Below are 288,358 nucleotides of genomic sequence, written 5' to 3' on the forward strand. Positions count from 1 at the left end.
TGTGTTTGTTCTTAATTACGGTCATGGTCCCAAATGGGTTGCTGGCACTGTGTTAGCCAAGGAGGGGAATAGAGTGTTTGTTGTCAAACTTTTGAATGGACAAATGTGCAGAAAGCACTTGGATCAGACCAAACTGTAGTTCACTAAAACCAAGAACAGTTTGAAGAGGACATTACCATCAATGATCCACCCACACACAACCAACCAGCAATCGACCTCACGGTCAACCACAAGGATGAACCCACCATGTCCGACAGTCCGATCAGACCAGCCGCATCGCAGTGCAGCAATGATCCGACCGACTCACCCATGTCAGGACCTCAACTCAGGGAATCAACCCGGGAACGCAGAGCCCCGGATCGCCTCAACTTGTAAATAACTTGCATCTAAGACTTTGGGGGGAATGATGTTATGTATGTAAACATTACCAATGTGTAAGACTTGCCACTAGGGGGCGCACCTGTTGGAGACCCAAGGGTCACCTGCACACCCTGGGCAAGCAGGTATAAAAGGCAGTCTACCATGCTGCTTACTCACTCCGGAGTTACATTAAAGAGACCAAGGTCGGAACAGTTTTAGCTTAAGATGTCCAGCCTTGTGGAGTTATTCTGAACATAACAGTGACCATCTTTAAAAAAGGGGACAAGTCCGACTGCGGCAACTACAGAGGAATCTCCCTGTTGTCGTCCACTGGCAAAGTCATCGCTAGAATCCTCCTCAACTGTCTTCTCTCTGTGGCTGAGGAGCTCTTCCCGGAGTCACTGTGTGGATTCTGTCCACTACGGGGTACAACGCACATGATCTTTACGGCATGACAACTGCAAGAGAAATGCAGGGAACAGCACCAACCCTTGGTACATGGCCTTCTTTGACCTTACAAAGGCCTTTGAAACTGTTAACCGTGAGGGACTATGGAGCGTCCTCCTCTGTTTCGGCTGCCCCCATTAGTTTGTCGCCATCCTCCACCTGCTCCACGACGACATGCAAGCCGTGATCCTGACCAACGAATCCACCACAGACCCAATCCACATCCGGACCGGGGTCAAGCAGGGCTGCGTCATCGTGCCAACTATCTTCTCCATCTTCCTTGTTGCAATGCTCTACCTCACGCTCAACAAGCTCCCCGCTGGATTGGAACTAATCTATAGAACCAATGGGAACCTTATTCAACCTTCGTCACCTCCAGGCTAGATCCAGGTTCAACACATCGTTCAGGATAACAGCACTTCTGCTCTTCCACCAGCCCCTCAGCCAGTTCCTGTGTTGGTGCCATACAGCCTGGTGGGTCAGACTGCGGCTGGGCACTTTAAGGCCAGAGCTTGTCGAGGTTGGCCACCATGACCATCTCAAGGGTCTGTAGTGGATGTTTGGCAGCCTTCCACCTCCCATGCTGTAGCCACTGGAGAAGCATCTTATAGGAGCACCAGAATAGGCAAACAAGCATGGAAGACAGGCACTGAGGAGGATAGGGTGATAAGGCACTAGGGTGATATTTAGTTTCCAAAATTCACTGTAGTATTTTGTTGTTGCATAGCAGTTTCTGTGCATTGGTGTTGGTGAACAATATGAGAGAATTCATCAAGTCTATGTAAGGACTGCGTGTAATGGAGGGATAGATGATCGGTGCATTGGAGGGATAGATGATCGGTGCATTGAGGGGAGGGTAATTCAACAAAAGTGTTGTTTTTTTATTTGCTGCTGTAGAGCTCTGGGAGCATTGTTGGCCCATACTTTTCCTCTTCGGCTTCCTGGCCATACTCTTGCTCCTCTATGTCTTTCTACTGAGGTGGCTCCCAGGGTTGCTCCCTTTGTCGGGTCAAGTAAGGGAACAAAACTGGAGACTCTCACCGGTGAAGGACCCTTATTTTAATGAAGTCCCCACTGCTTACATGCAGTCACTTAAGACAACTAATGATAGGTCGATCAAATATGACAACCGATGTACTTCTGGGGCGATCAGGCATGGGAGATCACAACCCAAAAGTTGTCATCCCAATGTCTATTTTATGTCCAGAAAATTGGCGAAACGAAGTTGAATTTCTTCCCCTCTGACTTCAGCATGGGGAGAGCATACCGAAATTTGCTGACAAAATTAAAGTATGGAGTTTGATAACAGCAAAAAAGACTATAAAAAACTTCAGGCAGACATTGATAAGTTAGCAAAATGATCAAATAGATGGCACATGCAATTTAGAAGCATGAGGTAATAGAGTGGAAAGATGTTTGAGGATGAACAGAGAGACCTAAGAGTTCAAGTACATAATTGTCTAAAAGTACAAGTGCAGGTGCATTAAGTCATAAAAAGGCCAATAGCATTTTGGATTTTCTAAATAGGGTCATAGAATACAAGACTAATTGGGGCCGAAATTGCCCCTTCCCTTAAGGCCTGTTACTGCCGGAAATCGGCGTCCACGCAGCGGAGTGCAGTGACCACCGATTTTTCGTCTAATGGCCGCAATTTTGAACATTTCGCTCCTGCGGTATCCCGGCGGTGACCCACTCCCCCCACTACCGTTCCGCTGCTGCCAATCCATCCTAAGTGCGTCATCAGAGTGCACACCGCCGATGTTCCCCCCCCAATGGCGAAATTCCGCTGAAAGAATCTTGCTCCTGCCACACGGTGCCAAGGGCAGCTTTTTCTGTTGGTGCACTGAGCTTGGAGTCCTTCTAAAATGGCGATGCGGCTCCCATCAAAGGGGAGGACCGACTTCCGCTGACACCATGTTTTTTTTTTTGTCAGCCGACTGCCATGTCGGGCCGACAATTATGCTCCCGGGTTCGACCGGGCCACCAACAGGCAGCCTGGTGCCCCCTCTTGGGTGCTAGGCCACTGGCCCGGCCGAAGCCCTCCCTGGTGGCCCAATGGACCAAACTTAAAGAATCGTGCAGGCTCTCCCCTTTAAGTGAAGGGGATAGCTATGGTGATGCGACACCGTGATTATGTCATCAGCGCTATGCTGATGACTGACAGCGGCGGCCACTACATCTGCCCCCAACTTCTGCCCTCTAGATTGCGAACTTCTGCTTACCGCCGCACATCTGCCCCCATTATGGCCGGCTTCCGGTTCGCTGGAACAAAAAGCCAAAAAGCAGAATTTTGCTCAAGGGGCCACCGCATCCACCGCACCAGTAGATGTCTCCGCAAGATCCTACAAATCCCCTGGGAGGACAGGTGCACCAACATCAGCGTCCTCATTCAGGCTAACATCCGCAGCATTGAAGCACTGACGACACTCGATCAGCTCCGCTGGGCAGGTCACACAGTTCGCATGCCAGACACGAGACTCCCAAAGCAAGTGCTCTATTCAGAGCTCCTTCATGGCAAACGAGCCAAAGGTGGGCAGCAGAATCGCTACAAGGACACCCTCAAAGCTTCCCTGATAAAGTGCAACATCCCCACTGACACCTGGGAGTCCCTGGCCCAAGACCGCCCTAAGTGGAGGAAGTGCATCCGAGAGGGCGCTGAGCATCTCGAGTCTCAACGCCGAGAGCATGCAAAAATCAAGCGCAGGCAGCGGAAAGAGCGTGCGGCAAACCAGTCCCACCCACCCCTTCCCTCAACGACTATCTGTCCCACCTGTGACAGTCTGTGGCTCTCGTATTGGACTGTTCAGCCACCAAAGAACTCACTTCAGGAGTGGAAGCAAGTCTTCCTCGATTTCGAGGGACTGCCTATGATGACGATGATGATGAAAAGCAACAGAAACAGGGTAGGTGCACCCCGTTTCCAGCGGTGGGCAATTTCAGCCGCAAGGTATCATGAAAACTTTGTACAAGACAATACATAGGTGATAATTAGAGTGGATGCCATTTTAGACTCCTCATTATAGAAAGAACATTAAAGCCATAGAAAGAGAGATTTAATTGAGGTTTTCGAAAACTATGAAAGAATTTGATAGGGTGAATAAGGGAAAAGTTATTACCTTTGGGGAGTCAGTGATGGAGAGTCACAATTTAAAGTTGTTGCTCAGAGTGAAGAGAGAAGTTAGGCAAAATTTCTTTGTGCAGAGGATTGTTGGAACATGCAATACTTTACCTCAGAGTGTGGTTAAGGCAAATATCATTTTTTTTTAAGGCAAAAGTACATAAACATTTGAAACAGAGTAAGAGATAAGACTGGGGGAGAAACTAAGGCTGTGGGATTCGTTTTGGATTGCTACAGCAGTCAGCAGATACAGGTAGCAGAAAGAGCGTGCGGCAAACCTGTCCCTTACCCTCAACGACTATCTGTCCTACCTGTGAGAGTGACTGTGGCTCTCGTATTGGACTGTTCAGTTACCTAAGGACTCATTTTAAGAGTGGAAGCAAGTCTTCCTCGATTCCGAGGGACTGCCTATGATGATGATGACAATGGACTAAATTGCATTCTTCTGTGGTAAAACCTTCTATAGTTTTAGGACTGAATTGGGAGAGATAGTTGTCCTTTATCACAACACTGGCAAAATGGAGCAACAGCTGATATAAATGTTCTCATTAAAACGAGAAAGACTGGAGAGAAAATGTACTGTGAGAATTTTGATGGATAGCAGCTTTGTCATTTTGATCATCATCTTGTATGAGAACTGTGAATTATTTGAGTGGGACTTCAGGCATCATCTTATCTCTGATTCACCTTAAACATGCACATTTACGGTACCTTTTCCTGGAACAAAAATTATGCCTCAGGAAGAGATTTTGATATGGGTCTGCACTCATTATTTGATCTTGACTAGTGGTTGCAATTATTGATGATGTTCAGCTTTGCTGCACTTTATTCACTTTATCCTTTACCTCATACTGTTCTTTTGCTTAATATTTTTCTCTTTGGTAGAAAGCATAATAATTAATTTTGGATTGAGTGTGAGCAATGAGGCTCCAATCAAGGGGTATAGATGATGTTCTAAATGACAGGATTTAGGCATGAATGATTTATAAAATTATCAAAACTTCTAGAATTTATTCATTATCTAACGTCCTTTATTAATATGGTCTCAATAACATGCTAATGACAATTAAAATGAAAATGATATAAGATTATATAGATTTATTGTGATGTTAATACTGGCACATGATTCACATGCGAGTCCAAAGCAACCCCGAGACGATGGAGTGAGGTGCAAGGGTTGAATGGCCTTTTTATGTTTGTACATTTTTCTATTCTATAGATAGAAGATTTTACAGCTTTGAAGCAAAACTATTGGGCTCGTGTTCATAATAGTTCACCCAAATAAATTCCTCCTAAATGAATTTACCCTCTATGTAAAAGGAAAATCTAAAAATTATTTTCTGTCTACATTGCCATGAGGGGATTTGTTACACTCAAATACTTGGTTGAAGAAATCCTCTTTAATTCAAATAAATGTGACTTATCAGTAAATGAGGTGGCTCATGTTTTTTCAAATGAAATAAAGCATTGTACAGTAGCACAGAGGCATCACTATTTTTACTCCATCTCTGTTAAGTTATTTCTTGGGTTGCTGGCTTGCTGTGCGCTCACCACTCTGCAGAGGCTAAACTTATTAGTTTCCACAGAATCCTCTATTTGGTGATATACAGGTATGCCTTTGGGAATGTTCCAATTTATTAGTGTTGAATCCCACTTAATAGCAAATGTCCTTCCGGAGAACACAGTGAGGTCAAGGTAAGAATAAGGGAGCACAACTGCTCATAAAACTGCCCATGATAGAAATGGAGGGAGCAAGTTACAGAGCTCAAGAGCGCTTTTTTCAGGAAAGCTGCTTTGAAAATGCTGCTGTGCAAGGTCCTCGAAAGAAGGGTGGTCCTTTTTTGAACTGAGGGGCACCCTGCAGTCAAGCGCAATGTTGCAGCAGCCTGAATTAAGGTGGCAGACATATCAATATTATTTCACCTGGAAAACAAACCGGAAATCAAGCGAGAAATAAATCCGGTCTCAGGAGTATTACTCCCATTTTGTTTACTTGGACAATTTTGCTATGCCATGCATCCTCACAACATTTCAATGTAATTTTGGTGCAGCATCACTGAAGGAGAAATTCCATGTGTTTTTGAAATGCACAGGTTTTCCTAGACTTTATAAAGGCACTCTGCACTGTTGTCATAATGAATCATTTGCTTTATATCTAATTAAATGTGTCAAACAACAAACACAAAGCACACTGTCAGCATGAGGTAAACACTAACTTAATGTGACTACAGCTTTAGACACACAAGTAACACACAGCTAACACTTTGTCATCTGCTTTCAGCAGAAGGTTGCACATAACCAGTGACAGTGGATTATATATAACCCTCAACTCATTATAAGGAGAGTTCCTGGAGGTTCTGGGTACAGAAGCAATAGGCTAAGTGAAGGGAAATGTTGCAGGCCTCCCCCAAGCTCATCGCTAGCATCACCTTTTGTTGTTCATTTTTTATCTCCTGATTGATCACTCCCGCACACAACCATACACTGCAGTACTGTACACTGGATTTTCTTTCCATGTGAGCTTTATCAAGGATGTCTTCTAAATTCTTCTCTTCTGCTCCTTTAGGTTCCCAAAAGGAAAGGTGGCAGAGCCCAATGCACAGATTCACAGTATAGTATTAGGCAGTCCCTCGTATCGAGGAGGACTTGCTTCCACACCAAAAAGGATGACTTCACAGGTTTTTCAATGAGGGACCTGACATTCTAGGTCCCGAGCTTCATATTGAAGGGTGGAAGATGCCTGTGCATGGATTCTTTTAACGTGGGGTGGCCGTTGCACAGCAGCCAATACACAGGCTTGACAGAGCTAGGTCTTGATCCAGTGGCAAGGGTTAACCAAGACGACTGGAGATCAAGCTCTGCTTCACGGACCTAGTGCGCACGCATGCTCCTACTATCCATAGATCACAGTGTGGGCTGGCCCGTGCTGCCTCTGGGCCCTCGGCTCTCCTGGGCCCCGACCCCTCGTCTCTCCTGGGCCCCGATCACGACGCTCCTGGGCCCCGATTTTTCACTGCTCCTCCGCCCCGATCAAAAATGGAGCAGTCAGAAACAGGACATCAATTAGTCTCCTCTTATCTTGGAGACATCAAATATCAACACTGTTATCTGAAATATCAAAATATTAAACTCCAGCCTAGTTGAAGGGTTATTAACATCAGCAGAAACAAACGACAACTAACAGAATGAACACGATTCAGTAGGATGTGAATAACAGCAGCAATAACAGCAGAATCCAAACCCTGCAATCACTTGTGAACTCACTGGTGTCTCAGCTGGCTGGGTAAATCCCTTCCCACAGTATCCTGCGTCATCCACTTGTACAGTGGCAAGCACAATCACCGATAGATCCAATTCGAAGAGATAAGTTGCTGAGTTGGTATCCCGGGCCGGAAGCCAGCTCTAATGGGTTTACTTACAAAACCAGCTCAGCATGAGCAGTTCATGTAAATTATTTGAAAGTGTGTCGAAACAACCTCTGCAGTTTGTGGCATCCATAAAGGAGTCCATATCTGTGCAGTGCTGCATAACCACCTGACAAGGCCATTCCTGGCCCTAATCTCAAGTATAGCTTCCATCACAAATGCTTTGACTGGTGCTCTAGTGACCTTAAGCTCCAACCCGCAACAATTTGTCTTATCTGGATTCACCATTAGAAGGAATCAGATTGAGACAGCTATAATACATGGCTTCAAAGCCTCATTGCTGCCCACAGTTGGCTCCCACACAGAATTCTGGCCCTGCTGAGGGTGTGCCCAATAAAAGGGAAATGGTGGGAGGTAGCAAGGTTGATGTAGATATCAAATGAAAAAATGATGCATTAGTCCATTCTCACTAAGCTCACGATCTGTGACATCCCTTCCTAGTCCCCAAGCTAACTGATATTGTAAATTGTTCCCTCTCCTCAGGCATTGTCATTTCCAGCAACTCCCTCTTTGGAACTCTTCAATCAGATTTCTGCACCTCCCATGATGCATGTCGCTGCAGGGCCATGACGGACCCAGCACAAGGAGTACGGGACCACCTTAACCATAGGGTGGATAATTATCATTCAGCAGCCATTCAGCTCACTTCTTCCTTCCACTAGCAAAAAATTGTCAAGGAGCACACAGTTAACAAGTAAAAGACGAGCAACATGAACTGTCACAAAGGGAAAACATTGAGGGAAAACGCAGTAAATATAACTGCACCATACAGTGTTAGGGTTAAAAAAAACTCCCATAATGAGAACTGTAATGTACCTGAGACTTCTTTTGGGTTGGGACAGAGTAAGATTGTTGGAAGAAATGCTGTTGTCCTAATATAAAGCTATGATTAATGGTGGTGATGGTTTTAGGCATTTAACTGAATGTATTATCTATTAGAGTCTGCCTTAAGACTTTTGCTAATCGATTGTTTGGTAGTGCAGATATATCTTCTGACTCTTGGTCCTGGTCTTCTTCAGCCACTGGTTTACCTGACTGCCTTTTTTTGCCTCAACATCTCAAGATCCTTTTAAAAGTAAAGTTTATGTTGCCGTGTACTTTATATGGGGTACAGATAACATGAGCGGTGCAGGCAATCAAGGCATCTGTGACTTGCATAATTCAACTGTGCAGTGTTGGTTGAGAGATTTGGTAAACACCTCCAAAAGGATGGACACAGTGGTGCCAAGGTTCAAGGCAATGGTTCCCCTGTCACAGCTGCACCGGTCACTGAATTGCTCTTTAGGTCGCGGTGGAGGAGTGTACACACTTTTGTGACAGTTTTCTTGGTGAAATGTAATCTCTTTATGCAGATTTCTTTGGAGATGCCTCGTATGTTTATCTGGCTCACTAAAACAGGTGATGGTCGGGAACTAACTGATCACCTAAAACTGCAGCACAACTTATGGCTTCCTCTCATTCTCCTCCTTCTCCATCACAATATGCAAATACAAATAAATGGCCATGCAGATAACCATAGCCCACAATTAAATATCACTGGGGCAACTGGTTCAAATAGCAGAATGGATCCAGTTTTAAGAAGACCTCAGTAAGCCCGTTTCTTGCAAAGCAGTTAAACAGGTTATCAAGTAAAAAATTAAACGGTAAAACAGAAGAGTTGCAAGCAATCACAGTCGCTGCTGCCAATAATGCAATTAACTTTAAGAAAAAGAACCCAACATATGGAAAGGGTCCATGTGATGCCTAATATGTCCTTACTATACAATACAAATGCACACGAGGCCCATACTAGAGAGAAGGTCACTTTGTGACCAGTAACCTTTATTAGCCAGCACTGAAGTGGAAAAGATGGCTGGAGCTTCCCCTTTTATACCTGAAAGTCCAGGTTAGGAGTGTCTCCCACAAGTTCACCACCTAGTGGTCAGTGTTCTCATGGTGTACAACTTAGGTCGGTTTATACATGGATTACAATGACAGTTGAATACATTACATCACCTCCCCCGAAAAGTCTTATTGGGATCACAGGTTAAGTCTCTCTGGTAGTTTACGCTCCCATGTAGAGTGCCTGATTTGGGGCTCCGGTTGTTGGTCCTGAGTACCTGCTCTTTGTGGTGCCTCAGGCCTATCCGGACTGCCCACAGTGACTGGGCTTTCCTCCACTTGGTTCTGGTGTTGGGTCACCTGTGGTGGAGTGAACTCGACAATGTGTTCTTCCTCTGCTTCTTCTATGGGGTTGCTGAACCTCCTTTTAGTTTGATCACGTGTTTGCGGCAGATTTGTCCATTGGTAAGTTTAACTACCAGAATCCTATTCTCCTCTTTGGCAATCACAGTGCCATTTGGGCCCTGCAGCATAGTTGAGAACAAAGACAGGGTCATTGACATCGACACATCGCGCCCTCGTATTCCCGTCATGGTAGTCACATTGTGACCGGTGCTTGTTCTCGAAAATTTATTTCATGGTGGGGTGTATGAGGGATAACCTGGTTTTGAGTGTTCTTTTCACTAGCAGCTCTGCGGGTGGAACCCCTGTGAGCGAGTGTGGTCGAGATCTATTGGCCAACAGGAGGCATGATAAGCGGCTTTGTAGGGAACCCCCTTGGATTCTGAGCATCCCCTGTTTGATTATCTCCACTGCTCGTTCCGCCTGGCCGTTTGAGGCCGAATTGAACCGTGCCGTTCTGACATGGTTGATACCATTTCCTGCCATGAAGTCCTGGAATTCAATGCTTGTGAAGCACGGGCCATTGTTGCTGACGAAGACGTCCAGTAGAGCATGGGTGGCGAGCATTGCCCATAGACTTTCTATCGTGGCAGAGGATGTGCTTGAATTGAGAATGTCACACTCGATCCATTTGGAGTAGGCGTCTACTACAACCAAAAACATTTTACCCATGAAAGGGCCTGCGTAGTTCACATGGATGCCTGATCATGGCTTGGTGGCCCAGGACCAGGGGCTTAGGGGGGCTTCCCTGGGTGCATTGCCCAGCTGGGCACACGTGTTGCACCTGCGAACACAAAGTTCCAGGTCTGCATTTCTCGCTGGCCACCAAACATGTGACCTGGCAATTACCTTCATCATGACAATGCCGGATGCTCATTGTGGAGTTCTCGGATGAACGCCTCTCTGCCCATCTGGGGCATGACTACTCGGTTTTCCCATAGTAGACAATCGGCCTGAATCAAGAGTTCATCCTTGCGCCTGTGAAATTGTTTAAATTCCTCAGGGCATGCCCCGTACGTGGCTGCCCAGTCCCCATTCAGGACACATTTCTTGACTAAAGACAGTAGCGGGTCTCTATTTCTCCAGACTTTGATCTGACAGGCTGTCACGGGTGAGCCTTCGCTTTCGAAAGCTTCAACAGCCATGACCATCTCAGCAGCATGCTCGGTTGCCCCCTCCGTGGTGGCTAGTGGGAGCCTGCTGAGTGCTTCGGCGCAGTTTTCAGTGCCCGGTCTGTGCCGAATGGTATAGTCACAGGCGGCTAACATGAGTGTCCACCTCTGTATGCGAGCCAACGCATTTGCATTTATGACCTTGTTGTCGACCAAAAGGGACATTAGGGGTTTGTGATCTGTCTCCAGCTCAAATTTCCTGCCAAACAGATACTGGGGCATTTTTTTTACTGCATATACACATGCAAGCGCTTCCTTTTCTACCATCCCGTAGCCCCTTTCTGCCTGGGACAGATTTCTAGAGGCATAAGCTACCGCTGTAACTGACCCTTGGCATTAACATGCTGCAACGCACACCGACCCCATAGGACGACGCATCGCATGTTAAAACAAGTTTCTTACATGGGTCATATAGCGTTAACAGACTGTTGGAGCATAACAAATTGCGTGCTCTATCAAAAACCCTTTCCTGGCTGCCCCCCCCAGACCCATTCACGGCCTTTGCGTAGGAGCATGTGTAGCGGCTCTAACAGCATGCTCAATTTGGGAAGAAAGTTACCAAAATAGTTCAGGAGCCCCAGGAACAAATGCAGCTCTGTTGTGTTACGGGATCTGGGTGCTCTCTGGATTGCTTCCATTTTGGGCGTGGCAGGTCTGATCCCGTCTGCTGCTACCCTCATCACCAGGAATTCTACCTCTGGAGCTAGGAAGATCACTTCGCCTTTTTCAGTCGCAGACCTACCCGGTCCAGTCTGCGTAGCACCTCCTCCAGGTTGTGGAGGTGTTCTTCAGTATCGCAACCAGTGATGAGGATGTCGTCTTGAAAAACCACCGTCCTTGGAATCGACTTGAGGAGACTTTCCGTGTTGCATTGAAAGATCGCGGCGGCCGAGCGAATCCCGAACGGACATCTGTTGTACTCAAAAAAACCCTTGTGTGTCATGATGGTGGTCAGCTTCTTCGACTCACTCACCAGCTCCTGGGTCATGTAAGCTGAGGTCAGGTCCAATTTTGAAAAAAGTTTGCCACCGGATAGCGTCGCAAAGAGGTCCTCCGCTCTCAGTAGTGGGTACTGGTCTTTGAGTGACACCCGATTGATGGTGGCTTTGTAATCACCACATGTTCTGACCGACCCATCCGCCTTGAGCACCGGCACAATCGGGCTCGACCAGTCACTGAATTCGACTGGCGAGATGATGCCTTCCCTCAGCAGGCGGTCCAATTCGCCTTCTATCTTTTCCCGCATCACGTACGGCACCGCTCTGGCCTTGTGGTGTACTGGCCTGGTGACCGGGTTTATGTGAATCACTACCTTGGTCCCCATGAAAGTGCCAATGCCGGGCTGAAATAGTGAGTCAAATTTGTCCAGGACCTGTGAGCATGATATTCGCTCCACAGAAGAAATTGCATTGACATCGCCCCATTTCCAGTTCATGACAGCAAGCCAACTGCTCCCCAGTAGTGCGGGACCATCCCCTGGGACAATCCAGAGTGGCAAACTGTTCTCTGAAACTTTGTGGGTCACGACTACCGTGGCGCTGCCGAGCACCGGAATGATCTCCTTTGTATATGTCCGTAGCAGTGCATCAATCGGCAATAATTTTGGCCTCCTGGCCTTGGACGCCCACAACTTGTCGAACTGTTTGATACTCATCAGGGTCTGGCTGGCCCCCGTGTCTAGCTCCATTGATACAGGGATGCCATTGAGGAACACTTTCATCATTATCGGTGGCGTCCTGGTGTATGAACTGTATATGTGCTCAACATGAACTCGCTGAACTTCAGCTTCCAGCGAGTTCCCCCGGTGTCCATTTGGCCTCGTAGGGCTTACATCGGGCCCGTCATCCTCGTACATCAACCTGGCTGCAGGCTTCCTGCACATACGCGCCAAGTGACCGCTGACGATGCAGTTTCTGCAGGTATATTGCTGACAGGTGTTGATGGCCCCATTACTGGTCGCATTATCCCTTGCGATAGCATGAATCGCTGTTCAGCTAGCCATTTTCTCTGTTGAATTCCCCCTTTGGGTTCGACTACATGCTCTGGCATGTCCAATTGCCCCTGTCTGCCTGGAGAACTGTGTGCCGCGTTAACAATGTTGACTCCCTGTCCATTTGCTGCATTTAAACCAAGATTTTTATCAAACATCATTCTGATTTCTTCTCCCCTGAGATAAATGTCTGGGCCATCAAAGCCACCGTTTCCAGGGTCAAGTCTTTGGTCTCAATCAGTTTCCTGAAAACCCCAGCATGCCCCATGCCCTTAATGAAAAAAATCTCACAGCATTTCCGCTCTGCATGCATTTGGGAACTTACATAGTCTCGCCAGTTGACGGAGGTCTGCCACGAAGTCTGGAACACTTTGTCCTTCTTGCCGTCGGTGCATGTAAAACCGGTGTCTCGCCATGTGCATGCTGCTTGCCTGTTTAAAGTGCTCCCTGATCAACTTACTGAGCTCTTCAAAAGTCCTGTCCGCCGGCTTCTCTGGCGCTAGAAGGTCCTTCATCAGGGAGTACGTCCTGGATCCACAAACCGTCAGGAGATGAGCCCTGCATTTGTCGACCGAATCCTGTCCCAGCCATTCCTTAGTGACGAAACTTTCCTGTAGTCTCTCAATAAAATCGTCCCAATCATCACCAACATAGTACCTCTTGTCTGTGCTACTAGTGGCCATGCTCGCGTGGTTTAAATCCCAGTTTCTCGTCGCCAATAATATGTCCTTACTATACAGTACAAATGCACACGAGGCCCATACTTGAGAGAAGGTCACTCTGTGACCAGTAACCTAATATTAGCCAGCACTGAGGTGGAGAAGATGGGTGGAGCTTCCCCTTTTATACCTGATAGTCCAGGTTGGGAGTGTCTCCCACAAGTTCTCCACCTAGTGGTGAGTGTTCTCATGGTGTACAACTTAGGTCAGTTTATACATGGATTACAATGACAGTTGAATATATGACAATGCTAAATATCGAGGGGTAGAGTTTCCGCTTTTGGTGCAATCGGAATTCTGGACGCAAATCCGTCAGTCCGGGGAGCAGCAGCGTCGTGTCGGGAGGCAGAGCGGGAGATCGCTGAGGCCTACAAGAGGCCAGCCGATGCAGGTGCACCAGGGAGCGAAGGCAAAAAAGAAGTAGAAAGAAATCGAAAGGTGACGTCACAGCCAAGGGGTTAAGTGATTGGCTGGTGATTGGTAAGTAGTTTTTCTGTTTTCTTTTCGATATCAGTAAGTAACTTTTATCATTGTTGTTGCCAATTTAAGTTTATCTAAGGGTTAAGTCATGGCAGGACAGCTCGGACACGTGTTATGCTCCTCCTTTACTATGTGGGATGTCAGGGACGCTTCCGGTGTCCATGAAGACTACGTGTGCGGGAAGTGTATCCGGCTGCAGCTCCTGACAGACCGCATTGCAGCGCTAGAGCTGCGGGTGGATTCACTCTGGAGCATGCACAATGCTGAGAATGACATGAATAGCACGTTCAGTGAGTTGGTCTTACCGCAGGAAAAGGGTACACAGCCAGATAGGGGATGGGAGACCAACAGGAAGAGCAGTGCAAGGAAGGTAGTGCAGGGGTCCCCTGTGGTCATCCCCCTGCAAAACATATACACCGCTTTGAGTACTGTTGAGGGGGATGACTCACGAGGGGAGGGCAGCAACAGCCAAGTTCATGGCACCATGGGTGGCTCTGCTGCACAGGGGGACAGGGAAAAGAATGGGAGAGCTATAGTGATAGGGGATTCTATTGTAAGGGGAAGAGATAGACGTTTCTGTGGCCGCAACCGAGACTCCAGGATGGTATGTTGCCTCCCTAGTGCAAGGGTCAAGGATGTCTTGGAGTGGGTGCAGAGCATTCTAAAAAGGGAGGGTGAACAGCCAGTTGTCGTGGTGCATATAGGTACCAAAGATATAGGTAGAAAAAGGGATGAGGTCCTATGATACGAATTTAGGGAGCTAGGAGCTAAATTAAAAAGTAGGACCTCAAAAGTAGTAATCTCAGGATTGCTACCAGTGCCACGTGCTAGTCAGAGTAGGAATCGCAGGATAGCTCAGAGGAATACGTGGCTTGAGGAGTGGTGCAGCATGGAGGGATTCAAATTCCTGGGACATTGGAACTGGTTCTGGGGAGGTGGGACCAGTACAAACCGGACGGTCTGCACCTGGGCAGGACCGGATCCAATGTCCTAGTGGGAGTGTTTGCTAGTGTTGTTGGGGAGGAGTTAAACTAATACGGCAGGGGGATGGGAACCTATGCAGGGAGACAGAGGGAAGTAGAATGGGAGCAGAAGCAAAAGATAGAAAGAAGAAAAGTAAAGTGGAGGGTAGAGAAACCGAAGGCAAAAAGCAAAAAGGGCCACATTACAGCAAAATTCTAAAGGGGCAAAGTATGTTAGAAAGACAAGCCTGAAGGCTCTGTGCCTCAATGCGAGGAGTATTCGGAATAAGGTGGACGAATTAACTGCACAGATAGCAGTTAACAGGTATGATGTAATTGGCATCACGGAGATATGGCTCCAGGGTGACCAAGGCTGGGACCGCAACATCCAGGGGTATTCAACATTTAGGAAGGATAGACAGAAAGGAAAAGGAGGTGGGGTGGCGTTGCTGGTTAAAGAGGAAATTAATGCAATAGTAAGAAAGGGACATTAGCTTGGATGATGTGGAATTGGTATGGGTGGAGCTACGGAATACCAAGGGGCAGAAAACGTTAGTGGGAGTTGTGCACAGACCACAAAACAGTAGTAGTAAGGTTGGGGACAGCATCAAACAAAAATAAGGGATGCATGCAATAAAGGTACAGCAGTTATCATGGGTGACTTTAATCTACATATTGATTGGGCTAACAAAACTGGTAGCAATGCGTTAGAGGAGGATTTCCTGGAGTGTATTAGGGATGGTTTTCTAGACCAATATTTTGAGAAACCAACCAGGGAGCTGGCCATCCTAAACGGGGTGATGTGGAATGAGAAAGGACTAATTAGCAATCTTGTTGTGCGAGACCTTTTGGGGAAGAGTGACCATAACATGGTAGAATTCTTTATTAGGATGGAGAGTGACACAGTTAATTCAGAAACTAGGGTCCTGAACTTAAGGAAAGGTAACTTCGATGGTTTGAGGTGAAACGGGGAAGGTGGCTCAACCGTGGCTAAGAAGGGAAATTAAGGATAGTGTTAAATCCAAGGTAGAGGCATATAAATTGGCCAGAAAAAGCAGCAAACCTGAAGACTGGGAGAAATTTAGAATTCAGCAGAGGAGGTCAAAGGTTAATTAAGAGGGAGAAATAGAATATGAGAAAAAGCTTGCCGAGAACATAAAAATTGACTGGAAAAGCTTCTTTAGATATGTGAAGAGAAAAAGATTAGTGAAGACAAACGTAGGCCCCTTGCAGTCGGATTCAGGTGAATTTATAATGGGGAACAAAGAAATGGCAGACCAATTGAAAATACTGTTCACGAAGGAAGACACAAATAACGTTCCGGAAATACTAGGGGACCGAGGGTCTAGTGAGAAGAAGATACTGAAGGATATCCTTATTAGGCAGGAAATTGTGTTCGGGAAATTGATGGGATTGAAAGCTGATAAATCCCCGGGGCCTTATAGTCTGCATCCCAGAGTACTTAAGGAAGTGGCCCTAGAAATAGTGGATGCATTTGTGATCATTTTCCAACAGTCTATCGACTCGGAATCAGTTCCTGTGGACTGGAGGGTAGCTAATGTAACACCACTTTTTAAAAAGGGAGGGAGAGAGAAAGTGTGTAATGAAAGACCGGTTAGCCTGACATTAGTGGTGGGGAAAATGTTGGAATCAATTATTAAGGATGAAATAGCAGCGCATTTGGAAAGCAGTGACAGGATCGGTCCAAGTCAGCATGGATTTATGAAGGGGAAATCATGCTTGACAAATCTTCTGGAATTTTTTGAGGATGTAACCAGTAGAATGGACAAGGGAGAACCAGTGGTTGTGGTGTATTTGGACTTTCAAAAGGCTTTTGACAAGGTCCCACACAAGAGAATGGTGTGCAAAATCAAAGCACATGGTATTGGGGGTAATGCACTGACGTGGATCGAGAATTGGGTGGCAGACAGGAAGCAGAGAGTCGGGATAAACGGGTCCTTTTCAGAATGGCAGGCAGTGACCAGTGGAGTGCCGCAGGGCTCAGTGCTGGGACCCCAGCTCTTTACAATATACATCAATGATTTGGATGAAAGAATTGAGTGTAATGTCTCCAAGTTTGCAGATGACACTAAACTGGTGTGAGCTGTGAGGGGGACGCTAAGAGGCTGCAGGGTGACAGACAGATTAGGTGAATGGCCAAATGCATCGCAGATGCAGTATAATGTGGAGAAATGTGAGGTTATCCACTTTGGGGGCAAAAACACGAAGACAAAATATTATCTGAATGGTGGTAGATTAGGAAAAGGGGAGGAGCAACGAGACCTGGGTGCCATGGTTCATCAGTCATTGAAATTTGGCATACAGGTGCAACAGGCAGTAAAGAAGGAAAATGGTATGTTGGCCTTCATAGCTAGGGGATTTGAGTATAGGAGCAGGGAGGTCTTATTGCAGTTGTACAGGGCCTTGGTGAGGCCTCACCTGGAATATTGTGTTCAATTTTGGTCTCCTAATCTGCGGAAGGACGTTCTTGCTTTTGAGGGAGTGCAGCAAAGGTTCACCAGACTGATTCCCAGGATGGCCGGACTGACATACGGGGAGAGACTGGATCAACTGGGCCTTTATACATTGGGGTTTAGAAGGATGAGAGGGGATCTCATAGAAACATACAAGATTCTGACGGGACAGGACAGGTTAGATGTGGGTAGATTGTTCCCGATGTTGGGGAAGTCCAGAACCAGTGGACACAGTCTTAGGATAAGGGGTAGGCCATTTAGGACTGAGATGAGAAGAAACTTCTTCATACAGAGAGTTGTTAACCTGTGGAATTCCCTGCCGCAGAGAGTGTTGATGCCAGTTCACTGGATATATTCAAGAGGGAGTTAGATATGGCCCTTACGGCTAAAGGGATCAAGGGGTATGGAGAGAAATCAGGAAAGGGGTACTGAGGGAATGATCAGCCATGATCTTATCGAATGGTGGTGCAGGTCTACTCCTGCACCTATTTTCTGTGTTTCTATGTTTCTATGTTTCTAAATTGCGCTAGTTTTCAAAAGTCCTTTTTTTTGCTCATGTTTGCACTCAAACTCATCTTGCATTCCGCCAAACTTAAAATCTGATATGGATCAGTGCAATCGGGCAGCATTTTAGAAAGTAATTGGTGCAGTTTTATTAATATAGCTAAAAATAGGTTTATCACAAAGAATAAGTATTTTTAGTCTAGTCCACCACCCGCAAGCAGCCTGATAAATGAAAATGACTTTAGAAAAACTATACTGAACCATTTACTAGTTTCATACGTGTACACTAGTCAGTTTCTTAGCAAATTAATGATAAATATATATTTAAAAGCTTTTAAAAGGTGCCTATTAGTGTCCTTGCAACTAAAAAAAACAGTTTAATTTTAAGAGCCTCCTCAAAGAACCGCAAATGAGCACAATCAGCGAAAACTTACAATGATGATTCATTTGATCTGAGGGCATGGCCAGGTTTGTGGGCAGGGCCAGCTTCCAGCGCAATGTTTTTTAAAGCTAATGCAAAAGATTGTGGAAACTCAAGTTGCGCTGGATGTAATTTGCACTTGAGGATTTCTAAATACCTAGTCGCCCGTTACACAGATCTTTGACTTCAGGATTTAAAGAACAAAATACACATGGCACAAGGTTTTGGCTCAATTAAGATTTGTTCGTTTTATTGAACATACACACAATTATCTCCTCAGTATAAATCACTACGATTTATAGTGAACTAACAAACCCCAGAATACAAACCCCTATGAAAGGGTCATTTGCATCGCACAGTTACCTCCCCTGTATAAATCATTACGATTTACATGGGAATAACAAACCCCAGATTACAAACCCCTATGAAAGGGTCATTTGCATTAGCACAACTTCACACAGTTAAACCCGTCCGTGATTTGACTGTTACATATAAAATCACACAGACTAAATGACAAAACTCTTCTATGGTTTGACTGGAAACCAACATACAATCACCAATTCCCCGGCTGGCTGCTCAGGTTGACTGTAGGCCCGGACCTTAGTTGCAACTTGTGTCTCGAAGACACACTGCTGTTTTCTGTTGCTGTTTTGATTCTGTTCCTGTACTGTGCCTTCAAAAATAGGTCCTTATTCCAAAAAAACCCAGCTGGTGATCTTGAAACAGATTTCCTGTTCCCTCCTGTGATATCAGCTCTCCTGCTGTGCAGCACATGCAGAACCTTCCTTGGTATCGATGGTAGAGGAATGTGTGAATGTCCCTGTATCTTTTCAAACAGAAAACCATTGAAAGTGTGGATGCCTCTCTTTTGATGCCAAAGTCTGGTGATTTAGATCGATTGTAGATTTCCTGTATCATTGTCTCTCATGATGTCTCATGGTTTCGCTGCAATGTTTTAATTAACCCTTTCCTGCCCAGCTCTTTTTGTGGGCTGTAATGCAGTTCTGAGTTTTTATCTTTAACAGTCCAAATTTTACCATTGGCGGTGGCGGGGGGGGGGGGGGGGCGGGCGGGGAGTGGGGGGGAGCGGGGGAGGAATGAATCCTACATCTCCCCCCTTTAATATCTCTTACATTAGAAGATATTATTCCTGTCCATTCTTCTGCCGTGGTGAGTGCACTGTCGGCCCCAGTCAAATCTCACATTCTTTTTACACAGTCTGTACATTTGATTTTATAATCCCAACTCCCCTTTATACACTCTTTTCTGTTTTTCCATTTTTACCCTTTGTTTCGTTTTACACGACAACCCGAACAGATACAACACGATAATTAATTGCACAATTATTAATACATGTGAGGCAATTCGGATCCAGGGAGGAATTTCAATATTAAACCCAATGTTTAATAACCAAGCACTGTACATAACACATACATTATTGTTTTTGGTGAATAGTCATTACTTGGTCTTCCCGTAATTCCCATCCCTCAATCTCATTACCCTCCCCCAGTATCCTCTTTAGCTGATCCCGTAAGATATTGACCTGCGTTTTCAGCTGGGCATCAACTATACTATTGACCAGTGACATCCCCTTATTAAATACCATGGCTATATCATTGATCAATCCCCTCTTCCATCTCCCCAAACCGGTGTGACTGTTGTCAGCTCGGTTATACAAATCCTTCTGACTTTCATCCCCATAGTTCAACTCGTAACACTTTACAATTTTCCTGTTTCAGCTGGGCACCACCGGGATAGCCGTACCTTTGTTAAATGAAGGATGACAAATGCTACCTCATAATGCACATCATGGTACAACACTTTCCCAGTTGGAATCAGCACCAACCCATTCCTAGTTCTGTGTGTCATTATGGGGTACTTACCCTTTATATCCCATGTCTTTGAGGCTGATAGCATTGACTTGGTTGGAGGATCTGGGACCACACACGAATCGAAACTCTGAGTCCAACTTATTCCAGACCCGGAATCTTGCCATTGCCATTTAAAAGTGATGGACAACCCCTTTTGGCATTTACGTTCCGATCCTCCCACACACACATAAAACTCTTGTTCTTCCTTCCATCACTTGTTCCAACATAATTTCACTTCCCCCTTTGTCCCCACAATCCATCTGTTCGAGTCGTTCCCCAATTACCCCTTGCCTTGTCTGTCTTCTGTAGCCACTACCACCATCCCACCGAGATACTTCCCCAGCATTCTAGGTACACTTGCCTTCCCTCATTCACCAGTACCTTTTTGGTGGTGAATTTGTAACCAGTATGATTGGAATATTTAGTGGAACTTGACCTCAACCAACCCGGCCGCTTTCCCTGATGGAAGTTTGTAGCTATCCTGTCAGTGCCCCGTGTTATACCCCATCCCCTGTGTTACGGTGGACCCTCTCATACACCCGTAAGTAAACGACACCTCGATGTCGCCTTGCTCCATGTGTCCTGATCTGATCAGGATCACCAACAGGCTCAGCCACAGAGTGTATTTAACCTTGCGTCCTCCATTTGACTCGCCTCTGAAAATAAAAGAAAATAAAAATAGCACCGTCTTGTGAGAGGTTTTCCCTCCACAGGTCAAACTTGGAGGTTATATCAATTTTATACATGCTGTAATTACTGCAATCACCGCGTCTCTTTTCCCTTTCTATCCTTTAATTTCTGATAAATTTCCCTTCCCGAGTGCTTGAGCAGCAACTCATATCAATTTAGCTGGTCAATTTTAATTTCACAAAACCCTATGCCCAGCCTTTGTGATTTAACTTTACTGGAGTTCACACAGCACTGTCCCATCAAAGTTCAAGTTCGGTAATACCTTGAGGGCATTTCCATATTAATGAACCCCTCTTGGTAATCTTCCACCCATCAGCACTCCTGCTTAAAAGAAAAGAAACAGAACCATTGTGGCTTTCCTGCCATCCCAAATGGTTAATTAATTTTGATCCCCTTTCTGTTACTGAGGGAAACATCCACTCGAAGTCGAAATTTTACATTTTAAAAATGCTCAAAATATTTACATTCAACTCTGCAAAAGGTGTTGCTTTCTTAAATCTTGTGCAGAGAGTTACCTTCCTTTTTTCGCATTTTAAAAGTTGCATTACATTCTGTACTCCACGCATAATAGCAGTCCCTCCCTTTTTCTCCCCTGATCACACATTCTTGAAATTGGGCTGAAATGTTATTTTTAAAATATCAATATATGTGATTGTCTCATGTCCAGAACTAGAGGTTTTTCACACAATTTAAACCAACCAGAATTTCATCATGGCCATAATAAAAGTCTGGTTTTAACAGGTTAATTAACCTCGATAACTCCAATTAATTCAAACCAATCTCAAACTAACCAGTGCCAGTTGAAAAAAAACTACTGACACACTAAGACAAATGAGCATTCACATGCTTTTTAAAAAAAACTTGAAACATTCTCTCTGAAAACATCGAAGGATTTTACACAGACAGGCTTTCACACACAACACATTTCATTACTTCTCAAACATCCATTGTAGCAAATTCTATGTTTTATTTCCCTCGGCATGAAAGTTGGAAGCTTAAGTGTCGATTTCACATTCTTAGACTCAAAGAAATGCTTTTCTATTTTTTTCATCTCTTAAACAAACGGTTTACTGCAGTAAACACAATGCTTCTCTGAATCATGAATATACATTGCCATGCTTTGATCTTCTGCTTGTCTCTCATGATGTCTCATGGTTTCGCTGCAATGTTTGAATGTTTCTTGCCCAACTCTTTTTGCGGGCTGTAATGCAGTTCTGGATTTTTATTTTTAATAGGTGGGGGTGGGGGGGCGGGAGGGATGGAGGAATAGATCCTACAATTTCTCAATCTTTAGTGCCGGCTTAGCTGATTTTGGGCAAATTGAGCCGGGAAAAAAAACTCAGTGGAACCTAGTGGAACCTCCAGGCCCTAGAATGCTGTTCAGGTGCTCTAAATGCATCGTGGAGCTATCTCTTAATCTGCAGGAAATTTGCGTCCATATTGAGCTAGTGCCTTGCAAAGGGCAGAAACTAGGAGCAGCACTTTGGGAAGGCAAAGAGATGGGAAGCCAGACACAAAGCGTTATGTAAGAGGGGGAGGGTAGAAGCCAGGAACATTATTTTGGGTGGCAGAATAGCAGGGAGAAGCTGGGATGAACACTTCTGGAGAAAAGTGAGGGGAAGTTGGAGGATTGGTGGTGGAGAATGCATGCATTGTTTCAGGGTAGGGGAGGAAGTAGAGTGCCAGTTTTAATTAGGGGTAGTAGAAAAGAAAAAGTGGCACCATAACTTAGAAAAGAGGAAGAGAATCATAGGATCATAGAAATTTACAGCTCAGAGGGAAATCTTTCAGCACCTCATGCCTATGATGGCTCTTTGCTCCAGCTATCAAAACAAATCTACTGCCCTTCTCTCTCTTGATAGCACAGTATCTGCCTCCACTCCAGCAGTACGATGCAATGGTATCTGCCTCAACTACTCTCTGTGGCAAAATATTCTATGTTCCAGCAATTATCTGTGTAAAAAGATCTCTTCCAAACTCTCTTCTTGCTCTATTAGATCTCTTAGACCAATTTTAGATTGATGACCCCTTGGCACTTATTTCGCAACAAGAGGAACTAGTTTTTTTCCTATTCACCCTAACAAAACCCTTCATAATTTTACAAACCTCTTGTAATCTGACAAATGGATGTTGAGCCAAAGAAGGAGATAGTGGGAGGGTTGACTAAAAACTTGATCAAGGAGGAGAGTTTTTATGAGGGTCTTAAAGGAGAGGAAAATGGAGGGGACAAGAGGTTTAGGGAGAGAATTCCAGAGTGTAGGGCCTAGGTGGCTGAAGGCACAGCCGCCAATGGTGAAGCGTGGGGAATGCACAATAGGGCAGAGTTGGAGGAATGCAGAGCTCTCAGAAGGTAATAGGGCTGGAGGAGGCTAAAGAGATCAGATTGAGCAAGGCTAATAGAGATTTAAACATGAGAATGAGAATTATAAATTTGAGGTGCTGGGGGGTAGGGAGCCAATGTAGGTCAGCGATCACAGGGGTGTGGGATAGGATAGAGGCAGCAGGTTTTAGGATGACTTGAAATTTAAGGAAGTTGAAAGATGTGAGATACTCCAGGGGAGCATTGGAATAGTTCAGACTAGAGATGACAAGACAGGATCGTTCTTTTATTTTATTTTTGTTCTTGGATGTTTATTTTTCCAATAACTGGCAACGGGTGTTCAGAATAACATTTTTAGTAAAGTCCCATTTTTTTTTGTAAGCAATTTTCTAAAACTTTTCCTTATATACTCTTGATGACATAATAGTGACCACAGCCTCAGTATCTAATTCAAATTCATATTTAATACCTCTATCCATATGGGGACCAAAGTTTTGTATTGTCCCTTTCCCGATATGGAATATACAGGAAAACACGGGTCTTCTTTGTTCATCTCACTTTGTGGTATAGTTTCTCGCTCTCCCCATTTGCGCTGCCATTAACCTATCGCACCCTGGAAAGAAAAATGGCGGCTTGGTGACATCAATCGGCGTGGAACACCGACTTAACATCACCAACACGAACTTTGACCCTAGCGCTGAATTCAGCGTTCGGTCCTAAGCTGGCTGACAATGGCAATGTCTGCAGCTCTTAAAGGGACACACACATCAATCAGGTAAGTTTGAATTTAAGGGTTTGGAGTGTATTTTTTAAATTTTATTGAAGTAGTGGCTTTCTGCAATAAATGCTTGCAAGGGCTCGGATAGTAAATGAAAGTCTTTGAGAAGACAGAACATAAGAACATAAGAATTAGGAACAGGAGTAGGCCATCTAGCCCCTCGAGCCTGCTCCGCCATTCAAAAAGATCATGGCTGATCTGGCCGTGGACTCAGCTCCACTTACCCACCCACTCCCCATTATCCTTAATTCCCTTATTGGTTAAAAATCTATCTATCTGTGATTTGAATACATTCAATGAGCTAGCCTCAACTGCTTCCTTGGGCAGAGAATTCCACAGATTCACAACTCTCTGGGAGAAGAAATTCCTTCTCAACTCGGTTTTAAATTGGCTCCCCCGTATTTTGAGGCTGTGCCCCTAGTTCTAGTCTCCCCGACCAGTGAAAACAACCTCTCTGCCTCTATCTTGTCTATCCCTTTCATTATTTTAAATGTTTCTATAAGATCACCCCTCATCCTTCTGAACGCCAACGAGTAAAGACCCAGTCTACTCAATCTATTATCATAAGGTAACCCCCTCATCTCCGGAATCAGCCTAGTGAATCGTCTCTGTACCCCCTCCAAGGCTAGTATATCCTTCCTTAAGTAAGGTGACCAAAACTGCACGCAGTTCTCCAGGTGCGGCCTCACCAATACCCTGTACAGTTGCAGCAGGACCTCCCTGCGTTGGTACTCCATCCCTCTCACAATGAAGGCCAACATTCCATTTGCCTTCCTGATTACCTGCTGCACCTGCAAACTAACTTTTTGGGATTCATGCACAAGGACGGCGCCTAAACTCTGCCAACGTCCGCCACGCGGCCGATGCCATCGAGTCGCTAAAAACAGCTCTGGGCCCTGACTCCGTTAGGTGCATCGAGGAGGCTCAAGCACGTGGGGAGATCCCGTCCGAACTGACCCCCGTCCGGACGGAATTCCTCATCGGCGCCAAACCCCGGAACCTCCCTCGGGGGCCGGCGCCTCACAACTTGAGCCGCCTCGGGGAAATCCCCTCCGTGCCTTTCAGTTCCGCGCGGAGGGGTTTCCTGTACGGGCTGCTCCTGCACACCCTCAACTTTGCCATCCTCGCCGGCCGTCCGGACACGCCATGGCGTACCATCTTGCCGTCCGGAGGAGGCGGGGGTCCCCGATGGAGGGCACTCTACGCAGGGGTCCTCCCACTATTCATCGGGGACTTGGCCTGGAGGGTGGTGCACGGAGCAGTGCCGTGCAACAAATTTTTAAGCCGGTTCACGGACTCCCAGGCCGCCTGCAATTTCTGCGGTCTGGAGGAGTCCGTGTTCCATGTTTTTATTGAGTGCACGAGGTTGCAGCCCCTGTTCCATTATTTGAAGGGGCTGCTCCTGAAATTCTGGCTGCACTTCAGTCCCACTCTCCTGATCTTTGGGCACCCTGTGCGGAGGGGAGCGGGTAGGTCCGAAGGCCTCCTCGTAGGACTGCTCCTGGGCACGGCCAAGGGTGCCATCAGCCGGTCCAGGCAGCGGGCGGTCGAGGGGGTCGTTCAACCTGACTGCCTGCCTCTCTTCCGCTCTTACATCCGGTCCAGGGGTGTCCTTGGAGATGGAGCACGCGGTGTCCACCGGTACGCTCGCGGCCTTCCGCGAGAGGTGGGCACCGGAGGGACTGGAGTGCATCATCACGCCCGGCAACCAAATTTTAATTTGATTTTACGTTTTTAAGTTTAATTTGTTTTAATTGCCGGTGCTTTTAGTGTCCCCCTTCCCTTTTATAGGGGGCACTGGGGAAAATTGTGATTTTAGTGCCCAAAAAAAAAAAGAAAAGAAAAACACAAAAAAAAACAAAAAAAAGGGGAGGAAAAAAAAGGGCCTTGTAAATGTCTGGAGTGTCACCCAGGTCGGGAGGCACCGTTTAATGTTTTATGTTTTGCAGGTGAACTCCAAAAAGAGTTTCATGCACAAGGACCCCCAGGTCCCTCTGCACTGCAGCATGTTGTAATTTCTCCCCATTCAAATAATATTCCCTTTTACTGTTTTTTTTTCCAAGGTGGATGACCTCACATTTTCCGACATTGTATTCCATCTGCCAAACCTTAGCCCATTCGCTTAACCTATCTAAATCTCTTTGCAGCCTATCTGTGTCCTCTACACAACCCGCTTTCCCACTAATCTTTGTGTCATCTGCAAATTTTGTTACACTACACTCTGTCCCCTCTTCCATGTCATCTATGTATATTGTAAACAGTTGTGGTCCCAGCACCGATCCCTGTGGCACACCACTAACCACCGATTTCCAACCGGAAAAGGACCCATTTATCCCGACTCTCTGCTTTCTGTTAGCCAGCCAATTCTCTATCCATGCTAATACATTTCCTCTGACTCTGCGTACTTTTATCTTCTGCAGTAACCTTTTGTGTGGCACCTTATCGAATGCCTTTTGGAAATCTAAATACACCACATCCATCGGTACACCTCTATCCACCATGCTCGTTATATCCTCAAAGAATTCCATTGAATTAGTTAAACATGCTGCAAATACTCAGCACATCCCACAACATCAGTGGAGAGAAAAACAGAGTTCACATCTCAGGTCAATAACTGAACAAGCTGTCTGAACAACTGAATATTTCCATCATTTTATGTTGTAATTTCACATTTAGAACATCCACTTGCAGAGGGAAGAGGTAGACACAGAAGAGGGGGAATCAGACAGAAGATTGCAATTCAGCTCTTTGTGGTCGGGCTATCCGGGATGAAATCATCTGCCTGCAGTCCCACTGGCTGGGCAGGCTGCCTCTTCTTGCAGACCTACTGGCTGGGCAGGCTGCATTTTTTGGGTGTGTTTTTTAAAATGTATTAGTTTGTGGAATGTGGGCGTCACCAGCAAGGCCAGCAGTTATTGCCCATCAGAAGATGGTGGTGTGCCACCTTCTTGAACCACTGTTCTTTTTTGTAGCAGTTTGTTACAACTGAATGGCTTGCTAGGCCATTTTAGAGGGTAGTTAAGAGTCAACCACATTGCTCTGGGTCCAGAGTCACATGTAGGCCAGACCAGGTAAGGACAATAGATTTCCTTCCCTAAAGGATATTACTGAACCAGGTGGGTTTTTACAACAATCCAGTAGTTTCATGGTCACCATTACTGATAATAGCTTTTTATTCCAGATTTATTTAATTAACTGAACTTAAATTCCCCAGCTTTGGTGGGAGGGGATTTGAATTCACATCTCCAGATCATTAGTCGAGGCCTCCAGATTACTAGTCCAGTAACATAACCACTTTGCTACCTTTCCTGTATGAAATGAGGAAGGCACAAGGGTGGAATTATGCTGACGGGAAGGCGGGAAAGCAAGAGATGCATGCCAGAAGGAGGATAACATGCGAGGATACCCGCATCTTGCATCCTTTCAGCCCTGCTGCTGGCCAAGAGCTCAACCATGCCTCTGCCAAGAATGACTTGCAACGTCTCATCCAAGGGGGAGAGGTAAGGCTAGGAATGGGAGATGTGCTTCGTCATTGGTGCAGATGTTGGTAGGTGAGTGATTGGGGGTTGTGCATTGAGCCGTGTGCGAGGCTAATGGTGCAGTTGGTAGGAGATAGCTTTTGAAGATGCATTCACTGACCTTGACCAATTGTCTGAGGTCATGAAGCATCCTTGGGCACTGGAGTTAGATGGTGGGAGCAAGATTGCTGGCAGTGACGGCCATAGTGATGCACTCCCACATCGTTCTTTCTGGAGGGCCTCCTGGCCCTGGTGGGTAGAGAGCGCTCTTGAAGTATTGACCTCCTGCACAAAGCTGAGTGCTGCGTGCGAGACCCTGGATGCCCACTCCCTGGCTTGCTGAGCCATTTATGTTAGTACTGAGGCAGATTTCCCATTTGTTGAGGTTAGAAAGGTAATTCAGCATAAACAGCTGAATATTCACTTTTGGAACTTTTAAATATTGAGTATTTCTTAAAAGGCAGAAAGGGCTGAAAAATGTATTGATTCACCACATTTTATTTTATATTGCTTCAGTGTGCATGACCCCTTTAATTCTCAGACCACTGCATTGCCAACAATTCCTTGTGAGCTCTTCTTCTTAGGCGGTCCCTCAAATCAAGGATGACTTGCTTCCATGCCAAAAAGGGATGCGTTCGATGAGTTCACAGGTGTTTCAATGAAGGACCTAATAGTCCAGGTCCCGAATTGCATATTGAAGGGTGGAAGATGCCTGTGTGTGGATTTTTTTAACGTGTGGTGGCCGTTGGACGCCAGCCACCACACAGGCTTGACAGAGCTTGGTCTTGGTCCAGTGGCAAGGATTAACCAAGATGACTGGAGACCAGCTCTGCTGCATGGACCTCATGCACACATATATCACAGTGTGGGCTGACCTGTGCTGCCCCTGGGCCCATGCCTCTTCTGGACCCCGAACTCACGCCTCTCCTGGGCCTCGATCACATCACTCTGCAATCTCTCGCCACGCCTGCTGTACCTGCCCACACTCCAATCACCAACCTGGGTTATGGTGACATCCAATCCAGTCGCCCTCTTCACAGCCGTCGTCCTCCTGCACCAACTCACGCTGCTCCCTGGAGTGGTATGCTCCTTTTAAGGTCCCAACCTGCTGCAGATGTTCCTTCGCACATCAGGGCTGCCTCGCAACTCCCAGGCCGTCGCTCGCTGCTGTTTTAAGGCCCCGACCTGCCGCAGATGTTCCCTCGCAGGTCGGGGCCACCACAGCTGTGCTCACCGAGGCTGTGGGAAGCTGCAACGACATATCTAGGCAGAAACTTGTTCCGGATCCCTCCAGCAATGGCAACAGGACGGCATTGCACGTAAGTTGAGCGCTGCACAACCTATCTCCATGCCCGCCAGACCAATTTCACTCGGTTAACGTTGCGGCCATTTCCAGTGGCCGTTAACTGCAATTGCCAGTAACACCGGCAACTTTCATGGCAAACATGTATTTTTCCCCCTAAGTCTTTCTACACACTCACTCAAGCTTGACCCCATTCGATACTCAGCACGATTTAAGAAAACAATTTAGTGGCAAGGTAGACCACAATGTAAATAACAATGATGTCCACTATTCAATCTTTTTAAGAATGAGCTCTCCGTTATTCTCGTCACTACTGTTATCCCTGACTAAACACTCAAAGCGTCACGTTAATAACTGCTTTATTTCCAGACCCTTTAATATATACCTGTTAAAAAATTTAAAAAGTAATAGATGAGAAGTGCAATTGCAACAATGTGCTTCCTCCCATCTTGTGCTCAATTAACAACATGCAAATACCATTCATATCAGCATGAATGAACATTCAAAATGTTGACCGCTTACTCAAAATGCAACTGATTTACAACTATGCACTCACCCCACATGGAGTGCAATCATTTTAGAACTCAAGGGTGAAAAAGAATAGAAAAATATGGAAACATTAAAGAAAATAAGGGTAATTTTTATTTTTATTGAACCGGGAAAAAAAAAGACTGCTAGAAAATGGTCATAAGATAGCACTTATGGGGTCACTCAGGCATTACGTGACAGACAGAACCATGAATTAACATAGAAAACTCCTATCATGGCACCACCGAAGTACTACAGATGTAACAGGTATTATAGATAAATATGGTCACTTTTATAATGAAATTTGCCTTAAACATAAGTCAACATTGAAGTCGTCATAGAATTTACTGCACAGATGCGGGCCATTCAGCCCACTGGTCCATGCTGGTGTTTATGCTCCACACCAGCCTCTTCCCACCCTACTTCATTTAACCCTATCAGCATAACCTATTAGAACATAAGAAATAGGAGCTGGAGTAGGTGATTTGGTCTCTCGAGCCAACTCTGCCATTCAATAAGATCATGGCTGATCTGATCTTCGCCTCAACTCCACTTCCCTGCCCACTCCCCATAATTCTTGACTTCCTTATCGTTCAAATATCTATCTACCTCCACCTTAAATATATTCAATGATCCAGCCTCTACAACTCTCTGGGGTAGAGAATTCCAAAGATTCACGACCCTCTGGGAGAAGAAATTCCTCCTCATTTCTGTTTTAAATGGGCGACCCCTTATTCTGAAACTATGCCCCCTAGTTCTAGATTCCCTCCATGTGGAAGTATAGGCCATTATGCACTGTCAATTTCTACAGGAAAAAAGCTAGTCACCCCAATTGTGTTACAATAGGCCAGGTGCAGGCTAAACTAGTGAATTGGCCAGACATTAGCAAAACAATTGTCATGTATTCAACTATCATTGTAACCCATGAATAAGCTGACCTAAGCTGTACACCATGAGAACATTGACCACAAGGGGGTGAACTTGTGGGAGACACTCCTAACCTGGACTTTCAGGTATAAAAGGGGAAGCTCCACCCACTTTCATCACTTGAGGTCTTGGTAATAAAGGTAACTGGTCACAGAGTGACCGTCTCTCAAGTATGGGCCTCGTGTGCATTTATACTGTATAGTAAGGACATCTCATTGGCGACGAGAAACTGGGATTCAAATCATGCGAGCATGGCCATGAGCAGCACAGAAGAGAGGTACTGTGTTAGTGATAATTGGGACGACTTTATTGAGAGACTACAGCAAACTTTTGTCACTAAGGAATGGTTGGGACAGGATTTGGCCAACAAACGCCGGGCTCATCTCCTGATGGTTTGTGGATCCAGAACGTACTCCCTAATGAAGGACCTTCTAGCGCCAGAGAAGCCGGCAGATAAGATGTTCGAAGAGCTCAGTAAGTTGATCGGGGAACACCTTAAACCGGCGAGCAGCATGCACATGGCGAGACACTGGTTTCACACACACCGGCAGCGAGAAGGGCAAAGCGTTCCAGGCTTCGTGGCAGATCTCCGGCGACTGGCGAGCCTATGTAAGTTCCCAGATGCATGCAGAGCAGACATGCTGTGAGACTTTTTTATTGAGGGCATTGGGCACGCTGGAGTTTTCAGGAAACTGATTGAGACCAAAGACTTGACCTTGGAAGCGGCGGCTCTGATAGCCCAGACATTTATCTCAGGGGAGGAAGAGACCAGAATGATGTATGACAAAAATCTTGGCTCAAATGCGGCAAACGACCAAGAAGTCAACATTGTTAACGCGGCATACAGTTCTCTAGGCAGACAAGGGCAATCGGACATGCCCCAGCATGTAGTCGAACCCAAAGGGGGAATTCAACAGAGACAAAGGCTAGCTGAACGGCGATTCATACCATCGCAATGGACAATGCGGCCAGTAATGGGGCCATCAACACCTGTTAATGGTGCGCTTAAGGACAGTTACAGAGACAGTCAGAGACGATCGACTGGTAATGGACCTTTTGTTTCCAACAACGGGGCCTCCAGCTCATGCTGGAGGTGTGGAGGCAAACACCCAGCCAGAGCTTGCAGGTATCAGCAATATACCTGCAGAAACTGCAACGTCAGCGGTCACTTGGCGCATATATGCAGGAAGCCTGCAGCCAGGTTGATGTACGAGCAGGATGGGCCCGATGTAAGCCCTACGAAGCCAAATGAATACTGGGGGAAATCGCTGAAAGCTGAAGTTCAGCGAGTTCATGTGGAGAACATATACAGCTCATATACCAGGACGCCACCGATAATGATGAAAGTGCTCCTCAATGGCATTCCAGTATTAATGGAGTTAGACACGGGGGCCAGCCAGTCCCTGATGAGTATCAAACAGTTCGAAAGGTTGAGGGTGTCCAAGGCCAGGAGGCCAAAATTATCACCGATTGACGCACAGCTACGGACATGTACAAAGGAGATCATTCCGGTGCTCGGCAGCGCCACGGTAGTCGTGACCCACAAAGATTCGGAGAACAGGTTGCCACTCTGGATTGTTCTGGGGGACGGTCCCGCACTACTGGGGAGGAGTTGGCTTGCTGTCATGAACTGGAAATGGGGCGATGCCAATGCAATTTCTTCTGTGGAGCGAGTATCATGCTCACAGGTCCTGGACAAATTTGACTTATTATTTCAACCCGGCATCGGCACTTTCATGGGGACCAAGGTAGTGATTCACATAAACCCGGATGCCAGGCCAGTACACCACAAGGCCAGAGCGGTGCCGTATGTGATGCGGAAAAAGATAGAATGCGAATTAGACCGCCTGCTGAGGGCAGGCATCATCTCGCCAGTCGAATTCAGTGACTGGGCGAGCCTGATCGTGCCGGTGCTCAAGGCGGATGGGTCGGTCAGGATATGTGCCGATTACAAGGCCACCATCAATCGGGTGTCACTCCAAGACCAGTACCCGCCACCGAGAGCGGAGTACCTCTTTGTGACGCTATCCGGTGGCAAACCTTTTTCAAAATTGGACCTGACCTCAGCTTACATGACCCAGGAGCTGGTGAGTGAGTCGAAGAAGCTGACCACCATCACGACAGACAAGTGGTTGTTTGAGTATAACAGATGTCCGTTCGGGATTCGTTTGGCCACCGCGATCTTTCAGCGAAATATGGAAAGCCTCCTCAAGTCGATTCCAAGGACAGTAGTTTTTAAAGACGACATCCTCATCACTGGTCGCAATACTGAAGAACACCTTCACAACCTGGAGGAGGTGCTACACAGACTGGACGGGATAGAGCTGCGACTGAAAAAGGTGAAGTGCGTCTTCTTAGCGCCAGGGGTAGAATTCCTGGGGAGGAGGGTAGCAGCAGACGGGATCAGACCTACTGCATCCAAAACGGAAGCGATCCAGAGAGCACCCAGACCCCATAACACAATGGAACTGCATTCGTTCCTTGAGCTCCTGAAATATTTTGATAACTTTGTTCCCAAATTGAGCAAGCTGTAAGAGCCGCTACACGTGCTCCTACGCAAAGGTCGCGATTGGGTCTGGGGGGACAGCCAGGAAAGGGCTTTTGATAGAGCACGCAATTTGTTATGCTCCAACAAACTGTTAACGTTATATTACTGTGTAAGAAACTAGTTTTAACGTGCGATGCGTCATCCTATGCGGTCGGGTGTGTGTTGCAGCATGTGAATGCCAATGGTCAGTAACAGCCGGTAGCTTATGCCTCCAGAAGTCTGTCCCAGGCAGAAAGGGGCTACAGGATGGTAGAAAAGGAAGTGCTAGCATGTGTATACGCAGTAAAAAAAATGCACCAGTACCTGTTTGGCAGGAAATTTGAGCTGGAGACAGATCACAAACCCCAACGTCCCTTTTGGCCGACAACAAGGCCATAAATGCGAAAGCATTGGCCTGCATACAGAGGTGGGCACTCACGTAAGCCGCTTATGACTACACAATTCGGCACAGACCGGGCACTGAAAACGGCGCCGATGCACTCAGCAGGCTACCACTAGCCACTACTGAGGGAGCAACTGAGCATGATGCTGAGATGGTCATTGCTGTTGAAGCTTTCAAAAGTGAAGGCTCACCTGTGACAGCATGTCAGATTAAAGTCTGGACTAATAAAGACCCGCTACTGTCTTTAGTTAAGAAATGTGTCCTGAATGGGGACTGGGCAGCCATGTACGGGGCATACTCTGAGGAATTTAAACCATTTCATAGGCGCAAGGTTGAACTCTCGATTCAGGCTGATTACCTACTGTGGGGAAACCGAGTAGTCATGCCCCAGATGGGCAGAGAGGTGTTTATCAGAGAACTTCACAATGAGCACCCGGGCATTATCATGATGAAGGCAATTGCCAGGTCACATGTTTGGTGACCAGGGATAGATGCAGACCTGGAACTTTGTGTTCGCAGGTGCAACACGTGTGCTCAGCTAGGCAACGCACGCAGGGAAGCCCCCCTTAGCCCCTGGTCCTGGCCCGCCAAGCCATGGTCACGCATTCATGTGGACAACGAAGGTCCTTTCATGGAAAACGTGTTTTTGGTTGGAGTAGACGCCTACACCAAATGGATTGGGTGTGCCATTTTAAATTCAAGCACATCCTCTGCCACGGTAGAAGATCTACGGGCAATGTTCGCCACCCATGATCTATCGGATGTTTTGGTCAGCGACAATGGCCCGTGCTTCACAAGCACTGAATTCCAGGACTTCATGGCAGGCAATGGAATCAACCATGTCAGAACGGCACTGTTCAAGTCGGCCTCAAACGGCCAAGCGGAACGAACAGGGCAGATAATCAAACAGGGGGTGCTCAGAATCCAAGGGGGTTCCCTACAAAGCCGCTTATCACGTCTTCTGTTGGCCAATAGATCCCGACCACACTTGCTCACAAGGGTTCCACCCACAGAGCTGCTAATGAAAAGGACGCTCAAAACCAGGTTATCCCTTATACACCCCACTATGAAAGAAATTGTTGAGAACAGGCGTCAGTCACAATGTGACTACCATGAGAGGAATGCGAGTGCGCGATGTATTAATGTCAATTACCCTGTTTTTGTCCTTAATTATGCTGCAGGGCCCAAATGGCTTGCAGGACCTGTGATTGCCAAATAGGGAATAGGTTTTTGGAAGTTAAACTTACCAATGGACAAATCTGCCGCAAACACGTGGATCAAACTAAAAGGAGGTTCAGCAACCCCATAGAAGAAGCAGAGGAAGAACACGACGTAGAGTTTACTCCACCACAGGTGACCGAACACCGGAACCAAGTGGAGGAGAGCCCAGTCAATGTGGGCAGTCTGGACAGGCCTGAGGCACCGCAAACAGCAGAAACTCAGGCCAGCGCCCAACAACCGGAGCCCCAACTCAGGCACCCTACAAGGGAGCGTAAACCACCAGAGAGACTTAACCTGTGATTCCAATAAGACTTTGGGGGGGAGGTGATGTCATGTATTCAACTATCATTGCAACCCATGTATAAGCTGACCTAAGTTGTTCACCTTGAGAACATTGACCACAAGGGGGTGAACTTGTGGGAGACACTCCTAACCTGGACTTTCAGGTATAAAAGGGGAAGCTCCACCCACCTTCATCACTTGAGGTCTTGGTAATAAAGGTAACTGGTCACAGAGTGACCTTCTCTCAAGTATGGGCCTCGTGTGCATTTATACTGTATAGTAAGGACATATCAGCAATTGTCATTGAATTTAGTTGATTACATTAGACTTACTGACATGATCACCTCAGACTTACTGGAGCCAACTTGACAGTTTAGGTTAGAACAGAACAGGCAGAAGAAGGGTATAAAGATAGACAGGTTCGTACAGTCCATAGCGAGAACCTCGGAGCAACACTCAGCAGAAGCAGGTACCAGGGAAGCGACCCTCGACGGAACAGTGTTAGGACTGGACTGCTCATCCGCTAACCTATTGGGTAACTATAAAGTATAAGTGGTGAGTCTTGTACTTTTTCTATATTAAACGAACATTAACAGTACTGCCATTGTCTAGTGTGTCATTTGATATTTAACTCAGGAACTGTCGCAGGCAACTACTAGCCACACGACTAGCAAAATTACTGTTTGAGCAACACCTCATGAGAGGAAACATCCTTTCAGCATCAACCCTGTTAAGCCCCCTCAGAATCTTATACATTTCAATAAGATCACCTCTCAAACTCCAATGAGTTTAGGCCCAACCTGCTCAGCCTTTCTTCATAAGACAACCCACATCTCAGGAATCAATCTAGTGAACCTTCTCTGAACTGCCTCCAAAGCAACTATATCCCTCTTTAAATAAGGAAACCAAAACTGTACGCAGTACTCTAGGTGTGGTCTCACCAATGCCCTGTACAGTTGTAGCAGGACTTCCCTACTTTTATATTCTATCCCCCTTGCAATAAAGGTCAACATTCCATTTGCCTTCCTGATTACTTGCTGTACCTGCATACTAACATTTTGGGTTTCATGTGCAAGGACCCAAGATCCTTCTGTACTGCAGCATTTTGTAATCTCTCTCCATTTAAATAATTATTTTCTCTCTCTTGTGGTGATTCAGCATCCCCTTAAATGCATTAATGCTATTCACCTCAACTACTTCTTGTGGTAGCAAGTTCCACGTTCTAATCACTTTCTGAGTAAAGAATTTCTCCTGAGTTTCTTATTGGATTTATTGGTGACTATCTGAGACTTATGGCCCCGAGTTTTCAACCTCACAAGTGGAAACATCTTTGCTACGTCTATCAAACCATTTCATAATATGAGGTCACCACTCAGTCTTCTCTTTTCCAGAGAAAAGAGCCCCAACCTGTTCATTCTTTCCTGATAGTTATAACCTCTCACTTCTGGTGTCATCCCTGTAAATCTATTTTGCATCTTCCCCAGTGCCTCTATATCCTTTTTGTAATGTGGAGAGTCTTGGGGCCGAAATTTGCCTCCACCGGAAATGGCGTGGACCTACTGTTTTCGAAGTCTTCTGGCTGCTGCAATGTATGCGGCGGCCTATCTGGAGAAATTCAGCTCCTCAAACATTTTTTTCAAGTGGGTGAAATGGCCTCATCGTGCGGGCGGCAGTGGGGGTGGAGCGGAATAGGCGTCACTAGTGGGGTGGGAATGGGATGGAGTCATCAGCGCCGATTACGTCATCGCGCTGGCACGTCAACACGTCTCTCCCCTTCAGTTAAAGGGGAGAGCCACTGCGAGCTCTGCATCTTTTTCAGTTAGATCCACTGGGCCCCATCAGGGAGGGCTTCGGCCGGGCCAGTGGCCTGGCACCCAAGAGGGGGTGCCAGGCTGCCTGTTGGTGGCCGGCTGAACCCAGGCGCATAATTGTCGGCCCGATGTAGCAGTCGGCCGACAAATAAAATAAAATGCCATTGCCGGCTATGCGCCCTCCCCTTTAAGGGCAGCTGTGCCCCCAACTTACAAGGCCCAACAAGGAGTGCACCAAGCGGCGGCCGGGAGACTTTTGCAGGTGAATTTCCCTCCTGGGGTGGCTCCGTTGCGGCGTGTGCTCTGCTGACATCTTTAAGATGCATCTGCAGGATCGGGATGGATTACCACACCACAGGAAAAAGCCCCGAGGTGAATTTAGCAAGTGTCCGTCCATGGCCACCACTTTCAGGTGGCCAGAGGCCTTATTGGGAGGCTGAATTTCGACCCCAAGAACTGTACAGAAGTGTATACTCCTTTTACCAGACCTGTAGCTATGTGATCAGCCTGCTTGTCCGACATCCAGTCCTGGATGTGCCAAAATTTTCTCCAATTAAACATTAGGAAGACCAAAGTCATTGTCTTTGGCCCCTGATTCCATTCCCGAGCCACCTGTTCCATCCCCTTCCCTGCTCACTGTCTTAGGCTGAATCAAACTGTTCGCAACCTCAGCACCCTACTTGACCCTGAGCTGAGCTTCCGACCCCCTTTACCTTCCAACATTAATGCTGCCTACTTCCACTTCCGTAATATTGTCCATCTCCATCCCTGCCTCAGCTCACCTGCTGCTGAAACACTCATTCGTGCTTTTGTTAACTCCAGACTCGACTACTCAAATGCTTTCTTGGCCAGCCTCCTATCTTCCACCATCCATAAACTTAAGCTTATCCAAAACTCTGGTGCCTGTATGCTAACTTGCATCAAGTCCCATACGCCCAACACTCCTGTGCTCGCTGACCTATTTTAGCTCCTGGTCTCTGAACACCTCAATTTAAAATTTATCATGTTCAAATCCCTCCATGGCCTTGCTCCTCCCGAACTCTATAATCTCTTCCAGCCCTACAACCTTCAGAGATCTCTGTGTTCCTACAACTCTGACTTCTTGTCCATCCCGACCTTCCTTCACTCCACTATTGAAGGCCATCAGGCTCTCAGCTCTGGTAATCCCTTCCTAAGCCTCCCTCTGCTCATTAAAACTATCTCTTTGACCTGTCCTAATGTTTCCTTCTTTGGCTCAGTGTTAATTTCTGTCTCATAATGCTCCTGTGAAGCACCATGCGACATTTTACTACATTAAAGATGTTATATAAAATGCAAGAAAATGATTTTTTACTGCTTAATGACTTTGGGATTCCAATCAGAAGTCATTTTAATGGGTTACTAGTGGTAGGACAATTCAAAAATCTAGGCAAATGGTTTTGCAGGAATATGTCTCTATATATGGATGCATAAAAATCTAACATCTAGCAGATGTTCTTCATGCCTCAAAGTATCACAATTGAAAATGTACATGATACTTGTACCGGAGTATTCTCATAAAGCACCAACAACCTAATGGAAAAATAACTACCAATTAACAACAACAACTTGTGTATATATACAGCACCTGTAACGTAGTGAAATGTCACAAGGTGCTTCACAGGAGACAAAAGATTTGACACCGAGCCACATAAGGAGAAATTAGGGCAGGTGACCAAAAGCTTGGTCAAAGAGGTAGTTTTTAAGGAGTATCTTGAAGGAGGAAAGAGAGGTAGAGAGGTTTAGGCAGGGAGTTTCAGAGCTTGGGACCGAGGCAACAGAAGGCACGGCCACCAATGGTTGAGCGATTATAATCAAGGATGCTCAAGAGGGCAGAATTAGAGGAGTGCAGACATCTAGCAGGGGGTGGGGGGGGTGGGGGGCTGGTGGAGATTACAGAGATACGGAAGGGCGAGGCCATGGAAAGATTTGAAAACAAGGATGATGTCATGTATGTATCCTTCATGTAACAACACTGCAATACTGTATATACTTGAGAAATGCACACATTGACCACAGGGGGTGAACTTGTGGGTCATCCAGGTATATAAAGGGAGATCCCATGCAGGGTCATCACTTCTTGGTACTGTAAATAAAGGTGCAGGTCACAGAGTGACCTTGTCCATAGAATGTGCCTCATGTGGATTTGTGGTATTGTGTAAGGACTTTACAGTGGCGACAAGAAACGGGAATCAACGACCCACGAGAATGACCACCGGTAGCACAGAGGAACGGTACTGTGTTGGTGAGGACTGGGACGATTTCATTGAGAGGCTTCAGCAGAGCTTTGTCACGAAGGCCTGGCTGGGAGATTCAGCGGCCGACAAGCGAAGGGCTCATCTACTGACCAGGTGTGAATCTAAGACTTAAGCGCTCATGAAAGACCTGCTAGCACCCGAGAAGCCGGTGGACAAAACTTTTGAAGAGCTCAGCAAGCTAATCAGTGAGCACCTCAAACCGGCGAGCAGCATACACATGGCCCGACACAGATTTTATACCCACCGACGTTGGGAAGGACAGAGCATACCTCCGACGCTTGGCCAGCCTCTGTAAGTTCACAGATGCCTGCAGGGGGGAAATGCTAAGGGATTTCTTTATTGAGGGCATCGGTCATGCCAGGATTTTCAGAAAGTTAATGGAGACCAAGGACTTGACCTTGGAAGCGGCGGTGTTGCTGGCTCAGACTTTTATGACGGGGGAGGAGCTGAGGCAGGTAAGTGGAGCTGAGTCCACGGCCAGATCAGCCATGATCTTTTTGAATGGCGGAGCAGGCTCGAGGGGCTAGATGGCCTACTCCTGTTCCTAATTCTTATGTAGGAGGAAACCAAGATAATATACGCGCGCAACTCTGACTCCAACGTGGTGATGGATCAGGGGATCAATATCATAAACGCGACTTAGAACCCAGCAGGCAGGCAAGGGCAGTTCGACACACCCCAGGCAGCAATAGACCCCAGAACAGGTTTTCAACACAGACAATGGCAGGCTGAACGGACATTTACGCCATCCCAGTGGACAATGCGTTCTGGGATGGGGCCATTGACATCCACTAACAGGGTGCTCAAGAGCAGTCAAAGGGACAATCAGCGAGGAATGCCTGGTAACAGCTCTTTTGTTCACAACAATGGGAATCTCAGTTCATGCTGGAGGTGTGGGGGCAGACAAGCTGCTAGGACTTGCAGGTTTCAACAGTTCGTCTGCAGAAATTGTAAACTCACTGGCCATTTAGCTAGAATGTGCAGGAAGCCTGTGACCAGGCTAATTAACGAGGTGGATGGACCAGAAGAGGGGTCTGCGAGGCAGGATGACGCATGGGGCAAATCAATGGACGCTGAAGTTCAGCGGGTTCATGTTGCAAACATTCACAGCTCATATACCAAAACGCCACCTATGATGATGAAGGTCCTATTAAACGGCATCCCGGTACGCATGGAGCTGGACACGAGGGCCAGCCAGTCACTCGTGAGCGTTCAACAATTCGAAAAGCTATGGCCACTCAAAGCCAGCAGACCCAAACTAGAACGCATTGAGACTCAACTGTGGATGTACACCAAAGAAATCATTCCAGTGCTAGGCAGTGCAACGTTGGCTTTCACACACAATGGATCAGTGAACCGGCTGCCACTCTGGATTGTCCCGGTATAGGGGTTTCTCCTTCTACGGTTGCTGGTGACCGGGCGCATCCCTCAGACTATGGTGATTTGAGTTGCTATCACCAGTGGACCTTTTTTTCCTGCTTATACCCAATTACAGCTTAGTGATATGTTTGATACCACCAATATGACTGCGGCCGCTTATATCCAATCGCAACCTTGATGTTTTTGAGACGACCTGTACTCCTATCTGGTTCTAACCTCAGAATTTAGGTGGATAGTGAGCTTCCCACAATAAAACACTCAGAGATGCAAAAGACAAGAAATGTTCCTGGAAAATTCAGCTAAGTCCGACTTTATTAAAACCCAGGTGAGCATTTAAACAAGGTTACATTGCTAAAACAACACAAAGGCTAATACACACATGTATATTTGGTATGAGCCCCCAAAGTGTGGACCAAGTGAAATACAAGGTTGACGCACTGGCTTGTTGAACCACCTTGAACTAAGAAAAGATCTATGGGAGGAACGGACACATCGAAAGTTTTACACAAGTTTAAAATCCTTACACCCACTCTATCACCCACCCCCTCCATTACATCTAACTAGCCAAAGCTGACAGTTGGGAAAAGACTCCAGGGTGATACTCACAGTTTCCCTTTTGACAGGTATAGTGGATCCCACCTTAAATCGGGCTTCTCCAGTCGTCCTTGGAGGTTTTATCTGCTGCGAGGCTGAGTCCCTCTCTCTTCCTTCGAGGTGTCGTCGGGTCTCTGTCTCTGTCTGAGTGTGCCTCCTTCCGAGTGTGTGTCCTTCTTGTGTGCGTCTCCTTCTCCGCCTGTGTGTCCTTCTTGCTCTTGCCTTTATATCCGGTTCGGTTCCGGCCCCTTTTGCGCCCAAACTGAATCAATGTCTCATTGTTTGAGTCGAGGTGGGGACGAGGTGTTAAATGTAAAGCATTGTTTCTTGTGCACCTCGGTGCCTAATCGTCTGGCTGACTATTGTGTCAGGGTCGGGATGTACTGAGGTGCGAGGCTTTCCTATTGTCTTTATGTACATGGGTAATGGGCTGGTAATAGGCCCATCTCCTTGATTAGATCCAGGTAAGCTGTTCTTTACAAAATGGGCCGGGTATTCCCCATTGGTCGACGATTTCCCTGCTTCTGGCCCGGCTTGATTCACTGATTGACCAGCCCAGGATGCACTTTCCCGGGATTGGCTGGCTTCTCAGCCTGTCTGAGGCCCCCGAATTCACATAGTGTCGGGCCACAAACATATTTCCCAGCCTGCCTTTCTTCCTGCGGCTTGCCTTGGCCAAAGTTCGATTAAAAGGGTGTATGGAATGGTCCCATGCTCTGTTTCCTTGTTACCGGGTGCCTTTTTTTTGTGTAGCACTGGATTTTCGACCCTTACACTCCCCCATCTTGACACATCCGGAAATAAACGGAATGTGTCAAAGGACTGTAAGAAAATCCCAGGGTCTGCCAAGTGTCAGCCTTCCCCAATAATTATCTTTGACTATGCCCGTTAACTCCGAGGCGCACAAACAACATTCTTACTATGTACATTAACCCCGCTTTCTTGCAGGTAAATTACAAAACAGGTACCTCTTTGTCTTAGTTACATAGAGCTTTCAAACCCAAAATTACACTATGTCGCGTGGTTCTTGCGCTTCTTGCGCCATGTTTCAAAACACTACAACACACCAACACACATAGTTACTGAACAGAGAATACCCATGGTATACGAGTCCATGATGTGCCTCATGTGACAGAGTTGGTCCGTCTCCGGGTGCGACTTCTCGGGATGTTACGGCAGCCAGAGTGTCCTTCTTTGTTTCTAAAAAAGAGAACACCTGGAAACAAAGGGCATTCTTAATGATCAGACGAGGCTGTCTTGCTGCTGTCTCTGGAACATTACGGAATAGCCCTGTGCCCTCTGAGCCTGCCTAGATTTACAAGCGCTGGCTAGAAGGTACAGGACAATAATTAACTGTGCAATAACCAGTGCGTGGGAGGCCATAGGAGCCAAACAGGGATGTCCACTCGGGTACCCCAGTCCCACCATGCTGGTGACTTTTTGTTTGCAATCTCGAGGGCTATACTCTTTGTCCTTTGTTCCAGGGTGTAATAATGCTTTTGGCTGAGTTCCACTGCCTTCTCAGGGAGTAATGATATAGGATAACCAAAACGGACAGCGTACTTCTGCAGGTCACTTGCATTGTATTGTACCGTGAGGTGAACTGTGGAGGGTTCTGAGATTGGAATGATCCTTTCCTGGGCCACTTGAACTTCTGCAAAGCAAAAACTGCTGTCCGGAATATCACACCACTCACTCGAGCCGTGTCTATAACTGTGGGCAGTCGTGGCGACACAATATGTCCCACTACCTACATATGCTATCTGTGGAGGTACATGGCCAGGTGCATTCACCTCCATTGTGCAATTTATAGGTTCTGCCCCAGCAGTGCTAAACCCGCACTGTGGCCTCCCGAAGGCATTCAAGTGCTGGGGACACAGGATGACCTGTGCTCCCCGGCTACGGCAACCAGCTAAGTCTGTCCCTGTCATTGCGCATTCCCACATAATGACACAGGGTGGGACCGTTGTGAAATGGACGTGCAACCCTCCTCGAATGACTCCTATGTTTTCCACACGGTACAGGGGTGCTGGTTTGGCGGATGGCCCCATGACTGGCAGCTGCACGACTATGCCCATGATGGTGTGGTTAGATTTCCTGCAGTCAACCGGGACAGGGTAGGCCTCGGATGCTACCCGGAGTTGACAGGGGCTGAGGGTGCTGCTATAGGGGTGTAGTGCCTCCAGGTGCCTGTTACTGATCCAGGAGGGGACCTGACCTTGCCTAAGGTCCTCCAAGTTACTCCGTCCCTCTCCCAGTAACCAGGCCCCGTAGAGTACCCACACCTCATTCTGCGCTGCTTGATCGGAGGCCTGCCGGCCCTCCCTGATCAGGGCATTTATGGTTCAGGCATGATTCTCTCTCTGGGTAATGATTTCTTTAAGGTGTACCGTCATAGCTACCCCCTCATGCAGTGAGGAACCCAACACGTGGTTCTCCTTGCCAAGGATGCTGCGCAGCTGTGATTTTAACCCGTTAATCTGTAGGGCCAGCTGCACCTCGTCCAGGCTGTTCATGATAGAGGCCCCAGTGTTGTTGATCCCCATAAACACTTCGTTCATGACACCCCTGCGAGGCCTGCCTCGTTCGGTGCTGTCTTCCTGCTTATACAAGTCTGCTACATTGATGTCCACAAAGCCCAGCTCGTAAGAGCTCCTGAACATTTCCTTCAGTAGAGCTTGATACAACAACTCAGTTTCTCTGGGGCAGAAAGCAGGTAGGTGAACTTCTGTCAGGTTTAGAATTACTGAAGCAACTGCATAATGTACTCCCTGGTATACTAACTTATCTGACGGTACTAACACTAACCCATTCCCAGGTCCCCTAGTGGTGGACGGATATCCATAACTGTCAATGGGCTTGGGCGTGGGCAGGGGTTTTTCACCTGAGCCAGCAGCTCGGTGGCGTTGACCGGTATCGGGAAGCGAGGGAGCACACAGTCTTCCCTGCTGCGATGCTATTCCATCCCCTTCCCCGAGTCCTTCCACCATCGGGCAAAAGCAATTGACAGCCCAACTGGGCATATTCAGGCTGACCCCCATAAGCAGCTATAGATCCCCTGATCATAGGCCCATCATTTCTCCCAACACACAGTGACCCCCCCGGGTGACCCCGTGATCGTTCGGTAGGTGTCATTGCTCAGACGTTCCCAATCTGAGCTGCTGTCCTCGATGTCCGCGCTCAGTTTCCTGAGCCACCACCAGCATCCCAAAGGTATGTCCCCAACACACGTTAAACACACTCTTCTTCCCTCTGTCACCCTAACCCGGGACGTGGCCATCTCGATTTCGGGGCAAGGGATGGAGGCCTCCCCATAGGTAAAACTCTCGTGGCTCGAATACCGGGTGGAATTCGAACCCAACCACCCAGGCCATCTCCCCTTGTGGAAGTAGGTGGCCTGGCCTTCTGCCTCCATGATTCCTTCTCCCGTGGTCACGATTGGTGCCCTGCCCACGGAGCACCCGTATGTCAAAGACATCTTGATGTCGAGTTGCTGTCTGGTGCAGGTCCCCAGGTAGGTAAATAACATCGCGATGGTCCAGAGCATCTTCTGGGACACAAGATTGAACACAGTCTTGCCTGAGACTTCTTCAGGCTCGACCGGAGTAACATCACAAAATAAAAACCACCATCACCTCACTTCAAAATCTCCCTAAACTATATACAGAACACCGGGCTATATACAATGCCACCCATCTCTGGGTGGCCTGGTCAGTCTCTGATACTGACTTGGTTTGGTTGGCCATCTTGCTGATCTTGCCCCAGAAGCCAAGCTGTTTACACTGTACATTAATGATTTAGATGAGGGGATAAATGTAGTATCTCCAAATTTGCGGATGACACTAAGTTGGGTGGCAGTGTGAGCTGCGAGGAGGATGCTGTGAGGCTGCAGAGCGACTTGGATAGGAAGGTGAGTGGGCAAATGCATGGCAGATGAAGTATAATGTGGATAAATGTGAGGTTATCCACTTTGGTGGTAAAAACAGAGAGACAGACTATTATCTGAATGGTGACAGATTAGGAAAAGGGGAGGTGCAAAGAGACCTGGGTGTCGTGGTACATCAGTCATTGAAGGTTGGCATGCAGGTGCAGCAGGCGGTTAAGAAAGCAAATGGCATGTTGGCCTTCATAGCAAGGGGATTTGAGTACAGGGGCAGGGAGGTGTTGCTACAGTTGTACAGGGCATTGGTGAGGCCACACCTGGAGTATTGTGTACAGTTTTGGTCTCCTAACCTGAGGAAGGACATTCTTGCTATTGAGGGAGTGCAGCGAAGGTTCATCAGACTGATTCCCGGGATCAACTGGGCTTGTATTCACTGGAGTTCAGAAGAATGAGAGGGGACCTCATAGAAACATTTAAAATTCTGACGGGGTTAGACAGGTTAGATGCAGGAAGAATGTTCCCAATGTTGGGGAAGTCCAGAACCAGAGGTCACAGTCTAAGGATAAGGGGTAAGGGGTAAGGGGTAAGCCATTTAGGACCGAGATGCGGAGGAACTTCTTCACCCAGAGAGTGGTGAACCTGTGGAATTCTCGACCACAGAAAGTTGTTGAGGCCAATTCACTAAATATATTCAAAAAGGAGTTAGATGAAGTCCTTACTACTAGGGGGATCAAGGGGTATGGCGAGAAAGCAGGAATGGGGTACTGAAGTTGAATGTTCAGCCATGAACTCATTGAATGGCGGTGCAGGCTAGAAGGGCCGAATGGCCTACTCCTGCACCTATTTTCTATGTTTCTATGTTTCTAAGCCGGACTGCCCCCTTTTGTAGGGCTTGCAGGAGGATTTCTTTTAAGCGTCTTGCTTCAATTTCTGTGGGCCCTTCGGTGTCTGGGATCTTTCCCGGGCCTTTCGGTGGTGTCCCTTTTATCGCACAGAGTCTGCTACTCTTGTGCTTCTTTTCTCATCTGACTCTGGGATGGGCGGGAAGGTATATGGGGAACCAAGGCATCCTCGGCTGTCTCACTCTGGAACTATGCTTAACCAGGGGCGCGGAGTCGCATGTTACGGGCTGCACCCCTTGGTCCTCCCACTGGTCTATCCCTTCCTCTATCTGCCCTGTCATTATACTGCACAGGACTCCCTTCTGCTGTGCTAAGTCCCTTTCCTGCCTATCAGGCTGTGCCACTTCACTCTGCTGTGTGATGGTCTTACTATGGCAGTGGACTATTCCGGGTTGTGGGGCTTCGGGGCCGGGGTTGACCTCTGTTACAGCCTCCACATCCACTTCAATGACCTCTGTCTCCCGTGGGGTTTCTTTACCTGTGGGAGCTTTCCCTTTTCCTGCCCTAGTAGGGTTGAACCGCTTGCATTGGTTTATGTGGTACCACTTTACCCGGCGCAGTAATTGGACTGCATAAACCATAGAACTTGCCTTGTCCACTATACTGTTGGGCCCCATGTACAGTGGCTCGAACACCCCCACCCTGGCGAAGTTGCGGACCATAACCTGGTCGCCTACTTCCCAATCGTGGTGGCTGCGGGGCTCCAGCAGCAGCTTGTTGCTAAAGTGCTGCTTTCCCATGTTGGTGGCTGCCTGCCAGTGAATCTGCTGCATCTGTTCCAGCAGATTCATAGCAAAATGGACCCGGTTAGCTTCCCGAAGTTGCCCTTCTGTGAGGCTCGGCACCAGTAGGTGTACTGGGGTTCTCATGGGCCGCCTGGTCAGTATTTCGTGGGGCGAATACCCTGTGCTTTTGGACTGACCGGCCCGGATACCCATGAGGACTAGGGGCAGGACCTCTACCCATCGATTGAGGAAATTCCCTGTCTCCTTGCGGAGCCTTTCTTTTATAGTGCGGTTGAGGCATTCTACAGGGCCTGAGGACTGGGGGTTGTAAGCCACATGCCACCGTGCTTTAATCCTCAGTACCTTTAAGGTAGCCTGCATCACCCGGCCGGTGAAGTGACTTCCCCGGTCAGACTCCACAAACTATGGCAGACCCCATCTTGAGAACACTTCCCGGACCAGGATCTTAGCCGTCCTCCATGCTGTAGCTGTTCAGCAAGGGAAGGCTTCCACCCACTTGGAAAACACATCCACCAAGATGAGGCAATATTTATAACGTCCCTCTACCTGCCTGATGTGCCCCATAGGTGCCTTCTATTTCTGGGGGTCTGGGTTGTTGACTGCACACACCAGACAGGCTGCACAGAAATCACGGACGTCGTTCCAGAGCTCTGGCCACCATGCTGCCTGTTCCACCTTCTGCCAGGTGGATTCTGGCCCGGGGTGTCCCGCACCTGGACCCTCATGGGCCAGTTGTAGGAACTCCCATTGGTGTTGTGCTGGAACCACCCACTTATCCCCTTTGAACAGCATCACTTCCTTGACAGCTATATCAGCGGCACTGTATGGGCTCTCTACCTTTCCTCCACTTAGGATGGTTGCTATGGCAGCCTTGAGGACGGGGTCCTGCGCCTGAACCATTGTCAGGTCCGGGGCCACTGCTACTCCTGCGCTCCCTTGTTTCCCTGGCTTGCCTCGAGCTGCTATCACCCTGCCTTTCTCATACGGGTCCCAGAAGTGACCTGTCTTGGCTCCTTCTCTGGCCAGGAGGTCCACCCGCTGGTTACCCTCTGCCCTGGGCTCTGTCTTAGAATGTGCCTTAACCTTGTGGATGTAGATCCCTATTGTTCCCGAGGGCTGCCACTATCCTTATTAGCAGGGGCTTGGTTACCAGGGGCTTCCCATCTGCGGATGTGTACCCGCCTGCGTGACCAAATAGCCAGATGCTCTGTACACGAGTTGCAAGTAAACAAATCGTGTACGGGGTGGGGAATTCCTCAGGGTGTGTCACCACGTACGTCACCGCCGACAGTTCAGCCTGCTGGGCGCTCAGGGTGCTGGGGAGTTTAGGCGCCAAGGCTATGCCTGCCTTGGGGTCCCAAACTCCACAACCCGTGAATCTTGTACCTGCGGACACTGAACTGGATCCATCGATGTAGATCTCACGGCCTGTGGGATGTACCCCTGCCTGAAATCCAAAGTCGGTGTCCCAAACCCCTTCTACTGAGCATCTGTGTGGCTCCCCTACATATATGAGGTTAGCTGCGAGCCTGGGCTCACAGAGGCCCCTGACCCTGATGGCCATATGGGAGAAGAGGAGGGTCCAGCGAGTGATCCTGGCACTGCTGACTGTTCCACCCTTTATTCTCCCATCTAACAACATCTGAGTCGGGGTGTGATGGGTGAGGAGTGTGATAGGAGATACTCCTGTGAAAACCTGTGCTCTTTTCACAGCCCAGTGAGTGGCTAACAGATGCCTTTCACAGTTGGAGTACCCCTTCTCCAGCTCTGCAAGGACTCTAGAGGAGTACACCACTGGTCTCAGCTGTCCGTGCATTTCCTGTGAAAGCACTGCACTGAGACTGTCCCCGCTGGCTGATACTTCTAAATAGAAATCCTTTCCCCCATCAATAGCCCCCAGTGCAGGTGCCTTCTGTAGGTTCTGTTTCAACTGAAGAAATGCAGCTTGGCAGCCTTGGTCCCACTCCCACTCGACCCCTTTGTGTAGGAGCCTGAGTAGAGGGGCTGCGGTTGCTGCATAATCTTCTATGAAATCTCTACAGTAGCCTGTGATCCCTAAAAAAGATCTGACTCCGGATACAGCAGTCGGTACCGGGAGTTCCTGCACGGCTTGCCTTCGGGCCTCATCTGTACCTCGTTCCCCTGCTCTGAGTGTTTGACCCAGGAATTTTACTTCCTCTAACCCTATCTGGGCCTTCTTGGGGTTGACCTTAAAACCCCCCTCCTTAAGCACAGCCAACAGTTCTGCCAGCAGGGGACTATGCTCTTTACTGTTGTCAGTAAACAGGAGCAAGTCATCCACAGACTGCACCAACTGTTGCGGCTGGCTGAAGCTCTTCAAACAGTTCGCCATACACTGGTGGAAGATGCTTGGACTGTTGTGAAATCCCTGAGCGAGACAGCTCCAAGTATATTGCTGCTCATTGAAGGTGAACGCAAACTTATACTGGTCTTCTCTCCTTACAGGGATAGACCAGAAGCCGTTGGAGATATCCAGCACTGAAAAGGTAGTGGCAGACGCAGGGATTTCCCTGATCAGGTCTGCCACTGCGGCTACTGTGGGAGCACAAGCCGGGATGTTTTTATTGAGCACCCGATAGTCCACAGTGGCTCTCCACGAGTTGTCCGGTTTTCTGACTGGCCACAGGGGAGAGTTCACGTGCGTGGCTATGGGTCTCAACACACCCTGCTCCACCAGTGAGCTCAGTGCTACCTCCAAGTCGGCTTCTGCCTCTCTGGGGAAGTTATACTGCCTCTGAGGATGGGACATGGGATCCCCATCTACCCGGACTTCGACTCTGGTGACTCTCCCACTATCGTGTTTGTGGGTGGCAAATGCTGCAAGACTGGCTCGCACATAGGCCCTGGACTCAGCCGGGGTGTTCCTGACCAGAAGCTCCAAATTGTAACCCCCTTTTGGCTTCACAGTACATAGGGTCCCTTTGTCCTGCACTTTCTCAATAATCATGACTTCGTTATTCTCTCCCGGATCTACTGTTCCCCATAAACAGTGATTTTGTAAATCCACCAGAATCTGGTGGGCTTTTACGAAATCTGCCCCTAGTATCCCCCTGTTAGCCTGCTCCCATCGCATTAGGATGCTCTTCCACTTGGTTGTAAGTGCTCCCAACTTGAGGGTCAATGGGATTGAGAAGTACCCTGCCCTCTCGTCTCCTGTGAAGCCGACCAGCTCGCAGGGTACACCGTTAGACAGGGGTGAGGAGGCCGGGTCCTCTGTGTGGACAAGGGTGCTTGAAGCCCCCGTGTCCAACAAGTAATTACCCTGGCTCGCCTCCACCTCCGTCTTTACCCACGGTCTTCCCCACGAGTCGTAGTCCAGCGGACACAGGTAGGCGAGCTTGGTGGGGCCTAGTCACAGCTTCTGCTGTAGGGGAGCTGTTGGGATCTCCCTGCCTACAGCTACGTTCACCCGGCCGGAACCTGCCAGCAGCTGCCTGAGGGTTTCCACCGCAGTCTCGAATGCTGCGGTGGCCCCGGGTTTCTCACCGCCTGGGTTCCCCTCCGGGGGTGTTTTCACTTCCTTGGTGCGGTTCGGGTTGGTCCGGCAGTTGTTGCGGAAATGGCCCGGCTTGCCGCACCCGTAACATACCCCCCTCTTATCGGAAGGATATCCCCCTTCCTGATGCCACTCTTTCTTGGGGGTTTGGTTGGGTTGCACCGTGTGCATCCGTCCCTTTATGGGTTTTCAGGCTTCTCCTCCTCCTCCTCCATCCGCCGTGTGGCGATCAGTCTGCCTATTATGATGTCCTCTGTGAGGTTGGGGTCTGCGGGGATAAACCAGAGGTCTGCCCTTTCCTTTACACTGGGCAGGCTGTTCGCGATTATGGTGCGAAACCAGGCCTCCCTCTACTCTACCGTGAGATTAGCCCTGTCGAGCAGACCCCCGCAGGTTGCGCTATACACCAGCCACAGCCTGTCCACATAGATCTGTGGGGCCTCTCCGGTTAGCTGACGGGTCTTTGCTATCCTTTCGAAAGGGCTTCCCTCGTTCCACCACATGGCTTCCAGGATGGCCCTTTTCAGAGCCTCCAAGGTACAGTGTCCCCCTCGACAAACAGGGGGAAGAGCCTGATAGATTCTTCCATCTATTGAGAATAGGAGCACTTTAACCGCTTCTGCATTATCGCAGGCATTGAGGTCTACTGCCTGCGCTACCTCCAAGAAATGGGCGTACGTGTCTCCTTGCCTAGTCAGCTTGGGGATGTGCGATACCATAGCCTTTAGGGCTTGCACCCCATGCGGGATAATAAACTCGCTGTCGAGCGGTCCCTGGAGTTGCGCATCCTGTGGGGGGCCGCACTTTCTCTGCACAGCCGGGCACATCGGTCCCGCTACTGATGTTACTACTGGCTCCCCTTGTTCTTTAGCCATGATCAAAATGACAGACTCGACCCTTTCTACGGGTGTCCCATACCCCTTTGCCTGGGTCGGCTCCACCTGGCCGGCCCCATGCCCTTTTGGCTGGTCCGACTCTCCCTGGCCGGTCCCATGCCCTTTTGGCTGGACCGACTCTCCTTGGCCGGTCCCATGCCCTGTGGGCTTCTTGGACTGCACCCTCTGTTCCTCCCTGAAGCCTGCTGGACACACTACCGGCGCCTCGGGAGGCGGTCGACTGGCTTCTGCCGTCGGATCCTCCTCCACTCCCCATTCATTGGTAGCCCCCCTGGGCCCAGCAGACACACTGTCCCCTTTAACTGGGACAGAGCCTGGAGGAGGGATTGGATCCGTTTCTAGCAGGACGCATGATCTGCCTTCTCACGGCTGATTTCCGTGTTGACTTTATAGACAACATGCAAATCTTCTAGCTGGCCCTGCAATTCCTGTACTTGCTTTGCATAGGTTATACCTTGTCCCCTATGTTTCTGCTCCGCAGCCCAAGACACTGTAACCTGACTCTGCAGGTACTCCTGGTGGTTGAGGAATGCTTCCTCTAACTGTGCCCTTCTATTCCTTTCCTCTATTAACTCTTCTGTGACCTTAGTACCCACTGCACTGCTGGCTGCTGAGGTTATTACTGCTTCTTTGAGTTCATCCTGTAACCTCCCTACATGGAGGTCAAGCTCTCTAACCTGCCTTGTCAAGCAGATTATCCAGATCGCCTTCTCTATATTCTTTCTATAGGTTGGGCCCGCAGTCCACTGGGCCGCCGCGTCTTGTCAGGCTCTGAACCCAAGCCTTAGAAAAATTAACTTTAGAAAACACATAATCTTTAATTCTTTCCTCCATTTTGGAATGTTCCAGGATCACCTTCTCTGAGGTGGTCAGCTCATTTTCCCACTGAGATCCCACCTGGGTGCCATTAATGCACTTTCCCGGGATTGGCTGGCTTCTCAGACATATTTCCCAGCCTGCCTTTCTTCCTGCAGCTTGCCTTGGCCAAAGTTTGATTAAAAGGGTGTATGGAATGGTCCCATGCTCTGTTTCCTTGTTACCGGGTGCCTTTTTTTTTGTGTAGCACTGGATTTTCGACCCTTACACCGGGCAATGGTCCCGCACTGTTGGGAAGGAGCTGGTTAGCTGAGATGAACTGGAAATGGGGGGGATGTGCACGCAGTGTTATCTGTGGAGCGAAGTTCATGCTCACAGGTCCTACAGCAATTTGAGTCACTATTCCAACTTGGCGTCGGGACGTTCAAAGGTACCAAAGTACTGATTCGCATCACCCCGGATGCCAGACCAGTGTACCACAAAGCCAGAGCTGTGCCGTATGTGATGGGGGAGAAAATTGAAAGCTAATTAGACCATTTGCTGAGAGAGGGCATCATCTCGCCCGTTGAATTCAGCGACTGGGCGAGCCCCATTGTTCCCATTCTAAAAGAGGATGGCTCGATCAGGATCTGTGATGACTACAAGGCCACTATCAACCGGGTGTCCCTACAAGACCAATACCCGCTTCCGAGAGCAGAGGATCTTTTTGCCATGCTGGCAGGCGGCAAGCTGTTCACCAAGTTAGACCTCACTTCAGCCTACATGACCCAAGAACTGGCCGACGAATCCAAACTACTGACCACAATCACCATGCACAAGGGACTGTTTGTTTACAACAGGTGCCCGTTTGGCATTAGATCAGCAGCCGCGATTTTTCAAAGAAACATCGAAAGCCTGCTCAAATCCATTCCTGGAATGATCGTATTCCAGGACGATATCCTCATCATGGGCTGGGACACCGAGGAACACCTCCAGAACCTGGAAGAGGTGCTATGTCGACTGGACCGGGTAGGCCTGCGACTCAAGAAACCTAAGTGTGTGTTTTTGGCTCTCGAAGTCGAGTTTTTGGGCAGGAGGGTTGCTGCAGATGGGATTCGGCCTACCGAATCCAAAACAGAGGCGATTCGGCGAGCGCCCAGGCCCTGCAACACATCGCAGTTGCGTTCATTTCTGGGACTCTTGAACTATTTCAGGAACTTTCTGCTGAACTTAAGCACATTGTTGGAGCCACTACACATGCTCCTGCGTAAGGGTTGCGATTGATTTTGGGGGGACTATCAAGAACGGGCTTTCGATCGGGCGCGTAACTTACTCTGTTCAAATAGGTTATTGACCCTGTACAACCCCTGTAAGAAATTGATTCTGACATGTGATGCATTGTCCTATGGGGTTGGGTGCGTGTTGCAGCAGTGCAATGCTGAGGGGCAATTCCAACCTGTGGCTTATGCCACCAGGTCGCTCTCTCAAGCAGAACGTGGATATGGGATGGTTGTGAAGGAAGCACTTGCATGTGTCTGTGGGGTGAAAAAGATGCACCAGTACCTTTTTGGCAGGAGGTTTGATTTAGAATCGGACCACAAGCCATTAATATCCCTGTTGTCAGACAGCAAGGCTGTCAATGCCAATGCGTCAGCTCGCATACAGCAATGGGCTCTCATGCTGGCTGCGTGTGACTACACCATCCGGCACCGGCCGGGCACTGAAAATTGCGCCGATGCGCTCAGCAGGCTTCCACTGGCCACCGCTGAGATGGTCATGACCGTTGATGCCTTTGACAGCGCAGGCTCCCCCATCACAGCCCGCCAGATCAAAACCTGGACCAACAGAAATCCCCTCCTATCTTTGATTAAGAAATGTGTCCTGACTGGGGATTGGGCGCCCGCACACAGAGCATGCCCTGAGGAGGTCAGACCGTTTCACAGGCGGATGGATGAGCTCTCCATCCAAGCCGACTTCCTACTATGGGGCAGCCGGGTTGTCATGCCCCAGAGGGGCAAGGAAACTTTCATCAGGGAACTCCATAGCGAGAACCCAGGCATCGTGCTGATGAAGGCCATTGCCCGGTCACACTTTTGGTGTCCGGGAATTGATTCAGACCTGGAACACTGTGTTCGCAGGTGCACGACGTGTGCCCAGCTGGGAAATGCCCCCAGGGAGGCCCCGCTTGGCCCGTGGCCCTGGCCCACCAGGCCATGGTCACGCATTCACGTAGACTACGCGAGCCCGTTCATGGGGAAAATGTTTCTCATCGTGGTTGATGCGTACTAGAAATGGATCCCGTGCATCATTTTGAATTCGTGCATGACATCCACCACTGTGGAGAGACTACGTGCGGTCTTTGCAACCCACGGTTTGCCGGACATCCTTGTTAGCGATAATGGCCCATGTTTCACTAGCTACGAATTCCGGGAGTTCATGTCGGGTAATGGCATCAACCATATCAGTACAGCATCGTTCAAGGTGGCCTCCAATGGCCAGGTGGAATGTGCGGTCCAAATCATAAAAGAAGTCATGCTCAGGGTTCAAGGTCCCTCCCTTCAATGCCGCCGATCGCGCTTCCTGCTGGCCTATAGTTCCCGACCGCACTCGCTCATGGGGGTCCCGCCTGCGGAGCTCCTTATGAAATGTACACTCAAATTTCGGCTGTCCCTCATTCATCTTGTCTTCTCCAACATTGTTGAAGGCAAGCGCCAGTCCCAAAATGAGTACCATGACCGTAATTCAAGGGGGAGATGTATAGAAATTGGTGATCCCGTATTTGTTCTCAATCACGCTTTGGGGCCCAAATGGCTTGAAGGTACTGTAATAGACAAAGCGGGGAATAGGGTCATCGTGGTTAAACTTAACAATGGGCAGGTATGCCGCAAGCATCAGGACCAAATGAAAAAAAGGTTCAGCATGGACTCTGAGGAACCTGAGAAAGATCATAAGATGGTATTTACACCACCGCCAGTGAACGAGCAACAAGAACATTCAGCAGTATGCACAGTCCCTGCCGTCAGCCCGGACAGGCTGGAATCACCACAGGGTACAGACACGTAGGCCAAGGCTCAACAACCAGAGCCCCAACTGCGGCGCTCCACGAGGGAGCGCAAACCACCCAAAAGACTTGTGATCCCAATAAGACGTTGGGGTGGGGGGGGGGGGGAAGGTGATGTCATGTATGTAACCTTCATGTAACAACACTGCAATATTGCATATACTTGAGAAATGCACACATTGACCACAGGGGGTGAACTTTTGGGAGACACTCCTCACCTGGTCATCCAGGTTTATAAAGGGAGGTCCCAAGCAGGGTCATCACTTTTTGGTCCTGTGAATAAAGGTGCAGGTCAGAGAGTGACCTTGTCCATAGAATGTGCCTCGTGTGGATTGGATTTGTGGTATTGTGTAAGGAATTTATAGATGAGAATTTTGAAATTTTGAAAAATTAAGAATTAGTAGTAAGCAAACCACAATGCATTTTGAATGCAATATGTGTCCCACACACCAAATTTAAGAGATTACTAGTAGATTTCCCTGGTGTTGCTCATGGTAGGTTGGGGCAGATGCATCTACTTATTATGCCTGTGATCTTTGTGTTGCTGATTCTGTCATTTTGTTGTCTTCTGCTTCAGGCGGCGTCAGGTGCGACACCTCGCAATCCTCAATGGGAGTTTTTTTTTACTGCGCTTGGAGCCTGGTGGGGGAAAAAAAGTAGGAAGGAATGCAAAAACAGCTGCAGGATTTAAGAGCCTAGACCAGAGTGGTTAGTGTGCACAGGGGGAAGTTCGGAGAGCAGCTACAAAAGAAAGTGATGTGGGAGAAGGCGCCAGAAAACTGGGCAAGGAGCAGCAGCCTGCCCTGCGCAGAGCCAGCTGGGAGGTGCAGTCGTTGGGGAAATGGGGGAGGGAAAGGACAGCCAGGAAGGGACTTTCAATAATAGAAACTGGGCTGCAGGTATTTACAAGAAGTGAAGAACAGATCTTCCAAAAAATGTATTTGAAAACACATCAGGGAAGTAAGCAAAAGAATCGTTACCCCAGAACAATTCTCTATTGGGCGGGGAATGACTGCTATCCATGGTTACGCAGGGGGCCGGGTTGAGCCGGGCCTACTGGATCCGGTCAGGGAGGACGGTGGGAGAGCGAGGGCACTGGGAGAGGGGGCAGCGGGAGAGCGGGAGCCGGACCAGGCAAGGGGAGGTGAGGTGCAGGACCATTTCAGGAGCGCTGCAGCAGTGAAACAGCGGGGGAGGGAGGGAAATTAACCGAGAAAATTATCGACAGCAACTTTAAACGGCCAAATGAAAATTGAAGAGAGGGAAAAAAATCTGAAAATAAAACACGGCATCCGAGTTGGCCTTGCCATTGCCTGGTGCCCACGACCTGCAATTACAAGCAAAGATTTTTAATTTACCTTTTGCTCTCAACGACAACTTGCATTTATATAAAGAAATACTTTGCATTCATTTAGAGCCTTTCACGACCTCCGGACATCCCACAGTGCTTTACAGCCAATTAAATACTTTTTGAAGTGTACTCACTATTGTAATGCAGAGAAACTCATCGGCCCTTTGAGCACAAACCATCATTATAGGCAGTCCCTCGAAATCGTACATTAATACATTAATGATTTAGACGAGTGGATTAAATGTAGTATCTCCAAGTTTGCAGATGACACTAAGTTGGGTGGCAGTGTGAGCTGCGAGGAGGATGCTATGAGGCTGCAGAGTGACTTGGATGGATTAGGTGAATGGGCAAATGCATGGCAGATGAAGTATAATGTGGATAAATGTGAGGTTATCCACTTTGGTGGTAAAAACAGAGAGACAGACTATTATCTGAATGGTGACAGATTAGGAAAAGGGGAGGTGCAAAGAGACCTGGGTGTCGTGGTACATCAGTCATTGAAGGTTGGCATGCAGGTGCAGCAGGCGGTTAAGAAAGCAAATGGCATGTTGGCCTTCATAGCAAGGGGATTTGAGTACAGGGGCAGGGAGGTGTTGCTACAGTTGTACAGGGCATTGGTGAGGCCACACCTGGAGTATTGTGTACAGTTTTGGTCTCCTAACCTGAGGAAGGACATTCTTGCTATTGAGGGAGTGCAGCGAAGGTTCATCAGACTGATTCCCGGGATCAACTGGGCTTGTATTCACTGGAGTTCAGAAGAATGAGAGGGGACCTCATAGAAACATTTAAAATTCTGACGGGGTTAGACAGGTTAGATGCAGGAAGAATGTTCCCAATGTTGGGGAAGTCCAGAACCAGAGGTCACAGTCTAAGGGTAAGGGGTAAGGGGTAAGCCATTTAGGACCGAGATGCGGAGGAACTTCTTCACCCAGAGAGTGGTGAACCTGTGGAATTCTCTACCACAGAAAGTTGTTGAGGCCAATTCACTAAATATATTCAAAAAGGAGTTAGATGAGGTCCTTACTGCTAGGGGGATCAAGGGGTATGGCGAGAAAGCAGGAATGGGGTACTGAAGTTGAATGTTCAGCCATGAACTCATTGAATGGCGGTGCAGGCTAGAAGGGCCGAATGGCCTACTCCTGCACCTATTTTCTATGTTTCTATGTTTCTAAGCCGGACTGCCCCCTTTTGTAGGGCTTGCAGGAAGATTTCTTTTAAGCATCTTGCTTCAATTTCTGTGGGCCCTTCGGTGTCTGGGATCTTTCCCGGGCCTTTTGGTGGTGTCCCTTTTATCGCACAGAGTCTGCCACTCTCATGCTTCTTTTCTCATCTGACTCTGGGATGGGCGGGAAGGTATATGGGGAACCAAGGCATCCTAAGCTGTCTCACTCTGGAACTATGCTTAACCAGGGGCGCGAAGTCGCATGTTACGGGCTGCACCCCTTGGTCCTCCCACTGGTCTATCCCTTCCTCTATCTGCCCTGTCATTATACTGCACAGGACTCCCTTCTCCTGTGCTAAGTCCCTTTCCTGCCTATCAGGCTGTGCCACTTCACTCTGCTGTGTGATGGTCTTACTGTGGCAGTGGACTATTCCGGGTTGTGGGGCTTCGGGGCCGGGGTTGACCTCTGTTACAGCCTCCACATCCACTTCAATGTCCTCTGTCTCCCGTGGGGTTTCTTTACCTGTGGGAGCTTTCCCTTTTCCTGCCCTAGTAGGGTTGAACCGCTTGCATTGGTTTATGTGGTACCACTTTACCCGGCGCAGTAATTGGACTGCATAAACCATAGAACTTGCCTTGTCCACTATACTGTCGGGCCCCATGTACAGTGGCTCGAACACCCCCACCCTGGCGAAGTTGCGGACCATAACCTGGTCGCCTACTTCCCAATCGTGGTGGCTGCGGGGCTCCAGCAGCAGCTTGTTGCTAAAGTGCTGCTTTCCCATGTTGGTGGCTGCCTGCCAGTGAATCTGCTGCATCTGTTCCAGCAGATTCATAGCAAAATGGACCCGGTTAGCTTCCCGAAGTTGCCCTTCTGTGAGGCTCGGCACCAGTAGGTGTACTGGGGTTCTCATGGGCCGCCTGGTCAGTATTTCGTGGGGCGAATACCCCGTGCTTTTGGACTGACCGGCCCGGATACCCATGAGGACTAGGGGCAGGACCTCTACCCATCGATTGAGGAAATTCCCTGTCTCCTTGCGGAGCCTTTCTTTTATAGTGCGGTTGAGGCATTCTACAGGGCCTGAGGACTGGGGGTTGTAAGCCACATGCCACCGTGCTTTAATCCTCAGTACCTTTAAGGTAGCCTGCATCACCCGGCCGGTGAAGTGACTTCCCCGGTCAGACTCCACAAACTATGGCAGACCCCATCTTGAGAACACTTCCCGGACCAGGATCTTAGCCGTCCTCCATGCTGTAGCTGTTCAGCAAGGGAAGGCTTCCACCCACTTGGAAAACACATCCACCAAGATGAGGCAATATTTATAACGTCCCTCTACCTGCCTGATGTGCCCCATAGGTGCCTTCTATTTCTGGGGGTCTGGGTTGTTGACTGCACACACCAGACAGGCTGCACAGAAATCACGGACGTCGTTCCAGAGCTCTGGCCACCATGCTGCCTGTTCCACCTTCTGCCAGGTGGATTCTGGCCCGGGGTGTCCCGCACCTGGACCCTCATGGGCCAGTTGTAGGAACTCCCATTGGTGTTGTGCTGGAACCACCTACTTATCCCCTTTGAACAGCATCACTTCCTTGACAGCTATATCAGCGGCACTGTATGGGCTCTCTACCTTTCCTCCACTTAGGATGGTTGCTATGGCAGCCTTGAGGACGGGGTCCTGCGCCTGAACCATTGTCAGGTCCGGGGCCACTGCTACTCCTGCGCTCCCTTGTTTCCCTGGCTTGCCTCGAGCTGCTATCACCCTGCCTTTCTCATACGGGTCCCAGAAGTGACCTGTCTTGGCTCCTTCTCTGGCCAGGAGGTCCGCCTGCTGGTTACCCTCTGCCCTGGGCTCTGTCTTAGAATGTGCCTTAACCTTGTGGATGTAGATCCCTATTGTTCCCGAGGGCTGCCACTATCCTTATTAGCAGGGGCTTGGTTACCAGGGGCTTCCCATCTGCGGATGTGTACCCGCCTGCGTGACCAAATAGCCAGATGCTCTGTACACGAGTTGCAAGTAAACAAATCGTGTACGGGGTGGGGAATTCCTCAGGGTGTGTCACCACGTACATCACCGCCGACAGTTCAGCCTGCTGGGCGCTCAGGGTGCTGGGGAGTTTAGGCGCCAAGGCTATGCCTGCCTTGGGGTCCCAAACTCCACAACCCGTGAGTCTTGTATCCGCGGACACTGAACTGGATCCATCGATGTAGATCTCACGGCCTGTGGGATGTATCCCTGCCTGAAATCGAAAGTCGGTGTCCCAAACCCCTTCTACTGAGCATCTGTGTGGCTCCCCTACATATATGAGGTTAGCTGCGAGCCTGGGCTCACAGAGGCCCCTGACCCTGATGGCCATATGGGAGAAGAGGAGGGTCCAGCAAGTGATCCTGGCACTGCTGACTGTTCTACCCTTTATTCTCCCATCTAACAACATCTGAGTTGGGGTGTGATGGGTGAGGAGTGTGATAGGAGATACTCCTGTGAAAACCTGTGCTCTTTTCACAGCCCAGTGAGTGGCTAACAGATGCCTTTCACAGTTGGAGTACCCCTTCTCCACCTCTGCAAGGACTCTGGAGGAGTACACCACCGGTCTCAGCTGTCCGTGCATTTCCTGTGAAAGCACTGCACTCAGACTGTCCCCGCTGGCTGCTACTTCTAAATAGAAATCCTTTCCCCCCATCAATAGCCCCCAGTGCAGGTGCCTTCTGTAGGTTCTGTTTCAACTGAAGAAATGCAGCTTGGCAGCCTTGGTCCCACTCCCACTCGACCCCTTTGTGTAGGAGCCTGAGTAGAGGGGCTGCGGTTGCTGCATAATCTTCTATGAAATCTCTACAGTAGCCTGTGATCCCTAAAAAAGATCTGACTCCGGATACAGCAGTCGGTACCGGGAGTTCCTGCACGGCTTGCCTTCGGGCCTCATCTGTACCTCGTTCCCCTGCTCTGAGTGTTTGACCCAGGAATTTTACTTCCTCTAACCCTATCTGGGCCTTCTTGGGGTTGACCTTAAAACCCCCCTCCTTAAGCACAGCCAACAGTTCTGCCAGCAGGGGACTATGCTCTTTACTGTTGTCAGTAAACAGGAGCAAGTCATCCACAGACTGCACCAACTGTTGCGGCTGGCTGAAGCTCTTCAAACAGTTCGCCATACACTGGTGGAAGATGCTTGGACTGTTGTGAAATCCCTGAGCGAGACAGCTCCAAATATATTGCTGCTCATTGAAGGTGAACGCAAACTTATACTGGTCTTCTCTCCTTACAGGGATAGACCAGAAGCCGTTGGAGATATCCAGCACTGAAAAGGTAGTGGCAGACGCAGGGATTTCCCTGATCAGGTCTGCCACTGCGGCTACTGTGGGAGCACAAGCCGGGATGTTTTTATTGAGCACCCGATAGTCCACAGTGGCTCTCCACGAGTTGTCCGGTTTTCTGACTGGCCACAGGGGAGAGTTCACGTGCGTGGCTATGGGTCTCAACACACCCTGCTCCACCAGTGAGCTCAGTGCTACCTCCAAGTCGGCTTCTGCCTCTCTGGGGAAGTTATACTGCCTCTGAGGATGGGACATGGGATCCCCATCTACCCGGACTTCGACTCTGGTGACTCTCCCAAAGTCGTGTTTGTGGGTGGCAAATGCTGCAAGACTGGCTCGCACATAGGCCCTGGACTCAGCCGGGGTGTTCCTGACCAGAAGCTCCAAATTGTAACCCCCTTTTGGCTTCACAGTACATAGGGTCCCTTTGTCCTGCATTTTCTCAATAATCATGACTTCGTTATTCTCTCCCGGATCTACTGTTCCCCATAAACAGTGATTTTGTAAATCCACCAGAATCTGGTGGGCTTTTACGAAATCTGCCCCTAGTATCCCCCTGTTAGCCTGCTCCCATCGCATTAGGATGCTCTTCCACTTGGTTGTAAGTGCTCCCAACTTGAGGGTCAATGGGATTGAGAAGTACCCTGCCCTCTCGTCTCCTGTGAAGCCGACCAGCTCGCAGGGTACACCGTTAGACAGGGGTGAGGAGGCCAGGTCCTCTGTATGGACAAGGGTGCTTGAAGCCCCCGTGTCCAACAAGTAATTACCCTGGCTCCCCTCCACCTCCATCTTTACCCACGGTCTTCCCCACGAGTCGTAGTCCAGCGGACACAGGTAGGCGAGCTTGGTGGGGCCTAGTCACAGCTTCTGCTGTAGGGGAGCTGTTGGGATTTCCCTGCCTACAGCTACGTTCACCCGGCCGGAACCTGCCAGCAGCTGCCTGAGGGTTTCCACCACAGTCTCGAATGCTGCGGTGGCCCCGGGTTTCTCACCGCCTGGGTTCCCCTCCGGGGGTGTTTTCACTTCCTTGGTGCGGTTCGGGTTGGTCCGGCAGTTGTTGCGGAAATGGCCCGGCTTGCCGCACCCGTAACATCGGAAGGATATCCCCCTTCCTGATGCCACTCTTTCTTGGGGGTTTGGTTGGGTTGCACCGTGTGCATCCGTCCCTTTATGGGTTTTCAGGCTTCTCCTCCTCCTCCATCCGCCGTGTGGCGATCAGTCTGCCTATTATGATGTCCTCTGTGAGGTTGGGGTCTGCGGGGATAAACCAGAGGTCTGCCCTTTCCTTTACACTGGGCAGGCTGTTCGCGATTATGGTGCGAAACCAGGCCTCCCTCTACTCTGCCGTGAGATTAGCCCTGTCGAGCAGACCCCCGCAGGCTGCGCTATACACCAGCCACAGCCTGTCCACATAGATCTGTGGGGCCTCTCCGGTTAGCTGACGGGTCTTTGCTATCCTTTCGAAAGGGCTTCCCTCGTTCCACCACATGGCTTCCAGGATGGCCCTTTTCAGAGCCTCCAAGGTACAGTGTCCCCCTCGACAAACAGGGGGAAGAGCCTGATAGATTCTTCCATCTATTGAGAATAGGAGCACTTTAACCGCTTCTGCATTATCGCAGGCATTGAGGTCTACTGCCTGCGCTACTTCCAAGAAATGGGCGTACATGTCTCCTTGCCTAGTCAGCTTGGGGATGTGCGATACCATAGCCTTTAGGGCTTGCACCCCATGCGGGATAATAAACTCGCTGTCGAGCGGTCCCTGGAGTTGCGCATCCTGTGGGGGGCCGTACTTTCTCTGCACAGCCGGGCACATCGGTCCCGCTACTGATGTTACTACTGGCTCCCCTTGTTCTTTAGCCATGATCAAAATGACAGACTCGACCCTTTCTACGGGTGTCCCATACCCCTTTGCCTGGGTCGGCTCCACCTGGCCGGCCCCATGCCCTTTTGGCTGGACCGACTCTCCCTGGCCGGTCCCATGCCCTTTTGGCTGGACCGACTCTCCCTGGCCGGTCCCATGCCCTGTGGGCTTCTTGGACTGCACCCTCTGTTCCTCCCTGAAGCCTGCTGGACACACTACCGGCGCCTCGGGAGGCGGTCGACTGGCTTCTGCCGTCGGATCCTCCTCCACTCCCCATTCATTGGTAGCCCCCCTGGGCCCAGCAGACACACTGTCCCCTTTAACTGGGACAGAGCCTGGAGGAGGGATTGGATCCGTTTCTAGCAGGACGCATGATCTGCCTTCTCACGGCTGATTTCCGTGTTGACTTTATAGACAACATGCAAATCTTCTAGCTGGCCCTGCAATTCCTGTACTTGCTTTGCATAGGTTATACCTTGTCCCCTATGTTTCTGCTCCGCAGCCCGAGACACTGTAACCTGACTCTGCAGGTACTCCTGGTGGTTGAGGAATGCTTCCTCTAACTGTGCCCTTCTATTCCTTTCCTCTATTAACTCTTCTGTGACCTTAGTACCCACTGCACTGCTGGCTGCTGAGGTTATTACTGCTTCTTTGAGTTCATCCTGTAACCTCCCTACATGGAGGTCAAGCTCTCTAACCTGCCTTGTCAAGCAGATTATCCAGATCGCCTTCTCTATATTCTTTCTATAGGTTGGGCCCGCAGTCCACTGGGCCGCCGCGTCTTGTCAGGCTCTGAACCCAAGCCTTAGAAAAATTAACTTTAGAAAACACATAATCTTTAATTCTTTCCTCCATTTTGGAATGTTCCAGGATCACCTTCTCTGAGGTGGTCAGCTCATTTTCCCACTGAGGTCCCACCTGGGTGCCATTAATGCACTTTCCAAGGATTGGCTGGCTTCTCAGACATATTTCCCAGCCTGCCTTTCTTCCTGCGGCTTGCCTTGGCCAAAGTTTGATTAAAAGGGTGTATGGAATGGTCCCATGCTCTGTTTCCTTGTTACCGGGTGCCTTTTTTTTTGTGTAGCACTGGATTTTCGACCCTTACACCGGGCAATGGTCCCGCACTGTTGGGAAGGAGCTGGTTAGCTGAGATGAACTGGAAATGGGGGGGATGTGCACGCAGTGTTATCTGTGGAGCGAAGTTCATGCTCACAGGTCCTACAGCAACTTGGCGTCGGGACGTTCAAAGGTACCAAAGTACTGATTCGCATCACCCCGGATGCCAGACCAGTGTACCACAAAGCCAGAGCTGTGCCGTATGTGATGGGGGAGAAAATTGAAAGCTAATTAGACCATTTGCTGAGAGAGGGCATCATCTCGCCCGTTGAATTCAGCGACTGGGCGAGCCCCATTGTTCCCATTCTAAAAGAGGATGGCTCGATCAGGATCTGTGATGACTACAAGGCCACTATCAACCGGGTGTCCCTACAAGACCAATACCCGCTTCCGAGAGCAGAGGATCTTTTTGCCATGCTGGCAGGCGGCAAGCTGTTCACCAAGTTAGACCTCACTTCAGCCTACATGACCCAAGAACTGGCCGAAGAATCCAAACTACTGACCACAATCACCATGCACAAGGGACTGTTTGTTTACAACAGGTGCCCGTTTGGCATTAGATCAGCAGCCGCGATCTTTCAAAGAAACATCGAAAGCCTGCTCAAATCCATTCCTGGAATGATCGTATTCCAGGACGATATCCTCATCATGGGCTGGGACACCGAGGAACACCTCCAGAACCTGGAAGAGGTGCTATGTCGACTGGACCGGGTAGGCCTGCGACTCAAGAAACCTAAGTGTGTGTTTTTGGCTCTCGAAGTCGAGTTTTTGGGCAGGAGGGTTGCTGCAGATGGGATTCGGCCTACCGAATCCAAAACAGAGGCGATTCGGCGAGCGCCCAGGCCCTGCAACACATCGCAGTTGCGTTCATTTCTGGGACTCTTGAACTATTTCAGGAACTTTCTGCTGAACTTAAGCACATTGTTGGAGCCACTACACATGCTCCTGCGTAAGGGTTGCGATTGATTTTGGGGGGACTATCAAGAACGGGCTTTCGATCGGGCGCGTAACTTACTCTGTTCAAATAGGTTATTGACCCTGTACAACCCCTGTAAGAAATTGATTCTGACATGTGATGCATTGTCCTATGGGGTTGGGTGCGTGTTGCAGCAGTGCAATGCTGAGGGGCAATTCCAACCTGTGGCTTATGCCACCAGGTCGCTCTCTCAAGCAGAACGTGGATATGGGATGGTTGTGAAGGAAGCACTTGCATGTGTCTGTGGGGTGAAAAAGATGCACCAGTACCTTTTTGGCAGGAGGTTTGATTTAGAATCGGACCACAAGCCATTAATATCCCTGTTGTCAGACAGCAAGGCTGTCAATGCCAATGCGTCAGCTCGCATACAGCAATGGGCTCTCATGCTGGCTGCGTGTGACTACACCATCCGGCACCGGCCGGGCACTGAAAATTGCGCCGATGCGCTCAGCAGGCTTCCACTGGCCACCGCTGAGATGGTCATGACCGTTGATGCCTTTGACAGCGCAGGCTCCCCCATCACAGCCCGCCAGATCAAAACCTGGACCAACAGAAATCCCCTCCTATCTTTGATTAAGAAATGTGTCCTGACTGGGGATTGGGCGCCCGCACACAGAGCATGCCCTGAGGAGGTCAGACCGTTTCACAGGCGGATGGATGAGCTCTCCATCCAAGCCGACTTCCTACTATGGGGCAGCCGGGTTGTCATGCCCCAGAGGGGCAAGGAAACTTTCATCAGGGAACTCCATAGCGAGAACCCAGGCATCGTGCTGATGAAGGCCATTGCCCGGTCACACTTTTGGTGTCCGGGAATTGATTCAGACCTGGAACACTGTGTTCGCAGGTGCACGACGTGTGCCCAGCTGGGAAATGCCCCCAGGGAGGCCCCGCTTGGCCCGTGGCCCTGGCCCACCAGGCCATGGTCACGCATTCACGTAGACTATGCGAGCCCGTTCATGGGGAAAATGTTTCTCATCGTGGTTGATGCGTACTAGAAATGGATCCCGTGCATCATTTTGAATTCGTGCATGACATCCACCACTGTGGAGAGACTACGTGCGGTCTTTGCAACCCACGGTTTGCCGGACATCCTTGTTAGCGATAATGGCCCATGTTTCACTAGCTACGAATTCCGGGAGTTCATGTCGGGTAATGGCATCAACCATATCAGTACAGCATCGTTCAAGGTGGCCTCCAATGGCCAGGTGGAATGTGCGGTCCAAATCATAAAAGAAGTCATGCTCAGGGTTCAAGGTCCCTCCCTTCAATGCCGCCGATCGCGCTTCCTGCTGGCCTATAGTTCCCGACCGCACTCGCTCATGGGGGTCCCGCCTGCGGAGCTCCTTATGAAATGTACACTCAAATTTCGGCTGTCCCTCATTCATCTTGTCTTCTCCAACATTGTTGAAGGCAAGCGCCAGTCCCAAAATGAGTACCATGACCGTAATTCAAGGGGGAGATGTATAGAAATTGGTGATCCCGTATTTGTTCTCAATCACGCTTTGGGGCCCAAATGGCTTGAAGGTACTGTAATAGACAAAGCGGGGAATAGGGTCATCGTGGTTAAACTTAACAATGGGCAGGTATGCCGCAAGCATCAGGACCAAATGAAAAAAAGGTTCAGCATGGACTCTGAGGAACCTGAGAAAGATCATAAGATGGTATTTACACCACCGCCAGTGAACGAGCAACAAGAACATTCAGCAGTATGCACAGTCCCTGCCGTCAGCCCGGACAGGCTGGAATCACCACAGGGTACAGACACGTAGGCCAAGGCTCAACAACCAGAGCCCCAACTGCGGCGCTCCACGAGGGAGCGCAAACCACCCAAAAGACTTGTGATCCCAATAAGACGTTGGGGTGGGGGGGGGGGGGGGAAGGTGATGTCATGTATGTAACCTTCATGTAACAACACTGCAATATTGCATATACTTGAGAAATGCACACATTGACCACAGGGGGTGAACTTGTGGGAGACACTCCTCACCTGGTCATCCAGGTTTATAAAGGGAGGTCCCAAGCAGGGTCATCACTTTTTGGTCCTGTGAATAAAGGTGCAGGTCAGAGAGTGACCTTGTCCATAGAATGTGCCTCGTGTGGATTGGATTTGTGGTATTGTGTAAGGAATTTATAGATGAGAATTTTGAAATTTTGAAAAATTAAGAATTAGTAGTAAGCAAACCACAATGCATTTTGAATGCAATATGTGTCCCACACACCAAATTTAAGAGATTACTAGTAGATTTCCCTGGTGTTGCTCATGGTAGGTTGGGGCAGATGCATCTACTTATTATGCCTGTGATCTTTGTGTTGCTGATTCTGTCATTTTGTTGTCTTCTGCTTCAGGCGGCGTCAGGTGCGACACCTCGCAATCCTCAATGGGAGTTTTTTTTTACTGCGCTTGGAGCCTGGTGGGGAAAAAAAAAGTAGGAAGGAATGCAAAAACAGCAGCAGGATTTAAGAGCCTAGACCAGAGTGGTTAGTGTGCACAGGGGGAAGTTCGGAGAGCAGCTACAAAAGAAAGTGATGTGGGAGAAGGCGCCAGAAAACTGGGCAAGGAGCAGCAGCCTGCCCTGCGCAGAGCCAGCTGGGAGGTGCAGTCGTTGGGGAAATAGGGGAGGGAAAGGACAGCCAGGGAGGGACTTTCAATAATAGAAACTGGGCTGCAGGTATTTACAAGAAGTGAAGAACAGATCTTCCAAAAAATGTATTTGAAAACACATCAGGGAAGTAAGCAAAAGAATCGTTACCCCAGAACAATTCTCTATTGGGCGGGGAATGACTGCTATCCATGGTTACGCAGGGGGCCGGGCCGGGCCTACTGGATCCGGTCAGGGAGGGCGGTGGGAGAGCGAGGGCAGCGGGAGAGCGGGAGCCGGACCAGGCAAGGGGAGGTGAGGTGCAGGACCATTTCAGGAGCGCTGCAGCAGTGAAACAGCGGGGGAGGGAGGGAAATTAACCGAGAAAATTATCGACAGCAACTTTAAACGGCCAAATGAAAATTGAAGAGAGGGAAAAAAATCTGAAAATAAAACACGGCACCCGAGTTGGCCTTGCCATTGCCTGGTGCCCACGACCTGCAATTACAAGCAAAGGTTTTTAATTTACCTTTTGCTCTCAACGACAACTTGCATTTATATAAAGAAATACTTTGCATTCATTTAGCGCCTTTCACGACCTCCGGACATCCCACAGCGCTTTACAGCCAATTAAATACTTTTTGAAGTGTACTCACTATTGTAATGCAGAGAAACTCATCGGCCCTTTGAGCACAAACCATCTTTATAGGCAGTCCCTCGAAATCGTACATTAATACATTAATGATTTAGACGAGGGGATTAAATGTAGTATCTCCAAGTTTGCAGATGACACTAAGTTGGGTGGCAGTGTGAGCTGCGAGGAGGATGCTATGAGGCTGCAGAGTAACTTGGATGGATTAGGTGAATGGGCAAATGCATGGCAGATGAAGTATAATGTGGATAAATGTGAGGTTATCCACTTTGGTTGTAAAAACAGAGAGACACGATTATCTGAATGGTGACAGATTAGGAAAAGGGGAGGTGCAACGAGACCTGGGTGTTCTGGTACATCAGTCACTGAAGGTTGGCATGCAGGTACAGCAGGCGGTTAAGAAAGCAAATGGCATGTTGGCCTTCATAGCGAGGGGATTTGAGTACAGGGGCAGGGAGGTGTTACTACAGTTGTACAGGGCCTTGGTGAGGCCACAACCTGGAGTATTGTGTACAGTTTTGGTCTCCTAACTTGAGGAAGGACATTCTTGCTATTGAGGGAGTGCAGCGAAGGTTCACCAGACTGATTCCTGGGATGGTGGGACTGACATACCAAGAAAGACTGGATCAACTGGGCTTGTATTCACTGGAGTAAGAATGAGAGGGGATCTCATAGAAACGTTTAAAATTCTGACTGGTTTAGACAGGTTAGATGCAGGAAGAATGTTCCCAATGTTGGGGAAGTCCAGAACCAGGGATCACAGTCTAAGGATAAGGGGTAAGCCATTTAGGACCGAGATGAGGAGAAACTTCTTCACCCAGAGAGTGGTGAACCTGTGGAATTCTCTACTACAGAAAGTTGTTGAGGCCAATTCACTAAATATATTCAAAAAGGAGTTAGATGTAGTCCTTACTGCTAGGGGGATCAAGGGGTATGGCGAGAAAGCAGGAATGGGGTACTGAAGTTGCATGTTCAGCCATGAACTCATTGAATGGCGGTGCAGGCTCAAAGGGTCTACTCCTGCACCTATTTTCTATGTTTCTAAGACTTGCTTCCACTCTAAAAATGAGCTCTCAGGTGACTGTACAATATAATATGGGAATTACAGTCTCTGTCACAGGTACTGTTGAAGGAAAGGGTGGGTGGGGAGTCTGGTTTCTCCATACATGGTTCTGCATGCTCTTGGCGTCGAGACTCGAGATGCTCAGCGCCCTCCCGGATGCTCTTCCTCCACTTAGGGTGGTCTTGGGCCAGGGATTTCCAGGTGCCGATGGGGATGTTGCACTTTATCAAGGAGGCTTTGAGGATGTCCTTGAAATGTTTCCTCTGCCCACCTGGGGCTCGCTTGCCATGTAGGAGTTCCAAGTAGAGTGCTTGCTTTGGGAGTCTTGTGTCGGGCATGCGGACGATGTGGCCCGCCCAACGGAGCTGGTCGAGTGTGGTCAGTGCTTCGATGCTGGGGATGTTGGCCTGAACGAGGTCACTGACGTTGGTGCGTCTATCCTCCCAGTGAATTTGCAGGATCTTGCGGAGGCAGCGCTGGTGGTATTTCTCCAGCGTTTGAAGTTTCTTAGAAGAAGATTTATTGCATGGTTTTCAGGCCATTTCTCAAACACTTCTTATTTTTTGCTGTTGTCATTTAGGTGTTCAGGAATATTTGTGGCAGCTGTGATACAGAATACTTTTTCCCAACAAAAGATCTTACAGTTGCAATAGAGTCACAATGGATTTCCCTACTGCAATTACCTTGCAACACTAGAAGAAGAAACATGCTTGAGATCACCAACAATGACTGGGTGGCCAAAAAACAAGAGCCTGCAATTTCAGACAGTGACATGATTTTTTTTGTTGCAGAGATACAATCCAAGTGAGACTAGGAGTTTGGGGTAGGAGATCTCCCCCCTCAAGCAGGATGTGGAAACAATGTAAACGGAGCTAGCAGCGGCAGTCACCCAGGACTCTTCTGCAGTAATGCAAAAAAATTAATGACCACGTCAGAACAACAAAGGTAAGTTACCAGTGACCTTTAATTCTTTCCTGCAGTCAGTGTACTTGAGTTTAAATGTTAGTGACAGCCTCAGTAAAGACCCTTAACATGTTTTCAGAAACACGAGTACCAAGAAGAAATTGCAACATTAAAAAGAACCCTCCCTCATGTAGTGACATAGATTAGTATACCCAAATATCAACACTTGATCTGTGCATATCTCAGTCCTTGCCAGAATCTGATGGGTGGGTCTTTTGGAAGACACACTGGGATGGATTTTCAGCTAGAGGAGGGTTGAAGTGGGATTTCCACTATTGCCCCAACCTTGCTGTGACCCTGACCCATTTCCTAGGTTAGCGCTCATTTATAATTTTATTGCCATAACAGGAAGAGACCAGTTATAGGGACCAGGAGATGCCCCCTGACTATTTCCTAAAGTAGAGTGTCTAAAACCAAGCACAATATTCTAACTGCAGCTTAACCAATAATTAATATTTCCTCTTTGCCTTTTGTACCCGATGTCCCTATCTATAAAATCTAGAATCCTGTATGCTTTTTTTATAGCTCGATGACAGTGTGTAGCAGAAGAGCTCTTAAATTAAGTATTCTACTTTGTATACATGCTATTTTAGTGGCAGGAGTATGTGAAATGGCTGGCTGCTGTGTGTGCAGAGGAGTCTCATGGGATTGAGATGCTTCTTGTCTGCTGGTGGCTGTGTCCCGAGATGGACCTACTGCAGGCTGTGCCACTTTCACAACTGCAAGGCAGTCTGTCCCAGTCTACCACAGGTGCAGAAATCTAAGGGTACTGGCAGGAGGATGTGAATAGATTGACACCCCAGGAAATAACCATATTCTTCATGGCCATTGCAGCAATGTCCCTGTTGCTGCGCGCTGCCGCATCCTGGCTGCTGATTAATGCTGACAGCAGCGCTAATCTCACCAACGGGATCAATGAGGTCCTACCACATGGTCCTCTGTAACCAATTGCCAAGCCTATAAAAGCTAGAAGAGATGGCTTATTCCAGTTTTACAGCCTCTGATCTGGAGGGCTGTGCTGCTGATGTCCCGGGAGTTGCCACATGCTCCCTGGTGAGAAATAGATCATGCAGATACAATTTTTGAGAGTGGAATGAGACACCTACTTGTCTGTCAGATTGTTGAAGATAAATTATTAGCAATGTTGCAAAACTGTTCTAGAAGACTGCACGCATGCAGCTCGCCATCGGACTGCCAACTAGTTGAATGTATTCCTGGAGGTTTCATCACATCCCACCTCCAAGTGCCCTGCCCAGTCCCACAACCTTTATTTCCCCAACTCCAGTATTTTTATAACTAATTGACAAAAGTGTTAAAAGAAAATGGGGGAAAAAAACAACTGTTTCTCGTGTCTCAATAATTTTTCTGCTGGGTTGCTTGTAGCAGTGTCCAGGAGATTACTCATTAATTACTGGAGACTCCAGGACAATCCTGGAGGTTGGCAACTCTTCCCAGCCATCATCTACAGCACTTGCTGAACATGGTCTCCAATGGCAGCAGCAATACTTGAGCCTCAGAAAGTATCCTCTTAAAGACAGGTCCTATAAGGTTCAGGTCTCCATGATCATCAGCTGAGCTGGGTCACAAACAAGCAGTTTCCTTCCCCTCCTCATCTACTACCACATGCTGCTCCATCTCGCTCGTGTCGTGTGTGTCACCCAGTGAACATCCCCTCTTGATCACTGACTACATTCAAAAGCAAAATACTGCTGATGCTGGAATCTGAAATTAAAACAGAAAATGCTGGAAATCTCAATGGGTCAGGCAACATCTATGGAGAGAAAAACAGTTAACGTTTCGAGTCGACTACCCTTCATCAGCACTGGCGAATGTTTGAAAAGAACACATTCTTAAGAAACATTGAAAGGGGGAGGGGAAGAAGGAACAAAAAGGAAGGTCTGTGATAGGGTGGAAGGCAGGAGAGACAAAAGGGATGATGGGCCAAATTGAAATGGTAATGGCCGGAGTTAGAAGATGGTTAATCTAGATAGGGTGTGAATGGCGGAATAATGATCAGCTGCCATTGGAGACAAAGCAAAAAAAAAACTAAGCCAAAGATGGACAGAGGTCATGCTCTGAAATTGTTGAACTCGATATTGAGTCCAGAAGGTTGTAAAGTGCCAAGCTCAAAGAACAGCACCTCATCTTTCATTTAGGCACTTTACATCCTTCTGGACTCGACATAGAGTTCAACAATTTCAGAGCATAATCTCGGCCCATCTTTGGTTCCCTCCCGCCCCCCCGAGCTTATGTTTTTTTCTCATTGTCTCCAATGGCAGCTGATCATTATTCCGCCATTCACACTCTATCTAGACTAACCTTCTAACTCCGGCCATTACCAGTTCAATTTGGCCCATCATCCCTTTTGTCTCTTTAATCTCTCCTGCCTTCCACCCAATCCACAGCCCTTCCCTTTTGTTCCTTCTTCTCTGCCCCCTTTCAGTGCTTCTTAATAATGCGTTCTCTTCGAACATTCGCCAATTCTAATGAAGGGTCATCAACCTGAAATGTTAACTCTGTTTTTCTCTCCACAGATGCTGCCTGAGATGCTGAGATTTCCAGTATTTTTTGTTTTTATCACTGACTACATTTTCTGGGATGCATGTTTATAAACTGGTCGACATGCAATTGGAAAATCTAGGTTATCCAGGGGGAGGGGAATGAGCAGCATTGAGAAAAAATTTGTAAAGAAAAAAAGAAAGGGAAAGCAGAAAACAAAGCACATGTCTCAACGGGAAGACATTGGCCCAGAAATCCCTGTTTCTTGTTCCCACGGTCATTCGACTAAAAATAGGAGAGAAGATGTGCACCTACCTGAAGCTGCTGCAGCCACGCGAGATCCCGGTCCGCAGGCCTCTCCTGACTGTGTGTTGCAGGGCGTGCGCGTTGGGACCAGTGCAGTCCTGGAACTGGAGTCACATGGCTCTGGGCAGCCAATCAGGTATTTTCATTCCTAGTAATAGCAGTTCCGTAAGTCTGAAACTCCCATTACTATGAATGAGAAACACCCTTAAAATACTAATAAAAGATAGAAAAAATGCACAACATTTTTATTAATTTAAATTAGTTATTAATGTATTTAAAAAATATATATATTCCCGATTTTTAAAGTTTTGTTTAATTATGCTTTAAAATAAACTTACCGTTGTGGGGAGGGTTTTTAACAATAAAATGTGTTTTTATAATTTTATTTTAAAATGTTTTTGTGTATTTTAAAACTCTTGCGCCTATAAAAGTAGGCTATGCGCCTGCTTTTATCAGGTGCAAGAGTTTTGAGAACATTTGCTGGGCAAGATATGGGTAAATCCCGCAATCTTGCCCTGGCAAATGTCCTCACTCCCGATCTGCAGAAACTTGACAGATCGGAAAAGCTGGTTTCCAGCGCATGTGCAGTGCGCGCTGAAAACTGGCTTTTCCGATGTCTTCCCGGGTCCGTAGAAACTTTGTATGGACCCGGGAAGGCCGGGATTTCCAGGCATATCAAATGCCAGATAGGAAAGGCTCCAGCTTAACCACAACAAAAGTTGCATTATTCGGTCGTCAGTGTAATTTGAGCTGCCCTTCACAATGGGGCATTGTGTTTGGGTAGGATAGTATGTACCAAATGCTGCCCCGAATCAATCCTCCCAGATAACCTAAATTCAAGGAAAAAAGTATATTGGGTGAGGCGCAAGTATTGATGGAATGATTGGGCTGCCTGCATATCCCACAAAACCTGCGCCCAACACATTAAAAAAATATATTTTTCATTGAATAAATTCTTGCCGGTATTTAAACAGAATTTGCATCTTTGTGATATCTGTTTTTGTAGCATTTAAAAAAAAGTGCTTCACTTGCCAAAAGAACAAGAACGCTTCAGTGCTGGCAAACAAGTTGTTTACTAAGCAAATCCTCTTTCAGAGTACAGAGGGATTGGGAGGAGCAGTCAGTGTCGGTAAAGATGGAATTACTATTTATAGGTGGAAACGATCGAAAATGAATTATAGCGTTTGAAATAACTCAAGGCTGCAGTTCCGGTCCGCCATCCATCGGCCAGTTGCTGCAGTTTTCCGGAAGAACATTTCTGCCGGTCCTCCTGCTGCAACTAACATGCGGGATTACGATGAAATTACCGCATTTCTCGGAGAATGGGGACCCTACCAGAAGCTCATCTTCTTCCTTTTAAGCCTCAGCATCTTTCCCAACGGTTTCTGCGGACTGTCCATAGTTTTCGTCGGGGACGTTCCAGAGCATCGCTGCTTAATTCCCGGGAATCTGAATCTCAGTGAAGCGTGGCTGAATCGGACGATCCCTCTGGTGCAAGAAAGAGACAAACTCCAGTACAGCAAATGCAGTCGGTACCGGTTGGACGTGATAATGAATCTTTCGGCGACATTTCCCGACTCAGATTCCTTCAATATGTCTGAGGTAGAACAGGAGCCCTGTTTGGATGGATGGGAGTACAGTAAGGAGCAGTACATCTCCACCATCGTCTCCGAGGTATGTGGCTGAAGGGATACAGTGGTCACACAGGCAATAGTTAACCTGAGAATAGTTTGTGAAGATCACTGTAATCTATTCAGATTTTAAAAATAAATAAAAGGAGCAGATGCATTTGAATTCAAACATGACCAGGCAGCTGCAATATTTCTCTTGTATGGACTCGGGCCAGATATATTTTAATGTTTAACTTTAGTATCTTTGGATTTGTAAGCATGAGAGATTTGAACTTTAACTACAGTCTCTAACTTTGGTTCCCTCTGAACTCAACCTTGGACCTTCTCCAATCCTAAAATATTTGTCTGATTTACCCCAATTAAGGTTTTCTAACCCTAACCTCAATTGGTTTAACAGTCAGAGATTCTACAACCTGAAATTTAGAAAATGCAGCATGAAAAGACTGTTTACATTTAGCGACCTGATAGAATGGTGAATGTATGGACTGAGTTGTCAAGGGAAGCAGCGGGGGCATTACATCTGCAGATTTAAGAGAGAGTTATACAAGTACTTGGGCAAAAATTTGATAGCGGGGTAAGAGAAGTATTGTGTGGTTAGATATTGGGACCAGCCAATTTTTCAGGTTCTGTACATCCAATATTCCTTTAAAACTTATTTCCAGTAATTACTAGAACGCTTTTGTGAATTTTCTTTTTTTCAACAACAACATGCATTTATGTAGTCCATTAAAGTAAGAAAACATGCTAAGGTACTTCAGAGGAGCATAATCAGACAAAATGGACAATAAGCCAAAGAAGGAGATATTATGGCAAGTTACTAAAAAGCTTGGTTAAAGAGGTAGGTTTTAAGAAACTTCTTAAAGGAGCCTAGAGGATTGGGAGGCAGAGAATTTTAGGGAGGGAATTCAAGAGCTTGGAGCCGAGACAGCTGAAGACATGGTCGCTAAAGATAGGGCAAAGGAGTGGGAGACACACAAGGCCATATTTGGAGAAATGCAGTGATCTTTGAGGATTGTAGGGCTGTAGGAGGTTACAGAGATAAGGAGGGGTGAGATGGCGGGATCTGAACATGTGGATGATAATGTTAAAATTGAGGTTTTGGTGGACCAGGAGCCAAGGTAGGTCAGTAAGTACAGGGATGATGGGTGAGCGGGACTTGATGCAGGTCAAGATATGGGCAGCGGAGTTTTGACTGAGCTCAAGTTTAAGTAGGGTGGAAGATACGAGATCATTAAGAGCTTGGTATTACATAGTGTTTACAATACAGAAAAAGGGCCAACACATGCTGGTGTTTATGTTCCACATGAGCCTCCTCCCACCCTTACTCATCTAACCCCGTCAACATATCCCTTTTTTTTCACTAATGTGTTTATCTCATCATCCATAATCATCATCATTATAGGAGTCCCTCAGAATTGAGGAAGACTTGCTTCCACTCCTGAAATGTGTTTTTATCTATGCTAGTCGCCTTAACTGCAAGTTGTGGTAGCGAGTTCCACATTCTAACCACTTTCTGTAAAGAAATAGCTCCTGAATTTCCCATTGGATTTATTAGTGATTATCTTATATTTATGGCCCCTAGTTCTGGTCTCCCTATGTACATCTACGCTATCAAACCCTTTCATAATCTTATTAGGTCACCCCTCAGACTTATCTATTCCGGAGAAAAGAGCCCCAGCCTGTTCAGTCTTTCCTGATGGGAATAACCAATGTTGCCTTTAAGCTGCACGGCCGCTCCAGGAATCCTGCGCAGCTGGTGAGCCGGCTTTTCAGTTGAAAAAAGAAAGTGCATGTGTAGACTTTTGAATGGGCACTGCTGCCCATTAAAGGGGCTGTGTGGCCCCCCAAAAATTACGGGGGACATTGGGTATAACTCTCAGTTCTGGTATAATTCCAGTAAATCATTTTTGCACCTTCTCCAGTGCCTCTATATCCTTCTTATAACTATGGATGTCCGAACTGTTCACAGTACTTCAAGTGTGGTCTATCCAAGGTTCTATACAAGTTTAACACAAACTACTTTTCAATTCTATCTCTAGAGTCATGTTTGCTTTTTTATGGCCTTATTAACCTGTGTTGATACTTTGTCATTTATGTATCTGTACCCCCAGATCCATTTATTTTCAAAGGTGTATGTGGCTTCCTTATTCTTCCTATCAAAATGTACCACCTCACACTTGTCTATATTGAAGTTTGTTTGCTAATTACATGCCCTATCTAAGTTTATTAATTCCTTCCTGTATTTTGTCGCAGTTCTCCTTTGTATTTACTATATCCCCCAATTTGGTGTCTTCTGCAAATTTTGAAATTGTACTTCGGATTCCCGAATCCTAATCGTTTATGTAAACAAGCCTGGAGGTAATAAAAGTATGGATGAGGGTTTCAGCAGCAGAAAAGTTACTGCAGGAGTGGAGATGGGCAATGTTTTCCCCTCTCTTCCTGAAGGTAATGAGCACAGCAGAGATACGGTTTCATAGAACCTGAAAGTCCTCATCCAAGTGGGCATTCTTCAGATTTGGACCTGGACAGTTATTTTTGGCAAGTTGATTGTGGGGCAGACATCAAGCTTGTTTTCACTCCGTGATAATGCACACTTTCTGGCAGATTCACTGAATATCAATCAGGAGCCAGAATACTGACTGATTTAGATCTTTATCCCAGTAAGAAAAAACAAACTTAAAAAAAATGTATCTATTGTTGGGATTTGGGTTTGCTGGCAGGTTGCATTTATTGCCCATCCCCAGTTGGCCTGAGATGGTGGTGGGCCTTCTTGCTGTAGAGCTAATTGATACAACTAAATGGCTGGTGAGGCAACTTCAGAAGGTAGTTGACAATAGGCCAGACTCGATAAAGGTGCCAGGTTTCCTTCCCTAACGAATATAATTGAACCAATTGGGTTGTTCCAACAACTCAGCAGCTTCATGGCTACAATATTGGGCTCAATTTTGCCCAAGCCCATTTTCTGGTGTATTGCCAGAGTTATGCCCATTTTTCTAGGCCAGAAATGCATTGGAAATAATTTGCCAAAGTTTCCCCGATCTATAATTCAAATTTGGCGCCGCGCAGCGTGTCCAGTTGCCTCGGGAGATGGAGCCTGTTGTCTGCCCCAAAAAATGATGCCGCACGTTCTGTGCATGCGCAGAAAAAAAAATTATGGCCCTGAAATTCCATTTTGGCCTTTCGCGGGCATTTTAGAGAAAAAATACGCACCTACCTTAAGTTGCTGCCCACGTTCGACTTTCCAATGCTGAGGCCTCTCCTGACTGCCAGTCGCAACGCGTGCATGTCGACGCGTGTGCAGGCCTACGGTTGGAGTCACATGGCTCTGGGCAGCCAATCAAGTAAAGTATCATAATAATAGGAGTTCCGCAGGGTCCTAAACTCCTATTACTATGATTGTGATAGAGCCCGAAACAGCCAAAACACAGCCCCAAACAGCCAAAACATTAATAAAAAATAGAAAATAATTACACTACATTCATTTAAATTAAAGTTATTAATGTCTTAAAAAAAATTTAACGATTTTCTTTTTTTTAAAAACGTTTTTAAAAATAAACTTACCATTGTGGGAGGGTTTTTAATATAAAAATAAAGTTATTAAAACATATTTTAGCATGTGTTTGTGTTTTTTAAAACACTTGCGCCTGTAAAAGCGCCTACTTTTTCAGGCTCAAATTTCCACTTACAAATGTCCTCACTCCCGAGATGTGGCCATCTGTCAAGTCAGAAATTTGACAGATCGGTAATGCCGGTTTCCAGCACATGCGCATTGCGCGCTGGAAACTGACATTTCCGATGCCTTCCCGGGTCCGTAGGAACTCCGTACGGACCCGTGGAGGCCGGAATTGTTGGCCCTATGTTTCTGACGCCGTTGCAATGGACGCGCATGTGCAGTACAGCTCCAAGTTGGCAATCGACCATTTTTAAAGAGCCAGTTGTGTGTGTGAGAATGAATGCTGTGTGAGAGCATTGGAAAAATCGGAGCTGCAGCAGTACAAGATGCAACGCGGTGCAAGGACCAAGAATTTCTTACGGGAAGAAGTGGAGGCACTAGTTACTGTGATTGAGAACAGATGGCAGGAGCTGGACACCAGCAGAGGTCACATAAAAGTTCCCAAAGAAATGAAGAAAAGCTGGAACCAAGTTGCAGAAGATTACCGCGCAAATGGTAACCATCACGAGATCTGGAGGCCAGTGTAAAAAGAAGTGGCAGGACCTTGGACAAATAGTTAGTGTAAGTAATATTTTCATTTACTCAATGCAATTGCAATTGTAAATGTGACCACCTGTATATGTCCCTCCCAGCAGAAAACACCCTCTCTAAAAAGTTATGTTTTTATCTTTGCAGAGGAAGGTGGCACATAATAAAAGGGAAAGAACTCGAACAGGTGGAGGCCCGGCAAATCTGCAGCCACTGACACCCTTGGAAGAGAGGGCCGCTGCTTTGATGGGTCCTGCCTGGAGAAACGCAACCATTACTGCACAAGCTGGGCCCATACTCGAGGGAGAGGGTAAGTACTGCAAATTCCAGTTTGGCTTTGCTAAATGTTAAGTACTGTGCGGGCCAGCTATGCTTTGGTTTCTTGGGATGTCTCCGTCAGCTACGCTTCGGTTGATGCAATGTGCTATCATTCATGGTCCTTCAAATCAGCCTGCTGCCTGGCCTGTGCTGTGTGAGCCTATTCATGCCACCCACCCACCCTGCCTCCTCCTCTGCTGCTAACCATTTGTCTGTGTTCTGTTATATTTTGCAGAACTTGAGACCGACCCAGATGATGTAGAAGAAAATTCAGATGAGGACTAGCCTGAACAGGATAACATCTTCGAATCCAACCCTCCAGACCAAGAATATGTCGGCGAGAGGTGCGTGGAGAGGCGTCGGGAGTCCGTTGGTGAGGCCTATAAAAGGCACAGCAGGGAGTCCGGGGCCCAGTGTCGGCGAGAGGTGCGTGGAGAGGTGTCGGGAGTCCGTTGGAGAGGCCTATAAAAGGCACAGCAGGGAGTCCGGGGCCCAGAGTCGGCGAGAGGCGTCGGGAGTCCATTGGTGAGGCCTATAAAAGGCACAGCAGGGAGTCTGGGGCCCAGAGTTGGCGAGAGGTGCGTGGAGAGGCGTCGGGAGTTCGTTGGTGAGGCCTATAAAAGGCACAGCAGGGACTCTGGGGCCCAGAGTTGGCGAGAGGTGCGTGGAGAGGCGTCGGGAGTTGATTGGTGAGGCCTATAAAAGGCGTACTTGTGCAGCTACAAGGAGAAAGCAAAAAAGAAGTAGAAAGAAACAGAAAGGTGACGTCACAGCCAAGGGGGTAAGTGATTGGCTGGTGATTGGTGAGTAGTTTTTCTTTTTTCTCTTCTATAACAGTGAGTAAACTTTAGCATTGTTGTTGCCTATCGAAGGGTTAAGTCATGGCAGGACAGCTCGGTCACGTGTTATGCTCCTCCTGTACCATGTGGGAACTCAGGGATGACTCCAGTGTCCCTGACGACTACGTGTGCGGGAAGTGTATCCGCCTCCAGCTCCTGACGGACCGCGTTGCGGAGTTGGAGTTGAGGGTGGATTCACTCTGGAGCATCCACGATGCTGAGAATGATGTGAGTAGCACATGTAGCAAGTTGGTCTTATCGCAGGTGAATGGTCCATAGCCAGATAGGAAATGGAAGACCAGCTGGAAGAGCAGTGCAAGGAAGGTAGTGCAGGGGTCCCCTGTGGTCATCCCCCTGCAAAACAGATACACTGCTTTGAGTACTGTTGAGGGGGATGACTCATCAGGGGAGGGCAGCAGCAGCCAAGTTCATGGCACCGTGGCTGGCTCTGTTGCACAGGAGGGCAGGAAAAAGAGTGGGAGAGCGATAGTGATAGGGGATTCAATTGTAAGGGGAATTGATAGGCGTTTCTGCGGCCGCAACTGAGACTCCAGGATGCTATGTTGCCTCCCTGGTGCAAGGGTCAAGGATGTCTCGGAGCGGGTGCAGGACATTCTAAAAAGGGAGGGAGAACAGCCAGTTGTCGTGGTGCACATTGGTACCAACGACATAGGTAAAAAAAGGGATGAGGTCCTACAAAACGAATTTAAGGAGCTAGGAGCTAAATTAAAAAGTAGGATCTCAAAAGTAGTAATCTTGGGATTGCTACCAGTGCCACGTGCTAGTCAGAGTAGGAATTGCAGGATAGCACAGATGAATACGTGGCTTGAGCAGTGGTGCAGCAGGGAGAGATTCAAATTCCTGGGGCATTGGAACCGGTTCTGGGGGAGGTGGGACCAGTACAAAGCGGACGGTCTGGACCTGGGCAGGACCGGAACCAATGTCCTAGGGGGAGTGTTTGCTAGTGCTGTTGGGGAGGAGTTAAACTAATATGGCAGGGGGATGGGAACCAATGCAGGGAGACAGAGGGAAACAAAAAGGAGACAAAAGAAAAAGACAGAAAGGAGATGAGGAAAAGTGGAGGGAAGAGAAACCAAAGGCAAAGAACAAAAAGGGCCACTGTACAGCAAAATTCTAAAAGGACAAAGAATGTTAAAAAAACAAGCCTGAAGGCTTTGTGTCTTAATGCAAGGAGTATCCGTAATAAGGTGGATGAATTAACTGTGCAAATCAATGTTAACAAATATGATGTGATTGGGATTACGGAGACGTGGCTCCAGGATGATCAGGGCTGGGAACTCAACATCCAGGGGTATTCAACATTCAGGAAGGATAGAATAAAAGGAAAAGGAGGTGGGGTAGCATTGCTGGTTAAAGAGGAGATTAATACAATAGTTAGGAAGGACATTAGCTTGCATGATGTGGAATCTATATGGGTAGAGCTACAGAAATCCAAAGGGCAAAAAACGTTAGTGGGAGTTGTGTACAGACCTCCAAACAGTAGTAGTGATGTTGGGGAGGGCATCAAACAGGAAATTAGGGGTGCATGCAATAAGGGTGCAGCAGTTATAATGGGTGACTTTAATATGCACATAGATTGGGTTAACCAAACTGGAAGCAATACGGTGGAGGAGGATTTCCTGGAGTGCATAAGGGATGGTTTTCTCGACCAATATGTCGAGGAACCAACTAGAGGGGAGGCCATCTTAGACTGGGTGTTGTGTAATGAGAGAGGATTAATTAGCAATCTCGTTGTGCGAGGGCCCTTGGGGAAGAGTGACCATAATATGGTGGAATTCTGCATTAGGATGGAGAATGAAACAGTTAATTCAGAGACCATGGTCCAGAACTCAAAGAAGGGTAACTTTGAAGATATGAGGCGTGAATTAGCTAGGATCGATTGGCGAATGATACTTAAGGGGTTGACAGTGGATGGGCAATGGCAGACATTTAGAGACATTCATGGTTGAACTACAACAATTGTACATTCCTGTCTGGCGTAAAAATAAAAAGGGAAGGTGGCTCAACCGTAGCTATCAAGGGAAATCAGGGATAGTATTAAAGCCAAGGAAGTGGCATACAAATTGGCCAGAAATAGCAGCGAACCCGGAGACTGGGAGAAATTTAGAACTCAGCAGAGGAGGACAAAGGGTTTGATTAGGGCAGGGAAAATGGAGTACGAGAAGAAGCTTGCAGGGAACATTAAGACGGATTGCAAAAGTTTCTATAGATATGTAAAGAGAAAAAGGTTAGTAAAGACAAACGTAGGTCCCCTGCAGTCAGAATCAGGGGAAGTCATAACGGGGAACAAAGAAATGGCGGACCAATTGAACAAGTACTTTGGTTCAGTATTCACTAAGGAGGACACAAACAACCTTCCGGATATAAAAGGGGTCAGAGGCTCTAGTAAGGAGGAGGAACTGAGGGAAATCCTTATTAGTCGGGAAATTGTGTTGGGAAAATTGATGGGATTGAAGGCCGATAAATCTCCAGGGCCTGATGGACTGCATCTCAGAGTACTTAAGGAGGTGGCCTTGGAAATAGCGGATGCATTGACAGTCATTTTCCAACATTCCATTGACTCTGGATCAGTTCCTATCGAGTGGAGGGTAGCCAATGTAACCCCACTTTTTAATAAAGGAGGGAGAGAGAAAACAGGGAATTATAGACCGGTCAGCCTGACATCGGTAGTGGGTAAAATGATGGAATCAATTATTAAGGATGTCATAGCAGTGCATTTGGAAAGAGGTGACATGATAGGTCCAAGTCAGCATGGATTTGTGAAAGGGAAATCATGCTTGACAAATCTTCTGGAATTGTTTGAGGATGTTTCCAGTAGAGTGGGCAAGGGAGAACCAGTTGATGTGGTATATTTGGACTTTCAGAAGGCTTTCGACAAGGTCCCACAGAAGAGATTAATGTGCAAAGTTAAAGCACATGGGATTGGGGTTAGTGTGCTGACATGGATTGAGAACTGGTTGTCAGACAGGAAGCAAAGAGTAGGAGTAAATGGGTACTTTTCAGAATGGCAGGCGGTGACTAGTGGGGTACCGCAAGGTTCTGTGCTGGGGCCCCAGCTGTTGACATTGTACATTAATGATTTGGACGAGGTGATTAAATGTAGTATCTCCAAATTTGCGGATGACACTAAGTTGGGTGGCAGTGTGAGCTGTGAGGAGGATGCTATGAGGCTGCAGAGTGACTTGGATAGGTTAGGTGAGTGGGCAAATGCATGGCAGATGAAGTATAATGTGGATAAATGTGAGGTGGCAAAAAACAGAGAGACAGACTATTATCTGAATGGTGACAGATTAGGAAAAGGGGAGGTGCAACGAGACCTGGGTGTCATGGTACATCAGTCATTGAAGGTTGGCATGCAGGTACAGCAGGCGGTTAAGAAAGCAAATGGCATGTTGGCCTTCATAGCGAGGGGATTTGAGTACAGGGGCAGGGAGGTGTTGCTACAGTTGTACAGGGCCTTGGTGAGGCCGCACCTGGAGTATTGTGTACAGTTTTGGTCTCCTAACCTGAGGAAGGACATTCTTGCTATTGAGGGAGTGCAGTGAAGATTCACCAGACTGATTCCCGGGATGGCGGGACTGACCTATCAAGAAAGACTGGATCAACTGGGCTTGTATTCACTGGAGTTCAGAAGAATGAGAGGGGACCGCATAGAAATGTTTAAAATTCTGATGGGTTTAGACAGGTTAGATGCAGGAAGAATTTTCCCAATGTTGGGGAAGTCCAGAACCAGGGGTCACAGTCTAAGGATAAAGGATGAGGAGAAACTTCTTCACCCAGAGAGTGGTGAACCTGTGGAATTCTCTACCACAGAAAGTTGTTGAGGCCAATTCACTAAATATATTCAAAAAGGAGTTAGATGTAGTCCTTACTACTAGGGGGATCAAGGGGTATGGCGAGAAAGCAGGAATGGGGTACTGAAGTTGCATGTTCAGCCATGAACTCATTGAATGGCGGTGCAGGCTAGAAGGGCCGAATGGCCTACTCCACCTATTTTCTATGTTTCTATGGGGGGGGGAGGGGGAGGGGATGGAGCTGGATAAAGCACCCACTGTTTTACTGACTTTGGAGGAGGTGCCGCTCATGGAGCTGCCGCTCATTGTGGTCACAGCCCCTTCCGTGACTAGTGGTTTGAGTGTTGGTGGGACATTCCATTGTTTCCAAATGTCCGAGGCTTGCGGGTCCCAGCAGTGGGGTGCAGCGAGGCACACCCAGGGTCCCACCGTCCCAGGCTGCGGGTTCCAGTGGTGGGGTGCGAGCCACACCCATGCGGAGGAGGGTAAGGAGAGCTCGACTGCGCTCTCCTGAGGTGCAGGATCTAACGGATGTGGTTCAGATGATCTATTTGAGGGCGGAGAGCATTGACCTTACCCGATCGCTCTTGGACGCCATCAGTGGGGTGAGCGATGAGGAACTAGACTATCTGGAGAAGTAACAGCAATGACACGAGAAATGGGAACGATGTCTGGGAACATCAGTGAGGGAATAGTGGCGATGAGGGAGAGAATGTCAGAGGTAGCTGAAGCGCTGTCACTGACCATGAGGGAGGGAACGTTGCACATCGTTGAGTCACTGTCAGGGCACATGAGGGACGGCATGTTGGAGTTAGCTGCTGCAATAAGGTAACACCCAGACCCCGCGCCTATTGACAGAATCAACTGTCACTCCCACTCCAATCCCCACACCAACCTCTGAAGAGCCCAAAGCCGGAGCCTCCAATTTGCCGCCTGCCGCCGTTTCTCCCCACCCCCACCCTCCCCCCAACAGCTGCGCAGTACTCGAGATCTTAGAAAGAATAAGCTTGGTACCAAGCTCAGAAACACTGCGCCATTGCTTTCAGGCAGGGGTGGTGGAGTGGAGGAGAGATGGGTGGCTGCAGCCTTTCTTTGTTGTTATCATTATTGTTACTGTTGTAACTGTTCTCAAATTAAGTTTTTTGTAAGTTACATAAATTTACAAGTTTAAAAGACTGCATGTGATTTTAAAGAATGATCTTAAAATAAAGTTTGATACAAAAATAATTTTATTAAAGTTAAGTTAAGTACAAAAGAACTGTTGAACTTTTGAATAAAATATATTTTACATTAAAACTGAATCATTTCCATCATTTGTTCCGTTCTTAGCACAACTTTAGAACTCAAGAAGAATCATTTCCATTATTTGTTTGATTATTAAAACAACTCTTGAAGTAAACAAGAATAATTTCCATCATTTGTTCCATTAACACAACACAACATTACGGAACAGCTCCAAACAGTAGATGTGGTCCATGTGGAATAATTGTCACAGCCCTCAGACAGCAATAAAGCGTTCACGGATGAGCTGCAGGTGCAAGGCTCGAGCAATCGTTAAAGGGGCACGATGGCCCTCCCTCCTCTGCCGTCGTGCTCCGGCCTCAGGCACTTGCATGGCTTCCTTGTCCTCGTCGTCCAACTCCTGCTCGTCATTTGCATCTTCTGCATCATTATCATCAGCCACTCACCGTAGGTGGGTCTTCCACAACAAGGTGCTGCTGCCTCATGACGGCTAAGTTATGCAGCATGCAGCACACAACAGTGAACTGACCGACAATCTCAGGGGAGTACAGCAAATAGCCTCCGGAATGGTCCAGGCATTGGAAACACTGTTTTAAGATGCCAATGGTCCTCTCTATTATGCTGTGCGTTCCAATGTGCGACATGTTGTATTCCTGGTCAGCTTCCGTCCGGGCTATACGTAGGGGCGTCATGAGCCAGGTGGCGAGGCCGTACCCTTTGTCTCCCAGTAGCCAGCTTCGCCCTTCTGGCTGCTGCTGAAACATGGCAGATATAACGCTGTCACGTAGTATTGAACGCATCATGGGTGCTCCCAGGGTATCTTGCATTGACTGACATGATACGATGCATGTCGTCACCCATGAGTTGTACATTAATGGAGTGGAAGCCTTTTCTGTTCCTGTACATCTTGGATTCCTCTAAAGGTGCTCGCAAGGCGATGTGGGTACAATCAATGCAGCCCTTCACCTTTGGGAAGCCAGCAATCCTGGAGAAGCCCATAGCCCCGTCATGCATTGCTTTGGCGGTCATGGAGAACTGTACGAGCTGTCCCTTGCGAATACAGACCTGTGTTGCATGTTGAGAGATGGCGCACACATCCCCAGTTATAGCTTGAAACGAGCTGGAGGCATAGAATGAAAGTGTAGCTGTAACCTTCACTTCAACTGACAAAGCAGTCCTCCTGATGTTTCTAGGTTGCAGGTCTGCTTTGACCAACTCACACATCTCAGTTACAACTTCTTTGTGGAAATGCAGCCTTCTGACACAGTCTGCATCATTCAGGTGGAGGTACGAACGCCTGTCTCGATATACCCGAGGTGGGTAAGCCCTGCCCAGCACCCTACGAGCTCTGATGTTCCTGATGCGATGACATCTAATTAATTCTCTTCTGCGTAGCACCATGATGCACAAGGTATAGCATTGTCAGTATTGCTCCCATACTTAAATTTTACCTTTGAAAGTAGCTCAAAACGGCAGGAAAGCAGGCAGGACAGGTTCACAGTTCTCCCCAAGGTCTGTATGGATGGACCACACCCAAGGTCTTGCGAGCTCTCTCTCTCCTCCACCCTCGCCCCCTTCCCCGGGCTTGTTTTCCACCCGAGCCCCTGTGTCTGGGCGCAGGGCCGATTCTGCCAACCAAAGCTACATCCCTCCAGCCCTGCTTCAAGACATTCGGTAGTGGCGTGTGCGTGAGTAAAGAAAAAGCGAAAACTTCTGAAATCCAACAAACTTCCATTTACTATGTTGACGGGTTAAAAAAAGTTGAACTTTATTATTGATTTTTACAGTGTTCTTGACTCCCTTCAAAATCTTCGATTTAAAAACAATGGCATCTTTCAGCACCGATTTGTCAATGTGCGCTGGTTTTCTTAAGTGCCCAGTAGGTTTTTCGGGAGTGGCCAGATACGCCTTCCTAGGAAGAAAAAATTTTGCCCCAAAAAATTATAAAAACCAGCGCAGACATGAGGGAACGCCAAATAAAACTATGACGTAAAAAAAAACTGGTCTAGAATAATCGTAACTAAGTCAGTTACGCCGACGCAGATCGCAGGGGGATACTTTGAAAAAAATAAATACACCAAAGAAAAGGTGCATGCCAAAAAAACGGCATAATTGAGAAAATTTTAAAAAACTAATTTCAAATTCTCAAACTGTCATATTTGAATTTATGTTCTTTGGATTAATAGTCCAATAACATAACCACAACACTGCCATACCCCAACACATGTATTGACAGGATATATCAATCATATCTTGAGTGAGCAAGAAAGCTGCTTATAACTTATACAACTTGACATGGTAATAAATATGTGGAAATCAAGCTGGATTATTTAGATTTGCATATTCAAGGAAATAGAACTAAAAAACAGCATGGACATTTTGAAACTGGAAGGGCAGGTTCTATACTGTCAAGTTTTCCCTCAGCTGTTTGTTTCCGCACCCTAGCTCCGTCCCGCCACCCACCCATGCCCCAATCTATAGTTATTCCCCCCCCCCACTTGCTCCCTTCCGCCCCCTCCCCCATTCCCCATTCCCCACCCACCATGTTGTCCCACGGAGGTGTAAATTCTACAGTTCTACAAGTATTGGACACCCTGCAGTATTTCATCTAAGAGGCTATTATTCATGTGTAGGGCTTGATCATGAGTAACAGCAAGCGATTCATCCATGGGAGGTGTCACAACTGACCCTGATTCCATCTTCAGCCACCATCCTGGGTACTGATCAAGAGTGGCAAACTTGACTGATTTCCCCCTCCTCAACCCAGTGGCATTGAGGTCAATTGTAATGGTCAAACTATTGTCCTAGCCAAGGAAAACTAACAACAGAAACCACAGATCAAATTTGGGTCCTTCCAGGTCCAAAAGGCTCACCTATTCACTGGATTAAGTCGTGGAATCCTGGAGTGGGAATAGGTTTTCAAATTAAAAAATATATATCGGTTCTAGATGTTATTGTGAAATGTGCCATTTCCAGCTGAGAGAGGGATGGCAGTCGGTTTGTTCCTCTGCTAATGCTGTTCTTGACCCAGCCATTGGAAGATTTGTGAGAATGGTCTAAAGTGAATTTTTTCCCCCTTCCTCATTGGGGAAGCAGCTAGCTATCAGTCTTCACTTTTCATTTAAATGACGCCCAAAAGTAGAAACTCACCATGGTAGGAGTCATGGATTGAAATTGCATGGCACAATGTATTAGAGCGTCAATTTGATGCATCTTAAAATGTATGTAACATTTTTACAAGAAGCAGGCCATCTGGGATCATGATAATGTACCTGTGCATACTGAGCATGCTTTACTGTTCATGAAAGTAAATGCTGAAGCATAATGTGTTTCTCTGGTCACATCCAGTTTTGGCATAGAGCATTTTCAGGGGTACATATGCTGGTAAAATTAATTTATAATGGAGAGACTGCAACACACCCACAGTGTGGAAATGCACTGGTCAAAAATGTACTTTTTATCCTCAGTTGGTGAATGTGTGGTGCATGTGGTTAAACATTGTATTGCTGCCCCTTAGTGTGATGTCATGTTACAAAGGGTTCCTTGCACTCACTTCCTTGGCTGAAAGCAAAAGGAAGTGGGGTAGCTCTGTTAATAAAGGATAGGATCAGTGCAGTCGTGAGAAATTATATTGGCTCAGAAGATCAAGATGTAGAATCAGTTTGGGTGGAGATAAGAAATAATAAGGGAAATAAGTCTCTGGCAGGAGTAGTTTATAGGCCCCCTAACAGTAGCTGCACTGTAGGACAGAGTGTAAATCAAGAAATAATGGAGACTTGTAAGAAAGGGCAATAATAATGGGCGATTTAAATCTTCATATTCATTGGACAAATCAAATTGGCAAAGCTAGCCTTGAGGAAGAGTTCATAGAGTGTATCCGGGGTGGTTTCTTAGAACAATATGTTGTGGAACCAACCAGGGAGTAGACTATTTTAAACTGGTAATGTGTAATGAGACTGGATTCATTAATTATCTCATAGTAAAGGATTCTCTTGGGAAGAATTTCAAATTCAGTTTGAGGGTGAGAAAACTAGGTCTCAAACTAGTGAACTAAACTTAAAACAAAAGCAATTCCAAAGGTATGAAGGTAGAGTTGGCTAAAGTGGACTGGGAAAATAGATTAATGGGTAAGACAGTAGATAAACTGGCAAATATTTAAGGAGATATTTCATAACTCTCAGCAAAGATATATTCAAGTGAGAAAGAATGACTCGAATAGAAGGATGAACCATCCGTGGCTAACTAAGGAAGTAAAGGATGGTATCAAATTGAAAACAAAAGCATACAATGTTGTGAAGAATAGTGGAAGGCCAGAGGATTGGGATATTTTTAGAAACCAGCGAAGGACGACTAAAAAAGAGAAGATAGTTTCTGAGAGTAAACGAGCAAGAAATATAAAAACAGACAGTAAGAGCTTGTACAGATATATAAAAAGGAAGCGAGTAGCTAAAGTAAACATTGTTCCCTTAGAGGATAAGACTGGGCAATTAATAATGGGAAACAGGGAAATGGCAGAGACTTTGAACTAATATTTTGTTTCGGTCTTCATGGTAGAAGACACTAAAAGCATCCCAATAATTGATAATCAAGGGGCTATTGGGAGGGGGGAACTTAAAACAATCACTATCACTAGAGAAAAAGTACTAGACAAACTAATGGGGCTAAAGGTGGACAAGTCCCCTGGATCTGATGGCCTGCATTATAGGGTCTTAAAAGAAATGGCTGCAGAGATAGTTTGATTGCAATCTACCAAAATTCCCTGGGTCTGGAGAGGTCCCAGCGGATTGGAAAACAGCTAATTAAGAAAGGAGGGAGATGGAAAGCACAGTATTAAATTTTTTAATAAAACCGCTTATACCATGCTTGTGAAGTTTGTAACATTTGGTTTGTTGGTTTTGTACACTAATGTTGGAAATACTTTCCAGATCCCCATTCTATCGTGCTTGTCCCAATTATTTTCTGCTCAGCTGTCCTGTCATTTGATAGTTACTTGTGTTCTTGCAAGTGCCCTCTAAGAACGTAATTAAATCCTGGTGTGCAGTGCATCAAATGAATCTCTTGCCCAAATTACTGTTTTGTCTCATGCATCATTTCTCTATCTATAACTATGGATAGAGAAATAATCCGTATCTTTATGAATAGTGAAAGTACAGGTTGAACCTCCCTTATCTGGCATCCTTGGGACTTGGCCTGTGCCAAATAAGGGATTTTGCCGGTTGAGGTCCCTGGGGGGTGGGGTGGAGGCCACCCGAGGTCATGGGGGGGGAGGTGAGGAGGTCGGTGGGCCCAAAGTGTTGGCGGCACCAGCGGGAGGTCGGTGCTGCCCGAAGAGTCGGCGCGACCCGCGAGCCCTACCCCCGGAGGGAACACTGAACGGAGGAGCGGCCGGCACTGAATGGAGGAGCAGCCGGCCAGAGGACACAGCCTGCCAGCCCCCGGAGGGAGTGTTGTGGGGAGGAACGGCAGGCCCGAGGGCTGTGGCTGCAGGAGTTCCAGCTGGGCGACGAGGAGGAGACAGCTGATAACCCTGGCATCGAGGAGAAAGATTATATTGGTGACCACCCTGTATGAATTTTTTTTTAATGTGTGTTCTGCAAGGCTCCTTTTTAAACATCGTTCATGCATTTAAAAGCTTTTGTGAAGCCCAGCACGCTTGGGAATTCTTCGTGTTTAGCTGCGTGTTGGTGTTTAAGACATGAGAGTCGGGGACTTGATTCCAAAGTTGGGATTAATATTGTGTGGGGTGTCTTTGTATGTAGGTGTTTATCTGTTTGTTCTGAATATCAAAATCAAGATGTGCAGTGAAGGATGGAAAGGGGGATCGGTCAACTAAATTTCATTTGCGATCTGGTTCGTCTTACAATTTAGTTCATTCTGTGTTTCAGAAATGGGAGGCTAGTTATAATGAAGACATGTGTACCCCGTATAATTAAATGGTTTAGTCCCTGTACACTTTTGTTATTTTTTGTGAAGAACACAACGCGTTCTGTGCATGCACCCCCTCCTCCCCCCTGGCCGGGAAGGATGCCAGACGAGGATGATGCCGGACGAGGGCTGGTGCCGGATAAGGGAGGTCCAACCTGTATGTGCAAAGTTCAAGTAATGAAGTGGTCGTTCACACACTGAAGTTGTTTTCAGTGGTAAAAAGGATAACAAGCTGGGAACTGATTTAGGTCTTTAAAATGTCGAGTGGCAAGCTTTACGTTTTAAGCGAAAGTAGTGTAGAATTTTTTTCTCCCACGGAACTTGCAGCGTTCTGGAACAGATTCCTATCAAAAGAAATTAACTACAATATGATTCACTTGTTTTACAATTGATGGCTCAGTTGGCAAGTGCACTACAGACATTTAGTGAAGGATTGAACTGAACAGACCGGGGGCGGGGGGGGGGGGCGAAATTCATTGCAGCCAGAAAGTTGATGGTGTTAAGACCTTTTTCCCCCGATACAAAGTTTGTGGTGACCATTGGATCCAAATTCAGCTTTTTGACCACAAAAAAGTGTTCCTGTCTTATTAGGCTTTCAAACTTGAAAGTTTGCACCTTAATTGGGGCGTTATTCCCATGGGAAATCCACCCTTGGGGTAATGTGGCAGTTGCCATTGTAGCACAGGCGCGAGGGAATGAGCGTATCAGTGTTGCTTTGGAGAGGATGGCCACGGCTCTTCAAGAGTCTACGGAGCGTCTAAGTGCTGTCATATCTGGTAACTTTCAGACTGGCTGCTCGCATGCAGTCTCAGCTGGATGCCCCCCGATACCTCAGTGTTGTTTTCGCTGCTGGGTCCACCATGGGCCATGGGGTACCTTCTGGTGTGGCGCCATAGCACCAACCTGAGCTCCCTCAGATTGGTGGTGGTGGTATTGTGCTGCCTCTGGTGAGTTATTCAGGCTCCTCGGGCCAGGATGCGGATGATGCGCTCCCTCTTGCTCACAGCGTTCCTGGCCCCAGACCTGTCACTCCACCAGTGCCTCCACGCATGGCCTCGCCCGAGCCAAGTCAGACTGAACCCTCCCAGGAGGGTGTTGACCAGTCTCCAGCCGGCCCTTCCAGACCCAAAGCTGCTCGAGGATGACCTAGAAGGACATCTGCAGTTTCCACACAGGGAACACAGCAACTTCCCAGACCCATGAGTCAGCCACAGGGGAGACACTGAGATGAAGTCGCAGGTTAGGCTCGCAGAAGATCATCATAGGCAGTTCCTCAAAGTCGAGGATGACTTGCTTCCACTCTAAAAGTGAGTTCTCAGCTGGCTGAACAGTCCAATGAGGGACCTACAATCTCTTGTCACAGGTGGGACAGACAGTGGTTGAAGGAAAGGGTGGGTGGGGAGCCTGGGTTGCCACACGCTCCTTCTGTCTGCGCTTGGTTTCTGCATGCTTTCGGCGACGAGACTCGAAGTGCTCAGCGCCCTCCCGGTGCTCTTATTCCACTTTGGGTGGTCTTAGGCTAGGGATTCCCAGGTGCTGGTGGGAATGTTGCACTTTATCAAGGAGGCTTTGAGGGTGTCCTTGAAGCGTTTGCTCTGCCCACCTGGAGCTTGCTTGCCGTGTCAAGGCTCTGAGAAGAGCGCTTGCTTTGGGAGTCTCGTGTCAGGACAATGTTGCCTGCCCAACGAAGCTGATTGAATGTGGTCAGTGCTTCGATGCTGGGGATGTTGGCCTGAACGAGTACACTGACGTTGGTGCATCTATCCTCTCAGTAGATTTGCAGGATCTTGCGGAGGCAGCACTGGTGGTACTTCTCCAGTGCTTTGAGGTGTTTGTTGGAAATAGTCCACATCTCTGAGCCATATAGGAGGGCGGGTATCACTACTGCCCTGTAGACCATAAGTTTGGTGCCAGATTTGAGGTCCTGGTCTTCAAAAACTCTCTTCCTCAGGCGACCGAAGGTTACGTTGGCACACTGAAGGCGGTGTTGGACGTCGTCGTCGATGTCTGCCCTTGCTGACGGTAGGCTCCCAAGATATGGAAAATGGTCCACGTTGTCCAAGGCCTCACTGTGGATTTTGATAACCGGGGGGCAGTGCTTTGTGGCAGGTTCAGGTTGGTGGAGGACCTTTGTCTTATGGATGTTTAGTGTAAGGCCCGTGCTTTCGTACGCCAAGCGTTGTCTGCGTACTGTAGTTTGATGACAGAGGATGGGACAACCTTGGATCTAGTCTGGAGGCGGCGAAGGTGGAACAGATTCCAATTTGTTACCGCTCGGAATGCTGAGCTGGGGTGTCGTTTCCAGTCTGAGCCCCTGGATTGAGATATCAGTTTTCTCTCTGTGAATCTCGTGATCTCCTATTTCTCTCTCTTTTTCTTTTCCTCTTTTCTCTTTCTCTATTCCTATTTTTCTATTTCTCTCTCTCTCCCAATCAAATTTTCTCATTCTGTTTCTCATTCCCTTTCTACACGTATCTCTTTCTCCTTTCTCTTTTTCTCCCTTCCCTCTCTCTCTCACCCTCTCTCTTTCTCTCTCCCTCCCTCTCGCTCCTTCCTCTCACCCTTCCTCTCACCCTCTCTCTTTCCCTCTCTCTCTCTCTTTCTCCCTCCCTCTCCCACCCTCTCTTTCTCTCTCGCTCCTTCCCTCTCACCCTTCCTCTCACCCTCTCTTTCCCTCTCTCCCACCCCCTCTCTCTCTCTCTCTCTTTTCCTCTCCCTCTCTCTCTCCCTCTCCTCTTGAGTGCAGATTCTGTACTGAACATCCTCAGGTTTGGATCTTATCTTCTTGTCTCTCTCCGTTCCCACAGCTCCGAGATCTCTGCCATTCTGCATCGGCCCTGAAAGCTGACGGGGACACCGTCAGCTGAAGGGCCGGCTTCTTCACGCTGAAAATGGGTCCAGGGCAGAGCGGCAGCAGTGCGCACTTTTAGCGCGTCATTACTGCCGCAAGCCACACACAGCTACGAAAGTCAGCAGTGGCCCACACCGCTGCAATACGTCCCAGACCGAATCTATGTCGGGCACTTGTTGAGCCCAAAGCGGTGGCCATTCGATTTTGACGAATGGCCGCCGCAAACGGGCAGTAATGGTCCTTCCCGTGACCCTGAATTTCAGGGCCCAGATGTCTATATGAAATAGACTGATCTTCATTAACTGTGCAAAAAATGACCAAGGCTTCTATGTCTGTTCGCTAGTCAGTTAATTCCAGCTGATAAGTGTATATGTAGATGGCCATGAGAACAGGATCAAGCTCAGCTGACATGTATCCTTTGTTGTATAACTGACTGATTCACTTGTCAAGTTTCACTTATGATTAACAGCCAACTGGGCACCTTTGGAATCTAGATCAGCAGGGTCAGTAGTCTCAGGACAAACAAAAATAAATTACAAGAGCTGGATTATAATCTTTTTAGGAATAGGACTGATGATTACATGAATATGTATAATATAAATATAGATGAACTATCGAATATGATTCTCCCAATGTTGATGGATCCATAGAAGTGCGATCTGTGAAAGCCAGTTGGTCAAGGTTCACATTTAGAGTTTTGTTCAATTATGTTCAGTGTGAAATTTTTTTTTATTCTGCCTTGGAAATTCGACCTTGAGTTTTATTCATTTCCCTCAACAGACTAAATATATTTGAGAGATTCCACAACAATGTTGTATATTGTTGGAATTAGAAAAACTTCCATTTACATGTCTTTCATGTCCTTAGTATGTCCCAAAGCATTTCACAGCTAATAAAGTATTGTACTTTTAAAATGTAATCACTGTTGTACCATAGACAAATGTGACCGCAACATCCCACACATAAGAACGAGATAAACAACCAGATAATCTCTTTCAGTAATGGTGGTTGAGGAATAAATGTTGGACTGAAAACTGTCCTGCAATTCTTCAAATAGTTCCATCTACCTAAGAGGGAAGATTGGATCACAGTTTAACATCTCATCCAAAACATCAGCACCCCCTCAGTACTGCACTGAAGTGTCAACCTACATTATGTGCTGGAGCCTCATGAGTGGGATTTGAACCCACTGTCTTCTGGCTTAGAGGTGCAAGTGCTGCCACTGAATCTAGGCTTGACATCGCATTAGGCTTGATGAGCCGAATGAGCTTTTTTCGTATCCTGTTTCCATCCATTCTGATCTTGTATAATGCACATTCTTGGATTCAGTGCAGTATCATCACAGGCGGTCCCTCGAAAGAGGATGACTTGCTTCTACATGGGTTCACAGATGTTTCAATGAAGGATCCGATATTCCAGTCCTGAACTCCAATTCAAGGGTGGAAGATGCCCGTGCGTGGATTTTTTTAATGTGTGGTGACCGTTGCGCATCAGCCCCCACAGTGCTTGACAGAGCTAGGTCTTGGTCCAGTAGCAAGGGTTAACCAGGACGACTGGAAACCTGCTCTGCTGCACGGACCTAGCGCGCACACATACCGCAGTGTGGGCTGGCCCGTTCCGCCCCTGCGCCCTCGGCTCTTCTGGGCCCCGTACCCTCATTTGCCGCACCTCCACCATGATTTCTCGCTGCTCCTCCGCCACAAACATTCGCCGCACCTCATATTCCTCATATACTGATCTATTGTCACCCCGCCAATCACAGCAACATAACCCGCGCCCGCTCACAGGCAAAGATTGACGCCCATTCAGTGATTCAGTGCAGTAAAATAACCAAGTCAACATATTTGGAGCTTTTCATTTCTCTTTGCATTTCAGTGGGACTTGGTGTGTGACAATGACTGGAAAGGGCCGTTTTCTATGTCCATATTCTTCATTGGAGTGCTGGTTGGTTCCTTTTTTTCTGGACAGTTGTCAGACAGGTGAGTTATTTCCTGTATTCAACTCTGCTAGAAAGACTCATTTTAGCCTCCCACACCTGACAAAAAGCAGGAGGGGGGGTGCAGGGAGGCAGGTTAAATTAGGAGCTGAGTACTTACCTCACCATTCATGTTGCATTCCCACCGACTGATATTTTAGTTCCTGGGTTTCTGGAGGCACGTGAGGCACTTGGGGGCCTCATAAATGTTCAAATGTCTAGGTCTGATGACATCAGTTGGAATTGTGCATAATACTGACCGCACTGGGGGAAGCTGTTGCCCACTGGATCCAGGATAAGAAGAGAAGCACGGCAAGATAATTTTATTTACAATTTAAATGGATTCCTTGTAGCTTAGGAGGAACAGGAATGCAACTCCGACTCCCACAAGGAAACCATGGGCCTCCCCGTCCCAGACTTCCTCTTCCACCCCCCCGCCATTACCTTGACCTATCTTACTGCCGAGCACCGTTCTCTTAAGTCCCTGACAGAGGACTCTCCAGTCGCCAGAAATCTCGCTTCCGCTAGCCAGCCTCCTCGTCCTTCCCGCTGGGTTCAGGCGGGAGTCAGGCCTGGAATATGGTGACGAGGCCAGCGGGTTAAAATGGCCTGTGGCTCATGCCGTGGCCATGCAAGCTTGTGACTCACCCCAACTTTTTCCCCCTCCCACGTCACACTCATTCCTGTTTATTTCATACCCCTGTGCTGGGGACATATAAAATGACTTGAGAGACAGAGGTGAAAAGGTGACTATATTCTACACCAAATGTATTAAAATAGGTGACTGATTGCAGTATTTAATACCTGGTGAATCATTTCATGGGTTACAGATAAAACTACTGTAGAGTGAAATCACATTGATTGCAGAAAAGCAATTGTATATCTTCATCTCCTGTATGCTACCAAACATGTTAACCCTTTTGTTACTACATCACAAAGTGCGATTTAACCTTGATCCCGGTCCTTTATGCTTCACTTTGCCACATTGCAAAAGAATTGTAAGAGGTATTTTATTTCCATATTTCTGCCGATCAGGTTTTCTGGAGATGAATTTGTAAGTGAGTGTTTGTGTGAATTTCTTTCTTTCCAAACCTGTATGCATATGTGTGTTCGTGCCCGAGTATGAGTAAAAAAATGACTTGCATTTATATAATGCCTTTTACCACCACCGGACGTCTCAAAGCGCTTTACAGCCAATGAAGTACTTTTTGGAGTGTAGTCACTGTTGTAATGAGTACGAGTATGAGTGGATGTTTTTATTTAAAGAATTGTTCTTGGGATGTGGACAACAATGGCCAGGCCACATTGATTGCCCTGAGAAGATGGTTTGTGATTTCTCCTTGAACTGTTGCAGTCCTTTGTGGTGATGGTGTTCCCACAATGGCATTATTTAAAAAATTCCAGGCTATTGACCAGTGGTGATGAAGGAATGGGGATATATATCCAATCAGGATGGCGTGTTATTCAGAGGAGAATTTGAAGATGATGGTGTTTCCACAACATTACTGCTTTTGTTGTTCTTGGTGATAGAGATTGGAGGGGAGGAAGGTGATGTTAAAATAACCTTTCTTGGTTGCTGCAGTGCATGTTGTACATCATACATACTGCAGCTACATTATACCTGTGATGGTGATCATATATTCTGCTGATGCCAATCAAGGAAACTGTTCTGTCCTGAATGTTGTTGAGCTTCTGGAGTATTGGAGCTTCACCCATCCAGGCAAATGGTGAGTATTCCATCACATTCCTGATTTAAACCTTGTTCAGAGGCTTTGAGAAGTTAGGAGTTGAGCCCCTCATCACAGAGTACCCAACCTCTGCTCTGTTCGTAGCCACGGTGTTGATATGACCAGTCCAGTTAAACTTTTGATCAGTGGTGACCGTCAAGATGTTGATGACAGGGCATGCAGCGATGGTGGTCTAGCAAGCCACACAGTTGTATCAAGCTGCTATTCAGGATAACTAGGGGTAGGTAATAAATGTTGGCCTTGCCATTGATGCCCACATCTCGAGAATACATTTTAAAAAACACCACTGGGACACAACTAGGGCATATGCCTGCCAAAGTGGCTGGCAGATCCATCAAAAGAGTGGTTGGCTAAGGAGGGGGTACTGGGTTCTGTCCAAGTAAACATCTTCCGATTGCCCCTGTGGTCCCCTCTGTAAGGGGGCACTGAGCATTTAAAAAAAAAAATGGAAATCCTTTTCTTCAGAATACTAGCTAGAATCCCAACCTGGACACAGACACACACCTGTTTTATGCAAATCTAAGCCTAAGTGGATAAGTCTGTGTTTATGTGCATGATTGCTTATGTAACTGAGAGAATATAGATATGGCATGTGCACCAGTTACAAGTGTATGTACAAATGTGTGTATCATTTAGCATGTGTATCAGGAGTTTGTATATGTTATACACATTTTTAAATTTTTTTTTAATGTTTTATTCGTTGCCAATCTTTCCAATTCTTTGTCAGATCAACTTGTCAGATCATAAACGCCAAAGGTCACCTTGTGCACATCAAGGATCACTTTGCGCCAATGATTTTGCTCTTAGCCAAAAGGCCTAGAGCCAAAGCTGCACCGTTCCTGGAAGTACTGCAATACCAGGTTCGTGCCATGGAGGTGGACGGGGCAGGCCCCCCACCCACCTCCTATTTCCAAAAAGCATAGGAGAACCACCTTCCTGATCCAGGGAGAACCACTTTCTGGTCATGGTTACTCCCCTGTCAGGTCAGTTACGCATGATCTTAGCCAAAAGGCCGAGAAGCGATGTTATACACATGTCCTGTTTATGGTATAGCATGACCATTTGAAAGGGTTGGCACTGCACCCCTCTGCATTTTGTTTAGGATGAATGTCTATGTTCAGCAAGATGATTGGTGTTTAATGCAAGGGACTGCCTATATCGAGCATTCCTGGATCAGATGAAGCACAATGCAGGAGCATGAGAACTGAGAGCGGGGTGGGCCGTGCGGCCCCCTGAGCCTACTTTGCTGGTCGCTGGGATCGTGGTTGGTCTTTGGACTCGGCTCCACCTTCCTGCCCGATTAGCGTATCCCATAATGCCCCTGGAGTCCGGGGATCTGTCTGTCTCGGCCTTGGGTGTGCTTGGCGATTTAGCATCCTCGGCCCTTTCGGGTGGAGAGTTCTGGGGATTCGCAGCCCTCTGAGTGGAGAGATTTCTCCTCATCTCAGTCGTAAAGCACCAACTGTGGCTCAGAAGGTTGTGAGTTCAAGACCCATTCCAGGACTTGAGCACAAAAAATCTAGGCTGACACTCCAGTGCAGTGCTGAGGGAGTGCTGCATTGTTGGAGGTGCTGTCTTTCAGATGAGACGTTAAACCAAGGCCCCTTCTGCTCTCTCAAGTGGACGTAAAAGATCCCATGATCCTATTTCGAAGAAGAGCAGGGGAGTTATCCCCAGTGTTCTGGCCAAAATGTATCCTTTAATCAACATAACAAAAGAAAAACATCAGGTCATTATCACATTGCTGTTTGTGGGAGCTTGCTTGTGCGCAAATTGGCTGCTGCATTTCCCACATTACAACAGTGACTACACTCGAAAAGTACTTCATTGGTTGTAAAGTACTTTGAGAAGTCCGTTGATCGTGAAAGGCGCTATATAAATCCAAGTCTTTCTTTAGTTATCCCTGGTGTCCTGGCCGATATTTATCCCTCAATCAACATAATGAAACAGATTATCTGGTCATTATAACACAGCTGTTTGTGGGAGCTTGCTGTGCGCACATTGGCTGCCACGTTTCCCACATTACAACAATGACTACACTTCAAAAGTAGTTCATTGGTTGTAAAGTACTTTGAGACGTCCAGTGGCCGTGAAAGGCACTATATAAATGCAAGTCTTTTTATGTTAGCAAGTATGCAGTAGTGTATATAGTTGAAACTTTATTTGCTTCTGCTTTGCAGGTTCGGGAGGAAGGCAGTTCTGTTTGGAACTATGGCTGTACAGACTGGATTCAGCATGCTTCAAATATTCTCTCCAAACTGGGAAATATTCTGCTTTCTTAACTTCATTGTGGGTATTGGACAGATTTCAAACTATGTGACTGCCTTTGTTCTGGGTAAATATCTACACCACTCAGTTTTCTTTTATTTACCCTTTCCTCACAACTTTGGATAATTTTGTCGCTCTTAGTATGACACTAAGTTCTGGTCATTACTTGTTGGCCCTGAAGACTGGTAGAATACTAATGGAATTTTGAGGCCTTATTTTTGAAATTCAGTTCTGTGGAAAAATGGTTAAAAAAAAATCCTGAACCGTGAATGCTTCTGCTGGAAATGTGAACCAGAAGATTGCTGAATTGCAGAAAAAAGTGAAGTATGAGCAATGATGCACAAAGTTCAGTATGGCAAAACAAAACAGCAAGAAGAATCCTAAATGTTACAAATCAGGCACCTGAAAATCTTTGGCCTTCTGGTGCATATGCTGTATTCTGGCAGGAATGCAAAGAAAAGGTGCAAACTAGATTAGAACATAGTTACACCAGGTTACCCCAACTATTTACAATATATATATTAACGACTTGGAAGAAGGGACCGAGTGTAACGTAGCTAAGTTTGCTGACGATACAAAGATGGGAGGAAAAGCAATGTGTGAGGAGGACACAAAAAATCTGCAAAAGAACATAGCAGGCTAGGTGAGTGGGCAAAAATTTGCCAGATGGAGTATGAGGTCATACACTTTGGCAGAAAAAAATCAAAGAGCAAGTTATTATTTAAATGGAGAATGATTGCAAAGTGCTGCAGTACAGCTGGACCTGGGGGTACTTGTGCATGAAACACAAAAGGATAGTATGCAGGTACAGCAAGTGATCAGGAAGGCCAATGGAATCTTGGCCTTTATTGCAAAGGGGATGGAGTATAAAAGCAGCGAAGTCTTGCTACAGTTATACAGGGTATTGGTGAGGCCACACCTGGAATACTGTATGCAGTTTTGGTTTCCATATTTACAAAAAGATATACTTGCTTTGGAGACAGTTCAAAGAAGGTTCACTAGGTTGATACCAGAGATGAGAGTGTTGACCTATGAGGAAAGGTTGAGTAGGTTGGGTCTCTACTCATTGGAATTCAGAAGATTGAGAGGTAATCTTATCAAAACATATAAGATTATGAGAGGGCTTGACAAGGTGGATGCAGAGAGGATGTTTCCACTGATGAGGGAGACTAGAACTAGGGGGCATACTCTTAGTGGCCACCCATTTAAAACTGAGATGGGGAGAAATTTATTTTCTCAGAGGGTTGTAAATCTGTGGAATTTGCTGCCTCAGAGAGCTGTGGAAGCTGGGGCATTGAATAAATTTAAGACAGAAATAGACAGTTTCTTAACCGATAAGGGGTTATGGGGAGCGGGCAAGAAAGTGGACGTGAGTCCATGATTGGATCAGCCAAAATCGTATTAAATGGCAGAGCAGGCTCGAGGGGCCGTATGGCCTACTCCTGCTCTATTTCTTATGTTCTTATGCTATGTCTTAGAACAGAGTTTCCAAGCATTTTGCTCATGTCTTCTGAATACTTGGAGAAAGTCATTCAGAATATTTACTGTTTTGTGCTCATCCTCTTGTTTCAAGCCCATTTACTTATTTTATTGTTTCACCTTTTATCTGACTGTCCTCTTGCTGTTGTGGCACTGAAATATTTTTGTCTTGTTATTCTTAGTCTCAGACGCCAAACCTTTTTCCTGGTCTCTGGTTGTGCCTCCGATCACCCTTTTTATGGGCCCAAGTTTCCACACGATAAAAAACGGGCGCCCCTCCGAGCTGGGCGCCCGTTTTTCGCACCTAAAACAGCGGCGGAAAAAAAACGCGCGATTCTGGAGCGCCCTGCAGCTCCATGTCTGCTTGGCGCGGCGCCCAGAGGGGCGGAGCCTACCATCGCGCCGATTTTGTAAGTGGGAGGGGGCGGGTACCATTTAAATTAGTTTTTTTCCTGCCGGCAACCCTGCGCGTGCGCGTTCACGCACGCGCAGTGTGAAGGAAACATTGGCACTCGCCCATTTTTGAAGTTCTTTGTAGCTGTTTAATTTTTGAACATTTTTTAATAAAAGCACATTGCCCTTCTATGATCAGCACTGAGGCTTCTTGCAGCAGTGAGAAGGCTGCAGGAAGCCTCAGAAAGTTGAGGCAGCCGTTCCCCCCGCCCGCCGTCGGGAATGGTTTCCTCCTCTCTCCCCCCCCCTCCCCCCCCCCCGCCGCGGGAACGAACGGCTGCCTCCTCCCCCCCCCCCCCCGCGGGAACGAACAGCTTCCTCAACTTGTGAGGCTTTCTGCAGTCGTTCTCCCTGGCTGAAGCACTTTCACACAGGTAGGAAGATGGTTTATTTAATTTTTTCTTTGCTTATAAATTTTTATTCAGGTTGGATTTATTTGTATAATATTTATATAAGTATAACTAAGGATTAATTGTAGAATTTAATGACTTCCCTCCCCCCCCCCCCTCCTCCCCCTCCCCCACCACCTCGTTCCGGACGCCTAATTTGTAACCTGCGCCTGATTTTTTAATGTGTAGACAAGGTTTTTTCAGTTCTACAAAAATCTTCACTTGCTCCATTCTAAGTTAGTTTGGAGTACGTTTTCACTGTGGAAACTTTGAAATCAGGCGTCAGTGGCCGGACACGCCCCCTTTTGAAGAAAAAATTCTGTTCCAAAGTGAAACTGTTCTACCTGACTAGAACTGCAGAAAAAAAAATGTGGAGAATTGCGATTTCTAAGATAGTCCGTTCTCCACCAGTTGCTCCTAAAAATTAGGCGCAAATTATGTGGAAACTTGGGCCCTATGTGTCTCAGCATTTTCTAGTATCCATTCCAGTGCATCTCTTTTTCTTTCCTCCTGCAGAATTGGTACAAGCTATTTTTTTCGACTTATTTAATTTTAAATTCAACTGTTAATCCATTTCACGTTGTGTTTGCTTAGTCCGAGCTTATTGCTTGTGGGAATGTGTTTATCATGCAGTCCTCAGGATTATACTTTGAAAGTTCTGCTTGACTTCTGAAGTGTGGTTGAACAGTGTCTCATTTTATTTGCTTTAATTGTTCCCTCATTTCATAGCGCTTGTAAAGCTCCTGATCCTCAGTATTTCCAATTCCCAGACCATGTTAAAGCTTTATCATTCAGTGGGTATGGTAACCAACCACCATATCTTATACATTTTCTGAGTCATTAACGAATAGCAGATTAAGTTAAGAAAGTTAGATTTATATTGCGCCTTTCATGACCACTGGACGTCTCAAAGCACTTTACAGTTAATGAAGTACTTTTGGAATGTAGCCACCGTTGCAATGTAGGAAATCATTGCTTATGAAACATAGCATTGTTGTTTGTGGCTTCACTGGGCACTGGGCACTACATTTGCCAAATCTGACTCTAAGCCACTTGGATTTTCTCACTTTATATTATGTTAATCAAAGTTTCCCATTAAAATAACTTTCCTGTTCTCACATACCTGAACTGGTGGTAGAATCAGATTCCATAGGAACTTTCAAAAGGCAATTGGACATGTATTTGAAGAAAAATAAGTTGCAGGGACATGGGGGGAAAGCTGGGGTATTGGACTAAATTGGAAAGATTTTTCAAACAACCGGCACAGGCACCACAGGATGAATGGCTTGCTTCTTTGCTGTAAGATTCTATGGTTCTATACCCATCTTATCCCTTCATTGAGAAAACTGCCTTCCTTCTTCTGATCAAGTGGCCGATAGCATACCCTTAGTGTTAGCTTTGATTTTTTTTAATGTTAGATGTCTTACCAGGGTAGTTCATTTTGTATCTTTCTACTTTCACAGGATCAACTTTTATCTCCAAATTGTTCATTACATATAGGGCTACACTACCTCCTTTTCTGTTCAATCTGACTTTTATGAACACTTTATAATAAATAATTAGATTTTCATCCTCTAGAGTTAGCCATGTTTCTATATTCCCACTACATTACGGTGCTGTACTGCCACAACAGTCTTAAGTTCCAGCAATAAAAACAGAAAATGCTGGAAATCTCAGCAAGTCAAGCAGCATCTGTGGTGAGAAAGAGTTAATGAGGCTGGATTTTCGACTCATTTGCACCCAATTTAGCACCTGGGTGTGGCGCAAAAACAATTTTTTTTGGTGTGAAACGAGGCGCACAAGATCTTTCGCCTGGGCAGAATTTTCACCAATGGTTCTGCGGCGGCGCTAAAACTTAGCACCCGCCCACTGTTTTGACTGTTTGGATGACGTAAATCATTGTGAATCGCTGCGCTGGAGCCCCGGGCGGAACTTTTAAGCATTTCGCCCGGGAACCCGCCTGCAAAAACCAATCGGACCCAGGACGAACCAGGCGCTAACAGCGCCATCTTGAAACCAGAGGGGAAAGTCGGAGTTCTGAGTAATTAAAAGCATTGGGAGAAGAACTCTGCGTTACTGCATACTTTTGATTGTGAAGTTTATGTGAGTTTATGGTTTGTTTTAAAGGACATTTAAGGACATTTTAAAAGATGGGGGCCATTCTATGTCAGCCATTAATCCTGGCTGCTATATTTATACGGCGTCGAGCTAGAAGAAGGCTTATTGATAATCATTTTCAACGTAATCGAAGAGGTCGCAGACGTATGGAGAGGAGACCTTGCCTCCCACAAGCTTACAGGAAACATTGCTCATCCTGCAGCTCTCTGAGTAAGTTAGAAGGCTGCGCTTCCGAAATCAGGTGGTCACAGAGATGTGCCTGCTCATACAGGCAAACCTACAACCTACCAGCGGCAACAGGACTGCACTGCCCGTCGAGGTGAAGGTGACTGCGGCACTTGCCTTCTATGCCTCCGGCTCCTTTCAGGCATCAGTGGGGGACATATGCTCCATTTCGCAGCATACTACACATTGCTGCATTCACTAGGTGACTACAACAAGTGCAGGCATCGACGACGAGATCCAACACCGCCTCCAGTGCAGCCTTCGGCCGCCTGAGGAAAAGAGTGTTTGAAAACCAGGCCCTCAAAACTGTCACCAAGCTCATGGTCTACAGGGCTGTAGAAATACCTGCCCTCCTGTATGGCTCAGAGACATGGACCATGTACAGCAGACACCTCAAGTTGCTGGAGAAATATCACCAACGATGTCTCACGAAGATCCTACAAATCCCCTGGTTGGACAGGCGCACCAGCATCAGCGTCCTCATCCAGGCTAACATCCGTAGCATTGAAGCACTGACCACACTCGATCAGCTACGCTGGGCAGGCCACATAGTTCGTATGCAAGACACGAGACTCCCAAAGCAAGTGCTCTACTCAGAGCTCCTTCATGACAAATGAGCCAAAGGTGGGCAGCGGAAACGCTACAAGGACACCCTCAAAGCCTCCCTGATAAAGTGCAACATCCCCATTGACACCTTGGAGTTCCTGGCCCAAGACTGCCCTCAGTGGAGGAGATGCATCCGAGAGGGCGCTGAGCACCTCGAATCTCAATGGCGAGAGCATGCAGAAATCAAGCGTAGGCAGCGGAAAGAGCGTGTGGCAAACCAGTCCCATGCACCCCTTCCCTCAACGACTTTCTGACCCACCTGTGACAGAGTCTGTGGCTCTCGTATTGGACTGTTCAGCCACCAAAGAACTCACTTCAGGAGTGGAAGCAAGTCTTCCTCGATTCCGAGGGACTGCCTATGATGATGATGATGACTGCACTGTACACACGCAGAATAGACTTCATAAACTTCCCAATGACAAAGGAAACCCAAAATGAGAGGATTGTAGGTTTCGGACGATTTTGCTGGCTTCCCCAAGGTTCAGGGTACACACATTGCCCTGCGAGCACCTTTACACAATCTGTTGACTGAAACTGAAAGGAATTTCACTCCATGAACGTACAGATCGTCTGGGACCATATACAGCCTATCATGGCAGTCAATATCCAATATCCAGGGAGCATCCATGATGCTTTCATCTTGCGTGAGAGCAGTGTCTTACATATGTTCCAGCTTCAACCACAAGGCCAGAGCTGGATGCTGGGGGACAAATGTTACAGCCTCGCCACCTGGCTCATGAACCCCCTCGGACAGAAGCCGAGCATCGCTATAACGAGAGCCATGCAGCCACATGCAACATCGTCAAACAGACAATTGCTCAAGCAGCGCTTCTGATACCAGGACCACTCTGGAGGCTGATTGCAATACTCCCCTCAGCATGCTACACAACTTAGCCATCATGAGGGGACAGGATATGCCAATGGGAATTGCAGGACCACCTCAGAAGAGAGGAGGAGAAGGAGGAGGAAGAGAAGTCTGGCGAGGAACCCATGCCACCACTACTCCCACCACAACCACAGGGGAGGCATCGTGGGAATTTCGCCGCTGCAAAAGCCTTACGTCAGCAGCTCATAATTGAACACTTTGCTTGAAGAGTGAACGGCACGTTAGACCGTTGCCTGTCCACTCTATCCCACCATGTTGACTATCCCTCCTCTTATTCTGCAAATGAGACACTATACAGGAATGGTTAAGGTGAACAAAAGTATTTATGAAACATTGTAAACTTTTATAACTTTGTTAACTTAATTTTGAAACTTGAATAAAATAACATAAATTATCTGCATCCAGCACTGTGATTATTCAACAACAACAACAACATTATAAACCACAGAATGCAGAACATAATGCAGCAACCCCTGCCCCACTATCTTTTACCACCGGCTCTTCTCTCCCGCCCCCCTCCTCCTTTACCCTTATCCCCCTCCCTTGCCTGCTTCTCCTAGTGGCACCAAGATGGCGTGCAGTAAGGCTGTGTTGGGGGAAGAGACATTGGAGACGCCGTCTGGGGATGCACTGGACTAGCTTGTGGCGTGGAAGGCCCTTCTGACTGGCGAGCCTCTTCATCGGTGTCGACAGTCACAGGTGGTGTGGGTCTGGGTGTGACACTGGAGAATGCAGAGAGTATGGCGAGAGGGTTTATGGACAGCATCACCTGCCCAAGCTGAAGCAGAGTTTGTGCCTGTGATGAACCATATTCGGCAAGGCTTCGCGCCACACTCTCCGGGACTCCAGTGTCACTGCAGGAGACCACCAGCCTCACAGGTTTCACGGCTCGCACTGACAATCTACAACCCTAACTCCGTAATGGTCGTTGTGAGACTCTCGATGGTTGCTGGAACCCTACCCGGGACATCAAGGAGCTGACGGGTGAGGTGGATGCTCTCCCTGGACAGTCCCTGCATGTCCAGTTCCACATCTGCCTGTCTGTCAGCAGACCGACTTTGCTGACTTGCCTTACGGAGAGATGGCATACGGGATTCAACCCTAGAACTGCGTTGCTGCATACCACTAGTCCCAGGAGCCTCAGAGGTCTCAAACCCCGAGAAAGTTACATAATTCGAGGTGATTGCTGGTGGTAAACGAGAGGTAGATTGCATCTGCCCTGGAGTCAACTGATCTCTGAACTCCTCTTCCTCCTCCTCCTCCACATGATAGACTGATGTGGAGGGTTGCGTTGAGGGTTTCTGCGGCTGTGGCTGGTCATCTGGAAGTAGAAAGCAACAGACGAGCGGTTAGCAGCAGGGGAGGGGACAGGGTGACATGAGGAAGGTCGCATAGCACATGCTCATGTGGAGGACTGCCACTACTACGTTATATCTAGTCCAAGACATTTCATCACATTGCCCCAACCCTAGCCCACAGACACTGCATCACCTTGACCCAACCCTAGTCTACAGACACTGAATCACATTGATCCAACCCTAGTCTACAGACACTGCATCACATTGACCCAACCCTAGTCCATAGACACTGCATCGTATTGCCCCAACTTAGCCCAGGGAGTGTGCAGGAAGTACCTCAGTATTCAAGCGAGGGTCAGCGCCCCCAGTGGCAGCTGCCCGACTTAAGACACCGATGAGACCTGCCACTCGCTCCTCGAGGTAGGTGGCAGGGTCTGAGGTGAACTGCCACTTGTCCTCACCTGCTCCCGGCGGTTATGGGACTTCTTTGCTGCAAAGATGAAAAGGGGAATGGTTACCAGAGGGTCCATCTGCTCTTATGGCACACACAGATAGCCTATGTGTCATGCATTTTTGGAGGCAACCCACAGAGTGCTGAGAGACAGCAACAGCATGAGAACACCCACAGACCACTGACAGGCACCAAAAGTATGACATCAAATAGTGTGTCAGATTTATAATTGAAGTAATGAAGGAGTGCATCAATAAAAGTTGTACTCTAACGATCCTACAAAGATCAGTGAACTTCTTCCAGCACTGTTTTGCACTGCTGGCCACTGTGTCTGAGACAGAGACTTCCTCAGCGGTTTCCCTCCATGTTTGATTAAAAATGGCTGGCTGGGGTCTAGATCCACCCCTCTGATATAACTCCTGCCATCTTCTCTCCACAGCCCCCATGAGAGCTTCGTTAGCCCCTTGGCTAAATCGCCTGGCACACTGTCTGCTATCCTCCTCCTCCATGGTCAAAATCAAATTTAAAAATGGCTGATTCAGCCCCGGGTGTATTGCGCATGCGCGCGGCCGCACCCTGCATTTGCATTTGTGATTAGGCAGCAGACCAGAAGTGTGGGAAGAAAAAAGACCCCAAAAATTTGCGCATCCGCAGAACGGCCGATTTTTTTTTTAAGGCCGGAACTTTTGGCTCCAGCACACAAATTCAGTGGTGCAACACCGGAGTTAGCATTAATGCTCCTCATGAACTTTAATTTGTCAGAAGTTGCACGTTCTGGCGCTAACGCTAACCCGCCGCTAAATTTTTGATTTTGCCGTGATTTGCGCCTGCAAACGGGCGAAATCGCAAAAAGCTAAAAATCCAGCCCACGTTTCAGGTCTGTGACCCGTAATCAGAACTGGAAAAGCTTGAGATGTAACAGATTCATAAGGAAGTGCAGGGGCTGTGAAAGGGGGAAGGGGAGGAAAGAACTAAAGGGGATGTCTGTGATCAGGTGCATTTGTCCCTATATGTGGTCTATTGCCATGTCCCCATCTGTCCTCTTCAGTATCCCTTCTAACTTTTCCTTAATACGTACTGCTCTAGTTCCAGGCAGTCAACTCACCATCCTGTGGGTATTGTCCTTGTGGCACTCATGGCCATCTACTTTCCTCAGTAAAGAATCATCTACAAAGTACAGTCTCTCCATGACTTGTAAACAGCATCTTTGTCCAGGCTGTCCTCTATGGATTTTTAATTACCTTTTCTTCTGTTACCATGTTGGACATTGCCAGGTATCGGTTCTCTAATCTAATTTCTTGCATAGTTTTTCCAAGGTTTTCTACCTTTCTTGCTTTTTTTACCAACTTTAATCAAGCTAATATCACCATTTTCTTGGCTTCCTTTAGCATTTGTTCCCCTGTCATGACAATGCTGACCCTAATTGTTCAAGTCTCCAGCTCTAGTCCCTGAAAATTCACTCTTGAGGTCTGATGCAAGGCTTGCCACATCTGTTACCTGAGAGGGCTCACTCTGACTGCAAAATTCTGTAACTTGCTCTCTGAACCTATAACTCTTTATTTATGTGTACCGATTAACAGACAGTTTACACATCTCTTCACCTCTCCCTTGTATATGGTTCTCTCATTTGAAAACATCCTACAGCAAACATAGTTTTCATCTTTGTTATATATCTCTTGGCTGTTTCACATTCTTGTTATATTTCTCCCATTGCCTCCATTTGTTTTTTTTATCGCAGGTGTTCCTTTTTGAGTTTACCTGTATCTGGTTCCCCTCATTAATTTTAACTTCCATTAGATGTTTTACTTTAAACTTCCCTTAGATATTTAATTTAATTTGGGGTTGCCTAGGGTGGCTTGCTTTGTCCCCTACTTTCACCTTAGTTCCACTGCACCCTTTAATCTTACCTTCTCAAGTATTTTCCTTAATTCTACTTCTGACCTTCAAGAAAATACTAGTTTGAAACTTCACACTGTTCAGGAGCTTTGAAGAATAAGCTGTCTTAACATTACCTGGTCATGCTGATCCTTTTACTTAAGTAGTAGGATTGTGGCAGTCCTACTAAGGCGGAGCTGCTCCACTATAACCTATTTAATTTTCTAACTTAATAAAATTCACAGATCCCATGGAGTCTGTGGTCCCGTTAATGTATTTCTGCTGGCAGTTTTTGCACTAATGACAATGTGAGACCTCTCAAAGTTTACCGTTGGCTCTTCACAAGTACATAATGGCTTCTAAAATGCTGCATCGTGAAGACTGCTCCTTACACTAGTTTCATGAGCAGGAGTCTTGCATGAGCCATATAGTACCAGATGGGAGTGAAGGATGAATCTCTTGCTTTGACTCAGAGTAGTTTGAATAATTAAACACCGAGCTGTAGCACAGCACTGGGTGAATTGCTAAAATGAAGTGAGTTGTTGAACAAATGAAGATGGGAATTCAGTGAGAGTGGGAAATGGGGGCAGAAGGGGAAGGAGGTGCTAAGTAATTTAAACCAAGGTGCATAATAAAATAAGTAAGCATATAAATAAATTATCAAAGTAATTAATTAGATCTAAGGGGATAAAATTAAAATTAACTAAGTAGAGGATACCAACATTAAAGGGATCCAAAGTGCCTTAAATAAAAATCTGATATACATAAGTAATACATAGGAGTTAAGAGGATACTATAATTAACAAAAAACAAGACTAATTAATTAATATAATCTAGATCTGAAGTAATTGTATTATATCTAGAATTAAATTACCACTAACTAATAAATAAATAAAAACTAGAAATGGCAGTTCAGGCTATGTGCTGGGACTCTGATATGTGGTCGGTTGTGGTCAGCGAGACTCCCACACTGCCACATCTGCAGCCACGATCACGAGTTCCGAAGGGTATGTTGCCTACCTAGTTCCAGAGTAAGGGCTATCTTGATGTGGCTGAACCAATGACATAGGAGAAAAGGGAGGTGGTCCTACTGAGGAAGTATCAGGAGTTGGGAGCTAAATCAGAAAACAGGACTTCGAGGGTGGTAATCTCTGGATTATTACCCAAGCCACATGCCAATTGGCATTGGGACAAATAGATCAGGAAGGTGAACATATGGCTTAAGGAGTGGTGTGGAACGGTTCCTTTTCATGTGACACTATCACCAGGAGAGAGCTGTACCATTGGAAAGGATAAATAGGGTGATTTAAAAAAAGGATTTTAATTACTAATAAATGGGGGAAGGGCTCAGTCTGAAACAATAGTAACATTTTTAATTTAAAGATTTAATAAAAAGGTATAATAGCAGAGTTCTGGTCACAAATCGTGCTATAGATACTCTAGCTGAAAGGTGTACTAAAGTTACAACTGGAGTGACAAATAAAAAACGTGTTAAGTAATTGGTGTGAGAAAGACAGCATCCGGGCAGAAGGACAGGTTAGGGTCTCTTGCCCAAATAAGAATTTATATAGATCTGTAAAAAGTGGGTCATATGTAACAAATCTAATTGAATTTTTCGAAGCAGTAACTAAAGTAGTAGACAGTAGAGTGTATATGAATGTAGTTTATATGGACTTCTAGAAGGTCTTCAGTAAGTTTCCACAGAAGAGACTGTTAGCTAAAAAGTAAAGCTCATGAAATTCAAGGCAATTTATTGACCTGGTTGGAAATTGGTTAGGTGGTAGGGATAATGGGTATGTACTCGAGTTGGAAGGAAGTAACTAGTGGTGTCCCTCAAGGATCTGCTGGGGCCTCAATTATTCACTATATGTATTTAATAACTTAGATAACACAATAGAGAGCTATATATCCAAGTTTGACAATGACACAAAGATTGGTGGTACTGTATAGTTAGTAGTGTGGACGGGTGTATAATAATACAAAGAAACATTGATAGATTAAGTGAGTGGGCTAAACTATTGTAGATGGATTTCAATGCAGGGAAGTATGAGGTCATCCACTTTAGACCAATAAAGGACAGACTTGAGTATTTTTTAAATGGTGAGAAGTTAGCAACAGTGGAGGTCCAAAGAGATTTCGGGGTCAATGTACACTGATCACTAAAATGAAGTGGTCAGGTAGAAAAAATAATCAAAAAGGCTAATGGAATGTTAGCCTTCATATCTAGAGGGCTAGAATATAAAGGGTAGGTCATTTTGCTACAGCTATACAAAGCCTGATTAGACCACATCTGGAGTTTTGTGTACAGTTCTGGGCACCCGCACCTTAGAAAGAATATATTGGTCTTGGAAGGAGTGTAGTGCCAATTCCCCAGAATGGTACCAGGGCACTAAGGGTTAAATTATGAGGAAAGCTTACATAGATACTAGGCTTGTATTCTCTGGAATAGAGAAGATTAAGAGGTGATATGATTGAGTTTTTTTATAATTTCGATAGGGTAGATTGAGAGAAACTTTTTATGCTGGTGGGGGAGTCTAGGATATTGGGTCATAACCTTAAAATCAGAGTCAGGCCATTCAAGAGAGAAGATAGGAAATATTTCTTCACACACAGTGTGGAACTCTCTCCCACAAAAAGCAGCACATGCTAGATTGATGAATAATTTTAAATCCGAGATCAATAAATTTTTGCTAGCTAAGGGTATTAAGGAACATGGAGCCAAGGTGGGTGGATGGAGTTAGGATACAGGTTGGCCATGGTCTTACTGAATGACGGAAGAGGCTCGACGGGATGGCCGACTCTTGTGTAAATGTCACATTACTCTGTAGGACTGATGGCTGTTTTCATTGTCCCTGGACTAAATTCCACGAGTGAAAATTAAACACAACCCACTGCAATTTAACAATCAGCAGCTAAGGATTGCACACTCTCACTCCCACCACCACAATGAAACCCCCTAAAATAAACATCAGTCCTCCTGATCAGCACATTCCTAGCATTATTTTACTGTGAGAAAATCATTGATGACTCAGTTATAGTCCGAGTATTTGGACATTGGGTCTTTCACACTCTTGAGAGATGGTCATTCTTATTTTATGTTTGCTTATTAAGTTTACAATTGATTCAAAATCAATAAATATTTCCCTTTTCCACAAAAGTTGATTATTTTATTGTTCTCGTACCCCTTTGCTGGTCCCTAATTAGTCCTCTCCATGTATTGGCACTCATTAAGATAGCTTGATGTAAAATATTCTTTTAAATGCTGCTGTTATTTCAGGGATTTATTTTTCACAACAGAAATGAACTTTGCAGTGGAGTCATATAAGCTGCTGAATACCTTGGATTCTGCTCCATCAGTGCAAGAGGAACCACCCATCCTAAATTGCATGGACTAGGACATTGAAAAGGTTGGGATGGATGTATTGGTCATGCAAGGGTGCTTCAGTGCTGGTCTGCCCCAAACCACCAGCCAGAATGTCAGCATGGCACCATACCATTTCGATGGCAGACTAGAAGCTAGCATAGGGCTTAACAAAAATGTTTCTGCTTCCAAGAGGACATGCTGACCTCTGGGATCGATTACCTTTCCCTAGTGAAAATTTGGGGCCTTCTTCAGGTCCTTAGTGGACCTTCACTAGCTTTCACCTATGTGAGCTCTCATGAAGACTTGTAAGGGTGAAATGGGTGGAATTTCTCATGGGAGACCAGAATTTCCCCCAAATATGCCTCCTTGGCATGGGCAGGTTGGTTCGACATAAAATCCACTCACAGCCACCCTAGTGGAATTTAATTGTGCACTGAATGAATTTGAATCCTGGCAAAACTGGATTCTACCCCAAATTCCCCAAATCCTTGCAGGCACAAATCTTCCATTCACCTCTGCTGTGGTCCAATAATTTTGGTGCTTTATACAACAATGAGATCCCAGACTTAATGCCTGGTTTATGCCCAGTTACCTGATCTAAGTTATGGTGGTCAATCAGATACAGGTATTACAATTGACCTCTGCACTTCTGGACTAAAGTTGAAAAAAATCCAGCAAGAAATCCTCGCCAAAAATTTGGCTGCGCAGCGCCTGTTTTTAGGGTGTTAGCTGGCCTACTAAGCCCACAATATGGTGGGCACGAAACGTGTACATTTCCAGTTGGAAGTGCGCCTCCTGCCATATTGGGAAAGAAAGAAAATTGTCGCCTAATTTTCGCCCATAAATGTGGCGAGGACCAATTTCTCTCCCTTCTTGGGGTGCTGCTTGGGACGTCGGAGAGGCGGAGAGGCAGCGTGGGGAGGCCTACATAAGGCCCAACAGGCATCGGGAGCCAGCGGGACGTCGGAGAGGCGGAGCTGCAGCATGGGGAGGCTTACATAAGGCCCAACAAGCGTCAGGAGCCAGCGGGACGTCGGAGAGGCAGAGCTGCAGCATGGGGAGGCTTACATAAGGCCCAACAAGCGTCGGGAGTCAGCGGGACGCCGGTTGGGCGGAGTGGCAGCATGGGGAGGCCTAGAAAAGGCCCAACAGGCGTCGGGAGCCAGCAGGACGCCAGAGAGGCGGAGCGGCAATGTGGGGAGGCCTACATAAGGCCCAATAGGTGTCGGGAGCCAGCAGGACATCGGAGAGGCGGAGTGGCAGCGTGGGGGGGCCTATAAAAGGCCCAACAGGCGTCGGGAGCCAGCGGGATGTCGGAGAGGCAGAGAGCAGCGTGGGAAACCTATAAAAGGCCAGCCGGTGCAGCTGTAGCAGAGAGGCAAAAAAGAAGTAAAAAGAAATCGAAGGGTGACGTCACAGCCAAGGGGTAAATGATTAGCTGGTGATTGGTGAGTAGTTTTTCTTTTTCTTTATCAGTAAGTAACCTTTTAGCATTGTTGTTGCCAAATTAAGTTAATCTGGTTAAGTCATGACAGGAGAGCTTGGGCACGTGTTATGCTCCTCCTGTGCTATGTGAGAAGTCAGGGACACTTCCAGTAAAACTGATGATTATTTTTGCGGGAAGTGCATCCGCCTGCAGCACCTGACAGACGGCGTTGCGGCACTGGAGCTGCGGGTGGATTTACTCTGGAGCATTCGTGATGCTGAGGATGTCATGAATAGCACATTTAATGAGTTGGTCACACCGCAGGTAAAGGGTACATAGCCAGATAGGGGATGGGTGACCAACAGGAAGAGCAGTGGAAGGAAGGTAGTGCAGGGGTCCCCTGCGGTCATCCCCTGCAAAACAGATATACCGCTTTGGGTACCCTTGAGGGAAATGACTCAGCATGGGAGAGCAGCAGCAGTCAAGTCCATGACACCGTGGGTGGCTCTGCTGCACAGGAGGGCAGGAAAAAGAATGGGAGAGCTATAGTGGTATGGGATTCTATTGTAAGGGGAATAGATAGATGTTTCTGCGGATGCAACCGAGACTCCAGGATGGTATGTTGCCTCCCTTGTGCAAGGGTCAAGGATGTCTCGGAGCGGCTGCAGGATATTTTGAAGATGGAGGGTGAACAGCCAGTTGTCGTGGTGCATATATATACCAACGATATAGGTAAAAAATGGGATGAGGTTCTACAAGACGAATTTAGGGAGCTAGGAGCTAAATTAAAATGTAGGACCTCAAAAGTAGTAACATCCCAAACCCGCGACCTCTACCACCTAGAAGGACAAGGGCAGCAGGTGCATGGGAACACCACCATCTCCACGTTCCCCTCCAAGTCACACACTATCCTAACTTGGCGGTATATCGCTGATCCTTCATCGTCGCTGGATCAAAGTCCTGGAACTACCTCCCTAACAGCACTGTGGGAGTACCTTCACACATGGACTGCAGCGGTTCAAGAACCTATGCAGGGAGACAGAGGGAAGTAGAATGGGGGCAGAAGCAAAAGATAGAAAGAAGAAAAGTAAAAGTGGAGGGCAGAGAAACCCAAGGCAAAAAGCAAAAAGGGCCACATTTCAGCAAAATTCTAAAGGGGCAAAGAGTGTTAAAAAGACAAGCCTGAAGACTCTGTGCCTCAATGCGAGGAGTATTCGGAATAAGGTGGATGAATTAACTGCGCAGATAGCAGTCAACGGATATGAAGTAATTGGCATCACGGCGACATGGCTCCAGGGTGACCACGGCTGGGAACTCAACATGCAGGGGTATTCAACATTTAGGAAGGATAGAGAGAAAGGAAAAGGAGGTGCGGTGGTGTTGCTGGTTAAAGAGGAAATTAATGCAATAGTAAGGAAGGACATTAGCTTGGATGATGTGGAATCTATGGGTGGAGCTACGGAGTACCAAAGGGCAGAAAACGCTACTGGGAATTGTGTACAGACCACCAAACAGTAGTAGTAAGGTTGGGGACAGCATCAAACAAGGAATTAGGGATGCATGCAATAAAGGTACAGCAGTTATCATGAGCAACTTTAATCTACATATTGATTGGGCTAACCAAACTGGTAGCAATGCGGTGGAGAAAGATTTCCTGGAGTGTATTAGGGATGGTTTTCTGGACCAAAATGTCGAGGAACCAACTAGAGGGCTGGCCATCCTAGACTGGGTGATGTGTAATGAGAAAGGACTAATTAACAATCTTGTTGTGTGAGGCCCCTTGGCGAAGAGTGACCATAATATGGTAGAATTCTTTATTAAGATGGAGAGTGACACAGTTAATTTAGAGACTAGGGTCCTGAACTTAAGGAAAGGTAACTTCATTGGTATGAGACGTGAATTGGCTTGAATAGACTGGCGAGTGATACTTGGAGGGTTGACGGTGGATAGGCAATGGCAAACATTTAAAGATCACATGGATGAACTTCAACAATTATACATCCCTGTCTGGAGTAAAAATAAAACGGGGAAGGTGGCTCAACCGTGGCTAACAAGGAAAATTAAGGATAGTGTTAAATCCAAGGAAGAGGCATATAAATTGGCCAGAAAAAGCAGCATACCTGAAGACTGGGAGAATTTTGTAATACAGCAGAGGAGGACAAAGGGTTTAATTAGGAGGGAGAAGATAGAGTATGAGAGGAAGCTAGCTGGGAACATAAAAACTGACTGCAAAAGCTTCTATAGATATGTGAAGAGAAAAAGATTAGTGAAAACAAACGTAGGTCCCTTGCAGTCAGATTCAGGTGAATTTGTAATGAGGAACAAAGACATGGCAGACCAGTTAAACAAATACTTTGGTTCTGTCTTCACAAAGGAAGACACAAATAACCTTCCGGAAATACTAGGGGACCGAGGGTCTAGAGAGAAGGAGGAACTGAAGGAAATCCTTATTAGGCAGGAAATTGTGTTTAGGGAAATTGATGGGATTGAAGGCCGATAATTCCCCAGGGCCTGAAAGTCTGCATCCCAGAGTACTTAAGGATGTAGACCTAGAAATAGTGGATGAATTGATGGTCATTTTCCAACAGTCTATCGACTCTGGATCGGTTCCTTTGGACTGGAGGGTAGCTAATGTAACACCACTTTTTAAGAAAGGAGGCAGAGAGAAAATGGGTAATTATAGACCGGTTAGCCTGACATCAGTAGTGGGGAAAATGTTGGAATCAATTATTAAAGATGAAGTAGCAGCAATTTAGAAAGTAGTGACGGGATCGGTCCAAGTCAGCATGGATTTATGAAAGGGAAATCCTGCTTGACAAATGCTCTAGAATTTTTTGAGGACGTAACTAGTAGAGTGGACAAGGGAGAACCAGTGGATGTGGTGCATTTGGACTTTCAACAGGCTTTTGACAAGGTCCCACACAAGAGATTGGTGTGCAAAATTAAAGCACATGGTATTGGGGGCAATGTACTGACGTGGATAGAGAATTAGTTGGCAGACAGGAAGCAGAGAGTCGGGATAAACAGGTCCTTTTCAGAATGGCAGTGACTAGTGGGGTGCCGCAGGGCTCAGTGCTGGAACCCCAGCTATTTATAATATACATTAATGATTTGGATGAGGGAATTGAGTGTAATATCTCCAAGTTTGCAGATGACACTAAACTGGGTGGCGGTGTGAGCTGTGAGGAGGGTGCTAAAAGGCTGCAGGGTGACTAGGACAAGTTAGGTGAGTGGGCAAACGCGTGGCAGATGCAGTATAATGTGTATAAATGTGAGGTTATCCACTTTGGTGGCAAAAACATGAAGGCAGAATATTATCTGAATGGTGGCAGATTCGGAAAAGGGGGGAGGTGCAACGAGACCTGGGTGTTATGGTACATCAGTCATTGAAAGTTGGTATGCAGGTACAGCAGGCGGTAAAGAAGGCAAATGGTAGGTTGGCTTTCATAGCAAGGGGGTTTGAGTATAGGAGCAGGGAAGTCTTACTGCAGTTGTACAGGGCCTTAGTGAGGCCTCACCTGGAATATTGTGTTCAGTTTTGGTCTCCTCATCTGAGGAAGGACGTTCTTGCTATTGAGGGAGTGCAGTGAAGGTTCACCAGGCTGATTCCCGGGATGGCAGGACTGACATATGAGCAGAGACTGGATCGACTGGGCCTGTATTCACTGGAGTTTAGAAGGATAAGAGGGGATCTCAGAAACATATAAAATTCTGAAGGGACTGGACAGGTTAGATGCAGGAAGAATGTTCCCGATGTTAGGGAAGTCCAGAACCAGGGGACATAGTCTAAGGATAAGGGGTAAGCCATTTAGGACTGTGATGATGAGAAACTTCTTCACTCAGAGAGTTGTTAACCTGTGGAATTCCCTGCCGCAGAGAGTTGTTGATGCCAGTTCATTGGATATATTCAAGAGGGAGTTAGATATGGCCCTTACGGCTAAGGGGATCAACGGGTATGGAGAGAAAGCAGGAAAGGGGTACTGAGGCGAATGATCAGCCATGATCTTATTGAATGGTGGTGCAGGCTCGAAGGGCCAAATGGCCTCCTACTGCACTTATTTTTTATGTTTCTATGCTGCCATTCCTGACATGGCACAGCAACATGCACATATTGTCAGGGGCCATCTCATTAAACTGAATAAGAAGACTACTGCAATGAAAATCACATCTCTAGACAATGAAGTCGGCATTCTTCAATACTCATTGGCAGTTCAGTGTAACATGAAAAGTAAGACTTGGATTTATATATCGCCTCTCACGACCACCGAACATCTCAAAGTGCTTTACAGCCAATTAATTACTTTTGAAGTGTAGTCACTGTTGTAATGTAGAAAAATTTCCATGTACTATAACGTCCACAAACATCGTTCTTTTACGGGACTTCCATTGTGCCTGCCTCTTTAAGCTTCTTGCTGACTTTAAAACACCAGAAGCACCAAGACTTTATCTTCCCTTCTTGGCTGGACCCAGTAGTGCACCCCTAAAATGTGCCCAGTGCACACCTGCAGTATTCAAATTAGGCCCAAGAGGAAGTTTGGGCCCTGAGGTCATGGTCCTCGTGGAGTGCACTTCTGGTGTGCTGTGCCCAAATTGCCTCTGGCAGATCTGATATACTCTGCCTAAATTGTCTCTGGACAGTCCTGGGAGTGGCCCTTTAAAGTATTTGATTTAGATGTAGAAAATGTGTGTTGTAAATGGCTAGAATTGTCAGCAAGTCTTAGAAAGGGAGTAACAGTAAACATAAAAGCCAGGATTTTCTGAATAGTTGGAATATTACCACAACTTTGGCAGGGTGGGAATTCTACTCACTCAAATTGCCCATTTCTGACTCAGAGCAACTTTCTGGGATCAGTGTAATTTAAGCATTGTCATCAGGTTCTTGACTTGATTCTTGCCTATGTTGACCAGCCCACCTGGGTGGAGGACAGAAAATGACTGTGGTAGATTTCAGATGCCAGTTGCAGTATTGTATGGCCAAAGATCTCTGTGGCTGGCCACAAAGTGCTGGAATTTTTTGTAAAAAGAAATGTGTCCTCAATCTGCATTATCCTCGGCAATTGATGTCGCCGTAATCAATTACATTAACTGTAATAGAGCTTAAAATGTTAATATGTCTACTGTATTGGAAAGGATACAAGATGAGAAAACAAAGACTGATTCCAAGCGTTGAGAGGATCAGCTATGAGAAAATCTTAGCCAACTTTTGTTTTACAGCCTGGAAAGAAGGCAGTTATGAAGGGATCTCTTGATATATCTAAAATATTGAATGATTACAGATAATTTATACTCAAATTATTACTTTAAAAAAAGCCAGAAAAGTAGAGCCAGAGAACATAACTAGATATAATTAGTGAAAAGTAAATTAAAAGAATATGTCAGGAAAAACTTATTTATTGAAGTAATGAACCCATGTTTGAAATTGTCTGCCAGATTGGGTAGAAAAGGCAAAAACATTGGGGTTGTTCAAAATACAGTTGGATGAGAGAGACAGAGTACCAGAGGGATACGTTTTCATAGGCTGACTGGTCAATTGTCATCTCTGACTGTTCTTGTGTTCTTGTATCCAGAGATCCTAATAATCTCCAGTCCCAATGTCTATTAAAGATTTTTTTTTTCCTTTTTAAACTTTACTTTGTTTTAAATTTATTTTCAAATGTATTCCACTCATTTTTCCTCTCCTCTCTATCACATGCTATACTCTCTTGTTTTCTAATTTCTTCTTATGCGGCTCGATCACTGACCTCTGGGAGGTGCATACGATGGGCTGAAGTGACATATCTGCATTCAGAATCCTTCATGCAGCTTGCTTTCTGGGATATGTTTGCAACAACAGCAATAACAACAACATGATGTATTTATATAGCACCTTTAATGTAGTAAAATATCCCAAGACGCTTCACAGTAGTGTTAAAAACAAAAATTTGACACCAAGCCACATAAGAAATTACAACAGATGACCAAAGGTTTGGTCAAAGAGGTAGGTTTTAAGGAGAATCTTCAAGGAGGAAAGAGAGCCGGAGAGGTTTGTGGAGGGAGTTCCAGAACTCGGGGCCTAGGCAAATGAAGGCATGGTCATCGATGCTTGAGCAATTATAATCGGATGCTCAAGAAGGCAGAATTTGAAGAGCACAGATATCTCGGTGGGGGGTGCTTGTAAGGCTGAAGGAGATTACAGAGAAAGGGAGGGGCGAGGCCATGGAGGGATTTGAAAACAAGGATGAGAATTTTGAAATCGAAGAGTTGCTTAACTGGGAGCCAATGAAGGTCAGTGAGCACGGGGGTGATAGTGAACGGGACTTGGTGCGAGTTAGGACACGGGCTGCTGAAGTTTGAATCACCTCAAGTTTACTTAGAGTAGAATGTGGGAGGCCAGCCAGGAGTGCATTGGAGTAGTCAAGTCGAGAGGTAACAAAAGGCATGGATGAGGGTTGCAGCAGCAGATGAGCTGAGGCAGGAGCGGAGGCGGGCAATGTTACAGAGGTGAAAATAGGCGGTTTTAGTTAGATATGTGATCGGAAGCTCATTTCAGGGTCAAATATGACACCAAGGTTGTGAACAGTCTGTCTCAGTCTCAAACAGATGATAGGGAGAGGGATGGAGTTGGCTAGGGAACAGCTTCGATCTTCCCAATATTTAATTGGAGAAAATTTCTGCTCTTTCAGTATTGGATGTCGGGCAAGCGGTCTGACAATTTAGAGAAGGAGGGGTCGAGAGAAGTGGTGGTGAGATAGAGCTGATGTCGTCAGCGAACGTGGAAACAGACACCGTATTTTTGGATGATGTCGCCAAGGGGCAGCATATAGTTGAGAAATAAGATGGGGCCAAGGATAGATCCTTGGGGGTCACCAGAGGTAGTGGGAAAAGAAGCCATTGCAGGTGATTCTTTTGGCTATGATTCGATAGATAAGAATGGAACCAGGCGAGTGCAGTCCCACCTGCTGGACGATGGTGGAGAAGCGTTGGAGCAGGATGGAGTGGTCAACTGTGTCAAAGGCTGCAGACAGATCGAGAAGGAGGAAGAGGGATAGGTTACTTATGTCACAAAGGATGTCAGTTGTGAATTTGATGAGAGTAGTTTCAGTACTGTGGCAGGGGTGGAAATCGGATTGAAGGGATTCAAACATGGAATTCCGGGAAAGATGGGCATGGATTTGGGAGGTGATAACACGTTCAAGGACTTTCGAGAGGAAAGGGAGGTTGGCGATGGGGTGGTAGCTTGCAAGCACAGTGGAGTCGAGGGTTGGTTTTTTGAGGAGGGGGTGGTGACAGCAGATTTGAAGGAAAGGGGGAAGTACCTGAGGAGAGAGAAGCGTTAACAATGTCAGCTAACATGGGAGCCAGAAAAGGAAGTTGGGTGGTCAGCAGTTTAATGGGAATAGGGTCAAGGGAGCAGGAAGTGGGTCTCATGGACAAGATAAGCACGGAAAGGTTATGAGGGGAGATTGGAGAGAAACTGGAGAAAGATGCGAGTTCGGGTCTAGGGCAAGGAGGAATGTTAGAGGAAATTTGGCCTGGTGAGCTAGGAGAAGGAAGGGAAGTGGCAGAGGCAGCTGATCGGATGGTCTCAATCTTTGAGACAAAGACAGTAGAGAATAGTAGCCGGGGATTAACTTTGCATTCCAAAATGGTCCTGGAATAGTGAGCAGTTTTGGCAGACAAGATTAGGACTCGATAATGCTAAACCAGTTGTCCGCCATATCCGTTCAATTTTGCACCCCTTGGACTTGAGGGAGCGAAGATGAGAACCATACCAGGGTGAACAGCCAGGATGAGAGAGAGTAATGGATTTAATAGCGACTAGGGCATCAATGGTGGTGGTGAGGGTGTGATTGAGCAGATCAGTGGCTGTAGAAATGTCATGGTGAATGGGGGGGCCAAAGGCTGGACAGTTCGGATTTCATAAGTGCAGGTGTAAAAGAGTTTGGAGAGATTTGTTCCGGGGCAGACACAGAAGGAAGTAAGGTTGGGTGGGGGAAGGGGAAGTGGGCGGAGAACGATTTGGTGATAAGAGTCACACCGCCACCATGGCGGTCTGGGCGGGCAAGTGGTATTATCACCCCTGGATCATCATGGGCCGCCCCGACCTGTGCAAGAACAACACCGCAGGTCAGGGCTATAAATAAAGCTGGTGCGCTGGGCCCTGGAACATCATGGGCTGTCCTGACCTGTGTGAGAACACCACCGCAGGTCGGGGCTATAAATAGAGCTGGAGCGCCGAGCCCTGGAACATCATGGGCTGTCCTGACCTGTGTGAGAACACCACCGCAGGTCGGGGCTATAAATAGAGCTGGAGCGCCGGGCCCTGGAACATCATGGGCTGCCCTGACCTGTGTGAGAACTCCACCGCAGGTCAGGGCTATAAATAGAGCTGGAGCGCCGGGCCTTGGAACATCATGGGCTGCCCTGACCTGTGTGAGAACTCCACCGCAGGTCAGGACCATAAATAGAGCTGGTGCGCCGCGCCCTGGGACATCGTGGCGGAGGTGCGGCGAATGAAGGTACGGGGCCCAGAAGAGCCGAGGGCCCAGGGGCAGCACGGACTTGCCCATACTGCGATATGTGTGCGCACTAGGTCCGTGCACCAGAGCAGGTCTCCAGTCATCCTGGTTAATCCTTGCCACTGGATAAAGGTTTAGCTCTGTCAAGCCCGTGTGGTGGCTGATTTGCAACGGTTACCACATGTTAAGAGAAAAATCCATGCACAGACATCTTCCATCCCCTCAGGACTTCAGGACTGGAACATCGGGTCCTTCATTGAAACATCTGTGAACTCTCGTGGAAGCAAGTCATCCTCATTCGAGGGACCGCCTCTGATTATGATTATCACCCCTCAGCCAAGTTTCCATCAGGGCCATGATGTCGATGCAATCATCCACGATAAGCTCATGGATGGCAAAGGCCTTGTTCGCAAGCGAACAGATATTCTGCAAGGAGATGCGGAGAGGAGGCGATGGCTGATCTATTGCTAGCATCCGCAGGGTCAGCACTTGGAGGGGTGAGTTGGACGGTGAGCAGATTGGCAAGGTTAGCCACCCGTAGGCAAACTGGGCAGCAAGGTCGGTGAGAGAAGAATGGGACAGTTGGGATTGCTACTCGTGAAGAAACAGCGATGAGTGCCACGGTGAGCCCTTCGAAATATGCCAAGAGAGGCACAGAGGGAAGCTGTAGGCTTATTGTGACTTGGATAGGTTAGGTGAGTGGGCAAATGCATGGCAGATGAAGTATAATGTGGATAAATGTGAGGTTATCCACTTTGGTGGTAAAAACAGAGAAACAGACTATTATCTGAATGGTGACAGATTAGGAAAAGGGGAGGTGCAAAGAGACCTGGTTGTCATGGTACATCAGTCATTGAAGGTTGGCATGCAGGTACAGCAGGCAGTTAAGAAAGCAAATGGCATGTTGGCCTTCATAGCGAGGGGATTTGAGTACAGGGGCAGGGAGGTATTACTACAGTTGTACAGGGCCTTGGTGAGGCCACACCTGGAGTATTGTGTACAGTTTTGGTCTCCTAACTTGAGGAAAGACATTCTTGCTATTGAGGGAGTGCAGTGAAGGTTCACCAGGCTGATTCCCGGGATGGCGGGACTGACATATCAAGAAAGACTGGATCAACTGGGCTTGTATTCACTGGAGTTCAGAAGAATGAGAGGGGATCTCATAGAAACATTTAACATTCTGACGGGTTTAGACAGGTTAGATGAATGAAGAATGTTCCCAATATTGGAGAAGTCCAGAACCAGGGGTCACAGTCTAAGGATAAGGGGTAAGTTATTTAGGACCGAGATGAGGAGAAACTTCTTCACCCAGAGAGTGGTGAACATGTGGAATTCTCTACCACAGAAAGTTGTTGAGGCCAATTCACTAAATATATTCAAAAGGGAGTTAGATGAAGTCCTTACTACTCGGGGGATCAAGAGGTATGGCGAGAAAGCAGGAATGAGGTACTGAAGTTGCATGTTCAGCCATGAACTCATTGAATGGCGGTGCAGGCTAGAAGGGCCGAATGGCCTACTCCTACACCTATTTTCTATGTTTCTATCTAAAAGGGAGTCGAGCCTGCGATGGCGGCAGGAGAGTAGGAAGGTTAAAGAGTAATGAAGGGTTGGGGTAGGGATTTGGGATAGAGAGAGAAGAGCAAGGGGGAGTGAGAGTGGGAATAGAAGTGAATGGTTCAGGTCTGATGTCGCAGCCAAAATGCACACGCAAATGGACATGGGGGAAAAACTCACATAGGCCTGGTTATGTAGCAATTATAGGGATGGATATTTCCTAGTAGTAAAAGGGAGAGCATTCAACTTAATTACTGAAAGCTTTTTTAACTGAACACAAAAGAAAAGGTTGTTTTCAATGTGGCCATAATAGGCAGTGAAATAAAATTAGGAAATAACTCTCAGTCACTGTTGTTCTGACCTAGTTATTCTCTTCTTACAGGATCGGAAATTCTTGGGAAATCCATTCGGGTTATGTTCGCTACACTGGGAGTTTGCATTTCCTTTGCAATCGGCTATATGATCTTGCCTTTGGTTGCATATTTCATACGAAGCTGGTGGATGTTACTTTTCAGCCTGTCTCTCCCTGGCCTGCTATACATTCCTTTGTGGTGGTATGTAGGAATTAGAACCTTAAAATATTTAATCAGTAGATTAGGAACTTTTATTGCCATTAACATCTGGGATTGATTCCGACCAAGATAAAGAAATTGAGAGTCCTTCTTGGATCAGGGTAGGAATGGGGATCACCGTAAAGAGGTATTGTAACGTCTCCTTGACTGTAATGAAAGGCTGGATGTTCAGTGGCGGTAATTTTCACCTTCACTGCCTTGGAGGTAATTGATTGGAATCGGTCGCCAGCCCATTGTAATACCTACCCAATTTTACCAGATTGAAAGCGTTGAGTTGAAAATTAAGTGGGTTCTACAATGGGCAGGTGATCCACTCCATCAGATTACTGCCCAGGCAGTAATGGTGAACATTACCGTTAAGTGAGTTGCAATTCATGGATTTGTAATGCCATCTGGATCATCAGTGTTAATTACAGTACTATCCATTCAATTTGTTGACTTGTGGTGGGGTCTGGATGGTCAAACTGTTACGGCACTGCCCTTTTAATGGTTCCTTTCAATTGGTTAGTGTCCACAACAATCATGAAAAGCATTAGCCAAACTTGTATTCACTACTTTTTCTGCCATTACATGTTTATCCTGAAACAATAATATTTTCATCTAACTGTTTTTGAAAGTTTTGAGGACAATTTTGATATCTGTTGCTTTGTAAAAATAAATAGATTTATTCTGAAGCAATAAAATAACTCACTTATAGTTAGCCTAATATCTGCTTCTTAGCGCCAGTTTTCCCTTGTCGAAGTGTGAATGCTATAGAAAATAGGGGCAAAAAATGGTGGAGAGACAGATGGGAAAGGAACGTTTAAAAACGGAAGAGCAAGAAAGGAGGAAGGAATCAAAATTGAAAAGATGTAAAAGAGTAAAGTGACAAAAGAAAGGGAAAGAGGGAAAAAATAAATAAAGGGGGGAAATAAACAGGGGAAGGAGAGAAAGATAGAAGTATAGAATGAGAGAAAAGCAAAATAGGTGGAGATAGAACTGAAGGAGAGAAGCACAGAAGTTAAGGAGGAAAGAGAAGCAAAAGAGAAGGAGAAAAACAAGTGAAGAATTGTGAGGCAGAAATGAATGTGGAGAGGAAGAGAAACAAGTGAAAGTGAGAGGGAATAGAATTGGAGGAGGAGGAACAGAAATTAATTCAGATGAAAGGAAACAGAAGTCAGTGAGGAGGAAGAGAATGAAATAGAATTGACAAAGGAGGGAGAGAGAGAAACTGGAGTGTAGGGAAAGAGAGAAAATACAATAAAATCACATGACTATATGTTCTACTACAAGTATAAATCACCCATTTGTTGCATATTTAGTTCTTGAATGATAATGTTCCATGTTGGAGTTTTCTGATGTTGGTACCAGTGGTGTCACGTAACACAAATCCTGGAAATTAGACTGGCAATATATTAGATACTTGGGCCCCAAGTTTCGGGCCGCGCCGAAAATGGCGCAGCCCTGAGCTGGACGCCTGTTCTTCGCGCCTAAAAGTGCGCAGGAAAAAAATTGTGAGATTCTCCTGCGGCGCGCACATCACAGAGGGGGGCAGAGCCAGACACTCGCGCTGATTCTCTAAGCAGTGGGGGGGCGGGTCTAATTCAAATGAGCCAACGTCGTGCCGGCAACCCTGCGCGTGCATGTTGGAGCGTGGGCGCACGCGCAGTGTGAAACAAACATTGGCACTCGGCCATTTTTAAAGGGACTGGAGAAAAAGTGAAGAATTGTCTCTTGGACCCCTGGAAAGGCTTGTAATTTAATTTTTGTGATATTTTTGTGTGTGAGGGAGTTCTTTTAGCAGCATTGTTGAATAAATCACCTGCTGAAATCAGTGAGTTCAGCTTTTCACTGCTAAACTTGCAGAACCGGTGCTGCATTGGTGCATGCAAATTAAGGACTGTGTGTTTTGAGAAATAAGTGCCAATTCAACTTTGCAATGGATCAATGTCCACCAAGAACAAAGAATTTCTTGCATGAGGAAGTAGAGATATTAGTCAACGTAATTGAGCAGAGATGGCAGGAGCTAGATACCAGCAGCAGAGGTCGCATAAAAATGCCACCAAAAGAAATGAAGAAACGGTGGAACCAAGTTGCAGAAGATTACTGCGCAGTGGTGCATACCAGGAGATCTGGAAGCCAGCGTAAAAAGAAATGGCACGACCTTGGTCAAGTAGTTAGTGTAAGTAATATTTCCCATTTTTAATTTAATCGTAATTGTAACCTGGCTATCTATATCCCACCTTGCAGACTGACACACTCTGTAAAAAGTTATATTTTACTCTTTGCAGAAGAAATTGGCCCACAACAAAAGGGAGGCAACTCGGACAGGAGGAGGCATGCCCAATCTGCATCCACAGACACCCTTGGAACTATGATGAGTCGTACATGGAGAAAAGCAATCAGTACAGCACAAGCTGGGCCCGCACGCGAGGAAGAGGGTAAGTCCTGAAAATACATCGTGGCCCTTTAACTCAACCTGCTATGTGTGAGAGTACTCATGCCACCCATCCGGCCTCCTCTCTTGCTGTTAAATATTTGACTGTTCTGATGTATTTTGCAGAACATAATGATGATGATGACGATGCTGCTGCTGCTGCTGCCAATCCTGAGGATCCTGAGGCTAATGTAACGCCTCTGTTTAAAAAAGGGGGCAGACAAAAGGCAGGTAACTATAGGCCGGTTAGTTTAACATCTGTAGTGGGGAAAATGCTTGAAACTATCATTGAGGAAGAAATAGCGGGACATCTGGATAGGAATAGTGCAATCAAGCAGACGCAGCATGGATTCATGAAGGGGAAATCATGTTTAACTAATTTACTGGAATTCTTTAAGGATATAATGAGCATGGTGGATAGAGGTGTGCCGATGGATGTGGTGTATTTAGATTTCCAAAAGGCATTCGATAAGGTGATACACAAAAGGTGACTGCAGAAGATAGAGGTACGTGGAGTCAGAGGAAATGTATTAGCATGGATAGAGAATTGGCTGGCGAACAGAAAGAAGAGAGTTGGGATAAATGGGTCCTTTTCGGGGTGGAAATCGGTGGTTAGTGGTGTGCCACAGGGATCGGTGCTGGGACCACAACTGTTTACAATATACATAGATGACATGGAAGAGGGGACAGAGTGTAGTGTAACAAAATTTGCAGATGACACAAAGATTGGTGGGAAAGCGGGTTGTGTAGAGGACACAGAGAGGCTGCAAAGAGATTTGGATAGGTTAAGCGAATGGGCTAAGGTTTGGCAGATGGAATACAATGTCGGAAAGTGTGAGGTCATCCACCTTGGGAAAAAAAACAGTAAAAGGGAATATTATTTGAATGGGGAGAAATTACAACATTCTGAGGTGCAGAGGGACCTGGGGGTCCTTGTGCATGAATCCCAAAAGTTAGTTTGCAGGTGCAGCAGGTAATCAGGAAGGCGAATGGAATGTTGGCCTTCATTGCGAGAGGGATGGAGTACAAAAGCAGGGAGGTCCTGCTGCAACTGTATAGGGTATTGGTAAGGCTGCACCTGGAGTACTGCGTGCAGTTTTGGTCACCTTACTTAAGGAAGGATATACTGGCTTTGGAGGGTGTACAGAGACGATTCACTGGGCTGATTCCAGAGATGAGGGGGTTACCTTATGATGATAGATTGAGTAGACTGGGTCTTTACTCGTTGGAGTTCAGAAGGATGAGGGGTGATCTTATAGAAACATTTAAAATAATGAAAAGGATGGACAAGATAGAGGCGGAGAGGTTGTTTCCACTGGTCGGGGAGACTAGAACTAGGGGGCACAGCCTCAAAATACCGGGGAGCCAATTTAAAACCGAGTTGAGAAGGAATTTCTTCTCCCAGAGGGTTGTGAATCTGTGGAATTCTCTGCCCAAGGAAGCAGTTGAGGCTAGCTCATTGAATGTATTCAAGTCACAGAAGATAGATTTTTAACCAATAAGGGAATTAAGAGTTACGAGGAGCAGGCGGGTAAGTGGAGCTGAGTCCACGGCCAGATCAGCCATGATCTTATTGAATGGCGGAGCAGGCTCGAGGGGCTAGATGGCCTACTCCTGTTCCTAATTCTTATGTTCTTATTAACAAGAATCAGTACAACCAGATGCGGATGAATCAGACTGGATGATGGCGGTGATGACTGAAATGTCTGCAGGGGAGAGCTTCCAAATTAATGTTTATGAGCACCATCAAGGAGCATCAGAGTTTCAACCCCTAGCATAGGTCTTGGTTCCACCTTCCGATGTTGCGGGTCCCAGTGGTGCTGCTGGTATAATGCAGCATTCTACAGTCAGTGCACTACCGTCCCAGCCTGCGCCTCCCTCTTGCATAGGTTCTGGATCCACCTACTATGGTTTTGATTCCAACGCTGCGGGTCCCAGTGCTGCTGCTGATATCATGGAGCAGTTTACACCCATTCGTCCAACATTCCAGCCCATGGCTCGCACTCGAGTGCTGTCGTCTGGAACACCGAGCGCCCCAGCATCCCAGCCCGAGCCTCTCTCTCTAGTACTGCCATCTGCAACACAGAGCGCCCTACCGTTCCAGCCCGAGCCTCTCCCTCCAGTTCTGCCATCTGGAACACAGAGCGTCCCACAGTCCCAGCCCGCGCCTCCCTGTGTAGTGGTGCCGCTTGCAACACCGAGCGTCCCACCGTTACGTGCCCGCACCTCCCAGTGTAGTGGTGCCATGAGGCAAACCCAGGCAGAGGAGAAGGAGTTTGGAGACACGCTCTCCTGAGATGCAGCGTGCAACAGATGCGGCTCAGGTTGTGGCATTGGGTATGGAGACCAATGAGCTTACCCGATCACTCATCGGTGCCGTCAGTGCAGTGAGTGAAGTGTTGACGGTCCTGACGGGAGAAATAGCAGGAATGACACGGGAACTTAGGGAGGGAATGTCCGAGGGAGTGCAGTCGACGGCACAGGCCATTAGGGAGGGCATGCAAATGACGGCACAGGCCATCACGGAGGGCATGTAAGTGTCGGCACAGGCCGTCAGGGAGGGCATGTAAGTGTCGGCACAGGCCGTCAGGGAGGGCCTGGTTGAGGTAGCTGCTGCAATAAGGGCACACAGCTCAGCCAATCAAATGACACTCCCATGAGGAAGTGAACATTCACTGAGATATGGATGAGACATGGTTGCAGCCTTTCTTTGCTGCTTTTGTTCTTGTTCTTGTTTTGTCAGTTTTGTAACTTTACAACTTATAAGTGATCTTATGGTTTTTAATTGATCTTATAGTGTAAATGCTCACATTTTTTTGTATCTTATTTAATTTTGCACCTAAAAAGTGATCCTGAAGTTTAAGTGTTCTTCAGAGTGTAAGATTTTTTAAATTGAAATTGTTTTGTAACTTTTGTAACTTTACAACTTATAAGTGATCTTAAAGTTTTTAAGTGATCTTCAAGAGTCATATTAAAAAGTATAGTTTGATACAACAAATATTTTATTACAGTGACGTTAACTTCTCAATAAAATATTTTTTCATTAAAACTGTTTCATGTTCCATTAACACAACACAACGTAGGAACAACTGCAAAGAATAAACATGTCCATGCGTAAAAGTGGTCGCAGAGCCCTCAGGCATCAGTAGTTGGGGCGTTCACGGATGAGCTGCTGGCGCAAGGCTCGAGCAATCGTTAATGGAGCACGATGGACGGTCCTCCTCCGACCTCGTGCTCCAACATCAGGCACTTGCATGCTTTCCTGATCGTCGTTATCATTCACATCCTGCTGTTCTGTAATTCTATCATCATGCACTGGACCCACATGTAGGTCTTCTGGTTCCACTACCAGCTCCTGCTGCCTCATGATGGCTAAGTTATGGAGCATGCAGCACACAACAGTGAAGTGACCGACAATCTGAGGAGAGTATAGCAACTGTCCTCCAGAATGGTCCAGGCATCGGAATCGCTGTTTCAATATGCCAATGGTCCTCTCAATGATGCTGCGCGTCGCAATGTGCGCCATGTTGTATTGACGGTCAGCTTCTGTCCGTGTCACGCGTAGGGGTGTCATGAGCCAGGTGGTCAGGCTGTACCCTTTGTCTCCCAGTAGCCAGCTCTGCCCTTCTGGCTGCTGCTCAAACATGTCAGATATAACGCTGTCGAGTAGGATGAATGCATCGTGGGTGCTGCCAGGGTATCTCGCATCGACTGACATGATGCGCTGCTTGTCGTCACACACGAGCTGCACATTGATAGGGCCCAAGTTTCGGGCCGTGCCACTGGACGCCCGTTTTTCACGCCAGAAAGTGCGCCTAAAAAAAACTTCCCTATTTTCCGGCTCCCTGCAGGTTTTCTGCAGCTGGGCGCAGCGCTGCACGAGCTGTTGGGGGCGGAGCCAGGTCTTTGCGCTGAAAACAGTGCCGGGACCTCTGCACATGCGCTACAGTGGGCATGTGCAGTAGCTCCAGGCGCCCAAAACTGTGGGAGGGGCCCGAAGCACGCAGCCTCTAGCCCTGGCCGAATGGCCTTACTGGGGCTGCGTGAATAAGGCTCCTCCCACCCGACCCGATCCCCGCTCCCCCCTGGCGACCCGACCTCCCCCCCCCCCCCCCCCCCCCGGACCTCCGCGACTCCCTCCTCCCCCCCCGGACCTCCGCGACTCTCTCTCCCCCCACCCACCCGGACCTCCGCGACGCCCCCCCCCCCGAGACCCGACGCCACCTACCTGTAAATCCAGCCTGAGGTCTTGGGCCTGGCCGTTCAGCCTCCTTCTCTACCTCCCCCCCCCTCTCCTCCCTCCCTCCCTCCCTCCCTCCTCTCTCCTTCCCTCCTTCCCTCCCTCTCTCCTTCCCTCCCTCCTCTCTCCCTCCCTCCCTCCTCTCTCCTTCCCTCCCTCCATCCCTCCTCTCTCCTTCCCTCCCCTCTCTCCTTCCCTCCCTCTCCTTCCCTCCTTCCTCCCTCTCTCTCTCCTTCCCTTCCTCCCCCTCTCTCCTTCCCTCCCTCCCTCCCTCCTCTCTCCTTCCCTCCCTCCCCCTCTCTCCTTCCCTCCCTCCCTCCTCTCTCCTTCACTCCCTCCCTCCTTCCCTCCCTCTCTCCTCCCTCCCTCCTCTCTCCTTCCCTCCCTCCCTCCTCTCTCCTTCCCTCCTTCCCTCCTCTCTCCTTGCCTCCCTCCCTCCTCTCTCCTTGCCTCCCTCCTTCCCTCCCTCCCTCTCTCCTTCTCACCCTCCCTCCCTCCTCTCTCTTTTCCCTCCCTTCCTCCCTCCTCTCTCCTTCCCTCCCTCCCTCCTCTCCTTGCCGCCCTCCCTCCTCTCTCCTTCCCTCCCTCCTTCCCTCCTCTCTCCTTCCCTCCCTCCCTCCTCTCACCTTCCTTCCCTCCCTCCTCTCTCCTTCCTTCCCTCCCTCCCTCCTTCCCTCCTCTCTCCTTCCCTCTCTCCCTCCTCTCTCCTCCCTTCACTCCCTCCTCTCTCCTTCTCTCCCTCCCTCTCTCCTTCCCTCCCTCCCTCCCTCCTTCCCTCCCTCCCTCCCTCTCTCCCTCCTTCCCTCCCTCCCTCCTCTCTCCTTCCCTCCCTCCCTCCTTTCTCCTTCCCTCTCCTTCCCTCCCCCCTCCCTCCTCTCTCCTTCCCTCCTCTCTCCTTCCCTCCTCCCTCCCTCCTCCCTCCTTCCCTCCTCTCTCCTTCCCTCCCTACATCCTCTCTCCTTCCCTCACTACATCCCCCCTCTCCCCCCCCCTCTCCCCCCCTTCTCCCCCCATCTCTCCCCTTCTCCCCCTCCCCACCCCCCTTCTCCCCCAACCTCCTTCTCTCCCCCCACCTCCCTTCTCCCCCCCCCCCCTTCTCCCCCTCCCCTCGCTGTCAGAAACACAGACACTGACAGACAGAGAGTGAGACACACACACACAGACAGACAGACAGAGACACACTGGGGGGACCGTCCCAGCACGCTGTTGGAGGACTCCCGGTGCTGCAGTCGGTAAGTAGAAAATGTTTTATTTATTGATTTTTTTTTTTTTTATTATTTTTTATTAATTTTTTTGATTGATTTATTGGTTGATTTATTGATGTATTTATCATTTATTATTAATGATGGCTCTTTATTTGTAAAACTGAAGTGTTTAATGTTTGTAGACTTCCCTTTAAACCCCTCCCCCCCCCCCCATTCCCTACGTCTAATTTGTAACCTAGGCCTGATTTTCTAAAGTGTAGACAAGGTTTTTTCGAACGTACAAAAATCTTTACTTACTCCATTCTAAGTTAGTTTAGAGTAAGTTTTCACTGCCTAAACTTTGAAAACAGGCGTAAGTGGCCGGACAACGCCCCCTTTTGAAAAAAAAATTCTGTTCCAAAGTGAAACTGTTCTAACTGACTAGAACTGGAGCAAACTAAATGCCGAGAATTCAAATTTCTAAGATACTCCATTCTAAACCAGTTGCTCCAAAAAAACAGGAGCAACTCAGGCCGAAACTTGGCCCCATAGAGTGGAAACCTTTCCTATTTCGGTACTGCTCAGAATCCTCCACAGGTGCTCGCAAGGCTATGTGGGTACAATCAATGCAGCCCTGTACCTTTGGGAAGCCGGCAATCCTGAAGAAGCCCACAGCCCTCTCATGGATCGCTTGTGCGGTCATTGGGAAATTGATGAAGTCATTCCTTCGCGCATACAGTGCAGCCGTGACCTGGTAAATGCAGGCATGTATTGCATATTCAAAGATGGCACACACATCTCCAGTTGTAGCCTGAAACGATCCCGAGGCATAGAAAGAAAGTGCAGCTGTTACCTTCTCTGCAACAGACAGGGCAGTTGGCGTTCTGCTTCTGGGCTGCAAATCTGCTCTCACCATATCACAGATCTCAATGACAACTTCTCTGCGAAAACGCAGCCTTTTCACACAATCAGCCTCGCTCATGTCCAGGTACGAGTGCCTGGCTCGATATTGTCGACGTGGGTAAGGTCTCCTGCCCATCAACCTACGGGCTACGACGTTCCTGGTGCGGTGAGCTCTAATCAATTCTCTTCTATGCAGTGAATTGATGGCGAACCATTGCATAATATGTGGTGTTGACAATGCAGGACCCATTCTGCAAATTTAAGTATAAAACTGTCTATGTGGCTGCCTCTCCCTGTCCAAATGGCCTCAGTCCCCCTCACAGCTCGAAGGCTGCTTGATTGCTGTGTCTTTGTCTGCCGTCCAGTCACTGATGATGCCCTTATCCCGTGGCCAAATGGCCTCAGTCCCCTCACAGCTCGAAGGCTGCTGCTGTATCTTCGGCTGCCGTTGAGCCACTGATGCCACTCCTATCGAATGGCCGAATGGCCTCAACCCCCTTGGAAAGCTGCGTGCGTGTTGCTTCCTCGGCTGCTGGCCAGCCACTAACGGAATGAAGGCCTGCCTGAAGCACTGAGACACTGACGCCACCCCTGCCTGTCTCCAACATGAAAGGCCTGCCTGAAGCACAGCAGCTCGAAGGCTGCTGCTGTTTCACATAGGTAGGAACATGGATTATTTAATCTTTTCTTTGCTTATAAATTTTTATTCAGGTTGGATTTATTTGTGTAATATTTGTATAAGTATGACTAAGGATTGATTTTAGAATTTAATGACTTCCCTTCCCCCCCCCCCGTTCCCTACACCTAATTTGTAACCTACGCCTGATTTTCTAAAGTGTAGACAAGGTTTATTCGATAGTACAAAAATCTTCACTTACTCCATTCTAAGTTAGTTTGGAGTAAGTTTTCACTGCCTAAACTTTGAAAACAGGCATAAGTGGCCGGACACGCCCCCTTTTGAAAAAAAAATTCTGTTCCAAAGTGAAACTGTTCTAACTGACTCGAACTGGAGCAAACTAAATGCCGAGAATTCAAATTTCTAAGATACTCCATCCTAAACCAGTTGCTCCAAAAATACAGGAACAACTCAGGCCGAAACTTGGCCCCTTGGAAACTCTGCTGTTGGAACTGAGTAGTAGAGCGACAGAGAGTCATTCCTGTGTTAAAAATAGATCAATGGTTTAGCAGCAGTGAGCTTTTAAAACAACTGTGATTGCTTTCTCTAACTTATCATTTTATGTTGCAGTAATTACAGATGACTGCCCACTTGAGAGTCAGCCCTTTTTGAATTAAAACAATTTGCACTGAATCCTTGTGATACTAATGAAAGGGATGGAATTTTCAGTTGCCTAATGCTCTTGTGTGCATTGCCTGAGATATTGGGTAGTAAAAACTTTCAAATGCTAATTAATTTTGAGTTGGTGGCAGATTTCTCAGCATTATGTGTATGGAGCATGGAGAGGGAAGTAACTAACTGGAAAATGAGTCACAACAATGTCATTGCCAATTGTCACCACAGTTGATGTTGGTCGTATTTGTAAAAGTCCATGACAATAAAGAGGAAAGAATTTTTGTCAGCTGATCCTCGCACCTAGCTGACTGTGTTTGTATTGTTGCGGGTAATGTTAACCTACAAAAACAGGCAGGTTGGGATCGTCGGGGAAATTAAATTGGGCCGGATTTTTGGCTTTCGAGGTTTTTCGGCAAAAACGGTTGCGATATGTGAAAATTAACGTTTGAGCTACCATTTTTAGGCCGAACTTAAAGGGGGCGTTGCACGATTATTTGTGGCGCAAAACGCGAGTTTCAGCAACTTTAGTCCGTTGTCGTTTGCGCTGCGATAGAGGCCTTGGGAGGGGGAAAAAATTTTCAAAGAACATTCCAAAAATATTCACAAAACTTTAGCTAGCAAATCGCTGAAAAGAGTTAAAAAATAAAAAAATTAACTTACCTTTTTTGCAAGTTTTCATACTTACTGCAGCTGGCAGGGCTGTACCGACAGGTTTGACCTGTCAGTATTCTGAACGCGACGTATGGGTCGGAGAGTGCTGAAAGTACGATGGTAATGCAATCCGCGTCGTTACACATCGGCGCACCTCTCCCCGGCGGTACTTGGAAGCACCGCCGCAAACAGGTACACGAGGATCACGACCGGGCTTTACGACTGGATTTTCACCGCAGAGGGTCAAATTGCGGTGTAAACCCGGTCGAAAACCTGCCGAAAATCCAGCCCTTTGTTTAAAGTCTTAGAAAAAGACGAGAACCTGCCTCTAATCCGGCCACTTCCAGTTTTAGCAGAAACGAGACGGAGGGGACAGGCGGGCAACTCACTGACAGGAGGCAGGTCGTTCATTTTAAATATTATAATGAGGCTGAAAGCCTCTCCTTTAACCTTCATTTGAATTTAACTTTAGCTGGTCAGGTTTTTGGAGGCTTCATGAAATCCACCAGCTAATGTAAGGCAAGGACTGCTGCATCCAGGAGGTAAGTGCCCTCCTGGGTCCAGTGTCCCTGCCTAACCCACACCTGCAATTGGAGACCACCTACGAGGTCTCTGATTAAAATTCGGACCGTTGAGTTTGTTGGCTAAAGTTATAATTTTAATAAACCCTTTAACTCATCACAGTTAGATGGCACCTTCTTATCAACAGGATCAGTAAAACTTACAGGGGCCGATTTTTGCCGAATAGTTTAGGCGCTAAAGAGGTGACCAGGATGGGATCTTAAGCTGAATTCTCTTTCACAAATGGCAATTGATTCTCGATCAATTGTTAATTTTAAATCTAAGATTGATGGATTTTTGTTAACCAAAGGTATTGAGGAATAAGGGCCAAAGGCAGGCATATGGAGTTAGGTTGCAGATCAGCCATGATCTCATTGAATGGCAGAACAGGCTTGAAAGGCTAAATGGCCTACTCATGTTCCTAAATGTCACTTTAGTCCAAATTTAGCCCAAGACACCATCTTGGTAAAGGAATTGAAACTCTTTTAGGAGTAAACAAAAAACATTAAACCGTGCCCCCCGATCTGGGGGAAACACCAACATTTACAATGCCCTTTTTTTTTTTTTGTGGTATTTTTTGGGGCACAAAAAACATATTTTTTCTCCAAGTGCCCCCTATAAAAGGGGAGGGGGACACTAAAAGCACCGGCAATTAAAACAAATTAACTTGGAAACATAAAATCAAATTAAAATTTGGTTGCCGGGCGTGATGATGCACTCCAGTCCCTCCGGTGCCCACCTCTCGCGGAAGGCCGCGAGCGTACCGGTGGACACCGCGTGCTCCATCTCCAAGGACACCCTGGACCGGATGTATGCGCGGAAGAGAGGTAGGCAGTCCGGCTGAACGACCCCCTCGACCGCCCGCTGCCTGGACCGGCTGATGGCACCCTTGGCCGTGCACAGGAGCAGTCCTACGAGGAGGCCCTCGGACCTACCCGCTCCCCTCCGCACAGGGTGCCCGAAGATCAGGAGTGTGGGACTGAAGGCTTCACGAATTTGCGTGTCATCCTTGCGCAGGGGCCATGCTAATCTTCTCTGTATCGTTCCAATTTTAGTATATGTGCTGCCGAAGCGAGCAAGCCAGCGCTTGGAACGGCTGCCCAGAGGCTTATTAAACAGCTGATTGCCACTTTAAAATGCCTATTAGCGCTCATTAAAGAGGCTGCACGACATTTTGGTAGCCAGCGCTTCAACTAATATGCTTATCAGCGATCAGCTATTTGGGACTAAACACGATTTCAAGCGCTATTTAAAAAGGATACTTACCTCTTAAAGGGACACTCACCGTTTTATGATCATTGTTGCTGGAGCTGTGAAGAGGACCTCAGACACATTGGGCGACTTTCTGGGATATTTTGTCAAGACTTCACCAACATTCGATTTATTCTGGAAATTCTCTGAGGACTTCACCTAAAAAGAGTGAGTGCTGTGCTTAGTGGACACCTTCTAGCCGTCTCCAGGAGAAATGGAGTGCTTGGTCATGAGCATCTTGCTAGGGGCCTCCTTAGTCTGGATGAGAATGGGAGGAGGATTTGAGGTATACGGGATACATGCCTTTATTAGCCAAGGTATAGAATATAAGAACAGGGAGCTTATGATTGAACTGTATAAAACACTAGTCAGGTCACAGCGAGAGTACTGCGTGCAGTTCTGGTTGCCATATTACAGGAAAGATGTGATTGCACTAGAGAAGGTACACAGGAGATTTACGAGGATGTTGCCTGGGCTGGAGAATTTTAGCTATGAGAAAAGATTGGATAGGTTTTCTTTGGAACAGAGGAGGCTGAGGGGAGACCTCACTGAGGTGTTTAAAATTATTAGGGGCCTAGATAGTGGATAGGAAGGACTATTTTCCTTAGCAGCGGGATCAATAACCAGGGGGCATGGATTTAAAATAATTGGTAGGAGGTTTAGAGCGGGTTTGAGGGGAAAATATTTCACCCAGAGGGTGGGTGTGGGTCTGGAACTCACTGCCTGAACGGGTGGTAGAAGCAGAAAACCTCACCACATTTAAAAAGTATTGGAAATGCACTGAAGTGCCGTAACCTACTGGACTCCACCCCCTTTTTTAGCACGGGTCCTTGATTTGGTCGCGCATGCGCAGTGCGATGTTCGAGAAAGACGGAAGTGGGGAGCGTGACAGAGAGATAGCTGCGTGAAGCTGCTTCTAACTTTTGGATTATTTGGAACATTTTCGTGGCCTTCTGTGCGAGAGAAAACATTGGAGGTCGTCGGAGGAAAAGAGAAACTGGGAAGGGAGAGAGAGAGACTGGGGAGGGAGAGAGAGAGAGAGAGAGAGACTAGGGAGGGAGAGAGAGAGACTGGGGAGGGAGAGAGAGAGACTGGGGAGGGAGAGAGAGAGACTGGGGAGGGAGAGAGAGAGAGAAACTGGGGAAGGAGAGAGAGAGAAACTGGGGAAGGAGAGAGAGATAGACTGGGGAGAGAGAGAGCGAGAGAGAGACTGGGGAGGGAGGGAGGGAGAGAGAGAGACTGGGGAGGGAGAGAGAGACTGCGGAGGGAGAGAGAGAGAGAGCCTGGGAAGGGAGCGAGAGAGAGGCTGGGGAGGGAGCGAGAGAAAAACTCGGTGTGGCGGGGGGGGGGGGGGGGGGGAAGAGAAAGACTGAGGGGAGGGAGGGGAGAGAGAGACTGGGCGAGGGGGGAAAGAGATGGGGAGGGAGTGGAAGAGAGACATCGGGTGGTGGGGGAGAGATCGGGCGGGGGAGTTCGGGGAGAGAGCGATCTGGGGGGGTGTAGAAAGAGAGATCAGGGAGTGGGGAGAGAGATGGGGGGGTGAGGAAAGAGCGATGTGGGGAAAGAGAGAGAGAGGGGGGAGTGGGGAGGAGAGAGAGAGACGGGGGGAGGAGAGAGAGAGATGGTGGGGGGGGGGAAGAGAGAGAGAGAGACTGGGGGAGAGCGAGAGACTGGAGGGAGAGAGAGAGACTCGGGATGGGGGGGGTGGAAGAGAGACTAGATATAGAGTGGGAGAGAGAGAGACTTGGGGGAGGGAAGGAGAGAGAGAGACTAGGGGGGGCGAGAGAGTCTGGGGGCGGGAAGAGAGAGAGACTGTGGGGGGAAGAGAGACTGGGAGGTGGGTGAGGAGGAAGAGAAAGACTGGGGGGGGGTTGTGGGAGAGAGAAATGGGGGGGAGGAGAGAGAGAGCGAGACCGGGGGGAAGAGGGAGAGAGGGAGAGATTGGGGGGAGAGAGAGATGGACTGGGGGGGGGTTGGAGAGAGAGGGACTGGGAGGAGGGTAGAGAGAGAGTAAGGGGGGGGAAGAGAGATGGGGGGAGAGAGAGAGAAGGGGGGCAAGGGAGAGAGAGAGAGAGAGAGAGAGACCTGGGGCGGCGGGGGCTGGGGAGGGGGGGCAGTGGTGGAGAAGAAGAGAGAGTGATGGGGGGGGGGGAGGGTGGGAAGAGAGAGTGATGGAGGCGGGGAAAAGATAGACTGGGGAGGAAGAGAGAGAGTGAGGGCGAGAGACGGGAGGGGGGTTATAGGGAGAGACATGGGGGAGAGAGAGAGAGAGAGGGACGGAGGGGTGGAGAGAGAGATGGCGCGGGGGAGGGGGAAAGAGGGAGAGATGGGGGAGGAAAAAGAGAGAGATGTTGGGATGGGGGGAGGGGTGGGTGAGAGATAGAGAGAAGGGGGGTGGGGGTGGAAGAGCGAGAGAGACGGAGGTGGGGAGGAAGAGAGACAGCAGGGGGAAAGAGGCCACGCCTGGAATACTGCGTACAGTTTTGGTTTCCATATTTACGGAAGGATATACTTGCTTTGGAGGCAGTTCAGAGAAGGTTCATGGTTGATTCCGGGGATGAGGGGGTTGACTTATGAGAAAAGGTTGAGTAGGTTGGGCCTCTACTCATTAGAATTCAGAAGAATGAGAGGTGATCTTATCGAAACGTAAGATTATGAGGGAGCTTGTCAAGGTGGATGCAGAGAGGATGTTTCCATTGATAGGGGAGACTAGAACAAGAGGGCATAATCTTAGAATAAGGGGCCGCCCATTTAAAACTGAGATGAGGAGAAATTTCTTCTCTCAGAGGGTTGTAAATCTGTGGAATTCGCTGCCTCAGAGAGCTGTGGAAGCTGGGACATTGAATAAATTTAAGACAGAAATAGACAGTTTCTTAAACAATAAGGGGGTTATGGGGAGCGGGCAGGGAAGTGGGCCTGAGTCCATAATTGGATCAGCAATGATCGTATTAAATGACGGAGCAGGCCCGAGGGGCCGTATGGCCGACTCCTGCTCCTATTTCTTACGTTCTAATGGGGGGGTGGGGTGCGTTAGAAGAGAGAGAGAGTGGGAGGGTGGGGGAAGAGAAGAGAGAATTGGGCGGGGGGGGGGGGAGATAAAGACTTGGGGGGGAGGGGTGAGAGAAAATGGGGGAGGGGAAATAGGGGGGGAGAAGAGAGAGATGGGGGGAGAGAGAGAGATTGGGGGGGGGGCGAAGAGAGAGAGCGACCGGGGGTGAGGAAGAGAGAGAGAGAGAGAGAGATCGGTGGGTGGGGGCGGACGAGAGAGAGATCAGGGGTGGGGGGGGGGGGAGGGGGGGAGAGAGAGATCGATCGGGGAGGGGAGTGAGATCGGGGGGGGGGGGAGGGGAGTGAGATCGGTGGGGGGGAGGGGAGTGAGATCGGGGGGGGAGGGGAGTGAGATCGGGGGGGGGAGGGGGGAGGGGAGTGAGATGGTGGGGGGAGAGAGAGAGAGAGACCGGGGGGTGAGGAGGAGAGAGATAGATCGGGGTGGAGGGTGGAGAGAGAGAGAGAGATCAAGGGTTGGGGGAAGAGAGAGATAGAGACATGAGGGAGGGGAGAGAGAGAGAGAGGGGGTGGGAGCAGGAGTAGAGAGAGAGAGACGGGGAGCGAGAGAGACAGGGGAAGAGGGAGAGATGGGGGCGGAGAGAGAAAGAAGGGGGTGGAGGGTAGAGAGAGACGGGGGGGGGGGGAAAGAGAGAGTGACGGGTCCGGGTGGGGGACTAGAGAGAGATCAGGGGGGGGGGAGAGAAAGACTGGGGGTGGGGGTGTTGAGGAAGACTCGGGGGTGGGTGGTGAGAAAAAATGGGGGTGGGGAGAGAGAGACTCGGGACGGGAGTGGGTGGCAGGGGTGGGGGGAGAGAGAGACTGGGTGTAGAGTGGGAGAGAGAGACTAGCGGGTGGAGGGGAAGAGAGAGAGAGACTGGGGGAGGAGAGAGAGAGAAGGGGGGAGGGTGGGGGAGAGTGACTGTAGAGAGAGAGAGAGAAAGTCTTGGGGTGGGAAGAGAGAGTGACGGGTTGAGGGGGAGAGGGGGAGTGTGACGGGGGCGCGAAGAAAGAGAGACTGGGGGGTGTTATACTCAATAAATGGTCAGACCGAGTACTGTGTGTAATGAGCAAGTATAACCTTAGCTCATTTATTGTAGTTCCAGAGTGCAGGTACCTCGTGGGTGGCCTGCTTTTATACTGTACTTCCAAGGGATGCTGGGATCCCTTGGGACTCCAACAGGTAGGCCCTCTGGTGGACAGGTATGATGCAGATTACAAGGTTACAAGGGGTTAAATACATAACATCACTCCCCCATGAAGTCAACAATACAAGGTGAGACGATCTGGGGCTCTGTGCTCCCTTGTCGATAGTCTCGGTACAAATGTTGGTGTGGTTGGGTTGGTCAGTTCTTCTTTGGGCTGTTGGGCAGCCGGCCTTGCCGAGCTGCTGGGGATGATGAGTTCTGTTTCGTGGTCAACTGTGATGTCAGTTGCCACTTAGAGTGTGTGTGTGTGTGTGTGTATTGGAAGGTCAAAGTTGGTGATGTCCTCTTCAGGTTGTGCCTAGCTGTTGGTGAACCGCAGTTTAATTTGGTCCAAGTGTTTCCTGTTCGTTTGTCCATTGGTCAGTTTGACCTGAAACTCCCTACTCCCCTCTTTGGCTGTGACCGTGCCAGCGAGCCATTTGGGACCATGCCCATAATTGAACACAAACACAGGATCATTGATCTCAATATCGCGTGACAAGTCTGCGCGGTCATGGTACACACTCTGTTTATGCCGCTTGTACTCCATTTGATTATGTAGATCAGGGTGGACCAGAGAGAACCTTGTTTTAAGCGCCCTTTTCATGAGCAGCTCGGCTGGGGGAATCCCTGTGAATAAGTGGGGTCTGTTGTGGTAGCTGAGAAGTACTCGGGACAACCGGGTCTTCAGGGAGCCTTCCGACACACGTTTCAAACTTCGCTTGATGGTCTGGACTGCCCGTTCTGCCTGACCGTTGGATGCGGGCTTGAACGGTGCAGATGTGGCATGTTTGATCCCGTTGCGGGTAATGAATTCTTTGAATTCGGCACTTGTGAAGTATGGCCCATTGTCGCTGACTAGGACATCAAGCAGGTCAAACATAGCTCTTAGACTTTCAATGGTGGCCGTGGACATGCTTCCAGACATTATTGCACATTCAATCCATTTTGAGTAAGCATCCACGACAACCAAAAACATTTTGCCTAGGAATGGGCCTGCATAGTCTACATGGATCCTCGACCACGGTTTGGATGGCCAGGACCATAAACTTAGCGGTGCCTCTCTGGGTGCATTGCTCAACTGTGAGGAAGCATTGCTCTGGCGTACACATGACTCTAAACCCGAGTCGATGCCTGGCCACCACACGTGGGATCTGGCTTTGGCTTTCATCATCACGATGCCTGGATGGGTGCTGTGTAGTTCCCCAATAAACGTGTCTCTGCCTTTCTTGGGCAAGACCACATGATTGCCCCACAAAAGACAGTCCGCCTGCAGGGACAGCTCATCTTTGAGTCTGTGGAATGGCTTAATCGCTTCCTGCATCTCCACTGGGAAACTGGACCAGCTCCCATGGAGGACACAGTTTTTTACCAGGGGCAGTAAAGGATCCTGGCTGGTCCAGATCCTGATCTGGCGGGACGTAACAGGGGATTTCTCGATCTCAAATGCCTCCATGACCATAAGCAAGTCTGCTGGCTGTGCCATTTCCACCCCGGTGGTGGGCAACGGTAGCCGACTGAGAGCATCTGCGCAGTTCTCTGTGCCCGGTCTGTGGCGAATTACATAGTTGTATGCCGACAGCGTGAGCGCCCATCTTTGGATGCGGGCAGAGGCATTGGTATTGACCCCTTTGCTTTCCGAGAACAGCGATATGAGCAGCTTGTGATCTGTTTCAAGTTCGAACTTGAGGCCAAACAAGTACTGGTGCATTTTTTTTCACCCTAAACGCACGCCAGAGCCGCTTTTTCAACCATACTGTAGGCCTTTTCGGCTTTGGACAAACTCCTGGATGTTTACGCAACCGGTTGCAAAATTCCCGATTCATTAGCCTGTTGTAACACGCACCCAACCCCGTATGATGACGCATCGCAAGCTAACACTAGTCGCTTACATGGACATATACAGGACAAAGCAGTTTGTTAGAACACTGTACATTTCTGGCTTTCTTAAAGGCAGCCTCTTGTGAATTCCCCCATACCCAGTCGTCTCCCTTACACAGTAGCGCATGCAGGGATTCTAGTCGGGTGCTTAACCCAGGTAGGAAATTTCCGAATTAGTTAAGGAGTCCCAGAAATGACCGCAGCTTCGTCACGTTCCGTGGTCGCGGCACGTTCTTGATGGCCTCTGTCTTGGCGTCGGTGGGTCTGATGCCGCTTTCCTAAGAATTCGATGTCCTGTGCCAGGAAAACACATTTCGAGCGTTTCAACCTGAGCTTCACGCGATTCAACCGACTAAGAACCTCCTCCAGGTTCTTCAAGTGCTCCATGTCGTCCAGGAAGACTACTGTACAAGGAACCGACTTTACCAGGCTTTCCATGTTTCGCTGGAAGATCGCTGCAGCTGACCGAATCCCGAACAGGCACCGATTGTAAATAAATTGACTTTTGTGCGTGTTGATGCAGGTGAGGCCTTTCGAAGACTCCTCCAGCTCCTGCGTCATGTAGGCCGAGGTCAGGTCCAGCTTGGTGAACATCTTCCCTCCAGCCAGGGTCGCAAATAGGTCGTCTGCTTTGGGTAGCGGGCATTGGTCCTGCAGCGAAAAACGGTTAATTGTTACTTTATAGTCACCGCAAATTCTAACTCTACCGTCCTCCTTGAGTACCGGAGCAATCGGACTTGCCCAGTCATTGAACTCCACCGGCGCGATAATGCCCTCACGTTGCAGCCTGTTTAGCTCAATTTCCACTTTTTCAAACCTCATGTACGGTACCGCCCGAGCCTTGTGGTGGATGGGTCGCGTATCGGGAACCAAATGGATCTGCACTTTCGCCCCCATGAAACTTCCAATGCCTGGCTCGAATAATGAAGGGAACTTGCTTAGAACCTGGGTACATGCGATGAAAGCGCTCGGATGTCATCCCAGTTCCAGCGGATTTTCCCCAGCCAGCTTTGGCCATCCCCTGGCATAATCCATAGCGGGAGTTCATGTACTGCTCGATCATAGGAGACTTTGACTTCAGCACTGCCAATTACCGGGATTAGTTCCTTTGTATAAGTCCTTAACTTCGTGTGAATGGGGCTGAGCTTTGGGCCTGTGTACCTTCTTCCCCCACAGCCTGTCGAAGGCCATTTTACTCATTGTGGACACTGGAATACCGTTCAGTTCAACTTTCAACATTATTGGTGGGCATTTCGTCGTGAACGTACACCTCTGCCTCCACCGTATGAGTTTCCAATTCTGTCTGATCCACTGTGGATTGATCTTCCTCTGCAACGTGGTGGTTTGCAGGGTTTGCAGCTCGCCTGCACATTCGTTGGAGGTGTCCCATTGTTCTGCAGCCATTGCACGCAAAGTGCTTAAAGTGGCATTGATGGGGCCGATAATCACCCCCGCAGCGCCAACAGGGTGTTAACTGCCTCGCATTAACAGATGATGGCGGAATCTGGGTCAATTGATGTCAGGCCACAGCAGCTGGCGAGTACATTCTGCCCTGTACATTTCTGCTCAAAACCGACGTTACTTTTTGCACAGTACTGGCCGAAACTTCTTTGTTCTGTGAAATCTGCTTGGTGTTGTCGCTGGTGAACATAAATACCTGGGCTATCGTTATGGCTTTACTCAGATTCGGAGTTTCTACAGCCAACAATTTGCGAAAGATTGTCTCATGTCCGATGCCCAGTACAAAAAAGGTTCTGAGCATTTGTTCTAGGAATCCCTCAAACTCACAATGTCCTGCAAGGCGCCTTAGTTCGGCGACATAGCTCGCCACTTCCTGGCCCTCCGATCGTTGACACGTGTAGAATCGATTTCTCGGCATCAAAATGCTTTCCTTAGGATTTAGGTGCTCCCGGATCAGCGTACACAGTTCTTCGTAGGATTTCTCTGTTGGTTTAGCCAGGGCCAGGAGATTCTTCATGAGGCCATAGGTAGTGGCCCCACAGACGGTTAGAAGGATCGCTCTTTGTTTGTTTGCGTTCTCGTCCCCTTCCAGCTCGTTGGCTATGAAATATTGGTCGAGTCTCTCCACGAAGGCCTCCCAATCGTTCTCCTCCGAGAACCTCTCCAGGATGCCGACTGTTCTTTGCATTTTCGTGCGGTTCATTACCTCGTCGCCAATTGTTATACTCATAATAAATGGTCAGACCGAGTACTATGTATAATGAGCAAGTGTGACCTTAGCTCCTTTATTATAGTTCCAGAGTGCAGGTGCCTCGTGGGTGTCCTACTTATATACTGTACTCCCAAGGGATGCTGGGATCCCTTGGGACTCCAACAGGTAAGCCCTCTGCTGGACAGGTGTGATGCAGGTTACAAGGAGTTACAAATACATAACGGGGGAGAGAGAGAGAGAAAGTGTGACTGGGTAGGGGGAGGGAGAGAGAGAGACTGGGGGAGGGAGAGAGAGAGATGGGGGGGGGGGAAGCAAGAGAGAGAGAGAGTGACTAGAGAGAGAGAGAGAGAGACACGGGTAGAGAGAGACTGGGGGGGCATGGAGAGAGAGCGAGAGACTGGGGTAGAGAGCAGGAGAGCGGATCAGAGGGGAGAGGGGGAACTCGGAAGACTGATCACGTTCTTCCAACCCCCTTTACACCCACACATGATTTCTCAGAAAGCTCGTGTCTGACAAGGGACATCATTGGAGCGGATGAAATCTGGAAGACACGACACTGTCACTAGTCACTTGATACCCAATAAATTTGTTAACAATTCGTGATCCACACACAATGCTCCATTTATGGCGGGGCTTCAGGACCTTGGGCTGGGATGGGGCAGGAACGGCGTCAGGAACTTGGGCAGGGATGGGGTCAGGAACTTGGGCAGGGATGGGGTCAGGAACTTGAGCTGAGGGTGTCAGGAACTTGGGATGGGGGTAAGGAACTTGGGATGGAGGGGTAAGGAACTTCGGCTGGGTGAGACATGAAATTGGGCTGGGGGGCAGGAGCTGGGGCCGGGGTGGGGGGGATAAGGAACTTGGGTTGGGGTGGCAGGAATGTAGACGGTGGAGGTTAAGGAACTTCAACTGATGGAGGCATGAACTTGGGCAGGGGAGTATCGGAACTTGGGCTGTGGGGGGGGGTGGGGTTAAGGAAGTTCGGCTGGGGAAGGCATGAACTTGGGTGGGGGGAGTCAGGAACTTGGGCTGGGATGGGGAGCTCTATCCTGTCTGGGGTCTGAAGTCAGAATGGCTCAAATTACACTTTGCAAAGTCACTCAGAACTTGGGCTTGGCAGTTCCAATTACACATTCCAGAGAAACTTCTGGGTGTGGCTTATCGTCCAAGGGGACTAATAATCAGTCAGATCATGTGACCATGGAGAGCCTATCAGAGCATTTTCTAGTGCAAATAGCTACGTCCGTAACCTATGGACCAAGAGCTGAAAAGTGGGATTAGGTGTAATAGTTCTTTGTTGGCCAGCATGGACACGATGGGCCAAATGGCCTTCTGTGCTGTACATTTCTATGATGAGGCCGGGTAGGCAGCACCAGCTGCTGCAGGAGAGAGGGTGAGGAGGGTGAGATGACCCTTTCCCCAGGAAGTTATGCTTGAACTGTATAAAACACTGTTTAGGCCGCAGCTGGAGTACTGTGTGCAGTTCTGGTCACCACATTACAGGAAAGATGTGTTTGCACTGGAAAGGGTATAGGAGATTTACAAGAATGTTACTTGAACAGGAGAATTTTGGTTATGAAGAAAGATTGGAGATGCTGGGTCTGTTTTCTTTGGAACGGAGGAGGCTAAGGGGAGACCTCATTGAGGTGTATAAAATTATGAGGGGCCTGGATAGAGTGGATAGGAAGGACCTGATTCCCTTGACAGAGGGGTCAACAACCTGGGGGCATAGATTTAAAATAATTGGAGGGAGGTTTAGAGGAGATATGAGAGGAAATTTCTTCACCCAGAGGGTGGTGGGCATCTGGAACTCACTGCCTAAAAGGGTGGTCGAGGCAGGAACCCTCACCACATTTAAAAGATACTTGGATGTGCATTTAAAGTGACGTAACTGACAGAGCTACGGACCACGAGCTGGAAAGTGGGATTAGGCTGGATAGCTTTTGGTAGGCCGACGCAGACACGATGGGCCAAAATGGCCTCCTTCTGTGCTGTAAATTTCTATGATTCTATGCCCCCTGCAGGTTCAGGACATCCCTCCTCCTCTGGACTTCCTCCATGAGGATCTCAAGTGCCACATCTAAGAAGCTGTGCACCCTCTCCTTTGGTCCCTGAGTCAAACTGAATCCTGCTGCTGTGTGCCAGCCTGAACACACATTCAGTGCGAGGGGCCCACATCTACTGTCAGCTCCACCCCCCCCCCCCCCCCCTCCCCGCACCGCCCCTTGAATGCTAAACCTGCAGATTTCTGGTTCGCCCCTGCAGGCACTTTCAAATCATGATCATCAATTAGTGCAAAAATTGCGTGCAAAATCTGGACTTTGAAACATGCGTGATCTCCTCCTACCCAATCCCCGCACCTAGCCCTGGCCGAGTGGCCTCCTCCCTCCCAATCCCCACACCTAGCCCTAGCCGAGTGGCTTCCTCCCTCCCAATCCCCACACCTAACCCTGGCTGAGTGGCCTCCTCCCTCCCAATCCCCACACCTAGCCCGGCCGAGTGATCTCCTCCCTCCCAATCCCCACACCTAGCCCTGGCCGAGTGGCCTCCTCCCTCCCAATCCCCACACCTAGCCTGGCCGAGTGATCTCCCTCCCAATCCCCACACTTAGCCCGGCCGAGTGGCCTCCTCCCTCCCGTTCCCCGCACCTAGCCCTGGCTGAGTGATCTCCTCCCTCCCAATGCTCGCACCTAGCCCTGGCCGAGTGGCCTCCTGGTCCTGATCCCCGCACCTAGCCCTGGCCGAGTGGCCTCCTCCCTCCCAATGCCCGCATCTAGCCCTGGCTGAGTGATCTCCTCCCTCCCAATCCCCGCACCTAGCCCTGGCCGAGTGGCCTCCTGGTCCTGATCCCCGCACCTAGCCCTGGCCGAGTGGCCTCCTGGTCCCGATCACCGCACCTAGCCCTGGCTGAGTGATCTCCTGGTCCCGATCACCGCACCTAGCCCTGGCCGAGTGGCCTCCTGGTCCCAATCACCGCACCTAGCCCTGGCCGAGTGGCCTCCTGGTCCCGATCACCGCACCTATCCCAGGCCAAATGGCCTCCTCCCTCCCGGTCCCCGCACCTAGCTATACCCGAAAGGCTTCCCCCCACCTCTTACCTCTCCTGCTGCTGCTGTCCAGATATCTGCTGCACTTACCTGTGACGAATTCCTTAACTCACCAGAAGGTTTTTCTACAGAGGCCACATACGCTGGCCTAAGAAGAACTGGAGTAACTCTGAGCTGGCCAAACTTGCCTCACTGGCCAGAATTGGCATGGGTGGCAGGTTACACCCTCTTTGGCTGAAAAAAAAATCTATAAAAATCGCAACTAACTGAGTTACGCTGGCGCAAATCAATTGGGAAAACTTGGATTTTTTAACATGCCAAAAAAAGCGGCCTGCACCAAAAAAACGGCGCAAATGACTGGAGAAAATTGAGCCCTGTGTCTTTAGTACGTGTACTCCGTTAATCTCTCCAAAGGCGTAGCGACTTAACTCAAGGCAAGGTGCCAGTTGGTTTGGTTCATAAACTTATTATTTCACGACAGACAAAACATACAGAACGGTGAGTATGATACAGTCAGTTCAACTTCTATTCGTATACCATTATAAAAATAAATAACGTGCAAACTAGGCCATGTGGAGGAGGAGGGGAGTTTTCGCTCAACATAGAAAGATAGATTTGCTTTACTATCTGTCCTGCCAATATACACAGGATATTTCTCCCTGCTGCTTTATTCCTTTTGCAGCGTTTCAGCTGCTTTTCTGACTTGCTAATGCCTATGTTGATTCTTAACCAGATACTCTTTAAAGACTAGTAGAGATCAAAGAAATTTGCCAACACCAAGGTGCTGGATGTCTCCTGAAAGACCAGATAGTGATAATGAATGGGCCATAATAAAAACAGAAAATGCTGGAAATACTCAGCAGGTCAGGCAGCATCTGTGGAGAGAAAAACAGAGTTAACGTTTTAGTCGATGACTTTCGTCAGAACTAATCAATTGTGCTATTGTTTAGGAACTCTTCAAAACAATGGCCCCTCCCATATTTAAAAGACCTCTCTGCACTGCACTGGAACTATCTGGTGCAGCTACCCACTTTTAGGCTAGATACTGCTCAAAACACTCTAAGACTGCTAGCCCTCCACTATCAGCTCCAAAATGTTCATAAACAAGAGGCTAGATGATTCTTAACCAAGTGATTTAAGTCAATGTCCAACACCATGGTACCTATTATAACACTATCATTTTGGACAGATCCACTGGGCCACTACTATTCAAAGAAAAAGGGAGAATGGACTGCTGGTTCCTTGACGGACAAAATATATCTTCTGGGATCTTTGAAACAACCATGAACAAGAACAGAATGACAATGAAATGAGGTACATGCCTCCATCAGAATTCTTGTAAAACAGGTTCAAATACTCAGACAGACTAGGGAGTGTTATGCAGTATAGCCTAGTCAAGATCTTCAGAATCAGAGCAGGGTGCTGCATCTTTCACAGCTTAACAATACAAAGGAGTTATCATTTTGCTAGAGAATGAGAACTAGCCACTATCATTGAAAAAGAAGGATGTTAAAGCCCAGCCACTATCATTAGCAGAGGAGAACAATAAAGGCAAGTCTGAAGAAATGGAAGCTAAAGCAGAGTTGTAGCCAAGAAGTGGTGGTTTACCAACACATTTATCTTAAGGGGTTAAGATTGCAAACACTTAACCACTCCTGGCCACTTGTGCACAAGGCAGTGGCCCAATCATCCCTATTATTATCATCTACCCTACCTCAACTACTATGCACGCCTTTCCATCCATCTGTTCCAATGTATTCTGCCCATTATAAATTAACTCTGGACAAAGTTGGAATGACGTACCACCACTTTATTTGCCTACAAGTGTACAGTGTACGTGGCACTCTTTTTTACGCGTGCTTGCCCTCAGCGACAATAAATGGTGTGTGTTTTCCACAGCCTAATCTAGTGCTCCTTGTATGTGCTTTCCCTTTGGGTACCCCTTTGGATGGAGTGGGGCCTCTACCTCTTTGTGCCAGGTCATGAGCTGGTCCTGGAACTGCTGGACACTCTCTCAGCTTTTTCACAGATTTGAGTGGGAACAGATTATTGGCCAATATCGAGGAGAGTAGAACCCTCCATCAAACTCCTTTCACTCTGATTCCACAGACCACACCAACCAAGGTACGAGAGACTTCCCAATATAATGGGTGTGAAACGTTTACCAATTACAAATTGCTTGTAGTTTTTAATCTTTGGAGAAACAACATTTAAAGCTTAGTTTATTAGCATTAATACTGTCTTCCAGTTCACATTTTTTTAAAAACTTGTGTGAACACGCTTTGCTTTAAAACCCAACATTTAAATATAATTCTTTTCCTGTGGAAAATGGCTCTAAAAACCCAAAAGGTGACTGCTTCCAACCCCAGAAATGTAGGTGATGTCAAGGGCACATAGATGGGTGCAAGTTCTATCCTGCCCCAGATACATCCTGAAAAGGCCTCCTGCAGAAATTCAACATCTATATATGGCCAGTGGAGCTCCAACATCTAAGTAGTCCTCTGCGACTCAAAGTTTGACCACTTCTGAGTGGGAGAACATCTAAAGAAAGAGTTTGTATTCACATCCTCGGGATACCACAAAATGCTTATAATCACTGAATTATTTTTGCAGTGTACTCACTGTTCTTTTGTAGGCAAATGTGACAGACAATTTGTGCACAGCAAGTTCCCAAAAACAAAAATGTGGCATGTGACCAGTTAATCTATTTTGGTGGTGTTGGTTGATGCAGTAATATTGACCAGGACACAGGGAAAAACACTCTGGTCTTGTTTGAAAAAGCACCACGGAATCTTTTCTATCCACCCGAGAGGCAATCAGGCCTCAGTTTATGTCTTGATGTCGTGGCATGGGACTTGTATCCTTAACCTTCAGAGGGGAAAATGCTGGTACTGTGCCAAGCTCATTCCAGGAATAAAAATACAAACAGAAAATTCTGGAAATACTCAGGTCAGGCAGCATCTGTGGAGAGAGAAACAGTTAATGTTTCAGGGCGATGAGTTTTCATCAGAACTGTTTTAAGCAAGTACAGCAGCAGTGAAGGGGGGGAGGGGTGGGATGGTTGGAGGAAAGAACAAAAGGGAAGATCTGTGATAGGGTGGAAGGCAGGAATAAAAATAGCACTCTTGTTGATCTGCAATGCTGTGCAAATGCACCAAGATGATACAAATTTCTTGTTTTTATTTTGCAAAGATTTTTTTAAAATGCAACCTTTATTAATTTTCCTAGCCCATACAATTGGTACCTTTGATCGTACTATCAAACTCTCTTTTAAAATCATCTCCACAGTCTTCCTCATGCACTCTATTTCAGTTTCATCATGGCTTTTTAAGTGTTGAATAAACAAATGGAGACAAATGTCAGTGGTGGAAAACAAAACACTCTTCCACTTTGCCCAGTCTCAAATGTCACAAAAATCAAGTATGGCACGGTTACCAGCAGAATAAAACTCCATCAAGCTCTTCCATCAAGCTCCCTCCAATTTTCTCCACCAGCATCCCTCAACCCTCAGAAGAGCACTATCTGCTGTTCCAAACTAACATTTCCTATACCAGCCCCCATTACAATACCTTAGAGAGAGATTGCCAAATTATATCAAGATAGAACATTTTGGTGCTATGGAATCATGCCCATTAACAAGTGCGTGTTGACAGAATCCTCAACCGTTTTCTTCCTGTGGCTGAGGAGCTCCTGCCGGAGTCACAGTGTGGATTTTGTTCCCTACGGGCACAACGGACATGATTTTTGCAGCGCGACAGCTACAGGAAAAATGCAGAGAACAGCGTCAGCCCTTATACATGGCCTTCTTCGACCTTATAAAGCCCTTTGACACTGTCAACTGCGAGGGTCTATGGAGCGCACTCCTCCATTTCGGATTACTCCCAAAAGTTCATCACCACCCTCCGCCTGCTCCACGACGACATGCAGGCCGTGATCCTTACCAGATCCATCACAGATCCAATCCACCACCGGACCGGGGTCAAACAGGGCTACGTCATCGCCCCGAACCTCTTCTCAATCTTTCTCGCTGCCATGCTCCACCTCACAGTCAACAAGCTCCCCGCTGGAGTGGAACTAAACTACAGAACCAGTGGGAACCTGTTCGACCCACGCCGTCTCCAGGCCAGGTCCAAGACCACCTCAACCTCTGTCATCGAGCTACAGTACGCGGACGACGCCCGCGTCTGCACACATACAAAGGCTGAACTCCAGGACATAGTCAACATATTTACTGAGGCGTACGAAAGCATTGGCCTTACGCTAAACATCCGTAAGACAAAAGGTTCTCCACCAGCCTGTCCTCACCGCACAGCATTGTTCTCCAGTCATTAAGATCCACGGCACGGCCCTGGACACTTTGGACCACTTCCCATATCAACAAGAGCAGGCATCGACGACGAGATCTAACACTGCCTCCAGTGCGCCAGTGCAGCCTTTGGCTGCCTGAGGAAAAGAGTGTTTGAAGATCAGGCCATCAAACTCATGGTCTAAAGTCTGTAGTAATACCTGCCCTCCTGTATGGCTCAGAGACATGGACCATGTACAGCAGACACCTCATGTTGCTGGAGAAATATCACCAACGAAGTCTCCGCAAGATCCCACAAATCCCCTGGGAGGACAGACGCACTAACATTAGCATCCTCGTTGAGGCTAACATCCCCAGCATTGAAGCACTGACCACACTCAATCAGCCCCGCTTGGCAGGCCACATAGTTCGCATGCCAGACTCGAGACTCCCAAAACAAGTGCTCTACTCGGAGCTCCTTCACGGTAAACGAGCCAAAGGTGGGCAGCGGAAACGCTATAATGACACCCTCAAAGCCTCCCTGATAAATTGCGACATCCCCACTGATACCTGGGAGTCCCTGGCCCAAGACCGCCCTAAATGGAGGAAGTGCATCCGAGAGGGCGCTGAGCGCCTCGAGTCTCAACGCTGAGAGCATACAGAAATCAAGCGCAGGCAGCGGAAAGAGCGTGCGGCAAACCAGTCCCACCCATCCCTTCCCTCAACGACTTATCTGTCCCACCTGTGACAGAGTCTGTGGTTCTCATTTTGGACTATTCAGCCACCAAGGAACTCACTTCAGGAGTGGAAGCAAGTCTTCCTCGATTCTGAGGGACTGCCTATGATGATGATGTCAACAGCACCAATGTCATCTCATTCAGAACCCTTAGAACCAGGAAATAATTTTATCCCTCCATGCAGGGATGGATTCTAACAGCTCGATTCTGAGGCAGAGGGAAGTTAAACTGCCAAAAAAAGATCTTAGCTGTGATAATCACTGTCATGTATGTAACCACAATGTAACACCACTCTATTACTGTATACACTCAACCTAGATGCACATCTTGACCACAAGGGGTGAACTTGTGGGAGACACTCCTTACCTGATCAGACAGGTATAAAAAGGGAGGTCCCACGCAGGGTCATCGTCTTTGGAGTCCTGTAAATAAAGAGAGCAGGTCACAGAGTGACCTTGTCCCCAGAATGTGCCTCGCGTAGTTTCATGCTGTAGAGTAAGGACTTTACATTGGCGATGAGCAACGGGAATTCACGGCCCACGAGAATGGACACCGGTAACACAGAGGAACGGTACTGTGTTGGGGAAGACTGGGACGATTTTGTCGAGAGGCTTCAGCAAAACTTTGTTACGAAAGAATGGCTGGGGAATGCAGCGGCCGAGAAGCGAAGGGCTCATCTTTTGACCAGCTATGGACCAAAGACTTATGCGCTCATGAAGGACTTACTAGCACTCGAAACGCCGGCGGACAAAACCTTTGAAGAACTTACCAAATTGATTGGGGAGCACCTCAAACCGGCGAGTACCATACATATGGCCAACACAGATTCTACACCCACCGACGGTGTGAAGGACAGAGCATACCGGACTTCGTAGCGGACCTCCGGCGTTTGGCCAGCCTCTAAGTTCACAGATGCCTGCAGGGGGGAGATGCTAAGGGACTTCTTTATCAAGGGCAGTGGTCATGCGGGAATTTTCCGCAAATTAATTGAGACCAAGGATTTGACCTTGGAAGTGGCGGCGTGATGGCTCAAACTTTCATGGCGGGGGGAGGAAGAGATGAAAATAATATACATGCGCATTTTTGCCTCTATAACGCGCCGATGGATCAGGGAGTCAACATCATCAATGCGACTCAGAGCCCCGCAGGCAAGCAGGGACAGTCCGACATTCCCCAGACAGCAATAGACCCCAGAGTAGGACTTCAACAGAGACAATGGCAGGCTGAATAGACATTCACGCTATCACAGTGCACAATGCGGCCCGGGATGGGGCCATTGACACCCACTAATAGGGTACTTAAGAGCAGTCAAAGGGACAGTCAGCGCGGAATGCCTGGCCATAGTCCCTTTGTTCCCAACAATGGAAACTTTAACTCATGCTGGAGGTTTGGGGGAAAACACTCAGCTCGATCTTGCAGATTTCAACAGTTTGTCTGCAGGAACTGCAATCTCAGTGGCCATTTAGCTCGAATGTGCAGGAAGTCTGCAACCAGACTAATATATGAGGCAGATGGAACAGAAGAGGGTTCTTTGAGGCAGGATGACTTTTGGGGCAAATCGATGGACGCCAAGGTTCAGCGGGTCCATGTGGCGAATATTCACAGTTCATACACCAAAACGCCACCAATGATGATGGGGGTTTTATTAAACGGTATCCCTGTACGCATGGAGCTGGACACTGGGGCCAGCCAGTCACTCATGGGAGTTCAGCAATTTGAGAAGCTATGGCCACTTAAAGCCAGTAGACCCAAATTAGCACGTATCGAGACACAATTACGGACTTACACTAAAGAAATCATTCCGGTGCTAGGCAGTGCAATGTTGGCTGTCACACACAATGGGTTAGTGAATCGGCTGCCGCTCTGGATTGTCCCGGGCAATGGTCCCGCACTGTTGGAGAGGAGCTGGTTAGCCGAGATGAACTGGAAATGGGGGGATGTTCACACAATGTCATCTGTGGAGCGAAGTTCGTGCTCACAAGTCCGACAACAATTCGATTCACTATTCCAACCTGGCGTCGGGACTTTCAAAGGCACTAAGGTCGTGATACACATCACCCCGGACGCCAGGCCAGTGCACCACAAAGCTTGAGCGGTGCCGTGTGTGATGCGGGAAAAGATCGAGAGCGAATTGGACCGGCTGTTGAGAGAGGTCATCATCTCGCCTGTTGAATTCAGCGACTGGGCGAGCCCCATCGTTCCCGTCCTAAAAGAGGATGTCTCTGTCAGGATCTGTGGTGACTACAAGGTCACCATCAATCGGGTGTCCCTACAAGATCATTACCCGCTGCCGAGAGCAGAAGACCTCTTTGCCACGCTGTCAGGTGGCAAGCTGTTCACCAAGTTGGACCTCACTTCAGCCTATATGACCCAGGAACTGGTCGACGAATCTAAACTACTGACCACCATCACCACGCACAAGGGACTGTTCGTTTATAACAGGTGCCCATTTGGCATTCGATCAGCGGCTGCAATTTTTCAACGAAACATGGAAAGCCTGCTTAAATCCATTCCTGGAACGATCGTATTCCAGGACGACATCCTCATCACGGGTCGAGACACCGAGGAACATCTCCACAACCTGGAGGAGATGCTACGCCGACTGGACCGGGTAGACCTGAGACTCAAGAAGTCTAACTTTGTGTTTTTAGCTCCTGAGTTTGAGTTTCTGAGCAGGAGGGTTGCTGCAAATGGGATTCGGCCCACCAAATCCAAAACAGAGGCGATTCGACGAGCACCCAGACCCTGCAACACATTGGAGTTGCGTTCATTCCTGGAACTGTTGAACTATTTCGGGAACTTTCTGCCGAACTTGAGCACGTTGTTGGAGCCGTTACACATGCTCCTGCGTAAGGATTGCGATTGGTTTTGGGGGGACTGTCAGGAACGGGCTTTTGATCGGGCGCGAAACCGACTTTGTTCAAACAAGTTGTTGACCCTGTACAACCCCTGTAAAAAATTGGTTCTGACATGTGATGCATCTTCCTATGGGGTTGGGTGCGTGTTGCAGCAGTGCAATGCTGAGGCTGAGGGTCAACTACAACCTGTGGCTTATGCCTCCAGGTCGCTCTCTCTCAAGCAGAACGGGGATATGGGATGGTCGAGAAGGAAGTGCTTGCATGTGTCTATGGTGTAAAAAAAAATGCATCAGTACCTCTTTGGAAGGAAGTTTGAATTAGAGACGGACCACAAGCCATTAACATCCCTGTTGTCAAACAGCAAGGCTATCAAAGCCAACGCATCAGCTCGCATACAAGATGGGCTCTCACGCTGGCTGTTTATGACTACTCCATCCGGCACCGACCCGGCACTGAAAATTGCACTGACGCGCTCAGCAGGCTTCCACTGGCTACCACTGAAGGGGCAGCGGAGCAAAGCGCCAAGATGGTCATTGCTGTTGATGCTTTTGACAGTGCAGGCTCCCCCATCACAGCCCGCCAAATCAAAATCTGGACAAACAGAGATCCCCTCCTATCTCTGATTAAGAAATGTGTCCTGACTGGGGATTGGGTGCCCGCACACGGAGCATGCCCTGAGGAGGTCAGACCCCGTTCCACAAACGGATGGATGAGCTCTCCATCCAAGCCGACTACCTGCTATGGGGCAGCCGGGTAGTTATACCCGAGAAGGGCAGGGAGGCATTCATCAGGGAACTCCACAGCGAGCACCCAGACATTGTGCTGATGAAGGCCTTTGCCCAGTCACACGTTTGGTGGCCTGGAATTGATTCAGACCTGGAACACTGTGTTCGCAGGTACAGGATGTGTGCCCAGCTGGGCAATGCCCTCAGGGATGCCCTGCTCAGCCCATGGCCCTGGCCCACCAGGCCATGGTCATGCATTCATGTTGACTACGCGGGCCCGTTCATGGGTAAGATGTTCCTTATTGTGGTAGATGCGTACTTGAAATGGATCGAGTGCATCATTCTAAATTCATGCACGTCATCCACCACCGTGGAAAGCCTTCGTGCGATCTTTGCAACCCATGGCTTGCCGGACATCCTGGTTAGTGATAACGGCCCGTGTTTCACAAGCTACGAATTCCGAGAGTTTATGTCGGGCAATGGCATCAACCATGTCAGGACTGCGCCGTTCAAGCCGGCCTCCAATGGCCGGGCGGAATGTGCGGTCCAAATCATTAAGCAAGGGATGCTCAGGATTCAAAGACCCTCCCTACAATGCCGCCTGTCGCGCCTCCTGCTGGCCTATAGATCCCAATCGTACTCGCTCACGGGGGTCCCGCCCACAGAGCTGCTAATGAAACGGACACTCAAAACTCGGTTGTCCCTCATTTACCCAGTCCTGACTGACATAGTTGAGGGCAAGCGCAAGTCACAAAACGGGAACCATGACCGTAATTCGAAGAGGAAATGTATAGAAATAAATGATCCTGTATTCGTCCTCAATCACGCCATGGGGCCCAAATGGCTTGAGGGCACTGTAATTGACAAAGAGGGGAATAGGGTCATCGTGGTAAAACTTAACAATGGTCAGATATGCCGTAAGCATCTGGACCAAGTAAAAAAACGATTCAGCACCGACACGGAGGAACCTGAAGAAGACCATGAGATGGAGCTCACAACACAGTGAACGAGCAACAAGAGCAATCAGAAGAATGCACAGTCTCTGCGGTCAGCCCGGACAGGCCGGAATCACCACAGGTGACAGACACTCACATCAGTGTCCAGCAACCAGAGCTCCAACTGCGGCGCTCCACGAGGGAGCGTAGACCACTTGAAAGACTAAACCTATGATCCCAATAAGACTTTGGGGGGGGGGGGGGAAGGTGATGTTATGTATGTAACCACAATGTCACACCACTGTATTACTGTATACACTCAATCTAGATGCACACCTTGACCACAAGGGGTGAACTTGTGGGAGACACTTCTTACCTGATTACACAGGTATAAAAAGGGAGGTCCCACACACCTGAGCGCCTCGAGTCTCAACGCTGAGAGCATGCAGAAATCAAGCGCAGGCAGCGGAAAGAGCGTGCGGCAAAACCAGTCCCACCCACCCCTTCCCTCAACGACTATCTGTCTCACCTGTGACAGAGTCTGTGGCTCTCATATTGGACTATTCAGCCACCAAAGAACTCACTTCAGGAGTGGAAGCAAGTCTTCCTCGATTCCGAAGGACTGCCTATGATGATGATGTCAACAGCACCAATGTCATCTCACTCAGTAGCCTTAGAACCAGGAAATAATTTTATCCCTCCATGCAGGGATGGATTCTAACAGCTCGATTCTGAGGCAGAGGGAAGTTAAGCTGCCAAAAAAAGAACTTGGCTGTGATAATCATAGTTTAGAACTTCAACAAGCAGGAAATCAGCTAATTGACTCCTATAAGACACGAAGCACATGTGACCTATAAACCTACCTATTGGAAAACTGGACGTTAAAGCAAAGAAAATGCAGAAAGCATGTTTTACTGGGTCAAAAATGACCCTCAATGTCAAGGAGGTACGGTTGAAGTGGGTTAGCAATCCACATATGAGGAGGCAGATTTAAAGTCTTGATACAAGGTTAAATATCACACCCCGTGCCCCCCCCAAATTTGATGATATGGTAGGTTGTTCAAAAACCGTTAATTAAATATGACGAGCAAAGAAGTTGTTGCTGGAAACGGCTACTTGATGGTAAATCAGTGTCAGAGCAGTGGGAGGCATTCAAGGAGGAGATCTTGAGGGTACAGAGCAATTATGTTCCCTTAAAAAAAGGGTGGGGCTAACAAATCTAGAGCCCCCTGGATGTCAAGGGACATACAGGGTAAGGTAAAGAGAAAAAGGGAAGCTTATGACAGATTCCAAGAACTCAATACCGCAGAGACTCCGGAGGAATATAAGAAGTGCAGGGGTGCAATTAAAAAAGATATCAGGAAAGCAAAGAGAGAGCATGAAAGAATGTTGACAAGTAAAATCAGGGATACATTAAGAGCAAGAGGATAACTCAAGAAAGAGTGGGGTCTATTCGAGACCACAAAGGATATCTGTGTGTGGAGGCAGAAGATGTGGGTATGAGTCTGAATGAAAACTTTGCATCTGTTTTCACATAAGAGAGGGGCGGTGCAGACTTTGCAATGAGGGGGAGGAGGAGTGTGACATACTAGATGAGATAAACATAGAGAGGAAGTATTAAGGGATTTAGCAGCTTTGAAAGTGGATAAATCCCGAGGCCCGGATGAAATGTATCCCAGGTTGTTAAGAGAAGCAAAAGAGGAAATAGCAGAGGCTCTGACCATGATTTTCCAATCCTCTCTGGCTACAGATGTGGTGCCAGAGGACTGGAGGACTGCAACTACTGTTGTGCCTTTGTTTAAAAAGGGAGAAAGGGATAGACTGAGTAATTACAGGTGGAAAAATAATTGGAAAAAATCCTGAGGGACAGGATAAATCTTCATTTGGAAATACATGGATTAATCAAGGACCGTCAGCACGGATTTGTTAAGGGAAGGTTGTGTCTGACTAACTTGATTGAATTTTTTGAGAAGGTAACCAAGAGGGTCGATAAGGGCAGTGCAAATGATGTAGTGTATATGGATTTTAGTAAAGCTTTCGAGAATGTCCCTTATGGCAGACTGGTCACGAAAGTAAAAGTCCATGGGATCCAGGGTAAAGTGGCAAGTTGGATCCAAAACTGGCTCAGAGACAGAAAGCAAAAGGTAATGGTCGATGGGTGTTTTTGTGACTGGAAGGTTGTATCTAGTCGGGTTCCGCAGGGCTCAGTGCAGGGTCCCTTGCTTTTTGTGGTATATATCAATGACTTGGACCTGAGTGTTGAGGGTATGATTAAGAAGTTTGCAGATGACATTAAAATAGGCTATGTGGTTTGTAAGGGTTTTTCCTTCTATGGTTGCTGGTGACCGGGCGCAACCTTCAGACTATGGTGATTTGAGTTGCTATCACCAGTGGACCTTTTTCTTCCTGCTTATACCCAATACAGCTTAGTGATATGTTTGATACCACCAATATGCCTGAGGCTGCTTATGTCCAATTGCAGCTTAGTGATATGTTTGATACCACCAATATGTCTACGGCCGCTTATATCCAATCGCAACCTTGACGTTTTTGAGGTATCCTGTACCCCTATCTGGTTCTGACCTCAGAATTTAGGTGGATAGTGAGCTTCCCACAATAAAACACTCAGATGCAAAAGACAAGAAAAGTTCCTGGAAAATTCAGCTAAGTCCTATTTTATTAAAACCCAGGTGAGCATTTAAACAAGGTTACATTGCTAAAACAACACAAAGGCTAATACACACATGTATATTTGGTACGAGCCCCCAAAGTGTGGACCAAGTGAAATACAAGGTTGACGCACTGGCTTGTTGAACCACCTTGAACTAAGAAAAGGTCGATGGGAGGAACGGACACATCGAAAGTTTTACACAAGTTTAAAATCCTTACACCCACTCTATCACCCATCCCCTCCTAGCCTAAGCTGACAGTTGGGAAAAGACTCCAGGGTGATACTCACAGTTTCCCTTTTGACAGGTATAGTGGGTCCCACCTTAAATCGGGCTTCTCCAGTCAGCCTCGGAGGTTTTATCTGCTGCGAGGCTGAGTCCCTCTCTCTTCCTTCGAGGTGTCGTCGGGTCTCTGTCTCTGTCTGAGTGTGTCTCCTTCCGAGTGTGTGTCCTTCTTGTGTGCGTCTCCTTCTCCGCCTGTGTGTCCTTCTTGCTCTTGCCTTTATATCTGGTTCGGTTCCGGCCCCTTTTGCGCCCAAACTGAATCAATGTCTCATTGTTTGAGTCGAGGTGGGGATGAGGTGTTAAATGTAAAGCATTGTTTCTTGTGCACCTCGGTGCCTAACCGTCTGTCTGACTATTGTGTCAGGGTCGGGATGGACTGAGGTGTGAGACTTTCCTATTGTCTTTATGTACATGGGTAATGGGCTGGTAATAGGCCCATCTCCTTGATTAGATCCAGGTAAGCTGTTCTTTACAAAATGGGCCGGGTATTCCCCATTGGTCGACGATTTCCCTGCTTCTCGCCCGGCTTGATTCATTGATTGGCCGGCCCAGGATGCACTTTCCCGGGATTGGCTGGCTTCTCAGCCTGCCTGTGGCCCCCGAATTCACATACGTGTCTGGCCACAGACATATTTCCCAGCCTGCCTTTCTTCCTGCGGCTTACCTTGGCCAAAGTTCTATTAAAAGGGTGTATGGAATGGTCCCATGCTCTGTTTCCTTGTTACCGGGTGCTTTTTTTTTGTGTAGCACTGGCTTTTCGACTCTTACACTCCCCCATCTTGACACATCCGGAAATAAACGGAATGTGTCAAAGGACTGTAAGAAAATCCCAGGGTCTGCCAAGTGTCAGCTTTCCCCAATAATTATCTTTGACTATGCCCGTTAACTCTGAGGTGCATAAACAACATTCTTACTATGTACATTAACCCCGCTTTCTTGCAGGTAAATTACAAAACATGTACTTCTCTGTCTTAGTTACATAGAGCTTTCAAACCCAAAATTACACTATGTCGCGTGGTTCTTGCGCTTCTTGCATCATGTTTCAAAACACTACAACACACCAACACACATAGTTACTACACAGAGAATACCCATGGTATACGAGTCCATGATGTGCCTCGTGACAGAGTTGGTCCATCTCCGGGTGCGACTTCTCGGGATGTTACGGCAGCCAGAGTGTCCTTCTTTGTTTCTGAAAAAGGGAAGAACACCTGGAAACAAAGGGTGTTCTTAATGATCAGACGAGGCTGTCTTGCTGCTGTCTCTGGAACATTACGGAATAGCCCTGTGCCCTCTGAGCCTGCCTAGATTTACAAGCGCTGGCTAGAAGGTACAGGACAATAATTAACTGTGCAATAACCAGTGCGTGGGAGGCCATAGGAGCCAAACAGGGATGTCCACTCGGGTACCCCAGTCCCACCATGCTGGTGACTGTATGTTTGCAATCTCGAGGGCTATACTCTTTGTCCTTTGTTCCAGGGTGTAATAATGCTTTTGGCTGAGTTCCACTGCCTTCAACAAGCCGGTGAGCTTCTCGGGGAGTACTGGTATAGGATAACCAAAACGGACAGCATACTTCTGCGGGTCACTCGTGTTGTATTGATGTCCCCAAAGTCCAGCTCGTAAAAGTTCCTGAACATTTCCTTCAGTAGAGCTTGATACAACAACTCGGTTTCTCTGGGGCAGAAAGCAGGTAGGTGAACTTCTGTCAGGTTTAGAATTACTGAAGCAACTGCATAATGTACTCCCTGGTATACTAACTTATCTGTCGGTACTAACACTAACCCATTCCCAGGTCCCCTAGTGGTGGATGGACATCCATAACTGTCAGTGGGCTTGGGCGTGGCAGGGGTTTCTTCACCTGAGCCAGCAGCTCGGTGGCGTTGACTGGTACCGGGAAGCGAGGGAGCACACAGTGTTCCCTGCTGTGATGCCATTTTATCCCCTTCCCGAGTCCTTCCACCATCGGGCAAAAACAAAGGACAGCCCAGCTGGGCATATTCGGGCTGAGCCCCATAAGCAAGTATAGATCCCCTGATCATAGGCCCACCATTTCTCCCAATACACAGTGACCCTCCCCGGTGACCCCGTGATCGTTCGGTAGGTGTCATTGCTCAGACGTTCCCAATCTGAGCTGCTGTCCTCGATGTCCGCGCTCAGTTTCCTGAGCCACCACCAGCGTCCCAAAGTATGTCCCCAACACATGTTAAACACACTCTCCTTCCCTCTGTCACCCTAACCTGGGACGTGGCCATCTCGATTTCGGGGCAAGGGATGGAGACCTCCCCATAGGTAAAACTCTCGTGGCTCGAATACCGGGTGGAATTCGAACCCAACCACCCAGGCCATCTCCCCTTGTAGAAGTAGGTGGCCTGACCTTCTGTCTCCATGATCCCTTCTCCCGTGGTCACGATTGGTGCCCTGCCCACGGAGCACCCGTATGTCAAAGACATCTCGATGTCGAGTTTCTGTCCGGTGCAGGTCCCTCGGTAGGTAAATAACATCGCGATGGTCCGGAGCATCTTCTGGAACACAAGACTGAACATAGTCTTGCCTGAGGCTTCTTCAGGCTCGACCGGAGTAACATCACAAAATAAAAACCACCATCACCTCACTTCAAAATCTCCCTAAACTATATACAGAACACCGGGCTATATACAATGCCACCCGTTTCTTGGTGGCCTGGTCAGTCTCTGATACTGACTTGGCTTGGTTGGCCATCTTGCTGAGCTTGCCCCAGGAGCCGGACTGCCCCCTTTTGTAGGGCTTGCAGGAGAACTTCTTTTAAGTGTCTTGCTTAAATTTCTGTGGGCCCTTTGGTGTCTGGGATATTTCCCGGGCCTGTCGGTGGTTTCCCTTTTATCGCACAGAGTCTGCCACTCTTGGGCTTCTTTTCTCATCTGACTCTGGGACGAGCGGGAAGGTATACGGGGGACCAAGGCATCCTAGGCTGCCTCACTCTGGAACTAAGCCTAACCAGGGGCGCGGAGTCGCATGTTACGGGCTGCACCCCTTGGTCCTCCCACTGGTCTATCCCTTCCTCTATCTGCCCTGTCAGTATACTGCACAGGACTCCCTTCTCCTGTGCTAAGTCCCTTTCCTGCCTATCAGGCTGTGCCACTTCACTCCGCTGTGTGATGGTCTTACTATGGCAGTGGACTATTCCGGGTTGTGGGGCTTCGGGGCCGGGGTTGACCTCTGTTACAGCCTCCACATCCACTGGAATGTCCTCTGTCTCCCGAGGGGTTTCTTTACCTGTGGGAGCTTTCCCTTTTCCTGCCCTAGTAGGGTTGAACCGCTTGCATTGGTTTATGTGGTCCCACTTTACCCGGCGGAGTAATTGGACCGCATAAACCATAGGGTTTGCCTTGTCCACTATACTGTCGGGCCCCATGTACAGTGGCTCGAACACCCCCACCCTGGCGAAGTTGCAGACCATAACCTGGTCGCCTACTTCCCAATCGTGGTGGCTGCGGGGCTCCAGCAGCAGCTTGTTGCTAAAGTGCTGCTTTCCCATGTTGGTGGCTGCCTGCCAGTGAATCTGCTGCATCTGTTCCAGCAGATTCATAGCAAAATGGACCCGGTTAGCTTCCCGAAGTTGCCCTTCTGTGAGGCTCGGCACCAGTAGGTGTACTGGGGTTCTCATGGGCCACCTGGTCAGTATTTCGTGGGGCGAATACCCTGTGCTTTTGGACTGACCGGCCCGGATACCCATGAGGACTAGGGGTAGGACCTCTACCCATCGATTGGGGAAATTCCCTGTCTCCTTGCGGAGCCTTTCTTTTATAGTGCGGTTGAGGCATTCTACAGGGCCTGAGGACTGGGGGTTGTAAGCCATATGCCACCGTGCTTTAATCCTCAGTACCTTTAAGGTAGCCTGCATCACCCGGCCGGTGAAGTGACTTCCCCGGTCAGACTCCACAAACTGGCAGACCCCATCTTGAGAACACTTCCCGGACCAGGATCTTAGCCGTCCTCCATGCAGTAGCTGTTCGGCAAGGGAAGGCTTCCACCCACTTGGAAAACACATCCACCAGGACGAGGCAATATTTATAACCTCCCTGGGCGTTTGGTAGGGGCCTTATATAGTCGATTTGGATCGACTGCCATGGTCCCTCTACCCGCCTGATGTGCCCCACAGGTGCCTTCCTTTTCTGGGGGTCTGGGTTGTTGACTGCACACACCAGACAGGCTGCGCAGAAATCACGGACGTCGTTCCAGAGCTCTGGCCACCATGTTGTCTGTTCCACCTTCTACCAGGTGGATTCTGGCCCGGGGTGTCCCGCACCTGGACCCTCATGGGCCAGTTGTAGGAACTCCCGTTGGTGTTGTGCTGGAACCACCCACTTATCCCCGTTGAACAGCATCCCTTCCTTGACAGCTATATCAGCGGCACTGTATGGGCTCTCTACCTTTCCTCCACTTAGGATGGTTGCTATGGCAGCCTTGAGGACGGGGTCCTGCGCCTGAACCGTTCTCAGGTCCGGGGCCATTGCTACCCCTGCACTCCCTTGTTTCCCTGGCTTGCCTCTAGCTGCTATCACCCTGCCTTTCTCATACGGGTCCCAGAAGCGACCTGTCTTGGCTCCTTCTCTGGCCAGGAGGTCCGCCTGCTGGTTACCCTCTGCCCTGGGCTCTGTCTTAGAATGTGCCTTAACCTTGTGGATGTAGACGTCCCTATTGTTCCCGAGGGCAGCCACTATCTTTATTAGCAGGGGCTTGGTTACCAGGGGCTTCCCATCTGCGGATGTGTACCCGCCTGCGTGACCAAATAGCCAGATACTCTGTACACAAGTTGCAAGTAAACAAATCGTGTACGGGGTGGGGAATTCCTCGGGGTGTGTCACCACGTACGTCACCGCCGACAGTTCAGCCTGCTGGGCGCTCAGGGTGCTGGGGAGTTTAAGCACCAAGGCTATGCCTGCCTTGGGGTCCCAAACTCCACAACCCGTGAATCTTGTACCTGCGGACACTGAACTGGATCCATCGATGTAGATCTCACGGCCTGTGGGATGTACCCCTGCCTGAAATCCAAAGTCGGTGTCCCAAACCCCTTCTACTGAGCATCTGTGTGGCTCCCCTACATATATGAGGTTAGCTGCGAGCCTGGGCTCACAGAGACCCCTGACCCTGATGGCCATTTGGAAGAGGAGGAGGGTCCAGTGAGTGATCCTGGCACTGCTGACTGTTCCACCCTTTATTCTCCCATCTAACAACATCTGAGTCGGGGTGTGATGGGTGAGGAGTGTGATAGGAGATACTCCTGTGAAAACCTGTGCTCTTTTCACAGCCCAGTGAGTGGCTAACACATGCCTTTCACAGTTGGAGTACCCCTTCTCCACCTCTGCAAGGACTCTAGAGGAGTACACCACCGGTCTCAGCTGTCCGTGCATTTCCTGTGAAAGCACTGCACTGAGACTGTCCCCGCTGGCTGCTACTTCTAAATAGAAATCCTTTCCCCCCATCAATAGCCCCCAGTGCAGGTGCCTTCTGTAGGTTCTGTTTCAACTGAAGAAATGCAGCTTGGCAGCCTTGGTCCCACTCCCACTCGACCCCTTTGTGTAGGAGCCTGAGTAGAGGGGCTGCGGTTGCTGCATAATCTTCTATGAAATCTCTACAGTAGCCTGTGATCCCTAAAAAAGATCTGACTCCGGATACAGCAGTCGGTACCGGGAGTTCCTGCACGGCTTGCCTTCGGGCCTCATCTGTACCTCGTTCCCCTGCTCTGAGTGTTAGACCCAGGAATTTTACTTCCTCTAACCCTATCTGGGCCTTCTTGGGGTTGACCTTAAAACCCCCCTCCTTAAGCACAGCCCACAGTTCTGCCAGCAGGGGACTATGCTCTTTACTGTTGTCAGTAAACAGGAGCAAGTCATCCACAGACTGCACCAACTGTTGCGGCTGGCTGAAGCTCTTCAAACAGTTCGCCATACACTGGTGGAAGATGTTTGCACTGTTGTGAAATCCCTGAGGGAGACAGCTCCAAGTATATTGCTGTTCCTTGAAGGTGAACGCAAACTTATACTGGTCTTCTCTCCTTACAGGGATAGACCAGAAGCCATTGGAGATATCCAGCACTGAAAAGGTAGTGGCAGATGCAGGGATTTCCCTGATCAGGTCTGCCACTGCGGCTACTGTGGGAGCACAAGCCGGGATGTTTTTATTGAGCACCCGATAGTCCACAGTGGCTCTCCACGAGTTGTTCGGTTTAATGACCGTCCACAAGGGAGAGTTCACGTGCGTGGCTATGGGTCTCAACACACCCTGCTCCACCAGCGAGCTCAGTGTTACCTCCAAGTCGGCTTCTGCCTCTCTGGGGAAGTTATACTGCCTCTGAGGACGGGATATGTGATCCCCATCTACCCGGACTTCGACTCCGGTAACTCTCCCAAAATCGTGTTTGTGGGTGGTAAATGCTGCGAGACTGGCTCGCACATAGGCCCTGTACTCAGCCGGGGTGTTCCTGACCAGAAGCTCCAAATTGTAACCCCCTTTTGGCTTCACAGTACATAGGGTCCCTTTGTCCTGCACTTTCTCAATAATCATGACTTCGTTATTCTCTCCCTGATCTACTGTTCCCCATAAACAGTGATTTCGTAAATCCACCAGAATCTGGTGGACTTTTACGAAATCTGCCCCTCGTATCCCCTTGTTAGCCTGCTCCCATCGCATTAGGACGCACTTCCACTTGGTTGTAAGTGCTCCCAACTTGAGGGTCAATGGGATTGAGAAGTATCCTGCCTTCTCATCTCCTGTGAAGCCGACCAGCTCGTAGGGTACACCGTTAGACAGGGGTGAGGAGGACGGGTCCTCTGTGTGGACAAGGGTGCTTGAAGCCACAGTGTCCAACAGGTAATTACCCTGGCTCCCCTCCACCTCCATCTTTACCCACGGTCTTCCCCACGAGTCGTAATCCAGCGGACACAGGTAGGCGGGCTTGGTGGGTACTGTATAGTGACACATGTAATGCAATTTTTGTTCTACAAATTAGGCAGGCCTCTCCGATGTGCGCCTGTCATGTATTCAACCAGCATTGTAACCCATGTATAAACTGACCCAAGTTGTACACCGTGAGAACACTGACCACTAGGTGGGAGACACTCCTAACCTGGACCTTCAGGTATGAAAGGGGAAGCTCCACCCACCTTGATCACTTGAGTGCTAAGGAATAAAGGACAGGTCACAGACTGACCTCTCCAGCATGGGCCTCGTGTGCATTTATACTGTGTAGTAAGGACGTATCAATGGCGACAAGAAACTGGGATTTAAACCACGCAAGCATGGCCACGAGCAGAACAGACGAGAGGTACTGTGTTAAGGAATGGTTGGGACAGAGATTCAACATTGTTAAAGCAGCACACAGTTCTCCAGGCAGACAAGGGCAGTCAGGCATGCCCCAACATGTAGTCGAACCCAGAGGGGGAGTTCGACAGAGACAATGGCAAGCTGAACAGCGATTCACGCCATTGCAAGGGACAATGCGACCAGTAATGGGGCCATCAACACCTGTTAATGGTGCACTCAAGGACAATAACAGGGGCAGTCAGGGATGATTGACTGGCAAGGGACCTTTTGTTTCAAACCGCAACTCATGCTGGAGGCGTGAAGGCATACATTCAGCCGGAGTTTGCAGAGATGAGCAAAATACCTGCAGAAATTGCAGAAATGGACACTGGGGGAAATCGCTGGAAGCTGAAGTTCAGCGAGTTCATGTGGAGCACGTATATAGTTCATACACCAGGGCGCCACCAATAATGATGAAAGTGCTCCTCAATGGCATCCCAGTATCAATGGAGTTAGACACGGGTGCCAGCCAGTCCCTGATGGGTATCAAACAGTTCGAAAAGTTGTGGGCATCCAAGGCCAGGAGGCCAAAATTATCGGCGATTGACGCACAGCTACGGACTTACACAAAGCAGATCATTCTGGTGCTAGGCAGCGCCACGGTAGTCGTGACCCACAAAGATTCGGAGAACAGGTTGCCACTCTGGATTGTCCCAGGGGACGGTCCCGCACTAATGGGGAGCAGTTGGCTTGCTGTCATGAACTGGAAATGGGGCGATGTCAATGCAATTTCCTCTGTGGAGTGAGTATCATGCTCACAGATCCTGGACAAATTTGACTCATTATTTCAACCCGGCATTGGCACTTTCATGGGGGCCAAGGTAGAGATTCACATAAACCCAGACGCCAGACCAGTACACCACAAGGCCAGAGCGGTGCCGTACGTGATGCGGGAAAAGATAGAAGGCAAATTGGACCGCCTGTTGAGGGAAGGCATCATCTCGCCAGTCGAATTCAGTGACTGGGCGAGCCCGATTGTGCCGGTGCTCAAGGCGGATGGGTCGGTCAGGATATGTGGCGATTACAAGGCCACCATCAATCGGGTATCACTCCAAGACCAGTACCCGCGACCGAGAGCGGAGGACCTCTTTGCAACGCTATCCGGTGGCAAACTTTTTTCAAAATTGGACCTGACCTCAACTTGCATGACCCAGGAGCTGGCGAGTGAGTCGAAGAAGCTGACCACCATCACGACACACAAGGGGTTGTTTGAGTACAACAGATGTCCGTTCGGGATTCGCTCGGCCGCCGCGATCTTCCAACGAAATATGGAAAGCCTCCTCAAGTCGATTCCAGGGACGGTGGTTTTTCAGGACGACATCCTCATTATGGGTTACGATACTGAAGAACACCTCCACAACCTGGAGGAGGTGCTACGCATACTGGACCGGGTAGATCTGCGACTGAAAAAGACGAAGTGCGTCTTCCTAGCTCCAGAGGTAGAATTCCTGGGGATGAGGGTAGCAGCAGACGGGATCAGCCCTACTGCATCCAAGACGGAAGCGATCCAGAGAGCACCCAGACCCCGTAACACGATGGAGCTGCGTTCGTTCCTGGGGCTCCTGAACTATTTTGGTAACTTTCTTCCCAAATTGAGCACGCTGCTAGAGCCGCTACACGTGCTCCTACGCAAAGGTTGCGAATGGGTCTGGGGGGACAGCCAGGAAAGGGCTTTTAATAGAGCACACAATTTGTTATGTTCCAACAATCTGTTAACGCTATATGACCCATGTAAGAAACTTGTGTTAATGTGCGATGCGTCGTCCTATGGTGTTGGGTGTGTGTTGCAGCATGTCAATGCCAAGGGTCAGTTACAGCCGGTAGCTTATGCCTCCAGGATTCTGTCCCAGGCAGAAAGGGGCTACGGGATGGTAGAAAAGGAGGCGCTCGCATGTGTATATGCGGTAAAGAAAATGCACCAGTACCTGTTTGGCAGGAAATTTGAGTTAGAGACAGATCACAAACCCCTAACGTCCCTTTTGGCCGACAACAAGGCCATAAATGCAAACGCATCGGCCCGCATACAGAGATGGGCACTCACGTTAGCTGCCTATGACTACACAATTCGGCACAGACCGGGCACCGAAAACTGCGCCGATGCACTCAGCAGGCTCCCACTAGCCACCACTGAGGGGACTACCGGGCATGGTGCTGAGATGGTCATGGCTGTTGAAGCTTTCAGAAGCGAAGGCTCACCTGTGACAGCCCGTCAGATTAAAGTCTGGACAAATAGAGACCCACTATTGTCTCTAGTCAAGAAATGTGTCCTGAATGGGGACTGGGCAGCCACGTACAGGACATGCCCTGAGAAATTTAAACCATTTCACAGGCGCAAGGATGAACTCTCGATTCAGGCCGATTGCCTACTGTGGGGAAACCGCGTAGTCATGCCCCAGATGGGCAGAGAGGTGTTCATCAGAGAACTCCACAATGGGCACCCGGGCATTGTCACGATGAAGGCCACATTTTCGGTGGCCAGGGATAGACGCAGATCTGGAACTTTGTGTTCACATGTGCAACACGTGTGCCCAGCTGGGCCATGAGCCCAGGGAAGCCCCCCTTAGCCCCTGACCATGGCCCGCCAAACCTTGGTCACCCATCCATGTGGACTATGCAGGTCCTTTCATGGGGAAAATGTTTTTGGTTGTAGTAGACGCCTACTCCAAATGGATCGAGTGTGACATTTTAAATTCAAGCACATCCTCTGCCATGGTAGAAAGTCTACGGGGAATGTTCGCCGCCCATTGTCTACCGGACATCTTGGTCAGCGACAATGGCCCATGCTTCACAAGCACTGAATTCCAGGACTTCATGGCAGGCAATGGAATTAACCATGTTAGAACGGCACCGTTCAAGCCGGCCTCAAACGGCCAGGCAGAACGAGCAGTGCAGATAATCAAACAGGGGATGCTCAGATTCCAAGGGGGTTCCCTACAAACCCGCTTATCACGCCTCCTGTTGGCCTATAGATCCCGACCACACTCGATCACAGGGGTTCCACCCACAGAGCTGCTAATGAAAAGCACGCTCAAAACCCAATTATCCCTTATACACCCCACCATGAAAGAAATTGTCGAGAGCAGGCGCCAGTCACAATATCACTACCATGACAGGAATGCGAGGGCGCGATGTATTGATGTAAATGATCCTGTTTTTGTCCTCAACTACGCTGCAGGGCCCAAATGGCTCGCAGGCACTGTGGTTGCCAAAGAGGGAAATAGGATTCTGGTAGTTAAACATACCAATGGACAAATCTGCCGCAAACATGTGGTTCAAACAAAAAGGAGGTTCAGCAACCCCATAGAAGAAGCAGAGGAAGAACACGATATCGAGTTCACTCCACCACAGGTGACCGAACACCGGAACCAAAGGGAGGAGAGCCCAGTCACTGTGGGCAGTCCGGACAGGCCTGAGGCACCGCAAACAGCAGACACTCAGGCCAGCGCCCAACAACCGGAGCCCCCACTCAGGCGCTCTACAAGGGAGTGTAAACCACCAGAGAGACTCAACCTGTGATCCCAATAAGACTTTGGGGGGGGGGAGGTGATGTCATGTATTCAACCAGCATTGTAACCCATGTATAAACTGACCTAAGTTGTACACCATGAGAACACTGACCAGTAGGTGGGAGACACTCCTTACCTGGACCTTCAGGTATAAAAGGGGAAGCTCCACCCACCTTGATCACTTGAGTGCTAAGGAATAAAGGACAGGTCACAGACTGACCTCTCAAGCATGGGCCTCGTGTGCATTTATACTGTGTAGTAAGGACGTATCAGCACCATTCTAGCGGGGGTCCGAAACTTGAGCCCAAAGTGCCGTAACCTACAGGGCTGCGGATCAAGAGCTGGAAAGTGGAATTGGGCTGGATAGCTCTTGGTCGGCTGGCGCAGACACGATGGGCCGAAATGGCCTCCTTCCATGCTGTAAATTTCTATGATTCTATATCATTAATAACTTAAGTAGGGCTATTTAGAAACAGACTTTGTAACTCATCCCAGCAACTGGACTCCGAGAACCCTGGCCATGTAACATGGTATACAGACTCCGTGTGAGAAGACGTACACCGATTTGATGGGAGAAGACTACAAGGTACATATGTTAAGCACATTTATTACTGTGATGGTAATAAATTGTTATAAATCACCTTGTTTTCCTGCTTCCATACAGTGGCAAATTATTGGTAATGCATGTTTGCATAATAGGAGAAAAGCACGTGTCTATGTCAGGTAATTTTAGCCAGTGTATGTATATATAGGTGTGTCTGATACATATTTTTTATATCTCTTCTATCTATATATATCTATATATTTATTATATTTATATGTATATATGAGTGATCTGTGTAAATCTGAAACAGATAGGAATCATGTTGTATCTGACCTTCTATGCCAATGTAACTTCACCTGCTTGTGCGTGTTATTGGAATGCTTTGTGCTTCCTGACTATTGTTTTAGGCTGAAAATCATTTTAAAAGTCTAGATTATGCAGCACACCATTTTGCATACTTTGACTTACAATGTAAAAATCTTTGTGATTGATGAGACCTCAAGACTACTGTTTGAGAATATTAAATATTTGCTGATTGAGTGATTCTAACTTGTATGCTTGATTGTGCTTGTGTTATGCAGCTATCTGAGTTATGAAATAGGATCATAAGCCATATTATAAGCCATATCCAAAATCCAAAAACTGGCCTTGCATTCCACTTTCATGATCACATTCGGAAGAGAGTCCCAGGATAAAGCAGCTGAGCTTGAATCTAATTATTTTTTAAAACTTTGTTCATAGGGTGTAAACATCGCTGGCAAGGCCAGCATTTATTACCCAACTCTAATTGCCTTTGAGAAAATGGTGGTGAGCCGTCTTCTTAGAAACATAGAAAATAGGTGCAGGAATAGGCTATTTGGCCCTTCGAGCCTACACCACCATTCGATAAGATCATAGCTGATCATTCCCTCAGTACCCCTTTCCTGCTTTCTCTCCATACCCGTTGATCCCCTTAGCCATAAGGGCCATATCTAACTTCCTCTTGAATATATCCAATGAACTGGCATCAACAACTCTCTGCAGCAGGGAATTCCACAGGTTAACAACTCTCTGAGTGAAGAAATTTCTCCTCATCTCAGTCCTAAATGGCTTACTCCTTATCCTAAGACTGTGTCCCCTGGTTCTGGACTTCCCCAACATCGGGAACAATCTACCCGCAACTAACCTGTCCCGTCCCGTCAGAATATTGTATGTTTTTATGAGATCCCCTCTCATCCTTCTAAACTCCAATCTATAAAGGCCCAGTTGATCCAGTCTCTCCTCATATGTCAGTCCAGCCATCCCGGGAATCAGTCTGGTGAACCTTCGCTGCACTTTCTCAAGAGCAAGAACGTCCTTCCTCAGATTAGGAGACCAAAACTGAACACAATATTCCAGATGAGGCCTCACCAAGGCCCTGTATAACTGCAGTAAGATCTCCCTGCTCCTATACTCAAATCCCCTAGCCATGAAGGCCAACACACCATTTGCCTTCTTTACCACCTGCTGTACCTGTATGCCAACTTTCAATGACTGATGAACCATGACACCCAGGTCTCGTTGCACCTCCCCTTTTCCTAATCTGCCACCATTCAGATAATATTCTGTCTTTGCGTTTTTGCTCCCAAAGTGGATAACCTCACATTTATCCATATTATATTGCATCTGCCATGCATTTGCCCATTCACCGAACCTGTCCAAGTCACCCTGCAGCCTCTTAGCGTCCCCCTCACAGCTCACACCGAAACCCAATTTAGTTTCATCTGCAAACTTGGAGATATTACACTCAATTCCTTCATCCAAATCATTGATGTATATTGTAAAGGGCAGGGGTCCCAGCACTGAGCCCTGCGGCACTCCTCTAGTCACTGCCTGCCATTCTGAAAAGGACCTATTTACCCCGACTCTCTGCTGCCTGTCTGCCAACCAGTTTTCTATCCACATCAGTATGTTACCCCCAATACCATGTGCTTTGATTTTGCACCCCAATGTCTTGTGTGAGACCTTGTCAAAAGCCTTTTGAAAGTCCAAATACACCACATCCACTGGTTCTCCCATATCCACTCTACTAGTTGTAGCCTCAAAAAATTCCAGATGATTTGTCAAGCATGATTTCCCCTTCATAAATCCATGCTGACTTGGACCGATCCTGTTGCTGCTTTCCAAATGCGCTGCTATTTCATCCTTAATAATTGATTCCAACATTTTCCCCACCACTGATGTCAGGCTAACCGGTCTATAATTACCCACTTTCTTTCTCCCTCCCTTTTTAAAAAGTGGTATATTAGTTACCCTCCAGTCCATGGGAACTGATCCCGAGTCGATAGACTATTGGAAAATGATCATTAATGCATCCACTATTTCTAGGGCCACTTCCTTAAGTATTCTGGGATGCAGACTATCAGGCCCCGGGGATTTATTGGCCTTCAATCTCATCAATTTCCCGAACACAATTTCACGCCTAATAAGGATATCCTTCAGTTCCTCCTTCTCACTAGACCCTCGGTCCCTTAGTACTTCTGGAAGGTTATTTATGTCTTCCTTCATGAAGACAGAACCAAAGTATTTGTTCAATTGGTCTGCCATTTCTTTGTCCCCATTATAAATTCACCTGAATCCGACTGCAAGGGACCTACATTTGTCTTCACTAATCTTTTTCTCTTCACATATCTATAGAAGCTTTTGCAGTCAGTTTTTATGTTCCCAGCAAGCCTCTTCTCGTACTCTATTTTCCCCCTCTTAATTAAACTCTTTGTCCTCCTCTGCTGAATTCTAAATTTCTCCCAGTCCTCAGGTTTGCTGCTTTTTCTGGCCAATTTATATGCCTCTTCCTTGGATTTAACACTATCCTTAATTTCCCTTGTTAGCCACGGTTGAGCCACCTTCCCCGTTTTGTTTTTACTCCAGACAGGGATGTACAATTGCTGAAGTTCATTCATGTGATCTTTAAATGTTTGCCATTGCCTATCCACCGTCAACCCTTTAAGTATCATTTGCCAGTCTATTCTAGCCAATTCACGCCTCAAACCATCGAAGTTACCTTTCCTTAAGTTCAGGACCCTAGTTTCTAAATTAACTGTGTCACTCTCCATCCCAATGAAGAATTCTACCATGTTATGGTCACTCTTCTCCAAGGGGTCTCGCACAACAAGATTGCTATTTCGTCCTTTCTCATTATACATCACCCACTCTAGGATGGCCAGCTCCCTGGTTGGTTCCTCGACATATTGTTCTGGAAAACCATCCCTAATACACTCCAGGAAATCCTCCTCCACCGCATTGCTACCAGTTTGTTTAGCCCAATCAATATGTCAATTAAGGTCACCCATGATAACTGCTGTACCTTTATTGTACGCATCCCTAATTTCTTGTTTGATGCTGTCCCCAACCTTACTACGACTGTTTGGTGGTCTGTACACAACTCCCACTAGCGTTTTCTGCCCCTTGGTATTCCGCAGCTCCACCCATACCGATTCCACATCATCCAAGTTAATGTCCTTTCTTACTATAGCATTAATTTCCTCTTTAATTGGCAATGCCACCCCGCCTCCTTTTCCTTTCTGTCTATCCTTCCTAAATGTTGAATACCCCTGGATGTTGAGTTCCCAGCCTTGGTCACCCTGGAGCCATGTCTCCGTGATGCCAATTACATCATACCCGTTAACTACTATCTGCGCAGTTAATTCGTCCACCTTATTCCGAATACTCCTCGCATTGAGGCACAGAGCCTTCAGGCTTATCTTTCTAATACACTTTGCCCATTTAGAATTTTGCTGTAATGCGTCCCTGTTTGCTTTTTGCCTTAGGTTTCTCTGCCCTCCACTTTTACTTCTTTCTATCTTTTGCTTCTGCCCCCATTCTACATCCCTCTGTCTCCCTGCATAGGTTCTTGAACCGCTGCAGTCGTGTATGAAGGTACTCCCACAGTGCTGTTAGGGAGGTAGTCCCAGGACTTTGATCCAGCGACGATGAAGGATCGGCGATATACCGCCAAGTCAGGATAGTGTGTGACTTGGAGGGGAACGTGGAGGTGGTGGTGTTCCCGTGCGCCTGCTGCCCTTGTCCTTCTAGGTGGTCGAGATCGCGGGTTTGGGATGTGCTGCCGAAGAAGCCTTGGCGAGTTGCTGCAGTGCATCTTGTAGATGGTACACACTGCAGCCACAGTATGTCGGTGATGGAGTGAGTGAATGTTTAAGATGGTGGATAGGGTGCCAATTAAGCGGGCTGCTTCATCCTGGGTAGTGTCGAGCTTCTCGAGTGTTGTTGGAGCTGCACTCATCCAGGCAAGTGGAGAGTATTTCATCACACTCCTGACTTATGCCTTGTAGATGGCGGAAAGGCTTTGGGGAGTCAGGAGGTGAGACACTCACCGCAGAATACCCAGCCTCTGGCCTACTCTTATTGGCACAGTATTTATGTGGCTGGTCCAGTTAAGTTTCTGGACAATGTTGACTCCTTCCCCCCGCCCCCCCCAGGAGATTGATGGTGGGGGATTCGGTGATGTTAATGCTATTGAATGTCAAGGGATGGTGGTTATACTTTTGCTTGTTGGAAATAGTCATTGCCTGGCACTTGTGTGGCGCAAAGGTTATTTGTCACTTATCAGCACAAGTCTGAATGTCGTCCAGGTCTTGTTGCATGTGGGCATGGACTGCTCTAATATCTGAAGAGTTGCAAATGGCACTAACCATTGTCCAGTCATCAGTGAACATCCCCATTTCTGACCTTATGATAGAGGGAAGGTCATTGATGAAGCAGCTGAAGATGGTTGGACCTAAATGCAGGAAGAATGTTCCCGTTGCTGGGGAGTTTCAGAACCAGGGGTCACAGTCTAAGAATAAGGGGCAAGCCATTTAGGACCAAGATGAGGAGAAACTGCTTCACTCAGACAGTGGTTAACCTGTGGAATTCTCTCCCGCAGAAAGTTGTTGGGGCCAGTTCGTTAGATATATTCAAAGGATGTTAGATATGGCCCTTACAGCCAAAGGGATCAAGTGGTATGGAGAGAAAGCAGGAAAGGGGTACTGAGGTTGAATGATCAGCCATGATCTTATTGAATGGCGGTGCAGGCTCGAAGGACCGAATGAACTGCTCCTGAACCTAATTTATATGTTTCTAGGTAACTCCTGCAGCGATGTCCTGGGGCTGTGATGATTGAACTCCAACCTCCACAACCATCTTCCTTTCTGTTGCCTATAACTCCATCCAGTGGAGAGTTTTCCCCCGATTCCCATTGACTTCAGTTTTACAAGGGCGCCTTAATGCCACACTTGGTCAAATGCTGTCTTGATGTCAAGGGCAGTCACTCTCCCCTCACCTCTGGAATTCAGCTCTTTTGTCCATGTTTGGACCAAGGCTGTAATTAGGTCTGGAGCCGAGTGGTCCTGGCGGAACCCAAACTGGATATCGGTGAGCAGGTTATTGGTGAGTAAGTGCCGCATGATAGCACTGTTGATGACACCTTCCATCACTTTGCTGATGACTAAGAGTAGACTGATGAGACGGTGATTGGCTGGATTGGATTTGTCCTGCTTTTTGTGGACAGGAAATTCTTGGGCAGTTTCCAACATTATTGATTAGAAGCCAGTGTTGTAGCTGTTCTGGAACAGCTTGGCTAGAGGCGCGGCTAGTTCTGGAGCACAAGTCTTCAGCACAACAGCCGGGATGTTGTCGGGGCCCATAGCCTTTGCTATAACCAGTGCGCTCAGCTGTTTCTTGAGTGAGTGAATCGAATTGGCTGAAGACTGGCTTCTGTGATGTTGGGGACCTTAGGAGGAGGCCAATATGGATCATTCACTCTGCATTTCTGGTTGAAGATGGTTGTAAACACTTCAGCCTTGTCTTTTGCACTTGCATGCTGGGCTTCGCCATCATTGAGGATGAATATTCATGGAGCCTCCTCCTCCCATTAGTTCTTTAATAGTCCACCATCATTCACGACTGGATGTGGCAGAACTACTAAGCTTTAATCTGATCCGATGGTTGTGGGATTGCTTGGTCTTGTCTATAGCATGTTGCTTCTACTTTTTAGTATACATGTAGCCCTGTGTTGCAGCTTCCTCAGGTTGGCACCTCATTTTTAGTTACACCTGGTGCTGCTCCTGGCATACTCTTCTACACTCTTCATTGAACCAGGGTTGGTCCCCTAGCTTGGTGGTAATGGTAGAGTGAGGGATATGCTGGGCCATGAGGTTACAGATTGTGGTGGAATACAATTCTGCTGCTGCTGATGGCCCATAGCGCCTCATGGATGCCCAGTTTTGAGCTGCTAGATCTGTTCTGAATCTATCCCATTTAGCACAGTGGTAGTGCCACATAACACGATGGAGGGTGTCCTCAGTGTGAAGACGGGACTTTGGCTCTACAATGATTGTGCGGTGGTCGCTGCTTCCAATGCTGGCATGGATAGATGCATCTGCGACAGGTAGATTGGTGAGGATGAGGTCAAGTTGGTTTTCCCTCGTGTTGGTTCTCTCATCACCTGCTACAGGCCTAGTCCGGCAGCTATGCCCTTCAGGACTCTGCCAGCTCGGTCAGTAGTGGTGCTACTGATCAAATCTTGATGATGGACATTGAGGACCACCACCCAGAGTACATTCTGTGCCCATGCTACTCTCAGTGCTTCTTCCAAGTGATGTTCAACATGGAGGAATACTGATTCATCAGCTGTGGGAGGGCGGTAGGTGGTAATCAGCATGAGGTTTCCTTGCCCATGCTTGACTTGAAGCCATGAGACTTCATGGGGTTCGGAGTCAATGTTGAGGACTCCCAAAGCCACTTCTTCCCGACTGCATACCACTGTACCACCACCCCTGGTGGGTCTGTCCTGCCAATGGGACAGGACATACCCAGAGGATGGTGATGGAAGTATGATTCTGTGAGTATGACTATGTCAAGCAGTTGCTTGACTAGTCTGGTACAGCTCTCTCAATTTTGGCACAATCTCCAGATGTTGGTGAGAAGAACTTTTCAGGGTTGACTGGGCTGGGTGTGCTGTTGTTGTGTTCGTAGCTGGTGCCGAGGTTGATGCCAGGTGATCCATCCGGTTTTATTATTATTATTATATTTGGAGTGGCTGTGTACAACTGAGTGGCTTGCTAGGCCATTTCAGAGGGCATCCATTGCTGTGGGTCTGGAGCCACACGTAGGCCAGACTGGGTATGGATGACAGATTTCCTTCCCTAAAGGACATTAGTGAACCAGATGGGTTTTTACAACAATTCGGTAATTTTCTGGTCACCATGACTGACACTAGCTTTTTATTCCAGATTTATTTAATTAACTTTATTTAAATTCCCCAGCTGCCGTGAGGGTCCTCCTTCTCAATAAGTCAGCCAACTTATTTACCATCATTTATGCTTACTGGTTTTCCGCAGCTCTTCCCCGAAGTTGTGGTGGACAAGCAGTAGAACGCATGCAGAAATTCACACCTGCCACATTATACATTCATATGTAAAACATTTATTTGGCTATTACAAACTACCTGTATATCAAGTAAATGCTCCTTTGTTGTTGATATGCATATGTAATTGACTACAGGGGCCTTTACTTCCACACCCAAGGCCAGCAATAGCACTGAATTGTTATTGCACCTCTAATCAATTCACTGTACATCTGTGGAAATGCTTCGAGTGCACTTTGTAAGTCACCTCCTGGATATAATTGGCATGATGGCTTAAATTTTCCAATTATATACCTTCTACTTTTGGGCAAGTTGTGGGCAGGCGGGAGTGGGTAATGCTAATCATTTGGGCAGGCATATTCAAATGATAAGGTAATGGCAGGAATGTATCATCCAACTTATTCATTAATAGTACTGGCATCAAGAACATTATTGTATTTGTAGCATCCAGCATTACTAATAATATGGAGGGGCTTGTTAAAAGTTAAAAGGGCCAGCTTGCCTTGTATGCAAACAATTGCAGGGCAATTCTCCCAAAGAAATGTGTCTGTCATGATAGTAGCAATTGCCATGTACCTAGCCTCATAAGATCATAAGAAATAGGAGCAGGACAAGGCCATTTGGCCCTTCAAGCCAGCTCCACCATTCAATAAAATCATGGCTGATCTTCTACCTCAACTCCACCTTCCTGCACTATCCCCATAATCTCTTGATTCCTCTACTGTCCAAAAATCCATCGATCTCTGTCTTGAATATACTCAAATGACTGAGCACCCACAGGTCTCTGGGGTAGAGAATTCCAAAGGTTTGCATCCTTTTGAGTGAAGACATTTCTCCTCATCTCAGTTCTAAATGACCTACCCCTTATTCTGAGACTGTGACCCCCCTAATTCTAGACTTTCCCAGCCAGTTAAACATCTGCCCAGCATCTACCTTAAGAATTTTATTTGTTTCAATGAGATCACCTCTCATTCGTCTCTTTTTATGCTGGGTTACCTGTCTCATGTTCTGTGCTGGTCTATTCTGATTCATCTATCTGTGCATGCCATCCAGTTATTTGGAAAATGCAGTGTGTGCCTACCATTAATTAGATCCACTCAGCCAACAGTGATCTAGGTAATCCAGGATCCTGCATAAGAACATAAGAATTAGGAGCAGGAGTAGGCCATACGACCCCTCCAGCCTGCTCCTCCATTCAATAAGATCATGGCTGATCTTCAATCTCAACGCCACTTTCCTGCCTTATCCCCATATCCCTTAATTCCCGTAGAGTCTAAAAATCTATCTATCTCAGCCTTGAATATACTTAACGATTCAGCATCCACAGCCCTTTGGGGTAGAGAATTACAAAGATTCACAACCCTCTGAGTGAAGAAATTCCTCCTTATCTCAGTCTTAAAAGGCCGACCCCTTATCCTGAGACTGTTCCCTAGTTCTAAACTCTCCCTCCAGGGGAAACTATCTTTCAGCATCAAGCCTGTCAATCCCCCTCAGAATCTTATATGTTTCAATTAGACCACCTCTCATTCTTTTAAACTCCAGAGTATATAGGCCCAATCTACTCAATCTGTCCCTCATCCCAGAAATCAGTCTAGTGAATCTTCGTCGCACCGCCTCTAAGACAAGTATATCCTTCGTTAGATAAGGAAACCAAAAATGTGCATGATGATGCCTTTCAGGGCTGACCCATTGGAGCAAGGTCAGTATCTGGCACCTCACTGGCACAGGCTATATGTACCCAAGTAATATTTGGGGCACATCTCAATCGTCTGCCTGCCTATACCTGCCGGAACGTTCGACACGAACTGGGGGAACACCCACGGGTCGGGACCTTTGGTGTGGGGGTGGGGTGGGTATTGCCTTGGCCCTCCAGTCTTCATTATATATTCAGACCCCCTGAGCAAGAGAGGCAATCTCCAAACAAGTAAAAAATGTGGGGATTGGTGGTCTTACAAGTCAGTGAATAAATTCTTGGAAACAGCAGACAGTTGGTGTAACCAGGTCTCCACACTTTCCCTAGTATTGCGGCAGAATACCGGCAGAAACCCCACAGAATTTCAGGGCCCTAAGTTAATTTAGGTTGTTTGAAAATATATACTTTAGTTTTATGCAGTGCTACTTTTCTTGTCAGGACACGTAGGCAGTACTGAAAAAAATAAATCATTGAGCGATAATGGTTCCCTTTTGCTGTTTAAAAATGAGCCCAAATGTGACTCGATTACATCTATGACATAGGCATAGAATTTTGGGCCTTCATTATCTAGGGGAGAAAAAACTGTGTATCTGATTTTTCATTTAATCAGAGATCACTTTCTTAATGAAATGGATGGTGGGGATAATAAGGCATGGAAAGAACAGGTAAGGAAAATATTTGCATTTAGTTGATTAAGAAATAATGTACAAAAAGTTGTAGGAGATCCCCAATATTAGCCTGGCATTGGCAAGCACACATGCAGGAGTTGGGCCATGTGGGGAAAGAGGATTTTTCTTCTCCCTTCCCTCGCCGCCCCCCTGCAGAGAAGATTTACAAAGATGATATCAGAAATGCGAGGGTATACATATCAGGAAAGGATGAACAGGCTGGGTCTCTTTTTGCTTGAAAAAATATGGCTGAGATAATAGAGGTCTTTAAAATTATGAAAGGTTTTGATAAAGTGGATAGAGAATGTTTCCACTTGTGGGGAAGAGCATAACTGGAGGCCATCAATATAAGATAGTCACCAAGAAATCCAATAGGAAATTCAGAAGAAAATGCTTTACCCAAAGAGTGGTGAAAATGTGGAACTCGCTCCCACAGGGAGTGGTTGAAGCGAATACTATCGATGTATTTAAGGGGAGGCTAGACGAGCATATGAGGGAGAAGGGAATAGAGGGTTATGCTGATAGATTTAGATGAGGAAAGACGGGAGGAGGCTCGAGTGGAGCATAAATGCTGGCATGGACTGGTTGGGCTGAATTGACTGTGTCTTATATATCCTATGTAATCCTATGTAATGTACCCCCAACCAACTGCACAAAAACATACCTTTTGTAAACAAAAATTTGATTCCTCTTTGATCAAGTTTACAGTATCAAGCTAAATGAAAGAGGGGCGAAAGCTCTCTTGATTCGGGAATTGTGTCATTGGATTTGAAAATTACAACTGTAATTCCATAAAACAGGTTTTAGGTTTTTTTTCAACTTACATTTAGCATCACTGCTGGTGGTAGAATTAAATCAGCCGTGGAAGGACCACATACTTAAAGTGATTATACTATACAATAAGTAATAGTAATTCTTTAAATCTCTTAGCAAACTAAGAGCCTGTTTGTTTTACCTCAGTAATTTTAAACAGTCTTTTTTTTCACCTTTTCATTTTGTTATGGTGGCACAATGAAATCTGCTACATAGTCACACGGACAGCAAAACAGCATATTCTCAAACTCATTGTGAACAAAGCCTCAGGAGATCTATCGGTAATATTTTAAAAGTCTTGTGTATAGTGCACTTTTACTTCCAGTGATGCTTTCCCCATCATACTTTGTTGGTCATACTTCCGTTATTATAAAAAATGCATGTCCTCTGACTCACTGAGCAATGCCATGGATGATCTATGAGTAATATATTAAAAATCTTGTGTTTGCAAGCAGTTCCTGTATATACAACACTATAATTTCTCTAATATTTTTTGTCAATTTATTTTCTCATTTTAATTGCTATAGTCGCAATATTGCTGTCATGCTTGAATTCTCCCATTGATTTCAAGACTGCTGATTAATGGTGATCATTCAGTTCTGCTGAGCCGCCCAGCTGGATTGGCACTAGGTTTTACTTCTGCATGCCTTTGATTAGCTGAAGAAAATCACATGACATAGTCCGCCCAGCTGCAACTCCCAGGTCACAGGGCCTAACTGAAGCAGTAGCTGACTCCAACTAATTTCTCCCAGCCTTACCTCTTCCTTTAATTACATTTTTTAATTCAATCTTCCTTTCTAAGGTCAATTTGCTCATTTTTTCTCTTCCTTTTTTTTTTCAATGTCTGGTGAGTGGCATCTCTCCTCCCGACGAACCCAACTCTTAAAACTCCCTCGTTCCAGCCATCCCAACTCATGAGAACCCTTTCTCCCAACCATTGCAAATGCTGAGATTCCATCCCCTGCCACATTACATGTGAAGTAGTTTTCAGCATTTTCTGGTGCTCGGCCCATGGGGATTTCACTGCCTGAGCTATTATATGTTCAATATAAACATATATTGCCAGTTGAACAAATGTGTTTTCATTTAATTTTTAAAAATGGCTTATGTAATCCATCATCATAGGCAATCCCTTGGAATCGAGGAGGATTTGCTTCCACTCCCAAAGTGAATTCTTTGATGGTTGAACAGTCCGATACGAGAGCCACAGACCCTGTTACAGGTGGGACAGACGTTCGTCGAGGGAAGGGTCGGTGGGGCTGGTTTGCCGCGCGCTCCTTCTGCTGCCCGCGCTTGGCCTCTTCATGCTCTTTGCTTTATTACTTGAAGAGCTTAACGCCCTCCCGGATGCACTTTCTCCATCTCGGGCGGTCTTTGACCAGGGTCTCCCAGATGTCAGTGGTGATGTTGCACTTTACTACGGAGGCTTTGAGGGTGTCCGCTGTCCTCCTTTGGCTCGTTTACTATGAAGGAGCTCCGCATAAAGCATTTGCTGAGGGAGTCTCATATCTGGCATGCGAACTATGTGGCCTGCCCAGCGAGGCTGATCGAGTGTGGTCAGTGCTTCAATACTGGGGACGTTAGCCTGGTCGAGGACACTGATGTTGGTGCGCCTGTCCTCCCAGTGGATTTGCAGGATCTTGCGGAGACATCATTGGTGATATATCTCCAGCGACTTGAGGTGCCTTCAATATATCGTCCATGCCTCAGATCCAGGAGGGCGGGTATTACCACAGCCCTGTAGACCATAACCTTGGTGGTAGATTTGAGGGCCTGGTCTTCAAACACTCTTTTCCTCAGACGGGCGAAGGCTGCATTGGCGAACTGGAGGTGATGTTGAATCTCCGCATCAATGACTGCCTTTGTTGATAAGAGGCTCCCGAAATATGGGAAATGGTCCACGTTGTCCAGGGCCGCGCCGTGGTTCTTGATGATTGGAGGACAGTGCTGTGCGGCGGTGACAGGCTGGTGGAGTATCTTTGTCTTACAGATGTTCAGTGTAAGGCCCATGCTTTCATATGCCTTAGTGAATACATTGACTATATCCTGGAGTTCAGCCTCTGAATGTGCGCAGACGCAGGCATCGTCCGCATACTGCAGCTCAACGACAGAGGTTGGGGTGATCTTGGACCTGGAGGCGGCATAGGTTAAACAGCTTCCCACTGGTTCTGTAGTTTAGTTCCACTCCAGCGGGGAGCTTGTTGATTGTGAGGTGGAGCATAGCGGTGAGGAAGATTAAGAAGAGGGTTGGAGCGATGGGGCAGCCCTGTTTGACCCCGGTCCGGATGTGGATTGGGTCTGTAATGGATCCGTTGGTAAGGATCATGGCCTGCATGTCATCATGAAACAGGCGAAGGATGTTGACAAACTTTTGGGGGCATCCGAAACGGAGGAGGACGCTCCATAGACCCTCATGGTTGACAGTGTCAAAGGCCTTTGTAAGATTGAAAAAGGCCATGTATAAGGACTGACGCTGCTCCCTGCATTTTTCCTGCAACTGTCGCGCTGCAAAGATCATGTCTATTGTGCCCCATAGGGGACGAAATCCGCATTGTGATTCTGGGAGGAGCTCCTTGGCCACAGGGAAAAGATGATTGAGGAGAACTCTAGTGACAACTTTCCCAGTGGCTGATAGCAGGGAGATTCCCCTGTAATCGCCGCAGTTGGACTTGTCCCCTTTTTAAAAAATGGTCACAATCACTGCATCTCTGAGATCTCCTGGCATGCTCTCCTCCCTCCAGATGAGAGAGATGAGGTCATGTATCCGCGCCAACAGCGCCTCTCCACCATACTTTAGCGCCTCAGCAGGGATTCCATCCGCACCCGTAGCCTTGTTATTCTTGAGTTGTATTATGGCTTTGCCTACCTCGTGCAACGTTGGAGTTTCACTGAGTTGGTGGCGGGTCGCATGCTGCGGGATGGAATCGAGAACACGAGTCAAAGGCAGAGTATTGATTGAGGCGATCTTCAAAGTGCTCCTTCCATCGGGCCCTGACAGCCTCGGTGTTCTTGATGAGTGTTTCCCCGTTCTTGGCCAGGAGTGGGGTGGGGCCTTGGGAGTTTGGACCGTAGGTGGCCTTGACTGCAACGAAGAATCCTTGCATATCGTGGCTGTCGACCAGTTGTTGTATCTCCTGTGCTTTCTCCATTCACCACCTGTTCATTAGATCCTGAGTTTTTTGTTGGACCTGAGCCTTGAGCTGTCTGTAATGTTGTTTTACAGCCTCCGAGTTGGGTTGTTGCTTGAGGCTCAGAAATGCTTTGCGCTTGCGATCTATTAGTTCTTCGATCTCCTGATCATTTTCATCAAACCAGTCCTGATGTTTTCTGGTTGAGTGACCAAGTTTCATCTGAGTGAGGGAGCGAGTTCAAAATGCACTCATTGGCCCAGATTTCAGCAAAAGGGCATTTTAACTCCCAGATTTCATCTGCATGCCATTGGTTAGCTGTCTGCCCAAAAAGGTTGAAAGCAGCAGCTAGCTTGTGGGTGCGAGCAGTAGTTCAGGTGGCTAGAAACCACCTGCTGACAGCAATTAAAAGCACATCAGCAATCGGGTAAGTTACGGGGAGGGTAATGGGTGGGGGGGAAATTCTTGATGGGAAGCTGTGGTTTTTCCTGTGGGATGTGATGGACTATTCCTGCTCCTGGCCACAGAAAGAAATGATTTCAACTTGCCTTCGAGGGTTGTTTCTTCCTCTCGACAATGTTGAGCTGGTTCAGCCTGGTGGGAAAGTCAGGGCAACTTTTCTGCTCAAGCCTGAGTTAAACTACATCAAGGTCTCATTGTCATAATGGAACTCTGATTAGCAATAGTTTGAGGCTCACACGAGTTTCAGTAGGCGCCTCAGCTACTGAACTGTAGAATGGCAGCCAACGAGATTCCTGTGAGAACGGCGTGGTAAAGCTGAACACTCCATTTTAAAATTCCCTTGCCCCATTCTTGCAAGGTGGGATGGGTTAAAATTTTCCGCCAAGTGTTGAATACTCTTGTGTGTAAAGAAAACCTTGCTGATGCAGGCCTCGTTTCTTGCGTTATCGACTTCGGGCTAGTGGCATAATTTGTGTTTAATCCCTACATGCATGTCTCTGTTGATACCAGGGAGCATGTTACTTACATTATTGGGTTCATGAATTGGTAGTGTTCCCAGTTGCTTGAGCATGAATGTTAAAATTCTGCTCAATCAAACTGATTTAAGCACAGAATGCAGTTGATGTGATATCATAGAGAGCAATCAGGGATCTTTGAAGAATTCTCAGGGATTCCACTACCTTCCCTAAAAAAGAGGCATATTAATCAGGGGCCTTAGTGTAGTTTAAAAAAAACTTAACCAAAGGTTCCATGTTGAATTCCTGGTGTATACTGAGTTTGCTGCCCTGTTCCTAGACATGGATGGGGCACTAAAATTGCCTTTTCACACAAAGTAGAAACCTGGATTTATCTTCCTCTAAAAGACTGTGGCTGGTGGGGCAATTGGATCTTTCAAGACTAAGATTGATAGATTTTGTTACACAAGTATATCGAGGGATATGGAGCTATGGCGGGTAAATGGTGTTGAAGTACAGATCAGCCATGATCTAAATGAATGGTGGAGCATGTTCGAGGGGCTGAATGAGCTACTCCAGTTCCTTTGTTTGCCTTTCTGGGTTAGGGAGAAGAAAATTAACCTAGGTTCACAATCCTCATTCCTATTTAGTGAATTCTGTATATCCAGTGAGAACTGGCCTGAGCGTGGCTTCCATAGCGAACAGTTTACTGGTGATCATTGTCTGTGCACACACATGGACTATGACCACTTCTGTGTGATACAAAAGGATGGCCAGCTCTTATGGAACCATACCTGAGAATGAGTGGACTACTTTTGAGAGGACGTGAGAAAATAAAGGGCAATCTATAATTTCTTTATATAAAAAAAAAGAAAAGTAAAGTAATTTCTATTGCAACAAGACATCTAGAGTAAAACTAACCTGTCTCACGACAGTCTGAACCCAGCTCTCATTTTTTACCTAAAGTAAAGGAAGCTGCAGATGTTAAGCACAGTATTAAAAAAAAATTTGTAAATACAGTGCAATGATCCACAAGCAGTTTCCCTATTCATGGAACCAGTATCCACGAGAGGTATAATACCTACTGTGGATTGATCAGTTCCATGGGTCCCTAGTGATAAAAATATTTGGTGAGTGTTGTCAATTGCTCAGACCAAGAATGAGCCTTTGTAGAAACAAAGGATCAAGTGTGAATCCTTGCACTGCACCACGGGATCCTGACAATCACAGAGCCAATGCATTTACCTGACAGAAACGCAGGGTTTCATTTCTGAAGGCTTTTCTCAATGGCCTCTCTTCCTTCACCCTTCATAAACTTTAGTTAATCCCAAACTTTACAGCCTGAGTTCTCTCACATACGTGGACCCTCTCCTTACCAAGCTTCACTGGTTCCTGGTCCCTCATTTTGTCAACTTTAAGGTCCTTCAAATTCCTCCACATTCTTGATCCTCTTTTTCAAATATTTCTCCCAAACATTCAGCCACTACACCCCTAGCCTTTAGAATTCTCCCCAAACCTCTTTGCCTTGCTACAAGTTTTTCTTCTTTCCAAAGCCTATCAACAACCTCTCTTTTCAAATGTGCCTTTGGTCTCTCTCCCTTATCCTCTTCCCCCGCCCCCCCCCCCCCGTGCCCCATATCACATTTAAGGCCTCTGTCTTCTGCTCTGTATTCCCCAGTGCCCCCAGAAAACACTTTAAGATGTATGTTAGCAGTAGATTATAAATCCATGTTGTTGATCTTCATACACAAAACATTTGTAAAGTTCAGCTACATTCTGGCAGAATGGTTTGAAAAGTGTCAACTAGATTTTCTGATTAGGGTTGGTTAATCAAATATTCCAGGAGCTGGCTCTATCCTTTGTCCTAGAATTTCACAAAACAAATGCAAAGCCTATGACATTATTAGTTTTTCTTTGAAAAAGAACAGACCTATGGCTCTTTTCCAAATCAGATGTGATGTTCATTTTCCTTGGGAATTTGTTTTAAAATCAGTGGGATAGATTTTCTTCATTACTACATGGACTGTACACATTACCTGAGCAGACCGAAGGGAGGAAAATCTGTCAGGGGAGATTGCATGCTGGTAAGAGAACCCACCTGATTTTCTTTCCATTCAGTTAATGGAATGAAAATCCAATATGTTTTTCCTGTTTGATTTTCCTTTAGATGTGATGCTTAACACCCAGGCGATAAAGACAAAAATCGACCCAAGTTTGTTCCTTCTCTTTAGGTCTCTCTGCACTATACGCCATAATCAGGGCAAGGTAGTATCCAAGATTAGCAGACCGTTGCTAATGGCACTCATGATCCAGGCATTTCTGTAAACCTGTCAAAATCCATATTAAATGTAATTTTTCATACCATCCTCTGCTATTGGCATTTCTGAATCCACTCCTCGATTTGAATAAAGTTATAGTTGATATCTGCCACTAAAGAGTATTTTAATGTTAGTAATAACTGCTCAAGTCCTTTTTGTGTCTTTAGTACTCTTTATTTAAAATAAAATACTTTTAATCCCAGGTTCATTCCTGAATCTCCACGTTGGCTGCTGATAAAGGGAAGGATACAAGAGGCTGAAGCAATAATCCAACTCATTGCAAAGAAAAATGGTGTCACTCCACCAGCGGTGATCTTCACTGACCTTGAGGTACTGGCACACAATATTGCTTTTGATTCCTGTGTGGTTGTATAGCCCTTTAATACAGACCTACTCTTTTGTTGCCAATTTTTCTCATCCCCCTTCTCTTCTGAAAGCATTGTATCTCTGCTATGGTACAATTCCATAAGTGTCAATCACCTCCCTTGTCCACTTGACTATTCGTTTTCATATATGAGCCCAGATAGTGAGTGCTATCAGGTTATTTGACCATCAAGGACCTCACAACCAGGAACAATTCTGTCTTCACCCAAAAGCAGACACACATGCACATTCCAGCAAGATTCACTGCATAGCAATTAGGTCTGAGAATCCTGGCTGAATGTTTTTGTTTTTTGATTTTAAGGACAAGTGTGGTGCCACCAACTGCACAAACAAGAGATCTGGCATTGTTTATATGGCTCATTACCAGAGTACATACTGCATTAATTCCTTGAGCCATTTCTGAATCTTTTTCTTATGGAGGTGAATTGCTACTTATTCAGCATAGCCCTGGGGTTGAACTTTATGCCTTAACGACTCACTAGATAAAATCATTGAGCCAGTGGGGAGCCTTTTCTAAATTTATAAGGATTTGGGGATGAGGTCACGTTTGCACTGTTCCATCAGTTCATTGCATCACAGCAACCCCAGATGATGATTAGGTTCTTTGTTTACATTTGCTTTCCTCCCTCTTCAATTCTTGTAATTTTCTTGTGGCTTTTTCCTCAATGTCCATTATATTAGTGTGGGAACAAGCTGTATTGATCGTAATAGTGAAGAAAAATAAGTGTCCAGCTTTTGAGTCTGGTGTACTTCATTAACCCACAAGTGCCACATCTGCAAGAGGTGAGTGTATCCTCAAAACTAGGGAAGTCTGGTTGGATCGTTTGGGATGCTGCACATATCCTAACAGTTCAGAGATTGCATCTAATATTCTACACACTTCCCATTTAGAGATTAGGCAGGCCAGTGTTCACCAATAAAAAGGCTTTCTATAGTAGAAAGAGAATAGTCAAGGTAAGGGTGCACACAAAGAAGGCACCTCCTAGTGAGAAGGGAATGATAAAGTTACTAAATAAACATTTTACCTCTGTTTTCACAGCTGGATATTCAAATCAAAACAGCACTAAAGGAGTTACTTAAACTTAATTCAGAGATATCACTAAAATCTGAGAGTTTATGTCTGAGGGAAGCTAAGGAAGAAACAGTGGATGCTATCACTGTAGCCCCCATTGTAACTCGGGGCACGAATCATGAGACAGAGCAAGCAGAATACCTCACTGATGTTGTCAACGCGAGACCTGGTTGATTTTAACTCCCAGCCTCATTTCACTGACTGCTGACCCGATCACATCGGGAAACAGTCAGCCTACTTTACGTGTGCAATTTCTGCCGGGCCACCCGAAGCCTATTTAAAGTGGAAGGATATAAAAGCGATAAAAAAGGTACAGCATAGATTCACTAGTGTATAAACTGAGATATTATGAATCCGGGTCTGCCTTGAAAATACCTTCTTGTATTCAGTGGTGTCAGTCACTCCCTTTTGCAGTCTGAGGCTATTTTTATGGAACTTAACTCGCACTGCCACATCTTTTGAGCAGGATTGGGCTCCAGGAGTATAACAATGAAACTCCCTTGTGATCCAGCCTGGATCTCTGTACCATATGCATGTGTACTCCTTCCATCTCTTTGAAGGTGGACTGAATTAACTCGTACCTGGACATGAGCGAGGCTGATTGTGTGAAAAGGCTGCATTTTCGCAGAGAAGTTGTCACTGAGATCTGTGATATGGTGAGAGCAGATTTACAGCCCAGAAGCAGGACGGCAACTGCCTTGTCTGTTGAAGTGAAGGTAACAGCTGCACTTTCTTTCTATGCCTCGGGATCGTTTCAGGCTACAACTGGAGATGTGTGCGCCATCTCTCAACGTGCAATACATGCCTGCGTTTACCAGGTCACGGCTGCACTTTATGCGCGAAGGAATGACTTCATCAATTTCCCAATGACCGCACAAGCGATCCATGAGAGGGCTGTGGGTTTCTTCAGGATTGCCGGCTTCCCAAAGGTACAGGGCTGCATTGATTGTACCCACATAGCCTTGCGAGCACCTGTGGAGGAATCTGAGCAGTACTGAAATAGGAAAGGTTTCCACTCTATCAATGTGCAGCTCGTGTGTGACGACAAGCAGCGCATCATGTCAGTCGATGCGAGATACCCTGGCAGCACCCACGATGCGTTCATCCTAAGCGACAGCGTTCTATCTGACATGTTTGAGCAGCAGCCAGAAGGGCCGAGCTGGCTACTGGGAGACAAAGGGTACGGCCTGACCACCTGGCTCATGACGCCCATACGCGTGACACGGACAGAAGCTGACCGTCAATACAACATGGCGCACATTGCGACGCGCAGCGTCATTGAGAGGACCATTGGCATATTGAAACAGTGATTCCGATGCCTGGACCATTCCGGAGGACAGTTGCTATACTCTCCTCAGATTGTCGGTCACTTCACTGTTGTGTGCTGCATGCTTCATAACTTAGCCATCATGAGGCAGCAGGAGCTGGTAGTGGAACCCGAAGACCGACGTGAGGGTCCAGTGAATGATGATAGTATTACGGAAGACCAGGATGTGGATGATAACGACAATCAGGAAAGCATGCAAGTGCCTGATGCCGAAGCACGAGGTCGGAGGAGGACCGTCCATCGTGCCCCTTTAACGATTGCTCCAGACTTGCGCCAGCAGCTCATCCGTGAACGCTTCAACTACTGATGCCTGAGGGCTCTGTGACCACTTTTGCATATGGACATGTTTATTCTTAGTTGTTCCTACATTGTGTTGTGTTAATGGAACATGAAACAGTTTTAATGAAAAAATATTTTATTGAAAAGTTAATGTCACTCGAATAAAATATTTGTTGTATCAAACTATACTTTTTAATATGACTCTTGAAGATCACTTAAATACTTTAAGATCACTTATAAGTTGTAAAGTTACAAAAGTTACAAAACACTTTATGTGAAAAATTTTACACTCTAAGATCACTTACACTTCAAGATCACTTTTTAGATGCAAAATTAAATAATTTACAGAATGTGAGAACATTTACACTATAAGATCACTTGAAAACCCTGAGATCACTTATATGTTGTAAAGTTACAAAACTTACAAAACAGTTTCATTGTGAAAAATCTTACACTCTGAAGAACACTTAAACTTCAGGATCACTTTTTAGGTGCAAAATTAAATAAGATACAAAAAAATGTGAGAGCATTTACATTATAAGATCACTTAAAAATCCTAAGATCCTTTAGAAGTTGTAAAGTTACAAAACTTACAAAACAGTTTCATTGTGAAAAATCTTACACTCTGAAGAACACTTAAACTTCAGGATCACTTTTTAGGTGCAAAATTAAATAAGATACAAAAAAATGTGAGAGCATTTACACTATAAGATCACTTAAAAACCACAAGATCCCTTATAAGTTGTAAAGTTACAAAAGTTACAAAACAATTTCAATTTGAAAAACGCTACTACAGCTACATCAAGAACAAGAACAAAAGCAGCAAAGAAAGGCTGCAACCATGTCTCATCCATATCTCAGTGAATGTTCACTTCCTCATGGGGGTGTCATTTGATTGGCTGGGCTGTGTGCCCTTATTGCAGCAGCTACCTCAACCAGGCCCACCCTGACGGCCTGTGTCGACACTTGCATGCCCTCCCTGATGGCCTGTGCCGTCGATTGCACTCCCTCGGACATTCCCTCCCTAAGTTCCCGTGTCATTACTACTATTTCTCCCGTCAGAACCGTCAACTCTTCACCTACTGCATTGACGCCACCGATGAGTGATCGGGTAAGCTCATTGGTCTCCATACCCAATGCCACAACCTGAGTCGCATCTGTTGCATGCTGCATCTCAGGAGAGCGTGTCTCCAATCTCCTTCTCCTTTGCCTGGGTCTGCCTTGTGGCACCACTACACTGGGAGGCGCGTGGCACGGACGGTGGGATGCTCGGTGTTGCAAGCGGCACCACTACACAGGGAGGCGCGGGCTGGGACAGTGGGACGTTGTGTGTTCCAGACGGCTGAACTGGAGGAAGAGGCTCGGGCTGGAATGGTGGGATGCTCTGTGTTGCAGACGGCAGAACTAGAGGGAGAGGCTCGGGCTAGAACGGTAGGACGCTCGATGTTCCAAACGACAGCACTCGAGTGCGAGCCATGGGCTGGGATGTTGGACGAATGGGTGTAAACTGCTCCATGATATCAGCAGCAACACTGGGACCCGAAGCGTCGGAATTAAAACCGTAGTTGGTGGAACCAGAACCTATGCGAGAGGGAGGCGCAGGCTCGGATGGTAGTGCACTGACTGTAGAATGCTGCATTATACCAGCAGCACCACTGGGACCCGCAACATCGGAAGCGAAACCATGGAAGGTGGAACCAAGACCTATGCTAGGGGTTGAAACTCTGATGCCCCTTGATGGGAGCTCATAAACATTAAATTGGAAGCTCTCCCCTGCAGACATTTCAATCATCGCTGCCATCATCCAGTCTGGATCGTCTGCAGCTGGTTGTACTGGTCCTTGTTCTGTACCCTCAGGATCCTCAGGGTTGGCAGCAGCAGCATCATCATCATCATCATCATCATGTTCTGCAAAATACATCAGAACAGTCAAATGTTTAACAGCAAGGGAGGGGGCCGGGTGGGTGGCATGAGTACTCTCACACATAGCAGGCCAGGCAGAAGGTTGATTTAAAGGGCCATGATGCATTTTCAGGACTTACCCTCTTCCTCACGTGCGGGCCCAGCTTGTGCTGTACCGATTGCTTTTCTCCATGTACGACTCATCATAGCAGCTACCCTTTGGTCCAAGGGTGTCAGTGGATGCAGATTGGGCACGCCTCCTGTCCGAGTTGCCTCCCTTTTGTTGTGGGCCAATTTCTTCTGCAAAGAGTAAAATATAACTTTTTACAGAGTGTGTCAGTCTGCAAGGTGGGACATACAGATAGCCAGGTTACAATTACGATTAAATTAAAAATGGGAAATATTACTTACACTAACTACTTGACCAAGGCCGTGCCATTTCTTTTTACACTGACTTCCAGATCTCCTGGTATGCACCACTGCGCAGTAATCTTCTGCAACTTGGTTCCAGCGTTTCTTCATTTCTTTAGGTGGTACTTTTATGCGACCTCTGTTGCTGGTATCTAGCTCCTGCCATCTCTGCTCAATTACGTTGACTAATATCTCCACTTCCTCATGCAAGAAATTCTTTGTTCTTGGTGGACGTTGATCCATTGCAAAGTTGAATTGGCACTCTTATTTCTCCAAACACACAGTCCTTAATTTGCATGCACCAATGCAGCACCGGTTCTGCAAGTTTAGCAGTGAAAAGCTGAACTCACTGATTTCAGCAGGTGATTTATTCAGCAGTGCTGCTAAAAGCACTCCCTCACACATAGAAATATCAAAAAAAATTAAATTACAAGCCTTTGCAGGGGTCCAAGAAACAAATCTTCACTTTTTCTGCAGTCCTTTTAAAAATGGCCGAGTGCCAATGTTTGTGTGAGACTGCGCATGCGCGCACGCTCCAACGCGCACGCGCAGGGTTGCCGGCACCACGAAGGCTAATTTAAATTGTACCCGCCCCCTGCTACTTAGAAAATCGGCGCGAGTGTTAGGCTCCGCCCCCTGCTGCGAAGAGCGCGCCGCGCCAAGCAGACATCGAGCTTATCGGACTTTTTTTTTAGGCGCAGTTTTCGGCGCGAAAAACAGGCGCCCAGCTCGGAGGTGCGCCGTTTTCGCTGCGGGACGAAACTTGGGGCCATTATGTTTATACTGAGCCCCACTTTTCTTATCTACTGGCGGTGCTGGGTCAACACGACAGCCGACAAAGGTAGGGAAAAGAAAGAAGCCACAAATGCAATTGATAATACTGCACTGCTTTCATATAACTTTTCTGGATCATCCATGCCCGATACGAACTAATAGTAATAGATAATAATACTGATATTTTCTAATAATCAGCAATAATACTAAATCCTCTGTTTTCCTTCCAGCTCGAAGATATGAAGGCTAAAAGTGTGCAGTCTTATGCAATTATTCACTTGGTTAAAACCCATTATATCCGAGCCATCACTATCATAAACCTTCTAGTATGGTGAGTATTTCATAGAATCTCATAGAATAGTACAGCACAGAAGGAGGCCATTCAGCCCAACGAGTCTTCGCCAGCTCTTTCGAAGAACAAAGCAGTTAGTCCCACTCCCCTGCTCTTTCACTATATTCCTGAAATTTTTTTCTCCAAATATTTATCCAATTCCTTTTTGAAGGCTACTATTGAATCTGTATTCCCACTCTATCGAGCAGTACATTCTAAATGCTAATCACTCATTGCATAAAAAGGTTTTTCCTCATGTCACCTCTTGTTTTTTGCCAATCACCTTAGATCTATACTCTCTGTTTATCGACCCTTCAGTCATTTGAAACAGTTTCACCTTATTTACTCTATCTAAACTCGTCATAATTTTTTAAAACTCTTTCAAATCTCTTCTTGGCCTTCTAAACAGAACAACCCCAACTTCTCCGACTATGCATGTAACTGTAATCCCTCATCCCTGGAACCATTCTAGTAAATCTCTTCTCTACCCTCTCCAAAGCCTTCAACGTCTTTCCTAAAATGTGGTGCCCAGGATTGAACACAATCCTCCAGCTGGGCTCGTGTTTTTTTTTAGGTTTAGCATAACGTCCTGGCTTTTGTACTCTCTGTCTCTTATTTATAAAACTCAGGATCCCATATGCTTTATTAACTGCTTTACTAACCTGCCTTGCCATCTTCAAAGATTTATGCACAAATATCCCCAGGTTTCTTTTCGTGCACCCCTTTAAAATTGGACTATTTAGCTTGTATTGTCTCTCCCCATTCTTCTGACCAAAATGCACACTCCGGTGTTGAATTTCATCTGCCATGTGAGCTAAGAAAAATCCTCAGACTTTCTTACCAAATAAATCAGAGCTTCCAGTCATTCTAAGGAGTACATTAAAGGTTTTACTGTATAACTGGTTTACAGTATCCATCTCTTTTTCTACAAGTCAGATTTGAATGTCTCTCTTTTACAGAAAGATAAGCTGCAATGGCCATTTAAACAGCCTAATTAATGTTCTTCCTTTCTGAACTCCCAACAACACCAATCGGTGACATTGGCTGGAATTTTAATTTGGAGGTGGGTAGGGAATGGGGTAGGGCTGGAAAGCAGTTGGGAATCCTGGGAGAAAGGGTGTCCCGCAGTCTATGCCTACTTTAATGGCAGGGCGTTATTAGAATTTCAATGCACTGATTCTCGCCTGCAGCCAGTCAGATGGGGAGTTTGGCTGGCTGTCGGGCAGGTAGGCCTGCGGCACCAGGTTGCAGATCGGAAGTGTTGGGGGCAGATCAGAGGCCTCGGGAGGGAAAATTGGAAGCCTCGGGGGAGAGTTGGGACCGAGACAGAAGCCTTAGTGGGAGATCGAAAGGGTCAAGTGGTGTCCAATCACTGGGGTGCGGGGTGGGGGGTGGTTGATGAAGCAGGAACACTGGATACAACAGGTATCCAGTGTTATGGATTTAGGAGTCCTCGCCTTCCTTTCGCTGACGGGATTCCCGAGGCCAGGAAAAGGCAGACAGCCAGAGATAAATTGAAATGGTGGATCATCATGAGCCACGGAGCCTCATTATAATATTTAAATGGGTGACCTGCCTCCAGGGAGCTGGTTAGCTGCCCAACCCCCATCCCGCATCTGTTAAAACCAGAAGTGGGTGAGTTGGGGTCGGAATTCAGTTTTTTAACTCTTTAACCTCCCACCCGACCCTAACCCACCCATGTTTGGCGGGGGGTTAACATTCCCCTCCATTATACTATAGATGCCAACTGTCTGAATTGTGTGCAAGTCCCGCTCATCTATTACCCATTTACTCGCTGATCTACATTGGCTCTCAGTCCCCCCAATGCCTCCAGTTTAAAATTCTCATCCCTGTGTTCAAATCCTTTCATGGACTTGCCTCTTCCTGTCTCTGTAACCTCCTCTATAGGAACAGGAGTATGCCATTCAGCCCCTCGAGACTGTTCTGCCATTCAATTAGATAATGACTGAACTGTACCTCGACTCCATTTACCCACTTTTACTCCCTATCTCTTGACACCATGCCGAACAAATCTCATTCACTCTTGAAAATTTTAATTGACGCAGCATCCGCACCCTTTGGGAGGGAGAATTGCAGATTTCCACTATATTTGTTCTTAAAAGTGCTTCCTAATTTCACTCATAAATGGCCTAATTTTAATTTTATGATGCTACATTGTTCTGGATTCCCCCAACAGGGGAATTATTTTCTGTGTCTATTGTTTTGTTACTATTTGAAAGACCTCAATTAGATAGCCCTTCACTCTTCTAAACTCAAGGGAATATAAACTAGGCTTATGCAACCCCTCCTCTTAATTGGGTGAAAACCTTTTGCGCCCCCAAGGTGCTTAAGGCAGGCGCACGAGGGGCCAATTTCGACCCCCGGTGTTTTTTAAGTGGCTAAACAACTTTTCTGAAGCTATTTGACAGCTTTTCCACATTTTGTGAGTTTGCATGCAGGTTGCATTCTGTCTTTGTTTTCAGTTTTCAAGGAGAGGGACTTCCAGTGCCAACAGTTCTAGCGCACTCAGTCTCTCAGCAGTTGGATGGATCATTGGTAGCCAGTAAGCTATGTGAAGTCCAACGTAATTGCCAAAATGCACGTGGGGCCTTTGGAAGTGCAGGACTGGCTCATCCTCTGGCTCCCCCCAAAAATGAACTCAACATTTTTCAGAACATTTTGCACCTCTTACAAGGACATGTCTCCCTCATCCCCCTTGCAAGACCCAGCAATCAGCCCCATAGTCTGCAGCCTCCTTTGCAGATAGGTACTCCTAGATGTGCCCCTAGTGGGATTGCCATGCAAAGGAAGAAACCTCCCACTGACCCCACAAAGTCTGCAGCGATCAGTTGCAGAGGTTCCCAACAGGTATTTGCCCCGTGTTCTCCTTGCAAAATACATCACGTACAATTTATTTTCTTTTTGTAACTATTTGAGAGTTTATATTAAATACAATGGGCTAGCTTTTACACTTTTGTGCAGATCGCCCAAAAATGGTCGGTTATTCTGGCGTGGGTAGTAAAACTGGGTTTTCAGATCGCCGGCTTGTCGCCCATTCTCAAAGCCCCTAGTCTCCATTTTTGAAATTTGCGTTACCGAGAGCGATATGAAATGAGCGGTAAAGTTAAATCTCTCTGACCTTCTACCGTAAAGTGCCGCCGTCCTTAGCAACGCTTGATTCCCGCAATTCAGGAGGTCAAGTGTCATCATGACATGCGCAGAAGAGGAGACAGAGAGAGAAGGAGCTGAAAGGGAGTGAAGGCATGTGTGGGTGTGGTGTGGCTGCTTTGGGAGGAAGGAGGGAGAGTTTCGAGCTTTAAGCAAATTGGGGGAAAATAATTAGCTGTTACCAGCCAGATATTTTCCCGAATTTGGTGTCTATAATGGAGGGAGAGGAGGAAGAGACACAGCACACTGTGGAGACCGATGCTGGCGAGAACAGTGAGCTGGGAGAGGAGCACATTGGAGGACGCAAAAGAGCGAGGAGGTTCTCGGATGAAGCAAATGCCTCCCTCCTGCAGGAGGTCGAGTTACGCTGGGGTGATTTGACCCAGGAAGGGCGTGGGAAGCCCACGCCAAAGGCCTACCAGAAGATATGAGCCGAGATAGCAGAGGTGGTCTCGTCGGCGAGAACAAAGTCATGAGGGCAACCAATGCCGCAAACGATGGAAAGACCTTGTCGGATCCGCAAGTATTACATTTATTTACATGTACTTATGTATTTATATAATTTGATTTGTAAGAGTCATGAGTGACTATAATCAGATGTGAGGTCTTTCACCTTTCCTGGGAATGTTGTACTCAAAGCCTGTGGTCACGATGTACGTCTTCAGGTAAAGAATGATAATTATCATAATAATCATGATTACATCTGTCGGTTATGTGTTGTATCAGTCTCTGTGACAGTACCTAGCAATGATATCACGCAATGATCTCATGCCATGTCATCCTGTTACCTTTTACAGAAGAAGCTATCGACGATGAGATCCATGCAGAGGCGAACGGGTGGGGGGCCACCAGTTCCCAGCAAAATCGCTGAGATGGAGGAGCGAGTGCTTGCACTCATGGGGAAGTACCCCCGGACGGCCATGCAAGCATCTGCAGACCCTGAAGTGATGCCACGTGAATACAGTTTACAACATTGCGTGATGTAAAGTCAATAGATGCCACACTCACTTATATCCGAACAATCATATATGATAGATGATTTCTAAAATTGTCCTATAAATAATGCTGGCCTAATGAAAATCATTGCAATGCAGAATGTGTTGATAGTCATGAAATGTGATGTCTGTGATGATTTTGATAGCGGGTGGTGCTTTTGTTGTGCATATGCTGTGTCTAGCGCTGGAATCACCTTGTGACCCAAGCACCTCTTCTCCTCTAAAAACCTCATTTGTGTTTTGCAGCTCAGCCAGCAGCGTGACCCCAGGCAAGACCACAGAGGCCAGAAGGTGGGGGCGCGGGGCCGGACTCGCCGGGCGATCCTACATCTGGTGCTGAGGAGCTCCGATTCTCGCCCGTCAATCCGCTGGGTCTGTTCTCTACGGATGAGAGCGCCGACTTCGAGGAACCTGCATCGCCACGCTCCAGAAGCCATTCCACCCCAAGGCCATCTAGTGGTCCTCTAGTCATTCCCGCCTCCACTCTGGAGGTACTGGGCCCAAGCACCTCACCACAGGGCACCCCATTTGCCCCTAGGTCGGCGCCGACCCCGTGGAGGTTTTGTGGACGCGGCAGGTCTGTTCCACGAGCGTCACACGAGAGCGGAGAGATGGTACAGTTGTCCAGGAGGACTGTAGACATTGGTGACCAGATCCTCGATGCATTGGGTAGCATATCACGACAGCTGGCCACCATGACTGAGTACGTTCCGCGGATAGCAGAGGCCCTGGAGGCGATAGCCAGGAACACTGCTGGCACAGGCCTCCCAGTGGTCCCCGAGCATGACACTCTGCCCCTAGGTTCTGCACCACTACTGCCAATCGCATGAGAGGCAGAACCAATATCCTGCTTCTGGATCCGAGAATGTTCCCACCTCGGCACCCCCTGCTCCCGTACCCGTGTAACCACCACCTCTGCCTTCGTCCCCCCCAATGAGGCACTGCCTGAGGAGCTCTTCGGCCAGGCGCCATGGAGCGAGGAGAAGAAGGGGAGAGGGGAAAGAAAGTGAGGTGCATGTCCGCAGGTGATGGCTGTATTATATCTCCATCTGGGTGTATGCAATTTGTTGTAATATATTGGGGGAGGGGGCCATCCTCCTGCTTTGCCTTTGTATTCTGTGTTGCTGGACATGTTGAACATTTGATTGATGTCAGTGGTTGAAAAAGTGGTGTGGGGGTGGGGTGTTTTTGCCCGTGATACTTATGATTTCAGACCAATAGTCGTATAAAATGTTTTTTATTCAACATAACCTTGTTACACATTGTCTCAGATAGCTGGACTGTTACACACTTGTGATTCCTTAACATGAAAGGGTTAAATAAAACTTAACTTCAATCAACTTAAACTTTAACTGGCACCAAGGTGATGCCCACCATTGATGTCTGAGCTGCACACACACAGCAGTGTGTCAGCATTGCCACTCACAGCAACGTTCTTTCAGGCAAATCATTCAGTTATGAGCTCCTGACATAAGAGTCTTGCAGCTATGTAGCCACCTTGGGCCCTTTTCTGCGGTCTGGAGGGGGGCGTGGGCATGATTGCATAGCCAGCCTGATTGTCTGGCCTGAGCTCAGCATCCAGTCGCTCGTCCTCCTCTTCCTCTCTCTCCTGAGGTGGACCATCAGTCCCTTCTGGCAATTCTTGTCCCCTCCTGATAGCCAAGTTGTGCAGCATGGAGCACACGACCACGAATTTAGCTACTTGTTCAGTATTGTAGCTCCCCTCCTGAGTGCTCCAGACATCTAAAGTGCTGCTTGAGCACAGTTATTGTTTTCTGGACCCCATTGCATGTGTCTCTGCTCTGGTTGTATTGCTTCTCGGCCTCTGTGTGAGTATCACGCAGCGGGGTCATCAGCCAGGTGGCTAGGCCATATCGGTTGTCACCAAGCATCCAGCATTGTCCTTGTGGCTGACTCTTAAACATGGAAGAGACAGCGCTCTCACGCAAGATGTGAGCCTCATCAAAGCTGCCCGGACATTTGGCATTCACTGACATTATGATCTGGTTGTGGTCGACTACTAGTTGAACCTCCAGAGACTGAAATCCTTTTCTGTTACGAAAAAGCTCTGGGTCCTGAGAAGGTGCCCGCATGGCGATGTGAGTGCACTGTATTGCTCCCTGCACCTTGGGGAACTTAGCAATGCGGTAGAATGCTCCAGCCCTGTCAGTCTGAGCCTCCATGGTCATGGGGAAGCTGATAAAGTCCATCCTTCTCGCATACAGGGCCTCCGTGACCTGTCTAATGCAGCGATGGATTGCATGGTGAGACAGAGGGGAAATCGCGGCGTGGAGGCTTGAAAGGAAACGGACGCGTAGAAAGACAGTGCCGTGGTGACCTCGACCTCAACTGACACTGAAGTCCTGATGGCAGGCTGCATATTTGGCCTGATGAGCTCACATATTTCATTGATCACCACCTTGTGGAAGCACAGTCTCCGAAGGCAGGTGTGCTCGGACACATCGAGGTAAGACCTCTTCTCCCTGTAAGTGCGGGGTATGTATGGTCTGGACCTCTTCCTCATTCTGGCACGTCTTAAATTGGGCACATAATGATGTGCATCGGACTTTGAGCAATTTGCACTCTGCAGCACCTGTGTATTAATCGATGCAGGCTGAGAAATGATTGGTCCCATTCCAATGAAAGTACAATAGCGATTGATCAGAAGCAATAATTTCCACACTAAAATACACCTACAGTCAACCCCAATCGTGTAGAGTCTGAAAATATGTCTGTTGAGATGGTCACTTCATCTGAGAAGAACTCCAGAGTCAATCCAAACTCCCCCGAAGTTGAAGCAGCCTTTTGAATGAAGCGACCTGCGATTTTGAAAATGGCACCCACACTGCTGTGATTCGTTCAGAACAGTTCCACTTTTTCTGAGCGGTGTTTTGGGTGAGCGATATTATGGCAGAGATGTGTGCGAGATGGTGAAAGTGACGCTGGGCATTAGTTTTGGCAAATGTGATCTTTACGACAAAAAAAAGTGGGCGGTAGGTATTATTGAATCTCAGCGTTAATTACGTGCGGAAAGTAATGCTGGGCGATATTATGGGCGTTGGTTTCGCCCATTCTGATGATTCTGCCCAAAAGAAGTGGGCGGGCAGTATTACTTCTTCCCGGCGTTACGTACATGGGGAAAGTAACGCTCGGCGATAAGTGTCCAAAAAATGGGCATCAGTTTATATTTTGTGGCTAAATGGGCGATATCTGGGCATTATACCTTATTTCAGCGGTAAAATGGATGTTAAGTGGGCGTTATGCATGCAAAAAAAGTGAAAAATCTAGCCCAATAAATATGCAAAGTAACTGAGAGATGATGTAATGCAAAATAGTGTGACAGAATAGGGTTACTTAAGGATATTACAATTGAAGAGTGAAGAAAATAATGCAGTGTATCAAGCCATGTAAAAATGAAAGTATAACACCAATGGGAATACTTTCATAAATTTAAGTAAAAGTAAAAAAATTATACATCTAGCACTGAGAATAGGAGAGAAGGAACTCGCTTGCCCAGTCTCTCAGCTTCTGAGTTGATCATTGGCATCCCTTATGTTATGCTGCCCCTTGAGCCAATGGAAGGATAAATATTGGAATGGAAGGATAAATATTGGAATGGAGTGATACATACAGGTATTGTGTACAGCGTTTGATTTTCCCAAAAAGTTCCATAGGGCCCAAGTTTCCACAAGAAAAAAAACGGGCGCCCCTCCGAGCTGGGCGCCCGTTTTTCGCGCCTAAAACGGCGCCTAAAAAAATCTTCGGTATTCTCCACTGACTTACAGATCCTGTGGCACTCGGCGCAGCCGGCACGAGCTGTGGGGGGTGCAGAGCCAGGTCCCTGCGCTGAAAACAGTGCCGGGACCTCTGCACATGCGCGCTACAGTCGGCACGCAAGTGCAGTAGCTCCAGGCGCCGAACTGTGTGGGAGGGGCCCGAAGCACGCAGCCCCTAGCCCTGGCCCAATGGCCTCACTGGGGCTGCGTGAATGAGGCTCCTCCCACGGCCAGCTCCTGCTTCCTCCCGACCCGACTCGACTCCCGCTCCCCCCCACCCCCCCCCCCCCCCGCCGACCAGACCCCACCCGCTCCCCCCCCCCGCCCCGACCCGACACCCGCTCTCCGCCCCCCCCCCCCGCCCTGACCCGACACCCGAGACCCGCTCCTCCCCGCCCCGACCAAGACCCGACACCCGCTCCCCGCCCCGACCAGAGACCCGCTCCCCGCCCCGACCCGAGGCCCGCTCCCCCCACCCCCGACCCGACCCGACACCCGCTCCCCCCCCCCGCGACCCGACACCCGCTACCCCCCCCGACACCCGCTCCCACCCCCCCGACACCCGCTCCCCCCCCGACACCCGCTCCCACCCCCCCGACACCCGCTCCCCCCCCCGACACCCGCTCCCCCCACCCCCGACCCGACCCGACACCCGCTCCCCCCCCCCGCGACCCGACACCCGCTCCCCCCCCCCGACCCGACACCCGCTCCCCCCCCCGACCCGACACCCGCTACCCCCCCCGACACCCGCTCCCACCCCCCCGACACCCGCTCCCCCCCCGACACCCGCTCCCCCCCCTCCGACACCCGCTCCCCCCCCCGACCCGACACCCGCTCGCCCCCCCGACCCGACACCCGCTCCTGTTCCCCGACCCCTGTTCCCCCCCCTCCTCCCCCCCCACCCCTCCCCCCCTCTTTCCCCCATCCCCTCTCCCCTCCCCTCTCCCCTCCCTCTCTCCCTCCCTCCCTCCCTCCCCTCCCTCTCTCTCTCCCTCCCCTCCCTCTCTCTCTCCCCCTCCCTTCCCTCCCTCTCTCTCTCTCCCTCTCTCCCTCCCTCCCTCTCTCCCTGCCTCTCTCCCTCCCTCCCCTCCCTCTCTCTCTCTCCCCCTCCCTCCCCTCCCTCTCTCTCTCCCCTCTCTCCCTCCCTCTCTCCCACCCTCCCTCTCTCCCTCCCTCCCCTCCCTCTCTCTCTCCCTCCCTCCCTCTCTCCCTGCCTCTCTCCCTCCCTCCCCTCCCTCTCTCTCTCTCTCCCCCTCCCTCCCCTCCCTCTCTCTCTCTCCCTCCCTCCCTCTCTCCCTCCCCTCCCTCTCTCTCTCCCTCCCCTCCCTCGCTCTCTCCCTCTCTCTCTCCCTCTCCCTCTCCCTCCCTCTCTCCCTCTCCCCTTCTCTCTCTCCCTCCCTCTCTCTCCCTCCCTCTCTCCCCTCTCTCCCTCCCTCTCTCCCCTCTCTCCCATCCTCTCTCTCCCTCCCTCTCTTGCTCAGCGGCATGAACAGCTGCAGAATTCTCCCTGGCTGAAGCACTTTCACACAGGTAGGAAGATGGTTTATTTAATCTTTTCTTGGCTTATAAATGTTTATTCAGGTTGGATTTATTTGTATAATATTTGTAGAAGTATAAATAAGGATTTATTGTCGAATTTAATGAGTTCCCTTCCCCCCCACCTCGTTCTGGATGCCTAATTTGTAACCTGCGCCTGATTTTTTAATGTGTAGAACAGGTTTTTTCAGTTCTACAAAAATCTTCACTGGCGCCATTCTACTTTAGTTTGGAGTACATTTTCACTGTGGAAACTTTCAAATCAGGCGTCAGTGGCCGGACACGCCCCCTTTTGATGAAAAAATTCTGTTTTAAACTAGAACTGTTCTACCTGACTAGAACTGCAGAAAAAAAAATGTGGAGAATTGCGATTTCTAAAATAGTCCGTTCTCCACCAGTTGCTCCTAAAAATCAGGCGCGAATCATGTGGAAACTTGGGCCCATAGAGATGCTGATGTTTCTCAATGGAGAGAAGGCTAGTTGCCTGCTGGGAATGTTCCAGTTCACCTAATATTTTGGCATTAATTCAGAGTATGGAGAGCAGATCTGCTGCCTACCCTCTTGGTGGGAAATGATAGGTAGAACACGGAGCACAAATGAGGGTGAAAGAAAATCCTAGTAAATCCAGAATGAAAAAAGGTGTGGGTGAGGAAAGTTTAAAACATCGTTTTACAAGAATATTTTACCGTTTTGTTGCAGGATGATTCTAGCAATTGGATACTTTGGCCTGTCTTTGAGCACACCCAATCTCCATGGAAATGACTACTGGAACTGTTTCTTCGCTGGTGCCATCGAAGTTCCAGCCTATATAGCAGCTTGGCTTTTTCTCCAGAAGTTTCCCCGCAGGTTCAGCATTTCAGGCTCACTTTTTCTTGGTGGAGTTGTCCTGTTCTTCATCCAGCTCATACCTTCAAGTAACTTTTTACAATGTAGCTAAAATGATCATAACCTGTCTTTCGTTAAACATTTTAAAGTAGGATGTCATGATGAATTGAAATATATAGATGGTGTCATCCTGGAGATGTTAGCATTCTGGCACACTGTTCCAAAATCTATGAAGACCCATCACAATTTCACTGATTGTAGCTGTGTTGTAAGGATGAGGTGCTGAGAGAAGAAGCATAAGGGAGGGAAAATTGGTGTGTTACTAACCCCAGACCACCCCTGTACACCCCATACTTTACTCCACATCAGGATTGGCAGAAGAGCTCAATTGTCTAACCACCCTTTCATCCCTCATTATACAAATCCCTACATTTTACCCAAAGATCAGCTGAATATTACTTTAATGTCATTGCAATTAAATACCAGAATTGGAGCCAAGACACTCTTAGAATATGACATACATAGGCTGGAATTTTCCCATCAAAAAACAGGTGGGTTTGGTGGGTGGGGGCAGTTAAATTGTTAACAAATGTGAATCCTGATCTGTTCCCACCCCCAAGCCACTCACGGCCTCTTTTTCCGGTGGCAGGACGGGGGAACAGGCGACCAACCTGCTGCCAGGGGCCATTATGTCAACTTAAATATTGTAATGAGGCTGGAAGCCTCTATTTTCCCCTCCATTTTGAATGTAACTGCATGAGGACGGGTTTCACATAATTTGTAAAAAACGGCAGTTAAACAAAGGCGGGGACTGCTGCATCCAGGAGGTAAGTGGCTTTATACTTACCTCCTTGATCTACAGACCTGACTATACCCACCGCGATTAAACCTCCCCACCTCACCCCCTCCCCAACGAGGCCTCCGATTGGCTCCTGCCCCAACCCCTCCCCCCAATGACGATGATGAGGCCAGCCACGATCCTCCAATAGCTGGCCCCGATCCTCCAGCAACCCGCGCCCCCCCGGATCTCTGGCCTCACACCCCCCTCCCTTCAAAATCCCCGACCATCTCCCATCGCTTGCCGATCTTAAAACCCTCCCTCCCCCCCCCCCCGCCCCCCCGATCCTCTCTCTTTCTCTGCCTCCCGATCCTCTCCCCCCTCCCCCCCGCCGCCTCCCAGTCCTCTCTTCCCCCCTCCCCACTCTTGATTCTCTCTCTCCTTCCCCCCCTCCCCAAACGATCCTCTCTTTCCCCCTCCCCTAGATTGCCAACCCCTGCCAATCCTCTTTCCCCCCTCCTCACTCCCTCCCTCCTGATTGGCAACCCCTGCCGAACCTCTCCTTACCCCCGCCGCCCAACTGATTGCAGATCCCCTCCCCTGGACCGACCCCTCGCAACTCAGGCCTACCCGCCTGCAGCAAAGCTGCCTCTCAAGCTGGCTGTCTGCGGGCGGGAAACTGAGGCCTGGCATTCAATTTAGGCCCTGCTGGTAAAATCGGCAGTGCCTGTGGGGAAACTTGGCCTCCCATTCACTGCGAATGTGACCATGATGCATTATTCTTCCTCATCCTCCTCAATCTCCATGCAGCCTTTGACATTGTCAACACACCATCTTCCTCGAACACCTCCCCTCTGTCAACTCACTCCATGAAATATTAGCTAAAAATTTTAAAACCCTGGAATTAAGGCATGACAAAAGATGTATATTTAAAAAATAATAATTTTATCTTTGTTTATAACTGACTTCAAGTATCAGCAAATTAGCCTACTCCTGCAGCTATTTTCTGTTTCTATGACCATAGCAGTAAGGGAACATCACTACATTTAGTGCTATGAGGCAACCTAACCAACAGAATATGGGAATTATCTTTGTTTCAAGAGCTATGCCAGCCACAGTCCTCTTTTCTGAAGGATTTATTGTAGATCCCGTCTAGCTGTAGACTATTTCCCTTTATACCCCTTATCACTGCTATGTGACAACTCTGCTGTAACTCCCTTTTATTTCTCAGCTTTCCCATGATCCTTATTACACTTGTCTGACCTTTGACACAGCATATTTTTCACTTTATGAACTCTAGGAGCCATTTCACTGACACACCTCAACATTTGTTAGGATATTTTCACAGACCTCAGCATTTTGCGAGGTTATTTCCACGCTACCTTACTTGTTTTTACGAGCTACTTTCTTACACAGAACATCTGTTCAGATATTCCAAAATATTCATTAGCTATTTCAAAATATTATGGTTTACAGCTACATTATTGGCCCAGAAATTCCAGTAACTGATCAATGAACAGCACCCACCATTAATTAGACTTGCCCGTTTAATCGGCATGATATTTTGTATGGCAAGTTGCTATAAGTGGGAGATCAAATAGGTGCAGCGCCTTCTACAGGGCATCTGGGACCTGAGTGAACAACTGTGTATCTCCTTAACCAATCAGATTAAAAGATTATGAAATGAACAGTGCAAGTTCTGAACAAGTAAGTATGGGTTAGAATGCAGAGTAATTATTTGCACCGCATTTTTGCGTCTCTGCTCCTGCACGTCTGGTTGATACTACGCACTCAATCCGGTTGCGCATTTGCAGTACCCAACGTTGCTGTGGCTCCGGCCTGCACTGCCGCATTTCTTTGGCTCCGTGCAGAGAAGGTCAGGGATCCGTTGATAACCGGGTGGGGGCAGAGGGGACTGTAGGGGTGGGGTGGGGGGGGGGGGGGGCGGAGGAGAAGGGATCAAATGGGGGAGAGGAGAGGGGATCATTGGGGGTGTGTGAAGAGGATCGGAGGGGGAGTGGATAGTGGATCCAAGAGCAAGGTAATTATAACACCAACATTAAGGAGCCCATTTTCTGAATGCTTTCAATGCAGAATCTCCTCCATTAGGAACATATATCGGTAAATTGTGGATGCATGCTTTTCCATCCATTAATTTTAATGGATAGGGACCACCACCATTAATTCCCAACATGTACTCCTAGTTGGCAAGTACCAGAAGCATGTATTTGAAACATCAGCCATTTGTCAAGTGTGTGACAGGATTATATAGACAGATGCTTGTAAGCCAGTGCAACTTCCATTAAGTTTATGGTTACATGTGCTTTTTCTAGATCTTTCAATACTTACGACAGTGCTAGTGATGATTGGAAAATTTGGGACCACATGTGCTTTCTCCATGGTTTATGTCCACACAGCTGAGCTGTATCCAACTGTAGTAAGAAACATGGGTGTCGGAGTTAGCTCGATGGCCTGCAGGCTGGGCAGCATCATCTCACCTTATATTTTTTATCTTGGTAAGATAATAGTTTAACTTCTATATGTAGGTAGAATATAAGGACATTTCTGGCATTATTCCGATACCTACCAACCATTCCCGAATCAACACCCATTCATGTGCACGTGGTGTAAATGAAGAGATGAATGAAGCAATAAATATGCACAAAATGCTGTACTCCCTTTTCAGAACAACATAATCTCTCTCCTACCATCCACTGTTCTTTATCCCACTTTCTGAGACTAAGAGTAGTGGCATCTGAGGAGAAGAATTATTGCAATGAATGTCTGTAGAAACCTGGGTGAATTTTTAAAAATGATATCTTCATATTGTGATTATCTTCATTATGAAGAAGTGACTTAGCAATAATAGGAGTCCTTTCAATTAATCAGAACGTTTGAAAGCCACTCACAGTACTGCAGCTCAACCATCTCATTACCAACCAGAACCTGACGGCTCTCCTAGCTTCTCCATCTCCCCTACCTCCCTAGTGTCCAGGAGTTGTAGAGCTTCCTCCTCATGTCTACTGAAGGGCTTGTTTGTTATTGTTCATCCATCTCTGTTACTTTATAGTGCACTGATTATGGATGACCTTTTCCTTTGCAAAGCTATAGAAAGGCTAGTAATGAATTCAGAATTTAATTTCACCCTGGTGCCTGCAAGCATTCCATTGTGAAACTATTATCAAGTGCAAGCAATGCAGCAATCTCTTCACTTTTCACTCAAATGCCACCACCTTTGATCTCAGAAGCAAGGTTAGGAACAGTAGAATGGCAGGTTCGGAACAGTAGAATGGCGGGAAAGGAATGTGTGGGTGTGGTGATGTAGCATTGACTGCCTACGCCACCTCTCCCATCGAAATGTCACAGTGATGCAGTATCGGAATGTCTCTAAATTTAACCAGTAGGATAATTCTGATACTTCCTGTATCCATTAGAACAAACACATGTACTTAGTATGCATTAATGTATAATCATTTATATGTTGGCACTAATCAAGCATTGACTAACTTTGTCCTGTTAAAATAATAATCTGTAGCAAAGTCATAATCACATTCATTCTAAATTAATTTGTGAATGTGCTCCCCATAGCACACAGAGAAATCTTCCCCCATTGCAAGGAAAGCAGCATGGGTATTCCACCAAGTCTTGTCTTGCTAGAAATGTTAGAGGAAGTGCAACAACAGAAATGGCCTGAGAGGTCAGAAGCCATAGAGGGAAGACCTCTAACACCCTCTACTATCCTAGCCAGCTTGACTATAACAAGCAACAGAGCTACTTTGACCTTGCAATGTGTAAAAAGGCGATGTCATATTATGGAAGTTAAAAATTTGTGCATCTCCTAACCGACTGGGCAATTCTAATTTCCCAGGATACTTACCCACCCTGGAGCCATCGGGAACTGACTGTTAATTTTAACCTGCTGTGCTGACCAGGGGACAACAACACCTGCCTAAAGCTGACAAAGTCTTTTTTTACATGTTCTTGTCGGGTCATGGGACTGTAATTTTAATTAGATATCCCGAAAAGGAAATTTTACTGCCAGGCAAAGACCATGAGGAAGACCACGTGGCCAGAAACGTGTAAACAGGTAAATTATTTTAGTTTCTGTGTGGGGCCAAGAGGAGCAGCTCCTCCAGTCTCAATTCGGAAAACTTGGGCCTTACCTGCAACCCTTCCCCCTCCCTGACCCAATCATGGGACACCTGCTGGATGGATCCGGCAGCCCATCCTACCACTTACTTGCTGTCAGCCGGTATGGCTTGAAAATACTCCCAGCCATTAAAGTACCCGTACCCCGGAGCTCATTTCTGGAGCAGCAGGTGAGTCTTGAACTATCCTGTAACATGATTACAGTTTGGTTAAATGAGCCTCTGAGCTCTGACTTGCATTCCACATTCCTTGTCTAAGCCTTCTAAATCTACTCGATCACTTCATTGTACATATGATGAGAGTAATTTTAATCCCCAAGAAAGGGTGGGTTAAAAATTTGAAACCTGCCTTCAACCTTCAACACTTCCGGTTTTAACAGAGGCGGGATGGGGGCGAGCGACCGATCTGTTCTCTGGAGGTGAGTCGGTCACTAAAATCTTAAGGAGGCTGCGTGCCTTTATGTTAACATTTTTTATTTTTACCTAATATTGGCCAGATTTCCCAGAGCGACAGGATCCCGCAGGTAAAAGGAGGCGAGAAGGGTTGGATCCATACGTGCATTTACAGCACTGCTTGTGGGCCAGGAGTAGGTGTGTTTCCTCCAGGCTCAACAAGCACAACTCTGTACCCCTTTCACGATCTCCGACTCCCCACCCACCCGTGATTTCTGACTCCCCCTGCGATCTCTGGTATCCCCCCACGATCTTCGCCCTGCCCTTCCTCCAATCAGATCGCCGACTTCCCCCACTGACCTGTTATCTGCTCCTCGGAGGCCCGACAGATCCACTGAAAAATGTAAGACATTCTGCAGTTAATTGCAGGATTTCCAGGAAACCTTCACGCCTGGGTTTCCCATTCTGAAATCCGAGCTTCCGCTCTCTTCACGGCCCCACTTAAATATTGAGGCCAATATAGAATCATAGAAAATTATGACATAGAAGGAGGCCATTCAGCTCTCACACACTTAGCACTGCTGCAAGCCTCACCAGATGTCCATGTCTCTTGACTTCCAACTGCTCTTGGTGCCATTGTATCTCTTGCTAACATTCGACATGGGATACTTGTCTGTCTTTTTGTCCTCCCGAGCCATTACTGCCAGTGAATTTACAGTGGCCCACAAATTGTGGTCCAACCTTGATCCCCTTAGCCGTAACTCTTGAATATATCCAATGAACTGGCATCAACAACTCTCTGCGGCAGGGAATTCCACAGGTTAACAACTCTCTGAGTGAAGAAGTTTCTCCTCATCTCAGTCCTAAATGGCCTACCCCTTATCCTAAGACTGTGTCCCCTGGTTCTGGACTTCCCCAACATCGGGAACAATCTACCCGCATCTAACCTGTCTCGTCCCGTCAGAATCTTGTATGTTTCTATGAGATCCCCTCTCATCCTTCTAAACTCCAATGTATAAAGACCCAGTTGATCCAGTCTCTCCTCATATGTCAGTCCAGCCGTCCCGGGAATCAGTCTGGTGAATCTTCGCTGTACTGCCTCGATAGCAAGAACGTCCTTCCTCAGATTAGGAGACCAAAACTGAACACAATATTCCAGGTGAGGCCTCACCAAGGCCCTGTACAACTGCAGTAAGACCTCACTGCTCCTATACTCAAAATCCCCTAGCTATGAAGGCCAACATGCCATTTGCCTTCTTCACCACCTGCTGTACCTGAATGCCAACTTTCAATGACAGATGAACCATGACACCCAGGTCTCACTGCACCTCCCCTTTTCCTAATCTGCCACCATTCAGATAATATTCTGTCTTCACGTTTTTCCCGCCAAAGTGGATAACCTCACATTTATCTACATTATACTGCATCTGCCATGCATTTGCCCATTCACCTAACCTGTCCAAGTCACCCTGCAGCCTCTTAGCGTCCCCCTCACAGCTCACACCGCCACCCAGTTTAGTGTCATCTGCAAACTTTGAGATATTACACTCAATTCCTTCATCCAAATCATTGATGTATATTGTAAAGAGCTGGGGTCCCAGCATTGAGCCCTGTGACACTCCACTAGTCACTGCCTGCCATTCTGAAAAGGACCTGTTTATCCCGACTCTCTGCTTCCTATCTGCCAACCAGTTCTCTATCCATGTCAGTATATTACCCTCAATACCATGTGCTTTGATTTTGCACACCAATCTCTTGTGTGGGACCTTGTCAAAAGCCTTTTGAAAGTCCAAATACACCACATCCACTGGTTCTCCCTAGTCCACTCTACTAGTTACATCCTCAAAAAATTCCAGAAGATTTGTCAAGCATGATTTCCACTTCATAAATCCATGCTGACTTGGACCGATCCCGTCACTGCTTTCCAAATGCGTTGTTATTTCATCCTTAATAATTGATTCCAACATTTTCCCCACCACTGATGTCAGGCTAACCGGTCTATAATTATCCGCTTTCTCTCTCCCTCCCTTTTTAAAAAGTGGTGTTACATTAGCTACCCTCCAGTCCATAGGAACTGATCCAGAGTCGATAGACTGTTGGAAAATGATCACCAATGCATCCACTATTTCGAGGGCCACTTCCTTAAGTACTCTGAGATGCAGACTATAAGGCCCCGGGGATTTATCGGCTTTCAATCCCATCAATTTCCCGAACACAATTTTCTGCCTAATAAGGATATCCTTCAGTATCTTCTTCTCACTAGACCCTCGATCCCCTAGTACTTCCGGAAGGTTATTTGTGTCTTTCTTCATGAAGACAGAACCAAAGTATTTGTTCAATTGGTCTGCCATTTCTTTGTCCCCATTATAAATTCACCCGAATCCGACTGCAAGGGACCTTCGTTTGTCTTCACTAAACTTTTTCTCTTCACATATCTATAGAAGCTTTTGCAGTCAGTTTTTATGTTCCCGGCAAGCTGCTTCTTGTACTCTATTTTCCCCTCTTAATTAAACCCTTTGTCCTCCTCTGCTGAATTCTAAATTTCTCCCAGTCCTCAGGTTTGCTGCTTTTTCTGACCAATTTATATGCCTCTTCCTTGGATTTAACACTATCCTTAATTTTCCTTGTTAGCTACGGTTGAGCCACCTTCCCCGTTTTATTGTTACTCCAGACAGGGATGTACAATTGCTGAAGTTCATCCATGTGATCTTTAAATATTTGCCATTGCCTATCCACCGTCAATCCTTTGAGAATCATTTGCCAGTCTATTCTAGTCAATTCACGACTCAAACCATCGAAGTTACCTTTCCTTAAGTTCAGGACCCTAGTTTCTAAATTAACTGTGTCACTCTCCATGCTAATAAACAATTCTACCATGTTATGGTCACTCTTCCCCAAGAGGTCTCGCACAACAAGATTGCTAATTCGTCCTTTTTCATTACACATCACCCAGTCTCGGATGGCCAGCTTCCTGGTTGGTTCCTCGATATATTGGTTCAGAAAACCATCCCTAATACACTCCAGGAAATCCTCCACCGCATTGCTATCAGTTTGGTGAGCCCAATCAATATGTAGATTAAGGTCACCCATGATAACTGCTGTACCTTTATTGCATGCATCCCTAATTTCTTGTTTGATGCTGTCCCCAACCTTACTACTACTGTTTGGTGGTCTGTAAACAACTCCCACTAGCGTTTTCTGCCCCTTGGTATTCCGTAGCTCCACCCATACTGATTCCACATCATCCAAGCTAATGTCCTTTCTTACTATTGCATTAATTTCCTCTTTAACCAGCAATGCCACCCTGCCTCCTTTTCCATTCTGTCTTTCCTTCCTACATGTTGAATACCCCTGGATGTTGAGTTCCCAGCCTTGGTCACCCTGGAGCCATGTCTCCATGATGCCAATTACATCATCCCCGTTAACTGCTATCTGCGCAGTTAATTCGTCCACCTTATTCCGAATACTCCTCGCATTGAGGCACAGAGCCTTCAGGCTTGTCTTTCTAACGCACTTTGCCCCTTTAGAATTTTGCTGTAATGTGGCCCTCACTGCTTTTTGCCTTAGGTTTCTCTGCCCTCCACTTTTACTATTCTCCTTTCTATCTTTTGCTTCAACCGATTCTATTTCCCTCTGTCTCCCTGCATAGGTTCCCATCCCCCTGCCACATTAGTTTAACTCCTTCCCAACAGCACTAGCAAACACTCCCCCTAGGACATTGGTTCCGGTCCTGCCCAAGTGCAGACCATCCGGTTTGTACTGGTCCCACCTCCCCCAGAACCGGTTCCAATGTCCCAGGAATTTGAATCCCTCCGTTCTGCACCGCTCCTGAAGCCACGCATTCATCTGAGCTATCCTGCGATTCCTACTCTGACTAGCACGTGGCATTGGTAACAATCCTGTGATTACTACTTTTGAGGTCCTAGTTTTTAATTTAGCTCCTAGCTCCCTAAATTCATTTTGTAGGACCTCATCAAGTTTTTTAGCTATATTGTTGGTACCTATGCACCACGACAACTGGCTGTTCATCCTCCCTTTTCAGAATGCCCTGCACCCGCTCCGAGACATCCTTGACCCTTCCACCAGGGAGGCAACATACCATGCTGGAGTCTCGGTTGCGGCTGCAGAAACGTCTATCGATTCCCCTTACAATTGAATCCCCTATCACTATAGCTCTCCCACTCTTTTTCCTGCTCTGCTGTGCAGCAGAGCCACCCACGGTGCCATGAACTTGGCTGCTGCTGCCCTCCCCTGATGAGTCATTCCCCTCAACAATACCCAAAGCGGTGTATCTGTTTTGCAGGGGGATGACCGCAGCGAACCCCTGCACTACCTTCCTTGCACTGCTCTTCCATTTGGTCACCCATTCCCTATCTGGCTGTGTACCCTTTACCTGCGGTAAGACCAACTCACTAAAGGTGCTATTCACGTCATTCTCAGCATCGTGCATGCTCCAGAGTGAATCCACCCGCAGCTCCAGTGCCGCAATGCAGTCTGTCAGAAGCTGCAGCAGGAAACACTTCACGCACACGTTAGTAGTCAGGGACACCGGAAGCATCCCTGACTTCCCACATAGTACAGGAGGAGCATAACATGTGTCCGAGCTCTCCTGCCATGACATAACCCCTAGATTAACTTAATTTGGCAACAACAATGCTAATTTGTAGGATCTTGCGGAGACATTGTTGGTGGTATTTCTCCAGCGACTTGAGGTGTCTACTCTACATGGTCCATGTCTCTGAGCCATACATGAGGGCGGTATTACTACAGCTCTGTAGACAATGAGCTTGGTGGTAGATTTGAGGGCCTGGTCTTCGAACACTCTTTTCCTCAGGCGGCCGAAGGCTGCACTGGCGCACTGGAAGCAGTGCCGAATCTCGTCATCGATGCCTGCTCTTGTTGATAAGAGGCTCCGGAGATATGTGAAATTGTCCAAGTTGTTCAGGGCCGCGCCGTGGATCTTGATGACTGGGGGGCAGTGATGTGCGGTGAGGACAGGCTAGTGGAGGACCTTTGTCTTACGGATGTTTACCGTAAGGCCTATGCTTTCGTACACCTCAGTAAATACGTCAACTATGTCCTGGACTTCAGCCTCTATGTGCACAGACGCAGGTCACACACCAGCTGGACATTGAGGGAGTGGAATCATTTTTGATTGCGGTTCATTCAGAGTTTACATGTGGTGCCCGCAAAATGAAATGCGTGCAATCAATGGCACCCTGCAGCATGCGAAAGCCTGCAATCCTCGTGAAGGTGCATGCTCACTTCATCTGCTGCTCTCTGGTCGGAGAGAATGAAATGTATTTAGCGCTCTTGGAATACAGATACTTAGTTACCTCCCTTACACAACAGTGGATGCCAAAGTGGGAGACTTTGCAAATAACTCCTGCTCCAGCCTGGAAGGAGCCCGACACATAAAAGTTCATGGTCACCTTCACAGTCACTGGTAAGGTGGTCCTCGCCCTGCTAAGATTGCAGTTCTGGCTGCAGCATGTGGGAAATTTCAGTGAGGACGTCCTTAGTGAACAGATGTCTGACACACTTTGTCACTGAGGTTCAGGTAGGCGTATTGCTCCCTGAGCATGCTGGGCGAGATGGCCTCCTGCTGAGAGCCCTTCTCCTTCTCCCTCTGCTAGCAGACTATCCTGCTCTTTGTCATCTCTGTTCATTCTGCCTGTCATGTAGACAAAGTGGAATGCCTATTACTGCACTCTTGTTTGCAAGCGAGTGGTCTGTGCAGAATCCTTGGAAGTCAGAACAAAGTCCTTCAGCATCTGCCACACCGCTCCCTGTATACTTTGTCAACTTTAAAGAACTCAAGAAACCACCAAACACGTCTACAGACATAGCAAATGTCAGTAGAAATCAATCAGCAACTAACCTGTGAGTAGTTTATGATTCCTTTAAATAGTGTTGGTGGTGGGGGGGGGTGTCCTTCCTGCTGTTGAATGCTTGTTTAGGTGTGCGAGCTTAAGAGAGGACTTCAGCTGGAGCGTTGAGTTCCAATATGGTAGTGCTGGCAACAAATCAGGAAACAGGCTATTTTAGATATAGTATTGTGTAATGAGACAAGTTAATTCATAATCTTATACTAAAATATCCTCTGGGGAAGAGTGATCATAATATGTTCGAATTAAGTTTGAGAGTGATGTGGTTAAGTCCAAAACTAGGGTCTTAAATTTAAATAAAGCCAATTACGGAGTTATAAGGGGCGAGTTGGCTGAGGTAGATTGGAATTTTTTTTTTGCTCTGTTCATAGGATGTAGGCGTCGCCTGCTAGGACAACATTTGTTGCCCATTCCTAATTGCCCTTGAGAAAGTGAAGGTGAACCCCTTTCTTGAGCTGCCGCAGTCGTACGGTGAGGTTATTTCCATTGTGCTATTGTGGCGGGAGGAGAGTGCGGGGAGTTGCAGGAGTTTGACCCAGCGACGATGAAGGAACGGCGATATATTTCCAAGTCAGAGTGGTGTGTAACTTGGAGGAGAGCATGCAGGTGATGGTGTTCCCATGCACCTGCTGTCCTTGTCCTTCTAAGTGGTAGAGGTCACGGATTTGGGAGGTGCTGGCAAAGAAGCCTTTGCGAGTCGCAGCAGTGCACATTGTAGATGGTACACACTACTGCCACGTTCCACCGGTGGTGGAGAGAGTGAATGTTTAAGGTGGTGGATGGGGTGCCAATCAAGAGGCTGCTTTGCCCTGGATGGTGTCGAGCTTCTTGAGTGTTGTTGGAGCTCCACTCATCCAGGCAAGTGGAGAGTATTCCATAACATTATTGACTTGTGCCTTGTAAATAGTGGAAAGGCTTTGGGGAGTCAGGAAGTGAGACACTCACCACAGAATATCCAGCCTCTGACCTGCTCTTGTTGCAACACTATTTATGTGGCTATTCCAATTAAGTTTCTGGTCAATGGTGACCCCCAGGATGTTGATGGTGTTTGATTCGGTGATGGTAATGCCATTCAATTTAATGGGGCAGTGGTTAAACTCTCGCTTATTGGAGATAGTCATTGCCCAGCATTTATGTGGCACAAATGTTAATTGTCACTTATCAGCCTGAACCTGAATGCCATCCAGATCTTGCTGCGTGCTGGCATGGACTGCTTCATTATCGGAGGAGTTTCGAATGGAACTGAACACTGCAATCATCAGCGAACATCTCCACTTCTGACCTCATGATGGAGGAAAGGTCATTGATGAAGCAGCTGAAGATGGTTGGGCCTAGGACTCTGCCCTGAGGAACTCCTGCAGCAATGTCCTGGGGCTGAGATGATTGACCTCCAACAATCACAACCATCTTCCTTCATTCTAGCTTTGACTCCAGCCAGTGGAGTGTTGCCCCTGATTCCCATTAACTTCAGTTTTACTAGAGCTCCTTGATGCCACACTCACCATTGAGCTCATTTTTAGCGCGGAAGCAAGTCATCCTCGTCTCCGAGGGACTGCCTGCCTAAGAAGACTTGAGTTCCTTGATGCCACACTCGATCAAATGCTGCCTTGATGTCAAAGGTAGTCACTCTCACCTCACATCTGGAATTCAGTTCTTTTGTCCATGTTTGGAACAAGGCTATAATGGGGAAAAGTGATCATAATATGGTAGAATTCCTTATTAAGATTGAGAGTAACAAAGTTAATTCGGAAACTAGGGTCCTGAACTTAAGGAAAGGTAACTTCGACGGTATGAGGAGTTAATTGTCTAGAATAGACTGGCAAACGATACTAAAAGGGTTGACGGTGGATAAGCAATGGCAAACATTTAAAGATCACATGGATGAGCTTCAGCAAATATACATCCCTGTCTGGAGTAAAAATAAAACTGAGAAGGTGGCTCAACCATGGCTAACAAAGGAAATTAAGGATAGTGTTAAAGCCAAGAGGCATATAAATTGGCTAGAAAAAGCAACAAACCTGAGGACTGGAAGAAATTTAGAATTCAACAGAGGAGGACTAAGGGTTTAATTAGGAGGGGGAAAATAGAATACGAGCAGAAGCTTGCAGGGAATATAAAAACTGACTGCAAAAGCTTCTATAAATATGTGAAGCGAAAAAGATTAGTAAAAACAAACATAGGCCCCTTGCAGTTGGATTCAGGTTAAATTATAATGGGGAACAAAGAAATGGCAGACCAATTAAACCAATACTTCGGTTCTGTCTTCACGAAGGAAGTTACAAATAACCTTCTGAAGGTACTAGGGGACAGTGGGTCTAGTGAGCAGGAGGAACTGAAGGATATCCTTATTAGGCGTGAAATTGTGTTAGGGAAATTGATGGGATTGAAGGCCGATAAATCCCCGGGGCCTGATAGTCTGCATCTCAGAGTGCTCAAGGAAGTGGCCCTCGAAATAGTGGATGCATTGGTGATCATTTTCCAACAGTCTATGGACTCTGGATCAGTTCCTATGGACTGGAGTGTAGCTAATGTAACACCACTTTTTAAAAAAGGAGTGAAAGAGAAAACGGGTAATTATAGACCGGTTAGCTTGACATCAGTAGTGGGGAAAATGTTGGAATCGATCATGAAGGACGAAATAGCAGCGCATTTGGAAAGCGGTGACAGGATCGGATCAAGTCAGCATGGATTTATGAAAGGGAAATCATGCTTGACAAATCTAGCAGAGTGGACAAGGGAGAGCCAGTGGATGTGGTGTATTTGGACTTTCAAAAGGCTTTTGACAAGGTACCGCACAAGAGATTGCTGTGCAAAGTCAAAGCACATGGTATTGGGGGTAATATACTGACGTGGATAGGGAACTGGTTGGCAGACAGGAAGCAGAGAGTCGGGATAAACGGGTCCTTTTCAGAATGGCCGGCAGTGACTAGTGGAGTGCCGCAGGGCTCAGTGCTGGGACCCCAGCTCTTTACAATATACATTAACGATTTGGATGAAGGAATAGAATGTAATATTTCCAAGTTTGCAGATGACACTAAACTAGGTGGCAGCGTGAGCTGTGAGGAGGATGCTAAGAGGCTGTAGGGTGACTTGGACAGGTTAGGTGAGTGGGCAAATGCATGGCAGATGCAGTATAATGTGGATAAATGTGAGGTTATCCATTTTGTGGGCAAAAACACGAAGGCAGAATATTATCTGAATGGCGGCAGACTAGGAAAAGGGGAGGTGCAACGAGACCTGGGTATCATGGTTCATCAGTCACTGAAAGTGGGCACGCAGGTACAGCAGGCGGTGAAGAAGGCCAACGATATGTTGGCCTTCATGGCTAGGGGATTTGAATATAGAAGCAGGGAGGTCTTACTGCAGTTGTACAGGGCCTTGGTGATGCCTCACCTGGAATATTGTGTTCAGTTTTGGTCTCCTAATCTGAGGAAGGATGTTCTTGTATTGAGGGAGTGCAGCGAAGGTTCACCAGACTGATTCCTGGGATGGCGGGACTGACATATGAGGAGAGACTGGATCAACTGGGCCTTTATTTACTGGAGTTTAGAAGGATGAGAGGCGATCTCATAGAAACATATAAGATTCTGACGGGACTGGACAGGTTAGATGCAGGAAGAATGTTCCCGATGTTGGGGAACTCCAGAACCAGGGGACGTAGTCTTAGGCTAAGGGGTAGGCCATTTAGGACTGAGATGAGGAGAAACTTGTTAACCTGTGGAATTCCCTGCCGCAGAGAATTGTTGATACCAGTTCACTGGATATATTCAAGAGGGAGTTAGATATGGCTCTTACGGTTAAGGGGATCAAGGGGTATGGAGAGAAAGCAGGAAAGGGGTATTGAAGGAATGATCAGCCATGATCTTATTGAATGGCGGTGCAGGCTCGAAGGGCCAAATGGCCTACTCCTTTCTATGTTTCTATGAGGTCTAGAGCATAGTGTTCCTGGAAGAATGCAAACTGAGCATTGATGAGCAGGTTATTGGTAAGTGCCGCTTCACTGTTCACTGTTGACCACACCTTTCATCACTTTGCTGATAATTGAGAGTAGACTGATGGGGTAATAATTGTCTGGATTGGATTTGCCCTGCTTTTTGTAGACAGGACATACCTGGGAAGTTTTCCACATTGTTGGATAGATTCCAGTGTTGTAGCTGTACTGGAACAGCTTGGCTAGAGGTGCAGCTAGTTCTGGAGCACAAGTCTTCAGCATGACAGCCAGGATGTTGTCGGGGCCCATAGCGTTTGCTGTATAAAATGCGCTCAACCTTTTCTTGATATAATGTGAAGTGAATTGAGTTGGGTGAAGACCGGCTTCTGTGATGGTGGAAACCTCAGGATGAGGCCAATATGCATTATTCACTCGGCACTTCTGGCTGAAGATGGTTGCAAACGTTTCAGCCTTGTCTTTTGCACTTGCGTGCTGGGATCCGCCATCATTGAGGATGGGGATATTCATGGAGCCGCCTCCTCCTGTTGGTTGTTTAAATGTCCTCCCATCATTCACAACTGGATATGGCAGGACTGCAGAGCTTTGATACGATCCGTTAATTGTGGGATCGCTTAGCCCCGTCTAAAGCATGCTGCTTCCACTGTTTAGCATGCATGTAGTCCTGTGTTGCACTGTCCCCAGGTTAGGACCTCATTTTTAAGTACGCCTGGTGCTGTTCTTGATATCCTCTTCTGCACTCCTCATTGAACCAGGGTTGGCCCCCTGGCTTGATGGTAATGGTAGAATAAGGTTTATGCCGGGCCATAAGGTTACATATTGTGGTGGAATACAATTCTGCTGCTGCTGATGGCCCACTGCGCCTCATGGATGCCCAGTTTTGAGCTGCTAGATATGTTCTGAATCTATCCCATTTAGCATGCTGGTAGTGCCACACAACACGATGGAGGGTGTCCTCAGTGTGAAGATGGGACTTTGTCTCCACAGGACTGTGCTGTGGTCAACTGCTACCAATGCTGTCAGGACAGATGCGACAGGTAGATTGGCGAGGACAAGGTCAAGTAGGTTCTTCCCCCTTGTTGGTTCTCACCACCTGCCGCAGGCCCAGTCTGACAGCTATGTCCTTCAGGACGCGGCCAGCTCAGTCAGTAGTGGTGCTACAGAGTGATGGACATTGAAGTCCCCCACCGAGAGTACATTTTGTTCCCTTGTTACCCTTGAGGCTTCTTCCAAGTGGTGGTCAACATTGAGGGGTACTGATTCATCAACTGAGGGAGAGATGTAGGTGGAAATCAGCAGGAGGTTTCTTTGCCCATGCTTGACCTGAAGCCATGAGTCAATGTTCAGGACTCTGACTATATCCCACTGTGCCCCTACTTCTGGTGCGTCTGTCTCACTGGTGGAACAGGACATACCCAGGGATGGTGATGAAGGAGTCTGCAACATAGCCTGAAAGGTATGATTCAGTGACTGTGACTATGTCAGGCTACTGCTTGACTAGTCTGCGGGACAGCTCTCCCAATTTTGGCAGAAGTCCTCAGATGTTATTGAGGAGGACTTTGCAGGGTCGATTGGGCTGGGTGTGCCATTGTCGTGTCCAAAGCCGGACCACAAAGTTGATACCTGGTGGTCCGTCCGGTTTAATTATTTTTTTTCGTAGTGGTTTTGTTACAACTGAGTGGCTTACGAGGCCATTTGAGAGGGCAGTTAAGAGTCAACCATTTTGCTGTGGATCTGGAGTCAGACAAGGACAGTAGTGGGACTGGAGGAGATTATAGAGATAGGGAGGGGCGAGGCCATGGAGGAATTTGAAAACAAGGATGAGAATTTTTTAATTGAGGCATTGCCGGACGGGGAGCTAATGTAAGTCAGTGAGCACAGAGGTGATAGATGAACGGGACTTGGTGCGAATTAGGACACGGGCAGCAGAGTTTTGAATGAGTTCAAGTTTCTGGAGGGTGGAAGCTTGGAGGCGAGCCAGGAGAGCATGAGCATAATCAAGTCTAGAAGTAACAAAGGCATGGATGAGAGTTTCATCAGCAGATGAGGTGAGACAGGGCTGGAGATGGGCAATGTTATGGAGGTAGCAGTAGACAATCTTGTTGATGAAGTGGATATGTGGTCGGAAACTCATCTTGCGCCCAAATAGGATGCAAAGGTTGCTACAAATAGTCTACTTCAGCATCAAAGACAGTTGTCAGGAGAGGGATGGAGTCAGTAACTATGGAACGCAGTTTTTGACGAGGACCAAAGACAATGGCTTCGATCTGCCTAATATTTAGTTGGAGGAAATATCTACTCATTCAGGACAGGGTGTCGGACAAGCAGCATGACAAATCAGAAACAGTGGAGGGGTTGAGAGAGATGGTGAGGTCGAGCTGGGTGGGAGTACATGTGGAACTTGACATGTTTTTGGATGATAGTCACTTGTTCCAAGAATGAAATCAAGAGCAAAGCAATGGTTGCATTTGCCGTAGTATGCAGAACATTCTGTAGTAAATACACAACATATCTGAAACCATGGCACAGCATGTTGGTGTCCTAATGCACTACATCACAGAATGGCAGCTTGTTGGTTTGATCTTTATAATTATTCATGCAATAAATTCCTAATCTATCCAGGTTGCTTCACCAGAAATTGTGAGGAAAAACCAAAGTAATTCCAAACCAATTCTCCAGTTGCTGATTGGGAACAAGTTACCAACCATTTCACTGGGAAATGGTACTTGAAAAAGGGTCAAAAACAGGCAGGAAAAAACTAACTTCAAAAATGAAATGAAAAAAAAGTCGCTGCATTATTTGAATGAACCTACATTGAAAATACACCACAAGACCTGTGTGACATGTTGCGCCTATGGCTTTATGTTGATGTGTTGGTCTTCACCTTACAATGTATGGTCTATATTTTCACAGGTATTCATCATGAGTTTCTGCCTTTTACTCTGATGGGGAGTTTAACAGTAGTGTCAGCAATTCTGGTCTTGTTTCTGCCTGAAACAGCCAATATTCCTCTCCCAGAAACCATTGACCAGATGCAGAAAATCAAGGGGTAAGTATGCATAGTTTTTATGAGTCAGTCTTTTTGCTCTGTACAACAACTTGCATTAGTATAATGCTTTTAATCTAGAAAATGTCTCAAGGTCCTTCACAGAGAGAAAAAAGGAGCAAGCACCTGGCCTTTGTGGGTGAGTTGGAAGAGGTGATGAAAAGCCTGGTTGAAGATGTGGGTTTTAAATATTGGGAGAGAGCTGGGGGTATTTAAAGAGGGAATTCCAAAACGTAGTGCTGTCATAGCTGAAGGCTCTGCCACGGAAGATGGAGCGGGGAGTATGGGGAAGAGGCCAGGTTAATAGAATCAGAGTGTGGGGAAAGGACATTGGATTGGAGAAGGTTGCAGAGATAAGGTGAAATGAAGCTGTGAAGAGATTTGTAGACGAGCAGGAGAATTTTAAATTCAATCTATTGGGTGACAAGGAGCTCAGTAAGGATGGGAGGTTGTGGGGAGTGGGACTTAGTGTAGAACAGGTTGTGGACGGCAGAGCTGTAGATGATTTGAAGTTTGTGGAGGATGGGAGGCTGGCAAGGGGGCCCTTGAAAAAGTCATGTGTAGAGAAGACAAAATTGTGAATAGGTAAAATATGGGTGGAAGCAGGCAATGCTGCAAGATGGAAATAAACATCCATAGAATTACAAAGAACACAGCACAGAAACAGGCCATTTGACGCAACTGATCTATGCTGGTGTTTATGCTCCATATGAGCCTCTTCCTACTCCTCTTCATCTAACCCTATCAGCATATCCTTCTATTCCTTTCTCCCTCATATGTTTATCTAGCTTCCTCTTGAATGCATCAATGCTGTTCGCCTCAACTATCCCTTGTGGTAGTGAGTTCCACATTCTTACCACTCTCTGGGTAAAAAAGTTTCTCCTGAATTAGCAGTGGATAAGCTATAGTATTTAAAACTTGGTTCTGAATTAAACAAAATGCCACAGTTGAGTGCAGTTTAGTTCAATCTGAGCAAACAGCCAGGGAGGCATGAAGGCAATAACAAGTGTGCAACATTTCTTGGTGGGAGATGGAAACAATGGCTTCATTCTTCCCAATATTTAATTGGAGAAAATTCTGATTTATCCATGACTTAATATCAAACAGGATAATGCAGAGGTCATAGGGTTGCGAGAGATGGTTGAGCAGTAAAACTGGATGTTATCAACTTGCATGTGGAAGCTGATTCCATGTTATGGATGATATCACCGAGGAGAAGGTTGAAGATGAGGAAGAGTTGAGAGCTAAGGCTACAACATCCGGGAATTCTGGAGGTGGCTGTGTGGCAACTGAAGGAGAAGCAATTGCAGAAGATGAATTGATTGTGTCAGGACAAGTAAGAGTGCAATCGCTGGAGAATCTACCGGAGGTGGGCTATGGAGGGAAGACTATGAAGAAGATGTTGTAGTGAAGTCGATGAGGACAAGGAAAGATACTGCACATGATCGCAGTCACAGAGGCAGTGCCTTTGACCAAGGTGTTTTTGGTGCCGTGGGCAGCACAGAAATGTACTGAATGGAATCAAATAGGGAATTGTGGAAAGGTAACTACTATTACTGTGAGAGAATGGCATATTCAAGGAGCTTGGACAAGGAATAGGTCAAAAATAGAGTAGAATTTGAGGGGGACAGAGAAGTCGAGGTTGAGTTTTTTTGTGATGATGTTTTTGAAAGAAGGACAGTGTGAACAGAGCGCGTTACCATTGATGCCAGGAAAGGTAGTAGACAGGAGCTGGATGAGGAGAGGACCAAGAGGAAAGCAGATGGGTCTCTTAAAAGAGCTGAACCTCTATGAGACCCACTTCATTGTAACTCTTGTTAGCGTATTATTTTACTAAATGCTGTCACTAGTTTCAGAGCTAAGTGACTAAGGCAGTGAGTGATGATGGGATATTTGGCTGTTAGGGCTCACTCAAATTCCACACCTGCACTTTCCAGTAATGATTCCTGAAGAACGTTGGCTTTGCACGCACTGTTCCCCCTCCCCTCCCACACCTTCCAGGGTGCCAATTCTGGTTCAACATATTCCTGGAAGTTCCACCACATGACTTCCTGCTTCCAAACGCCCCGTCTTCGCTGACATACCGCATGTTTTGTTACTATTCAATCGAAGATAAGGCCATCTCTGATCACATCCTTGTATCGCTCTCCACCCACATCTCCCTTCCTCCACCCAACCCTACATCCTTTTGTGTCCGCTCCTGGAAAAAAAATTTTCTCCCAACTCTCTTACAACTGCACTCCGAAATCCCAACTGTCCAGCCTTTGGCCCTCCATTCACTACAATATTTGTGCAGTTACCGATCTGCTCAACCACACCCCCACCACCATCTTTGATGTCCTAGTCCCTATTAAAACCATTACTCTCTCTCACCCTGACCTTTCCCCCTGTACGGCCCTCATCTTCGCTCCCTCAAGTCCAAGAGACGCAGACTTGAATGGATATGGCGGATATCTGGTTTAGCCATTCACTGCCAAATCTGGCTGGACCACATAAAGCATTATCGGGTCCTACTCTTGTCTGCCAAAATTGCTCACTATTCCACGATCATTCTGGAATACAAAGATAATCCCTGGCTACTATTCACTACTGCTAACCGTCGTCTTAAACCCCTCTCCCCTGTTTCCTCCACACTTGCCTCCAACAACATGTGCGAGGAGCTCATGGACTTCTTTGTCTCTAAGATTGAGACCATCCAATCAGCTTCCTCTGCCACTTTCCTTCCTTCCCCTGGCCGTCTGGGTCAAACTTCCTCTAAGGTTCCCCCCTGCCCTTGCTCTGAATTCGCATTTTTCTCCAGTTACTCTCCGATCTCCCCTCTTGACCTCTCCACATTCATTTTGTCCATGAGACCCACTTTCTGCTCCCTCGACCCTATTCCCACTAAACTGCTGACCACCCAACTTCCTTTATGGCTCGCATGTTTGCTGATACTGTTAACTCTCTTCACAGGTACTGTTCCCCTTTCCCTCAAACCTGCCGCCATCACCCCTCTTCAAGAAAGCAATCCTTGACTCTCCTATCCTTGGAAATTACTGTCCCATCTCCAACCTCCCTTTCCTCTCCAGAGCCCTTTAAGATGTTGTCATCTCTCAAATCCATGCCCATCTTTCCCAGAACTCCATCTTTGAATCCCTCAAATCCGGTTTCCGCCCCTGCCACAGTACCAAAATAGCTCTCATCAAAGTCACAGCTGACATCCTTTGTGACTGTGACAAAGGTAAACTTGCTCCTGCACACTCTCAACCTTGCCATCCTCGTTTGCCGTCCGGACACGCCATGGCGCAACATCTTGCCGTCCGGAGGAGGCGGGGGTCCCCGATGGAGGGCACTCTACGCGGGAGTCCTCCCACTATTTATCAGGGACTTGGCCTGGAGGGTGGTGCACGGAGCAGTCCTGTGCAACAAATTTTTAAGCCGGTTCACGGGCTCCCAGGCCGCCTGCAATTTCTGCGGTCTGTAAGAGTCCGTGTTCCATGTTTTTATGGAGTGTGCGAGGTTGCAGCCCCAGTTTCATTATTTAAAGGGGCTGCTCCTCAATTTCTGGCAGCACTTCAGTCCCACACTCCTGATCTTTGGGCACTCTGTGCGGAGGGGAGCGTGTAGGTCCGAGGGCCTCCTCGTAGGACTGCTCCTGGGCACGGCCAAGGGTGCCATCAGCCGGTCCAGGCAGCGGGCGGTCGTTCAACCCAACTGCCTGCCTCTCTTCCGCGCCTACATCCGGGCCAGGGTGTCCCTGGAGATGGAGCACGCGGTGTCCACCGGTACACTCGTGGCCTTCCGCGAGAGGTGGGCGCCGGAGGGACTGGAGTGCATCATCACCCCCGGCAACCAAATTTTAATTTGATTTTATGTTTTAAAGTTTAATTTGTTTTAATTGCCAGGTTTTAGTGTTCCCCCTCCCCTTTTATAGGAGGCACTTGTAAATTATATGATTTTAATGCCCCAAAAAAAAAAAAAAAAAATAAAGAGGACAAAGGTAAACTTTCCCTCCTCGTTCTTCTCGACCTGTCTGCAGCCATTGACACACTTGACCACTCCATCCTCCTCCAACACCTCTCCACCATCGTCCAGCTGGGACTGCACTCGCCTGGTTCCATTCTTATCGAGCCATAAAATCATCTGCAATGGCTTCTCTTCCCACTCCCGCATCATTATCTCTGGTGACCCCCAGGGATCTATCCTTGGCCCCCTCCTATTTCGCATCTGTATGCTGCCCCTTGGCAACATCATCCGAAAATACAGCATCAGTTTCCACATGTATGCTGACAACACCCAGCTCTACCTCACCACCACTTCTCTCGATCCTTGCACAGTCTCTAAACTTGACACACTGCTTATCTGACATCCAGTACTGGATGAGCGGAAATGTTCTCCAATTAAATATTGGGAAGACTGAAGCCATTGTCTTTGGTCCCTGTCACAAATACCGTTCCCTGCTCGCCGACTCCATCCCTCTCCCTAGCATCTGTCTGAGGCTGAACCAGACTGTTCGCAATCTTGGTGTCATATTTGACCCTGAAATGAGCTTCCGACTACATATCCGCGGGATAATTAAGACCGCCTATTTCAACCTCCGTAACATTGCCCATCTCCGCCCCTGCCTCAGCTCATCTGCTGAAATCCTCATCCATGCCTTTGTTACCTCTAGACTTGACTATTCCAACGCACACCTGGCTGGCCTCCCACATTCTACCCTACGTAAACTAGAGATCATCCAAAACTCGGCTGCCCGTGTTCTAATTCACACCAACTCCCGTTCACCCATCACCCCTGTGCTCACTGATCTACATTAGCTCCCGGTTAAGCATTGCCTCGATTTCAAAATTCTCCTCCTTGTTTTCAAATACCTCCATGGCCTTGCCCCTCCCTTTCTCTGTAATCTCCTTAACCCGCCCCCCCCCCCAGAGATATCTGCGTTCCTCAAATTCTGCTCCCTTGGGCATCGCTGATTATAATCAACCATCGGTGACCGTGCCTGCAGCTGCCTAGGTCCCAAGCTCTGGAACTCCCTACCTAAACCTCTCCGCCTCTCTTTCCTCCTTTAAGACAGTCCTTAAAACCTACCTCTTTGACTAAGCTTTTGGTCATCTGCCCTAATTTCTTATGTAGCTCGGTGCCATATTTTTTTATGTAACATAGAAACATAGAAAATAGGTGCAGGAGTAGGCCATTTGGCCCTTCTAGCCTGCACCGCCATTCAATGAGTTCATGGCTGAACATGCAACTTCAATACCTCATTCCTGCTTTCTCGCCATACCCCTTGATCTCCCTAGTAGTAAGGACTTCATCTAACTCCTTTTTGAATATATTTAGTGAATTGGCCTCAACAACTTTCTGTGGTAGAGAATTCCACAGGTTCACCACTCTCTGGGTGAAGAAGTTTCTCCTCATCTCGGTCCTAAATGGCTTACCCCTTATCCTTAGACTGTGACCCCTGGTTCTGGACTTCCCCAACATTGGGAACATTCTTCCTGCATCTAACCTGTCTAAACCCATCAGAATTTTAAACGTTTCTATGAGGTCCCCTCTCATTCTTCTGAAATCCAGTGAATAAAAGCACAGTTGATCCAGTCTTTCTTGATAGGTCAGTCCCGCCATCCTGGGAATCAGTCTGGTGAACCTTCGCTGCACTCCCTCAATAGCAAGAATGTCCTTCCTCAGGTTAGGAGACCAAAACTGTACACAATACTCCAGGTGTGGCCTCACCAAGGCCCTGTACAACTGTAGCAACACCTCCCTGCCCCTGTACTCAAATCCCCTCGCTATGAAGGCCAACATGCCATTTGCTTTCTTAACTGCCTGATGTACCTGCATGCCAACCTTCAATGACTGATGTACCATGACATCCAGGTCTCGTTGCACCTCCCCTTTTCCTAATCTGTCACCATTAAGATAATAGTCTGTCTCTCTGTTTTTACCACCAAAGTGGATAACCTCACATTTATCCACATTATACTTCATCTACCATGCATTTTCCCACTCACCTAACCTATCTAAGTCGCTCTGCAGCCTCATAGCATCCTCCTCGCAGCTCACACTGCCACCCAACTTAGTGTCATCCGCAAATTTGGAGATACTACATTTAATTCCCTTGTCTAAATCATTAATGTGCAGTGTAAACAGCTGGGGCCTTGCGGTACCCCACTAGTCACTGCCTGCCATTCTGAAAAGTACCCATTTACTCCTACTCTTTGCTTCTTGTCTGATAACCAGTTCTCAATCCATGTCAGCACACTACCCCCAATCCCATGTGCTTTAACTTTGCACATTAATCTCTTGTGTGGGACCTTGTCGAAAGCCTTCTGAAAGTCCAAATATACCACATCAACTGGTTCTCCCTTGTTCACTCTACTGGAAACATCCTCAAAAAATTCCAGAAGATTTGTCAAGCATGATTTCCCTTTCACAAATCCATGCTGACTTGGACCTATCATGTCACCTCTTTCCAAATGCGCTGCTATGACATCCTTAATAATTGATTCCATCATTTTACCCACTACCGATGTCAGGCTGACCAGTCTTTAATTCCCTGTTTTCTCTCTCCCTCCTTTTTTAAAAAGTGGGGTTACATTGGCTACCCTCCACTCGATAGGAACTGATCCAGAGTCAATGGAATGTTGGAAAATGACTGTCAATGCAGCCGCTATTTCCAAGGCCACCTCCTTAAGAACTCTGGGATGCAGTCCATCAGGCCCTGGGGATTTATCGGCCTTCAATCCCATCAATTTCCCCAACACAATTTCCCGACTAATAAGGATTTCCCTCAGTTCCTCCTCCTTACTAGACCCTCTGACCCCTTTTATATCCGGAAGGTTGTTTGTGTCCTCCTTAGTGAATACCGAACCAAAGTACTTGTTCAATTGGTCCGCCATTTCTTTGTTCCCCGTTATGACTTCCCCTGATTCTGACTGCAGGGGATCTACGTTTGTCTTTACTAACCTTTTTCTCTTTACATATCTATAGAAACGTTTGCAATCCGTCTTAATGGTCCCTGCAAGCTTCTTCTCGTACTCCATTTTCCCTACCCTAATCAAACCCTTTGTCCTCCTCTGCTGAGTTCTAAATTTCTCCCAGTCCCTGGGTTCGCTGCTATTTCTGGCTTTAATACTATCCCTGATTTCCCTTGATAGCCACGGTTGAGCCACCTTCCATTTTTTATTTTTACGCCAGACAGGAATGTACAATTGTTGTAGTTCATCCATGCGGTCTCTAAATGTCTGCCATTGCCTATCCACAGTCAACCCCTTAAGTATCATTCGCCAATCTATCCTAGCCAATTCACGCCTCATACCTTCAAAGTTAGCCTTCTTTAAGTTCTGGACCATGGTCTCTGAATTAACTGTTTCATTCTCCATCCTAATGCAGAATTCCACCATATTATGGTCACTCTTCCCCAACTGCTGTGAAGCGCCTAAGAACGTTTTATTACATTAAAGGCATGAAATAAATGCAAGTTATTAGCAATCTGTGGCACAGTAATGCATTGACACATTAACATATTCCATTATTATATCACCTGACACTAAACCTTTTTGAATCACCAAAATCAAACCAATCTGATATGAAATAAGCAACTGTATCTATCCAGTGAAACGTGATGCAAAAGTTTTAGCTATCGTTCATTCTTCTGACACTGCTGTTTTTTTATTCGATTGCAGGTTCAAATGTAGAGATACTCACATAAATCATAAATCACGATCAATTTTATAAAGGTGCAACAACTGAGGAAAACAATATAATGGTGGTCAATTAAAAAGGAGGAAATTTAACTCAGCTCTGGCCACAGCTCTGCAGCAATGAAGAAATGGACAATCAATTGTTTCTTTCCAGTTTCTGTCACAGACTAACACTATCTCCGATTGAAATATACTTAACAATGTAACCAAGATTCTCAGGGACCACTGTTAAATACTCAGATCAACAGGATACTGCACCATTTTATGTTTCCTACATTCTCTCACTTTCATTTGGAACCAACAATGCATTCTTGTACAACATAAAACTTTGTGTCGCAGTTTGGGCTAAAAGTGTAGTATGGAGTCGATTTTGACTTGGACAACAGATCAACATAACGTGCTGGCCGGCCAATCAGCCATACCCACAGCAAAGAAGCGTCTGCAATTTTGAGGCGCCGGCCTTGGTAACATCCAGCCACTGCGCTGTGGGGCGTCAATGGGCATCTTGATGCAGCTCGCCGGGGTGCGGCCTCCCAATATCGGGCTGCCCCGGTCGACTGCAAGGTAAGTGCGGGGTGTGGGCTCGCCACAGAGGGTGGGGTTCCCAGAGTGATAGCAGCTCAGATTATTTTTGTAAATGGATCCCACAAAAATAATGGCAAACTTACCTTGGCTAGACCTCATCGGCTCCCATCTCCCGTGGAACTAGTCAAAGTGCACGGCACATGCTCTGACCAGTTCCAACCTAAAATAGCAATCGTGGTCCGAGGACTCCCAATTTGCGTATTAAAAGGAGCCTACCACCAAAAACAGGTGGGAGATTTGGGCACCCAGCAGTAGGCCCCTTTCAATGTGTTACCAGCCTCTCCATTGGTGTTATTGGGGCAGTAAGGTTATCAACCCCATTTTGAGGCCATCACTATCCTATTAGCGCCAGGCAAAAGAAGTGATAATGGGCCCCATATGGATCATATCCTCTCTCTGGTTTCTCTCCCAGGAGAGCAATTTTGCCAAAGGTCATGAACCAAACAGCAGCACCAAACCAGTGCCTTCCTTTCAGCTGATTCATTGTTTGATTGTGAATGTAGTCATTGATGATGTTCAATTATAGTACACTATTTATTTTATTGTTTTGCTGAAACGATTCTTTTGCTTGTTCATCTCTAGATTATAATTTATTCTCCTTGTTTGGAATTGTGATTATTAAATCTACAATTATGGATTGACGAGTGTGAGTAATGAGACTCTAATGGAGGGCCAGGGCTGATGATCTCAATTATGGGATTTATATTTGAGTGATTTATGGAATTCATTGAAACCGCTTGATTTTATTTAGTATCTAACTTCCTTTATTAACCTGGTCTCAATAATATGCTAATGAAAATTGAGATAATATTAATGGAAGACCTCATGGAATGATTAAGTTAATATGTTCAACAATTCACCAGTGGGTCCAAAAGCAGGTTTAGATGATGGAGCAGGATGCTTGGGCTGAATAGCCTTTTTATGTTCATAAGGAATAGAAAGCCATATATCCAAGTTGGCTAATGACATTAAGTTAGGTGGCACAGTAAGTAGTGTAGATGGGAGCAGAAAGTTGCAGAGGGACATTGATAAATTAAGTGAGTGGGCAAAATATGGCAGATGGCACTCAGTGTGGATAAATATAGGGGCCGAAATTCATCATTCACTGCCCGCTGCTGCCCACTGCCGCCGATATTGCACTTCTTGATCTGCCCAGTGCCACTTTCGAGGTGGCCTGGAGCGGGCGGGAGGGGAGAGCCGCCGGCAACCGCCCGCTGACGTCAGCGGATTGCCAAGTGGCGCAACTGATCTCTCGCCCGCCGAGCTCCCAGATTGATGCGGGCGGGACTCGGCGGCAGAATGGGGGTGAACCGCTGCATGGAGGCTAGTCTGAGTATGAAGAACCTAAAGAAAAAGCTAAGTGAACATTCTTTTTAAAACTTCCACAACGACTTACCTGCATGGGGTCCCCTGGAGATCTTCCGATAGTTTTTTTTATTTTTTATTGCTGCATTTTTTTTCCAGCTCTTCGACCCTCCGTGGGCCCAACTCCATCCTTGGCGGCACTTGGGCGGCAAGCGCCTCTGCCGCAGACATTGAGACCTGCCCACTGCCGTCCAGATTGGCGGCATATGTTGTCCATTTGTCACCCGCCGACCCTCGAAGGACCTCGTCGATGAATATCCCACCCAAAGTATCATCTGGTACCTCGGCGGCACTTGGGTGGGCGGAGGCCTTGATGAAAATCAGCCCCATGAGGTCATCCACTTTGGACTCAAGAGAGATCGATCAAAGTATTTTCTAAATGACGATATGCTGGTGAGAACTGTGGAAGAACAAAGAAATTTAGGGGTCCAAGTACAGAAATCACTTTAAAAATGAGTGGACAGGCACTAATGGAATGTTAGCCTTTATCTAAAGGGGCCTGGAATACATGGTATGCAACAGTTATCTAAAGCTGTGGTTAAATGCCATTTGGCGTACTGTGTTCTGTTCTGGGCACCGCAGCTCAGGAAGTATATATTGGTCTTGGAGTGGGTTCAGTGCAGATTCATGATACTGGGACTAGTGTAAAATTATGACGACAGGTTGCAAAGACTAGGCTTGTATTCCCTCATGTCTAGAAGATGAAGGGGTGATCAAATTGAGGTGTTGAAAATGAATAAAGAATTTGATGGGGTAGATAAAGAGAAACTATTTATTCGCGTGGGGGAATCCATTACAAGCGAGCATAATCGTAAAATTAGAGCAAGGCCGTTCAGGGGTTGATGTCAGGAAGCACTTCACACAGAAGTAGTGGAAATCTGAAACTCTCTTCCACTATCCCCCACCCCCCACCCCCACCGCCTCCAAAAAGAAAAAGCCGTTGAAGCTGGGTCAATGAAAATGTCAAAATTGAGATTGATAGATTTTTGTTAGGCAAGTGTATTAAAGCATATGGAACCATGGTGGGTAAATGAAGTTAAGATTCAGATCAGCCATGATCAATGTTCCCTTTAAGCTGCACGGCTACGCAGTGCTCTGGAACTCCCTTGCAGCCGGTTCACTGGCTTTGAATTTGAAAAAAACTTGCATGCGCGGTATTTTGAATAGGCCGCACAGCCCCTTAAAGGAGCTGCGCACCCGCTGAAAAATTAATGGGAACATTGGCCATGATAGAAATGAATGGTAGAATAGGCTCGAGGGGCTGAATGGCCTACTCCTGTTCCTAATATATTATCGTCTTGATGTAAAATTTTCAGGCTCATGTGACCATAATTGAGTTTGCTCCAAGTCATTTCTTCCTGAATGAATATACTTCCTGTGTGAATAGAAATTGAAATCCTCTTCAATTCAAATAAATTTAGTTCAGCAGTAAATCAATTCTCTTCTGACTCAAATGAAATGAATCACTTTGCTGAGGCATTTTTATCTTTATTCCACCTATGCTAAGTTATTGCGAAGGTTGTTGGTTATCTGTGTACTCCCCAATCTGCAAATACTAACCTTATTCATTTACTTACAACCTTCTATTTGTTGATACATAGACATGCCTTTGGGAATCTTCCAATACATTTGTGTTGAATCTCACAAAACAGCACAAACCCTTCTTTCTGTTCCCAGAGTAATACACTGCGATCCCAAAGCAACAATGCCAGGACCGCTGCTCTTCAGACACTGCATGCACCCGCACTGCAATGAAGTGGCCTCATGCTGTAATGCAAGGTCAGCTCATATATATATTATGACGCTCCTGGTACATAACATACAACAAGCTGGGAGGCTGTAAGGTCGGGTAAAATATAGGATGTAACCACTCTTAAAGCTGTCCTGGACTGACCCAATTTTGCCCATCATTTGGCGTTTTTTCGGTGAATTTTTTGGCGACAAAGCTAACTCCAAAGATTCCCCAAAGTCGGGCGATGGCGTCTACTACCAGCGCCAGAATGTTTAGCGCCATACATTCTGGCGCTGGTGTACCTATAAAAGGTTCCGCGCCATTTCTTCACATAAGAGAAACTTTCCCCACCGACAGCATTATTAAAACCGGCATAGAGAACCTAGAAACACTAGGAAAAACTCTTACCTGTCCGCGCTGGCTCTCTCTTATCCCTGGTTGAAGGGACTTCCATTTAGCTTACAATTAAATTCTAAGGTAAGTTAAAGACCAAATTTAAACTATAAGCAGGCATTAATAAAACATAAATTAAAAACTTACCCATACTGATACTCCTGCGATGAGAAAAGAATGATGGCAAAATCCTTACCTTTTTCCATCGATGTCCTCGGCCCAAAATAATCCAAATAGTTGAAGGAAAACATTAAAAAGTTGCAAAAATGTAGAATCAACATACCAAACCTCTTATTCTTTTGCAATACAGTGCAGCCTTCTCCCCACTCTCCTGGTCGTGGAATGGAGCCACTGCTAGCCCAGGCCGAAGGTCCTCCTCCCACGCGGCCCACTGCTAGCCCAGGCCGAAGGTCTGCACACAAAGGACAGTGCAAGGCACTCCGGGTTCAAAGGCAAGTAGCAGTGATTTATATTAAAGGTGGTACTTTAAATTGGAAAAAAAAACAATCCCACCACAAATCTTTTAGGTTTTTATGGAGTGTTGGAGTTTTTAAGTGGAAAATATATAATTTATATTAAATGTTACCACCACAAATTTTTTATGATTCGAAGGAATGTTGGAATGCTTAGGTGGACATCACATAATGGCTATTAAATATTCGCTCCACCAATCTATTAAGTTTTAAAAGAGTGTTGGAGTGCTTAGATGGACATAACGTTATGTTTATTAAATATTCCCACCACAAATGGTGTATGTTTTAATGGAGTTTGGGTGTGTTGGAGTGCTTAGGTGGACAATAAGACTAAGTTGTTCATGGATCCAGACTGGATGAGGGTCACTGATACATGCCCCATTGTTCTTCATTGCATGCATCAGTAACCCAGAACAAGGCAGGATCCATGAACACTTTAGTACTGAAACCTGCTCCTGTATCATTTCAACCAATAGATTGCAAGGGGTGAGACCATTTTACATTTTCAGTCCTGTTCTCCTGCAATATTTATTAGTGCAGCATTAAAAATGAAGAGCAGGAGTCAGGTTAAAAGTCCAAAATTAAAATGTTTAATAAACATTTGTACAGCATAGTTGTAATTAGTGCAACTTTACTTATGTTTAAACCTTCAAAACTTTAAAAACTTTATTCAGAGCCATGGTAAACTTTGCAAAGAACAATCAACGAAATCAACCCCCAAAAAAAAGACATCTATCCTCCTCCTTAGCGCTGTGCGCCACTCCTGCCCCAGTAGATGCCGTTAGCCCTGCATCTGCCCGTTGTTGCAGACTTCTGCTTCCTTGCTCCCCCGTACCCCCAGGTGTAATCTGTTTCTTTCCGGCACGGTGTTTCTTGTTGCTGGGCTACAACAGGGACAGAGCCAAAATGTGTCATAGTGGAATGCCCAGGTACCTCTTCATCGTCAACCTCAGGATCAACCCTCGCATTGAGGACAGCCGGGTGAGTCCCCTATTGCCGATACTACCTCATTGAACCGTCCCGAAAGTCTTTCAACCTGTAATGACAGTCCCCCCAACTCTGCCCTCATCCCACCAATGGCTTCCAGGAGCAATCGAGATTGCTCAATGTTCTCCCCGCTCTTCCGCACAAGATGTCCTAAGTTCTCAGAGTCCAGTGTTTCTGTATCAGGTCTGGAGTTCGCCCCCCTACGATGTCTCGCAGGTATGGCTTACTGCGACACACTTGAACCCGTAGCCTCAGACGTCCTCTCATTTGATTCGCTCATGAGAGGACTTGGAATCCTCGAGGGGTTCAGCAATGGCCTTGAGACTTTAGGTGGTGGCGAGAGGCCTAGTGGTTCCCGTGGTCCCTGGATCGCAGTATGGCGATCCAGGACCACCAACTGTGTGGTCGCCCTGCCTTTGCGACGTAGGGATGGGTCTTTTGTCTCTGCGACGGATAGATTGCCACATCCCGTCTAGCAGTTCACCTTTGGCAGGCGTTAACGTGGGATCCTGGCTGGTCCAGCTCCTAAGCTGGGGGGCCGTTACGGTTGACCCCTCACTTTCAAGCACTTCCATGACCGCGAGTGGGTCTGCAGGCTGCGCCATTTCTACCCCGGTGGTGGACAACGGTAGAAAACTGAGGGCATTAGTGCCATTTTCAGTGCCTGGCCCGTGGCGGAACATGTTACAGTGCACAGTGTTAGGCCTTCTCGAAACAACGTATCGATAATGGTGCCTCTGCTCTCCCAAGCTTGTGGGATGTGCAGCTTGTCTGATTCGAGCACATTTTGGGACACTCTTTGGTACGTCTCTCTCTAGTCCCGTGAGTACAGGCTGCTGCTTTGTTTAACTTATTGGATACATGTTCAATCTTTTGGGGCTCGCCTGCTACTTTTGCTTGCTGCACAACACTCCCGACCCCGTGCGGTAACATCTCACTTGCTACGAATACTTGTCAGATACATATACAATCGGTTGGTGTTTGCCCACTACTTTGGCTTGTTGTACGGTACCCCCAGCTCCATATAATGGTACATCATTGGCTGCGAAAACCCACTCACAAGGGTTACATAGTGCATACAATTTACTGGAGCGTTGTGGGTTCCTGGCCTTCACAGCAGCCGCCCCTTTACCTTTGCCCCAAACCCAGTCGTCTTCCTTGCTGGGCGACGCATTCCTCCGTTCCGTTGCGGCGACCTCCCGTGGTCTGGACGCTCTCTCGTCCCTTGGTCTGGACGCCTTCTTCTCCCATGATCTGGGTGCCCTCTTATCCGTGTCCTTGATGCCGACTGCCGTGATCTTCCCGAGTATTTTGCGTCGGGAAGACGCATTCGTATTGTTTCGGCTGGGGTCCCACTCCCCATGGTCGACCTGGAGCCTCTTTCATCGTCTTGAAGAGGTCGTCGGCTTCGGGTGGTGGGTACTGCGCCTGTACCGCTGCTCGGTTGAACTCTACCTCCTCCCTGTGCCTTGGGGATCTGCAAATGGATCTGCACTTCGATGCCTAGTTAAGCTGAAAGTGGGGGTTTGCTCCACTTTTGAAAAGGGGAGACCTTGTTTGCCAGAGAAGGTGCGCAGAGGACTTCCCAGTTCCATTGAACCTGCTAAGCAGCGTTGGCTCATCACCTGAAAAAATCCACAGTGGTAAATCGTGCATTGCTTCCTCATGGAATACGCTTATGTCCGCACTACCAATAACCGGTATCAGTTCCTTGGTGTAGGTGCACAACTTTGCCTGAATCGGGATCAGCTTGGGTTGCTGTGCTTTGTCGCTCCACAGCCTCTCAAATGCCTTCTGGCTCATAACTGATTGACTTGCCTCTGTGTCTAGTTCCATGGAGACTGGAATGCCGTTAAGTTCAACTTTTAACATTATCGGAGGGCTTTTGGTGGTGAAGGTGTGTATCCCATTTACTTCCTCTTCATAGAAACATAGAAAATAGGTGCAGGAGCAGGCCATCCTGCCCTTCGAGCCTGCACCACCATTCAATAAGATCATGGCTGATCATTCCTTCAAAACCCCCTTCCTTCTTTCTCTCCATGCTCCTTGGTCCCTTTAGCCGCAAGGGCCATATCTAACTCCCTCTTGAATATATCTAATGAACTGTCATCAACAACTCTCTGCGGTAGGGAATTCCATAGGTTAACAACTCTCTGAGTGAAGAAGAACCTCCTCATCTCAGTTCTAAATGGCCTACCCCTTATCCTAAGACTATGTCTCTTGGTTCTGGACTTACCCAACATCGGGAGCATTCTTCTTGCATCTAACCTGTCTAGTCCCGTCAGAATTTTATATGTTTCTATGAGATCCCCTCTCATCCTTCTAAACTCCAGTGAATAAAGGCCCAGTCGATCCAGTCTCTCCTCATATGACAGTCCTGCCATCCCAGGAATCAGTCTGGTGAACCTACGCTGCACTCCCTCAATAGCAAGAACGTCCTTCATCAGATTTGGAGATCAAAACTGAACACAATATTCCAGGTGGGGCCTCACCAAGGCCCTGTACAACTGCAGTAAGACTTCACTGCTCCTATACTCAAATCCCCTTGCTATGAAGGCCAACATACCATTTGCCTTCTCCACCACCTGCTGTACCTGCATGCCAACCTTCAATGACTGATGAATCATGACACCCAGGTCTTGCTGCACCTCCCCTTTTCCTAATCTGCCGCCATTCAGATAATATTCTGCCTTCGTGTTTTTGCCCCCAAAGTGGATAACCTCACATTATACTGCATCTGCCATGTATTTGCCCACTCGCCTAACCTGTCCAATTCACCCTGCAGCCTCTTAGCATCCTCCTCACAGCTCACACCGCCACCCAGTTTAGTGTCATCTGCAAACTTGGAGATATTACACTCAATTCCATCATCCAAATCGTTAATATATATTGTAAAGAGCTGGGGTCCCAGCACTGAGCCTTGCGGCACTCCACTAGTCACTGCCTGCCATTCTGAAAAGGACCCGTTAATCCCGACTCTCTGCTTCCTGTCTGCTAACCAGTTCTCTATCCACGTCAGTACATTACCCCCAATACCATGTGCTTTAATTTTGCACACCAATCTCTTGTGTGGGATCTTGTCAAAAGCCTTTTGAAAGTCCAAATACACCACATCCACTGGTTCTCCCCTATCCACTCTACTGGTTACATCCTCAAAAAATTCCAGAAGATTTGTCAAGCATGATTTTCCCTTCATAAATCCATGCTGACTTGGACCAATCCTATCACTGCTTTCCAAATATGCTGCTATTTCATCCTTAATGATTGATTCAAACATTTTCCCCACTACTGATGTCAGGCTAACTGGTCTATAATTACCCGTTTTCTCTCTCCCTCCTTTTTTAAAAAGTGGTGTTACATTAGCAGCCCTCCAGTCCATAGGAACTGGTCCAGAGTCGATAGACTGTTGGAAAATGATCACCAATGCATCCACTATTTCCAGGGCCACTTCCTTAAGTACTCTGGGATGTAGATTATCAGGCCCTGGGGATTTATCAGCCTTCAATCCCATCAATTTCCCTAACACAATTTCCCACCTAATAAGGATATCCTTCAGTTCCTCCTTCTCACTAGACCTTCGGATCCCTAGTACATCCGGAAGGTTTTTTGTGTCTTCCTTTGTGAAGACAAACCAAAGTACTTGTTCAATTGGTCTGCCACTACTTTGTTCCCCATTATAAATTCACCCGAATCCGACTGCAAGAGACCAACATCCTCAGTTTCAGTTGCCTCTCCTGCTCGTTCATCATGATCCTCGCTGGATCGGTCATCCTCTCCTGACTCTGCCACGTGGTGAGTCAGAGATCGTATGCACATTCGCTGGAGGTGCCTCATTGTTCCACAGCACTTGCACAAACAGGGCTTGAATCGACAGTGATGAGCTCAATGGCTACTCCCGCAGCACCAACATGGTGCAAATGGATACGCATTCACGCCCCATGGCGGACTCTAGGCCTAGATCTGGCCTCTGCAATCGTGTGGGCCCTGCCGTTCTTTGTGACCAACGAATTGGACACGGCTGAAACAGAGAAAACGGAGGAGACGGTCCATAGACCCTCGCGGTTGACAGTGTCAAAGGCCTTTGTAAGGTCGAAGAAGGCCATGTATAAGGGCTGATGCTGTTCCCTGCATTTTTCCTGCAGCTGTCGCGCTGCAAAAATCATGTCCATTGTGCCCGTAGGGGACGAAATCCTCACTGTGACTCCGGGAGGAGCTCCTCAGCCACAGGGAGAAGACGGTTGAGGAGGACTCTAGCAACAACTTTCCCAGTGGCTGATAACAAGGTGAATCCTCTGTAGCTGCTATAGTAGGACTTGTCCCCTTTTTTACAGATGGCCACGATCACTGCATCTCTGAGATCTCCCGGCATGCTCTCCTCCCTCCAGATGAGAGAGTTGAGGTCATGTATTCGCGCCAGCAGTGCCTCAACAGGGATTCCGTCCGCACCCGTAGCCTTGTTTTTAAGCTGCCTTATGGCTTTTTCTATTCGTGCAGTTTTCGGGTTTTACTGAGGTGGTGGCGAGTAGCATGCTGCGGGATGGAGTTGAGAACACTCGAGTCAAAGGCAGAGTCTCGGTTGAGGAGATCTTCGAAGTGCTCCTTCCAGCAGGCCCTGACTGCCTCGGTGTCATTGATAAGTGTTTCCCCGTTCTTGGCCAGCAGTGAGGTGGGGTCTTGGGTGTTTGGACCGTAGGTGGTCTTGATTGCGATGAATAATCCTCGCACATCATGGCTGAAGGCCAGCTGCTGTATCTCCTGTGCTTTCTCCATCCACCACCTGTTCTTTAGGTCCCAGGTTTTTTGTTGGACCTCAGCCTTGAGGCGTCTCTAATGGTTCTTTGCTGCTCCGGAGTTGGATTGTTGCTTAAGGCTCAGAAATGCCCTGCATTTGTGATCTGTTAGCTCTTGGATCTCCTGATCATTCTCATCAAACCAATCCTGGTGTTTCCTGGTCGAGTGACCGAGTGTCTCTTTGCAGGCAGTGGTGATGGAGGCCTGGAGGGCAGACCAAGCGCTGTGGGCATTCTGTGTCTCAGGGTCACCAAGGCACGGCAGGTTAGCTGTGAGGCGTTGGCTGCAGGGCTCTCTTAGTTGGATCTTTAAATGCCCCGGCATTGACTTTTTTGCGGCACTGCTTCTGCTGCCCCCTCCGCTTTGGGGCTATGTTGATGTCAATGATGCATCAGATTAGGCGGTGGTCCATCCAGCAGTTGTCTGCTCCTGTAACTAGATGTAGCTCAATAATGGATACAGTTACGTGGGAAACGTCCTGAGATCTGAGTTCCATTCTTCTCACAATGGACACTGTAATGACCTGCTTTGTGACCACGTCCCACTCTAGTCTTCTGAGGAGTGTGCACCTCAGATCCAACTGGATTTATCATCATCATCATAGGCAGTCCCTCGAAATCGAGGAAGACTTGCTTCCACTTTAAAAGTGAGTGCTCAAGTGACTGTGCAGTCCAATACGGGAATTACAGTCTCTGTCACAGGTGGGGCAGATAACGGTGAAGGAAAGGGTGGGTGGGGAGTCTGGTTTGCCGCACGCTCCTTCCACTGTCTGCACTTGCTTTCTGCATGCTCTCGGCGATGAGTCTCGAGGTGCTCAGCGCCCTCCCGGATGTTCTTCCTCCTCTTTAGGTGGTCTTGGGCCAGGGATTCCCAGGTGCCAGTGGGGATGTTACACTTTATCAAGGAGGCTTGAAGTGTTTCCTCTGACAACCTGGGGCTCGCTTGCCATGTAGGAGTTCCAAGTAGAGCGCTTGCTTTGGGAGCCTCGTATCTGGCATGCAGACAATGTGGCCTGCCCAACGGAGCTGGTCGAGTGTGGTCAGTGCTTCGATGCTGGGGATGTTGGCCTGATGGAGAATACTGCTATTTGTGCGTCTGTCCTCCCAGAGGATTTGCGAGATCTTGCGGAGATAGTGCTGGTGGTACTTCTCCAGCGCTTTGAGGTGTCGACTTTATATGGTCCACGTCTCTGAGCCATACAGGAGGGCGGGTATCATTACTACCCTGTAGACCATGAGCTTGGTGCCAGATTTAAAGTCCTGGTCTTCAAACACTCTCTTCCTCAGGCGACCAAAGGCTGCGTTGGCACACTGGAGGTGGTATTGGACCTCGTCATCGATGTCTGCCCTTGCTGATAGTAGACTCCCGAGGTATGAAAAATGGTACATGTTGTCCATAATATGATAGAATTCTTTATTAAGATGGAGAGTGACACAATTAATTCAGAGATTAGGGTCCTGAACTTAAGGAAAGGTAACTTCGATGGTATGAGATGTGAATTAGCTAGAATAGATTGGCAAGTGATACCTAACGGGTTGACGGTGGATAGGCAATGGCAAACATTTAAAGATCACATGGATGAACTTCAACAATTGTACATCCCTGTCTGGAGTAAAAATAAAACGGGGAAGGTGGCTCACCCATGGCTAACAAAGGAAATTAAGGATAGTGTTAAAGCCAAGGAAGAGGCATATAAATTGGCCAGAAAAAGCAGCAAACCTGAGGACTGGGAGAATTTTGTAATACAGCAGAGGATGACAAAGGGTTTCATTAGGAGGGGGAAAGTAGAGTATGAGAGGAAGCTTGCTGGCAACATAAAAACTGACTGCAAAAGCTTTTATAGATATGTGAAGAGAAAAATATTAGTGAAAACAAACATAGGTCCTTTGCAGTTAGATTCAGGTGAATTTATAATGGGGAACAAAGTAATGGTGGACCAGTTAAACAAATACTTTGCTTCTGTCTTCACGAAGGAAGAAACAAATAACGTTCTGGAAATACTAGGGGACCGAGGGTCTGGTGGGAAGGAGGAACTGAAGGAAATCCTTATTAGGCGGGAAATGGTGTTCGGGAATTTGATGGGATTGAAGGCCGATAAATCCCCGGGGCCTGATAGTCTGCATCGCAGAGTACTTACGGAAGTAGCCCTAGAAATAGTGGATGCATTGATGATCATTTTCCAACAATCTATTGATTCTAGATCGGTTCCTATGGACTGGAGGGTAGCTAATGTAACACCACTTTTTAAGAAAGGAGGGAGAGAGAAAGCGGGTAATTATAGACTGGTTAGCCTGACATCAGTAGTGGAGAAAATGTTGGAATCAATTATTAAAGATGAAATTGCAGCACATTTGGAAAGCAGTGACAGGATCAGTCCAAGTTAGCATGGATTTATGAAAGTGAAATTTTGCTTGACAAATCTTCTAGAATTTTTTGAGGATGTAACTGGTAGAGTGGACAAGGGAGAGCCAATGGATGTAGTGTATTTGGGCTTTCAAAAGGCTTTTGACAAGGTCCCACACAAGAGATTGGTGTGCAAAATTAAAGCACATGGTATTGGGGGCAATGTACTGTCGTGGATAGAGAACTGGTTGGCAGACAGGAAGCAGAGAGTCGGATAAACGGGTCTTTTTCAGAATAGCAGGCAGTGACTAGTGGGGTGCCGCAGGGCTCAGTGCTGGGACCCCAGCTATTTACAATATACATTAATGATTTGGATGAGGGAATTGAGTGTAATATCTCCAAGTTTGCAGATGACACTAAGCTGAATGGCAGTGTGAGCTGTGAGGAGGATGCTAAAAGGCTGCAGGGTGACTTGGACAGGATAGGTGAGTGGGCAAATACATGGCAGATGCAATATAATGTGGATAAATGTGAGGTTATCCACTTTGGTGGCAAAAACACGAATGCAGAATATTATCTGAATGGCAGCAGATTAGGAAAAGTGGAGGTGCAACAAGACCTGGGTGTCATGGTACATCAGTCATTGAAAGTTGGCATGCAGGTACAGCAGGCAGTGAAGAAGGCAAATGGTATGGTTGGCCTTCATAGCAAGGGGATTTGAGTATAGGAGCAGGGAGGTTTTACTGCAGTTGTACAGGGCCTTGGTGAGGCCTCACCTGGAATATTGTGTTCAGTTTTGGTCTCCTAATCTGAGGAAGGACGTTCTTGCTATTGAGGGAGTGCAGCGAAGGTTCACCAGACTGATTCCAGGGATGGCAGGACAGTAATTTGCGAAGGATGACCTCGTGGCCAATTCCAAGCGCGATAAAGTCTCGCAATATTTCCCCCAAGGATCCTGCAAAATCACACTGTCCCACAAGGCGTCTTAGGGCGGTGACAAAACTCGCCACGTTCTGGTCCTCCGAGCGACGGTGCATATAAAAGTGATACCTGGCCATCAGAATGCTCTCCTTTGGCTTGAGGTATTCCTTAGCCAGCGTACACAGCTCTGCGTAAGATCTGTCCGTTAGTTTGACCGGTGCCAGCAAATATTTAAGGAGGCCATATACCGATGACCCATATACGGTGAGGAGAATCGCCCTGTGCTGGATCTCTGTTTCAGCCGTGTCCAATTCGTTGGTCACAAAGTACTGGTCGAGGCACTCAACGAAGGCTTCCCAATCATCACCCTCAACAAATCTCTCAAGAATACCAACAGCAGCCATTGCCGCGTGAAAGTTCATGATACGTTACTCGTCGCCAATTTGTTATGTTCAGAATGAATCCACGGGACTATATTGCAAGCTCAAACAGTTGTGACCTTGGTCTCTTTATTCAGATTCTAGAGTGGCGAAGCAGCATGGTGAATCACCTTTTATACCTGCTTGCCCCAGGGTGCACAGGTGATTCTTACGTCTCCCACAGGTGTGCCCCCTAGTGGCAAGTCTTACATTTTGGTAAGGTTTACATGCATACATAACAGGCGCTGGCCATACATGCATGCACATGCAGAGGCGACAAATAATTCAATGCCGATATCGGAGAGACAAATTGATGAGGAGGAGGCCTTACCCTCAGCGACTCTATAGGGAGAGGCTCATACCTGCAACTGAGTGAGGCAGACTGCGTTCACAGGCTGCGATTCAGAAAGGAGGTCATCACTGAGATTTGCCAACTAATCAGGGCAGACATACAGCCAAGAAGTGGAAGGAGGACTGCCCTACCTGTAGAAGTAAAGGTAACAGCAGTACTTGTGTTTTATGCTACGGAATCATTTCAAGCTTCACCTGGGGATATATGCTCGATCTCACAGCAAGCCACCCATTACTGCATTTGCCAGGTGACTGCTGCACTATATGCCAAAAGGGACCAGTTCATCAATTTCCCTATGACCACACAGGCAATGAGAGACAAGGCTGTGGGGTTCTCCAGAATTGCTGGCTTCTCCAGGGTACAGGGTGCCATTGACTGTACCCACATCACCTTGAGAGCACCCTTGCAAGATTCCGAAGTTCACCACAACAGAAAAGGGTTCCACTTCCTAAATGTGCAGTTGGTGTGCAACGATCTGCAGCGGATCATGGCAGTGGATGCCAAATATCCCGGTGGCATTCATGATGCTTTCATCCTACGTGAGAGCATTATATCTGCGATGTTTCAGGAACTGCCAGAAGGGCAGAGCTGGTTGCTCGGGGACAAAGGTTACGAGCTCACCACCTGGCTATGGCCCCCCTACGCAAACCCCGCACTGAGGCAGAACGTCAGTACAATACGTCCCACATAACGACATGGAGCATCATAGAGAGGACAATTGGCATTTTAAAGCAGCGTTTCCGATGCCTGGACCACTCTGGAGGCTACCTGTAATACTACACTCACCACGTCGCTTAGTTCACTGTTGTGTGCTGCATGCTGCACAACTTGGCCTTCATGAAGAGATAGGTACTGGACATTGAAGATCCTGAGAGGAGAAGGATGGATGAGGATTCGGAGGAGGCTGACGAGGAGGAGGAGGAGGATGACCAGCAGCAGGAGGAGGAACTACCTCAAGCTGCAGGAAGACAGCGGAGGAGGGTGGGCGACCAAGGGGACATCTAGCCATTGCTAATCCATGAAAGTTTTTCTGCCTGAAGGCTAAACAGCGGCACGGTTGATTATAGTGTCGCACCATGTTGACTGTTTACATCTGTTTGCACATTTAATAATGTGTTGGTTTATGTTAGTTATTTCACAAAATAATGCATAGATTCTGGTTAAATTAAAAGACTAGGTGTATTAAACATTTGTACTTAACTTTAGTTGAAACATTTTGTATCAAACTTTTAACTTTTCAATGAAAAAATATCAACATTTTCAATTAACATGTATCAAACTTTAAACTTCTCGCAAACTCTAACATTTTCAATTAACAAAACATTATTGTATCAAACTTTTCTGTTAACAAAACAAATAACAGCAAGATACAAATATCTCTCCTCCTTATTCAACGACCACTAGCCCCTCTACTCTTAGCCCTTTCTGCTGGCGCAGCAGACTTCCTCGGCTCCCAGTGAGCCCAAGGTTATATTTTTTTGTTTTTCGTTGGTGGGGTTGGACAGGGGCAGACCTAGCAGACACCATTGTGGAAGGCCTGGGTTCGTCTTCTTTTTCAAGCTGTGGATCACCCTGCAGCGCAGTCCCTGAGGTTGGTCTGGGGATGATTTGAGTGGCTGCAGTTGATGCCACCAATTGGTGTTGTTGAATGGCAACCTGGATGTGTTCCCTTATTGCAGCAGCTACCTGCAAATTTCCATCACATGTCAGACAATTTCCCCATCAGCTGTCCCAACAGTGCATCAAGTGCATCCACCATTCCCTCCCGAATCTGCCCTGCCAGTGGTGGTCCTATTCCAACAGACAGTTGTGCTACTTCTCCCGCAATTTCTACCTCACCTCATCCATGATGTCCAGGAGCGACCTGGTTAGCTGCATACTCTCCCCACTCATCCCAATGAACTGTACCATGTCTACTTGCGCTTGTGGTTCAGCTATCCTTTCCATAAAAACATTTTGTATCAAACTTTTAACTTTTCAATAAAGAAATATCAAACTTTAAAATTTCAATTACCATGTATCAAACTTTAAACTTCTCGCAAACTTTAACATTTTCAATTAACAAAGCATTATTGTATCAGACTTTTCTCCTTCGCCGTTTACCATCTGTGTCTTGCTCCTCGACCCTATTGGGCATCCCTCTCACAGGTGTGCGTTGCTGGACCACACAGGGACACACATCCTGACCCATGGGCTCCACCTGCTGCAGGTCCAATTTGACCATCTGATCAGTGGGGGGATCTTCATGCTGGCCTTCATCCAGATCGTCCTGCTCAAAATCAGGAAACAATTCTGGACTCTCTTCTGGATGTCCTTCCGGTGTTACTTCTTCTGGTACTTCTGCTTGTCCTTCTGGATCACCTTCTGCCTCTTCCTGACGCACAGCACTGTAAAACATATCAAAAACATCCATTAAAGCCTAGTTAGCCCATGCAGTATTTAGCTAACCCACAGTGCAAATTGCAGGGCTTACTCCGTCTCTTTGACCTGGGCCCAGCGTCCACATTGGTGGTGGATCTTCTCCAGTGAGCTTTAATCAGATCCTCTGTCCCAGCTGGCTCAATTGCAGCTTACTTAGTGGACCACTCTGATTCCTGTGGTTCCTGATCTTTGCATTCTTCAACTGCAAAGATGAAAATATAACTTTTTAAGAAAGGGTCCTTTTGTGTGATGGCCACACGCACACACACACACATTTACAAATGTCATTGCAGTGCATACTTTAACTAATTGTCCTAGGTCCTGCCACTTCTTTTTCAGCTGCCCACCGATTCTCCGGGTGATGGCTACTGCATTGCATTGTACAGCAACATCATCCCAACATTGGGCCATTAGAGCAGGTTTTACTTTTTTCCACTTTTCCCCCTGAGTTGCCAGCAGATCCCATTTCCTCTCAATGATATCTACCAGAGATACCATCTCATGTGGGAGAAATCAAACAGCCCTTCCTTCTCCTTGTCCTTTGAATTCCTCTTCCACTTCCCTCAGCCATGTTTTGCAGATTTTAATGCTCAAGATTGCAGAAAGATCCAGCCAACAAGATCCGATCACAAAATGAAAAATGATCCGATCACAAATGGGTCTTTAAATATGTCTGATCCAGACCAGGAAGTTTCTTTTTTCACACATGCCTAGAGAGTTTTTAGCGCAGACTTGAAGATCTACCCCCGTACCTCCCCACCCCTCCAGGACAACTTCAGAGAGCGCGGTGCCAAATTCAAATATTTGGCGAAAGTCCCGATTTTTTTTTTCTGGTGCAGACGTACAGAAAAAAATCATACGTTAACAGGCGCGGGCGCTAAAAATGCAGCAAGTGGAAAATAGGGGCCTTAATGTTTCAAGAATCTTAGTGATTATGAGAAATAGATAAGACATCTACTCATAAGTAAAAGCATCTTCTAAGTGAATAGTTGACTATGGAGAGCATAGCCACTCTATGGCCGTCTGCAATGAAGTCTCCCATGACAGTGTTCCTAAGCTCAGGCATAGCTGCCATTTACAAATGCTTTGACAGAGGCTTTACAGACTTTGGGCTCCAACCTATTACAATCTACTTTATCTGGTTTTACCATTTATGGGAAATCAGATTGAGCCAGCGGAGGGGTAGGTTAAATTGTTTCCTCAGTTGAAATTAGTTAGCTTCACACAAAACAAGAATCAACCTATCTTATCTAGATTTAACCTCATTCTTTGCTTTTATCTTCAATGTCCCATAACACAAATGAAGCATTTTTTTCCCCTAAGATTTACATGTATTGGCTTCTTTAACTCTCATGGCACATAAGGAGTTCAAGACAGCTTCACTTGTACTCATCATGTCTCAGTTTAATTTGATACAACTGTTATAAAGATTTTAGTCAGTTTACCTGTGCTTGGAGTCTGAGGGAGAGGCTGTCATTCAAGTCAAATATAAACATCCTGTGTGATTTGTTCAAATATGTGTTTTATTGGCTGCTTTTTTGAAAATAACAGATTGCTATTTAAATCTGCTTGGCCCCGATCATCTTTTTGTAGGTATCTGTTGACCATTTTCAGTCAAATCAGGGGGCTTGGCTCAAGCTTCGAAACAAATAGTCAAGCTATATAAGCTTTGTAAATGGCAAGAGGAAATAAGGAACCACTTTGATATAAATTAAGCACTTTTGTCTATTAGATTTCTATTTAATTGGATTCTATCTTGCTAATAATGCCACACACAGGATTAAGGCCACTAACTGCTAGCTGTTTCAGCCTCCCAAGAAACCTTTCACTCACTGTAGGTAAGACCATTAAAGATTTCCCCAAAACCCATTTGTATGCTTCATTATTTGCACTTTATTTTTGGGAAGCACAGTAGCCAATTGCATAGCTATGCAAGACCTCAAGAAATAGTCAGCATTTCATCAATGTTTTATGATTGAAAGTAAAGGAAGCCCACAGTAGAAAATAGTGTTTGAAAACTGAAAGGAGAACATCAGATTTCAAACCTTTGGCATGCCTGGAATCAATAGCAGTGGACATTGTGGGCCAGTACTCCATGCTCCACATTAGAGTGGGGTCAGACAGATCTGCCTCTGCTTCTGGCTATAAAACTCCTTTCATCCTTCATCCACCACAACAACAAATTGCATTTATAAAGCACCTTTAGTTTAGTACATAAAAACAGAAAATGCTGGAAATCTTAGCAGGTCAGGCAGCATCTGTGGAGAGAAAAACGGAGTTAACATTTCAAGTCGATGACCCGTCGTGAAAACTGGTGAATGTTCGAAAAGAACACATTCTTAAGGAGCACTTAAAGAGGGAGGGGAAGAAAGAACAAAAGGGAAGGTCTGTGATAAGGTGGGAGGCAGGAGAGATTAGAGAGACAAAAGGGATGATGAGCTGAAGTGTAATGGTAATTGCAGAAGTTAGAAAAAGGTTAGTCTCGATAGGGTGTGAATGGCGGAATAATGACCAGCTGCCATTGGAGACAAAGAGCAGAAAAAACATAACATCGGGTTGGGGGGGGGGGGGGGGGCTGTTGGGGAAGGGAGCCAAAAATGGGCAGATGCTATGTTCTGAAATTGTTGAACTCGATGTTGAGTCCAGAAAGCTGTAAAGTACCTAAACGAAAGATGAAGTGCTGTTCCTCGAGCTTGCGTTGAGCTTCATTGGAACAGTGTAAGAGGCTGAAGAGTGGGAGTGGAGCGGGGAATTAAAGTGACAGGCGACCGGAAGGTCAGGGTCATGCTTACAGACTGAACAGAATTTTGTAAAAATGTCCTGAAGGGCAAGTAGAATTCCCAGAGGAATATACATGCAAATCCTAGGGACTTGGTACTTAGAACATAACATAAGAAATAGGAGCTGGAGTCAGCCATTTGGCCCTTCGCGTCTGCTCTGTCATTCAGAACAGACCTAGCAGCTCAAAACTGGGCACCCATGAGGTACCGTGGACCATCAGCAACAGCAGAATTGTATTCCACCACAATCAAAACCTCATGGCCTGGCATACCCCTAATTCTACCATTACCATCAAACCAGGGGACCAACCCTGGTTCAATGAAGAGCATGCCAGGACCAGCACCAGAAATGTCTGACTACACTGGACACAGCAAATGTTATGGGCTGAGTCAATGTCCCGACTGTAATGCTGAAGACCGGTGCACCAGTGTTAGCGAACCACCGAGCTAAACTGTTTCAGTTCAGCTGTGACATTGGTAACAACCCAACAATGAAGAGGATGAAGTTAATGTTGCAATAGAGGAGGGGGGGTGGGGGGGAGTAGAGATATTGGATTGGATACAAATAGATAGAAAGGAGGTACTAAATAGGTTGGCATCACTCAAAGTTAATAAGTCACCCAATCCAGATAGGATGTATCTTGAGTTGCTGAGGGAAGCTAGGGTAGAGATAGAAGAAGCACTCACAATAATTCTTCAATCCTCCTTGGATATGGGAGTGGTGCCAGGGGACTGGAGTATTGCAACTGTTCAAAAAGGGGGAGAGGTATAAACCTGATAACTATGGGTCAGTCAGTCATATCATCAGTGGTGGGAAACTATTAACCATTGTCATGAATAAAATTAATTCTCATTTGGAGAAGCATGAGTTCATAAGGGATAGCCAACATGCATTTGTTAAAGGCAAATTGTGTCTGACTGACCTGATTGAATTATTTGATCAAGTAACATGATGGATTTAGAAAAGGAATTTGATAAAGTACCGCATAACAGACTTATTCGGAAAATAGAGAAATAGAAGCACATAGTATTAAATGGACGGAGGTAACTTTGGTAGAAAATTTGCCAAGGAAAAGATGTTTTTATGACTGAAGAGAAGTACACAATGAGGCCCTCCAGGGGTCAGTATTAGGATCATTGCTTTTCTTGTTATACACAAATGACCTGGACTTGAGTATAGGGAGTACAATTTTGAAGTTTGTGGATGGTACAAAACTTGTTAACGTAGTAAATAGAGAACAGGATAGTAGCAGACTCCAGTGGGACTTAGAAAAACTGGTTAAATGGGCAGACACATGGCAGATGCAATTTAATACCGATTACTGTGAAGTGATGCACTTTATGAGAAACAACATGGAGTGGCAGAAAAATCTCAATGGCATTTTGAGGGGAGTGTAAGAGCAGAGGGACCTAATGTTGCATATGCACAAATACTAGAAGGTGGCAGGGTAAGTTGATAAGGCGGTTAAGAAAGCGTATAGGATACCTGGCTTTGTAAATAGGGGATTTGAATACAAATACAAGGAAGTCATGTTAAACCTTTACAAATCACTGGTTAGGCCGCAGCTAGAGTATTGTACACAATTCTGGGAACCGTACTTTAGGAAGGATATTGAGCTCTTGGAGAGGGTACAGACGATCTAGGTTCATACAATTGCATTTCCACAATCAGTGATTTCACTCTACAGAATATTCTATGTGTAATCTGTAAACTTGTTGATGAAATGTTAAATATGTTTTGAGACAGTCATCTCCTTTACTACATTTGGTGTAAAATATATTCACCTCTGTCTCTTAAATCATTTTATCTACCTTGTTTATATGTCCTCAGCATAGGGATGCACAATCAACAGGCAACAGTTGCATAATTTCTACAATAAAGAGTCTTTCTAGCACAGTTGAATAAAGGAAATAACTCACCTGTCTGACAACATTCCGGAAACAAAGGAACCAACCAGCATTCCCATAAAGTACACGGACACAGAAAGTGACCTTTTCCAGTCATTGTCACACATCAAGTCCCACTGAAATGTAAAGAGAAATGAAAAGCTCCAAATATGTGGTCTTGGCCAAAATTACAGGAAGCAATTTTAATGAACTAGATCTAAGAATGTGTATTTGACAGCATTAGAATAGACGGAAACAGTCCATTACTAGCGAAGCCCATTTACATAGAAACATAGAAAATAGGTGCAGGAGTAGGCCATTCGGCCCTTCTAGCCTGCACCGCCATTCAATGAGTTCATGGCTGAACATTCAACTTCAGAACCCCATTCCTGCTTTCTCGCCATACCCCTTGATCCCCCTAGCAGTAAGGACCTCATCTAACTCCTTTTTGAATATATTTAGTGAATTGGCCTCAACAACTTTCTGTGGTAGAGAATTCCACAGGTTCACCACTCTCTGGGTGAAGAAGTTCCTCCGCATCTCGGTCCTAAATGGCTTACCCCTTATCCTTAGACTGTGACCCCTGGTTCTGGACTTCCCCAACATTGGGAACATTCTTCCTGCATCTAACCTGTCTAACCCCGTCAGAATTTTATATGTTTCTATGAGGTCCCCTCTCATTCTTCTGAACTCCAGTGAATACAAGCCCAGTTGATCCAGTCTTTCTTGATAGGTCAGTCCCGCCATCCCGGGAATCAGTCTGGTGAACCTTCGCTGCACTCCCTCAATAGCAAGAATGTCCTTCCTCAGGTTAGGAGACCAAAACTGTACACAATACTCCAGGTGTGGCCTCACCAAGGCCCTGTACAACTGTAGCAACACCTCCCTGCCCCTGTACTCAAATCCCCTTGCTATGAAGGCCAACATGCCATTTGCTTTCTTAACCGCCTGCTGCACCTGCATGCCAACCTTCAATGACTGATGTACCATGACACCCAGGTCTCTTTGCACCTCCCCTTTTCCTAATCTGTCACCATTCAGATAATAGTCTGTCTTTCTGTTTTTACCACCAAAGTGGATAACCTCACATTTATCCACATTATACTTCATCTGCCATGCATTTGCCCACTCACCTAACCTATCCAAGTCGCTCTGCAGCCTCACAGCATCCTCCTCGCAGCTCACACTGCCACCCAACTTAGTGTCATCCGCAAATTTGGAGATACTACATTTAATCCCCTCATCTAAATCATTAATGTACAGTGTAAACAGCTGGGGCCCCAGCACAGAACCTTGCGGTACCCCACTAGTCACTGCCTGCCATTCTGAAAAGTACCCATTTACTCCTACTCTTTGCTTCCTGTCTGACAACCAGTTCTCAATCCATGTCAGTACACTACCCCCAATCCCATGTGCTCCAACTTTGCACATCAATCTCTTGTGTGGGACCTTGTCGAACGCCTTCTGAAAGTCCAAATATACCACATCAACTGGTTCTCCCTTATCCACTCTACTGGAAACACCCTCAAAATTCCAGAAGATTTGTCAAGCATGATTTCCCTTTCACAAATCCATGCTGACTTGGACCTATCATGTCACCTCTTTCCAAATGCACTGCTATGACATCCTTAATAATTGATTCCATCATTTTACCCACTACCGATGTCAGGCTGACCGGTCTATAATTCCCTGTTTTCTCTCTCCCTCCTTTTTTAAAAAGTGGGGTTACATTGGCTACCCTCCACTCCATAGGAACTGATCCAGAGTCAATGGAATGTTGGAAAATGACTGTCAACGCATCCACTATTTCCAAGGCCACCTCCTTAAGTACTCTGGGATGCAGTCCATCAGGCCCTGGGGATTTATCGGCCTTCAATCCCATCAATTTCCCCAACACAATTTCCCGGCTAATAAGGATTTCCCTCAGTTCCTCCTCCTTACTAGACCCCCCGACCCCTTTTATAACCGGAAGGTTGTTCGTGTCCTCCTTCGTGAATACCGAACCAAAGTACTTGTTCAATTGGTCCGCCATTTCTTTGTTCCCAGTTATGACTTCCCCTGATTCTGACTGCAGGGGACCTACATTTGTCTTTACTAACCTTTTTCTCTTTACATATCTATAGAAACTTTTGCAATCCGTCTTAATGTTCCCTGCAAGCTTCTTCTCATACTCCATTTTCCCTGCCCTAATCAAACCCTTTGTCCTCCTCTGCTGAGTTCTAAATTTCTCCCAGTCCCCAGGTTCGCTGCTATTTCTGGCCAATTTGTATGCCACTTCCTTGGCTTTAATACTATCCCTGATTTCCCTTGATAGCCACGGTTGAGCCACCTTCCCTTTTTTATTTCTATGCCAGACAGGAATGTACAATTGTTGTAGTTCATCCATGCGGTCTCTAAATGTCTGCCATTGCCCATCCACAGTCAACCCCTTAAGTATCATTCGCCAATCCATCTCAGCCAATTCACGCCTCATACCTTCAAAGTTAGCCTTCTTTAAGTTCTGGACCATGGTCTCTGAATTAACTGTTTCATTCTCCATCCTAATGCAGAATTCCACCATATTATGGTCACTCTTCCCCAAGGGGCCTCGCACAACGAGATTGCTAATTAATCCTTTCTCATTACATAACACCCAGTCTAAGATGGCCTCCCCCCTAGTTGGTTCCTCGACATATTGGTCTAAAAAACCATCCCTTATGCTCTCCAGAAAATCCTCCTCCACCGTATTGCTTCCAGTTTGGTTAGCCCAATCTATGTGCATATTAAAGTCACCCATTATAACTGCTGCACCTTTATTGCACGCACCCCTAATTTCCTGTTTGATGCCCTCCCCAACATCACTACTACTGTTTGGAGGTCTGTACACAACTCCCACTAACGTTTTTTGCCCTTTGGTGTTCTGCAGCTCTACCCATATAGATTCCACATCATCCAAGCTAATGTCCTTCCTAACTATTGCCTTAATCTCCTCCTTAACCAGCAATGCTACCCCACCTCCTTTTCCTTTTATTCTATCCTTCCTGAATGTTGAATACCCCTGGATGTTGAGTTCCCAGCCCTGCTCATCCTGGAGCCACGTCTCCGTAATCCCAATCACATCATATTTGTTAACATCTATTTGCACAGTTAATTCATCCACCTTATTGCGGATACTCCTTGCATTAAGACACAAAGCCTTTAGGCTTGTTTTTTTAACACCCTCTGTCCTTTTAGAATTTTGCTGTACAATGGCCCTTTTTGTTCTTTGCCTTGGGTTTCTCTGCCCTCCACTTTTCCTCATCTCTTTTCTGTCTTTTGTTTTTGCCTCCTTTTTGTTTCCCTCTATCTCCCTGCATTGGTTCCCATCCCCCTGCCATATTAGTTTAACTCCTCCCCAACAGCACTAGCAAACACTCCCCCGAGGACATTGGTTCCGATTCTGCCCAGGTGCAGACCGTCCGGATTGTACTGGTCCCACCTCCCCCAGAACCGGTTCCAATGCCCCAGGAATTTGAATCCCTCCCTGCTGCACCATTGCTCAAGCCACGTATTCATCTGAGCTATCCTGCGATTCCTACTCTGACTAGCACGTGGCACTGGTAGCAATCCCGAGATTACTACTTTTGAGGTCCTACTTTTTAATTTAGCTCCTAGCTCCTTAAATTCATTTCGTAGGAACTCATCCCTTTTTTTACCTATGTCATTGGTACCAACGTGCACCACGACAACTGGCTGTTCTCCCTCCCTTTTTAGAATGTCCTCCAGCCGCTCCGAGACATCCTTGACCCTTGCACCAGGGAGGCAACATACCATCCTGGAGTCTCGGTTGCGGCCGCAGAAACGTCTATCTATTCCCCTTACAATTGAATCCCCTATCACTATCGCTCTTCCACTCTTTTTCCTGCCCTCCTGTGCAACAGAGCCAGCCACGGTGCCATGAACTTGGCTGCTGCTGCCCTCCCCTGATGAGTCATCCCCCTCAACAGTACTCAAAGCGGTGTATCTGTTTTGCAGGGGGATGACCACAGGGGACCCCTGCACTACCTTCCTTGCACTACTCTTCCTGCTGGTCTTCCATTCCCTCGCTGGCTGTGGACCCTTCTCCTGCAGTAAGACCAACTCGCTACACGTGATACTCACGTCATTCTCAGCATCGTGGATGCTCCAGAGTGAATCCACCTTCAGCTCCAACTCCGCAACGCGGACCGTCAGTAGCCGGAGGTGGACACACTTCCCGCACATGTAGTCGTCAGGGACACTGGTGTTGTCCCCGTGTTCCCACATGGTACAGGAGGAGCATATCACGTGACCGAGCTGTCCTGCCATGACTTAACCCTTAGATACACTTAAATTGCCGACAACAATGTTAAAAGTTACTGACTAATAAAGAAAAAGAAAAACTACTCACCAATCAGCAGCCAATCACTTACCACGTTGGCTGTGACGTCACCTTTTGATTTCTTTCTACTTCTTTTTTGCCTTTTTTGCCTTCTCTCCCAGCTGGAGCTGCACCGGTACGCCTCTCTCGACGCTCGCCAAGCCGACTGCGATGTTAGCTTAAGCTCAGTGGCAGCAATTTACACCTCAGAGACAGGAGGTTGAGGAAGATGCAAATATTGAAGGTGTGAGATTTATTTTCTGGAGGGGTGATGCATTATTCCGGCATTTTGGAGGGCAAGACCATGACATTTCCTCAAAGTGATCCTGAGCTTTTGCCTTCCAAAAATGCAGCACCTAAGAGTTTATCGGCACTGTTGTATAAAAACATTAAAGATATTATGCTGCAACAACTTGTATTTATATAGCACCTTTAATGTAGTAAAATGCCCCAAAGTGCTTCATAGGAGCGTTAGAAAACTAAACTTGACACCAAGCCACATAAGGAGATATTATAGTAGATGACCAAAAGCTTGCTCAAAGTGGTAGGTTTTAAGGAGCACCTTAAAGGACGAGAGGTAGAGAGTGGAGAGGTTTATGGATGGAATTCCAGAGCTTAGGGCCTTGGCAGCTAAAGGCTCAGCCACCAATTGTTGAGGAATTAAAATTGGGGGTGCTCAAGAGGCCAGATTTAGAGGAGTGCAAATATCTCTGAAGGTTGTGGGGCTGGGGGAGATTACAGAGATAGGGAAGGGTGGGGCCATAGAGAGAATTGAAAAAAAGGAACCCCTTCGGTGCGTGCATGCTGTCACTGAGGTCCGTCCGCACATGCGCAGTACCCCACAGTTGCGGCGGCAGTGCATCCTGGGCCATGCTTTGTACAGCTCCGTGGGACACGGCCCATCACTGGGTCCATGGGGAGAAGAGAGGATCGAAAGGGGAGAGAGAGGGGATCGGAGGGAAATCAGAAGGGGAGGGGGGTGGTTGGAGAGAGAGAGGGAATCGGGAGAGAGGAATCAGAGGAGGGGGGGGAAGAGAGGGAATCGGAGGGAGAGATATTGGGAATCGGAACGGGTGGGGCGAGGAGGTCAGGAACTCGGTGTGGGGGCCAGGTGGTAAAGAGTACGGAGAACACAGAGGAGATAGTGAAGAAAGTGATCCAGTTCTAAAGATGGAGGGTGTTGAGAGCAAGAATATGATCCAGATGGCAAGACTGGATGAAATCCGGAAGTCACAATACTGTCACTATTCACTTCATACCCCAAAAACCTGTTAACAATCCATGACTCGCACACATTGCCCCATCTATGCTGGGGTGGGGGGTGGATTGGGCGGCGGGGGAAGGTCAGGAATTTGTTGGGAGGAGGTCATGAATCCATGGGGAGGATCTTGGGTAGGGAGAGTAGGGTAAGAACCCGGGGTGGGAGGGAGAAGGTCAGGAACTTGGGCAGGGCGGGTGTGGGGGAGAAAGGCGAGGTACTTGGGCGGCGAGGGGATCTGAGGAATGTCAGGAACTTGGGCGGCGGGGGAGTAGGTCAGAAATTGAGCAGTGGAGGTAGGGTGGTCAAGAACTTATTGGGGGGAGGGGGGTGGCGGTTGCGGGGAGAATGTCTTAACCTGCGAGGATGAGCCCTGACCCAAGTGAGCTGTTCTGTCTGGAGCAGGCAGTCAGAATAGCTCGAATTACATTTTGCAATGTAACTGATTACGTAGGCAGGGAGGATCTAATTACACATTCCAGAGAAACTGCTGAGTGTGGCTTGTCCTCCAAGGGGACTAATCAGAAACAAGGATTTGTCATCCAACAGGACCAATCAGAGCTTTAGGTATTGCATATTAACACATCCGAATTTTAATATCGAGGCGTTGCTTAACCAGGAGCCAAAGTAAGTCAGCAAGACAGGGGTGATGAGCGAATGGGGCTTGTTGCGAGTTAGGACATGAGCAGAGTTTCCAATGACTTCAAGTTTACGGAAAAGAGAAAGAAAAGTGTGTATTTATATCATGCTTTTCATGACCACAGGACGTCCCAAAGTGCTTTACAGCCAATTAAGTACTTTTTGAAGTGTTGTCACTATTGTAAGAGTGGGACGCCGGCCAGGAGTGCATTGAATTAGTCAAGTATAGAGGTAACAAAATCATGGATGGGGGTTTTAGCAGGAGCTGAGCTGAGGAAGAGCAGAGTCGGGCGATGTTCCAGAGGTGGAAATAGGCATTCTTAGTAATGGCGCAGATAAGTGGTTGGAAGCTCATCTCAGGGTCAGAGATGACACTAAGTTTGCGAACAGTCTGGTTCAGCCTAAGACAATTGTCAGGGAGAGGGCTAGAGTCGGTGGCTAGGGAACTAAGTTTATGGCCGGGTCCGAAGACAATAGTTAAAGGAAATTTCTGCTCATCCAGTGCTGGAAGTCGGACAAGCAGTCTGACAATTTGGAGACAGTGGAGGGGTTGAGAGAGATGTTGGTAAGGTAGAGCTGGGTATCATCAGTGTACACGTGGAAACTGTTACCGGGGCCGAAATTGAGCCCCGCCTCAAACGGGGTGCACCTACCAATTTGGAAATTTTTTCTCCATCCCAATCCATGGGGCGGAGATACTGGAGAAATTCACCACTTTGAATATTTTTCTGGGTCGGACTTGTGTTCTGGGCGGCTGTGGGGCAGAAGTGCCCTTGCAGTGGGTCGACCGCTCTGACCAGTCATCAGCCCCACACTGATGACGTCAGCACGTTGCTGAAGCGTAACAACCTCCCTCCCTTTTTTTTTTCTAAATATACTTTATTCATATAAAAATTTACACAATACATTGGAAAGCAGTTCAGTACATTTGGATGCGGGTCAGCAATTTCATACAGTACATTTGGATGCTAACGGCAGTTCCGTTCAATACATTTCGAGGTACATTTCAGTACAATCCAGAATACATTGTAATACAGTCATCAAATTACTTTACTAGTGGCACTATATGGTACACGGAATGGGTGAGGGTACAGTTACATTTCTTTGCACATACATTACTAAACAGAACTTGCATTATACATGGCACTACATAGGTTTTTTCAGATCATGGTGCTCTATGTATATAAAAAGTTTACAAGTACAGCCCGAGGTGAGTTTTACACTGATTCCAGCCCCTGGGTTTACCGTGGCGGAAGGGCTTTAAACTGTGGCTCTTGCCCACCGTGCCTTTGCAGTGGCTGCACCAATTTTTAGTGCGTCCCTCAGCACATACTCCTGGATTTTGGATTGTGCCAGTCTGCAACACGCAGTCGTGGACATCTTGCTCTGGAAGACCAGCAAGTTTCGGCAAGACCAAAGTGCATCTTTCACCGAGTTGATGGCCCTCCAGCAGCAGATGATGTCTGTCTCGGTGTGTGTCCCTGGGAACAGCCTGTAGAGCACAGAGTCCTGTGTTACGGAGCTGCTTGGGATGAACCTCAACAGCAACCACTGCATCTCTTTCCAGACCTGCCTTGCAAAGGGGCAATCCCGAAGGAGATGGATGACAGTCCCGTCCGCACCACAGCCAACTCGGGGGCAGAGTGCCGTGTCTCTGAAACCCCGGCTGTGCATGAAGGATCTGACGGGTAGGGCCCTCCTCACCGCCAACCAAGCTATGTCTTGGTGCTTGTGTGAAAGCTCTGGCGATGAGACGTTCTGCCAGACGAGTTCGACAGTCTGCTCGGGGAACCACCCTACAGGGTCCACCCTCTCCTTCTTTCGTAGGGCATCCAGGACCTTACGTGCCGACTACTGCTTTATGGCCTTGTGGTCAAAGGGTTTTTTTCTAAAAAACTTTTCCACGAAGGACAGGTGGACAGGTATAGTGCAACTGGTGGGGGCGTTTCGCGGCAGCGTGGCCAGACCCATCCTTCACAACACCGGGGACAGGTAGAACCTCAGCACATAGTGACACTTGGTGTTTACGTACCGGGGTTCTGTGCACAGCTTGATGCAGCCGCACACAAAGGTGGCCATCAGGATGAGGGCCACGTTCGGAACATCCTTTCCTCCACTGTCCAGAGATTTGTACATCGTGTCTCTGCGGACATGGTCCATTTTGGACCTCCAGACAAAGTGGAAGACGGCCCAGTTGACTGCCGCAGCACAGGAGCGTGAGATGGGCCAGACCTGTGCCACGTACAACAACCCCGAGAGCACCTCACTCCTGATGACCAAGTTCTTTCCTGCCATGGAGAGGAAGCGCAGCTTCCACCATCCCAGTTTTTGTTTCACTTTGGCGATACGCTCTTCCCAGTTTTTGATGTACGCCCTGCCCGCTCCGAACCATATTCCCAATACCTTCAGGTAATCTGGCTTAACGTTGAAGGGAATAAAGGATCGGTCGGCCCAGTTGCCAAGGAACATGGCCTCGCTTTTGCTGCAATTGACCTTCACTCCCGAGGCCAGTTCAAACTGGTCGCAGATTGTGAGCAATCTGCGGACCGTCTGCGGATCCGAGCAAAAGATGGTGATGTTGTCCATGTACAGGGAGGTCTTGACCTGAGCGTCTCCGCTGCCTGGGATCGTCACCCCTCTAATGCTCGCATCCTTCCTGATGGACTCGGCAAAGGGCTCGATACAGTACACAAACAAGACAGAGGAGATGGGACAGCCTTGCCTGACTCCAGACCTGATCAGAAAGCTTTCAGTTTCCCACCCGTTGATTAGAACTGTGCTACTGATGTCTGTGTAGAGCAGTTGGATCCAATTGCAGATACCCTCCCCAAACCCCATCTTGGAGAGCATGTCCATCAGGTACGTGTGCGATATCCTGTCAAAGGCCTTCTGGTCCAAGCTGATTAAACAGGTGTCCAACCTCCTGTCCTGCATGTAGGCGATCGTATCCCTGAGTAGCGCAAGGCTATCAGAGATCTTCCTGCCAGGGACAGCGCAGGTCTGGTCCGGGTGGATCACCAGCTCCAGAGCAGACTTGACCCTGTTTGCGATGACCTTTGACAGGATCTTGTAGCCCACATTGAGCAGCGAGAGGGGCTGCCAGTTTTTGATTTCCTCCCTCTCCTCCTTCTGCTTGTAGATGAGGGTGACGATGCCTTTCCTCATTGATTCTGACATGCTGCCGGCCAGAAGCATACCCCTGTACACTTCCAACAGGTCTGGGCCCATCCAGTCCCACAGAGCCAAATACAACTCGACCGGTAAGCCGTCGCTTTCGGGAGTTTTACTCGTCGCGAGGGAATGGACGGCCTTTGTCAGCTCGTCCAGAGTTAGCGGGTGGTCCAGACTCTCTTCCTTTAGGCTGGTGATCACAGAGCTCCCCCTGTGTACCTTTTGGAAGAAGGAACGCGAACACATCTCATCCTGCTCGACGGAGCGGACTCTGGAGCGGAAGATGATTTTGGAGGACTCTGAGGCAAAGAGCGAGGCTTGCTGGCCCTTCACCTCTTGGAGTTCCTCCGTGACATCGACCCCCATCGACTGCAGAAGGAGCAGATTTTGCATACTCTTTTGGAGTTGGGACAATTCCCTCTGTCTCCCTCTCGCCTCCTGAACACCTTTGAGGATGAAGAACCTCTTGATGTTTGTCTTGATTGTTTACCACCAGTACATCGGGGAATCACACAGGGGTTTTACGGTTCTTCAACCTTTGTAATCCCTCTTGAGTTCCTCAACGTTTTCACGTTGAGCTTCCATATCCCCCTGCCAAATTTCTGGCCTTCCTGTGGGAGGCAGTCAGCCAATAGGAGGCAGTGGTCAGAGAAGAACACCGGCGTGACGTCGGTGGATCTGACCTTGAGCGTGTGGGACACAAACAGGAAGTCTATTCTGGAACGGACAGACGCGGTGCTCCAGCTGCAGGGTTGATGAAGACGTCACAGAGCTTGGTATCTTTGACCGCGTCCATCAGGAGTTTGGATGTGGTGTCCAATTTGCTGTCGGCTCTGCTGGATCGTCCAGCTGCATCAATGATGCAGTTGAAATCACCGCCCAGAACGACCGGTCTGGATGTCGCCAGCAGCAGTGGGAGCTGCTGGAGGAGGGCCAGCCGCTCGCTTCTGAGAGGCGAGGCATACACGTTAATTAGCCTTAGAGGAACATTTTTATACAATACATCTGCTACGAGGAGGCGGCCGCCCACCACCTTTTTAACTTCGGTGATGGTGAAGTGGCCTCCCCGCAGCAGAATGCCCAGGCCAGAGGAACGGCAATCGTTGCCTCCTGATCAGACGGATGGTCCGTGGGACCACCATTGCGACCACTGCCGGTAACTGCTGAAGTGCGGCAGGCTGCACTCCTGCAAGAATAGCAGGTCTGCCTTGACCTTTGCGAGGTACCCCAAGGTGGAAATACATTGTGTAGTCGACTTAATGCTATGCACATTAATGGATGCAATCTTTAAACCCATTTTTAAATTGGTGATTACAATCCAAACATTACATTTTGAACATGCTGCCTTTGGCCCTGTGGCCTGTTCTCGTATACTTTTCTACTGCACCTTGGCTGAGATATGGGTTGTCCTCTGCCTTGGGGATGCTTCGACCAGGGGACGCCAGCAGTGTGGACGGGGGGTTCTCCATGTCAACTGGGCTGCCCTCGCCTGGTGTTGGTTGTTCCTTGTGTGTATCCCCTGTGGTGTCGTCGCTCACAGCGTTCTGGAGCTGGGGTGCATCTGTTGCTTTGTCGCTCCTGGAGATCCAGAGCGGGGCTGCATTGGTGGCTTTGTCGATCCCAGAAATCCGGAGCAGGGGTGCATTGATTGCTTCTTCGCTTCCGGAAATCCGGAGCTGGGTTTCACCCGTTGCTTCGTCGCTCCCGGAAATCCGGAGCAGGTGTGCATCAGTGACATCACTACTCCCGGGGTCCCGGAGCTGGACTGCACTGGTCGCATTGGCGTTTTGCCTCTTCTTCTGCTGGTGGTAGTGGGGGCTTTTGCCTCGTCCTTCGTCATCGGTAGAGCTGCAGCCACTGCTGTCCGTCGTGGACGGTAGCTGTCTTTTGTCTTTCGTTTCTGCAGGAGCCCTTTTTTCCTTTGACTTGCGGGCCTTCTTCTTCTTGGTGACACGCTGCCATCCCTGTTCCTCTTCTGCTTCTGCTCCCTCCTCTTCCATGGACTCGGTGTTTCGGGGGGGAGTTTCACTGCTGGGTGTTAGTGTCTGGCGGCTTGCTGTGGCAGACTTCCCTTCCTCCTCTCGGTCAGTGTCGACTAGGGCGGTGGTTTGTTCGCACGGTGTCTTGGTGGGGAGGGAGGTGTAGGTCTCCTCTGGGGCTTTGCGCTCCTCAGCTTTCTCCTCACATGTCACCATGTTCTTTGCCGCCTGCGCATAGCTGAAATTACGCTTGGGACAGGCCTTATACAGATGTCTAGCCTGACCACAGAGATTGCAGCACTTGCTCCCTTTGCAGTCCTTTGTCTGGTGTCCTTCCTTCTTGCAGTTGCGGCAAATGATTGCTTTGCAGCTTGCCGCCACGTGGCCTGTTTTCCCGCAGGCTCGGCACAAATTGGGTTGTCCGGCGTACACCATGTAGCTCCGACTTCCTCCAATGGCGAAGCTGGAGGGTGGGGGGGTGCAGGATTGGTCCGCTGGCATCCACTTTCAAGGTGACCTGGATCTGGCGCTTGCTGGTCCAAATCCCATGGAAGTCCTTCAGGTCGATACTGTTTCCTGCCCCATCGACATACCTGGCGAGGAATGTCAGCACATCATTGGGGATTGTAAATGTGCACTGTGATAGTGCGCTTCCTCTGCGATGGGAGGGTGAACAGTGGTTCCGAAGTCAGCATTGACCACAGTGGTTCACTCGCCTCCTTCAATCCCTTCAGGAATTTCTGGCATTGGGTGACATTTCTGAAGATTACATCAAAGTAACCTCTCTTCAGGATGTCCTGCAAGATGAAGACATCCGCGATTTTCATGCCACAGGTTTCAAGCCAAATTTTCTTCATGAAGGTGTCCCAGTGCATCATCGTCTGTCCTTCCACTTTCTTTGCAGTCACTCAGATGGTGTTTCGGACACCCTGGTTCGTCACTCGGTTGGCCGCCATCCGGTTTGCAGATTCCTCCTTTTGGCTTGTATTTTGGCCGGAGCCTTCAATCTTTTGTGGTGCCAGTCCGGCACCTTGGCGGACCTCCTGGTCCGCCCATTGGCCGGTCAACAGGCAGATTTCTTCTTCTCTACAATTGGTGCTTGGCCCGAGCCAAAAGGCCAGTCCCAGTCAAACTGGAAAGACGAGTTTCTGCAATTAGTCAATTAGCATATGAATGCCCAATCAAAGCACTCAGTACTGCCTTTCAGTTAAAGGAGAGGGCCGCTACGCACTCTGCAGAGTTTTCAGTTATGTCCACTGGGCCACCATGGAGGGGTTGCCAGGTTGGCTGTTGGCGACCCGGCCGAACCCGGGGGTGTAATTGTCAGTCCGACCTGGCAGTCGGCTGACAATAAAAAATAATCTGCTATCCGCGGCAGTGCGACCTCCCCTTTAAGGGTGGATGCAACGCCCAGCCACAGACAGCTCCCCGCTGGCGAAAGCTGTCAGTGGCACCGACTGGCAGCAGCACCACTCCCGCGGGGCAATTCCGCGCGAGCGGAAGAAAAGGAGGCCCCGCCGGTCGGTGTGGGGTCGGCACGTGCTCGACGGGACGGGAAAAGGGACGGAGCGGAAACATGTTTCCGCCGCTTCTGGCCTGAGGGAAATTTCTGTATAATAAGGCCTCTCCTCTCCCACCCCTAAATGGATCTTATGGAGGGGGGCAATTTCGGCCCCACTGTGTTTCTGGATGATGGCGCCAAGGGGCAGCGTGCTGATGAAAAATAGGAGAGAGCCAAGGGGTGATCCTTGGGGGACACCAGAGGTATATTTAAATTACGTTATTTTACAAAAAAACATATGAACTTGATTTTTGCACAAGTAAACCACTGCAATTGTTCAGTCACGAATTCATTTAGTCCATCAGAATCAGACTATTTATATAGGATTACATATGGGGCGAAATTGGCCTCATGTGCGCCTCCCGTTTGCAACTCCAGGGGATGCTAACGAGGCAAAAATCTGTTTTCACCCAGGCGATCGCCCCCAGCAAAATTTGCCTTGGTTTTTTTGGAGGCGCTACCAGACAGGGCCCCACTAATGCGGGGGGGGGGGGGGAAGGAAGAAGACGGGAAGGGCTATAGCGATAGGAGATTCAATAGTTAGGGGAGCAGATAGGCGCTTCTGCGGCAGCAAAAGTGACATCAGGATGGTGTGTTGCCTCCCTGGTGCAAGGGTCAATGATGTCACTGAGCGACTGCAGGGCATTCTGGGGAGGAAAGGGGAACAGCCAGTGGTTGTGGTCCACATTGGTACCAACAACATAGGTAAAAAGAGGGGTGAGGTCCTGAAAGCTGAGTTTAGGGAACTAGGAGTAAGACTGAAAGCCAGGACCTCAAAGGTGGTAATCTCGGGATTACTGCCAGTGCCACGTACTAGGGTAGAAATAGGAAGGATGGTCAGACGTGGCTGGGGCATTGGTGTAGGAGGGAGGGCTTTAGTTTCTTGAACAATTGAGACCGCTTCCAGGGTAGGTGGGACCTGTACAAGTCGGACAGGTTACACCTCAACAGAGACAGGACCAATGTTCTCGCGGGTGGTTTTGATAGTGCGGTTGGGAAGGCTTTAAACTAGCTTGGCAGGGGGATGGGAACCCAGGAGAGGGTTCTGAGCTAGTTAGAGTGGGTGAGAGCTCAGATCAACAGAACCCCAAGAAAGGATGCAAAAGGCAGGAGGCAACAGAGCAGAGTAGCACTGGGGTAAGTGTAAACCACAAGGTGATAGGAAGGGACAATATGTTTGAATATAAAGGGGCTGCAGGAGGGGTCAAAACTCAAAATCATGGTTTAAAAACTAGTATTAAAACACTTTACCAACACGCACGCAGCATTCGAAACAAAGAAAATGAGTTGACGCCACAAATCATTACAAATGGATATGATTTGGTGGCCATTACAGAAACGTGGTTGCAGGGTGGCCAAGACTGGGAATTAAACATACAGGGGTATCTGAAAATTCGGAAAGATAGACAAGAAGGGAAAGGAGGTGGGGTAGCTCTGTTAATAAAGGATGATATCAGGGCAGTTGTGAGAGACGATATTGGCTCTAATGAACAAAATTTTGAATCATTGTGGGTGGAGATTAGAGATAGTAAGGGGAAAAAGTCACTGCTGGGCATAGTTTATAGGCCCCCAAATAATAACTTCACGGTGAGGCGGACAATAATCAAGGGAATAATGGAGGCATGTGAAAAAGGAACGGCAGTAACCTACATATCGATTGGTCAAATCAAATCGCACGGGGTCGCCTTGAGGAGGAATTCATAGAATGCATACGGGATTGTTTCTTAGAACAGTATGTTACAGAACCTATAAGGGAGCAAGCTATCTTAGATCTGGTCCTGTGTAATGAGACAGGAATAATAAACGATCTCCGAATAAAAGATCCTCTCAGAATGAGTGATCACAGTATGGTTGAATTTGTAATACAGATTGAGGGTGAGGAAGTAATGTCTCAAACGAGCGTACTATGCTTAAACAAAGGGGACTACAGTGGGATGAGGGCAGAGTTAGCTAAAGTAGACTGGGAATATAGACGAAACGGTGGCACAATTGAGGAACAGTGGAGGACTTTTAAGGAGCTCTTTCATAGTGCTCAACAAAAATATATTCCAATGAAAAAGAAGGGCGGTAAGAGAAGGGATAACCAGCCGTGGATAAACAAGGATATAAAGGAGAGTATCAAATTAAAAACCAATGCGTATAAAGTGGCCAAGGTTAGTGGGAAACTAGAGGATTGGGAAAATTTTAAACGACAGCAAAGAATGACTAAGAAAGCAATAAAGAAAGGAAAGATAGATTACGAAAGTAAACTTGCGCAAAACATAAAAACAGATAGTAAAAGCTTTTACCGATATATAAAACGGAAAAGAGTGACTAAAGTAAATGTTGGTCCCTTAGAAGATGAGAAGGGGGATTTAATAATGGGAAATGTGGAAATGGCTGAGACCTTAAACAATTATTTTGCTTCGGTCTTCACAGTGGAAGACACAAAAACCATGCCAAAAATTGCTGGTCACGGGAGTGTGGGAAGGGAGGACCTTGAGACAATCACTATCACTAGTGGGGTAGTGCTGGACAGGCTAATGGATCTCAAGGTAGACAAGTCCCCTGGTCCTGATAAAATGCATTCCAGGGTATTAAAAAAGATGGTGGAAGTTATAGCAGATGCATTCATTATAATCTACCAAAATTCTCTGGACTCTGGGGAGGTACCATCAGATTGGAAAGCAGCTAATGTAACGCCTCTGTTTAAAAAAGGGAGCAGACAAAAGGCAGGTAACTATAGGCCGGTTAGTTTAACATCTGTAGTGGGGAAAATGCTTGAAGCTATCATTAAGGAAGAAATAGTGGGACATCTAGATAGGAAAAGTGCAATCAAGCAGACGCAACATGGATTCATGAAGGGGAAATCATGTTTAACTAATTTACTGGAATTCTTTGAGGATATAATGCGCATGATGGATAGAGGTGTACCGATGGATGTGGTGTATTTAGATTTCCAAAAGGCATTCGATAAGGTGCCACACAAAAGGTTACTGCAGAAGATAAAGGTACATAGAAACATAGAAACATAGAAAATAGGTGCAGGAGTAGGCCATTCGGCCCTTCGAGCCTGCACCGCCATTCAATGAGTTCATGGCTGAACATGCAACTTCAGTACCCCATTCCTGCTTTCTTGCCATACCCCTTGATCCCCCTAGTAGTAAGGACTACATCTAACTCCTTTTTGAATATATTTAGCGAATTGGCCTCAACAACTTTCTGTGGTAGAGAATTCCACAGGTTCACCACTCTCTGGGTGAAGAAGTTTCTCCTCATCTCGGTCCTAAATGGCTTACCCCTTATCCTTAGACTGTGACCCCTGGTTCTGGACTTTCCCAACATTGGGAACATTCTTCCTGCATCTAACCTGTCTAAACCCGTCAGAATTTTAAACGTTTCTATGAGATCCCCTCTCATTCTTCTGAACTCCAGTGAATACAAGCCCAGTTGATCCAGTCTTTCTTGATATGTCAGTCCCGCCATCCCGGGAATCAGTCTGGTGAACCTTCACTGCACTCCCTCAATAGCAAGAATGTCCTTCCTCAAGTTAGGAGACCAAAACTGTACACAATACTCCAGGTGTGGCCTCACCAAGGCCCTGTACAACTGTAGCAACACCTCCCTGCCCCTGTACTCAAATCCCCTCGCTATGAAGGCCAACATGCCATTTGCTTTATTAACTGCCTGCTGTACCTGCATGCCAACCTTCAATGACTGATGTACCATGACACCCAGGTCTCGTTGCACCTCCCCTTTTCCTAATCTGTCACCATTCAGATAATAGTCTGTTTCTCTGTTTTTACCACCAAAGTGGATAACCTCACATTTATCTACATTATACTGCATCTGCTATGCATTTGCCCACTCACCTAACCTATCTAAGTCACTCTGCAGCCTCATAGCATCCTCCTCGCAGCTCACACTGCCACCCAACTTAGTGTCATCCGCCAATTTGGAGATACTACATTTAATCCCCTCATCTAAATCATTAATGCGGAGTCAGAGGAAATGTATTAGCATGGATCAAGAATTGGCTGGCGAACAGAAAGCAGAGAGTCGAGATAAATGGGTCCTTTTCGGGTTGGAAATAGGTGGTTAGTGGTGTGCGTTCTGAGTCTGTTATGACTGGGGGCTGGATAGCCGATTTGATGGGAGTGACAATGACCACGTCAGGGATTGAAAGTCCAGATTCATTAACAATGTCAGTGATTGAAATTCCAGATTCATTGATGACAGCGGAGTCCTCTGATGACTGAGGGTAGGTTGGTTGGTCACGGATTGTGTCTACCTCAGACTACTGTTCCGGTTCATCCGTGTGCCATAGCTTTATCTGATTGACATGTTTCCTGCATGTCTGCCCATTCTTGGAATGCAGTGACAGAATTGGTCCAAGTCAGCATGGAGTTATGAAAGGGAAATCATGCTTGACAAATCTTCTATAATTTTTTGAGGATGTAACTAGTAGAGTGGACAAGGGAGAACCAGTGGATGTAGTGTATTTGGACTTTCAAAAGGCTTTTGACAAGGTCCCACACAAGAGATTATTGTGCAAAATTAACGCACATGGTATTGGGGGTAATGTATTGATGTGGATAGAGAACTGGTTGGCAGACAGGAAGCAGAGAGTTGGGATAAACGGGTCCTTTTCAGAATGACACGCAGTGACTAGTGGGGTGCCGCAAGGTTCAGTGCTGGGACCCCAGCTATTTACAATATACATTAATGATTTGGACGAAGGAATTGAATGTAATATCTCCATGTTTGCAGATGACACTGAACTGGGTTGCAGTGTGAGCTGTGAGGAGGATGCTAAGAGGCTGCAGGGTGACTTAGACAGGTTAGGTGAGTGGGCAAATGCATGGCAGATGCAGTATAATGTAGATAAATGTGTTATCCACTTTGGTGGAAAAAACAGGGAGGCGGAATATTATCTGAATGGTGACAGATTAGTAAAAGGGGAGGTGCAACGAGACCTGGGTGTCATGGTACATCAGTCATTGAAAGTTGGCATGCAGGTAAAGCAGGCAGTGAAGAAGGCAAATGGCATATTGGCCTTCATAGCGAGAGGATTTGAGTATAGGAGCAGGGAGGTCTTACTGTGTAAAGGGCCTTGGTGAGGCCACACCTTGAATATTGTGTACAGTTTTGGTCTCCTAATCTGAGGAAGGACATTCTTGCTATTGAGAGAGTGCAGCGAAGGTTCACCAGACTGATTCCCGAGATGGCAGGTCTGACATATGAAGAAAGACTGGATCGACTAGGCTTATATTCACTGGAATTTAGAAGAATGAGAGGGGATCTCATAGAAACATATAACATTCTGAGGGGATTGGACAGGTTAGATGCAGGAAGAATGTTCCCGATATTGGGGAAGTCCAGAACCATGAGTCACAGTCTAAGGAGAAGGGGTAAGCCATTTAGCACCGAGATGAGGAGAAATTTCTTCACTCAGAGAATCGTGAACCTGTGGAATTTTCTACCACAGAAAGTTGTTGAGGCCAGTTCATTAGATATATTCAAAAGGGAGTTAGATGTAGCCCTTACAGCTAAAGGAATCAAAGGGTATGGAGAGAAAGCAGGAATGGGGTACTGAAGTTGCATGATCAGCCATGATCATATTGAATGGTGCTGCAGGCTCAAAGGGCCGAATGTCCTACTCCTGCACCTATTTTCTATGTTTTTATGTTTCTTGAGCTTGACGATAAAACACTCTGTTACCCTCCTTGGCCGTAACAGTACCGGCAATCCATTTGGGACCTTGATCATAATTCAATACATACACAGGATCATTGATAGAAATGTGGCATGACACAGTAGCGTGATCATGATACTCTTGCTGACTTTGACGTCTGTATTCGACACGATTATTCAAGTCAGGGTAGACAAGAGAGAGCCTGGTCTTGAGACCTCTCTTCATCAATAGTTCAGCAGGGGAGACCCCGGTAAGCATATGAGGTCTTGTCCTGTATCTAAGCAATATGCGTGACAAGCGAGTTTGCGGTGAACCTTGAGTTATACGTTTCATATTCTGCTTGATGGTTTGGACCGCACGTTCTGCTTGTGCATTGGATGAGGGTTTGAATGGTGCTGACCTCACATGTTTGATACCATCGAGTTTCATGAACTCTCGAAACTCCATGCTGGTGGAGCAAGATCCGTTGTCGTTTACAACGATGTCAGGCAGACCATGCGTAGCAAACATAACACGAACGGCCCTCAATGGTAGCTGTGGATGTGTTGGATGACATGATTGTACACTCTATCCACTTGGAATAAGCATCCACCACAACTAAGAACATCTTTCCCAGGAAGGGACCTGCAAAGTCGATGTGGATCCTGGACCATGGTTTAGATGACCACGACCACAGACTCAGTAGCGATTCTGCTGGTGCTTTACTAAGCTGCATGCAAGTGTTGCACTGAGGCACACATGATTCCAGATCAGAGTCAATTCCAGGCCACTATACATGAGACCTGGCAATGGCTTTCATCATGACAATACCGGGAAGCGTGTTATGTAGATCATGCACAAATTTCTCTCTGCCTTTCTTGGGCATAACAACATGATTACCCCACAGTATCATCATAGGCAATCCCTCAAAAAGAGGATGGTTTGCTTCCATGCCAAAAAGGAATTAGTTCACAGGTGTTTCAATGAAGGACCTAATATTCCAGATCTCGAACTACAGGAGGGGCAAGGTGAAGCTTGGTTGCCATTACCCTTCCTCGATCAGAATGGGATGACATCCCTTTGTGCTGCTGCACAGATTGTGTGAACAATGTACAGATGTGGCTGCTAGCTTTTGATGCAGACTGAGGCCTCCAAGTAACAATTTTAAGCATTACGCAGTTGATGAGGAAAAGCAAATCGAACAAAGAGGCCTCACAAATTCTGACAAGTAACATAACCACTACGCTACCAGAGATTCAACCGAGGATGTATTTTCCCTGTCATGGTTGCAAGATCCTAAGAGCATTTATTGGTAAAGCATGACCACAAATGGCTGAGTCTATAAATGCCAGCAACACAGTGCATGGAATGTGCCTACAGTGCCACAGGAAATTCTGTGATCTCCCACAGTATACAATCTGATTGAATGGATAGTTCGTCTTTGCGACGGATGTAAGGTTTGGTCTCCTCACACATTTGCTTGGGTATGGCAGACCAATCACCACTAAGGATACAACGTTTCACAACCAATAATATCGGGTCCTGGCTGATCCAGGTCTTAACTTGTTGGGCCATGACAGGGGTTCCTTCACTTTCAAAAGCATCCATGAGTAACAGTAGGTCTGCCAGTTGTGGCATTTCCACCTCTGGTGTGGGCAACTGCAGACGGCTCAATGCATCAGTATAATTCTCAGTGCCAGGTCAATGGTGAATGACATAATCATAGGCAGATAATATCAGTGCCCACCTCTGGATGTGGGACGATGCATTGGTATTGATACCTTTGTTTTCCGAAAACAATGAAATGAGAGGCTTGTGATCTGTTTCCAGTTCAAACCGAAGACCAAACAGGTACTGATGCATCTTTTTAACCCCATACACACAGGCTAGTGCTTCTTTCTCTACCATGCTGTAGGCCCTTTCCACCTTTGACAAACGTTTTGAAGCATATTCAGCAGGTTGTAATTTGCCCAACTCATTAGTTTGTTGCAGCACGCAACCAACTCCATATGAGGAAGCATCACAGGCCAATACTAGATGCTTACATGGATCATAATGTACCATAATGTTAGAGCAAAGCAGATTAGTAGCTTTCTCAAAACTCTATCTTGAGACACACCCCAAACCCAGTTGTCGCCTTTTCTTAGCAGCATGTGCAGTGGCTCTAAAAAGGTGCTCAATCTAGGTAAGAAATTACAAAGTAGTTGAGTAGACCAAGGAACGAATGCAGCTCCATCACATTCTGATGCTTGAGTGCATTTTTGATGGCCTTAGTTTTCGAGTCCGTAGGCCTGATACCATCAGCAGCAATTTTCCTCCCCAGGAATTCAACTTCCGATGCCATGAAGATGCACTTCAAGCATTTCAATCTGAGTCCCACATTGTCCAGACGATGTAAAACCTCTTCCAGGTTGTTCAGATATTCGGCAGAGTCATGACCTGTGACCAGTATGCCATCTAGGAACATGATGATTCTGGGGACGGACTTCAGTGGACTCTCCATGTTCCTCTCAAATATGGCTGCAGCTGAGCGAATTCCAAAAGGGCAAGTGTTGTAGATAAACAGACCTTTATGAGTTTTGATGCATGTACATTTCTTCGATGTGTCGACCAGCTCCTGTGTCATGTAGGCCGACGTCAGATCCGGTTTTGTGAATGACTTCCCCCCGGCTAGCCTTGCAAACAAGTCATCAGCCTTCAGTAACGGGTATTGATCCTGTTTCGAAACTCAGTTGATCGTAACCTTGTAGTCTCCACAAATCCTGATAGTGCCATCACTTTTTAACATGGGAACAATGGGGCTGGTCCATTCGTTAAATTCGACCGATGATATGTTCCTTTCACATTGGATTCTGTCCAGTTCGATTTCGACCTTATCCCTCATCATGTACGGAACTGCCCGAGCTTTATGATGGATGGGTCTTGCATCAGAGTCCACGTGGATCTGCACCTTGGCTCCCGTGAAATTGCCGATGCCTGGTTCAAACAGTGAGGGGAACTTGCTCAGCACTTGAGCACATGGATTATCCGACGACGACGACAATGCTTTGATCTCGTTCCAGTTTCATTTGATTTTTTCTAACCAGTTCCTGTCGAACAGCGTTGGACCATTGCCTGGAACAATCCATAATGGTAAATCGTGAACCACACTATCATATGACACCTTGATTACTGAACTGCTAATCACCATTATGAGTTCTTTAGTGTACGTATGCAACTTGGCATTGACTGGACTCAGCTTAGGCCTCACAGCATTAGTATCCCACAACCGTTCGACTGTCCTCTGGCTCATTATTGATTGACTCGCACCCGTGTCCAATTGCATTGATACCGGCACAGCATTAAGTTTTACATTAATCATTATCGGTTGGCTCTTTGTTAGGAAAGAATACAATCCATACACTTCCTCCTCTGGTATCTCGGATTGCATATCCGGATCCGTGCTAGAATGGTCATCATCCTCCACATGGTGTGTTGTAGCACGCTTGCTCAGTTGCGGACACATGTGCTGGAGATGCCCCACTCTCAACAGCCTTTACAAATATACTGTTTAAACCGACACTAATGATGCTTATGATTTCCCCCACAATACCAACACGGTGATATCGGATTCATTCCCGTTGGCAGACTTTGAGCAGCCACAGGTTTTGCGTCTGAAGTCGGGTAGGCTCTGCCATATGCAGCTCTGCCAAACGACGATAGTATCTTGCTTACAATACTTGCCGAGTTCCAATTTTTCAATGATATCTGCTTTAAGCTTTTGTCCGTCGTCATCCATGATTGGGCAATCGTGATGGCCTTGCTCAAATCCAGCGTCTCAACCGCCAGTAGCTTATGCAGGATCACCTCATGGTTGATGCCGTTTACAAAGAAGTCCTGCAGCATGTCTGCCAATGCAGTTTTGAATTTACACGGTCCAGCTAGACGTCTTAGGTCAGCAATGAATTCCGATGCATCCTGGCCCTCAGAACAAACGTGTGTATAGAATCCATATCTTGAGATGGTGATGCCGTCATCTGGTTTGAGATGGTCACATACCAGAGCACACAATGTTTCATAGTCCTTGTCGGTTGGACTTAAGGACGAGAGGAGATTCTTTATGAGTCCATAGATTTTCGGACCGCAAACCGTGAGGAGGACCGGCCAGCGCCGAACTGTGTCTGCCTCTTCCTCCATTTTGTTGGCCACGAAGTAATGGTTCAAGCAGGCTACAAAGTCTGGCCGATCGTCTCCCTCCACGAATCGCTCCATAATTCCAATTGTGCTCATTTTTGCATGCGAAGGTTCTTGTTACCTCGTCGCCAAATGTTGTGTATGCAATAACTCAATAGATTGAATACTGTGAACTCCGAACAGGTACAAACCTGGCTCTACTTTATTAGGGACAAAAGTGATTACATTACAAGATGGCTAGCCTTTTATACCTGGGCCGCACACACGTGCACACAGCCCAATGACCTCTGATAGTGGCGCCACCTGGTGGCTAGTAAACCGAAGCATACCTACATGACAGGCAAGGACATGGTCACAAAGTTCTGCCATCTCCTGCAACCAGACCTCGAGCCTCAGACCAGGGTGAGGATGGCTCTCTCAGTGACAGTCACGCTCACCATGCGCTCAATTTCTATGTCAATGGATCCTTCCAGTGTGAAACAGGGGACATCGCCAACATCTCCCAGTTTGCTGTCCATTGCTCCATCCGGGAAGTCACTGATGGTCTCTACAGAAGGAGAAGGGACTACATTTCCTTTACCATGACCAGAGAGAAGCAGCAGAAGTGTGCATGTGGCTTTGCCAGAATAGCGGGTTTCCCCATGGTGCAGGGCACATCACAGTCCTGAGATCTTCCATAACCATAAAAGCTACCACTCACTGAATGTGCAGCTGCTCTGCGACCATACAAACAGAATCCTCACTGTCAATTCTTCTTCTCCTTCTTAAGCAGTCCCTCCAAGTCGAGGATGATTTGCCTCCACACTAATATGAGTTCTCAGGTGACTGCGGAACCTACAGTCTCTGTCACAGGTGGGGCAGACAGTGGTTTAAGGGATGGATGGGTGGGGTGCTTGTGTTGCCGTGCGCTCCTTCCGCTGTTTGCGCTTGGCTTCCACGTGTTCCCGGCGAAGAGATTCGAAGTATTTGGAGCATTCCCGGATGCTCCTCCTCCACTTTGAGCGGTCTTGGGCCAGGGATTCCCAGGTGTCGGTGGGGATGTTGCACTTTTTCAAGGAGGTTTTGAGGATGTCCTTGAAGTGTTTCCTCTGTCCGCCTGGGACTCGCTTGCCATATCGGAGCTCTGAGTAGAGCGCTTGTTTTGGGAGTCTAGTGTCGGGCATGCGGGGGATGTTGGCCTGAGAAAGAACACTTACGTTGGTGCGCCTGGCCTGCCAATGGATTTGCAGGATCTAGCAAAGGTTGCATTGGTGGTACTTCTCCAGTGCTTTGAGGTGCCTGCTATACATAGTCCATGTCTCTGAAGCATATAGGAAGGCGGAGATCACTACTGCTCTGTAGACCATGAGCTTGGTGCCGGGTTTGAGGTCCTGGTCTTCAAACACTCTCTTCTTCAGGTGACCGAAGGCTGCACTGGCACACTGAAGGAGGTGCTGGACTTCGTCATCAATGTCTGCCCTTGTTGACAGTTGGCTCCCGAGGTATGGAAAATGGTCCACGTTGTCCAAGGCCTTATCATGGATCTTGATAATCAGGGGGTCAGTACTGTGTGGCAGGGGCAGGTCGGTAGAGAACCTTTGTCTTATGGATGTACACTGTACGGATGTATGATGCCCGCTATCCTGGAAGCAGCTGCGATGTCTTCATCCTGTGTCAGCTCTTTCCAGCCACGCCATCAAGCCCGAGGCTGGCTGCACGGAGACAAGGGCTATCCGCTCTCCACCTGGCTCATGACTCTCCTCCGCAACCCCACCACTCATACTCAGCTCTCACACAATGAGTCATGCCACCACCAGGAACATCACTGAGCAGATGATCGGAGTGCTCAAGCAATGGTTCCGCTGCCTTGACAGCTCGGGAGGAGCCCTCCAGTACTCGCCTGAGCGGGAGTCCCTATTCATTATCGTCTGCTGCATGTTGCACAACCTGGCCATCATAAGTCACAGACATTGCCACCAGACATAGCTGCACCACCTCAGGAGGAGGAGGAGGATTAGGATTAGCGCCAGGAGAAGGAGCGACAGAAGGAGGAGGACAAGGAGGACCAGGATTAGCGGCAGGAGAAGGAGCGACAGCCGGAGGACGAGGAGGAGCAACACCTGTAATGGAGAAGGCAGCAACTCCATCGCGATCTTCCAAGGGAGGTCTGCGACCGTCTCATCAGAGATCGTTTCCACTGATTTCCATCCTGTTTCCCAGTTCCTCTGGATCACCACATCAATTTGCCCTTCCATACCAGAGCCCCAAAACTGAAATGAGAGACAACAGCAAACATTCCAATCAACATTTATAAAAATTAAATATATAAATATGCATTTTTTTCATCACCCTTGTGCATTTCCTTATATCCCCTCTTTCGTTACCTATTCTAATACTCCTCTGCAGTGTGTCCCCTGTGGCTGCAGCACGGCTAGTGGAAGACTGCTATGTGTCAGGGCCAGAGACTACAGATGCTCTTGCAGGACGCCCTCAACCAGCTCTGGGTCTGGAAGGCTCAGATATAGACTGCAACACCTCAGTTTGGACAGCGACAACTGCAATGACGGATTGATAGTGATGGGCTCAGGAATGCTGTCATCCTGATAAAGGACAGCAGGTTCCTGCTCCACTGACCCAGTGTCACTTTCCCGGGGCAGCACCTCAGCATCCCTACCAATCTGCTACAGGACTGATTGCTGGCCTGCTGCAACACCGTGAGATCCCCGGTCGACTGTGGTGGACCCAGCGGCGATGGCAGCAGTCACATCTTGGTGCTGGCATGCAGCTGAGACTGCATGACAGCACCAAGATGTTGCGTGGCTAGCAGTTGAGACTGTCCGAGAGCAGTCTGAGCTTCCATGCAAGCATCTATTGACTCCATTACAAGACTAAGATGTTGCGTTCTTCCGCCTGTGTCGCAGTGGAAGCTGCCACATCGCCCACGACACGCATCATGAAGTCAGGATCCACACGGTCTATCTGGGAGTCCACCATCGTCTGCACACTGGCAATGATGGGCTCCATGGTGTGTGCAGAGCTCTGTATAGTGTAGGAGGCAAACTCCTCCACGCTCCTTACCACTGCCGACAGGCTCTCAGGCATCCTTGCTATTGCATCTATCATGTCGAAGTGCATGACTATCACCCTTTGTGTGAACACCTCCCCATCGAGGTCCTCATCAGAGTCCTGTGCATCAGAACTCACGTGCGAACTCACCCTCTGGGGAGATGGCTCCCGGGGTTCCCTTTCCCTTTGACTGTGCTGCAGTCCGCTAGGTCCTGGTGCATCACCTAGTACAAACCCCTCTACTAACCTAACCTCTAAAGACCGCGTAGTGCCACTATCTGAGCTGGTGCCTTTGGGTGAGAGATGCAGTGACGCAATGTTTGGCTCCTCCTCCTCCTCTTCCCCATCTTCCTCCTTGTCCCGCTCTTCTTCACCCTCGTGACTCAGTTGTAGGGGCTTAGGGACGGGCTGGTCATCTGCTGCATGGTTATCTGAAAGCATAAATGGCACAATAGTTGCATTAAGGTGAGGGCATGGGGGCAGGAATGGAGCAAGGAAGGCAGGCAGTATGAGGAGCTGGAAAGTGATAAGGCCTTCTCATTTAACAGGGAAGTGGAATGAGATGAGGGGATAAAGATACCATTGTTGCCGACAATGCCGGCCACGGCGCCCACCACCTGTGGGGCAATGAGCCGCAGTACTCGCTCCTCCAAGTCAGTCAGCTCACGCAATTCAGCTTCCCTGCCGCCCCCGCAGTCCACTGCTGCTCCCTTCTGTTATGTGCAATCTTGGCCTGCAAAAGAAACAATTCTGTGTGAGTATGAGTCCAGCTATGTATGTGGAAGATATGCCTGTTGTGGTTGAACAACTGAATATAGGCAAGGTGTGAAATTAGGATGTGACAGTGGGTAGGTACAGATGCTTGGTGGCTGCCGATTGGGTTAAGTGCTGGTTTGCAGAGTGTGCACAGACAGAGGCTCAGAGGCTGGTATGTGAGATTTGTGCAAACATATACTCACCTTGACCACCCGGCTGAGGTCATTGAATTTCTTATGACACTGTGTTGGGCCTCCGCAGCCACCTCTGCCCACATGGCCCTAAAAACCTGTGGCATTGGCCTATCTGCCAGATGGAGGGAACAGTGCATCCCTCCTTCTCCCCACTGCCCCAGACCAATGTCTCCAATGCCAGGTCATTGAACCGAGTGGTCCTTCTAAGAGGATTTGCATCAGCCACCTCAGAACTTCCTTCCAGCTCTCAGTGAAGTTCAGCCATGATGAAACTGAGCAGGTGCTGCCTGGAACAACATCCCCTTTAAGAACTGGAATGAGCAGGAGGCTGATGATTGCTGAAAGAAAGTCACCTGAAATTGGGTACAGCTCTGGTAATAATGCTACAGCAGTGCCCCATTGAGGCCATTAGCGCCTCAGATACCGCCTCCCTTCATTTCTGAGATGAAAATGCCCAATTTTCCACAATTTTGCAGCCCGTCTCGCCGGGTTCTATCCTTCCAAAAACTTAAAAGTTAGCGTCCCAAACTGGGTGCTGCTGAATTTCACCCCCATTGAATTTATAGCACAGAAACAGGATTGGTCCCAATTGGTCTCGGCTCCACACAAGCCTCTGTAAGAGATTGTAGATTGGAAGAAATAATATTCTGCTATGGGTTCTCTAGCTCAACAGTTTGCCTAAGTTGATGACACAGAAGGATTCCAGGTCATGTCAGAAAAAATGTTGTACAGAGAGCTGAATTACGAGGCCGGAACTCAAAAACAGGCCTTCAAAGTATAGCTAAGCTGATAAGGGGTTTAGCAAGGAGCCTTAACTATAAACAAGCTGTCACTTGAAAGGGCAACAAGACATTCAGACAGAGATAAGGAAGAAAATTACCTCTTGAGGCTGGGAGGGGGCTGCCATAGGTACCTACTCCTCTGTAATTGGATAATTGAATGGGTAAAAATGATTGACACAAGATATACACTGGCTCACCGAAATAAGGTATATAAATGGGCAGCCGAAAGCCAGAAACAGGCAGATAGGAGGGGAGGCTTTCCTCTGGGGTTGACCTTACGATGGCTTTGGGCTAACACCCTGTTCAAGCTCAAACCTCTGAAGTGGACCACATGCTGGCTTCGGCCAAACACCTTTGCCAGCTTGGAATCCATTCCGAGTCCACCGTTCTGCCTCAACGTCCATCTGCCTGTCCTGTTCCGGGGCCGGTAAATCCTTTTCATCAGTCACGGGTTGTATGCCTACTATGTCTATCCTAATTGCGTATTGTATCTGATTATATTTCAAACTGACGTTCCTTAATAAAACACCTTGACCCCGATATTGGTGGAAGTCCCGCCCACAGTCGCCGAGCTTCTGCCGGAAATTACGTTTTTTTTCAGCAATTCCTCCTGTGGCACCCATCTGCCGCCCACGTTCCGCCCACCGCAAGATTGGTCCCGGCGGTTCCCCTGGCGCGCTGGTCTGCTGCCTGCCCATGCTGGAGGCTGGAAATCTGTCATTTTCCTCATCGAGGACCGTCTAAGATCGCCCTGCCGCCCACCAGAAGGAGCACTGGGGAAAAGCTGGTCTGAGGTGGCTGTGAGTCAGGCGGCAGGAGATTCGCTCAGAGTGCTGCAGTGCTGCAGTGCTGCACTTCACGGATATCGTTCACATCCTGCAGCATTATCAGTGGCACATAAATAGTGAGGTGATGGACCTTAACCCGCCCAGAGAGAGTTCAGATATGTTACTCCCTAAGACTCCGTTGAAGGGAAGGTGTGGTAGAGGAAGCAGCAATGAGTTGCAGAAGATGGTGAAGGCTCAATGGAGATGCCCTGCAAGAGTTTGGAGACCATTTCATGCGAAACCTATTTAGTGACTGATGTGACTGCGCAGATGGTATGAGTTTATGCCAGAGTTAATATGTGACAGTGATAAAATGTCAAGTGATGGCACATAGCTGCAACTGATACTGAGAACATCATGACATGAGGTGTGGAAGAGGGGAAAATACATATAATGGACTGCATCATCATCATCATCATAGGCAGTCCCTCGAAATTGAGGAAGACTTGCTTCCACTCTAAAAGTGAGTTCTCAGGTGACTGAACAGTCCAATACGAGAACTACAGTCTCTGTCACAGGTGGGACAGACAGTGGTTGAGGGAAAGGGTAGGTGGGGCATCTGGTTTGCCGCACGCTCCTTCCGCTGCCTGCGCTTGGTTTCTGCATGCTCTGGTGACGAGACTCGAGGTGCTCAGCGCCCTCCCGGATGCTCTTCCTCCACTTAGGGCGGTCTTTGGCCACGGACTCCCAGGTGTTGGTGGGGACGTTGCACTTAATCAAGGAGGTTTTGAGGGTGTCCTTGAAACTTTTCCTCTGCCCATCTGGGGCTCACTTGCCGTGTAGGAGTTCCGGAAGTAGAGCACTTGCTTTGGGAGTCTTGTGTCGGGCATGCGAACAATGTGGCCAGCCCAACGGAGGTGTTCGAGTATGGTCTATGCTTCGATGCTGGGGATATTGACCAGATCGAGAACACTGACGTTGGTGAGTCTGTCCTCCCAGGGAATTTGCAGGATCTTGCGGAGACATCGTCGGTGGTATTTCTCCAGCGATTTGAGGTGTCTACTGTATATGATCCATGTCTCTGAGCCATACAGGAGTACAATGCCTGCAATGGACTGCAATGTAGCTGATGAACATGTCATTTCAGGGGTGGCACTCCACCATGTTTGGCGTTTTAAAAAGTGGCTTGACCTACAAGCATTAATGTGTGTCCTGCAAGTAGTTCAAGTGACTCTGATTAAATGGCAGCCTTTCTGCATTGGTCGCCCTTACTTGTCGTGCCGTGATGTTCTGATGACAGGACCCATTATACAGTGGGATCATATGTGAAAGGCAATATATTTCTGATGCACCAGAACCCCTGAGGGACAGCTGTGTGTTTCTTGTGTGGAGGAGGTGGGGGCAGGGTGGGTGGAGGAAGGAGCCCATGTGTTGGGATGGGGACAACGTTGGGGTGGGAGACGCTGGGGTCACACGCCTCCTTTGAGTGCCAGAGGTGGATGGCGTGCATTGTACAGTGCTGTCCGACAACATTTCAGTCTATGGCAGGGGGCGGGGGGTGGGGGGGAGGGAGGGATAGGTCACGCTGACATGTGAAGCGTCTCATCTCACACTGTGACATCAGGGAGTTCCATCTCTATATGGGCACACCAATAATGGGCGACAAACTGCGTTAAAACGCATTTGACTTGACATTGCATGACCTTTCATGCCATGAGCGTTACTTCTACCAGAGATTATTATACCCTTACCATGCTCCAGCACGGGATCTGCATCACCCTTTGTGGTTGCATGGCAGCGGTCACCCACCAGTGCCAAGGCACACTCCTCCAGGCTGCTCAACTCTATCACCTCTGCTGGGCCTCCTCCCATGGCACTGAGGCTTGCTGCCTTTGAAGTTTGTTCCTTCTGCAGAAATAAATTTTGCAGCCTTTACCCCTTTTGCTCATGCCGCCCCCCCCCCCCACACACACACATATGGGCCATAACCTTTTGGAGTTGTACGTGAGGAGTCCCATAAATGTTTACTCACTCTTGCTGACACCACCACATTGCTCCAATACTTCCTACACTGGTCTCCATCTCGCTCAATGTTGCCCATTGAGGACACGGCCGCACCAATCTCCTTCCACCTGTATTGGGGCGGTGGAGGTTTGCCACAACCATCCGGGTGAGGTCTTTATACCTGCATTCCACCTCTGATACAAGCTCCTCCAGTTCCTCATATTCAACCTGGAAACTCTGGACCTGATCTTGACAGTCTTCTTTGAAGCTTTTTTTGCACTCATGTTAAATCATTTAAGGAATGGATAATGAAAAGTTTGCAGCTCTGTCTCTCCTACACACTCCCCTCAACAACTGGCAGGTGCAAGACAGTGTTAAAAATTTAAGCGCATGCGCAGATGTCCCAGCAGCCTCAATTGTGGCAAAAATGACGTCGGTGTGCTAATAGAACTACAAAAAACCCTTCAAATCTCAAGCATGCGCGGATTGGCGCCTCCAAAGTTCTTCGATTCGAGAGGCCACTGCTGCCGTCGCCCGCTAACTCCCACGACCACCCGCCAACTCCTGCTGCCTGCCGCTGCTGTACACAATACCGAGCCGAATATGGATCCCAGCGGGACCCAGCGGCAGCGGGTGCCAAAACGGTAGGTGCTGCCCGGGGACTGCCGAAAAATGGCTGGACCTTTATAACTCCCTTTGGGTCATCTGTTTATGACCTGTGATCTAAATCATACACCTCCTCCCACTCTACTTCATCTAATCCTATCAGCATATCTTTCTATTCCTTTCTCCCTCATGTACTTATCTAGCTTCCCCTTAAATTCATTTATGCTATTTGCCTCAACGCCATGTGGTAATAAGGTTCACATTCTAACCGCTCTGGGTAAAGAAGTATTTCCTGAATTACTCATTGGATTTATTAGTAACTATCTTATATTTATGTCCCCTAGTTTTGAATTCCCCCACAAGTGAAAACAAGTTCTCTATGTCTACCCTATCAAAGCCCTACATCATTTTAAAGGCCTCTATTCGGTCATCCCTCAGCATTCTCTTTTCTAGACATGTTCAGTCTTTCTTGATAATTACAACTGCTCAGTTCTGGTATCATCCTTATAAATCTTTGTTGCACCTTCTCCAACGTCTCTGAATCCTTTTTTGACTGATTGCAGTTGCTTGGATGAGTCTCTGGAATACAGTAAGCCTTCAAATCAAATGTAACTTATTCAATTATCAAATTATGACATTTAAAATCAAAAAATGGCTTATTCTTATTTGTCAATACACGCACAAGAAACTCTTATTTGTATCATTTACGAGTGAAAATACATTTTCATTAAAAGGGAATGAAAGTCGAGATAGTTTTATTCAAAGTATTGACCTATTTTATTGAAGAAAATAATAGCAACTGCAGAATTATTTGTTTGATGCCTCTTCAAAAATGTCACTGGCATGGAGCTGCTGGAATTTGGTACTTTTCTCTTTGCCAAGCCAGAGACACCCAACCCTGGAGATCATGTTAATAGACTGGGGTTGTGGAAGCTTCACCCATTCCAGGTCCTGCCCTGATAAACAAAAACTGCTCCTCAATATCCCACCGTCAATTTAGCAAAACAAGTGCAATTGATCTAAGCTGGAATGAACCTTGAAGTGTGATCTCCACCTTATGGAATCATACACATGATATATATTTACTGTAGACAAGAGAAAGTCAGTAACAGAGAAAAGGTGTTAAGCAAACAGGATAACAGAATATGAGGATTTTTCAAAGGATACATTATCAACTTCAGAAATATTCTTTCTTTAATTTACAACTGCATTATGTAATAATGATCACTGAATAAATATACATGGAGCTTTTATGTTTCACTTTTATTCTGTTGTAAAATGAAATATTCAATGAAAAGGATCGTCGAGAGAGGCGGGAGTCGGCGAGAGGCAGCGGCCTATAAAGGCTCAGCAGTCGGGCAGTCCGGGGAGTACGAGAGAGGCGGGAGTCAGCGAGAGGCAGCGGCCTATAAAGGCTCAGCAGTCGGGCAGTCCGGGGAGCGTCGAGAGAGGTGGGAGTCGGTGAGAGGCAGCGGCCTATAAAGGCTCAGCAGTCGGGCAGTCCGGGGAGCGTCGAGAGAGGCGGGAGTCGGTGAGAGGCAGCGGCCTATAAAGGCTCAGCAGTCGGGCAGTCCGGGGAGCGTCGAGAGAGGCGGGAGTCGGCGAGAGGCGGAGCTTGTACAGCTCCAGCTGGGAGAGAAGGCAAAAAAGAAGTAGAAAGAAATCAAAAGGTGACGTCACAGCCAAGGGGGAAAGTGATTGGCTGGTGATTGGTGAGAAGCTTTTCTTTTTCTTTCTTTTTTATATCAGTCAGTAACTTTTAACATTGTTGCCAATTTAAGTGTATCTAAGGGTTAAGTCATGGCAGGGGAGCTCGGTCACGTGATATGCTCCTCCTGTACCATGTGGGAACTCGGGGACACTTCCGGTGTCCCTGACGACTACATCTGCGGGAAGTGTATCCGCCTCCAGCTCCTGACGGACCGCATTGCGGAATTGGAGCTGAGGGTGGATTCACTCTGGAGCATCCACGATGCTGAGAATGGCGTGAGTAGCACGTGTCGCGAGTTGGTCTTACTGCAGGAGAACGCCCCCAGCCAGCAAGGGAATGGAAGACCAGCAGGAAGAGTAGTACAAGGAAGGTAGTGCAGGGGTCCTCTGTGGTCATCCCCCTGCAAAACAGATACACTGCTTTGAGTACTGTTGAGGGGGATGACTCACCAGGGGAGGGCAGCAGCAGCCAAGTTCATGGCATCGTGGCTGGCTCTGTTGCACAGGAGGGCAGGAAAAAGAGTGGGAGAGCGATAGTGATAGGGGATTCAATTGTAAGGGGAATAGATAGGCGTTCTGCGGACGCAACCGAGACTCCAGGATGGTATGTTGCCTCCCTGGTGCAAGGGTCAAGGATGTCTCGGAGCGGGTGCAGGACATTCTAAAAAGGGAGGGAGAACAGCCAGTTGTCGTGGTGCACATTGGTACCAATGAAATAGGTAAAAAAAGGGATGAGGTCCTACGAAACGAATTTAAGGAGCTAGGAGCTAAATTAAAAAGTAGGACCTCAAAAGTAGTAATATCGGGATTGCTACCAGTGCCACGTGCAAGTCAGAGTAGGAATCGCAGGATAGCGCAGATGAATACGTGGCTTGAGCAGTGGTGCAGAAGGGAAGGATTCAAATTCCTGGGGCATTGGAACCGGTTCTGGGGGAGGTGGGACCAGTACAAACCGGATGGTCTGCACCTGGGCAGGACCGGAACCAATGTCCGAGGGGGAGTGTTTGCGAGTGCTGTTGGGGAGGAGTTAAACTAATATGGCAGGGGGATTGGAACCAATACAGGGAGATAGATGGAAATAAAAAGGAGACAAAAGCAAAAGACAGAAAAGAGATGAGGAAAAGTGGAGGGCAGAGAAACCCAAGGCAAAGACCAAAAAGGGCCACTGTACAGCAAAATTCTAAAAGGACAAAGGGTGTTAAAAAAACAAGCCTGAAGGCTTTGTGTCTTAATGCAAGGAGTATCCGTAATAAGGTGGATGAATTAACTGTGCAAATAGATGTTAACAAATATGATGTGATTGGGATTACAGAGATGTGGCTCCAGGATGATCAGGGCTGGGAACTCAACATCCAGGGGTATTCAACATTCAGGAAGGATAGAATAAAAGGAAAAGGAGGTGGGGTAGCATTGCTGGTTAAAGAGGAGATAAATGCAATAGTTAGGAAGGACATTAGCTTGGATGATGTGGAATCTATATGGGTAGAGCTGCAGAACACCAAAGGGTAGAAAACGTTAGTGAGAGTTGTGTACAGACCTCCAAACAGTAGTAGTGATGTTGGGGAGGGCATCAAACAGGAAATTAGGGGTGCATGCAATAAAGGTGCAGCAGTTATAATGGGTGACTTTAATATGCACATAGATTGGGCGAACCAAACTGGAAGCAATACGGTGGAGGAGGATTTCCTGGAGTGCATAAGGGATGGTTTTCTAGACCAATATGTCGAGGAACCAACTAGGGGGGAGGCCATCTTAGACTGGGTGTTGTGTAATGAGAGAGGATTAATTAGCAATCTCGTTGTGCGAGGCCCCTTGGGGAAGAGTGACCATAATATGGTGGAATTCTGCATTAGGATGGAGAATGAAACAGTTAATTCAGAGACCATGGTCCAGAGCTTAAAGAAGGGTAACTTTGACGGTATGAGGCGTGAATTGGCTAGGATAGATTGGCAAATGATACTTAAGGGGTTGACTGTGGATGGGCAATGGCAGACATTTAGAGACCGCATGGATGAACTACAACAATTGTACATTCCTGTCTGGCGTAAAAATAAAAAAGGGAAGGTGGCTCAACTGTGACTTTCAATGGAAATCAGGGATAGTATTAAAGCCAAGGAAGTGGCATACAAATTGGCCAGAAATAGCAGCGAACCCGGGACTGGGAGAAATTTAGAACTCAGCAGAGGAGGACAAAGGGTTTGATTAGGGCAGGGAAAATGGAGTACGAGAAGAAGCTTGCAGGGAACATTAAGACGGATTGCAAAAGTTTCTATAGATATGTAAAGAGAAAAAGGTTAGTAAAAACAAACGTAGGTCCCTTGCAGTCAGAATCAGGGGAAATCATAACGGGGAACAAGGAAATGGCAGACCAATTGAACAAGTACTTTGGTTCGGTATTCACTAAGGAGGACACAAACAACCTTCCGGATATAAAAGGGGTCAGAGGGTCTAGTAAGGAGGAGGAACTGAGGGAAATCCTTATTAGTCAGGAAATTGTGTTGGGGAAATTGATGGGATTGAAGGCCGATAAATCCCCAGGGCCTGATGGACTGCATCCCAGAGTACTTAAGGAGGTGGCCTTGGAAATAGCG

General features: G+C 47.4%; 1 protein-coding gene, 1 non-coding gene and 1 pseudogene across 5 annotated transcripts; 1 reads left to right on the top strand and 2 right to left on the bottom strand.

Moving 5' to 3' along the window:
• The first annotated feature begins 73,427 nt into the window (after window positions 1-73,427).
• On the top strand, window positions 73,428-236,177 carry LOC139262893 (organic cation/carnitine transporter 2-like). 4 transcript variants are annotated; one of them, XR_011592991.1, is made up of 12 exons: window positions 73,428-74,033; window positions 95,057-95,160; window positions 99,085-99,239; window positions 124,177-124,348; window positions 189,206-189,332; window positions 195,382-195,482; window positions 205,657-205,871; window positions 208,894-209,076; window positions 223,852-223,987; window positions 231,646-232,227; window positions 233,713-234,006; window positions 236,049-236,177. XR_011592991.1 is itself a non-coding variant. In XM_070878149.1 (10 exons), the coding sequence occupies exons 1-10, from the start codon at window positions 73,644-73,646 to the stop codon at window positions 231,695-231,697; spliced, it is 1,635 nt and encodes a 544-aa protein (XP_070734250.1). In that variant the 5' UTR covers window positions 73,428-73,643; the 3' UTR covers window positions 231,698-233,696. The 4 variants fall into 4 exon arrangements, 2 of the variants coding, with proteins under 2 accessions (XP_070734250.1, XP_070734251.1); XR_011592990.1 differs by lacking the exon at window positions 236,049-236,177 and having other exon boundaries at window positions 233,713-234,985; XM_070878149.1 differs by lacking the exons at window positions 233,713-234,006; window positions 236,049-236,177 and having other exon boundaries at window positions 231,646-233,696.
• LOC139263542 (U2 spliceosomal RNA) lies at window positions 97,728-97,928 on the bottom strand (annotated as a pseudogene).
• On the bottom strand, window positions 136,580-136,691 carry LOC139263658 (U6 spliceosomal RNA). Its single transcript, XR_011593184.1, has one exon. It is a non-coding gene; the product is annotated as a U6 spliceosomal RNA (small nuclear RNA).
• Window positions 236,178-288,358: the final 52,181 nt, after the last annotated feature.

The sequence above is a fragment of the Pristiophorus japonicus genome, chromosome 4 (assembly GCF_044704955.1).
Source record: "Pristiophorus japonicus isolate sPriJap1 chromosome 4, sPriJap1.hap1, whole genome shotgun sequence".
NCBI classification, from domain to species: Eukaryota; Metazoa; Chordata; class Chondrichthyes; family Pristiophoridae; genus Pristiophorus; species Pristiophorus japonicus.

What these genes read in the sequence shown, in the direction of transcription:
- LOC139262893 (XM_070878149.1), top strand. Translation starts at nt 73,644, where the DNA reads ATGCGGGATTACGATGAAATTACCGCATTTCTCGGAGAATGGGGACCC. An exon ending in TGTGACTGCCTTTGTTCTGG is followed by an intron (nt 99,240 to 124,176) that starts GTAAATATCTAC and finishes CTCTTCTTACAG; the next exon opens with GATCGGAAATTCTTGGGAAA. An exon ending in TGATCTTCACTGACCTTGAG is followed by an intron (nt 189,333 to 195,381) that starts GTACTGGCACAC and finishes TTTTCCTTCCAG; the next exon opens with CTCGAAGATATGAAGGCTAA.